The sequence below is a fragment of the Myotis nattereri genome, assembly GCF_964212035.1.
Source record: "Myotis nattereri genome assembly, chromosome: 3".
Taxonomy (NCBI): Eukaryota; Metazoa; Chordata; class Mammalia; order Chiroptera; family Vespertilionidae; genus Myotis; species Myotis nattereri.
Genome location: NC_138077.1, coordinates 202,533,713 through 202,757,649, shown reverse-complemented (window position 1 = coordinate 202,757,649; position 223,937 = coordinate 202,533,713). Strand labels below are relative to the sequence as shown.

At 44.8% G+C, this 223,937-nt stretch overlaps 5 protein-coding genes and 1 pseudogene across 7 annotated transcripts; 2 read left to right on the top strand and 4 right to left on the bottom strand.

Moving 5' to 3' along the window:
• Positions 1-6,896: 6,896 nt before the first annotated feature.
• LACTBL1 (lactamase beta like 1) lies at positions 6,897-20,427 on the bottom strand (the record flags this gene model as incomplete). The annotated part of the gene is given in 14 exon segments (XM_081086109.1): positions 6,897-7,292; positions 7,294-7,457; positions 7,460-7,561; positions 7,564-7,719; positions 7,722-7,870; positions 9,399-9,440; positions 9,442-9,496; positions 10,394-10,543; positions 10,546-10,622; positions 11,836-12,002; positions 14,172-14,281; positions 15,531-15,666; positions 19,972-20,044; positions 20,384-20,427. Coding segments are annotated over 14 exon segments (1,821 nt in total).
• A 12,726-nt stretch (positions 20,428-33,153) lies between these two features.
• TEX46 (testis expressed 46) lies at positions 33,154-35,028 on the bottom strand (the record flags this gene model as incomplete). The annotated part of the gene is made up of 3 exons (XM_081086108.1): positions 33,154-33,351; positions 34,736-34,898; positions 34,997-35,028. 3 exons carry the CDS (start codon positions 35,026-35,028, stop codon positions 33,154-33,156), a joined length of 393 nt encoding a protein of 130 aa, XP_080942234.1.
• A 3,264-nt stretch (positions 35,029-38,292) lies between these two features.
• Positions 38,293-109,404, top strand: KDM1A (lysine demethylase 1A; the record flags this gene model as incomplete). 2 transcript variants are annotated; one of them, XM_081086916.1, is made up of 20 exons in its annotated part: positions 38,293-38,634; positions 59,461-59,626; positions 68,615-68,674; positions 73,804-73,937; positions 78,879-78,957; positions 79,582-79,674; positions 81,527-81,633; positions 83,591-83,672; positions 84,378-84,472; positions 93,566-93,708; positions 94,169-94,259; positions 95,286-95,420; positions 96,079-96,152; positions 98,170-98,281; positions 101,448-101,580; positions 103,306-103,493; positions 104,159-104,273; positions 106,080-106,207; positions 106,814-106,960; positions 107,739-109,404. In XM_081086916.1, 20 exons carry the CDS (start codon positions 38,293-38,295, stop codon positions 107,922-107,924), a joined length of 2,610 nt encoding a protein of 869 aa, XP_080943042.1. In that variant the 3' UTR covers positions 107,925-109,404. The 2 variants fall into 2 exon arrangements, with proteins under 2 accessions (XP_080943042.1, XP_080943043.1); XM_081086917.1 differs by lacking the exon at positions 68,615-68,674.
• A 177-nt stretch (positions 109,405-109,581) lies between these two features.
• On the bottom strand, positions 109,582-194,394 carry LUZP1 (leucine zipper protein 1). Its single transcript, XM_081086915.1, has 4 exons — positions 194,185-194,394; positions 132,586-132,692; positions 115,538-118,725; positions 109,582-113,396 (listed from the first exon to the last, which is right to left on the bottom strand). Exons 3-4 carry the CDS (start codon positions 118,604-118,606, stop codon positions 113,241-113,243), a joined length of 3,225 nt encoding a protein of 1,074 aa, XP_080943041.1. The 5' UTR covers positions 118,607-118,725; positions 132,586-132,692; positions 194,185-194,394; the 3' UTR covers positions 109,582-113,240.
• Positions 150,733-151,371, top strand: LOC308515964 (high mobility group protein B2-like; annotated as a pseudogene). Its single transcript has one exon. The product of its transcript is annotated as a high mobility group protein B2-like (transcript).
• A 14,333-nt stretch (positions 194,395-208,727) lies between the features above and the next one.
• HTR1D (5-hydroxytryptamine receptor 1D) lies at positions 208,728-210,685 on the bottom strand (the record flags this gene model as incomplete). Its single annotated transcript, XM_081087385.1, has 1 exon — positions 208,728-210,685. The coding sequence occupies one exon, from the start codon at positions 210,683-210,685 to the stop codon at positions 209,552-209,554; it is 1,134 nt and encodes a 377-aa protein (XP_080943511.1). The 3' UTR covers positions 208,728-209,551.
• Positions 210,686-223,937: the final 13,252 nt, after the last annotated feature.

Below are 223,937 nucleotides of genomic sequence, written 5' to 3'. Positions count from 1 at the left end.
CCTCCCTCCCACTGCTCTGGAGCCACCACAGGGGGCTGGCACTCAGTGCTTCCTGTCAGATGGCTTCCTGCGTTAAGCCGATAGGCTGGTGTCTGCTCGCCAGCATGTCTGCCCATCCACCCTCCAAGGGCCCTGCGTCCTCAGTCGTCCTGGGCCCCCTCGTGCCTGCTTCTCAAGAGTAAGGGTGCTCCCCTGACCCTCTGTGTCTCCATTGCAGGATGACAGACAGACGTCACTGTGACCATCCAGGGGGCCTGCCTCTTGCTGCCGGAGCAGCTCCCCCACCACCTCTTGCTTCTCAGCAGGAAGTGGCCGGCCGAGCTGCTGGCCCGGGCACACGGCTCTGAGCCGCCTGCCCGCTGCCTGGTTACTAATCCTTTCCTGGCTCCGTCGCCCCAAGTGCCAGCCCCACCTGCCCAGCAGTGTGCGAGGCGTTTCCGGCTGCTCTGCACGCAGTTGGTACTTGAGGAAAGAAAAGCTGCCTTGTGAACAGGGGCCAGGGCACCGTGGAAATGGGACCAGCTGCTGCGAGAGTGACAAGCAGATCTTCACAGGCCAGACTGGGTAATAGCGGGGCCATCGCCTCCGCTCCTACTGCTCCAGAAGCCCCCAAAATGAGTTGTTGTTGATAATCAGCAGGCTTCTTCTTGGGGGAGGATATTGATCAACCGGTAAGACGTGGGCAGACCAATCAGAATAGATGATGGAAGAGCAGCAGACACTTAAGGGACTCCGGGCAGTGGCTGTTCACTAGCCAGTGGTGCCTCCTGCCCATATGGCATCAGCTGGGTTTTCACCATCTTTTCTAGTTGGTCCCCATGCTGCCTGCGCTCAGGGAGCTCTCTGCCACCCCCTTGTGTGCAGTCATTAGCCTTGCACCTCTCTGCAATCGGGCTCATCTCCAGAAGACTGGGAGCTCCAGAGCCCTGCCCCTGCCTAGCTCTTCCTCGCACCTGGCTGAAGCACAGGAAGAACCCAGGCCTCTGGTCCCCGCCTCCCCCCAGTGCTGAGCCCCTGGCCACTCCTGGCTCTCTCCTGGGCCCCTGTAGTTCCAAGACTGGGACCAAAGGATGGAAGACTCTTGCCAGGGAAAGCAGTGTAAATACATTCAAAGGACAGGAGGCCGCAGGTTGCTAGGGAAAATGCATCCTGGCAGCCTTGCTCTTGTCACTAACTTAAGGTGTGGATCTGGGCAAGTCACTTCCCCTCACTGAGCCTCACTCTCCCACATGAAAAATGAGAGGATTGGACTGGGTGAGCCAGGTGAGGAAGCACTATTTTCTCCCCTAGGTAGGGGGGAAACTGAGGCTCAGACAGGGGAAGTGGCTTGCTCAGCATTACCCAACCAGGAATGGGCAGAGCAAGGCTGTGTTCATCTGCTTCCATTGCCCACGCCACACACTCCATCAGAGGACATCAAGTACTTGGTGTCTGATGCTGGCTGGTAAGAGAAGGGAAAGCTCAAATGGGCTGGGGTTGTCAGGGAGGGCTTCATGGAGGAGGCTGTCTTGCAAATGACAGAGGTTGAGAGAATGATCATTCCAGGTGGGCATTCCAGGTGGGCGGTAGAGTGTAACCAAAAATTCAGAGGCTGGAATGCTCCAACAATGAGGAGTTGTGTCTGCCTGGGCCAGAGGGAGTGGTGGGAAGTGGAGGATGATGTACTCGGAGGGTGAGGCAGTTTGCACATGCTACACAGCCCAGCCACAGCAGGTTCTTGAGCAGAAGAATAGCAGAGTGAGCATCGGGTTCCAGGAGGAGTGAGTTCAGCCATCAGGTGGGAGCAGGATGCCCCACAGCTTCCCCCTCCCCCGGGAAGAAGAGCCCCCTGGAGAAGCCCTCGTTTATTCCAGGAGAATCCAGGCCCTGCTGCTTCATTATCCATCCTCACTGACTGACATATTTAATCCACAGATCACTCCAGCTGCTGGGAGCAGCAGGGTTGGATTTCGTGCTACCTGATTCTTAATTCAGCTTCGTTTGATGATACCCACCCCATTCCCTCCAGGCCTCTGTGAGAGCTGCCAGGCCCTGACCAGAGCTGAGCAGATGTGGGTGGCAGTGACGGCCTGGGCAGGCAGGAAGGCGGGCATGGCAGAGCCCTGAGGGGACAGAGCGGAGCCCTGGTGTGCGCTGGAGGTGGCATGGTGGCATACTCACTGCTTAGGGTGCCCATCTCTGCCCTGGTGGCCCTGGCCCTGGGATCACCCAGGAAGGGGCTGGGGTCCTGCCCTTTACAACAGTGTGTTACGCTGGGGAAACTCAGAGGGAAGTTAGGGAGCCACTCTGTGCATGCACACACCAGCTGCCGGCCTTGACCCAGCTTCCCAGGAAATAGGTCCTGCCACAGAACATCTGGGAGAACGCCTCGAAGCTGGCCAGTGTCCCTTCAGGGACACCAAGGTCAGAGTGTTGGTCCCAGAGGGTGACTTGGCCTTCGTTCTGACACAGGGAAGCTCAGGGACACCCCACGGGAGGCGGGTCGCAGGAGGTTGAGGCCACAGGGATTGCATTAGTCACCGAACACTTACCATACATTCGGGACCTTATGGGTGTTACCATCCCCCTCTCCCGGTGAGGAAACCGATGCCCACAGGTGCTGCCAGAGGGTTCCCTCCAGGCCCTCTGCCTTCGGGGCTCCCCCTTTCTCACCTCCCAGGATTTCTCCGAATGTTTGCCATCGCCCACCTGTGTCAGAATCACCTGGGCTCTTGGTCAGCTGGCAGACCCACAGGCTCCTCCCCGACCCCCTGAGTCAGAAGCCCCCAGGTCAGCCCAGGGGGCTCTGTTTTTAACAAGCTCTCCTGGGAGACTCCTCCAGACTAAAATCCTCTCTTCACTTTCCCCTCGACGCCCTGTGCCCTGATGTCTGCGGAGAGAGGGGCTGGTGTAGACAGGGATTAGGACAAAGCAGGACATCGTCAGATAAGATGCCCAAACTCGGACATGGATTAGGACCCATGAAGAGGGGGCAGGGCTGACCCTCAGGCATGTGTTCAGACTGTGCTAAGCTTTCAGGGAAATTAGACCCCCCCAGATCCTGAGTCTGTCTGAGTTTAGCTTCCCAGCGTGGAGGCTGCCTCGGGAAAGCTGATAGAGCAAGATAAAGCAAGAACTTAATACTGCAGAGGGGCCCGGAAGCTCCCCCAGGGCCACCCTGTGGGCACCCCACGAATCCCAAGGCTACAATCTAGAGCTGTTCACTCCACACCTGGCCAAGTGGGCCAGCCAAAGGCAGAACGGGGCTTCCAGCTGGACCTGGAGCTTCATATGCCCCCTCTTCCCACCAGCACCAACCCCCTGCTTCCCAGACTAAGACACAAGGCTTTTCCTGGAGGAGGGCGAGGGAGGGAAGGCCCTTGTCTCTACTCAGGTCTAACAGCCATATTGGAGGAGGGGAAAGGGAGAGGGGAGGAGGAGGTCAGAGCCAGGACCACATACATTCTGGGTTCCTGCAGAGAGTGCAATTCTAACATTCCATGGGTCAAAGATCCCAAGATTCTAAGATGGCAAAAGCCCCCAATTCTAAGATTCCAGGGGGAGGATTCCATGTTTTAAACATTCCATCACCATATGACCCTACGCTGCTCATTCTTGAGCCTTCAAGTCCCATTTGTTCATCACTGGTCCCCAAACCTGAGGACCGTGGCAGGGACAAAGCACAAAGAAAGAGCGAGAATGAGGAGAGAGAGAGAGAGGGATGGTGAGGGCGGATGGGGGCAGGTACAAGCACACACTAACAACAGCTCCCTCCTTTGAGTCTGAATCAGAGGCGCACCTGCACCAGGGCCAAGACCCCTCCTGTGAGGCGGGGTTTCTCTCGCTGGGAGAGCAGAACTGCCCACATCTGGCTGCCCCCGCTGAGCAAACGCCCCATGCAGACCACCGTGCCCACTGGCTGGTGGGCTGGACAGCTCAGCTCAGGAGCCAAGCGGGGGGGCTCCCACTAGCTAGGTTTGGGGAGGGACTCATCTGGGGTGGAACTCCCACCCCTCCCCCAAAGAGGAGCTGCAGGGCCAGGGATTTGCTGGACCATCTTCCCCAGGTACACCACCTTCCTGTGCAGAGCCTGTGTGTGTGTGTGTGTGTGTGTGTGTGTGTGTGTGTGTGTGTGTGTGTGTTGTGTTTTGTTTCAGCGCTGGGAAACCATAGGGTCGTGCTGCAAACCCCAGAGCCACCCGGGTTACAGCCTCGTGGCCGTGCAGTCCCTGCCCCATTCCAAGGGCCCTTTGACCCTTTCTAGGGGAGGCTCTTGCCCGTGGGATCTGGGAGGCCAGCCCGTGGAGGTGCCTCTGGACTGCTCAGAGCTCAGTCTGCCTGCTTTCCCTTCCATGGAGAGGGCCTCCGGTGGGCAGGGGACACGAGGTGGAGCCCCTGAGGGTAGGCCTGGCAGGAACCTCACACATAGGCAGCCTCTTTGGAGCACAGAGAAGAGCAATTACTGGTTGGTCAGGCTCAGCCCCAAATCCGAACCACAGCTGCTATTTCTTGAGTGCCAACAATGTGCCAGAGGCCACGCTTACCTTTTTACACACAGCGTCTCACTCAATCGTCACTCAGCTCTGCGAGCAGGTACAGTTATTATTCCTGCTCCACAGACCAGGGAATTCAGAGACCGGCACGGGGCTTTCCCAGGTCACGAAGTCGGCCAGTGGTCTCTGACCCCAGCATCTGCCCTCCCAATCACTACGCTCTGCTGCTACCGGGATGCCCACTCAGCCCCTCGCCACTGTGAGGCCCTTGCCAGCCAAATCCCACACTTCCAGGGGCACTCTGCTTGGGGGCACTGGGACATCCTAACCTCCTAGAGCCACTGTCTGAGCCACTGTCCTGGACTCCCCGTGCCCTGCCCCACCCCCACCCCCGCCCCTACCGCCCAAGGTGTTAGTTCCAGCCTGGGCCATCAGGGCAGAACTCTCAACTGGGCGGGGTGGGGGGGGGGGAGGGGTTCTGGCAGGGTTTCACAGAACCCTGTTTCTTCTGATCATAAACACAATGTTCCTGATAATGTTGGGGGGTCGGGAAGTGATGCGGTCGGGGGTTCTGATGGCTGTGGGTCAGACCTGGATCCCCACTGCTGTGACCAAGGAAACCTCACCAGCTGTGTCCATGGGCCCCTGACCCTGTTGCTCCAATGCCTTTGTAGGAGTATTTTTAGCAGAACCTTTTTTTTTTTTTCCAAAATAAATGTGAATTGTAAAAACTATCACTTGGACTCACAAGGTTTTCTTGTTCATTTGTTTTGGTTTGGTGTTTTTGCTGAGGTTCCCCAGGCAACAAGTGGGGGCTCCTAGAGGTCCTCAGCAGGGTTGTGAAGCATAGCTAGGCGTTTCCCAGGACTAAGGATGAAGCCAGTGCTAGGGGGCTGAGGTTGGGGTTGGGGTTGGGTTTGGGTTGGGGTTAAGGTTGGGGTTGAGGTTGGGGTTGGGCTGGGGCTGAGGTTGGGTTTGGGGTTGGGGTTGGGTTTGGGTTGGGGTTGAGGTTGGGGTTAGGGCTGGGGTGGGGATTTGGCCGTGGCTGGGGAGGGGCATTGAATTGGAGCAGTAACTCCCAAGTGTTCTAAGAACACGTATTCATGTTTAAGAGTTTGAGCTCAGCTGTCAGGGGTCCTAGGGTTTGAATACCAACCCTGTCATTTAGCTCTGTTAGCTCGGTTTCTGTGGAGATGTCACATAATTGCTGCACGCCTCATTTTCATGTCTGTGAAATGGGGCAATGACATCTAAGTCCTAGAGCACAGGTGAGGATTAAATGACATGAAGCATGACAAGGGCTTAGCGTGCACAAACATGAACTCTCTGGATTTTGCTGGGAAAGGTCAGGGCCCATGTCTGCCATACACTCAGCTGTGTTCTCCATAATCAGGACAATGCCTGACCTACGATAGGATCTCAGTAACTGTTTGTCCAATAAATGTCAGTTCAAGTTCTGCTAAAGAAAAAAAAAAAAGAAGGGGTCATTCAAGGACAGTTTATGGCAAAATACATTAGGCAAATTTTGGACTTGGGCAAGTTGATTAGGTTTCTTTACTTCAGGATAGTACAGAGCCTTAAATATGTTTAAAAATATGTATAGCCCTAACCGGTTTGGCTCAATGGATAGAGCGTCGCCCTGCAGACTGAAGGGTCCCAGGTTCGATTCCGGTCAAGGGCATGTACCTTGGTTACGGGCACATCCCTAGTAGGGGGTGTGCAAGAGGCAGCTGATTGATGTTTCTCCCTCATCGATATTTCTAACTATCCCTCTCCCTGCCTCCCTGTAAAAAATCAATAAAATATATTTTTAAAAAATAAAAGGAACAAACTACTGATGTACACAAAGACATGCACGAACCTCCAAACATCATGCTGAGCAAAAAGAAACAGACACAAAGGACGACACTGTACGATCCCATTCATATAAATTCTGGAACAGGCAAAACTAGCCTGTGGGGACAGAAAGATCAGTGGCTGCCCGGAGCTGGGGACAGAGGAGAGGACTGGCTGCGGTAGGAAGGACTTTGGGGGGCGATGGGAATGTTCTATACCTTGATAGGGGTGGTGGGTATACATACTCACCACCAAAAATCACCAAACTATACCCTGATAATGTGTGCATTTCCCTTTATGTAAATTATAACGCAGGTTGATTTTTTTTTTTAAAGACAAAACACAAGCCCCTATTTTGTCTTAGATTCAACAGACACAAAAGTACTTTGTCAGCGCGCTGTTCAAAGTATGTAAATGCTTTATTCTAAGTTTCTGTACTTAGCTCGTCCTCCCCCGTGGATAAGGAATCGTTTGCCGCCCGGCTGTGGTCCGGGGTCCACACTCCGAGCAGCGGGGGCCCTACCCCGCTCCGTCAACTACCTGGGTTCGCGGGAAGGCGAGGCGGGGAGGCTCCGGCCAGAGCCCGGGTCACTGGGTCTGGAGGACGGGCTTGCGCAGCAGCCGCAGCACCCGGTACGTGTTGAGCCCGGGAACGTCGAAGCCCGGGGACAGCCCGCGGCGGTCCAGGGGGTAGAAGCGGACGAGCTGCCCCGGCTGGGCCTCGAGGGACAGCCAGGCGTCGCCGAGCGGCAGCGCGCACGGGAACGCGCGGGCCACGTGCAGCTGGAAGACGCGGCCGCGCAGGTGGCGCAGCGCCAGCGTCCGGAACGCGGGCGGCACCAGCGCCTCCCCGCGGGGCCCGAACTGGCGCAGGCGCAGCTCGCCCGCCGGCCCGGCGCGCGCCTCGTAGAAGGTGCGGTTGGCGCAGGTGAAGTAGCCGGCGAACGGGCGCGCGCTCGGGGGCGCGCTCGGGGGCGGGGCGGCAGTCGGCCTCCCGCAGCGCCCGCTCCAGGGGCGGCAGCAGCGCGTCGTAGGCCCGCGCCACCAGGTCGGACCCGGGCGGCTGGGGCCGGGCCAGCAGCAGCACGAGGCCCAGCTGCAGAGGCGGCACCAGGGAGAAGGTGGCGGCGTAGCCGTCCACGTCGCCACGCGGTAGCCCCTCTGCGCGTGGAACTCCCAGCGGGTGCCGGTCTCGTCGGCGAAGTAGGCGCCGGGGCAGGCCAGCAGCGGCGCCAGCAGCGTCTTGGCCGCGTAGGCCGCAGGAGCCGCCGGGGCCCGCTGCCCAGGAGCGCCATGGCCAGCTTGGCCAGGTCGGCGGGGGTGGAGTACATCTGGCCGGACGGGCGGTACCAGCCCAGGTCGTAGAGCGGGGCCGGCCGGCCGCTGCCGTAGAAGCCCGCCGCCAAGCGGCGCGCACCGGAGGGGTGAGGTCGAAGCCGGTGTCTGCCAGCCCCAGCGGCTCCAGCACGTTCTCGGAGACCCAGCGCTGGTAGTCACCCTGGGCCGTGTGGGCTGCCAGGACGTGCGCCAGAAGCGAGAAGGCCAGCGTGCTGTAATGGCACCTGGAACGGGAGGTGTGGAAACTGGGGTGCGGCCCGTGATGAACATTTCCAGGCCCGAAGTAAACCCTTCCGACCTGCTCAGATGGTCTGAAGTGCCACCAGAGTTTCCTAGGACTGGATCGGTCCGGGAAGGCACCTGCTTCACTGCATCCCAGATGGTCAGACCCATCAGGGACTTCAGCGATCACTAATTATACATCTGAGAAGAGGAGTGCCCAGAGAGGGTCAGGGACTTGTCCAGGGTCACACAGCAGGAAGGAGGAGAGCTGGGCTGGGCAAGTGGTAAAGCAAATCTTATTGGTCCTTTACCCTTTAGTATGATTTACTTAAGCAAACAGAAAACTAGAGTCTTAGACTGTTGGGGGGGAGGGGGTGGTGGAATTATAGCGATCATGTGGTTCAAGGATGATAAATGGGGGGCAGGATTTCCCCTCCCTTCTCCCCAGCTATGGCAGACACCAGTAGTCAGTGAGAGGTCTCTCTTCTTTCCCAGAGGAGGTGCAGTTTCAAAAAGGCACAGACAGATGAAAACCCACAAATCCCTTTAGACATTCCTGAACTCTAACCCAACCTCCCTTAATTTTTTATGTTTTTTTATTGATTTTAGAGAAAGAAGGGGGAGAGTGAGAAAAAGAGAAACATCAATGTGAGTGAGAAACATCGATCGGTTGCCTTCCAGATGCACCCTGACGGGGACTGAACAACCTGCGTATGTGCCCTGACCGGGGATCGAACTGGCCACCTCTTGGTGTACAGGACAACACTCCAGCTGAGCTACACGGGCTGGGGCCTGACTCTCCTTTTCTACAGATGTGGAAGGTGGGTTCCAAGAGGCTGAGTGCCTCCTCCGAGGCCTCATGGCAAGTTAGTGGCACAGCTGAAAGGAGGACTCCAGCATGCAGATGCCTGAGCATCTCCTGGGACCTTTCTTCCTCGGGGAGGTGGGGCCTGAGTTCAGCCTTCGGAGAAGCAGACAGGGCATCTTTTTCCAAAAAAGGCCAACAGGCCCGGAAGGGTGCCTCCGAGGCCGGGGAGTGCCAGCTGTGCTCTGTCCAGCCCCTCGCCCCCAGAGCTGGGCTTCTCTGTTCAGTGGCCACCCCAGCTATCCACTCCCATCAGCATCCCAAAATCTCTATTTATCTTGTTTATCTGTCCACTGATAAGAATGCTCACGGCTGACTCACAAGAATGCAAACTCCATGAGGAGGGACCTACCTGGTTACTAGTAAACTTGTTTGCTTCTGTATCTCAGTTTAGCACATTCCGGGCACAGAGTAGGTGCTCAATAAATGTTGAGTTGATGAGTGGAAAGAACTCAAGGTTCAAGCAGCACCTGCCTTGCTGTGGCACCCCTCTCTGGGCCTCAGTCTTTCCAGCTGTGGAATAGGGGTTGTATTTAGGGACCCCGAGGTCTCTTCAGGCTCTGATCACCCAGGACGAGAGGATGCAGTCTCTCTCCGGGAGGAGGAGGGGGTGGGTATCCTGAGGAGGTTCCTAACTTTGGCAGAGCATCAAGGTGCGTCCTCACCTGGTTCCCGGGTCCGCCACCAGCACATCACCCTTGAGCAGGCTCCTGGGTGCTGCCCTTCCACAGCAGCGAAGTGGATCGCAGCCTTCGGGGCAGCCCTGGGGAGGAGCAGTGGTCAGACCTGCTGGGCTAGCTGAGGGTAGATGGGGGGTCATTGGGTGCACTGCCCCCCTCCCCACCTTCCAACAAAATCGCCTGAAAAACAAAAATAGTCCAGCATGGACTCTAATCCTGCTTGTGTTTTAGTGGGAAAGCCACTTAACCTCTCAAGCCCCAGTCCGCTCACCTGTAATGTGAGGGAAATAATTCCTCTATCAGGGATGATGTGAGGATTAGGTAAAATAAAATGCTTAGCATGGTGCCTGGTCATAGTAACTGCTCAAAAAATAATTATCGTCAACTATAGCAGTTTGATTCCATACAATTCTTGAGATCAGTGGCCAAACAGCTTTGGACTTTTCTGTTTATTAGCTGTGACAACTGTTGGAAGAACCGCAGGTTTTGGGTTCTCTTCATCCATCCATTCAATAATGGATTTCCAGCTTCTGTTTTGTGCCAACAACTGTTCTGGGTACTGGGGATTCAGTAAATGAACAAAGTCCCTGCCTTGTGGAGTTAGTGAAGGGGCCAGACAACAAGCAAATACATATTCATGCTACAGAGAAAAGTAATTTGGTCAGACGAAGGCCTTGCAGGGGTGATCCTTGAGCAGGTGAGACCTGGAGAAGGTGAGAGAGAGAGCCATTCTTTTCTGTAAGAATGTCTCGGGCAGAGGGAACAGCAAGTGCCAAGGCCCTGTGGCAGGAATGTCTTGAAATGTTTGAGGAATAGCATGGCACAGCCAGTGTGGCTGGAGAGGAGTGAGAATGGGGAGACTTTGGCCAGTTCAGGAAACAGCAGAGAGTGGGCTCGGCCTGACTGGATGAGAATCCGCTCCTCAGTTCCCCCCACCTGAATTATTTGGGGCTAAGCCAGGTAAGTTCAAAACCGTTCACCTGAGAGCTGGCTGGCCATCCTTCGGAGGATGACGGACGAAGGCCTTGGGGCTGGGCCCACCTCCTCCAGCCCATCCATCAGGCTCTGCTGTTTGGGGGCTGGTGCCATGCCCAGCGGGTTGTTAATAGTGAAGGAGCTGGCATACCGTCCAGAGGGTCATCTAGAGAGGCTACAATACCCTCCTCCCACAGGCGGTACAGCATGAGGACTGGAAAGATCTTGGAGATACTGGCGATCCTAGACAATGTTGGGGACACAAAGGTGCAGAGAGCATACTATTGGCCTCACAACCCATCTCTACCCTGCACCCCAGCCTCCAACTTTCTAGTATTCTAGGAAAGAACTGAATCCACTTTATTTAATGTCTCAGATGGAAATCCGCCAGCCTCTGTAGAACTGGCTTTGGGATGCTTGAGAATATACCAGAGGCCGTGGGGCTGGGCTGGATGGATGGACATTCCTGAGTATCTTCCCCCAGGCCCTTCCCACTGTGGACAGACCTGCTTGGGTCATACCTCTGCCTCTCACTGGCTACATGGTCTTGGGGAAGTACTAGACTTTCTGAGATTCGGCTTCCTTGTCCGTTTCACAGGTTGTAGAGAGGATTGAACAAGAACATGCTGGTAAAGTGTTTGGCAAAATACCCGGCAGGTCGTAAGTGCTCAATAAGTGACAAAAAGTGTAATTGTTGTCCCCATACTTGGCCCACAGCAGGTGCAGTGTGAATGGAACTCCTCCAGTCCTCACAGTATCCCTGGGAGCAGATGTGTTCACTTTGCATTGTAAGCTTGAAGGATCCTGCAGGCAGCGCCGTGGAGAGGACGTGTGCAGCAGAATGGCCCCAGGGACTTCCATCTGGGCCACTGCTGCCGATTGACAGGGACCTGGGCCACGAGCCCAGGGCCTGGTTATGGTCCCATTGTGGCACATGGACGTGAGGGAGGGATGGGACACAAGGGAGCCTCTTGGAGTTAGGGAGTTTGGGGCTAAGGCAGTGTTCTCAGCCTTCCTAATGCCACGGCCCTTTCCTACAGTTCCTCATGTGGTGGTGACCCCCAACCATAACATTATTTTCATTACTACTTCATAACTGTTAATTTTGCTACTGTTATGAATCGTAATGTAAATATCTGATATGCAGGATGTATTTAGGCGACCCCTGTGAAAGGGTCGTTCGACTGTCGAAGGGGTCGCGACCCACAGGTTGAGAACCGCTGGGCTAAGGGCTCTCCAGAAGCGGTTCCTTGCTGACCTGTTACCTCTGTGGTGTGAAGTTGGGCACTCACTGGTCCTCTCTGGACCTCAGCCTCCTCATCTATAAAACTGTCAAGACTTAATAAAGGGCTTGGAAACCCCAGGCATGATTCTCTTGAGTTCCCCTACCTCCTAGGTCCCCCCTGTTCTCCCATCCCTCATCCCTCCACAGGACCCTGCAGGTCACCCGGCTGACCGGTACGTGGTGTACTCGTTGGGGGGGCCAGAAGCTGGGTCCGAGCCATTCTTCTTCCCGAAGTTCCCGGTCCAGAGCAGGGTGTCATTGTGGATGACAACGGCCGACATGGCCGCCAGCCCTGGGGCAGACAATGCCTGGCGCAGGATCTTCTCCACCTTGCAGGCGAAGAGCAGGAGGCTCAGAATGTGGGTGCAGAGACACACCCCACTTGTCATCTGCACACCCTGCCCATGCCCACCCCACACCCTGCACACAGGTCGCCTTTCCTGGCTCCCCTTCACTCTCTGCTCCCTCCCACCCCGCGCCCCAGTTGCTGGAGGGGAGCCCAGTGAGCCTCCAGACTTTGGGCTCTCATACCATGGGCCCCCACTCTGGCTGCAATCGGAGCAGCTCCCCTAGAATCTGTTTTATATGTGGGGGTTCCTCATGAGATTTTTGTGATAAGAAACATTTTTTTGGCAAAACGTAAAAGGAGGGAGGGTACAAAACTATTGATCTAGTCAAACCCTTGTCTTATGCCCTCAAACAGTGATTTTTCAGCCAGTGCGCCACAAGAACATTAAAAATATGCAATATCTCCAAAAAATAAAATATGCAATATCTGACTCTTTAGTCAGGGACGCTGGCCTCTTTTAGGTTGTCAAATAAAAAAATGACAATAGCCAATACAAAAATAGTCATGTGGTATGAATGAATCAAAATTATACCTATTTTTTTGCAAAAAAAAAAAAATGTTTTTGGTATGCCACAGAATTTTAGTGATTATGTGTGCCATGAGATAAAAAAAGGTTGAAACTCACTACCCTAGAAAACCTTCAGTAGGCCTAGTCTGACCCCCTAGTGTTAGAGAATTCACTATTTCTAGAAGGCCCCTAAGTTCTCTTTTGAACATTTATTGACAACGCCTCATTCTTTGCAATGATGAAGTGTAATGATGACGACAACAGCTAACATATACTGGACATTTAGAATGTGCCAGGCACAGTATAAAGTCATTTCCATACATTGTCTCATTTAATCGTCATAATAACTCAGTGCTAATTTCTCCCCATTTAACAGATGAGAAAAATGAGGCTATGAGATATGAAAGTGACTTGCTCAAGTGACTGATGGTTAGTGGAATCAGAGTTAGAATCCCATGCTAAATGCAGCCCCTGTTCTTAATTAACCGCCTTGCGGAGTGAGTTTACATATCCTGACTTGAGCTCTGTCTACCTGTAGCTTCCACCCCTGCCCTAGCTTTGCGTCTCTAAATCTGTCTCCTCCTGTATTGATAGTGATTCACAAGGAGTTCTGATAAAGAGGTTAGCACATACTAAGTGCTCGCTACAAGGCAGCCATGGGGTTCATTGTTGCTTTTCCATTAATTACTATGGCCCCCCACCCCGAGAGCCACATGGCACCCTTCTGTTCCCTCTCCTTCACAAAAGCCTTCCATGTATTTGCAGACCGTGAGTGTGCCCCTGCACCAGCCTGCAGCCTGCATCTTCTCTCATGTGGAATCGTCTGCCTCCTTCCCTTCAGCTGTTCCTCAGATGACAGTTTCAAGTCCCCCCACCACACTGCTGCTCTTACCTCTCTGATCATGTTTCATTTGTCTGTATGCCTCCTAAGGTGAGTGACCCAAGTGGGTGGGGTCTGACTGGCACAGATTAGAGCCAGCTGACAACCCCCTCTACTGTGAGGCCATCCTCAGTGGTAAAAGTTATATTGTGGGGGGTGTTTTGTTTTAATTATTTTGCAGTGGCCTCTGTGATACAGGCTCTGTCATCCTCTCCAATCTCATCTTTCTCCCCCCTCCACCTATGGCCCCACCAGACTGAATTGCCTCATAGCTCTTTGTCTGTGCCTTGTACTTACTCTGCTGACCCTGGGTCTTGGCACATGCTGTTCCCTCTACCTGGAGCACACCTTCCACATGCCCCCCTCCCCCCCACCCCCAAAGCTCTTTTATTATTCACATGTCCATCAGCTGGGTGTCTCCTATTGTTCACATCTCAGCTTAGACACCACTTCCTCCAGAAGCCTTCCCTGACCCCAGAGTCAGTCCCTTTGTGCCCCCATCACAGTCCCCTGAACTTCCCCTGTCCTCACTCTCACCCCTGTGTTATCAGTGTTTATCATCGTGACTGTTCATTCCTTCATTCCCAGACCAGTAGCTTCCTAGGAACAGGACCGTATCGTCTTTCTGCCATGCCCCTGGTGTCTAGCACAGAGTCAGTGCTCAAAAATTACATGGTGAATGAGTGCCACTTCCAGTGCAGAGAGCGACCCTCCCCTTTATCACTCAGGCCTGGCACACACCCTCCTGGGTCATCACTGACCTTTTCCAGGGCCTCCTTCAACACGGGGACAGGGTGTGCCAGGGCCACAGGCTTGGGGTGCTGGGGACACATCCTCACAGAGGCAGAGGGCGCTTCTGGTCCCGAGGAGCCTGCGGGAATATCACATGGTGAGAAGGAAATAGCGATCAGGATAGGAGTCTAGAGGTCACCCTAGAAGAGAGGGAAGGTGGCAGCAAAGGCCAGAGCCATACGTTGGGGCCAACCCCCCCAGCTGGCAACAGCCTCACCAGGAGCATCAGGGTGCAGAGACCAGCCATGGTAGCAAGGAGCAAAGGGCAGAGTGTGCCTGGAGGAGCGGGGACAGTTCCACACGCTCCGCCAGCGGCTTGGCCTTCAAGTTACCAATTAGGCCCCAGTTCGCGGTGGCAGCCCTTCTCTCCTCACGCCCACCTTCCTCCCTCCGTGTGGTCCGCAGACTCAGACAAGCTCCAGCTCCTCGGGGCAGGCGCAGCCATGTGCTGTCTGTCTGTCTCTCCCCAGTTCTGGTTATACGTTTGGGTGGGGAAGTGGACTTGGGGCTCCACTTCGGCTTCAGGCCTAAACCACAGGGAGAACTCAGTCTCTCGCCAGAGCCGTGCGTCCAGGCACGGGGGACTCGTGTCTCACTCTGCTTTGGTCTGGCTGTATGGCTTCCTTGGAACCTTGGGGAAGAGGGTGTGGGCCTTGGCAGGGCAGGACTCTGTCTGGGAGAGCACCCCAGCGGCCCCCAGACCTCCCCTCGTCCTCTGAAGACGGTGTGGAGCGGTGAGGGTGCCAGCACCTTGAGGGGCTGCACCCTTTCCAAGTCCTTCCTGAGACTGCCCGGAACCTTGGCTAGACTGAAGGCTCACTGTGGCCATACATTCTTTTAACTCCTCCTGGCTTTGTGACTTGCTTTGGCCAAAAGAATGAGGTGGAATTGATCATTGATCCTGGGCCTTCCCAAAATTAGGCCTTAATGCACCTTTGCTCCCTGGGAATACTGCCCCCTCCTGGACAAGCCTGGGATAGCGGTCTGGAGAGAGAATCCACATGGAGGGAGAGATCCAACTCTCCCACTGCATTGGAGAGAGAGCTCAGATGAGACCAGCAGCAGAATTGCCAGCCAGCCCACAGACTAATAGAAAGAATGAATCACTTTGTGCGAAGCCCGCAAGTTTGGGGTTGGCATTAGGATCCTCATTTTATACACAAAGGCATCAAGGCACGGAGAGGTCATATGACCGGCCCAAAGATGCACAGTTAGAGGCCAGAGCTTCTGAGTCTAAATCTTATGATACCCTCGGGTCGGGAGTGGCAGCTCGGAGCCCACAAGGACCCACGGGGGCGGGAGAAACTCGAGGATGCCTCTGCACTCACCGGTCTTCAGCTTGGGGAGGTAGTACTGCCACAGGAAGCAGCCGGTCATGAGCACCGAGAGCAGAAAGAAGAAGCTGCAGGAAGCTGGGAAAAGCCACTTCTTTTTTACTTTCAGCTGGCCGAGCCGCCAGCCAGCCTGGGATGGGGAGGACACAGGGCACAGCTCCCATGGGAGTCAGCCAGAGGGAAGAAAGAGAGGGACCCCTACCCTGGCCCCTTCTATACCTTAAGTTCATCCAGACATAATGGAAATCAACACGGAAGTCCACAGGAAGTTCCAGTATAAATATACATTTCACACCTGGGAAACCAAGGTCCTTGCCAGTATGAACGGTTCAACAGCTCCGCCATGCATGTATCTCTGCACCTCTGCACCTTTGCATAGCCTGTTCCTTCTGCTGGGCATGCTGTCTCTCTCCTGTATATTTAGTGATATGCCTCCATGAAACCTTCTGCAACTACCTTCACCCAGGTCCCCTCCAAGGCACTTGGAACAAGCCTGTTATGGTGCAAATCCAAGTCTCTCTCTAGTACTGTAGTTCGACCACTACTAGCCGATTTACCTAATGGAGGTGGAATTCTCCCAAGATTTAATCTCCTCCCCTTCCCCCAAAGGAAACACCCGTTCTGATCTTGGTGTTTGTCGTCATGCATGCGTTTATTCTTTGTGCTTATGCGTCCATCAAGAGCATGTAGTATTGTTTTGCACATTTTTAAACTTACATGAATGATATCCTACTGTATGATCCTCTTGCAACTTGATTTTTTTCCACTTTGATACATATAGTTCTGGGTTATTCATTTCAACTTCTGTAGAGTATGCTGCTGTGAATATGCTTCATAGTGGAATAGAGCATGGAGATGGGCCAGGCTTCTTTAAAACGTGACAGTTTTATACGTTCGAGGTGGGAGCACTCTGGTAGGAGTGAAATTTCTGGGTGGTAACATATGGTCATCTTCAGCTTAACCATATTCTCTCCTGCACTCTCCAGAGTTGTTCCAGTTTACACCCCACCGCCAGTGAGTCTCATTGCTACCTTTAATTTGCATTGTCTCTATTACTAATAAGGTTGAACGCCTTTTCATGTAGGATTTGCTTTTATGTGAATGGATTGTTTTTATCCTTTGCCTATTTTTTTTTCTATTCAGTTTTCTTCACTTAAGCTCTTTGTAAGTTCTAGATACTTATGCTTATAGCATATCTTTTCATGTTATGTTTATGGTAACTTTTGTTGAGAGGCAGGAGAGTGTAGTGGTGAATCTGTGGCCAGATGGCCTGATTTTGAATCTCAGTTTAACCACTTCCTGGCTGTGTGACCTTAAGGAAGTCACTCAACCTCTCTGTGCTTCTGGTTCCTTACCTGTAAAATAGAGATGATAATAGCCCTTGCCTCATAAATTTGTAAGGATTAAATGAGTTAATATATATAAAGTACGTCTTGTCTGACACATTGTAAGACCTGTTAACTGTTATTCGTGAAGAGAGGGCTTTTGCTATGGTTTTGGTTGTTGCCAATCAAATTTATCAACACTGTCTTTTTTGTTTGCTCTGTGTGTGTGTGTGTGTGTATGTGTTTGCTTAAGTAATCCTTTTCACAGAACTCTTAAATATAGATTTCTATACTTTCACACAAAAATATGTTTGGATATAGCCCAGGGTGGGAATGGCTGGGGGGGAGGTCAGTTGGGGAAAAAGGAGACATATGTAAAACTTTAGACAATAAAAAAATAAATAAATAAATATGTTTGGTTATAGTGTAAGGAAAGGATTTCATTTTATTTGTTTTTCATGTGAATGATCAGTCACCTCAGCACCAGCCTATCCCCCACTGGCTTGTATATGGTCTCTGAAACATACAAGTGTCTGCACACACTGGCCCCTGTTTCCTAGGCTGTTTCATTTAGAGTCTCACTGAGTTTCTAGTCCATCCCTCCCTGCTAAGCCTCCCCTCGCTTCCATGACAAGGCTTGTTCCCTTACTGTGTGCCAGGGGCTGCCCTACAGGAAACAGCCTGACCAGAGAGGTTTCCTCTCATCTGACCCTGGTCCACTCCGTGGGCCCATTCCCGCCTCTCTCCCCTGTGCACCTGTGTGCTCCCACAGCTTGCACCGCTCCCCTCCGTGCCTTTGCACCTGCCCTTCCCTCTGGCTGCCCTTTTCCACTGGACAAATGGGGAGAGCTCATGGCAGCCGTGCAGCCTTCGCACTCTGCCCCAGGGTCCTCTCCTCTCTGTGCACCCTCGTCACTGCTTTGCAGCAGGAACCTGCACGGGTTACTCCTGCTTCCTGTCTGTCCCCCACCAGGTGGCTAGTGTCTCCAGCACCAAGATCATTCCTTCAGGGCTTTCATGCCTACAACACCCGGCACTCCGCCCGGCACTGGCAGGTTCTCAGGGAATGTCTTTGGAACTTTACATCGTCCTGCAAGTTGAAAGGCTTAGTTCAAGTCTTAGCCCCACTTCCTGAGTCAGTTGTAATTCTGGACACATCCCTTCCCCTCTTGGGGCCTGCATTTCTTCAACTGCGGGAGAGGGCTGGGCTATTTGTGAAGAGGATACTTGCACGTCTAGAAATCTCATTTGATTTCAGAAGTACCTCCCAGCTCTAGAATGTAGTGTGCATACTGAAGCCATTCTTTATTCATAGTCTCCAAAGATTGAAAATAACCTAAATGTCTTTCAACTGGTGAATGAATAGACAAAACTGTGGTACATCCACGCAGTGGGATGCTACTCAGCTAAGGGCAGGAACGCACTGCTGGTGAACGCAGTGATGTGGATGAAGCTCAGATGCAGTGTGCTAAGTGGAATAAGCCAGACTCAAAAGGCTACAGATGAGATCACCCCACTTTCACAACATCCTCAGAAAGGCAAACTATGGGGACAGAAGACAGCTCAGTGGCTGCCTGGGGCAGGGATGGGGACCACAAAGGGCAGAAAGGCATCTGGGAAGTGATGGCGCTCATTCTATATCTTGATAAAGTGGTGGTTATAGGACTGTATGTATTTGTCAAAATTCAGAGAGCTGTACACCAAAAAAAAAAAAAAAAAGTGGATTTTAGTGCATGTAAATTATACCTCAGTGTTTTTTAAAATAAAGCCCTTAAAGATCCCAGGTAGGATGTCTCTAACTGGGTGTCGCAGGTTTCTGTGGGAGGGGAGTTTGAAAGTGCTCCCCTTTGAGCATGAGCCAAGGGCCATAGGAGGGAAGGCGGGGAGCAGGGCCAGTGAGGGCACCCCAGCGGGAGGGCTGCCAATCCCCTTGACAGGCACTGATGGCGCCACATGTTCAGGTGAAGAATGAAGTGCAGAGACTTTACATGACTTGCTGAGGTCATGAGCAGCAAATGATGGAGCTTGGAGTGTCGCTCTGGATTGTGCACCACCCCACCCTCTGCACCCCCAACTTGTAGCCCTCCTCTGGGGCCCAGCCGCATCTCACGTCTGTCTCCTATCTCAGGATTTATTCCCATAGACCCAAAGGTGCAGCCAGTATCTAACCTGTAAGCTGCTCACCTGCTGCACATATTTGGACTTGCAACAGCCACTAGGAATCTCTCCCCTCTCCCTTCGCTGTGTGTGTGTGTGTGTGTGTGTGTGTGTGTGTAAGGGGGGGGGGCGGAGTGGGGAGGGGAGAGCTCAGGAACAGCCAAGGCTCTCCCAGCCCCCACCCATAACACAGCAACCCCAGCTCCTTCCTGGGTGGTCTCCAGCCCACAGACCCTCACCTCCTCCTTCCCACTGCCCGCTCTGGGCAGCCCTTCCTGTCCAGTCAAACATTCAGAAACAATCCCCAAGGGCAAGCTGTGTGCTGGGCGCAGTGCTGCCTCCTGAGGCTCAGTGCCTTTGGCCAGCGCCTGTCCCCTGTGGAGCCAGCAGGACGTGGAGCGGCCAGACACAGGGCTCTGGGCCCAGGCGAAGACGACGTGATTCAGGTTCCGCCCTTACTACCTTTGGGCAAATGACTTCACCTCTTTGAGACAGTTTTCTCGTTGGCGTAATGGGAATGGCCTTGTCCTACACCCCACGGAATCTAGGCGAGTAAAGGAGCCGATGCTGCAAGCCGCTCACCGCGGGTAGCTGGTGTTATGATAATTTCTCCCGGAGACAGATGTGCACAGATCATGGGCACAGAGCTCTGGGGGCTCCAAGGTGCCCGTGGGCTCAGCCTTGGGGCGGGGATGGGGACGGGACAACGGGAAGGAAAGCTCCCCTGAGCAGGGAGTGGGGATGAGTTGAGGGCACTCCGATCAGAGGCCTGGAGATGTGAAAAGGAAGAGGAGCCGTTTCTGGTTTTGAGAACTCGATGAGCTAATCCACGCAAAGCACTCGGAGCTTCCTGGCCAGGGGTGCGCGCCCTAGGAATGTGGGTGATGGCCATGGCGGTGCTGGGGGCGATCTAGGCTCATATTTGAAGCAAACCGCGTGGGGCCATGCCTCACCTGGGTCTTCATTCTCTCCGAGGCGTGGGAGGTCCCAGCTGGCTGAGGATTCAGGTCCACAGCCCAGGAGACACTGAGTGGGAGGTTCAGTCACAGGATGAAGGCAGAGAGAGATGGCAGGGCCGGGGGGCTGGAAAGAGGGGAAGGGGACAGAGAAATGCTAGGAGGAGAGAGGGCAAAGCAAGCCCTCCCCTTCGTGAAGCCCCGCCTCAAAGGCAAGGGGAGGCCAGCTCAGAAACCCCGCGAGGGTGACCAGCTATCTGGTCTGCCCAGGTCTGTCCTGACTTCAGCATTGAACATCCCAAGTTCCTCAGTCCCAACCGGAAGAGTTGGTCACCTCCACCACCACCCACACATCCACCCCCATCCCCTCACCCCCCGTCAGACCCCTGGGTACCTAACCCCAACTCACCCTCTGGAAGGCTCAGGAGGGGCAGGGCAGTTCAGCCCCGCCATGGCTGGCCAATGCCTCTCAGGGTCTCAGTGCTGCAGAGACAGGATGGCTTCCTGGGCTCTGAGCCGCAGGCTTCACCCAGGCTCCCCAGGGGCTGGCACACGTGGTGCCCGATTTCCCCAGCACTAAGCCCTCTGTGCCTTCCTCCATGGGGATTAGTTCCTGCCCCCCCCCCCCCCCCAACAGCCAGTGGGGAGCAGGGAACATCTGTCAGGGAGGCTGGCAGCACCACGTGACCCACGATGCTCCGGGCTGGCCAGCGAAGAAACAGTCTCCCCAGAAAGTCTTTGTCAAACCCAATATAAAAGAGATGATGGCGGGCTGCCAGGACACAGCCCACCTACCGGCCTCCCAGCCGCAGCCACCACCACCCCCCCACCCCGCACCACCCCCACCCCGCACCAGCTCCTCCGCTGCCTCTGAGGAACTGGGTCTCCAAGGAACACAGTTTGAAGACCACTGGGGTCTGCCTAGTAGTTTTGTTTCATTTGTGTTTTTATTAATTGATTTTTAGAGAGAGAGCGAGAGGGGGGGTGGGGAAGGAGAAACACTGCTTGTTGTTCCACTGATTTATGCGTTCATTGTGTGCTCTTTGTATGTGCCCTAACCAGGGATCAAACTCAAAACCTTGGCGTATCAAGACAGCACGCTAACCGACAGAGCTACCGGGCCCGGGCAAGCCTAGTTGTTAAACATTCAAATGACTCGGTTCAAATCCCAGTTCTGTCCCTGCCTGTGTGGCCTTGGGTAAGTCATGCCTTCTTTGTGTCTTCATCTATAAAACGGAGATAAGCCCAGACAGTTTTCCTCAATGCAACCCGAAGGGTCACAGGTTCAATTCTGGTCAAGGGAGCTTGCGGGAATTGATGTCTCTCACACTGATGTTTCTCTGTGTGTCTTTCCCCCTTCCTTTCACTCTCTTAAAAAAAAAAAAATCAATGGTACCCGGCCATGGTGGCTCAGTGGTTGAGCATCGACCTAGGAACCAGGAGGTCACAGTTCGAGTCCCAGTCAGGGCACACACCTGGGTGGCAGGCTTGATCCCCAGTCATGCAGGAGGCCGCCAATCAATGATTCTCTCTCATCATTGATGTTTCTCTCTCTCTCCCTCTCCCTTCCTCTCTGAAATCAATAAACATAATTTTTTTAAAAAGGGCAAAGGCAATGGGTATTTATGAGAAAAGGAAGGGGGAAATCGCACCAGTAGAATGAAGACCTTTCTGTTGGCGCAGATGATAGAACACGGCGATGTTAATTCTAAACAATGGTTTTCATTTCCGGGCCACTGATCATCTAGTCGTCATAACTGCCGTCTTATCATCATTGCACATGTCCTTCTGCAAGGCACAAGGTCGCTTAGGTCCCACCCCAAGGTCATTGTGCCCTGTTTTTAACATTCCAAGGTCCGAGGTGAAGGCAGTTCCTCTGCGATGTAAGGCAGCTCTGGCATTTTAAAGTGGCTCCATTTGTGATACTGTTTACACTGGAGAGCTTTTCAGACCTCCGCGGCCTGGTCCCAACCCCAGAGACCCCCTGGAGTGCCACCTGGGCTTCACAATTTTTGAAGACCCCTCGGTAATTCTACGGTGTGGTCAAGGTTGAGAGCCACTGCCGCAGACCAGTGTGTGTCCAGCTCATTTTCAATGTGTGTAGGAATCGCCTAGGCCAGTGGTCGGCAAACTCATTCGTCAACAGAGCCAGATATCAACAGTACAACGATTGAAATTTCTTTTGAGAGCCACATTTTTTAAACTTAAGCTATATAGGTAGGTACATTGTTATTAACTTAATCAGGGTACTCCTAAGGCTCAGGAAGTGCCACACTCAAGGGGCCAAAGAGCCACATGTGGCTCGCGAGCCGCAGTTTGCCGACCAGAGGCCTAGGGATTGAGTTCAACTGCAGGTTCTGAGTCAGTGGGTCAGATGGTACAGGAGAGGCTACATTTCTCACAACAGCCCAAGTGATGTCGATACTGGTCCGTGGACCACCCTGGGAGGAGCGCGGCTCTGCAGTTCGCAGGTTGCACCAGCTCCCACATCATCACTGTTGTTGCCTCCCAGGCACCTTGTGGTTGGATGGAGCTTGAATTCTTATCTCTGTTTTGCTGATGCTCAGGGTGGGTATGTGAATGGGTAGAGGCAAGCTTTCTGGATCTTCTTCTATAACCCCCTGTGGCTGTCCTGGAAAGAGGATGGATCAATTAGAGTGAGAAGAGAGCTGAGTGGTTTTATCCAAACTTCGCCTTGTATGGCTGCTCTGCGAGGGAAGGTGACAGCGATGGAGCTGGGATCCAGGTTTTTTCCATTGCACCTGGCTGCTTGGCTCCTCTTTCCTGAGGCTCAGAGCAGCCTGGGCAGCCTGCCTGTAGGCCACATACTGAGTGGTGACAATGTCCCAACAATCCCCAGGGGCAGGTCTATTCTGTGCCCATTTTACATCTGAGGAAACTGATGCTCTGGGAAGTGAGGTCCCAGGAAGTGGCAGGACTGGGATTTGGACCCAGGAGTCCTCGCTGATTCCGGGACACAAATGCATCTCCCATGATGTCTCCCCATTAGACGAGGAGGTCTTCTAGGGCAGTGGTTGCCAACCTGTGGTCAGCGGACCACTGGTGGTCCATGAGGTCTGAAAGGTTGGCGACCACTGCTCTACAGCAAGGACTGCTTCTCGTTTTGGTTTGGGTCACCAAACCAAGGCTGAATGTCTGGACCCGCCAATCCCCTTCAGGGTTCTGCACCTCTTCAGATCAAACCTCACCCCCAGGACACCGCTCCTCTGTGGGAGCTTGCCCTTTGCCCCTGGCTCCAGCCCCAATGAAACCATTTCTCACTGCCCAGACCCGATTTTAGCTAAAATCCATAGCATGTCATATAGGAAAGCGGCCACACGGTGGCAGTAGATACCCATGTGTAGCTACTGGAGCCACCTCCTCTGAAGAATTTATTCCTTGAGTGCTCTTCCTCCAGGCATTTGTCCAAGGACTTTTTCCCTCCATGAACAAAGATAATTTCCACAACTGCCCCTCAGGAGAGGAAGGAGTTACTCATCTTCCCTAGAGCTGAGAGGTCATATGAGTCCTTTGCTTAAAGAACCTTCAGTGGCTGCTTACTGCTCTTTGGAAAAATCATAATCCTTATCTGCTACACTGATGGTTACAAAGACTGTTAGAAGGTTTCCAAGTTCAAGTGGACTGGACTTCAGAGACTAAACCTCAACGATGGACCCTTGAGTCAGACTGCCAGAGTTCAGATCCCAGCTCCACCACTTATTACTTACTTGAGGCCCTGTGCATGATTCGATTCGTGCACCGGAGGGTCCCTCAGCCTGGCCTGTGCCCTCTCGCAATCCGGGACCCCTCGGGGGATGTTGGACTGCTGTCTTCGGCCCGATCCCTGCAGGCTGGCTCATCCCGGTTCCGCTGCACCTGCCGCCACCACCGCTCAGTAGCACTGCCTCGGAGGCGGGAGAGGCTCACGCCGCCAAAGTTGCGCTCACCAGCTGCGAGCCAGGCGTCTGGTGCCTGCCAGTCAGCTGAGTGGCACTCCTGCTGTGGGAGCACACTGACCACCAGGGGGCAGCTCCTGTGTTGAGTGTCTGCCCCCTGGTAGTCAGTGTACGTCACAGGGACCGGTTGTTCAGTCGGGTTGTTCGGTTACTTAGGCTTTTAGAGATAGAGATAGAGATAGAGATAGAGATAGAGATAGAGATAGAGATAGAGATAGAGACAGAGAGATATCGAGATATACAGATATAGATGTGACTTGGGTCGGATTTCTTGGCTTCACTTGGACCTCAATGTGCTCATCTGTAAATGAGGGTAATGAAACAGAACTTGCACCCATGGGTGGGAGCAAGGATTATATGAGCTAAGACACGTAAAGCACACGGTGCCAGGCTGGCTCACAGCACGTGCTCCATAAACAATAGCCACTATTGTTACCGGCGGTGTGTTTCCCTCTCCTCTCAGGCTCCCGAGGATCTCTTCGTCTCTCGTGCCCTCTCTCCATCTCTCCTTCTCTCCTGCTTTTTCTCCCTTTCCTCTCCCCACCTTTCCCATTCTCTTCTTGCCTGCTCTTCTCACTCCCACGCTGTTTCCTTCTCTCCACCTCTTCTTCCGGTTTCAGAACTCATGCCAATGGTCCCATCCTTCTTTGTGGTGTTTTCTGATTTCTCTTATCTGGGGAAGATGTCCAGGTTTCAGAACTAGGAGCAGAACTGCTACACTGACTGTAACACAGAAGGTTAGAAGGTTCCCAAGTTCAAGTGGACGCGACTTCCGAGACTCCTGTTTGGTTCCTCTCTTTGCCCCTCACCTGAGCTCTTTCTTCTAAGCTCTACCTCTCGATGTGGCTGCTTCCCAGACTATTTCAAGGTCACTCTTTTGTCCCCAGTTCACTCCAGAACATTCCCAGAGAGAGAAAATGACTGTCCCCGCCCTCAGCATCAGGACTGTTCAGAAAGAAGAATGTGGCTGAAAAGATATCAAGGACAAATTAAACTTTAAAAAGGAAAACGTCTCTCCTAAAGAATCTATGAAGCTACTTAGCATTTTCCCCAGTCAGGCTCTGATTGGGTCACTAATTGATCTGTTTGCTCACAAACCCGTTGACTCAATCACCATGTGGCCACTTTTCTATATGACTTTTTGAGGGCCTTCCATATGCCAGGGGTCACACTTGGGCCTGAGGGAGGACATGATGGCAAAGCAGACATAACAACATATATCCGTTGTCAACTCGTACGTACGGAGCACCTACTGAGTGCTGAGCACTGTTCTAGGTGCTTGAGATATCTGAGTGAACAACGCTGACAGAGATCCCTGACCTCACAGAGCTTACATTCTAGTAGGAGCAGCATAATAAATGTGAGAATAAACAAGTAATCTTTTCTGTCAAAGAAGGGAGTTTAGGCACACGCCATTTTGGCTCACGTGACTTGCAGCTCCCCTGGGGGCTGCCATTTTGAAATGGCAAAGGTCAACCCCTTCCTTTAAATTAGCCAATCGCACAAGAGTGTGAGCCTAAGCTCTGTGACCAATCACAAGTGAGGGACAGATCGTGTGAGTCAGCCCGAGCGGACGCCCTCTCAGTGTGCACATGCTCCCAGACCATGTGGGTGCACACCCTCCTGAAGGAGTAAAGATATTCACTTGCTGTCTGGCTCCTGAGTATGCTTTGTGTTCTACCAGGACCCATGATTTTGGGGGCTCGCCTTAGTGCTAACAATTTGGGGGCTCGTCCAGGATTCCATTTGTCTCTACAGAGGACAATTGGAGCCCTCAGTTGAGGAGGTGCACCCTGCTGCCTAGTTGCAGCGGCCTCATTGAGGAGGGACAGCCATTACCACCCCTCCCCCCAGGCCAACTATGAGCTCTGGATCGAGAGTCAGCCAGCAACATGGGAAGGGCCCAAACAAGCAAGAACCATGGCAATCAGGTAACCTCATGCATGAGCCAAGGCGGGGAATTAGATTGAGTACTACTTTGGTGATTGTACTACTCAGAGGTCGGGCATATGTGACTGGGATGTATCTTGGACATAAAGCGAGTGCAGAGTTCTGATCTACAGTTCTATTCTCCCACAAGGGAAGCAACCAGAGAGGGATGAAGCAGATCTTGGAGAGTATGAGACATCTCCAATATGGAGGATTGAGCACAGTGCGAGAAAACTCCAGTATGGGAGGTGGAGCACATAGTCACAAGGGACTTTCTGAGGATGGGAAACAAATTCATGTACCTTGGTTGCGGGCACATCCCCAGTAAGGGGTGTGCAGGAGGCAACTGATCTATGTTTCTCTCTCATCGATGTTTCTAACTCTCTATCCCTCTCCCTTCCTCTCTGTAAAAAAATCAATAAAAATAAAAATAAACGTTGACTCGCACATGCACAATACATATAAAGCCCTCGCTGGCACCAATCTAGACAGAGTAGGAATATTCCTACCTGAACCCGTTTTTGGACACGGTCAGTTATATGTTTCTTTCTCTTGCGTTCGAAGAGCATGTGATGTTAAAGTTAAAGTTGTAAATGCTTCATCACAAGGGAAATTAGTCAAGCACTCTGAAAGTGTTTTTACTCTTAATGTGGTGTACAGGGAGATATTAGAATAAGTTTAATCAATTTGTCAGTCATTGTTTTTATCAATGTTGTTTTTATGTCATGTCTTTGATGTTGTTATATCATGTTGTTATTTTTTCTAATTAATTTGCTTTCAATGTGCACAAATCCATGCACCGGGCCACTAGTATTTACTATAACCAGCAAAGGATTGCTAACTATACTCAAGACTCAGTGAAAGGTATACCTGAACAACTATATGCCACCTGCAGGATGACGTGGGAAAATAGATTGGCCTTGGATATGATTCTGGCAGAAAAGGAGGAATATGTGTAATGTTGGGTGGGGGGAGTGTTTTACATTCATCCCTGACAACACAGCTCCAGACAGAACCATCCCGAAGGCCCTACAGGGATTAACAACTCTAGCTAACAAGTTAGCTGAGAATCCTGGGATTGAGGATCCTTTCTCTGATTTAGCCATGGTTTGGAGAATGGAAGGGAATGACAGTAGTGGATGTTATATCATCCCATGTTTGAGAGGTCTTATCTAAAGTTAATTGAAACCACATTGACCCAACAGCAAAATAATCTTCTCCTAGACCAGTGATGGCGAACCTATGACACGCGTGCCAGAGGTGACACGCGAACTCAGTTTTTTGGTTGATTTTTCTTTGTTAAATGGCATTTACTTTTTTTTATTTTTTTATTTTTTTTAATAAAGATTTTAAAGTATTCTTTTTTTTAATATATTTTATTGATTTTTTACAGAGAGGAAGGGAGAGAAATAGAGAGCTAGAAACATCGATGAGAGAGAAACATCGATCAGCTGCCTCCTGCACATCCCCCACCAGGGATATGCCTGCAACCAAGGTACATGCCCTTGACCGGAATCAAACCCAGGACCCTTCAGTCTGCAGGCCGACGCTCCATCCACTGAGCCAAACCGGTTTTGGCTGTTAAATGGCATTTAAATATATAAAATAAATATCAAAAATATAAGTCTTTGTTTTACTATGGTTTCAAATATCAAAAAAATTTCTATATGTGACACGGCACCAGAGTTAAGTTAGGGTTTTTCAAAACACTGGCATGCCGAGCTCAAAAGGTTCACCATCACTGTCCTAGACACTGCAGAGCAGGAGCGTCAACGAATGTTAGCCAAGTTTGAAGAAAAGAGTTAAATAAAAAAGGGGGGAATTGTGAGAATAAACAAGTACGTTTTCTGTCAAAGAAGGAAGTTTAAAAAAAAAAAAAGAAGAAGGAAGTTTAGGCAGCCGTCATTTTGGGTCAAGTGACTTGCAGCTCCCCTGAGGGCTGCCATTTTGAAGTGGCAAAGGTCCACCCCTTCTTTTAAATTAGCCAATCGCACAAGAGTGTGAGCCTAAGCTCTGTGACCAATCAAGAGTGAGGGACAGATCACATACATCAGGCATAAAAGCCTGAGCAGACCACCCGCTCAGTGTGTGCATCATACTCCCAGACCCTGTGCCTGCACACCCCCTGCAGGAGTAAAGACATTTGCCTTGCTGGCTGGCTCCCAAGTATGCTTTGTGTTCTACCAGGACCCCTGATATTGGGGGCTCGCTGTATTTCTAACAATAAATAAGCTAAGTGGTATGTTAGAAAGTGACACCTGCTATGGAAAAATAAGTAGAGCCAGATAAGAGGGGCAGGTTACAAATATTAAACTGGGCAGTCAGGGTGGCCTCATCGAGAAAGAAATATTTAACAGATCAGCTCAAGGAAGAAAGGGAGTGAGATATTCAGACAGCAGAGGAAGAGCATCCATGGTGGGGGGAACATCCAATGCAGAGGCCTTAGGATGAGACTGTGCCTAGCTTAGAGATCTGTATCAAAGATACTCCTTAGAACATCACTGGCATGTAACAGTCGATGACATTTAAAGCCATCACCATGCATGGGTGTGAGATGGAGTAAAGGAGGGATCCGAGGACTGAGCCCCGAGGTCCCGAGGTGTGAGTCCTGAGTGAGGGCAAGGGCCACAAAGGCTCAAAGAGAAATCAGAAAACACCAGCAAGGGCTTCCCTGGGGAAACTTAGAAGCAGAGGGAGGCAGTGAATGAGACGTTGGGTTCTCTGTCCAACCTCCCATCATCATATGGAAAGAGGTGTGGGGTCAGGGCGTGGCTGGAAACACCCTGGGGCGTGCTCCAGGAGAGGAACTCCCATCCCACGCCCTCTCATCAGTCTGCTTCTTTATAGCAAGTGGGAAGTCGGTCTTGCAAGTCAAGAAAAACTGGTCTGAGCTGAGGCACCAGGGGAATTGCTTGCAGTGCTTAGGGCACCTGGAGACCCTGGGAAGTGGAGACCATGTGGAATCATTTCTGCTTTGGGGGGAGGGAGCCCCCTCTGGTGCTTACCTGCTGTCTCATTGCTAGAATATGGAGTGAGCCTTCAGGCTCTTCCAAGATCCATTCCCTGACCTAGGGGCTCATCAAACACACCCTGCCCAGTAGAGGTAGAAATCAATAGGGATAGAATAAAATAAAAAAAAAAAAAAAAAGGAATGAATCACCTGGGCTTATATTGGGACTTCCACTGGTTGTGGGCATTGCTGGAGAGACAGTGAAGAGGGAAGCCCATGGTGGAGGCCAGGGCCATCAGGCCATGGAGTCCCTGCCAAGCCTGGGAAAGAGCCCCAAGTTCAGAGAGAGGAGATGCCTGAAGACATTGGACTTGCTCCTGCAGTAGCTGCCTGGGCTTCTTGACTTGGCTGATGCTGTTAATCCAGAAGCACCATGGGATATTGGCCAATGTGGCTGTTTCCCTGCCTGGTCAGCAAATAGTCCAAAGCTGTGTGGTTATCCAGAATAACCTAAGTTGAGTCACAATAACCTTCATGGCAGTGAGAACCCTGGCTGTCCCCATAGCAATTTCCTTCAAGAAAGCTGAGCAGGTAAGGATCATGGTTCTACCTATCTATGGAAGGAAAATATTCATTCATTAAGTGGTGAGATCCATGTACTTAATATGAAAGAATGTCTTGTCAGTGGCACCAGAGGCTGGGTGCCTTTGCCTTGCCTACAGGTTTTGGGTTATCATGAAGGCCCATATATGCAGGTGGCATTGTGTCCAAGGTGAAAGCAAGGAAGACCTTGTATCTAGAGCACAAAACAGCTCTGGGCATGCAAAGGGCACTTCTCAATATTCTGCCAGTGGGCCTCAACACCATCAAGGTGTGACACAATGGCCTGTGGGTCAGATACCTTGAATCAAATTCCATGTTCACCCACAGCTGGGAGGCAGTGCTGTAAAGGTAGTTCCATCATCATATTGTATCATATCAGGAAATTCCAGCACATGAGAATTGTATGCTGGAATTATACAAGCCATTGCTCATCAGAGCCTTAAAAGTCTAGGTGGTACCTGTTTGGTGGAAGAGACTAGAGGCCCAGTGCACCAAAATTTGTGCACTCGGTGGGGTGGGGGGGTCCCTCAGCCCGGCCTGTGCCCTCTCACAGTCTGGGACCCCTCGGGAGATAACGACCTGCTGGCGTAGGCCCACTCCCGGGTGGCAGAGGGCAGGCCCAATCCCTAGGTGCAGCCCCTGGTCGGGCTCAGAGCAGGGCCGATTGGGGAGTTGGGGTGCCGCCCCCTGTCACACTCAAGGCAGGGTCGATGGGGAGGTTGCAGCGCCACCCCCTGTCATGCACAGACCAGGGCCGATAAGGGAGTTAGGGCACCGCCCCCTGTCATACACAGAGCAGGGCGGATCAGGGGGTTGGGGTGCCGCCCCGTCACCCACAGAGCAGGGCCGATCAGGGGGTTGGGGCATTCCCCCCGTCACACTCAGGGCAGGGCCAATGGGGAGGTTGCAGCTCCACCCCGTCACACACAGAGCAGGGCCCATGGGGGGATTGGGGCTCCGTACCCTGTCACACACAGAGCAGGGCCGATCAGGGGGTTGGGGAGCTCCCCTCTATCAGGCACAGAGCAGGGCCAATCAGGGGGTTGGGGTGCCTTCCCCTGTCACGAAAAGAGCAGGGCGGATAGGGAGGTTGTGGCCCCGTCCCCTGTCACACACAGAGCCGCAGGGCGATCAGGGGGTTTGGGCGCTGCCCCCTGTCACACTGCTCCAGGGGCCAGGAGGCCTCGCTGCTCAGCTGATCCTGGTGCTAGGAGGCTCCGCCGATCCTGGTGCCAGGAGGCCTCGCGGCTCCGCTGATCCCGGTGCTGGGAGGCCTCACTGCTCCACTGATCCCGGTGCTGGGAGGCATATTACCCTTTTACTATATAGGATAGAGGCCTGGTGCACGGGTGGGGGCCGGCTGGTTTGCCCTGAAGGGTATCCTGGATCAGGGTGGGGGTCCCACTTGGGTGCCTGGCCAGCCTGGATGAGGGGCTGATGGCTGTTTGCAGCTGGTCACACCCCCTTCAGGGTGGGAGTCCCCACTGGGGTGCCTGGCCAGTCTGGGTGAGGGGCTGAAGGCCATTTTCAGGCTGGCAGGTGACTGAAGCTCCCAACCTCTCCTTTTTTACTTTTTTTTTTTTTTTTTATTCTGGGATTTATTTACCTTCTATGGTTGTCACTGGAACTGAGAGCCGGCTTTAGCTCTGAGGCTCGGCTCCAGCTCTGAGACCTTGGCTGCTGAAAGCAGGTATCTGGTTTGTTTGGGTTCTATAATTGAAACACTGTTGCAATTCCAGCTCAGCCGGCTGGCTGAAAGCATGGGGATTGTTTAGCTTCTATAATTGCAACATAGTTTCTTAGAGTGCAAGCTCAGAGCCCAGCAGTGGCAGGCGGGGAACCTTGGCTTCCTCCTTCACTGGAGCAAGCAAGCCTCCTGTTTGCTTCAGCTGCCTGGCTGCCGGCCGCCATCTTGGTTGGCAGTTAATTTGCATATCGCCCTGATTAGCCAATGGGAAGCGTGTCGGAGGTACGGTTAATTACCATGTTTGTCTATTATTAGATAGGATGGAACTACCTGACAGTCAATGTGCCCCCCTGAGGGGTCCCGGATTGCGAGAGGGTGCAGGCCAGGCTGAGGGACCCCACCAGTGCATGATTAGGGCTGGGAAGGGATGTAGGAGGTGGGCCAGCCGGGGAGGGACCATGGGAGGGCTACAGGGCATGTCCAGCCTGTCTCGCTCAGTCCCGATCGGCCGGACCCCAGCAGCAAGCTAACTTATCAGTTGGAGCGTCTGCCCCCTGGTGGTCAGTGCACGTCATAGCGAGTGGTTGAGCGGCTGTAGCATATCATTAGCATATTACACTTTGATTGGTTAAACAGATGACTGGGCAACAGGACACTTAGCATATTAGGCTTTTATTATATAGAATGAATGTATACAAGCCACTGTATTAGGTGCTATGGGGAGATATACAGATGAGCCAGATGCTGTGCTTGCCCTCAAGCATCTATAAACAAGTCAGAGGGTGAGGAGGGGATATAGAAATCTGTACAAATCAAGTGTCAGCGGGTTGTGGCACGTTCCGCTGTAGAAGTACAGATACAATGCCAGGAGAGTGCTAAGGAAAGAGATTCGGCACAGCTGGGTTGAAGGCAGCCTCCTGGCGGTGTTAGCTTTGGAAGAAGTGAAGAATTGTAACAGCAGAACGGGAAGAAAAGGGCTTCCAGGGGACGAAACCCTGTGCGCAGAGATGTGGATGCAGCTGGGGGACGGCCAGTCATCTGGTTTGGTCAGAGTTCCCGAGACTCGTGGGAGAGAGGTGATTTTAAGTAGGACACCAACAAGGCACGAAGTCACAGTGAGGTAGTGCTGCCCTTTCCAATCTCCTATGGGGAAGAGTCTCAGCTTGGTGCTAGCATCTCTTTTAAGCACTAACACTTGCTAAATCTCCTTTTTTACAACCCGAAATTCACAGGTTCAGATCCATCAGAAGGCAACCCAGCTCTGGTTGACTCTTAATAACATCACTTAGTTTCCATTGTCTCTATTTTGACAGTTAAGGTCTATTTCAGGCAAATGATGCTGTTTTTAATTTACAAATAAATTATTTACCTTGATTACTATGTTCCTTTACAGATACATTTATTTAAGGAAAAATAGCCCTTTTAAAGGGACAATGTTGAGTTAAACATTCAGGTGACTCATGACTATGGCAACAATCACAAAGGTGGTACCCTAATGACTGATGTTTAGGGTACTTTGGCATAGAGTATAAAGCGTGTGAGGGTGAGAAATGCAGGGGGGGGGGAGGGGGGCGCGGGGAAGAGCCTGGAAAGGGGATAAGATCATGGAGCGCCTGAACACCAAGTAGGGAGTGTGGGTTTTATTCTGTCAACCATGGGGAGGCGTTGGCTTGAGAACAGGCAATGAACACACTCAGAGCCTGGCCTGGCAGGGCTTGCTCTGGCCTCTGGGTGCAGAGTGAGGTTGAGATCGGAGGGTGGGACAGCAGTGGGGAGACCCTTGGGAGACTCAAGGTGAGCAGATAAATAGCGCCCTGAACCAGGGTCGGGTGGTCCAACTGACGGGGAGGAAGGGCTGGGTTCTAGAGCCGTCAGGTTGTGTCATGGGATGCTGTCTGGCTGGCCTGGTGAGTAGATTGCTTTTCCGGAGGTGACCTTTCAGCGCCCAATCATCCTCTCCAGTGTGATTTACTAAGAAAATCCAATAGTCTCTGATGGGGTTTTACTGAGTAAAGGTAACACCAGAAGAAGCCCGCCCACCCCAGCCTCCGCCCTCAGGGGGAATTGGTCGTGCACTCCGAGTAGATAGAGAAGGGGGACTCCTGTCTCCTCGGTCTGTGCTTCCTCTCGGCAAACATCTGCTGACCGCTCGACCGCTTGTGGTGACTCATTTTATTCCAAACGATGAACATCTGATTTTCTAAGACCTTCAGCTTCATTTCACTGAACATAAGCCGTTCAAGGATCTTGTCCTGGAGGGCAAAGCAGGCGTGCAGTCTCTCGACTTCTCTCGTGCTCATGGCGTTGCATTTGGGTTCGGCTTCGGGGGTCTTTCGTTTCTCTGTCTTTTCCTAAGCTCCCGCCAGCAGGAAAAGAGGGGAGGTTGGTTAATAACGAGAGGTCCCCCCTTCCCCTGCCGGGTGATATATAACTGTCACCTTAATGGATTCTCACAGCCAGCCCGCCAGGAGAGCATCGTGTGGGTGAGAGAATGGGGGCTCAGCATCATCCAGCTTGCAGGAGAGACCCCACACCCCCAGGACCCACAGTTCCCTCTGGTTCATAGAAGAACATAAAACCTTTAACCCAAATGTATCTGTCTCCAGGGCTGTGCATTCCCTCAGGGCGCTGAGAGTTCCTCAGGCCCTGCGAAGTCTCTGCTGCCCAGTCTCAGCGTCTCAGGACACGCTCTTGTCTCTATCGTCCTCATCTGCCCCCTCACCCAGAGCAATAATACTTTAGCTGTTCTATTTTGGATTCAACTACAAATTCCTGGTCTTTCCAACCCTTTAAAAATTAAATCTTTCAGACACACAAAAAAGTAAATATTACAGCAAATACCCACATCTCCACACTAGTGTAAGAAGTAAAACATCACAAATGCAATTGTTGCTCCCTCTCCTAGAGTGTCTCCCTCCCTCCCTGAACGCATCTCAACTGCAATCCTGAATCCAGAGTTTACTTTTTCCATGTGGAAGTTGAAAAATCCTGCCTTAATGTACTTTCACTAAACATGTGCTTTTGGGGGGTAGGGGGTGGGGGGGAGGGGTAAGAGATCAACCAAGGGACTCATATGCATGTATATAAGCATAATCAATGAACACAGACAGTAGAGGGGTGAGGGCATGTGCTGGGGGGTGGGAGCAGCTGGGGAGAGGTCAATGGGGGGAAAAGGAGACATATGTAATACTTTGAACAATAAAGAATTAAATTTAAAAAATGTGCGTTCAGAAACAAGATAGGGTATTGTTTTTGAACCATATAAAATATGTCATAATTCATGTACATCTCTCCTATCTTCATTATTATATTTTAGCGATGTATCTATGTTATACACGTGTCTTTAGTTCATCCAATTTCATGTTTTCCTTTAAAGTGAGTGTTGTCGTTGCCAAAGCATGTTGACGTCAAACATGAAGTGGCAGAGTCTAGGGTGGTCCCGACTTCCTAGCCTTGTGAAGGGTGAGCTGCAGAGCAAAGACTTAGAGATGTGGGTGCCTCAGCCTTGCCCCGTTATCCTGCCACCCCCCCACTACCTACCCCCCAATCCCCCCCCCCCCCCCCCGTCCCCCAGACCCCAGACTACCTGTGAATATCCCATCACCTTCAACTGAAGCTAAGGCTCCTCTTGCTCACCTGCTGGGTCTCTGCGGGGGTAGGCTTGAATTCATACTTGACCAGCCAGTTGCTAAGCAATAGCAGGAGGAAGAGGAACCCAAACAAGGCTGGCTTATAGCTGATCATCCAAGCCACCAATGCTCCTATGGTGCCCGAGGAATCAAGTATCTGGTGGAGAGTCCTAAAAAAAGACATTAGGTCTCCCAGCATTCTAGCTTGGTGGCACCCAGGCCCCAAGACCGAGCCTCAGTCCCCCCTCTAGGACAGTTGCCCCCATACCAGGAGTCAAGGCTGCCCCTCCTCCGAGTCATGACCATCCCCCTCCCCCAGCCCCCAGTTGTTGCATAACAATAATATTAAGTACTCCTATGTCTTAAGCAGCCACTATGTGCCAGACTTTGACAGGCAGTTTGCAAGCAACATCTCATAATGTCCTCATAACAGCCAAGTGATGTAGGCCTTAGCGATACTTCATTCAATCAACAGTACTTAAGGGCCTAGCTAGCCACTGAGAGTAAAATACCCAGTCACACAGTCCCTATCCTCATAGTGAGGGAGACTGCAAATAAAAATTATCCAGAATTTGGAAATAAGGCTAAAAGTTTACAGCAAGTTTGTTGACAGTAATACTAGAATATTATCTAACTGGCCCACCTGTTTGTCACCTGATGCTTTTGGGGAGGATAACTTTGTTTGACTTACTATTTAATATTGATTAGGGTCCCCACTCTGTAAAGTCAGATGTCAACTTTTATTGATTGGTTTTTAAAATATGTTTTATTAGTTTTAGAGAGAGAGGAAGGGAGAGGGGGAGAGAGAGAATGTGAGAGACACCTAGATCGGCTGCCTCCTAAACAGCCCTCCCCGCCCCCCCCCCCCGCCCCCCCCAGCCCACCTCCAGGATTGTGCCCTGACCCAGAATGGAACCGGAAACCCTTTGGTGCATGGGACAGTGCTCAACCAACCAAGCCACACCGTCCAGGGCCAGATGTGAACTTTTTTTTTTTTTTAAATATATTTTATTGATTCTTTACAGAGAGGAAGGGAGAGGGATAGAGAGTTAGAAACATCAATGAGAGAGAAACATCGATCAGCTGCCTCCCGCACAACCCCCACCGGGGATGTGCCCACAACCAAGGTACATGCCCCTGACCGGAATCGAACCTGGGACCCTTCAGTCCACAGGCCGTCACTCTGTCCACTGAGCCAAACTGGTTACGTCCAGATGTGAACTTTTAAAAAATGGGTAAGTCGCTCTAGCAATTCCACTTGGGCATATATATCCCAAAGAACTGAAAGCAGGGTCTTGAAGAGATATTTGCACACCCACGTCCATAGCGGCATTATTCACAGCAGCCAAAAAGTGGAAGCAACCCAGAAATCCACGAATGGATAAGCAAAATGTTGTATATACAGACATTAGAATATTATTCAGTCTTAAAAATGAAGGAAATTTTGGTACATGCTACAACATGGATGAACTTTGAGGAGATTATGCTAAATGAAATAAGCCAGTCACAAAAAGACAAAAGCTGCTTGAGTCCGGTTATAGGAGATATTTACAGTGGTCAAATTTATAGATACGGAAAGTAGAAAGGTGGTTGGCAGGGGCTGGGGGTGGGGTGGGGGGAGTGTTGGGGAGTTATTGTTCAATGGGTTCAGTTTTTAAAGATGAAAAGAGATCTGGAGATTGTACAATCATGTAAATGTACTTCACACTAGTGAACTGTGCACTTAAAGATGCTTAAGATGTTAAGTTTTATGTTATATATATTTTACCACAATTTAAGAAAATGAAACTAATTCGTTACAGGCCTACCGCACTTAATTGTGTTTTGCTTTATTGTGCTTCACAGGTGTTTTGCTTTTCACAAATTGAAGGTAGGACCCTCCACCAGCAAAAAGATTATGACTGGCTTTATTGTGATATTCGCTTTATTATGGTGGTTTGGAACCCAAACCACAAGATCTCCAAGGTATGCCTGCATTTCTGGGTAAAAAAATAGATAAGCAGCAAATGTATTTTTAAAAAAACACGTATTTCTTTATTGATTTAAGAGAGGAAGGAAGAGAGAAAGAAAGATAGAAACAGCAATGACAAGAGAGAACCACCGATCGGCCGCCTCCTGCATGGCCCCCACTGGGGATTGAGCCCCCAATCCAGGCATGTGCCTCTGGCCAGAATCAAACCTGGGACCCTCCAGTCCACAGGCCAACACCCTATCCACTGAGCCAAACCAGCTAGGGCGCAAATGTATTTTTTTTGTGGGGGGAGATAAATGCAAATAAGTTCTGTCTGAGAGAAAAGATAAGCCCCAAAGTTTAGTTTTATGGTATTGTAAGACATCAACGGCTTCTTCTTATTTAAAAACTAGAGGCCCGGTTGGGGGTGGGGGGAGGCCGGGGAGAGGCCACAGGACGTTGGCTGTGGGAGCACACTGACCACCAGGGGGAAGCTCTTGCGTTGAGCATCTGCCTCCTGGTGGTCAGTGTGTGTCATAGCGACTGGTCGACTCGTCATAACAGTCACTTAGGCTTTTATATATTTAGTTACCTTGCAATCCTTTCCTAGCATTCTGTTTTCCACTGACCAATGACTATACAGTAGGGCCTTGACTTACGAATGTCCCGACTAATGAGTTTTTTGAGATACCAGCTGTCTCTGGCCGATTTTTTGCATTGAGTTGACAGAGTAATTTGGGTTAATGAGCTCCTTAACGAGCTCGGTCTCCGAACGAATTAAACTCATAAGTCAAGGCCCCACTGTATATCAATTTTTTAATGTTCTCCTTTGAACCAGCTTTATCGTCCTGCTGTTTCTAAATAATAAATAAACAAATAAACAAACAAATATTTGACATGTGTTCACTATTTTGTAGAAATCGGTGTATGGGGGAGGGAGCGGACAAAGGGAATGGAGGTGTGAGGGAGCAAGGGCATGAACAAAGCTTTGGATGCAAGAGCAATCCTGTTGGACTCAAAACTGGATTTATTAATTACTGTCCATTTTATTACCACGAAATTTGTTTGCTCTCCAAGATTTCCCCAGTACAATCAAGGACAATTATAAATAAGTGAGATTTCCCATCCCTAGGCCATATGCTCTTTGAAAGCAAGAACTATAATTAAGCCCTTGTCACCTATATTGGTTGAATCGACGAATAGGTGAATGAATAAATGAATGAGTGAATGAATTTATAAATGCATACAAATCCCTGGATGAAATGGTCGCCCTCGGAGGTGTAGTCTGGCCCAGAAGCCCTAAGACAAGGACGGTGTCGGGCCAGCTCCAAAGGCCAAGGAGACGCTCTGGGAAAGCACCGCGCTCTTTGCCATGGTGCCGCTCTAGCCGCGAGGACGCGACTCTATGGCAGCGAGAGAGGGCGGGGCCGTGGGCGTCTCCGGCCTTTTTGTCCGGACGCGACGGGAGCGCGCTCCGCGCCTGCGTACGCGACGGCGGTGGGCAGCGCGCGGCTGGGAGAAGCGGAGCTGGGCGACGCGGCCCCGATCCCACGCACCGGCGGACCCGCAGGCTGAGCGGCCCCCTACGGCTGTCAGCAGCCCGGCGGCCCAAGATGTTGTCCGGGAAGAAGGCGGCGGCTGCGGCGGCGGCGGCCGCGGCTGGCTCGGAGGCGGGCGCTGGGGTAGCGGCAGGCTCGGAGAATGGCTCCGAGGTGGCCGCGCCGCCCGCGGGCCCGTCGGGCCCCGTGGAGGCCGGGCCGGGGGTGGCCGGCGAGCGCACTCCCCGCAAGAAGGAGCCTCCGCGGGCCTCGCCCCCCGGGGGCCTCGCCGAGCCGCCGGGGTCCGCCGGGCCTCAAGCCGGGCCTCCCGTCGTGCCTGGTTCTGCAACCCCCATGGAAACGGGAATCGCCGAGACTCCGGAGGGACGACGGACCAGCCGGCGCAAGCGGGCGAAGGTGAGGCCCGACCCCTCCCTCCAACCACACCTCCCAGTGCCTCGCTTTCCCGAGGTCGTCACGCCCCCACCAGGCCCCCGGCCTTTCTGTCCCCCGCCCACCCAGCTCTCCCGGTCCGTCCATCTCCAGCCGCCCCCCCGGGAGCTGGATGAGGGAGGGAAGGTCCCTACCCGTGGTGATGCGGTCTTTGTGCTGGGACCCGGCCCTCCTGGGAGACGGGGACTGATGGGGGGGCTCGTGCACCTTTTCATTTTCCCGAGTGGGAAGCATGGCTCCCTGACGTGGAGTTGTGGCTGGCGTGTTGGAGACTCGCATCGCTCGTTTGCCCCCAGATGTGCCTTTCAGCTGGGAGCCCTGGGGCTGTGGGTGATGGATGCTACGGACGGACGTGCCGTAGCCAGAGAGACCGAAGAGAAAGGAACCTCTTTTTCGTTCCCTGGATGTGTTGATGTGTGATAGTTTTTCTGTTCTTTTTATTCTCTCAGTGATCTTTTGGCGTAGGTCCTTTTTTTTTTTTTTTTTTTTTTTACAGCTGAAGCTGATTAAGAGGGCTAATATCAATCAGTCTAGGTTCAAAAGTATGGGAAGGAAAAGATTTGCCACGGACTAGTACATGCAGACAATAGCAGCCTCGCCTCTCCGGGTGCCAGAAGCCGTGTTCAGAGCCTCATTAACGTTTTCTTTTTTGCTGAACACCAAGGGGCAGGTATGGCCAGCTTCATTGTAGGAGTGAGTAAACCGAGGCACACAGTTTAAGCGCCTGGCCCAAAGTCACAGCTGCTGAGTAAGTGGTGGAACCGGAATGTAAAGCCTACACTTTGGTATGTGGTGATCAGGTCTCATCAGCCTCCGAAACAAAAGACCACATGGGGTACCTCCAGTGTATGGGGCACGGGGGCCGTTCTAGAGCGCAGACTATATTCATTTATTTGTTTTTGATTTTTATTGAATTTATTGGGATGGCATTGGTTAATAAATTATATAGGTTTCAGGTGGACAATTCCGTAATACATCATCTGTGTATTGTATTGTGTATTCACCACTCCAAGTGCACAGACTTTAGACTTGGGCCTTTATTGGAGATTTCATGGTTCAGTTGAAAAAAAACTAGAAATGTATGTACATATAATTTTTAAGTAAATATTTAAAATCATACAATTCATACAAGTTTGTATGAATTTGTCCATACAAGTTTCCCATCTGCATACGATTTTTAAGTGGGTGTACCAAGTCAGTGTGTATGAGGAACTTCGGTGTGTGTGTGTCTTACAGAACATTATTGTCTCTCAGTTCTGGAGTCTGGAAGTATGAAATCGAGGTATCTGGAGGGTTGGTTTTTTTTCTTAGGGCTGTGCGACTCTCCTACCTTCTGATAGCCTCAATATGAGGAGCCTCCTAAGATGAGCTATCAGATTGCGCTGCCACTTCAGAGCTCTCTCTCCAGAATACCTTGTGCTAAGTAAAAGGAGGTAATATTTTCGGGGGCTTTTACCAAAGCATGGGTTAGAAAAGCGCAGAGAGCCGGCCCGGCTGGTGTGCCTCAGTGGTTGAGTGTCCACCTATGAGCCAGGAGGTCACAGTTCCATTCCCAGGCAGGGGGCGTGTAGGAGGCAACCGATCCAAGATTCTTTCTCATCATTGATGTTTCTCTCTTTCTCCTCCTCCCTTCCTCTCTGAAATCAATAAAATATATATATATATTTTTAAATATATTTTATTGATTTTTTATAGAGAGGAAGGGAGAGAGATCGAGAGTTAGAAACATCGACGAGAGAGAAACATCGACCAGCTGCCTCCTGCACATCTCCCACTGGGGATGTGCCCGCAACCCAGGTACATGCCCTTGACCGGAATCGAACCTGGGACCCTTCAGTCCGCAGGCCGACGCTCTATCCACTGAGCCAAACCGGTTTTGGCCAATAAAATATTTTAACGAAAAATGAAAAGAAAGAGCACAGAGGTTGTGACTCTCAGAAATGAAATAGAGGACAGAAACCTAATAGGGTTTTAATTTTACTATTTCAATGGAAAAGTGTGGCCAGCAACCCATGTGATAAGATGGGGTTTTTTGTTTGTTTTTTCTTTTAGAAGTAGATGTTTTTAAAAGTGTGTTTCTTTTGGTTGGGGGGTTTTGTTTGTTTGGTTTTTTTTGTTTGTTTTGTTTGTTTTTGTTTTAGCCTTTTTTTTTTATTTTATTGATTTTTTACAGAGAGGAAGGGAGAGAGATAGAGAGTTAGAAACATCGATGAGAGAGACTCATCGATCAGCCGCCTCCTGCACATCTCCCACTGGGGATGTGCCCGCAACCCAGGTACATGCCCTTGACCGGAATCGAACCTGGGATCTCTCAGTCCGCAGGCCGACGCGCTATCCACTGAGCCAAACCGGTTTCGGCTTGTTTGTTTTTTTGAGAAAATTCACATACCATAGAATTTACCATTTTTAAGTGTACTACTCATTGGTTTTTAGCATAATCAAAGGTGTGCAGCCAGCACCACAGTTAATTTTAGGACATTTTCATCACCCCTAAAAGACCCTGTACCATTAGCAGTCAATCCCCATTTCCCCCTTCCCCAGCTCCTGATAACCACTAATCTACTTTCTGTCTCTGGACTTGCCTATTCTGGATATGTCATATACACGAAATCATATAATATGTGGCCTTTTGTGTCTGGTTTTAGCATGTTTTCAAGGTTTATCCATGTTGTAGTAGTACTTCCATTCAGTACTTGATAACTCTGGCCAAATAATATCCCACATTTTGTTTATCTATTCATTTGATGGACACTTGGGTTGTTTCCACTTTTTTGGCTATTAAGGATAATTCTAGTGTCCCAGTGCATGGATTTGTGCACATTACAAGGAAAGAATTAGAAGAAATACTTTAATACTGCTATTTGCGTCTTGCTAATGAAAAGAAAATTGGATTCTGCTGAGTCTCCTATCTACCTACTCTAGGACTTCTGTGAGGATCAAATGAGATGAGGCAGGGGAAAATGCTTCACAAACATTTGGTTAAACTGTAAAATGGCTGTGACCTGGCTAAAAAGCAAGTTGGGTTCCTAGGCTGAAGAAACTCCAAGGAGGCTAGTTGCTAGGGAAAGGAAGCCGGGAGTTACTACTTGGCATCATTACCCAGCACCCACAGCAACCATTTTTCCAGGCTGGGCTGGGGGCCACATTTTGCACCATGGGGTTTTGGCAGCATTGGCTGAGATTGGTGGTGTGTTGCTCTGGGGGTGGTGGCGGGGCCTGTGTCCCACTTGTGGAAAGCCGAGTGTTGGTTTGTCAGCGCCAGGTCCGTGGGGCCGTTTATTTTTAAATGGCCAGTGTGCATCATGGCAGCTCCTCCGTTGAGCATCTGCCCCCTGGTGGTCAGTGCACATCATAGTGACCGGTCGGACAGACGGACACTTAGCCTTTTATATATATAGATATGTTTTCAGTTCTCTTGAGTATATACCTAAGAGTGGTATTGCTGGTATCTCTCAGTTTAACTTTTTGAGGAATTGTCAAACAGTTTTCCACAGCAGCCATACCATTTTACATTTCTACCAGTTGTGTATGAGGATTCCAATTTTTCCACATCCTTGTTGACAATACTGTCTGGTTATTATAGACTAGAGGCCCCGGTGCACAACATTCGTGCACAGGAGGGGAGGTCCCTCAGACTGGCCTGTGCCCTTTCGCAGTCCAGGACCCCTCAGGGGATGTCCTTCGCGCTTCCGCAGAGGCTGGAGAGGCTCCTGCCACCGCCGGGTCTTCTGGCTGAGTGGCACTACCCCTGTGGGAGTGCACTGACCACCTGGGGGCAGCTCCTGTTTTGAGCGTCTGCCCCCTAGTGGTCAGTGTGCATCATAGTAACCAGTTGTTCCGCTGTTCGGTCTATTTGCATATTAGCCTTTTATTATATAGGACTAGAGGCCCGATGCACAAAAATTTGAGCAGGGCGGATTGGGAGGTTGCGATGCCACCCTCAGTCACGCTCAGGGTAGGGCCGATTGGGGGGTTGGGGCACCGCCCCCTGTCACACTCAAGGCAGGGTCGATGGGGAGGTTGCAGCGCCACCCCCTGTCACGCACAGAGCAGGGTTGATCAGGGGGTTGAGGAGCTCCCCCCTGTCACTCACAGAGTAGGGCCGATAGGGGAGTTAGGGCACCGCCCCCTGTCACACACAGAACAGGGTGGATCAGGGGGTTGGGGCGCCGCCCTCTATTACCCACAGAGCTGGGCCGATCAGGGGGTTAGGGCGCCGCCACTCTCACTCTCAGGGCAGGGCCGATGGGGAGGTTCTGGCTCTACCCTGTCACACACAGAGCAGGGCCCGTGAGGGGGGGGAGGGGGCGTTGGGGCGCCGCACCCTGTCACACACAGAGCCGCAGGGCGATCCGGGGGTTGGGGAGCTCCCCCGTATCAGGCACAGAGCAGGGCGGATAGGGAGGTTGCGGCCCCGCCCCCTGTCACACACAGAGCCGCAGGGCGATCAGGGGGTTTGGGTGCTGCCCCCTGTCACGCTGATCCCGGTGCCAGGAGGCCTCTCGGCTCCTCTGATCCCAGTGCTGGGAGGCCTTGCAGCTCTGCTGATCCCGGTGCTGGGAGGCATATTACCCTTTTACTATATAGGATAGAGGCCTGGTACTATATAGGATAGAGGGTGGGGCTGGCTGGTTTGCCCTGAAGGGTGTCCTGGATCAGGGTGGGGGTCCCCACTGAGGTGCCTGGCCAGCCTGGGTGAGGGGATGATGGCTGTTTGCAGCTGGTCACACACCCTTCAGGGTGGGGGTCCCCACTGGGGTGCCTGGCCAGCCTGGGTGAGGGGATGATGGCTGTTTGCAGCTGGTCACACACCCTTCAGGGTGGGGGTCTCCACTGGGGTGCCTGGCCAGTCTGGGTGAGGGGCTGAGGGCTGAAGCTCCCAACTGCTCCTTTTTTTCTTTTTTCTTTTTATTCTGGGCCAGCTTTTAGCTCTGGCTCCAGCTCTGAGGCCTCTGCTGCTGAAAGCAGGTATCTGGTTTGTTTGGGTTCTATAATCGAAACAACGTATAACTCCAGCTCTGAGATCCCGGCTCACTGAAAGGAGGTTTCTGGGGTTTTGTTTAGCTTCTATATTTAATACAGTGTTTCAAACTGCAGGCTCAGAGGCCGGCAAGGTAGGCAGGGAACGTTGGTTTCCTCCGTCACTGAAGCAAGCAAGCCTCATGTTAGTTTCAAGCTGCCTGGCTGCCGGCCGCCATCTTGGCTGGCAGTTAATTTGCATATCGCCCTGATTAGCCAATGGGAAGGGTAGCGGTCGTATGCTAATTACCATGTTTCTCTTTTATTAGATAGGATAATAATAATGGATGTGAAGTGGTATCATTGTGGTTTTGATATATAGTATTACCCTAATGATGTTGAGCATCTTTTCTTGTGCTTATTGGCCATATATATATCTTCTTTGGTGAAATGTCTATTCAGATCTTTAGTTCATTTTTAAATTGAGTTGTCTTTTTATTGTTGAGTAGAGTTCTTTATGGTGATTATAAAAGTTTTAAATTTTGATGTTCAATTTATCTCTCTTGACATTTTTGCTTCTGGTATTATATCTAAGCAAATATTTCCTAATCCTGTATAATGATTTACTCCTGTGTTTTCTTCTGAGAGTTTTATAGTTTTAACTCTTGCATTTAGGTCTATGATCATTTTGGAAATAATTTTTTTAATATGGTCTGAGGTATGGGTTCAGTTTCATTCTCTTGCATGTGGATATCCAGCATAATTTGTTGAAGACTAGTCTCTCCCCCTTTGAATAGTTGGCATTGACTGACCATAAATGTAAGGATTTTTTTCTGAACTCTCAGTTCTCTCCTACTGATCTATAAAGTATTGTTTTGTTTGTTTGTTTTGTTTTAATAATTCTTTATTTTTGAAAGTATTACATATGTCCCCTTTTTCCCCACCATTAACCCCCTTCAGCCCCCCTCCTACCCCACCCCCACGCTGCCCCAGGCCTTCAGCACCCTATTGTCTGTGTCCATATTCATACAGGGTCTTTGGTTGATTATCTCCCATCCACACACCCTCCCCCACCTTCCCTCTGAGTTTCTGCATTCTGTTCCCTGCTTTCATGTCTCTGAATCCACTCCGTTCATCTGTTTATTTTGTTCATTAGATTCCACATATGAGTGAGATCATGGGATACTTGCCTTTTTCTGATACTCTCCAGGTCCCTCAATGCTGTCTCAAATGGTAACAGATTCTTCTTTTTTTACTGCTGCATAGTATTCCATGTTATAAATGTACCACAGCTTTTTTATCCACTTATCTACAGACTAGGAGCCCAGGGCGCAAAATCGCGCGGCCTGCCCATCCACCCACCCACCATCCTGCCTTTACACCCAAACTTCTCCACGTAGAGCTCCAGAGCGCCTGGCCCAGCCCCCTGACCCTCTGGCCTTCTCTGGCCACTTCAAGCCCCAACCTCAGTCCCTTGAGTTGCCTCGTGCTGGTCCCGCCTTCTCCAGACGCCTCCCTACTTCCGCCCCGTCTCTGAAGCAATGCAGGGGCTCTACCCCATCATGGCGCCTGAGGAGAGCCTGGAAACCTCCCGCCTGCTGCGCTGTGCTCCTTCCCCAGGCAGGTGAGCGGTGGGGTGCTCTGAGTGTGAGAGGTGGGTGGTGAAGGACTGGTGAGGGGGGCGCTATGGGCCCTCACCCCCGCCCTCCTGGGCACGGGCCTCCTCCAGGCACCTCCCCACTTCCACCCCATCTCCAGGAGCAACACCCTGCCTCACACGTGCAGGCAGCCTCTTCCTTAGCGGTCCTGACTGTGACACCGTTAGGTCCAATTAGCATATTACCTCTTTATATATATAGATGAGCACTTGGGTTGTTTCCAGATCTTAGCTATTGTAAATTGTGCTGCTATGAACAGAGGGGTGCATACATTCTTTCTGATTGGTGCTTTGGGTTTCTTAGGCTATATCCCTAGAAGTGGGATCACTGATTCAAATGGCAGTTCCATATTTAATTTTTTGAGGAAACTCCATACTGTTTTCCATAATGGTTTCACCAGTCTACATTCCTACCAGCAGTGTACTTGGGTTCCCCTTTCTACACATTCTTGCCAGCACTTGTCATTTGTTGATGGCAGCCATTCTGACAGGTGTGAGATGGTACCTCATTGTCATTTTGATTTGCATCTCTCAGATGATCAGTGACTTTGGGCATTTTTTTCATATTTCTCTTGGCCATCTGTATGTCCTCTTTGGAGAAGTGTCTCTTTAGATCCTTTGCCCATTTTTAAATTAGATTATGTACCTTTTGTTAAGTTGTATGAGTCCCTTCTATATTTTGGATATTAACCCTTTATCAGATGTATCATTGCCAGATATGTTCTCCCATACAGTGGGCTCTCTCTTAGTTTTGTTGATGGTTTCTTTTGCTGGGCAGAAACTTTTTATTTTGATGTAGTTCCATTTGTTTATTTTCTCCTTAGTTTCCTTTGCTTTAGGAGATGTATCTATAAACATACTGCTACAAGAGATGTATGAGATTTTGCTGCCTATGGTTCTTACAGGATTTTTATGATTTCACAACTTATATTTAAGTTCTTTATCCATTTTGAGTTTATTCTTGTGTATGGTGTAAGTTGGTGGTCTAGTTTCATTTTTTGGCATGTAGTTGTCCAATTTTCCCAATACTATTTATTGAAGAGAGACTCTTGACTCCATTCTATGCTCTTGCCTCCTTTGTGAAATATTAATTGAGCGTAATAGCTTGGGTCGATTTCTGGGCTCTCTGTTCTGTTCCATTGATCTATATACCTGTTCTGTGCCAGTACCAACATGTTTTCATTACAGTGGCTTTGTAGTATAACTTGCAATCTGGTATTGTGATTCCTCCAACTTGGTTTTTCTTTTGCAAAATTGATGCAGCTATTCGGGGTCTTTTTTGATTCCATATAAATTTTTGGAGTATTTGTTCTAGCTCTGTGAGATATGTCGTTGGTATTTTAATAGGGATTGCATTGAATCTGTAGATTGCCTTGGGTGGACATTTTAATGATGTTGATTCTACAAATCCATGAACACGGTATATTCTTCCACTTGTTTATATCTTCTTCTCTCTTTTTTCAGTGTCCTGTAGTATTCCAAGTACAGGTCTTTTGCCTTCTTGGTTAAGTTTATTCCTAAGTATCTTAATTCTTTTTTGTTGCAGTGGTTAATGGGATTGTTTGTTTTCATGTGTCTCTTTCTGCGAATTCATTATTGGTGTATAAAAAAGCCATCGATTTTTGGGTTTTGATTTTGTATCCTGCTACATTGCCAAATCCATTTATTATATCTAGTAGTTTTTTGATGGAGTCTTTAGAGTTTTCTATGTACAATATCATGTCACCTGCAAATAATGAGAATTTTACTTCCTCCTTTCCAGTTTGGATGCCTTTTATTTCTTCTTGTCTGATCACTGTGGCTAGGACTTCCAGTACTATCATATATAATAAAAAGCCTAATATACTAAGTGCCCGGTCATCTGGTTGGCCATTCAACTAATCCTATCTAATAAAAGACAAAAAGGGTAATTAACCGTACCTCTGCTATGCTTCCCATGGGCTAATCAGCGAGATATGCAAATTAACGCCAACCAAGATGGCAGCCGGTAGCCACGCAGCTGAAGTGAGCAGGAGGCTTGCTTGCTCCAGTGATGGAGGAAGCCAAGGTTCCCCGCCTGCCGTGGCCGGGCTCTGAGCTCTGAAAGCAACAGTTCCAAAAGCAACAGAGTTTCAATTATAGAAGCTTAACAAACCCCAGATACCTGCTTTCAGCTAGCCGTGGCCTCAGAGCTGGCAGCGCCAGTGAAGGCAATAGAGTTTCAATTATAGAAGGTAAATAAATCCCAGAATAAAAAAAAAAAGATAAAAAGGAGAGGCTGGGAGCTTCAGTTGTAGGCCAGCCTGAAAACGGCCGTCAGCCCCTCACCCAGACTGGCCAGGCACCCCAGTGGGGACCCCCACCCTGAAGGGGGTGTGGCCAGCCTGAAAATGGCCATCAGCCCCTCATCCAGGCTGGCCAGGCACCCCAGTGGGGACCCCCACCCTGAAGGGGGTGTGGCCAGCTGCAAACAGCCATCTGCCCCTCATCCAGGCTGGCCAGGCACCCAAGCGGACCCCCACCCTGATCCGGGACACCCTTCAGGGCAAACCAGCTGGCCCCCACCCGTGCACCAGGCCTCTATCCTATATAGTAAAAGGGTAATATGCAAACTGACCCTAACAGCAGAAAGACTGGGAATGACTGTTCACTATGACACACACTGACCACCAGGGGGCAGGTGCTCAATGCAGGAGCTGCCCTCTGGTGGTCAGTGTGCTCCCACATGGGGGAGCTCTGCTCAGCCACAAGCCAGGCTAATGGTTACCAGTACAGCGGTGGTGGTGGGAGCCTCTCCTGCCTCCTCAGCAGCACTAAGGATGTCCGACTGCAGCTTAGGTCTGCTCCCCGCTGGCAAGTGGACATCCCCTGAGGGCTGCCGGGCTGCCAGAGGGATGTCTGATTGCCAGCTTAGGCCCAATCCCCCAGGGAGCAGGCCTAAGCCAGCAGGTGGTCATCTCCTGAGGAGTCCCAGACTGTGAGAGTGCACAGGCTGGGCCGAGGGGACCCCCCTCCCCCCGAGTGCACAAATTTTGTGCACCGGGCCTCTAGTCAAAGTATAATATGCTAATAATATGCTAAGGCCGCTCAACTGTTTGCTATGATGTGCACTGACCACCAGGGGGGGGCAGACGCTCTGACCTGTAGGTTAGCTTGCTGCTGGGGTCCGGCTGATCAGGACTGAGCAAGACGGGCCGGACACACCCTGGAGCCCTCCTGTGGTCCCTCACCAGCTGGCCAACCCCCTGTGTCCCTCCCTGGCCCTGATCGTGCACCAGGGGGTTCCCTCAGCCTGGCCTACACCCTCTTACAATCTGGGACTCCTCGGGGGATGTTGGAGAGTTGGTTTTGGCCCGACGTCAGAACAACCAGTTGCTATGACGCACACTGACCACCAAGGGGCAGACACTCAACATAGGAGCTGCCCCCTGATGGTCAGTCTGCTCCCACAGGGGAAGTGCTGCTCAGCCAGAAGCCGTGCTCATGGCTGGCAAATGCAGCGGCAGTGGCAGGAACCTCTCCCACGTCCACAGCAAAACTAAGGATGTCCAGCTGCCAGCTTAGCCCCACTCCCCGCCTAAGCCATCAGTCAGACATCCCCCAAGGGCTCCTGGACTGCAAGAGGGCGCAAGCCGGGTTGAGGACCCCCCCCCCAAGTGCATGAATTTCGTGCACCAGGCCTCTATTCTGTATATAAAAGCCTAAGTGACCGAACAACTGAAAAACAGAATGACTGGCTGACCAGTCTCTATGTTGGGGTGAAATGTTCTATAAATGTCAATTAAATCCATCTGACCCAGTGTGTCCTTTAGAGTCACTGTTTCCTTGCTAAGTTTTTGTCTGGAAGATCTATCCAGTGAAGTCAGCAGGGTGTAAAAGTCTGCTGTTACGACTGTATTAGTGGCCCGGTACACAAAATTTGTGCATGGGGGGGGGGGGGGCGCGGGTGTCCGTCCCTCAGCCTGGCTTTCACCCTCTCCAATCTGGGAAATCCTCGTGGCAAACTAGGACTGCTGGCTCCTGACCGCTCACCTGCCTGCTGGCCCGATCACCCCTAACCCCTCTGCCGCCGGCCTGCTTGCCTCCAACTGCCCCCCCCCCCCCCGCAAGCCTGCTCGCCCCCAACTACCCCCACCCCGCCGGCCTGCTCGCCCCCAACTGCCCTCCCCTGCCGGCCTCATGGCCCCCAACTGCCCTCCCCGGCCAGTCTCCTGGAAGGTCTCCTGGTCTAATTAGCATATTACCCTTTTATTAGTATAGATTATTGTCAATCTCTCTGTTAAAGTCCTCTAGAAGTTTTTTTCTATCTTTAGGTGCTCCTATATTGGGTGCATATATGTTTGCCAGGGTCATATCCTCTTGTTTGATCAATTCCTTTAGTATTATATAGTGACCTTTGTTGTGTCTTGTGATAACATTCATTTTAAAGTTTGTTTTGTCGGATATGAGAATTGCTACTCCAACTTTTTCTTTTTCATTTGCATGGAAATTTTTTTCCCACCCCTTCACTTTCATCCTGTGTGCGTCTTTTGTTCTGAGGTAGGTCTCTTGTAGACAGCATATAGTTGGGTCATGGTTTTGTATCCATTCAGCTACCCTATGCCTTTTGATTGGAGCATTTAATCCATTTTACATTTAGGGTTATTGTTGATAGGTACTTATTTATTGCCATTTAAATTCTGTATGCTTAGGTTTCTCTGTTTCTTCTTCTCATTACAGCAGTCCCTTTAGCATTTCTTGTAATGCTGCCTTGGTGGTAATAACCTCTTTTAGCCTTTGTTATCTGGAAAGCTCTTTATTCCACCATCTATTTTGAATGATAGCCTTGGTGGATATAGTAATCTTGGTTTCAGATCCTTGCTTTCTATTACCTTGGGTACTTCATGCCATTCCCTTCTGGCCTGTAGAGATTCTGATGAGAAATCAGGTGTCAGCCTTATGGGAGCTCCTTTGTAGGTAGTAGTTTTCTTTTCTCTTGCTGCCTTTAAGGTTCTCTCTTTGTCTTTAACTTTTGGTATTTTAATTATGATGTGTCTGGGCATGGGCCTGTTTGGGTTCTTCTTGCTTGGGGTTCTCTGTGACTTCTGAACTTGTGTGACTTTTTCCTTTACCAGGTTAAGGAAGTTTTCTGCCATTTCTTCAAACACGTTTTCTATTCCTTTCTCCCTTTCTGCCTCTTCTGGCACACCTGCTATTCTAATATTGTTACATTTCACATTGTCCCACAGCTCCCTTAAGCTGTCCTCCTGTTTTTAATTTTTTGTTGTTCTCTGAGTGATTTTTTCAACCTTATCTTCTAATTCACTGATTTGATCCTCAGCTTCCCCTAACCTGCTGTGTATTCCTTCCAATGTCTTCTTTATTTGTGTTATGTCATTCTTTATCTCCAACTGTTCTTTTTTCTTAGTTACTATAACTTTTTTCATGATGTTGAGCATCTTTACCATCATTACTCTGAACTCTGTTTCAGATAAGTCCTCTCCTTCATTTATCTCTTCTGGAGAATTCTCTTGTTCTTTCATTTGGGGGTTGTTTTTTTGTCTCCTCATTTTGGCAGTCTGTTTGGGTTTGTGACTATGTATTAGTGTTAGAAATAAGGTGAGCCCCCCAAATCAGGGGTCCTGGTAGAACACACAGCATACTCGGGAGCCAGACAGCAAGGCAATATCTTGAATCTGCCAAAGGGTACGTACCAACACAGAGTCTGGCAGCACATACACTGAGCAGGTGGTCTGCTTGGGCTTTTATTTCTGACGTACGTAATTTGTCCCTCACTTTTGATTGGAAGAGCTTAGGGTCCCAGTCTTGTGCAATTGGCTAATTTAAAGGAAGGGGTGACCTTTGCCATTTCAAAATGGTGCCCCTCAGGGGAGCTGCAAGTCACTAGAGTAAAAAATGGCAGCAAAGTCACATGGACCAAAATGGCGGTTGCCTCAACTCCCTTTTCTGACCGAAAAGATTGCTTGTTTATTCTCACATTAGGTAGATCCTCTATGACTCCCAATCTCTAGTGTAGGACAGTGTCAAACACTGTTTCTGGCTAATTAGATCAGGCAAAGACTCAAAGCCTCTAGAGCAGGTGTCACCAACCATGAGGTCCGAAAGGTTGGCGACTGCTGGTTTAAGGAAACCTTTGGAGCAGCAGTTACCAACCGGTGGTCTGTGAAGTCTGAAAGGTTGGTGACCACTTCTCTAGAGACCACCTCTGCCTATAGACTGACTGGATTCCAACTTGAATTGCCCTCAGGCAGTCATCATGAGGTGTGGCAAGGGTTTTTTTCAACAGGGTGGGGTAGTTGCTTCTGCCTTGAGGCTAATTGTTATTTTTAATCTCTTTTTAAATTTTTTTATTTATTTATTTATTTTTGTTGTCTAAAGTTTTACATATGTCTCCTTTTCCTCCAATAGGCGCCCCCCATCTATTTTTAGTCTCTTAAGTGGCCTCAGGGCAAGATGTTTTCCAATAGGGTTGGTCTACTGCTTTCACGCCAGGCAAGGCAAATGTCTGTGTGGGAAAGCTGTCTTCCGCAGTCTCTCTGGGATCTCCACTTTTGGTCTTCGGGTATCAGGGTTCTTTCCTGCGAATCTTCTGTTGATTATTCAGGAAGTTCTTCTGTATTTTAGTTGTGATTCTAGTTTGTTCCCGGGAGCATGTCCATGCAGCATCCATTTACTCTGCCGCCATTTTTAATCCTTTAAAGTATTGTTCTTATGCCATTACCACACTGTCCTGATTATAGTAGCTTTGCAATAAGTTTTGAAATCAGAAGGGTGAGTTCTTCAAGTTTGTTCTTTTTAAAGATTTTGTCCTTTGTACTTCATGTAAATTTTAGGATCAGTTTATCAATTTCTACAAATAAGATAGCTGAGATTTTTATTGTGGTTGCATTGAATCTGTAGATCAGTTTGGAGCATGCTATAAGATTTCTTTGTAATTCACCTGTGCTTAATTCTTGTTACCCTCTCTTTCCATTGTGATTAGCTTTGAAACTCTGAAAAGGAAAATGAGTTATGTATTTATTTGGGGGAGCAAGGAGGAAGTAAGGAACTAGGAAACATCTATTCATAGCCAGTCTTGGGAGCCAGAGGACACAGATCTCAAGGGTGGAGCATCCATAGACATAAGAAGCAAGCTGAGTCCAGTGTACACAGGCATTTGCTTCAGAAATTCTGAGGTGTATTCAAGGGATATATCTGTATTTGTTGGGTTGGAAGTTTTTTCAGCTTTGAGAACACTCTTTTTAAAAATTATATATTTATGTCATAATCAAAATTAGGTTCAGGATATTGGAAGCAGTCCTTTCAGTCAGAGGGTCCTGAAGCTAGTTTCATTAGTATAAAATTAAATTCACCTCTGAGTGTATATACATTGACATTATGGCAACATATTTAAGGTTTAAAAATGGTAGATTGGGTTGGGATTTTAGGAACACCAAGCATCTTCAGGAATGGTGGCCTTCAGCCGGGCCTTAAAAGGGCAGAATTTAGAAAAGTATTCTGGAAAAGGATGGGCTTAAATTTTCTTTCTTTTTAATTTGATTTTAGGCAGAAAGAGAAACATCAGTTTTGTTGTTACACTTGTTTATGCATTCATTGATTGCTTCTTGAATGTTCCCTGACCTAAGTTTGAACCTGCAATCTTGGCCTAATTGGGACAATGCTCTAACCAACTGAGACACCCCACCAGAGCGGAGTTGAGTTTTCTTTTATGACTCATTTATGCCAGGAAAATAAACCCTACCTGTAAGATTATTGGGTTTAGATATAATATAAACAAAATGCTTATTACTGTGTCTGGCATACAGTAAGTAGGTGCCCAGTAATATAGTACTACCGATGGGGAAAAGGAAGTGAAAAATGCTTAGGATATAATACAAAGGAATTTGAGAAGCAAAAGGGAGCCCAGAGTGGATAACAATGTTGGGAACAATGGGCAAATGAATTTAATTGGAAATGAGGTTTTCCTAGGAGCAAGATAAATTGGAGGAATCAGTAATGTTCATGTTGCAGAGTTGTGTAGACTGTAGAGAGCCAAACACTAGATCTATGCTGTCTAGGATGGTAGCCACTAGCCACATTTAGCTATTGAACACTTATTATGCGACTAATATGACTAAGGAAGTGGAATTTTTAATTTTAATTTAAACTTAAATAGCCATGTGATAAGTACTCAGTAGCCACATGTGGCTAGTTCTACCATATTGAAAACACAGATGCAGAACATTTTCATTATCATAGAAAATTCCATTGACAGCACTGCACTAGACTAGCAAGTGCAGATCATGGTGCTGTGAGAATTCAGAGCAGGAGACAATGTGTAAATTTGGAATAGTGAGGGAATAACATGTGGAGGTGGTAGGCCTTGATTTTAGGCATTGGATTAATAGAAAAAGGTGGGAGTAGCTTTTAGGGAGTTTAGGGATGAATAAAACAGCATTAAGTACTTGTGGACTAGTGTGTTAGCAAATGATTAGAGGTAAGTTTGACTATATACTAGTAGTTAGAGCTAGAGAGTTTATATGTTGGTTTAAAAGGTTGGCGTTCATCTGTTAAACTATCTGAATATATCATGGATTTGGAAAGTTAATCTGGCAGTTGTATCTTAGTGGAATGAAAAGAAAGAAAGATGAAAATAAGCAAAAAACCCCAAACAACTGGAGGTTTAAGATGATTGGGAAATGAATGAATCGTTGTATCCAGGGTGTGGAAGAGACTAGAGGTGTAAATTTGAAACTTGTTCATGACACATATCCTCATATTGGGACATCTTTTTGTCCTTGGTTTAAGAACATGGTTGTACAATCTCTGAAGTCTTTGAGGATTTTACTTAAGGATGAGAGATTCCCAGGCCTTTGTGTTCAAAGTATCTATTCCTTTTCTCAGAAAATAATTTTTAGTTTTAGAGTGTATATGATTCTTTCAGGTGGTTTTTAAACTTTTTAAGAGGAGAAACACTTTTTTTTTTTAACAAAATGAAATTTTATGCAAAATCCCAAAATAAAGTACTACTTGCCTGTTTTATATTAGAAATTTAAATTTATTTTAGTTGTCTTTGAGAAAATGAGCCTATTTTGATAGAGCCAAATTTAAGAATGGAGGTTAAGCATAATAGTTGCAGTCTTCTTTCAGCCTCAGAACCCAATTTTATCTCTGTATTTTGTTCATGATTATCATAAAGATCCAGTAGTGATTGATAGTAGTGCAAAAGGTTGTTTTTGTTGTTTGTTTAGCTTGTTTTGCCATCTTTTTTTTTCCAAGAAAAAATATTTTAAATATAATGTTATGTGCAATAAACCTTAATATTTCAAGGAAAACAATTTTAAATATAATATTAATGCAATAAAAAATAGTCAAGAAAAAAGATTTTAAATATAATATTACCAAAAGTGTACTAACATAGTATAATATGACAAAAGTTATAGAAAATATTAAAAATCTGCAAATAACAGGATTACTTCCATTCTAAAATATTTTTTTCCTCTGGCTCTATTTTGGTTCATCAGTTTATGTTGTTCATTATATTCCACAAATGAGTGAAATCATGTGATACTTATCTTTCTCCAACTGGCTTATTTCGCTTAGCATAATGCTCTCCAGGTCCATCCATGCTGTTGCAAATGGTAAGAGTTCCTTGTTTTTTACAGCAGCGTAGTATTCCATTGAGTAGATGTACCACAGTTTTTTAATCCACTCGTCGGCTGATGGGCACTTGGGCTCTTTCCAAATCTTAGCTATTGTAAATTGTGCTGCTATGAACATAGGGATGCATATATCCTTTCTGATTGGTGTTTCTGATTTCTTGGGATATATTCCTAGAAGTGGAATTACTGGGTCAAATGGGAGCTCCATGTTTAATTTTTTGAGGAAACTCCATACTGTTTTCCACAGTGGTTGCACCAGTCTGCATTCCCACCAGTAGTGCAAAAGGGTTCCTCTTTCTCTGCATCCTCACCAGCATTTGTCGTTTGTTGATGACAGCTATTCTGACGGGTGTGAGATGGTACCTCATTGTCGTTTTGATTTGCATCTCTCGGATAATTAGTGACTTTGACACGTTTTCATATGTCTCTTGGTCTTCTGTAGGTCCTCTTTCGAAAAGTGTCTATTTAAGTCCTTTGCCCACTCTTTGATTGCATTGTTTATCTTCCTTTTGTTAAGTTGTATGAGTTCCTGGCAAATTTTGGAGATTAAACCCTTATCGGAGATAACTTTGGGCACAGATGTTCTCAGTGGGCTTTCTTGTTGTTTTGTTGATGGTTTCTTTTGCTGTGCAGAAGCTTTTTATTTTGATGTAGTCCCATTTGTTTATTTTCTCCTTAGTTACCATTGCCTTAGGAGCTGTATTAGTAAAGATATTGCTATGACATATGTCTGATATTTTGCTGCCTATTAATTCTTCTAAGATTTTTATGGTTTCCGTCTTATGTTTAAGTCCTTTATCCACTTTGAGTTTATATTTGTGTTTATTGTTAGTAGGTGGTCTAGTTTCATTTTTTTGCATGTATCTGTCCAATTTTTCCAACACCATTTATTGAAGAGACTATCGTGATTCCATTGTATGCTCTTGCATCCTTTGTCAAATATTAATTGAGCATAATGGCTTGGGTCGTCTTCTGGGTCCTCTATTCTGTTCCATTGGTCTATGTCTGTTCTTCTGCGAGTCCCAGGTAGTTTTTTATTTTATTTTTTATTTCTTAAAGTATTACAAAGAGTATTACATATGTCTTCTTTTATACCCCCCTTGACATTCTCCCAGCCTCCCCTACTCCTCAGTGCCTTGTGTCGATTGGTTATTCTTATATGCATGCATACAAGTCCTTCGGTTGATCTCTTACCGCCCCCCCCCCCAACCCTCTCCAGGCTTCCCACTTTAGTTTGACAGTCTGTTCAGTGCTGCTCTGCCTCTGTATCTATTTTTGTTCATCAGTTTATAATGGTCTTTATTATCCATAAATGAGTGAGATCATGTGGTATTTTTTTCGGCTTCCCTGGGGCCGGCGCAACCTCACAGGGGCCGTCCCAGCCTCACAGGGGCCGTCTCAACCTCTCAGGGGCCGTCTCAGCCTCACAGGGGCCGTCTCAGCCTCTCAGGGGCCGTCTCAGTCTCTCAGGGGCCGTCTCAGCCTCACAAAGGCCGTTTCAACCTCACTGGGGCCGTTTCAACCCCCAGGCAGTTTTTGAGAACAGTGGCTTTGTAATATAGCTTAATATCTGGTATTGTGATCCTTGCTTTGCCATCGTAAGACAGTTGAAAAGAATTGGGCTCTAGCTGGTTTGGCTCAATGGAGGCCTGCAGACCAAAGGGTCCTGGGTTTGATTCGTTCAAGGGTGTGTACCTTGGTTGCAGGCTCCTGGTCAGGGCTCATACAGGAGGCAACCTATCAATGTGTTTCTCTCACTTCGATGTTCCTCTCTGTCTTTCCCTCTCTTCCACTCTCCCTAAAAATCAATGGGAAAACATCGACAGGTGAGGATTAACAACAACAAAGGAAGGAATGAAGAGAACGAAAAGCGCGCACACGCGTGCGAGAGAGAGAGAGAGAGAGAGAGAGGAGAAGAGAGAGAGGAGAGAAGAGATGGAAGAAGAAATTTCATACTCAGGGCTCTCCAAAATTGTTACCAAACAGTACAAGTTCTTGTGTTGGTGGTTTCTTAAGGTTTATCATTTGTATAACACATGAGTGTGTATGTGTTTTAAAAATTAATACGTGAGCCCTAGCTGAGTGGCTCAGTTGGTTGGAGTATCGTCTTATGCACCAAAATTCGCAGGTTTAATTCCCTATCAAGGCACATACCTAGGTTGCCGGTTCAATCCCCAGTCGGGGCAGGTATGGGAGACAACCCATCGATGTTTCTCTCTTACATTGATGTTTCTATCTCTCTCCCCCTTCCTCTCTCTAAAATAAATAAAAACATCCTTGGGTGAGGATTAAAAATTTTAAATAAAATCCTGAAGAATCCTAGGGTTCTGTGGAGCACAATGTTGTGTTATTTTTAAGTTCAGTAAACCCTCAATTTTGCAGTCCTTGATTTAATGAACTTCGGATTGAATGGACAAAATTTCCAGTCTGTATGTCATATGTGAAAGTTAATATCCTGTTAATTTAAAAGTGGTTTTGACCAAGATTTGCTTATAATGAACAGATTATTTTTTGTTATTAATTCACTTATTTTTAACAAATAGGCCATATGTTGGGGAAAAAAACCATAGTAATGTCGCTGTATCTACAACTATAGTCTACATGTTTAAATCCAAGAGTCACGCTGATAACAATGTTCTGCAAATAACTAGTATGTGGTAATTGGTCTGTTGTCTCCCCAGTAGGACTTTCTGCAGCAATTTTAACGCCTGCAGGGAGATGTTCCCACATGCACTAAGCATGCTCCAGCTGTGTACATTTGCTTACTCTCTATGACTGGTGCATTTACTAGACCTATTCAATATAAATTTAAAATTACAGTAATACATATAGAACACTTTTCTGTGAAATTAACAGACACCCCTTTGCCCAAATTAGTCTGTTAAATCAAGGTTTTACGTATAGATATCTTTGCTCCTACCTCTAGGTATTTTTCTAATCTCTTTTTTTTTTTTTTAATATATTTTATTGATTTTTTACAGAGAGGAAGGGAGAGGGATAGAGAGTTAGAAACATCGATGAGAGAGAAACATCGATCAGCTGCCTCCTGCACACCTCCTACTGGGGATGTGCCCGCAACCCAGGTACATGCCCTTGACCGGAATCAAACCTGGGACCTTTCAGTCCGCAAGCCGACGCTCTATCCACTGAGCCAAACCGGTTTCGGCCTTCTAATCTCTTTATTTCCTGAAAACCAAGAACTCTCTAAACTAGCCTTTTCCAAATGTATCCCATGTTAATAGTTACTACTTTATCAAAGCAGATTAAACAATGTTAAAAAGATAGTTTTTACTGCAAAATTTCTCAGTACTTTTTTTCTTATTTGATTTCAGAGAGGAAGGGAGAGGGAGAGAGAGATAGAAACATCAATGATGAGAGAGAATCATTGATTGGCTGTGTCCTGCACGCCCCCCACTAGGGACCGAGCCTGAAACTTGGGCATGTTCCCTTGACGGGAATCAAACCCGGGACCCTTCAGGCCGCAGGCCTAAGCTTTATCTACTGAGCCAAACTGGCTAGGGCTCTCGGTACTTTTTAATCTGCTTTATGACTCTGGGGCCTGTAAATATTGTAATGTTTCTCAAACTTATCTTAGCTTCCTTTTTCCTTGAAAGGGTGTAGAGTCTAGCTGAACTGCTGTAGTAGAAAGAATTTGATATTATTTTGTGTTTGTCTCAGAATTTGCACATTGCCCAGTTCCATGGTAGGTATTTATTAAGTAATTATTGATTGAATGGATAGGATTGGTGGGCAGGGGATTAAAGTGCTGAATCTTTGGGGTAGGGAGGGCTAAAAGAATAAAAGAAACTATACAATACTAGCATATATTACATTTTCTGACCTGTCTCCCTCTGAAACGTTTTTCCCTTTTTGTTGCTTTTTTTTTTTTTTACCTATTGTCCTGAGGTGTCTGTTTCTACCGTTCATCTTAGTTAATAGGATAAACTTTACATGCCTGGAGGTTTTATTGTAAAGTCTCTCTATGAGATGGCTACCTGATTAGGATATTTTATTTGCAACTAGAGTTTCTGTTTATTTAGTCTCTGGAGACTCTCATTCATATTCATTTTCTCCCCTGCGCCATGTACTCAGTGGTCAGTATTTGATGGATACTTGTGTTAAATAAGATTCTTAGAGCACCGGTCAGAACTATCCAGTTTATCCTTAATTTTTGTTTCCATTTTCTGATCCAATCCCTGTTCTCAGTACAACTCTTAACCTCCTCTAGCTACTCACTTAATACGCGCACACGCTTTTTTTTTTTCTTTTTTTGATTTGGGAGTTCTAGAGAGCCTCAAGTCATTGATCTGAATGTCAGTGCTCTGATGTAAAAGATATATATTGGGCTAAATGTGAACTGACACAAGATTGTTTCATGAGAGATTTTGTTTTTAATTAGCTACCTATTATGAGTCAACTTGTTCCTTGTATTTGTTTATTTCCCTTAAAATTTAAAGTTAAAAAAGAAATTCACATTCACTGATAATTCCAAATTGAGTCCCTAACTTTAGATGTTCACTGTATTTAGCTTTCTCTGGTATAATCTCCATATAGGTAGAGTACAGAGAGATGGACGAAAGCTTGGCCAACCTCTCAGAAGATGAGTATTATTCAGAAGAAGAGAGAAATGCCAAAGCAGAGAAGGAAAAGAAGCTTCCCCCACCACCCCCTCAAGCCCCACCCGAGGAAGAAAATGAAAGTGAGCCTGAAGAGCCATCTGGTGAGTTGTAGTCACCAACCAGTTTTATTTTATCTTAGAAATAAGAATAAATGGATTTGTTCCTATTGTGCATGTTATTTATGTCTTTAGCTTTGGTTTATATTCTAGACATTGGCCATGTGTGTCTTAATTCTATGTATATACATGTGTATACCTGGTACACACACATATGCATGCATACATTGTGGTACTGATATTCTTTCTGTGTGTGCCTACATACATATATAGTAAAGAAGGGGGTGGAAGAGTAGTGGCAGTCAGTATAAAGCATTTAAAAGTTGGAGAAAATAAACAATTAGAGGAAACACAGAAAGCCAAATCTAAAGAGCCAAACCTCTCAATGATAACTGATTCAGAATTTAGAGATAGAATGGTTCAGAAATTATTCTGGTTAAATTATGCACTTACCAAATGGATGGATAACTTTTCACGGTGTGGATTAGTTTGAGAAGAGTTTTTTCCTGGTGAAAAATGAAAAAATATATTCTGATGTAAAAAGGAGCTAAGTACCTTTTATTTAATTATTGAGCCCTCCAGTGGAAGGAATGGTATAAGAAAAGGCTATGAAAAGATTTTAAGCTCACACAATCTTATGACATGGACAGATTATTAGAGTCAGAGCTTCAACTACCTTTAAAGAATTCTCACTGATACCTCCTTAGTCTTGAGTCCTACTGAGGACACCCAGACCAATCAGCGATATCTGTCTATTTTGGAGAGACCAAACAGAAGTGACAACTTAATTAATTTTTCATATCTCCTGTCCTTAATGGCATTTCAACTCTTCTTGACTTTAAATTTTTACTGTGTTCTCTTCAAGATACTTTTGATATTTCCAGTAGCTCCAGGACCATTCACCTCACCAATTCTTTTAAAAACAAAAACAAGCCTGGAGGTAGTGGTTCAGTGATTGGGCACATGCTCAGGTTGCCCTATGATCCGCAGTAGGGGGTGTGCAGGAGGCAGCCGATTGATTCTCTTTCACTTTGATGTTTCTATCTCTCCCTTTGCCTTCCCTCTCTCTAAAATCAATAAAAAACATTAAAACAAAATGCTTGTTTCAGATCCCATATGTTATATTTTGCATGATTTTCATAGATACCTAGATTAAAGCATATTTCATTTGAGAAGTTTTATCTTTTTTTTTTAGCCTTTAAAACTTTTGTTTTAAGATTTTCGTCTGTGATGTATATAAATCACCACACTTGTACTTTAATAAAATGTAACAAAAGAATATACAGGGTGTCCGTCCTCCCCCCCACCCCCGCCCCCCCCCAAAAAAGTGTATACACACTTTCACAGCTGATAGCTCAATTTTAAAAATGAAATGTACTTTAATAAAACACTGCCTTTATAATTATTCAAAGTGTGTGTATACATTTTTGGGGGGACACCCTATAGTTTGAGAGCATTTAGAAAAAGATTAGATTCTGTGTTCAGTTCATCTCAGGAATCAGATTTTCCTAGAATGGTTTTCCTAAACTTTCTTAGAATGACTTCTTAGACAGCTTCTTATTGGATTGTATATATTATCTTTGGGACTAATGTTCCTGAGGCAAATGTAGCCACCTCTGTACCTCAACACCTCTCTTTTTGTTCCCCTCCTCTCTAAAAGAGTTATGTATAGCTTTCTTCCCTTCTTCTGTCCTTGCCTTCAACTCTTCTCTTGACTGTTTACTTCTTTCTTCTGTATTCTTTGCTTTCTTGCCTTTTTTTTTTTTTCTGCCTTTGCTGTAGACTTGCTAATGTGATACGTGGGGACAATCCTTTTGGTATGTCATAGCTTAAGAGGTTGTTCAGGGACTCTTAAGTATTACTCAGCGGACATCTAATATGCTGCTTCACCCTCTTTTTTCTGGTTGTCAGTGTCTCCAGTAAATAACTGATTTACATTGCTACCATATTGATACTTTGTCTTCTGAAAAATTTAAACCAAGTCTCATTTTGATGTTTTCTTTTTCATAAAAGCAACTATTTATTTATTTGTTGTTGGTTGGTTATCTTTTTTCATAAATATCAGGCACCCCACAAAAAGTAAATATCTGAACACAGGGATTTAGGATTTGGGGAACTGTCTTTTATGCTATTATGTTCTAGTTCACTTTAATTCAGTGGTTTAGTCTAATTATCTTATTATTTTGGGGAAAAGTTAAAGTTTGTTTATTAAGTTTAGGAGATGTGCTCAGAGATGTGTTGATAACAGCCAGAACTTGTCAATATATTATATGTGGTTATGAAAATTTATAAAGTTTTTCTTCTTTAAAACAACTTTAAAAAAAATTCCAGGGTGAATGAGGGAAGTACTTTAGCCAGAAAAGTAGTGATGCAGTTTACTAGTTTATATAATTTTGAAATAGATTGGGCCCTGGTGGTGAATCATAAAATATTACCAGGTGAGTCCAAATATTTAGAAACTGTCCAGAGTTTCCAAATCTTTTGTCTTGTCAGAACCAGTTCTTCTACTTCAGAATTTATTCAGAAATTGAATGGGAGCATTGCCATATGGGTATCTTAAAATCTTGAGAGAAGAGGTGGGTCTGATTCTTTACCAGAACTTTTCTTCATCTCCTTTTAGGTAATAACTAGAAATTAAATTACTCTCTTAAGCTGTGTAAGTAAGGTTTTAATACATTTCATTCTTACCAACTTTTAATTTGTTTAGAAAATTTAGCTTTGCTTTTTCCACAGTATTAATCTTTAGAAGAATAAAATATTTTGTTGATTCTGAATGCTCAAGGTATTCTGAAGTCAGTGGGTCAGACTTTATTAAACTGTTGATTAACTCTTCAAATTGATTTTGTTAGATATGGTTATTAGGGGTGGTTAGCTGATCAGGGACAGCTCTGAACTATATATAATCTGTTTTATTCAATGACTGTGGGAAGAATCACTTTGTCTCCTGTTTATATTCTTACAGAACCCTTGTAAGTTGGTTCTTACAGAACCCTTGTAAGAATATAAACAAAGGAAAGTACCTGTTCTCTCTGTTTTGCATGATAATTTTGGAAAGAGATATTGGCTAGTAAACAAATTATAAAAATAATTTGTGAGAGATTGGTATGACTGAAATTTGTGTGGTTTTAATTTTGGGGCCTAATTCATATAATAGTCATACTTTAGGTTGCAAGTGTTTTTTAAAATCAGATAAAAGAAAACATAACCTGAATTAGTAAAAATAATAAATTGCAGAAAATATGTAAAATGTATGTGAATGGGTAAAAGAATTTATCTTAAAGTTCAATGAAATTTGATCACAAACACTGATATGAAATTATCCACGTGATAAAAGATCCAATGACCAAAATGATTTGTTATAAGGTGTCCTCATCTCCCCTGCGAGGTAGTCATACTGATTCCGTACAGTTAATACAAGTGCTGGGTTTGGCAGCATCGGATAGTTATATGGTCAGAGTTCAGGTGAATAATTATTATTTAGGTAGTAATGTCATGCTATTATTATAGCTTATCCCAGGCTTTTCTCTCACCTTGCCTATAAGTACAATCAGAGAGCAGGAGTAGCTTTCAAGTTCAGTGACAATTAACTCAGATAACCTCCAAAGGAAAGATAGAATTCTGTTATACCCAGTAGGAGACCTTCTTGTAGATTTACCAGAAGTTGCTGGGAAATTTATTCCTGCTAGAATTGTTGATGTTGCCATTTTGGCCTGCCAGTGTCAAGTGCCTGGAATCATTTGAGTTCTCGTTATATGAGATATGATGCACACATTTACATAACAGACCTAGGATTAATTTTCTTGTCCTTTTTTGGGAGGCGGTGCACGTAGCATCTTTTCAGTGTTCTGATTTGCAACTATGCTTACTGGAGGGCTGAGAAAAAAAGTGTCACAGGCTGATAAGGTAACCTAGATCAGTTTAACTAAATTTTTAAATTTGAGATAACTATAAATGAACCGAGATTTATATCAACACATAGTCCCCACTCTCAGATAATTTATAGCCTAGTATGAGACACAAATGTACACATAAATGTAAAATAGAAGGCAAAGTACTCTTAAACATTACATTTCACTGTAAAAATTTGGAGGCATAAAGGGTGGGAGGGGAAGTATGGGAATTGATAGTATGGAGAGGAACATTAAAAAAAAACAAAAAGATAGAGACATTTTCTGCACAAAATAAGACTCCCCCAAACATAGCAGGTCCTCATTTATTTTATTTCACACACATCTATACTAATAAAAGGATAATATGCTAATTAGACCAGACATCTTCCGGACATCCTTCCAGACAAAGCCACAGTGTTGGGGGCCGAGGCAGAGGCGGTTAGGGGAGATCGGGCAGGCAGGTGAGTGGTTGGGAGCCAGCAGTCCCAGATTGTGAGAGGGTGCAGGCTGGGCTGAGGTATCCCCCCCAACCCCCAGTGCCCCTGTGCACAAATTTCATGCATCGGGCCTCTAGTTAATTATAAAACTACAGTGCTTTGTTCTAGGCACAGTGCTGGACTCTGAGGGTTCAAAGCTGAACACTGGGTGCCCCTGCGAATAATTCAGTCTAGTTGAGGTTTACAGTGAGCTGACTACAGTGAAGAAACAGTACAATCAAAGTGTATTCATAGTATGGGGAGAATTCAGGAGTTTTTAAATGTTTTTCCCAAGATTGGATTTTGGAAGTTTTACATTAAACATGAAGAGATGAAGTTGGGCTTTTATGAGGCAGTTTGAGATCCTTTTAACTGATTTTGACTGATTTTGAATCAGATACTGCCAGTTTCTGTTTGGTCTTAGAGACTGAGCTGCTTTTTCTAATGATTTGATTATTTTGTTTTATTTTTTATTAAGGTAAAATAGCATTTTGTTGAGCTGAGAAACTTTGTTTTTATAAATTCCTTGAATTCATCTTGCTACCATTCTTTATTTGGTCTGATCATAGTATAATATAGGAACAGGTTACTTTTTCTATGAGGATTATCTCACCTGCAAAATGAGGACCAAATGAGAAAATATGAACTCCACCTTTGTGTACAAACATCTTTGTAAACACAGAGTTGAACCAGGAACAGGATGGATTGATGTCTTATTCAAGCAATATGTTTTAGTTCAATATGTTAAATGACAGTGTAACCCTAGCCTCTGTGATTGTTATCCATTTTCACTGTCACATTTTTATTCTAGTGGATTTCACTTCACATCTAAGTGATCTCCTTTATTTATTTAGGTTATCTTTTCCCTCTGATTCATCTGGTACAAAGTGACCAAATTAGCTTAACGAAAATATCTTGTTTTGCTGCTTTCCTGATCAAGATCATATAGTTCTGCCCCTTTACTATTTAAGATCAAATTTAGTTGTGGGCACTAAAGGTGGCTCATTTTACCCATCCTGCTTAATCTCCCCCTGCTTTTTGGGACCATCTCCTTCATTAATGGGGAACTGGTTCTCTGCCCATACCATGTCTTGTGCTTTTCTCCTTGATTTTGTCAAAGTTGTGGACCATGCTGGTGATTTCACTGCCTCTCCATCTATCCAGATCTCTTTGGATTTCTTTAGAAAAGTTTCCCTGGCTCTTTCCCAAGTCTGTGTTAGCTTCTTATTTCCTTTAAAAAAGAAAAATTTCTTTCTGGATATTTTTCATCTTTCCCCAATTAGATTAAATTCTTTTAAAATTGGGACTCAGCCTGTTGTACTTTTGTACTTGTGCTTGGCAGTTTTGGGATGGATATTCAGTAAATACTGAATTAGATTATTAAATAAGAAACCAACTGATTATTAATATAGTGTAAACTTTATTTTCTAAGATGGGTTTAATGTTAGAGTTTGTTTGTTTTCTCTTCAGTTTGACAGGTTTGATTGAAACCAGTAGTTTGGCAGTCTCTTTTATTCTGTAAATTTAGTAAAATTTTGATAAATTTATTTTGTTTAAAAATTGTTGCTTCCTAGATCTAGAAGTTTCTCAAATGTTTACAAAAGTTATCAATTTGGATGTGGTTCTAAGAAACTAGTCAAAATGTGAACCTGTTGGTCAGCATGTTCCTGAGAACAACAAACTAATGATTTTTACACCCATGCTTGCTCAATAGAAGTATTTCAAAGCCATTATAGACTTTCTTTTAAGATATTGAAAGAGTGGTCTCTTGAGCATTTGACTCAAGATGAGAAAAGATCCAGTAGTGTCTATAACAAATACTTAACTGTTTAAGAATTACTTAACAGATCTGCAGAAGGTTTATTAGAGGGCAATTGAGAGGCTGGTATGTAAGATAGAACAAAAAGATTTTATTTTCAGTTTGGAGAAGATAGGCATAAATAACCTGTATTAAGGATCTCTACTCCAAACTTGAGGGTCTGTGTGTGTAGTGAAGGGGTGAAAACAAAAGGAAGTCTGTGAAGTAGTGTCAAAATCAGAGTAATATTAAAAAGTTGCTTTGGTATATTTTTGTTTTCTATTTTGAATTTGAACTCATGGAAGATAACTGTACTTGCCTGCTGTTCCCTATCATTGTGCCGCTGTCAGAAGCAGAGCCCTAGGCTGGAAAGACCCAAAGAGCAAATGAGTATTCCATTTTTATATGTTTTAATCGGAGACACTACCTGGATGGAGAGTTACCTTTAAACGTTTCTATGTGTGCTGTTTTTAAGAAAATGATGAAGAATTGGTCTAGAATACCAGTGATAAAGATGATAATGTTTTCAGATGTCTTTGGAGAAATGGACGCTCAAAAACTCATGAGTATATTATGATTAGAGAAAAAAAGCAACCTCATCTTTACTTCTTCCAAGTCAAGAGATAAATCTCTTTGTTTCTTTGCTTAATTTTAAGCACTTTTTGTTTTTTCCCCATCATTTCTTACATGTCTACATCAACTTCTGCTTGGCTTTCTCCTATTTCTCTGCATAAGCCATATTTTGGATTTTTATACTCCTCCCACATCTTTTGACAAAAACAGTATCTTTTTTTAAAGACTACCCTACCTAGTTTGTAAAAGAGCAACCTGTTAACTTTTAAAGCACATAAGTCAGGAATAAGAAATCCTTATTTCTATTCAAAGTACTACTGACCGGGGGAAAAGATCAGTCAATAGCTACCTGAAGGTTAAAATAAGCTAATTAGCAGACAACATGGTATATAGTGGAAAAAGAGGAAAATGATAGTAGGAAGGACAAAATAATTCAGGCTTAATGGCTGGCTTGAAAGGTTTTTGTTTTTACTTTCTTTTTTTTTCCTAAAAGTGGTTCCAGGCCTTCTTGACATTGATGTTATTCTTTGCCAAGCTAGGAAATATACTTTGAGAGAGGAACTGTATTATTCTTGATGCCTAAATGTTATTCTTGGAAACCATATTTATTTTCTTGTTCTGAGCCCTTCTCTTCCCTTTTTTAAAATATAGTTCAATATTTTGGTCTAGCTCGGTTCTATTTGGAACTAAACAAAATAATGACAATTTTTTTTAACTTTGGAAGATTTTTGTTTTTATGAACAAATCCAGAAGTCAGTAAAAATGAACATTATTTAAGCTTTAAAAATTAAATTTTAAATGTAGGGCCTGCATTTTCAAGATACATTTACAGATTGGATTATGTAATTGGAGTCATCCCTTCTTTTTTTAAAAAAATATATTTTATTGATTTTAGAGAGGAAGGGAGAGGGAGAGAGAGAGAGAGAAACATCAGTGATGAAAGAGAATTATTGATTGGCTGCCTCCTGCACGCCCCCCACTGGGGATTGAGCCCACAACCCAGGCATGTGCCCTTGGCCAGAATTGAACCTGGGACCCTTCACCCAGCAGGCCGACACTCTATCCATTGAGCCAAACCAGCCAGGGCATTCCTTCTTAATTAATATGCCTTATGCCTTGTCTGAGAAGCATAACCTTCTAGAACGTAAAGGGCCGTTCAGATAATAGCATAGTGAGATACTGTGGTTTTGGAATGATATTCTATTCTACCTTCAAAGCAGAGCACATACCTTCTAGCAGTACATTTTAATATTGTAAAAAAATCATTTCTATCTAAACACGTTCATATACTTAAAGATGAAGATGTCATTTTAAGGCTTATAGACCTGTAAGCATTCTTACAGCAAGGGTGCTATGTTAGTTTCACTTTGCTACCTATTTCTTTTAACTCAATAGTAGAATAATCTACTTTCTAGTTGAAATTCTTTTAAAATAAACTGTTTAAATGAAGCTTGTCCAGTTTTTAGATAATTGGGGGATGGTCTTTTCATGTCTTCCAAAGATCACAGTATTTTCCCATAGTGTACCAGGTGGCTCAGAGTTAAAGAGGATCATAGCATCCGTTTTGGTGATAGATTTTGGAAGAGTCTGGAAGATAATTTATTCTGACTTTCTCAGATTGAACTTTCAAGCTTGATACTTTTCTTGAAGTTAGGAAAAATTTTCTTAGCAGCCTGATTGTATTTGGCATATGACAGTAGGCCATCTTATTATGCTGTATTTTAAAGAAAGCATTGGCATATTCAGATCTAGGATTGAATTCTGGTAAAACTTTTTTGTAATTGAATTTTTTTGTTACATACTCTGCTTTGAAGTCAAGGGAAGAATTTTTCGTTAAAATAAGTCTTTTATCATATATATATATTTTTTTAGATAGAAAAGTAAAGATAAAGAGATATTGATCAGATGCTGAATTGCTGCAACTTAGGATCCTAGAGCCCATGCCACACCCATTCTCAGTCTACCAATAATTAGTAAAAGACATTGGGAATCCCTTTTCCCCCTACCCAACCTTGACTATTAAATAAGACTGACAGTAAGGATTTAGCAATTAGAAATATTATGTACTTTGTCTTGCTACCTTTCAATAAGAACCAGTGTGTAAAGTTGAAATTTCCTAACCAGAAATTTGAAGACTATGATGTGATTCCCTGGGCCTTGATTCCAAAGGAGCTCTCTGAATATGGGTTTACTAGTTGGTGGTGAATTGATAGTCGCCAACTATTAGGCCTTTATGTCCAGATATTATCTCAATTTATGGAGTAAGGTCCCTGAGTTCTCCTCTTTCCTTCCACAGGGCAAGCAGGAGGACTTCAAGACGACAGTTCTGGAGGGTATGGAGACGGCCAAGCATCAGGTGAGGGTGGCTTAGATGCTTGCCACTTAGTAGCAAGAGCCGCCAAGTCAGGGATTGATGCTTGCAAGTGTTTTTGGCTGTGGTATCCACATTTTAGCCAGAAGCGCAGGGGAAATTTAACCCACAGGACAGAGTAGTATTAGGAGAGAGTGTAGCTAGAGCAAGGCAAGCAAAACCTTTTGAAGTCCTCAGGCCGATCTCAGCCCTCCGCTCTTTGTGTTTTTAAGGAGATGGCGGATACTTTTCTCCCCAGCAGCTTATGTAGTATCAGTAAACATGACATAAAACATAGACTTAGGAATCATGGGACCTTTAAAAAGAAATATAGCTGTATACATAAAGAGGACAATCTGTAGGCTGAAAGTCTTTTAAAAACAGGACAGAAAGGCATTCTAGGACTAGTCAGAAATTATGCAGGCAAGTGACTCATTTTAGAATGGTTGTTGCATAGTGTGTAAATTTTTTTCAACTAACATTGCACATATAATTATTTTGCAGTTTAAACATTTTGTTTCTCGCATGAAAATTATTTTTTAAAGTCTGCTTTGAGATGCTCTTTATTTTCAGATCAAACTATGGGATTTTTACTTCTTGGGGAAAATAAAGGGTTAAAATGACTTTTAGGACCCATTTGGAACAGTTAAAGTTTGGTCCAGGAATCCAAAGTACTATGTCTGCATTTTATCCTTTGCCTCTTAAAGAATGTTTTTGTGTTCTGGTGTCAAGGCTGCTTTTACATATTGATACAATTGGAATAGGTATTACTCCATTTTTGTAGTATGTCATTTTTCAATTGTTACTTCTACTTTAAAATTATTTCTCTATTGTAGTTTGTGTGCAGCAGGTCCAGGGAGTATTTGTATTTTACTCTTGGAGCAAAGATAGTTCAGCATTATACAGAAATTAATATTTAGGGGATTCAGAATATTAGAAACAGATTTCTTTAAATGCTAGCCCAAGGATTGGCAATTGATAACCAGTATATGGCTATCTTAGAGGAGTTAAAAATCCTTATTCAGCCAAACTTTCAAGAATGTTTTTCATCGAAGGATGCACAATTGGATCTTCGTGGAATTGTTGAGGGTCAGGGATAGCCTTTAGAGCTTTAATCTTGAAGAACTATACTGAGTTTTCTTGTTGCTTTTTGTTTTGTTTTTATGTGAATAAATTTACTCTTGCTGAAGTAAACAAAACATTGTATTGCTGAAAGTAAAAGCACACTTTCATGTAAAGCTGTGGTGCTACAGACTTCACATGAGTAGAACATGAGTTGTGTTTCCAGGAATGGTGGTAACTATTCTGAATCCTTCAAGATCTCCCGTCAGGCCTTTGTCATGTTCAGAAACATGCATTTGTGCGATGATCAGTCAGTATTAGAAATGTGCTTGTGAGTGATCAGCAGTCTTCTCTAAATAAAGCTGGTGACCCTCATGGGTGTCTTGGGACGGGGATCATATCTTGACTTTTTAAAAATCCAAATCAAGTTGGGGTATACATCCTAAATCTTAAAAATTAGAAGGGAACTTGAGGTCATCTTGTCTAGCTTCCTAGACAAACAGAAAGTATTGAATCACCCCTATTTTATGGTTTAGGACTGGAAACAAAGTTAAATGACTTGACCAGGGATACACCAGCAGTTGGGGGAATGAGAACCCAGAGGCCTTGTTTCTTAAGCATAGACTACTCATTACACACTCCCTCCTAGAATCACTTAAAATGTGCATTTACCCGTAAAAAGAAGCCATCTAAAGCATAAGCAGTCATATGAGTCTCCTCTTTTATTCTTTTCTCTCCTTTCCTTCATTCTTTATTCTTTTTATTTGTAAACTATTCTAAGACTGAGTATGGTACATCTATAGTTGACTGACTGTAAGTAGTCTTCGATATGTAGATCTTATCAGGCTTTTGTTTTCACTCTTTAGTCAGAAACCTAGTTATGGTTAATTTATCTACTTTATGGGGTGGAGAAAAAAGCAAGTAACTCTCATGAAAAAAACACCTTTATTAATTTTTGGATTTCTGTTTCCTTACTCAAAATGCTGCTGTTATATCAGAATCAGGATGGGGGAATGAGTTCATGGAACAGGAGGCCTACATCTTTATCTGTCTCCCCTCCCCTTTTCTGCCTCTAGAATTGACCTATCCAGAGAGATCTAAATTAGTCCCTTAAGTAATTTAACTATTTTTACTATGTTTTCAGAGAAAGTGTTGAGCCACTCAGACCATTAGTAAAAGTAGTTGTGCTTGTAGCATGACTGTATTTTTAAAGGTGAGCTAGAATTTCCTGTGTAAAATGGTGAGAAAGAGTAACTGAATAAAGGTCAGAATTGGTATGTAGGCAACATTGGGGCTTTTTAAAAATTAAATGGCATCTTTGAAACATTCTCAATTTCTAGAATACCAGATTCTGATAAGTGCACACAAACACCAAGTATAAAACTGTATTCCAGAGCCAAGTGTAAATTATTTTTGAATTATCTATACTACTGATAACTTCCTTTTAATAAGGATATTAACAACTGTACTCTTTAAGGTTTTCCCTCTAAAGGAGACAACTTAAGAATTAGATTATCCAGAGTGGTCCATTAGTTCATTTTGGAACTAGCCTATAAAAAGGATGTTTTAATTTAGCTTCTGAAAATAAGTTCCAAATTAATTTTTGTTTCTTGTGAAAAAAGGTTAGATTTTTTTTTTTCTTGCAGGCTTTTCGCCTTGATTTTAATAGTGGCTTTCTTTCCTTGAAAATAATAGTCTTTATCCCTAAAAACTAAAAGGAAGGACATAATTACCAACATTTTTTTAAGAGATTATTTTTCATTTTTAAAATTGATGAAGTATTTAAGAAAGCCAGCTTTTTTAGATGTTATGGAGAAGACTATTATTCCACAGATAATGGTGTCTTTAAATGGCTTCTTTAAGTTCCTTTTTTAAACTTTTGATATTTGATGTAAAGATACTTTAAAGCTGCCACATGACTTATATAAATAAAATCTCTTAATTGTTACATATTCTCAAGATTCCCAAAGTTAGCCAGCTGCATTAGAATGCTTTTTAAACAGTATTTTTTAATTGATTTTAGAAAGAGGAAGGGAGGGGGTAGAGAGAGAGAGAAACACTGATATGCTGCTTCCTGCACGCCCCCTACTGGAGATCCAGCCTAGAGCCCAGGCATGTTGCCCTGACTGGGAATCAATCTGGTGACCTCTTGGTTCATGGGTGGATGCTCAACCATTGAACCGTATCTGCTGAGTTATTAGAGTGATTTTTTTATGGTAACCCTTGGAATGAGGAGCCAGGTGTGATATTAAGTTGTGTGTTTTTTCTACATGGTTTTCCTGTCATTGACAATAGTATTTTGCAATAGGATTGATGTTCTGTGACCACCAATTAAATATAGAGAAGATCATAGCTAAGAAAGAAAACTACCCCTGTTTTGGGGAGGGAGAAAAGTACAGTTTATAGAGTTTATTGATTTTCATGTTAATAGTAGACACTCGTGAAATAAACCAAGAAATAAACTATTAAGAGATATTTGGTTCAAATACTCAGGATTATTATTGTTATGTAGGTAATGCTCCTTATAATATGACATTTTTTTTAAATCTTGGTTTTGTTTTTTGTTTATTTATTTTGATTTGGTGATAGGGGACTAGAGACATCAAAGCTGTAGTTTTAGAAAATTTCACATTACTGAAATAACCTATATCCCTGGTAGTCAGCATTTCTTCTTTTCTTGCCTTAATTTCATTCTGTATCCTCAGCAATATGGCTCTTACTGATTATTTTTTTCTTTAGGAGTACAAAATTATCCTGGTAGTCTTTAATTTTAGGTTGGGATTCATTAAATGTGAGGATTGTTGATTTAGTAATTTGAAGAGTATTTTCCCCTCATTATCTGTTGTGGGTAGATAGGTTTTTCTCCTTGTCTCCAAGAACAGTGTTTCTTAATGTGCAGCCCATATTAGCATTAGGCATTTTTGTTTGACCTCTTGTTAACCATTTTGTTTTTCTAGGCAGTGTTTGAATGTCTTTGTGGCAACACCTAAATAGCTTAGCTATAATTTTCCAAGTTGTAACTTTACCTGCCTTGTTCATTTTATTCTTCTAATCTTACTAATATCTTTTCCTTTAATTTTGCTTCCATTATCAGTGCTTTAAAGTAGTTAAATATAAATACTTGGTACCTATTTAGTTACTTATATGTGATTATTTCAATGGTATTGATTTTTAACACTCTTTGAATTGTGTCTTGATAATTCTTAAGCTGATGGTTAAGTATATTTTATAAAGTGATCTTAGAAATATAAAGTAAAATGTATATAAATGTATGTCTAAGGACATCTTATAAAGATGTACTTAACTTTCAGCATATAAAAACACCAATTTAATACCCAATTTAAAGAGTTCAAAATAACATTTTACTTATAGAATATGAGATATACTATATGTATATATATTATATATACTACATGTATATGTACTATATACTATATGCAGTACCATATTTTACTTGCGATACGTAATACACCATTTCTAATGTTTCTGCCAGAAAAGGTAAATTCCTTGCCGCCTTCTGTCTCATCATTGTAGCCTGCTTAACTTCTCTCACTGCTTGCCAGCATCGAATTACGGGAACTAATGGGATGCCATTGATGAGATTGCGTATTTCATACTATTCGTTATTAAACCTTAGAGGCCTCTTCATGTTCCTTGCTCTAATCCTCAAAGAGGGCAGGTGATTGTGTTTTTCACTCCATAGCCTCTTTTGCTTTCTGTTTATGTATTTTCCTTAAAATTTATTGTACACTATTAGTGATACTAATTTTAATTAGCATATTCTCCAACATTATCAAGTTATTTTGTCGACGAAAAAATGGTCTGATACCTTGTCATGTTTTATAAGGTGTATTGTTTGACTCAGTAAACTGTAATTTTGGAGTGACTAAATTTTAAGGATGTTTTAGCTTTTGAGCAAATTATTTTTTAAAGGAGGTGAGTGAGATCAGGCTGTGAATGAGGCAAAGCTTTACAGAGGTTCTCGGGTCCAAAAGGAGTTCGAGGCATAATCATTATCCCTAATTCTGAATTCACTTGCAGTTTTCCCAGAAGTCCTTTGCTTGCTTTGCTAGGTGTGGAGGGTGCAGCGTTCCAGAGTAGACTTCCTCATGACCGGATGACTTCTCAAGAAGCAGCTTGTTTTCCAGACATCATCAGTGGACCACAGCAGACCCAGAAGGTCTTTCTATTTATTAGAAACCGCACAGTAAGTTCTTTTTTCCATCTCATTATAAAAAGTGCATATTACTTTTAGAGAGAATATGGGGGAAAGAGAGTACAAAATTAGTGTGTTTTTTTTCCCCTTCAGATATTTTTATATGTGATTGTTTTTGTAAAATTGAGATCCTGCTTGCTCTCATTCTTTGGTTCTTTTTCATTCCTCATAGCCTCATATACACAAGAATGTTTACACGTTTAAAAAAAAATACTTTTAAAGTAATCACTTTTTCTTTCTCAGGATAAGAGAAACCATTATTCTGTTCTATTTATCTGGTTCAACATCCTCCTCTGGCTAAATAGAATTGATTTTTAATGTTTGCATAATATTTTGTCTGACAGTCAAGTCATAGTTTAACTGTTGGACATTTTAGTGTCCATTTTTACATGTTATAGTTGACCTCTGGACAGCTTTTATACATTCTTGACTCTATCTCTTTATTATTTCCTTATGATTGAGTTCTAAAAGAAAAGCTACTTTGTTAAAATGTATGTATGGCCGCTTACAAGGTGTTTTTTGTTTTGTTTTTTAAATATATTTTTATTGATTGCAGGGAGGAAGAGAGAGAAAGAGAGAGAAATATCAATGATGAGAGAGAATCATCGATTGGCTGCTTCCTGCACTCCCCCTGCTAGGGATGGAGCCCATAACCCGGGCATGTGCCCTTGACTGGAATTGAACCCTGGACCCCTTAGTCCGCAGGCCAATGCTCTATCCACTGAGCCAAACCAGCCAGGGCAAGGTTTTTTGTTTGTTTGTTTTTAATATTTTTTATTTTTATTTATTTCAGAGGAAGGGAGAGGGAGGAAGAGATAGAATAATTGATTGGCTGCCTCCCGCACACCCCACACTGGGGATCTAGCCTGCCAGCCGGGCACGTGCCCTGACCAGGAATTGAACCTGGGACTCTTCAGTCCGCAGGCCAACACTCTATCCACTGAGCCAAACTGGCTAGGGCACCCCTTAAGTTTTGATACAGGTTCCCAGATTGCTTCCCAAAAGGCCTGAACCAAGTGACTTATCCATTGCCTTGTATTTCTTTTACGTTTCTTGGATTATTTAAACCCACTGCTTTTTTACATTTATTAGTTATTTGTATTTCTTCTATGAATTTTCTTTCATATCCTTTATTCAGAAATTTCTTAACCATAGAGTAGAGGAGGGCAAGGTACTATTCAGAACATATACATTGTACTCTAGGGTGATAAAAAGCAAACTTGTAATTTCAGTTATTTTAAATTTAGCTCAGAGTGTCATTTTAGCATGTCTGCTTTTTAGCCATCACTGACTTCTTTATTGTGAGTGGTAGGTTGCAAAATTACTGCTAAATTTGGATTGTTTAGGTAGTGGGATTGGTAGGTTACACTGCGTTTTTGTAGTACAGAATAAAGGTTCTCTTTTGTGGAGAAAAAAAAACAGGTTGATTTTTTAAAATGTGAGTGGAGCCCCACCAGCATGGCTCAGTAGTTGAGCATTTACCTATGAACCAGGAGCTCACAGGGCATGGGCTCGATCCCCAGTGTGGGGCTTATGTGCAGGAAGTAGCCAATCAATGATTCTCTCTGATTATTGATGTGTTTCTCTCTCTCTCTCTCTCTCTCTCTCTCTCTCTCTCTCTCTCTCTCTCTCTCTCTCTCCCCCCCTTTCTCTTTCTCTTTGAAATAAATATATATATTAATGTTAGTGGAAAAATTTTAATGTGTATTTCTGAGGTTAATTTGTCTTATAATTGAATCCACGTCTATGTGTAGCTTAACATTTGATCTAAATGGATCTTTTTAGACAAAATTATCTTTGTATACACACACACACACACAGATAGATATATAGATTTTTTTTTTTTTAAATTGATTTCGGAGAGGAAGGGAGAGAGAGAGAGAAATATTAATGACTAGAGGCCTGGTGTGCGAATTTGTGTGCCAGTGGGGTCCCTCAGCCTGGCCTGTGGGATTGGGCCGAAACCAGCTCTCAGACATCCCCCAAGAAGCCCCAGATTGCTAGAGGACGCAGGCCAGGCCGAGGGACCCCACTGGTGCACGATCAGGGCTGGGGAGGTACGCGGGAGGTTGGCCAGCCAGGGAGGGACCACAGGAGGTCTCCAGGGCATGTCCGGCCTATCTCGCTCAGCCCCAATCAGCCAGACCCCAGCAGCAAGCTAACCTACTGGTCTGAGCGTCTGCCCCCTGGTGGTCAGTGCACATCATAGCAAGCGGTTGAGCGGCCTTAGGGTATCATTAGCATATTATGCTTTGATTGGTTGAATGGATGACCAGACACTTAGCATATTAGGCTTTATTATATAGGGTGAGAGAGAATCATCAGTGGGCTGCCTCCTGCACACACACCCCTAGGGATTGAGCAGCCTGGCCATGTGCCCTGATGGGGAATTGAATCATGACCTCCTGGTTCATAGGTCGACACTCAACCACTGAGCCACACTGGCTGGGCAACCTAAGCTTTATTTTATAGGGTTGAAGGAGGAAGAGGCTTATTTTGCGGGGTGAGGAACTTGGGCCCAGAGTATACTTGAGGAATTCCATTTTCCCTTGACAGGCCAGAGGAAAGTGGAGATGCTATGACTTTGGTTATATTTCTTAATTGGATTTATTTACAAATGACCAAACTTCTTGTTCTTTGAAACTTGTCTTTGGAGCAGTCTTTATTAAGTTTTAGCTTAAGACTTAAATATAGTGGTATGCAGTTGGTCTTACATTTTGAAGATGTATATTCAATTTGAAGAGAATTCATGGTACAGCCCTTTGATTGTACCACAGTATTTTTCATTTCTCATCTTACTGCTTTTTCAGCAGCATTTGAAATAATAATTGACCACTCCTTTTTTCTTAAACACGTTACTCCCTTAGCTTAACATAGTGTTACTAGAGGCCCAATGCACGAAATTTGTGCAAGAGTAGGCCTTCCCCTGGCTGCTGGCACTGGCTTCCCTCTGGCACCCGGGACCCAGGCTTCCCTCCGGCTGCCCACAGGCACCCGGTACCCGGGCAGCCATGGCTTTGTCCAGAAGGACGTCTGGTCTAATTAGCATATTACGCTTTTACTAGTATTATCATAGACTAGTAGCCCATCGTGAGATAGCGCGCACAATAGGCCACCCGCCACTTCTGTGGGAGCCAGCAGGAATCGCAGTGTGCCGCCAGGAGCCATGCTGTTTCACAGGAGCCGTGTGGAGCCGCGCCACTTCCGCGAGAGGCAGGAGGGACCCACGCCGCTTCTGCGGGAGGTGGGCCTGTGCTCAGCCGTGGAGGCTGCAGGCCGGCCCCCCGTCCCTGTCCACTCTGGCTATCGGGGGCCAGCCTGAGCCGGGCGCAGTGGCTTGCCAGCCCTGTCTCCATCTCCACTCCAGGCCTCACCTGTGCACGCAACCTCCTCCTGTGGTCGTGACCCTTTAAGGTGTCCTGGCCTAATTTGCATATCCCCTCTTTATATATATACTAGAGGCCTGGTGCACAAAAAATTGTCCACTCGGGGGGGTCCCTCAGCCCGGCCTGTGCCCTCTCTCGCAGTCTGGGACTCCTCGGGGGATGTCCACCTGCTAGCTTAGACCTGCTCCCCAGGGGGGATCTGGCCTAAGCTGGCAGTCAGACATCCCTCTGGCAGCCTGGGAGCCCTTGGGGGACATCCACTTGCCAGCGGGGAGCAGGCCTAAGATGCAGTCGGACATCCTTAGCACTGCTGAAGAGGCGGGAGAGGCTCCTGCCACCACTGCTGTGCTGGCAGCCGTCAGCCTGGCTTGTGGCTGAGCAGAGCTCCCCCTGTGGGAGCGCACTGACCACCAGGGGGCAGCTCCTGCATTGAGCGTCTGCCCCCTGGTGGTCAGTGTGTGTCATAGTGACCAGTCATTCCCAGTGGTTCTGCTGTTAGCGTCATTTTGCATATTACCCTTTTATTATATAGGACTAGAAGCCTGTTGCACAAAGATTTGCGCAATAGGCCTTCCTTCCCCTGGCTGCTGGCACCGGTTTTTCTCCGGCATCTGGGACCCAGGCCTTTGGTCCGGCCGCAGCGGAGAAGCCAAGCCTCTTCAGTCTTCACTCTTCACTCCAGCCAGAGCCTTCAGTCTTCGCTCCTCTGCACCTGTATATGCAAATTAACTGCCATCTTTATTGGGTTAATTTGCATAGTTGCTCTGATTGGCTGGTGGGTGTAGCGGAGTGACACCAATTTGCATGTTTCTCTTTTATTAGTGTAGATATAGATGATTTTCTCCTGCTTCCCTGGCTGCTGTCTTCTCTGACTGCTTTGTAGGCTTATCCTTGAACAACAGGCAATTATGTGAACTGGTTGGAGTTCCTTAAGGATCCCAAGGTCCTCTCCTGTCAGGACTCCTCTTCTACACTTTTGGCTTCAGTTATCACCTATATGCAAATTGCTCTAGATCTTAACTCTCCTATAAGCTCCGGCTATATATGGAGATACCAGTCTTATATCTACTCTTGATTGTCTTGAAACTAAACTCCTTATCTCATCTTTCAGTGATCCTTATTCAGTGAATGGCATACTGACTCATTTAGTTGTACAAGCCACAAATGGAGGAGTTTTCCTTGGCATCTTTCCCCCACCTCTGTATATCTAATTAATCATTTTATTTTGTTGGTTGTACCTACTCAATATCTATGGTGTCATGTAATCCAGGTTTAAATCCTAGTTGCTTCCTACCAGCTGTATGATCTTGGCAAGTTACTAGGTATTTTTTTTCTTTTTTAGGTTAAATATCTCTGAGCCTCTTCAATTATTTGCTCATTTGACATGTTTTTGTGTTTCATTAGTTTCTTTGTCAGGAATATAACCCCCATTGTTTAAGTGAAAGGAAAGCCCGTATTTGGGCCTTAAAGTTAAAATAATATTTTAAAGTAGAAATATGGTATACATCAAATTGTGTGTAATACAGTTTCTATCATTTAAATACAGTTGCAGTTGTGGTTGGACAATCCAAAGATTCAGCTGACTTTTGAGGCTACTCTCCAACAATTAGAAGCACCTTACAACAGTAAGTAATGTGTTCAGTAGAACTAGTTTTGGACTGGATTATGAAAATTGACATTTCCTTCCAGGAACCTCATGGCTCCTTAATCTTTTTAATTTGTATTTTCACCTTATTTCACCTTGTACTGTGCAAAAATGAGCCTTGTAGAAAAGCTGTTTTGTATGCTTATAAGTGTTTCCTGGTTTTTAAATTGTAGCGACAGATGAGTGAGTTTAAGAGATTGCTAATGATTTTCCTAGACCTGTGTTCCAGCTTTACTCCATGGAGTACTTCGTTGGCGTTCAGTTGACTGGCTATCTAGCTTTCTCATTTCCTAGTTGGCACTAACGAAATCTTGTAAAGTTTTTGCCAAAGTAAATGAGCATAATATTACATTAAGAAGGGTTTGTTTTGACTTTTATTTCATTGTAATGGAATCTCGTTCTTAAAAATTCCTAATTATGTGTTACGCATTTTGTACTACCTCATAAACTTAGTTCTAAGAATCACTTTTCTAAAGGAGTCACATGACCTGAAGGTTGTGGAAAAGATGTATAGAATGCTCTCATGATGGAGAAATAGAGTAAAATGTATTTTGTTTAAACTGCTAAAAATATAAACATGTTTTTAACTTCATTTATTCTATAGGTGATACTGTGCTTGTCCACCGAGTTCACAGCTATTTAGAGCGTCACGGTCTTATCAACTTCGGCATCTATAAGAGGATAAAGCCCCTCCCAAGTAAGGACCTGGCCACTGCATTCCTGATTTTGTTATTGTTCTAGGACTTGGTTTTATTTCCAGGAGCCTTTTAGCATTTTATTTTGATTTCTTTTTTTTTTTTTTTTAAATATATTTTATTGATTTTTCACAGAGAGGAAGAGAGAGGGATAGAGAGTCAGAAACATCAATGAGAGAGAAACATCGATCAGCTGCCTCCTGCACATCTCCTACTGGGGATGTGCCTGCAACCCAGGTACATGCCCTTGACCAGAATCGAACCTGGGACCTTTCATTCCGCAGGCCGATGCTCTATCCACTGAGCCAAACCGGTTCCGGCATTATTTTGATTTCTAAGTCTATATTTGGAGTTAAAATATTCCAGAGTTCATCTTAAAGGTCAAAATTAAAATTTTTTCATAAATGCATTTTCTATAATTTCTGGTTTGATAGGTACTTCGTAAAGGTATTAGATTTCCAATTTAAGAAGAATCAATTAAAATATAAAATTTATTAAAGATGAGAGAAGTGAGTTATAAAAACAGGAGGTTGGAGGTTTTCTCTCATTGACTAATTTTTTTATACTGCTAAAGTTTGCATTTCTTCTTTTTACATACTATTTACCCCTTTCACGGTCTCCAGATAATATCTGCCAAGGATCCAGGAGATAGGGATATTTTGAGAATTAGTTAATTAAATAATTAGTTGTTTTAAAAATACATTTATTTTTGATGCTTTAATCATTCTTCCAAAAGGGATACTGAAGACTGTAGAAGTCAAGCTTAAAGGAAATAGCTTTGCTCTAACTGGTTTGGCTCAGTGGATAGAGTGTCAGCCTGCGGATTGAAAGGTCCTGGGTTCTATTTTGGCCAAGGGCATGTACCTTGGTTGTGGGCACATCCCCAGTAGGAGGTGTGCAGGAGGCAGCTGATCGATGTTTCTCTCCCATCGATGTTTCTAACTATCTCTATCCCTCTCCCTTCCTCTCTGTAAAAAAATCAATAAAATATTTTAAAAAAGAAAAGAAAATAGCTTTAAGGATAAAGAGGGTGGCTGATTAAATTGTCATAGTGTAATTGTGAAGTAATGAAGCAGGTTACTTACAGTAAATTAACACAGGTCACACATACTAAAACACATAACTGAAAAAATGAGAAAGTAAATCCCAACATAAAGGATTTCACTTATAAATTTTCAACATTGAATTAAAGTTTATGAGTTCTATATATTTGCTAATTTATATTCAGACTAGTGTCCCGGTGCACAGATTCATACACATTGAAAGGAAATTAATTAGAAGAAATATTTTAATAACGCTGTTCACCCTTTCTCTATAATAGAAGTGTCAGAGATGAAAGAAAATTAGTAAAATGTATATGAAAATAATATATAAATTGATAAATAATAACAACATGATAAAACAACAATGAAGACATGTAAAAACATAAAAAACAACAAAAACATGATATAAAAACAATGATAAATTGATAAACTTATTCTAATATATTCCACATTAAGAGTAAAAACTCTCCGAACTTGAGAGAAAGCAACATATAACTGACCATGTCCAAAAACGGGTTCAAGTAGGAATATTCCTACTCTGTCTAGATTGGCGCCAGCAAGAGCTTTACTGGTGTGTGTATCGTGCGTGCGCAAGTCAACGTTTATTTTTAAATTGCCAGTACATGTCATGACTGACATACAGACAGCCACTTAGCCTTTTATATATACAGATTCTATATTTTGAAAATAGCTGAATTGTTTACTTGGTAAGACATTATGACATGTTAAGAAGTTTTTATGATAAAAAACCATAATTACAAACTCAAACCTACAACAAAATATTCTAACTTTTGTTCATTTTTGCTTTTAGCTAAAAAGACAGGAAAGGTAATTATTATAGGCTCTGGAGTCTCAGGCTTGGCAGCAGCTCGTCAATTACAAAGTTTTGGAATGGATGTCACACTTCTGGAAGCTAGGGTAAGAATTTTATTTGGGGTTTAGAAGCCTGACCTAAAGGAAGTTATATGTTGCAAATTAAGAAATCATAACCAATAAACCAAATTGATTTGTATTAATGCTCTTAAAAGTATCTTAGATAGTGTTATTTATATGGAAGCACTTTGACAGTAAAAGCTTTGAAAAGCTTAGTGAGGATTTAGAGTGTAAATGATCTGCATATCCTTTTGATGGATATTTGCAGGTCATGGGGCTTCACGGACGTATCCTTTGCAGGAGGCAGTGTTCTGAGGAGTGGAACACAGTGAACTGTCTTCTTGTTTGGCAGTCAAGGAAAAGGAATTGGTTCTCAGGTAGCAACCATCTTTTAGGGCCTACTGTAGCCAAGATACTGGTTCCTTTCTCATTAGCCCAAGAGAGAGATGGAAACTACTAGTAAAGGAGGAAAGGGATGATGGCACAGAGTGGAAAAAAGGATGTCATGTTAGAACACTACTATTTAAATTATCTTCATTAGTAAGTTCTGAGGTTTAATTATCTTCCAGTGGCTTCAAGGCCTTCCTGGACTCCCACTGTTTAAAAAATACTGCTCATCCTGGCCCCTGGGTCTTGGTTGGAGCATTGTCCTGTACACCAACAGCTTCTGGGTTTCCATTCTCCTTCAGGGCACATACCTGTGTTGCAGGTTTGATCCCCTCTCAGGGCAAGTGGGGGAGGCAGCCAGTCGATGTTTCTCTCTTTCTCCCTCTCCCTTCCTTTCTCTAAAATTAATTTAAAATAAATTAATTAAAAAATAAATAAACACTTCTCAGGGTAACCTAAACAACCTAAAATTTTATAAAATCTGTAGTACAATCCAAATTGCTATTTATAAATTGCTAATTTATTCACTTATTTTTAAATGTTTTTATTTATTTCAGAGAAAGGAAGAGAGAGGGAGAGAGATAGAAACATCAATGATGAGAGAGAATTGATTGGCTGCCTCCTGCACACCCTCTTCTGGGGAAGGAGCCTGCAACCTGGCCATGTGCCCTGACTGGGAATCAAACAGTGACCTGGTTCATGGGTTGACGCTCAACCACTGAGCCACACTGGGCTGGGCTAAATTGATAATTTTTTAAAAAATAGTCTTTTCAAATATGGGGAAATCAAAAGTAAATAATTTCTGATATAGTCTTACTAAAAATATTTTATTCATTAACTAAGAAAATATTTTTGTGTCCTCTGTGTCCTGTGCACTAAAAATACAGTAAGGAATGATAGAATCATTATGATTCCTACCCAAGTGGAGTTTTAATCCAGTTTACAGGTTTCTGTTTTGTTTGCTTGTTTGCTTGGAGTTTGCATGTCTGTATTTATCCATAATTGAAATATCCCTGCAGCTCAGTAAGGTTGTCCCATACTTGAAAGGCCCTAGTCAGCAGAGATAAGCCTGTGCCTATTTAGGAATGAGAGGTATTGTTAATAGTTCATGCTCATTAGACACTGCCCCAGGCATGGACTTGTTCTGGAGAACCATTTATCAAACAAATCATCTATCACATCATTCTAAGCTGACTTTGGGCACTGGAGGGCAATAGTAGGAAATCAATGGTAGAAAGATGGTGTTTAGTTGGGATTTCTTAATGCATATTTTCTATGCGTGTGACCCTTGCTTAGCCTGTTCATTAGTGGTATTAGAGACAGCTGGATAGAGAGACAGCAGTACCTATTACTAAATATGTCTTCTGACTACCAAATTGTTTTTCCTATTTCACATCGTAATTCCATACCTTTCTGTATGTCATTCGTTACCTACCTCTCCCATTTGAACTCCATTTGCTCTTTGTGCCACTGTACTGTTTATTGCATTCCATGTAAACTCTAAACCACACCTTTCATTTTAAATTACAAGAAGACAGGCCTGGGGCATACCATGCCCGGTTATTATGGTTAAAATAGAATTGGTGATTTTAGCCATTTAATTTCTGAAAAACAGGATCGTGTAGGTGGACGAGTTGCCACATTTCGCAAAGGAAACTATGTCGCTGATCTTGGAGCCATGGTAGTAACAGGTCTTGGTGAGTAGTTTTGTGCTGTAATACACTTCTGAGGCCATAAGGCTGTTTACTGGTAAGCTTATATTTTAAAGCTGTAGATGCAATTTTAAAATATATTGACTTAGGATGCTATTCTTAGTATTAGTGAGAGGTAAACTGACGCATAGGCTTCCTGAAAGAATATATGAGTGTGTGCAAAATTTAAACTGTACAGACATTTGGACCTAGCAGATCCAGCTCTGGGAAATTATCCTAAGACAATAAACAAGTGGACCATCTTATGTTTGGAGCGTTTTTAATGTGGCACAGCAGAACATTAGAAACCTCAGATTAGAAGATGAAATTGTTACACATGAGAACTGTACAGCCACTAAAAATTATGTAACTCCATATTAACATGAAAGGATGTCCACAATGTATGCTAAGTTGTAAAAAGGTTACAAAACAAAACAATACATGTGTTATGTATGATCCTTTTGTGTGTGTATGTCTAATTTTATGCACATAAAATCTAGAAGATTCTAGTGTTAACTAACTGGGACTATAGGTAATTTTTTTGCTTTCTTCTTTATGTTTATCTTACACATTTGTTTTACCTGTGGATATATATATGTAAATAAAATACACAAGTTTAGGTATTTTAAATTTGGTAAAAATATTTTTGCTTTGAGGTTTTTGTTTTCTTTTCATAGGTATGTTGAATTTAATCATTTGAGTTTTTCCTAGGAGGGAATCCCATGGCTGTGGTCAGCAAACAAGTAAATATGGAACTGGCCAAGATCAAGCAAAAATGCCCACTTTATGAAGCCAATGGACAAGCTGTAAGTGGAGGACAAACAGAACTTTTCAAAATTTCTTTGGCTCACTTGAAAACATTTTCAGGGATAATGTCTGGGTGAATATATACACATATACATATCAACTGAGGGCAGAAATTGTATAACGTTTTCTGATTGTTCCTTAATTCTAAGCTTTATTAGGAAGGGATTATTATTGCATATATGCAAACATATATGCCAGTTTAAGCATTTATCTTTAGACATTTAATGAAGGCTAGCTAGTCTTTTTATTTAGTTGTGGCCACCTACTCCAAGAGACCTATGTAATTGACACCTGATTCTTCCTTTCTTTGTATTGTGCATCCCATCATTTGCTTTAGCTCCATGTGCTCTTTATGACTTCAGTTTTGTGTTTGTAGACTTAAGTTTTTAACGGGCTAATAGCCAAATTGTGGTACTTAGCCAGTGCTTATGTAGGTAATTGTTGACCCAGATGCATAGGAACTTCCTATATTTAGTATGGCAGTAGAATGGAACTGGTGTTCAGTATGGGAGAGTGACAGTAACAACTATATGATAGGCTTAGACCAAGCATGTTAAACTCAAAGGCTAACATGGGCCAGCTAAACAAGGTTTAAGTTTATGTGGGCCGCAAAAAACAAAAGCTTCAATTTTCATAGAAACGTAGGTTTATTTCGATAGAGACATGCTGAATACAAAGGGCTGAAATAAATGAGTAATCATTAACATAAAATAATAGAACATTTTAATACAAATTAATATTTTTTTCTTGAACATTAACTTAGCAGACACTGAATAACTGCACAAATTAATAAGCACAACACAAATAAACCTATTTTTCTTGTTCTCCAAAAGTGAAATATTTTCTGTTGCGCACACCAAACCAATCAGTCCAAGATTAATGACGTGGCAATCGGCTGCTAAAATATTCGCTGCTAGTATTAGTGGAGAGAAATGGTGCGCCTGCGCGAAAGGCACGTAAGGGAAATGAATGCAACACAATTATAGTCATCAGTCATTAGCGAACGTTGTAGTTCATTATTAATAATTATGTATAACAGGATATTGTAAAAGTTAAGTTACAAAATTTTTATTATAACGTTTCTTACATACTGTTATCTTGGCTGGGCTGCAAAAATATTCATTGTGGGCCGTGAGTTTGACATTTTGGCTTAGACTATGTAAGTCAATCCTAAATTTTAAGAGTGAGTGAAATTCAAAAGTTTATATTCAGCAGAAGTTTACCAGCTCCCCTATCAGGAGCAATGGTGTCCACAATTCTGAGGAAGGGAAGTTTTGCCATATATATATATATATATATATATATATATATATAGAGAGAGAGAGAGAGAGAGAGAGAGAGAGAGAGAGAGAGAGTTTAGCTTTTGTTATTAAAAGTGGTAAGATCCCAACTTTAGATCCCATGGGGCATTCTAAGCCATTTCTCTAAACCAGGGGTCCTCAAACTTTTTAAACAGGGGGCCAGTTCACTGTCCCTAAGACCGTTGGAGGGCCGGACTATAGTTTAAAAAAAAAACTATGAACAAATTCCTATGCACACTGCACATATCTTATTTTGAAGTAAAAAACCAAAACGGAAACAAATACAATATTTGTATTTGCATGTGGCCCGCAGGCTGTAGTTTGAGGACCCCTGCAAATCTTTAACTTTATGGCGTTCATATCAGAGAAGGACAGACACTCAGGGAATGCCTTAGTTCCCATCCACCATTCTGGCAGAATTAGCAAAACAGAATTAGATTAAAAGGATGAAGGAGAAGTTAATGCAACAATTTAATAAACTTTCACTATTCTGCAAAGATATATAAAGGGATATAGAGTTGAATAAGACATTCCCTGTTATGTAAGATGCCACTGTGGAGTGGGACTTGAACACAAATAATTATTTCCCGACTTTTTATTATGGAAATTTTCAAACATATACAAAAGTAGAAAGAGTGCGATAACAGATTTCTATTTTTCCACTCCAATCTTGTTTATCTGTCCAGCCCCCCCTTTTGTCTGGAGTAAGCATATCACAGTTAGTCAAGTATTTATTGAACATTTGCCAAAATCTAGGCCCTGTCTTAAGCACTGAAGATGTTTTCTTTGCCTTCAATGGGCCTAACTTCTAGTGACTCCAGATGTCTTATATGAACTTGAAAGCATCAGCAGTAATAGCTGTCAGTAAAATCAAAGTGATTTCCCCCCTTAATCATATTACTCATGCCCATTCCAACAACACGAAAAACAGGCAGATTTGCCAAGAGTTAGGTAGAAGAATAAGTTGCTACTGAAGAGCCAAGGAGAGAGTCTGTTGAGGTGGGAGGGGCAAGGGCGGGGAGAGATTAGAGGGAAGGAGAGCATTTGTGAAGGTGGCTTAGGACTTTAACATGGTTGTGGAGGGAAAGACATTGAAGGCAGAACTAAATTTGTCTAAGAGAAGTCTCTGAAAGACGATAGGATTATGCTGGTGAGGGACTGATGTTACCTAAAGCCAACGTTTATGGGGGAGGCTGTGGCTTACTAGGCTGATTTGTTGGTTGGGACTTGACAAGGTTTAGAGTAGGGGAAGTAACATGAACAGAGCAGTGTTCTGGGTAGACAAGCAGTGGTTTAGAGAATTGAATTAAGGAAGCAAGGCCTCTAAAGTGGGTTACATTAGGCCTCAAGAAGTAACGGGATGGAAATCAGAGATGCTCACTGATGATTGAGACTGCCTTTTTCCTTAGGTTTTCCTGAATGTGAGCACTTAGCTTCATGTAGTGTAACAGTAAAAGGAAAGTTTGATTTTGGTAGAGATATCCAGAGAATTATATGAGCTTTAATATATCTTAAAAATTTCTAAATAGTACATCTCTCAGGTGTGGCCTATAACCAGCTGCCCATCCATGAACGAGCTGTTGGTTACTGCTATGGGTTGAGGTAAATAGCTGACTCCAGAATATAAATAAACGACATTATTAACCACGCTGTTAGTTCAGATGATGACTTTTTTTTGGTAGCAAGACTTTCTCATTGAAGGAAGCAATGTGTTAATTTAGGTTCTGGCATAAACGCCTAGTGAGGGGACTCAAAACGATTGTTGCCCTGGCAGCGTGATCACACACCAAAGGGTCTCAGGTTCGTGGCTGGTCAAGGGCACATATCTGGGTTGTAGTCTCACCAGGATCAGCCCTTTGAGTAGCACTGTAGTATACAGCTGTTAGGCAGGTATGTGGTTTTCAGCGTGCTATTTTTTCAAGTAAATTTATAGTTGTCATTCAACTCTGATCTTTGTAGGATTTTACTAAGTTGGTATATTTCTATTTGGTGCAGTAGCCAAGTAGTAAGGGGGATTGATTAAGCGTTCTCAAATTTGGGGAAAAGTTATTTGCAGCGTTGAGTTCCACTAGCCTTAAGGTAGTTAGGTAACCTAAGAAGGGATGTTAATGCTTCTGTATCTTACTGTTCCCGGTAGTCCAGCTCTGAGTATGCATGGACAGCTGTTGACAAGAAACTGATTTTCAGTTTATAGGACAAGTGCTAAGAGCTTATCGCTCCATTAATTTATGCTGGTAATTACAGTTATGCTTCATGGCTTTAGAAATCTAAGGAGTCAGTAGGTGAGTTGCTTCGTTCTCCCATTTTTCAGGGGAAGAATCTAAAGCTCACAATGTGTTTGCCTAAGGTCATTACCTAAGTCTGGGTACTAGGACAGGGGTTCTAACACCAAATACTGTATCCCTGTAAGTAGAAGTGTCTTTTAGCAGCTGCCATCAGACCGACTGATGAGGGAATTATACTCTGAACTGCTATACTGGTATACTTCAATCAGCTTTAAGTGGATGTGGACAAGGTTGGGAAATAGGGTAATAATTCAGGAACGTTTGGAGAGTCACAAGTGAAGGGACTCAAAACATGATTGTTGCCCTGGCCAGTGTGATTACGCACCAAACAGTCTCAGGTTCGATTGCTGACATATATCTGGGTTGCAGGTTTGATCCCCGGCCTTTGTTGGGGTGTGTATGGAAGACAACTAATCAATGTGTCTCTCTCACATAGATGTTTCTCTCTCCCTCCCTTTCACTCTCTCTAAAAATCCATGGGGAAAAATATCCTCGGGTGAGGATTAACAAAAAAACAACCACTACACAAACATGGATTGTTGGGGGAGACAGGGGAAATGACTGAATGTTTTCTGCATCTCCTGTACACCAGCCGGTAACTTGGGGGCTTGAGATTCTAGTTTTGTTTTGGCTTCTTTTGAGTAATGAAAAGGTATCTTAAATTCCTGCAGTGCTGTAACATTCTGTATCACAATGGAACAGAGTTAGAGTTGTTGCCAAGTTGAGATCCAAAGACTCAGAAACTACTTGGAAAAACAGATGCACTGGTTTTCTTGAATGGCTCAGCTGTTACAAGAAGAAAGAGAATACTAGAAAGATAACAAGTGTCGGTCTTTTACAAAACCATTAACTGGATGTCCTCAGTACCTACCTAAGGCAGCCAGTTTCCGCTTGTGTTCGTGTGGAGTGCTGCTTAGATGGTTGTACATTTGTCACAGGCCTGTTGGTCTTTTCAGTTTTCATCTTTCTTTGTGGAAACATTTTTGGTGTCTTTAAGGTATTCTTTTTCTATATCCTTTAAAATCATGACTGCCAATCCCTGCTTTTTATAAATATAAAAATCTCCTGCCTTCCTTTAATGTTCCTGAAGTTGCAGAATAGGTATTTTCCCCTAAAATATAGTTATAACACTGACTTTGCTTTTCCAAACTATGTTAATTTATTCATTTAATAGGGCTTTCCTGAGCGCCTCTACTGCATGCTATAATTGCCAGGGTAGCCCTTAGACACGTCGTAGGTACCTTCTCCACATGGCCTAGTCACTACTTTAGGGAAGTCCAATATTTGCATAACCTAAAAAAAAACCCTGTGAGTTTAAAGATAACAGCCTTCATTTATAGAATTACATTAAACTTTCGGATTAAGGATATACTTGTCCTTATTCTCCCTTTAGGAATAATAGCTAGATTTCGTTTTCCTTAGCTGTTGGGGAACCTGAATTAGAGTCTGTTCAGATGTAAATTTCTTCTAGGTTTTACCAAAAGAACCAATCTAAATCTTTGTCTCATTATAATTCTAGAAGTGCACGGAGGTGGAGATTGACTATGGCCTCTGTTGGCCAGATTTGGTCATTACAACTTTTTTCAATGTGTTACTCTTTTTAAGGATTTCTCTGGCTAAATCTCAGAACTTCTGCACCCAGAACCAAGCTGCAGTCAATGCAATCTGCTCTGCTGCTTCAGAACTTCTGCAGACTGAAATGAGATCACGTTTTTGTAGACCTGAAGAGTTTGTGATGATAGAATGCAACCAGAGGTTGAACTAAGGAGAGTGTCCTTTTTTTGAGATAACTTCTTGCAGGATCAGGGACATTGTCCAGAAAGTTGCTTAGCTCTCCCTAAATTTATTCTGCATGGGCTAGATGCATAGGCTGTCCCTCCCTCGGCCATATTTAGGAATGTTCCATATAATCTGCAGGACCAAAACAATCAGAATTGTACCTATTTTGAGCAATAAGACTCACCCAGTGTTCCTAGTCTTGAAGAAACTGTTTATTTGGAGCTTTTCATAAAGAAATAAATGGCTTTGACAAGTCATATCAGAATCTGTTTCAAGTGATATCTTTTTTGTTTAATTCTTTACTAGAAAACTATATCAAAGGTTCTTTCAGAAAAAACTGCTTGCTTCTCAGTTTGGTTAACATGTTCTTGCTGTGTTGTAACGTAGAAATCCAGCCCTGTCTAACACAGAGCCTAACTTTGCAGTCATTTGCTGAGTTCTTTCTCAAGGTGCAGTTTAAGAACCTAGAGTAGAATGGTCAGTTAAAGCTAAAGTTACTGCATTTTGTGCTCCACAATAATTTGTGAAACTGAGATAGTCCAACAATTCTCACCAAGGGGAGCAGGTATTTAGGCGGTGCTTAAAGGTCATCATTTGCAAAAGTTCTTTTCATTGTCTGGCTGTGTCAAGTAGTGCATATCTAAACTAGCTTAATTTTAGAAATAGATTCAAAATTTAAATATATCAACAACACTTTTTGATTTTCACCCAGTCAGTATTGATTAATGGACAAGTATTTTATTTACTATTTTTCAAATATTCCTTTAATTTCAAAGTGGAATTTTAAAGTTAGTGGAAAAACATTCCAGTTTCAAAACTATCCCCGGTCTCACTGGCAACACTCCCATAACTGTTTAGGCAGAAACGGGCTGGGGCCTGACTGCTGGCTGTTCCTTGAATCTCCTCAGTGGAGCTCGAGTTAGATGGTGTACCGGAGATGCAGACATGTCGTCCTGACGTCAGTCAGACGTGGCCGTGACCTTTGGTTTGGTGTTTGTTTGTCTGTTGTTGTTCTTGTTACTGTTCTGTGTTTCTTTTTCTCTTTTATTACGTTTGCTTTATTCCTCACTGCTTTCTGATGCCATCTCCCTTTACCACCACCGTTCTCTCCACACTGGCTTTCTTTTGTCCATTTCAATGCCTTGACTTTCCCATTTTGGTCTCTGTACAGTCTGTCCCTTATTTCTCTGGTGGTTGCAGCTTCTGAGCTAACAATGCTTTTGTCATGCTGTGTGTTTAAAGCCTTGATTTTACTGCTGTCGTAAAGATGAAACTTGACGTGGCTATTGGGCTGTTATTTACAGTTTATTTCTCTCTCTGCTGCACTGGTTAAAAGGACACTGTCAAGGTATTTTTTTTTCATAATTTTTCAAATCATTTTCCTCACTGTTTACAATAACCCATTAAAAGCTTGAAACTTAAATCTTTCCCTTCCAAAGGTCCTCTCCATCATACATTCACACTGGTTTGTTGTTGTAGATTTGCGCCTGTGTGTCGGGCTGGTGCCATTTGAGTTTTTGTCATTGAAAGCGCATGTAAAAAGTCAGGTTTTTTTTGTGGGGGGTGTGGGTGGACTAAAGGGGAAAGTGTAATGAATCAAGTGGGCTGCTTAGCAAAGAGGGAAGAAACAAAAGGTCAAATTTGGTCCCTTTAACCTTGACAGTGTCCCTTTAAGTATTTCTCTACCACACACCCTGGATCCCAATTACTGAGCCTGAGTGCTGCGCATTTTTCAGTATGAACTTCCCTGTGTGACTGTCAGCCTCGCTGCAAAGATTAAAGCTTGTCTGAAGCAAGCCATCCAGTCGACACTGGAAGAGCTTTAATCTGCACCATTTGCACACTTGTGTATCGGCACATTCTGCCCTGTTGCAGAGGCGTATGTGATCTGATCCCTCTTGCTGCTATAGCATCCCCTTACTAGACAATATAGAAGCCACACAGAAATATCACCCTTTTCTACTCTGGGAAAAGCCCCCTTACACATTGCATCTATTATCTGTTAAGATTTCATAGTTGTAGATATCAGTTGAAAATGTAATTGTTTTCTTTTTTAAAGGTGCACCAAATTTAGAGTTTCTAGAACCATATTTTGTAGCATCATTGCATGAGTTACACTGAGCAAAATTTCAGCATTGCTTTGAGCTGTTCTGTATACTAGTGTGACCATCACATTAGTGAGGAAAAGTAATGAGAAAGTAAATGAAATTCCTGACAAAATGGTCTCCTCTATTAGCTCTGATAACCATGTAATCAGATCAAGTAGGGCTGTCACCAAGAGCTCCTTTCTTTGAGCCTGGAGTTGAATAGGAGGTCAGATGTGTCTGAATCCTAGGTACCACCCTGCTATATAATGGCACCAAGTATCCAAAGCCCGATTCTCTGCCTTATTTCTCAGTATAAACCAGAAGATTCTCGGGGGTTGACATTTCTTAGGCTAATGAGGACTCTCAAATTCATAGAGATTTCTTGATCTCTTCAGTGCGGTCTTTTGGAACTTGATGCTTTAAAACATGCTTTTGATTGAGTCACTTACGGTGTCTGTCATATTTACAGTTTCCAAGGACAGTTACAGTCCTTTTCCCTTTTTTCTCTTTTTGGTGCAGATTGTATTTCTTGCCACATTCTTTTTGCCACCCCCAGGCTCATAGGGAGTTATTTGGGTGACTTATCAGTGCAGGGGCAGAGGCTTGTACTTCAAAATCATCGTTTAATTGGGAAGGGCAAAAACTAAGGAGTTTCAAACAGGAGGTGGAGTCTTCCTGTGATGATCTTGTCCACAATCGGTTATCTCTGGTTGTAAAAGATCGCTTCTCTGCCTTAGTGCTCCTTAGACCTTTAATATTTGTTTTCTTGTTACCAATTTTAGGTTGGCTGTAAAGTGAAATTCATATTTTAAATCCCACTTCCCAATAGATGCCCCGCTTATTATGGCAAGAGATGCTTGCATTAGATGTGCCTTTTCTCTCACTGCTGTCATGAAATCAGCAATAGAATTGCAGATAGTCTACTTTGGGGCTGAATTAAGTAGTAGTCACAGAGGTATGTGTCTCCACTAACTGATGGCAGGGTCTGGGAGCATGGTCTTGCAGCTTGACGATCTGCTCTGCAGTCTGTTCCCTTCCTCCACCATAGCGAGCCAGACCTGGTACCTCGGTCACTCATAATCTGAGCTTTGGACATTCAACTCGGAACTTAATTGGTGCCTTAAAACACTGTTACTCTGCAAATTAATAGCTTATTAATTGCAATGAACTTCACTTCTCTCTTTCCTACTCCCACCTTAAATTCTTCTTTGAGGGGAAGCAGGTGCCTCGGGCTTCTTATTTGTCCATCTTGCCCTTTTGCTGGAAGGTCCTCAGGTGTGTTGACACAGTTTTTGTTCTCTGGGACGTTTCTAGCTGTTGTCTGCATGTCAGCCCAGCTTATCTCAGTGCATGTGAGCTCCACGTGACTTCAGTTATCACCAGCGTGAATCCTGGGGCTGTTAATAGAGATAGAGTCCCAGCTCTGGGGGCCAAATTGGGAGAATAGGAGAGTATCAGTGCCAAAAACATCTCATATCTCATTTAATAGAATTGACCACTTCATAGGAAAGAAAGTTTAAATCATTGTCCTCAAAGGTTTCCCCTTTGAGAAACCTTTTAATTTGTACAGCATTTGTGTTTTCATGGGTGGTTATGTTTAGTATTATAAGGACCAACTCTGCTATACTTCGGATTTTCAGGTTCCTAAAGAGAAAGATGAAATGGTAGAACAAGAGTTTAACCGGTTGCTAGAAGCTACATCTTACCTTAGTCATCAGCTAGACTTCAATGTCCTCAATAATAAGCCCGTGTCCCTTGGCCAGGCATTGGAAGTTGTTATTCAGTAAGTACTTCGATACTGCTTATTGTCTAGTGATTTCCATTTAGAGATTTGCTATTTTTGTTTTAAGTTTTCCATCAAGTCTTATTTGAGCTAATTGTTGCTTCTTTTCTTTTTTTTTATTATTAGTTAAGGTATTACGAATGTGTCCTCATCCCTCCCATTAACCCCCAACCTCCCCCCCCCCCCCCCCCGCCCCGCATTGTTGCTTATTTTCATGTCAAACTCTAAAAGTAAAACCAATAATTACATGATACGTAAAACCCTTCTAAATTCTAAGATTCACTTTTATGGCACTGAACTGCATTTAACATAGCCTAGAAAATAACTTGTCCCCAGCCAACTTTCTTATTTCAGAGTATTAGAAATATCAGTGGGCCTTTATACTCTTAAATGTTTTTGATGGATACCAGTCTTATGTTGCAAAGCTGTGTGACCAGAGCATATGAATTCTCTCTCTTAGGTTACAAGAAAAGCATGTTAAAGATGAGCAGATTGAACATTGGAAGAAGATAGTGAAAACTCAGGAGGAATTGAAAGAGCTTCTTAATAAGGTGAAATTCTGTTTTATTTTTTTTCATATCTGAAGGTGCATTAGTAGGAGAGAAAAAGCCTTCTAGAAATTTTAAAAGCACTGGGACTCACTGATTACCCTTAAGAAAAAATGACTAGCAAAAGGCACTGTTTTATCTGTCACTCTAAAGTGCAGCTTTCCTGGTAAGTTGCTGTCAGGGTCCCTTTGGCTGTTGTAAAGCTGCCCCAGTGCCCTCTGCTGAATTCTAGGATGGGAGGGAAACCAGCTTGTGCCAAATAGTAGATCCATTGAGGGCTCTTTGCCACCACCCTCCAGACTAGGAAACTCTTTGTTTCTCCTCATCCTGCCAGCTGCAAACATACCAGCTTAGAGAGAAAACGTGAAGTGGGACAGCTCCTGTGGGAGTTGTCATGCAAAACCGGGAGCATCTTGTGACTAGACTCCTGCCTCACTCTCACGGTGCCTCACTTCTTCATCCTGTCAAGTGAAGAGGTCTCTGGCACCCCTTATTCAGGACTGTGGTATGATGAAGTGAGCTGTGGGGTTCCTCATCTCAAGCTTTAACCATCCTGCGAGGCCTCTGTAGTACCCTCAGAAACCGGACCAGACCAATCCTGGGAATAGTTCCAGCAGTTGCTTTGTGTGATAACTTGACCTTTTATATATTTAAAAAACAAATCATGGCCATTGGTTTCCAAAAACAACAAGTTTAAGTTACATTATAGTACTTTATTTTTCCTGGAAATTAAATTAATTTGCACATGTGTGTGTATATAATATTTTTTTAAATTAATGGGACACTCCTAGTTCTGCCATGTGTTCTGGAAGACAGAGCAGTCTCACCTCACAGTGGCGTGATATCTCTGTGTTGAGCCCTATAGGGTTTTTTTCCTGTTCTAAAATACCATGGTATAGAAGAGGCATTTAAGAATTCCAAGGACCTGTTTTGGTATAATAGCAGTTTAGGGGGAGGAACCAAAGCATGTGATTTGGAGATGAATGACATCACTATCTGGAATGGTAAATTTTTATTTTTCCCTCTTAGATGGTAAATTTGAAAGAGAAAATTAAAGAGCTCCATCAGCAATACAAAGAAGCATCTGAAGTCAAGCCACCCAGAGATATCACGGCTGAGTTCTTGGTGAAGAGCAAACACAGGGATCTGACTGCCCTGTGCAAGGTGTGGTATACGGACATACACGCCCAGTTGGTTTTATTTGGAACCCTAAGAATAGCGTAGATCTGAGGAACTTGGGAAAGATCCACTAGCCAGTCACAGCTACCTGTAGTGCAAAGCGGATTTGGTACCCAGGGGCATTGGGGACTCAATGGGTTAGTTTGGTTTGAGATCTACTTTTTCTGCAGAATTCCTACTTTGTTTTCACAATCTCATCCTTTAGTTTACTTACATCTCATTTTGGCCCTTTGGTATAGTTATCTCTGACGGTTTAGAATAATGATAATGAACATGGACTCCAGAGTCATTTGGAGTCACATTATCTGGTTGAAATCCGTAACTTAGTATCTTCTGGCCAGGAGACCTTGGGCTTCTTACTCCCCTCGTCTGTTACATGGTATCAATGCTAACTCACTCACTAGGGGATGTGGTGAGTGCACAGGAAGTGGTGGTTGCTGTTCCTTCCCCTCTCCCATCTTAATTTCAGGCTCACATTATAGTTTGTCTCCAAGAATAACGAGCCCTGTCCCAGCCTTAAGCTGAGACACTTGTGGATATGACCTGGGCCAGGGTTGTGGTTCAGACCTTACCTTTTGTGGGATAAATAACTAGGTTGGTCTCTGACACATTTAGATCAACTGGTTCTCTTAAATTCTATCAGGAATATGATGAGTTAGCTGAAACACAAGGAAAACTAGAAGAAAAACTTCAAGAATTGGAAGCCAATCCCCCAAGGTACGGAAAAAAACACTGACGTTCAGAAGGCTAGGGTTTACTGTTCTTTCTGTTAGATTTAGAGGGAAAATTATAAAGCACCATGGTTTTATTTATGTTAAGTGAATGGATTGTAAATTGTTTAATAAATATAAGCTATCTGTGCATGTGGACTACAGTTTACCCTTAAACACAGATTTGAACTGCTCGGATCCCCTTATACGTGGACATTTTTCAGCTTATAATTCATTGGAAAATTTTTTTGGAGATTTACAACAGTTTGGAAAAAATGTGCAGACAACTACGTAGCCTAGAAATCTAGAAAAAGCTAGATATGTCATGATTGCATAAAATTTATGCACGTATTTTCCTTTCTCTGGCTTACTTTATTATAAGGACATAGCATATAATACATATAACATACAAATATGTGTTAATTGATTATCTTATCAGTGAAGCTTCTTGTCAACAGTAGGCTATTGGTAGTTAAGTTTTGGGAAAATCAAAAGCTATCCCCAGATATTTGGGGGTGGGGATCAGTGCCCTTAACCCAGAGTTGTTCAATGGTCAGCTATGCTTCTCTGGTTTCTAAATCCCCTAGTCTTATGGGTTTTTTGTGTGTGTTTGTGTGTGTTTTAAATATATCTTTATTGGTTTCAGAGAGGAAGGAAGAGGGAGAGAGAGAGAGAAACATCAATGATGAGAGAGAATGATTGATCGGCTGCCTCCTGCAAGCCCCGCACCGGGGATTGAGCCCAGAACCCAGGCATGTGCCCTTATTGGAATTGAACCTGGGACCCTTCAGTTCACAGGTGGATGCTCTCTATCCACTGAGCCAAACCGGCCACGGCCCCTAGTCTTATGTTTTAATGTGTAAGAATGGCCTAGATACTTAAATATATTGTTTTTGAAGATAGCCTTCATAAAATCTGATATATGTATTTGAATGAAAGTGCAGTAAATGAAAATTGTCTTCCTGGAGTGGCATAGAAGGTGGTATTGCTTCAAATTCCCATAATTCTGGGGAGTAGGAAAGTATTACACTTTATTTCCATTGGCTTTTTTATATATATATTTTATTGATTTTTTACAGAGAGGAAGGGAGAGAGATAGAGAGTTAGAAACATCGATGAGAGAGAAACATCCATCAGCCGCCTCCTGCACATCTCCCACTGGGGATGTGCCCACAACCCAGGCACACGCCCTTGACCGGAATCGAACCCGGGACCCTTCAGTCCGCAGGCCGACGTTCTATCCACTGAGCCAAACCGGTTTCGGCTCCATTGGCTTTTGACAGTGAATACTTGCATGCTGATACTGTGCTCCATATTGCACCTGGTCTTCACATGAATCTGTTATGTTCTGCAGTCAGGGGTGCTACCCATTCTTGCCAAAAAGTCCATGCTTTAAAATACAAAACAAATTCTTACAATGAATATGCTTTTATAATGCAACCATATAAAGAAGACTTTTTCTTTTCTTTTTTTTTTTTTAAATTTAAGTAATTTTTATTTCTTAAAGTATTACAAAGAGTATTACATATGTCTCCTCCCCCCCCCCCCTTGACATTCCCTTGCCTCCCCTCCCCCCCAGTGTCTTGTATCCCTTGGTTATTCTTATATGCATGCATATAAGTCCTTCGGTTGATCTCTTATTCGACTTCGCTGGGGCCGTCCCAACCTCACCGGGGCCGTCTCGACCTCACCGGGGCCGTTTCGGCCTCACCAGGGCCATCCCAACCTCACCGGGGCCATCCCAACCTCACCAGGGCCGTGCTGACCTCACCTCTTTTTTTTCCAGGCAAATGAGGCCTAATTGTAATTTGCTTTATGTAGTGAGGTTGGCACTGCTCCAGGTCCCAGGAATAAGGGGTTAATAAGACAGCTCAGGTCCTACTTTTTGACTTAGAATTTTTTCACATAAAGTACAGTCCCAGGTTTAGATTGTCACACAGTTACCGAGATCATCCCCATCCACCTACCGAGCATAATAGTAAAGTCCTTTAATAACCTTGTACTCCTTTGTTCTCATTTTGCAGTGATGTATACCTCTCGTCAAGAGACAGACAGATACTTGATTGGCATTTTGCAAATCTTGAATTTGCTAATGCCACACCTCTTTCTACACTCTCCCTTAAACATTGGGATCAGGTAAAATTCCTTTATCGTTTATTTTTTGCACATGTCTTGCAGAGGGTTCTTAAAAGAAACTTTTCATTTGTTTGTTTTTATACAGCTTTATTAAGAAAGATAATTTACATACAAAACTCACTATTTTAAGTGAGCAGTTTGGTTTTGCCAAACGTACATAGTCAAGAATAGAACATTTCACCATCCTTAAAAGTTCTCTCTTGCCCCTTTTGCAGTTAACTCTCCAGCCCCCTGCTCTTGGCCCTATGCAACCATCTATTTGCTTAGTCACTATAATTTTGCTTTTTCTATAATTACCTGTAAATTGAACTATACAGTATAATATGCACTGTATAGCCTTTTGTGTGTGAATTCTTTTACTTAGCTACGTTCCTGTGTATATCAGTGGTTTGTTCCTTGTTGTTTGGTGGTATTCCATTGTGTGGAAATGCCACGGATTGTCCTTTCATTGGCACACTGATGGACATGCGGGTGGTTTCCATGTTGGCTATAAATGATTGAAGCTGGTAGGAACATTCATGTGTTTCTCCTGGATTAATAAGAGTGAAATTGCTGAATCTTAATGGAAAATAGGTTTTTAAAGCTTTATAAGAAACTTCTAAACTGTTTTCCAAATTGCATTCACACCAGCAATGTATGGAAGTTCCAGTTGCTCCGTATCATCACCAACATTTGGTCCTGCCGGTTAAAAAATTTTAGCCGTTCTAATGTTTGTTGTTTTAATTTTTATTTCCCTGATGATTGGTGATCTGAAGCATCTTTTCATGTACTTATTGGCCATTCGTATGTCAATTCTTTTATGAAAAGTTTATTCAGATCTTCTTTTCATTTAAAAAATCTGATTGTCTTCTTGTTAAATTGTGAGAGTTCATCATGTTCTTTAAATTCTGGATACAATTTGTCAGATTTATGTTTTGGAAGTATTTTCTACAAATCTGCAGCAGGCTTGCCTTCTTATTTTATAAATGGTATCTTTAAAAGAGCAAAAGTTTTAAATTTTATGAGTGTCCTATTTTATTAACTTTCAGGCTTTGTGTGTTTTATAAAATCCTGAACATTTTTTGTCTAAACGAAGATCGCAAAAATTTTCTCCATAAAGTTTTATGTTAGGTCTATGATCCATTTTGAGTTCATTTTTGTGCATAGTGAGAGGTGAGGTTACAGCTCATATTTTTCCATATGGCTATCTAATTAATTGCTCTAGCACTGTCCTTTTTCTTCATTTGTCTTGGCACCTTTGTTGAAATCAGTTGACCATGTGCGAGTCTGTGCGTTTCTCTGTCTATCCATACCCCACTGTCACACCATCTTGAGTATGGTTGCTCTGTGTCTTGAAATCAGGGAATGTAAATTCTCCAGCTTTGTTCTTTTTAAAATGGATTTTGGCTGTTTTGGGTCTGTATTTCCATAAACATTTTAGAATCAGTTTACCAATTTCTATTAAAAAATTCTGGGAGTTTGGGATTGCATTGAATCTATAGATCTAATTTAGAGTGATCATCATCTTCCTATTGACTCTAATCCTTGAGCATGATATAATATTTTGTCACGTTATTCTTAAGTATTATAATGGTGATTTACTCTTGAATTGGTGAGAAGTCACAGGGCTTCTTAGATGTTGAATGGACCAATCTCTAAGTCTGAGACTTTGGCCCGACTTAAGACTCTGTAGCAGTAAATATTACACTTTTATTACATATTTTCATTATACATTTTCCTAGTAAGATTATTTTGACTTCTTAATCTTAAGATTTTATCTTGGTATTCTTTAGTATTTGAATTACAGTGAGGACTGAACTTGCTGATGGTAAAAATCTTGCAGAATTCCCAGGTCCTTTGTGGTTTTTCAGGTGAAGACTAAATTAGACCTTCCTAATAACCCACTTGTCACTTGGAGTTCCGTGTGTGCCTGTGTGTAGTCGCGCTGTTTTTAAATGTGGGGGATCTGAACTGATCCACAGAGGAGATGAGTCAGTCATTTAGTAGTTTCGCTGCCAACCCAGTATTTTTATCTAATTCCTAAGAATTGTGGTATGTTTTCCCCAGGAATCTCATGAAATCAGAAATACTGACTAGCCTTCGAAAGTTTCTCTACATAGAAAATTTTTTAGTAAATTCAGAGAAATGAGATAATTTGGGTAATTCTTCCAGGCCAAATCTTGACTTCTTTACTATGTCAATTATCTTGGAGCAATCTTTACAATCCTAGATTGCCTTCATCTGATTTTAGTTTAGGAACTCTTCCTTAACTTTAAAACATGTAAGTTTAAGGAATAAAAATGGATTTTGCTCTTGGGTAAAAGAAAACGTAATTAGGATGGTGAAATCTGATATCCTACCAAGTCTGTAATACATTAAAAAACCAAACAAAAAAGATACCTAATTGTCTGAATTTACTGAATCCGCTTTCTTCCCTCTCCACCCCCATGAATAGTCGAGACTTGATGATGAAACCTCTTCTCGCCCAGCCGTTGTGGCTCAGTGTTTGAGTGTAGACCCATGCACCATTGGTTCAAATCCCAGTCAGGGCACATGCCTGGATTAGGGGGTTGACCCCTAGTAGGGGGTGTGCAGGAGGCAGCCAATCAGTGGTTCTCTCTCATTGACGTTTCTCTCTCTCTCTTCCTCTCTCTCAAATCAATAAAAACATTTAAAAACAAACAAACAAAACACCTCTATCTAGGGAAAAAGAAACTGCCCTACTTTCACTGCCAAAGGTAGTCATTATGGACATTTGGGGATTTTTTCTTTTCCCTTCAGTTTTCTGGGGCAGCTGTAGTTGAATATGGAGTAATTGGTTTTTTAAAAACAAAGAAACAGATTTGTATCGTTTTCAGAGGTGAAGGGAGAGGGAGAGACAGAAACATCAGTGATGAGAGAGAACCATCAATTGGTCACCCCCTGCAAGCCGTCTCACTGGGACTGAGCCCGCAACCCGGGGAGTACATGCCCCGACCGGGAATCAAGCCATGACTTCCTGGTTCATGGGTCAACATTCAGCCATTAAGCCACACTGGCTGGGCTGGAGTGATTGTTTTTAATTTCTGTGTTTTATAGACGGTTTCCACAAGTTGGTGTTTTTAGCCTTATTTTACAGAACTCAGTATAAAATAGCATAAATTAGATTTTAAAAGTGTGAAAATATGTCCTTTTCTCTCCTCTTTAGGATGATGACTTTGAGTTTACTGGCAGCCACCTAACAGTGAGGAATGGCTACTCATGTGTGCCTGTGGCGTTAGCAGAAGGCCTAGATATTAAATTGAATACAGCAGTTCGGCAGGTTCGCTACACAGCTTCAGGTATGTTGTTGCTTTACTGGTGAGAGAGTACACGATGCTGATCTTTTGAGTTTGAACTATAGGAAAAGTATTAAGTCATTTCCTGATAGAATGTCTTATAAACTATGTCTCCTAAATTTTAAAATTTGCATTTTCAAAAGGATTGAGCCCATAGAGCCTTTGGAGATTATAACCCCATCATTGTATAAACCAGAAAATTGAGGCAAGTTTTAGTTTACAAATTGTGCATGAATTAGTTGATAATATAATAACAGCCAGTGAGTTTGGCTTTAATTTTGCTAAGTATATTCTTAAATGCCGGAAGTTGGGCCCCTAGCCTCCAGTGGAACCCACCCTGTATTTCACCATCTTGCAGCAGCGTCTTTGGGTCCATTCTGGCTTTTCCTACTTAGATGGGCTAATGCCTCAAGCTGCTTTCTCGTTCTGGGAGCAGTCCTGCTAATAAGTTGACTTCTGATTGCCCTGATTACTATGACAGTAGGCTCAATGCTCATTATTGCTAGTTTCAGGTACGTTTAATATGGAGTGCAGAGAATCCGTTGTCCACCCACCTTTGGAATTAGTAATCTTGAACTCCTTATGGTAACTAGTCACTCCCCTTCCTGAGGGCCCTCATCACAAATGGAAATGTGGCCACTAATCTTGCCCTCCATGGTCCCTTTTTCTAGAGTTTTTAAGATCACCACAAATATTTTTTTTATAATTGCTGAAACCATTTTCCATTTAAATTTCCCCTTCAGAGGCAGCTTCTGGCTGATGATGTTGAGAAGATCTACCGCTTCATTTGCGCTGCAGATGAAGAATAGTTGAGAATAGCTTTTCTGTCATTTCCTCTAGTAATGTGACCACAGAAAATGGGCATGGCCCTGGCTGGGTGGCTCAGTGGGTTGGAGCATCAAGGTTGTGGGTTCGATTCCCAGTCAGGGCACATACCTAGGTTGTGGTGGGTTCAGTCCCTGGTTAGGGTGCTTACTGGAGGCAACCGGTTGATGTTTCTCTTTCGCTCCCTTCTCCTCTCTCCCTCCCCACTTCCTTCCTCTCTCTTTAAAACGAAAGTCCTCAGGTGAGGATTTTAAAAAAAGAAAGAAAATGGACATGTAATGAGATCTCATACTTATTTGAACTATTTATGTATAGTTTTGAAGCATTCAGTGAAGAAAAACATCAAGCGCACATGAGAATAAATAAGATGAACCTACTTTCAGTGCCTCTTCTGTGGCCAACTTTGAGCTCATTCATGTTCTGGCAAGCTAAGCATCATGGAGCATTCTCGACTAGCGAGCTCCACGGCTCTGAGCTGCATCCCTTGGGTCTGTACCACAGGCTTCTGCTATCATTCTTCTCTTTGTCCCTGTGCACGAGCACCTACCCACGGTGAGGAGTTATTGGTTCTCTCGGGACAGACATTTTACTCTGAATTTTGGTCTAAATTTATTAAGTTATCAGGTCCTTTTATTAGTCCAGAAGATCTCTGTATCAGGCAGGTAAGATAGTACAATGGTGAAGACCAGAGGACTCTGAGCATTAGGATTTGAATGCTGGCACTTACTACCTGTGTTACTTCACTTCTGCCTCAGTTGCCCTCTATGGATAGTGGGTAGCACCGACCCCCTGGGCTTGGTGAAGAAGGAACTGGGAGGCGCGTGGAGCCCGCCGTGCGCTCAGTGCTCACGCCCCACCAGCACCGCCCTCCTCACCCGCAGTCCTTTCCCTCCACCCCGATAGGGTGTGAAGTGATAGCTGTGAACACCCGCTCCACCAGCCAGACCTTCATTTACAAATGTGACGCGGTTCTCTGTACCCTCCCCTTGGGTGTGCTGAAGCAGCAGCCGCCAGCTGTCCAGTTCGTGCCGCCTCTTCCCGAGTGGAAAACATCTGCAGTTCAAAGGATGGGATTTGGCAACCTTAACAAGGTAAGCTGCCCTCCACACCTCGCTCGTGCCCACTACACAAGTACCAGTCCAGCTGCCCTCCACTGGGACAGCAGAGGGGTTTGCATTTTTATACATCTTGCTGTGCTTTCAATTCTGATAGAGGGTGAGTCCTGTCCATTCATTCACTTTATTGCCTAGTTATGCATAAAGTATCCTTGAGAACTTAGTCTTCTGAAGTCACTTCACAAACCCAAGCCTTGTATATAAAAGGAGAGTCCTAAATGTCATCCTAAGTAATAAATTTGTAATAAGGATTTCTAGACTTATAGTAAGAGTATATTAGCCTGACCAGAGTGGCTCAGTGGTTGAGCATCGACCTATGAACCAGGAGGTCACAGCTCGATTCCTGATCAGGGCACATGGTTAGGTTGCAGGTTCGATCCCCAGTGTGGGGCGTGCAGAATGCAGCCCATTGATGAGTGTCTCATCATTGATGGTTTTTTTTCTCTCTTTCTCCCTCTCCCTTCCTCTGTGAAATTAGTAAAAATATTTTTTAAATTATTTAAGAAGAAAAAAAAAAGAATAGATTAGAAGAAATTTAAATAATGTCTTAAGAAGAAGTACTTTCTTTTGAGGCATAGCTGTGCTTAAAGCCATATTCTTGGAGCCCCGCTGCCAGCTCATGTGTTTCTTTTTTGTGATAGGTGGTGTTGTGTTTTGACCGGGTGTTCTGGGATCCAAGTGTCAACTTGTTCGGGCATGTTGGCAGCACGACTGCTAGCAGGGGTGAGCTCTTCCTCTTCTGGAACCTCTACAAAGGTAACTGCTTTCTAGTTTTGATCTTTCTCATATCCTTAAAGGAATACAGAATTAGGAATATTCTGTTTTTTCTCAAATATATATATTACACACATATGTCTTGATTTTTCATTAACCCTATAAGCAATTCCTGAAATTCCTTATAGATGCTAGGGATATGGAAAAAAACAAAACCCTGCCTTCAAGGAGCCCACAACTAACTGTGGGAGATAGAATGAGGAGGTAGACAGCCTCAGAACAGGGCGGTAAGGAGACGGCAGAGTGAAAGCCCAGAGACTGCAAAAGAAAGCAGAAAAGGAAGGGGCCGCCCTGCCAGCAAGGGTGAGCCCAGGGAGGCTTCCTGGAAGGGAAATTTGTATGCCTCATGCTCACACTTTCATGTCTGACTACCCCTGAATCTCTTAATCACTTCCCTTTATGAAACTCCTACCTCCCGCTGTACTTTCTTCTGTACATATTTAGACTGCTCCTGTTCCTATACAGAGCTTTAAAAAGAAAGTGTATCTAGACTCTACCTCATTCCAGGAAAAGAGTGTAAGACATACACTGTGCAGCAGTAGCAGCAGGCATGGCCTCGACAGTGTAGATCCATCAGTGGACAGTTTGAGTCCCACCCCAGCTCTTGCCGTCACTCCTCACTGCCTGCTTCTGAAGCACCTCCAGGTGGCCGGGGCCTCCTCCCGAGGAGGCGCTTTGTTCCCCGAGCACATTGCTTCCTGACAGCAGCCGAGTGCTCTTCCCTTCGCCCGTCCAGACGGCCAGGTCCTCTCAGTGCTCGCTTCACCATCTCTCAGACCCATTTGCTCTTCTTTCTACTGCCCACTCCCCAGTCCAAGCCACTCTCTCCTCTTACCTTTTCCTGGTCTGGAACCTCTTTAAAGGTAATTGCTTTCTAGTTTTGCCAGTAGCCACTAACTGCTATCCCTGCTTCTATCTTTTGAGGGCTTTCCATTATCTTGGCCATTACTGAGAAGGCCCGCATAACCTAGCCCTTCTCTACTTCAGCTTCCTCATGGTTCATTCCTCCCAACCCAGCCTCACCCCTCCCCACACTCTGGGCTCCAGCACCCTTGCTGCTCTTCTGGAATCCTGGATTGCACCTTGCTGTTTTCCACTTCAGGGCCTCTGCCCGGAAATACTGTTCCTGGGTGCTTTCATTTTCCTTCTCTTCTCTCCCAACATGGCTTACTCTGCCCAGCTTTTAGGTCTTCACCTAAATGTCACTGTTTCAAAGAGGACTCCCAGGATACACATACCTCCACTGCTTCAGATCTCAGTTCTCTGTGTCCTGTGTTTTTCTTCAATAGCTTCTATCACAGTTCATAATTATCTATCTGTGATATCTGTCTGTGGAGTAGTCAATTATTGTTTTTATATCCCCAGCATCAACTACTGTGTTTATCCCTTAAGTCTGCTGCATAGTCACCCAATGGATGAGTGAAGGTGGTGATGGGCTCGGAGGGGCCTGGTGTAGCTGAAAGGGTGACCCTTGCGGAGCTGTCCCCAGTGGTCAGGGCTAAGAATTCTTGGTCTCAACATAGGGATACTTGTTTTCTTTTGTTAACAAGGTCTGAAATGATATCTGCAGTTATAAACAGTGAAGTACACGACTCACCACCGTAGTTTGCCAGCTCCCTTCTGGGGGTAGATTTCAAGTTACCTTTTCAGAAACAGCTTGTCTCTAGCTGAGTGGTGCATGTCTATTGGTTGTCAGATTTCAGAGCACCAAGAATAATGGACCCATTAAGGAGGCTCTTGAGAAAAGTCTGTAGGAAAACCCTGGAATTGTCTTTTCTGTTTCCCTAGCTCCAATACTCTTGGCACTAGTGGCAGGAGAAGCTGCTGGCATCATGGAAAACATAAGTGATGATGTGATCGTTGGCCGATGCCTGGCCATTCTCAAAGGGATTTTTGGTAGCAGTGCAGTGCCCCAGGTGAGTGAGTGGGGAAAGCGGGGACCTGGGGTTTGGACAAAAGACACGTTTGACATATTCTCTTAAGTTGCAGCACAGGTGCTTGGTCAGGACAGTTTCAGCCAGAATTGAGAAGTGTGTATGGATTTACATGAATGCTAATGTCTGGAGTTCATGCCTAAGTGTGGGATTCAGAAAGTTATTTGCTGCATTTCTTACCATCACCACCACACCCCACCTTTCAGAGTGGCCAAACTCCCTCAGGGAAGTCTTAAGATAATCTTTTGGTACTTTTTTCTATTCTTTAGGCCCATTGAAACACTTACAGACCCTTATGATTCCTTTGAAAGGAGGTATATCAATACTTCATGTGAATTTGGGAGAGAGTTTTTAATTTAGATCAAGTCCTTGGTAGAGCTCTGGATTCATAGACATAGGCTTGGTTGCAGTCTGAAGGCGTTGTTACATATTTTAAAGCATCAGCATTTACCACTTGGCTCTCATGTCTGTTTCCTCTTCAGCTCTCTCAGAACTTGTATCTCCGCTCACCACCATTTTCCACCTTTCAGATATTACTGTCTGTCCTTAGTGTCCAGCAGTAACTTCTGCCCATGGTATTTTCTTTAGCCCAAGGAAACGGTGGTGTCTCGCTGGCGTGCTGATCCCTGGGCCCGGGGCTCCTATTCCTATGTGGCTGCAGGATCATCTGGGAATGACTATGATTTAATGGCTCAGCCAATCACTCCTGGCCCCTCAATTCCAGGTGCCCCCCAGGTGAGAAACTAACAAACTGTACCTGGGCTTACTTGGGAAGAGGCCAGTATCCCAGGTTCTCAGGGTAAAAATGCCACGGATTGTTACAGATTTAGTCAGTCTTGGACCCTTTCACATGACCCAGAGCAGAGGAAAAGGGAGGAGCAGTTATCTTTTGCATCAGGTTTCTCACATTTTGGCTTTGTTAAATCTAAACAGTCTGTATTCAGATTTTGTCCCTATAAAACAGTGTTTTTAATTGCACCCCGTTTTGTAATGGTTCATAGGATTGTTGCAGGCTCCCAATCACTAGGGATCTCCCGGGGATGCCCCTGAGAAATAACTTTGGGCCCTTACCTAGACGATGCCTGACCCTGCTCCAAAGAGGAGTGTGTTCTCAGGACCTGCGCTGAGACAGACCTGCTCTGAGCCGCGTGAGAACAAAGGCTGTGTGCTCTGTGGTTCAGGGCAGTCACCCCCACCTCCAGTAGGTACTGCATGAGGCAAAGGGAGCTTCAGAACTGGGTGTCCCCAGAGTTAAACTGGAACGTGAGAAGAGGTGCAATTACATGTCACTCTGGAACTAAGGCTGGGCTGAGTTTTGTTGTCCCCTCCTGGTTCTGTCAGTTGTAATAAAACGCCTGCTCCTAAGGGCGACCCTTTTTGGTAGAATGATGGGCTAGTGGTTTGGGGGTGGATAAGTTCAGCCTTAAAGGCCAACAGAAACTTGGAAGTTTAAACACAACAAAGGTATATTTGCAATGTGCTGATTTCCTCTTAATTTTTCTTCCTCAAATAGCCAATTCCACGGCTCTTCTTTGCTGGAGAACACACAATCCGTAACTACCCAGCCACCGTCCATGGTGCTCTGCTGAGTGGCCTTCGAGAAGCAGGAAGGATTGCAGACCAATTCTTGGGAGCCATGTACACCCTGCCCCGCCAGGCCACGCCAGGCGTCCCTGCACAGCAGTCCCCAAGCATCTGAAACCAGTGTCCCCTAAGGGAAGGGGCTGACGTGTGTGTCTTTTGCTGTGTAAACAAAGTTCTTCTAGCAATAGATTCCTGAGAAACCTGCCCTGCTTTTGGGCTTCCGGTCAGTTACCGAAGTTCAGGATGGCCAGGTGGCCCAGGAGGTTGTCTCCTTTGAGTGACTTGGAGCCAGGGATGAAGGCACATGTCCAGTTAGCGTGGAAGTGTGTGTTCTTCACGACGGAGGCAAGCAAGTGCTGAGAGAACATCTTAGTCTCTTGGTGTGTGGTAGTTTTTTTTATATTTTGAGAATAAAACTTCATATAAAATTAGTCCTTTCGTTTTGTTTTCCCTTAGCGTTAGAGCTGTATACAAGACAGGAGTGTTACTCCGTTGGAGATGTTAATTTCATCTGTTTAATAAGGAGGATGTTTATGTAAAGGAGAAAATGACTTGGTCAGAAGACAGGCTCCTATAGAACAGTGGGCTTCCTGGTCTGTGAGGCTAGATTTCCCCACAAGGGTGGGGAAGGTGACCATGTGCCAAAGGCGTGAGCATATGGATATCGGGAAACTGAATTCTCAAAACACGAGACAACACAAAGTTTGGGTAGTCCTCTACAGACTATCCTGGCTTTATTCTCCAGATTCCCTCCGTGGGTATGTCCAACTGTACTTCTGTCCAAGGTACTGGTATAAAGTTTTGGCAACTTCTACATAAGGAACAGATCAAGGGTTTAGGTAACTTCGCTACTATAACAAATTACCAACAAGCGCTGAGGGAAGATTCTATTTCCTTGCTTTTCTCAGCTTCTAGGGGCTGTCTGTATCCTTGGCTTATGGCCCCTTCCTCCATCTTAAAAGCACACCAGCCTCTGCTTCCATCATCACTTGTGATCTTTAGATCCCCCTCCATCTCACTCAGGATACTTGTGATTTACTTTAAGGCCCACCCAGATCATCTCCCCCATTTCAAAATCTTTGAGTCTCTTTTGCCATGTAAGGTAAAAACTTGTAGGAACAGAATGTCTGCCTATTCCTTACCCAAGGGCTCTTAGACTAAATGCGAGTGTATAATCTGCTTCTAGAAATCGGATTTAACTTGCATTAGTGAATTCTTCCCTAAATGAGGTTTTATTCTTAGTAAGATTTAAGGGATATTACATTGGTGGTCTGAGTGGAAGGCTTTTTCCCTAGTCTTGGGATGAGTGACAGTAATTAGGAAATTTTGCACACCAGAATCAGAGCAAGTGGTATAATTGATGTAAAGGTGAGAGTAGCGAACAGTGGGAAGTATGACGACTTTGGAGCCCAGCTCGGCCATTAATATTGTTACCTTGGGGCAGGGAGGGGGTAGTTAAGGTGTTTGAACCAGTGTTAGGTGCTTTTCTTTTTTAAATAGATGGCATAGGACCCTTGAGAGATTGTTTTGTGTGTGACAAGCCTAAAAATAAAATGTAGCAATAAAATAGGTGCTGTATGATTCTAATACCAATTCAGTTCTGGCTTCTAGGTATGTTCTTCACTAAGCCTCAGCTATGTTTCCAGTCCTTACAGCACCAGTAACTGGCTGAGAATTTTAAATAAAATACGGTGAAATATACTAGCTGCACCAACGCATAGAAAAGTTGTATGCAGAGATGACATCAACACAAATGGCATCACTGACTCACACACGTGGAAACTAGGGAGCTTTATTGGTTACATATTGTGCTGCAGAGCCGACAGACAGCATGAGAGCCAGAGGATACATGCAGACAGGCAGCTTCAACTAGACACATGCACCCAAGGAGCCCTGAGTCACTGCTCACGGCTTTGCCCTGGTTTCCAGTGGCAGGGTTCCGGCCCCCTTGGTCCCATGCCCGGAGCAGGAATGTAGAAGCTGCTGCACCCAGACTCCAAGGGCCAGGCGGGGAGGCCCGAGCACCTGCCTGAGCAAGTAAGTGTGGACCAACAGATAATGTAATAGCAGTTTTTGCGGGCTACTTCCCCAGCCCTCCCAACCTTTAAAATACAAAAAATAGACTTTATTCTCTTAAAAATACATTCCATTCAGTACATTGTTCTGAGCTGTGAAGCAGCAGGAAAATAGGGCCCCTTTCCTATGATCTTGGTTATGAGGCTTTGAGAACCCTGTTCCCCACGCAGGGTATTCAACAAGACAATCCCTAAAAGCAGCTCTTCCGAAGCAGTCTTCAACAACCAAAAACAAAACACCACGCCCACAAAGGCAGTTAGGGGCCAGACCAGAGGCTGGGTCCCTGTTCCCTTATTGGAAAGTGGTAGCACTTGGCACTAACCCACTAAATATAATGAACTAAAACTGCTCCAGGATGACAAGTCCAAGATCAATATAGACCCCTTCACACCCCAGGAGAGAGGGATGATGTCTGTGCAAGCTTGCCTGTGGAGAAGGCTGGAATCCTTGGCCCCACTGCAAATCCCTGTAACCCACATAGTAACTGCTTCGTTGCCACTCGGAAGCAGAAACGGCCGCTGCTTTTTGCCCGTATCCCTGCAGCTTTGTCCAGTTTTTAATACCAGAACGGCGAGAGACAGGCGAGAGCAGGTAGAAGAGACCAGCTCCTGGCTTTTGGCCAGCTCTACTTCCTCCAGCAAAGCAGCTCTGGAGAGCCAGGTTCCCCGCCTCGCTAGGACCCTCCCACAACCACATACCTGCCAGGAACATTGAAAGTTCGAGCCAAGCTGCAGAAAAGGCCTGTCGTAAAGTGGGTTTATTGGCTGGGACGGGGAATATTTGGCTTGATTAGAGAACTACTCAACTACCAGGTCTCCCTTTTATTTGGATGTTTCTCCCAGAACCCCTGATGGTGAGGCCTGGGTCCAGATGGTCTCACCTAGGTTGCTTTTCAAAAACCTGTCTTCCAACTTTGGGATCTGAGAGCCAGCCTTGCCAGCCATTTGAAGCCCAAGATAACTGAGCCTATAGCCTTCACAGGCTATTACAAATGGTATTTTCTATAATGCTGAGGACATTTCTTTAAAATCTATTTTCAGCAGTTCTAGAAAATGTGCAGATGAAACAAAATATCCTGAAATAACTGGTACAACCAAACCTTATTGCACTCAGATTTTAAGATAGCCGCCCCAGCGAGAGTATCAGCTGTCCCTCTTCCACACAGCATTTTGGGTAGCGGCAGATGTTGATGTTCCTGAAATGTGAAAAGATCCAGACTTTGGCACCAGGAGCTACAGCACCAGAATCCAGGGCTCCAGTGCCCAAGATGAGAATTATCAGCGAGAACTTGGAAGGCATGGCTTGGCACTCGTGTTTCCACCGGCAGAGAAGAGCCAGACCTTCCTATACTCTTAGTTGACGACCAATGGAAGTCAGTTTCCTTTGGACTGTCAGGGTTGCCAACCAGTGAAGATGGTAGGGAGGCTATAAGTGAGAGGTTGCAGCCTTGAGAAAGCTAGTTTCTGGCTGGTGACCCAGGAGAAGTCAGTAGGAAGAGGTTTTGAAAATTGCATCTGAAGTTGAACATCTGAGGCAGCAATGTGAAGTACAGGCAAGCCTCATGACAGATTGGCAAAACTCCAGAAAATGGAAACGGGAGCAAAACATTCCTGTCCCTGAAAGGACAGTAGGTGCTCCCCAAGCCACCAGGACTGCCAAGTCTGATGCAGACATAGGGGGGATGAACACTGATTCCTACACTGAGTAAAGCCAGAAAAGATGACTCAAGAAGCATAGAAACAGGACACACACCAACTGGTGTTATGGAAAGTGCAAGCAGGAGATACTGTATGGCATTGGTGCCAAAAATCTAACCATGTTACAGACTGGAAAAATGAAGCCAATGGAGTGTCTCTGAGCTCAACCTCATGATTAAAAGGGCCCAGGAAAACCATCAAAGGACACATTCCTCAAACCCATTTGGATGACTGACACCTTACAAAATCGAGAATCACACCACCACCACCCAGTGGGATGATGGAAAAAGAATCTTAGACTGCCAGATTTAGGACCCTTAGAAACCATTTCAAAGAACTCATTTTATAGATAAGGAAACTGAGGCAAAGTACAAAGCCATTAAGAAAATCTAGCTTCCCTGACTCCTACTCTGCTTTCACTATGAAGGAAGTCTCTGCTTCATAAAGGTAGCCTTTGAAGGGGATCCCTTTTTTGAACTGAGAATGCTATAGAAATAGCAGTGTCAAGATTACAATGTTGTTGTTTTTTAACTTCCCCATGTGAATAAGCAAGCTAATCAGTTTTTATTTATGCGGCTTCCTGAAAAGTTTGCTGCATTCTGAATTGTATAAATCTGGGGCCCTTAATGGACATGTGTTACCTTTCCTCCCATGAAGTCGTCATGATAGTTCGTTTGCAGGAATCATGGGCCCACTTCTGTAGGAATGCATCAGCTTGGTAAAGTGCGATACCTCCTCCCTAGGGGATGGAGGAGGAGGAACAAAGTCCAGGCCTTTCGTGGAGCTATTGCTTTGTGGAGTGACTAAAGGGAAAGTGCTTCTTCCTGTCCACTTTCCCTTTGCTGGGCGCTTCCTAGAAGGCAGAGTATGCTGGGTCAGGCCCAGTTTAGTCTGGGAATATTCCGAAGGTGGAAACAAAGTCAGCGTGAAGTCTCCAGCCACAGGAGAGAAGCAGGCAATGCCAGTAGCATTATTGGTGCCCAGGGAAGGAGATGCATGAGGTTTGTGCACTTCCAGGTGCTTTTGGAAGGTGAGCTGGGGTCGGGGGAGGGATGATGTCATTCCAATAGGTGGGCAGGTATCTGTGTCTCTGCCTCCAGAAAACAGTGGTCAGCAAGGGGGCCAGGTCACAGTCCCATAATCCCCTAGAGGCAGCACAGACCTCTCCGGTAAAGTCTGAGGAATTCCGAAGGGGAAAGGAATGGACGCTCCCTAAATGGAGCTGACGGCTGGTAAGTCTTAGTGTCAGTACTTGGGTCCCGAGGGCAGACAGGGTGTGAACTGGATGTGGTGAGGAGACCAAGAAATCAGAACATTAACTGCGTGGAAGGGGGCTATTGTGTGGTGAGGCTATAAGACGGTTCTATATCATTCCCTATTTGGGGGCCAGAGTGGCCGATTCTACCAGGAACAGGGCAGGGACAAGGAGAGGGGACTCATGCATCAACTGGGGAAGGCTGGGCCTGGGTGACTGTCCAGCTTGTAGTTTCTGATCTCCATTGGCCACCTGGCCCTGAGCCACAGCCTGGCTCTCTGCTACAATCTCCCAGCCAAGGCCTCGTGTCTAGCCCAGTGAACTGGCCCGGGATCCTTCATAGGATGAGAAGGTGGAGGAGCTGAGCAGGAGCAGAGGACACAGCAGACCTCACCCGGCTGGCTCAGTTTTCCTCAGCACAGGGCCTGGTTGGTCGTGATCGTTCCTCAGCCTGTACTTGCCCAGGCTCTGACAGCCCCTGCTTCACGGGCAGTTCAGGCCGTTCCATGGAGCTGTGTGGTCGCCTGTAGACACTGAGTGTGCAGTCATCGCCTTCTTCCTGTGCCAACAGATGACAAAAGTGAGATATGGAAGACAATATAGTGAGTAACAAAGATACCCTCACTCCCTATCCCTGTTATCCCAGTGGTCCCTCCAGCCTGGCAGAGGGAGATCTAGCCCAGACAGACCAGCAAAGATAAACAGGCCAATATAAAAATTCCTTGGAAATCAGAGTAGACTGCAAACTCCAATCTGCTAGGAACTCCTAGGGTAGACTGGGGGGTTCACAAGTGAACAGGAGCTCTACAGAGTACAGGGCCAGGAATGGGGGCATGGGAGTGGTACCCTTAGGTAGTAGCCAGTGGTCCTCTAGTTCTGCACATGAAGGCTGCATGCTTCTCAGGGTGAGAGCCATTTCCTTGGTGGGTAGGCAGGAAGTATGCTGAAACAGAAGCTGGACAGCTCTTTTCCTACTTCCCACCAATAAGTCACATTCCTTCCCTTTTACATGCCATATCCTAGCTCTCCTCATCACATACCTTTCATCCTATCTCAGACAGCCTAAGTTTCAGAGGGCTAGACACCCATCTTTCACTTTCTTCTACCAGACTTCTGCCTTGTTAATGTTTTGCTTTGGTGCTCCAAAGCAAATTAAGATCAAAGGGCACAACTATGAGTGAGAAAGGGTGGCAGGTTACAAAGAAGAGTAGACTTAGAGATAGGAATCCTGGATTCAAATCTTAGTTCTTCCAGTATTTATTTCCCTTGGATAAGGCACTTTCTGTCTCTGACCTTCAGTTTCTACATCTAAGAAAATGGAGATAAAACCTGCTCACGGCTGTTGGAGAGACTGAATGAGGTAAGTAGGTGGAGAAGTGCTTTGTCAAGTGTTAACATCTATCTTCTATATATATAAAAGCCTAAGCAACCGTTTGACCAGTAGCTATGACACTGACCAATAGGGGCAGACGCTCAATGCACAGGCATGGAATATGGAACAGACTGATGAATCTCAGAGGGAAGGAGGGAGGGGGAAGGGAGGGAAGAGATTAACCAAAGATTTTATATGCATACTAGAGGCCCCAGTGCACAGATTCATGCACCGGTGGGGTCCCTCAGCCTGGCCTATGGGGATCAGGCCAAAACTGGCAGTCCGACATCCCTGAGGGGTCCCAGATAGCGAGAGGGCGCAGGCCAGGCCAAGGGACCCCACCAGTGCACGAATCTGTGCACCGGGCCTCTAGTATAATCATAATGTCTAGATCCAAAATGTCATCACAGGCTCCACATCTAAAAGATACTCCCAGTGGCTTCCCCTTCAAATGCTGTTCTGACAGTCTGACCCTCAAATAAGGAGGAGCTTCTGGATTTATCTATCCTGTAATAAGCTACAGGAACCAGCCCTGCCCTCAGACTGATCATGTAATGGGCTTGACCAGTATCTGGGGCAAAAAGATGCTCAGGCATAAAGCCCATAAAGTAGGCCCAGTGTAAGCCCTAGCTCTCCTCATCCCGCTACATCAGGGGTGGGGAACGTTTGGCCCACGGGCCACCAATCACTTTGGCCCTGCCAAGACATTACTGGTGAGTTAATTACATGTTTGACCAAATATAACAGGTTAATTTTTAGGTTAATAATTTTCATGACCCTCAAATGATGTTATAAATATCCAAATAGCCCTTGGCAGAAAAAAGGTTCCCCACCCCTGCCCTACATGCCAGCAGCTGGCAAAGATCCTCTGTTTGAACTGAGGCAGCCAAGAATTCGTTTCCCTGCTCCACCTCTGCTCTACAGAAAGGGCCCTGGGCTTCCTCTTACTCAGAGCTTCCCTGCAGCTGTTTCTTGTGTTTCTGGGTGCCGCTCTGTGGAGCCAGGAGAGCTCCTTTGGCTACTCTGGCAACCCAGGAAAGCAGAGGCCCTATCTCCTTTTCTGAGGCCTGCATACATGAAGACAAATACAGGAGACAAATGGGAAAAAGGATTTTTGGAAATCAATGCTCCTTTGTCAAATACCTTTCTCAAGGTACTTTATTGTTTAAGGGCAAACTTGTCTTATTTTCAACAGTTATCTGAGCTACCCACTGTTTCCCAGCCCCATGGTCTCCATAATCCTGAGTCACGCAAGCCAGGACAAAGGGGGCAAAGGAAAAAAGGGAAGGGGAAGGGACAGCTGAAGTGGGGAAAGAAGTGGGACTTACCATGCCTGCCACATGGTTCCAAGCCGCAGACGTGACAGCATCGCCTACCCGATTCCGGCGAGTGAGCATCTCTGACACAGTGAGGCTACTTTGGGTCCTTCTAGAAGAGAGCTCAGGGGCATCCCCTGGGTTTCCTACCCTTCGAGGACCCTGCTCCAAAAGGTAAGACCTGGGCTGTTCAAGGTCAGAATAGTCTGTAGAAGACCTCTGGGTGTAGGCATTGGTAGATACCACATGTTTACCTATCTGAGTTGGGGGGTCTTCTAAAGAGTTCAAATCTCGCCTGCTCTTCCAGGCATTCCGCACAGTAACATGCCTGGCCTCTGAAGGGCTCACCTCCGAAGGGGCACTATGGCCTTTCCACCTGATTGTCTCTGCAGGGGGTGCATGGTTATTCCTCTCCACCAGATCCGATGGCTTGATTATAATGCTGCTCCGAGAGACCACTGTTTCAGGCCTGTTCTTCAGGGACCCATCTCCCATTCTTTCAGCCTCTGTGAACTGCAAGGTGATGTCATGTTTGTGGATGGAGAGCTCAAAGGGAGAGTTGACATGGTTGCTCACTGATGTGAGGTCTGGTGGCCCAACCTGGATATTGCTGGTGGATGTGTGCCTCTCCCGCGGGGCCTCACCTGGGGCGGCTCTTGGGCTGCTGCTGCTACTGCTGTCAGAGGGATAGATAGTAATGCTGCTTGTCACTTTGTTTGGTCCTGGTTTGGAGGTGGATGTCTGTTTCTCCAATGTGGCCTCAGTTCCAGACCCTCCCATGATTTTTTTCACATCTTTATCAATGATGACAGGTTTGATGACAGCTCTGGACCGCAAGGCCTCTCTGGGACTGAAGGGCCTTTGACTTTTCACCCCAGCACCATTGGCCTCTGGGAATTCCACAGCATTGGTGGAGGCTCTGACAGGTTTCACAGATTCATTTTCTGTCCCGACATCTTTATCATCCCCCGACAGGGCGGTTCTAAGGCCCCCTCGGGATCTGGCTGTTTCTCTAGAGTTGGGCTGTTGTTTGTGCTCTGGCTCTGGGGTGATGGTTGTGTTGACCAATTTGGCGGTAACAAGAGACGACATGTCCATGTCGTCATCTGAGTCTGGCTTCTCTCTGCTACTAGATTTGATGACTCGACACCTTAGGGCCTCATGCTGACTGCTGTCTTCCATCACAACTGCTACAGGTTGATCAACTCCTTTATTTGGGGTTGAAAAACCCTGAAGGATGTTCTCTTGGCTTCTGGAGCTATAAGGATACTTCGATGGAAGTGGAGCCTTAGAATTTGAAGAACTGGTATCAGCCTCTGGGCCATTGGCAGCCTTTTTGCCCTTAGAGAGCCCTTCTGAGGAAGATCTTCGAGATGAGACCAGAGTGCCAATGGCCTTAGAACTGCCAGAGTCTGCGGCCTGAGTTAGACTTCCATTGCTAGGCGCCTGCCCCCTCTTGCCAAAGAGGGCCTCAGTGGAGGTGTCAGAAACCTTGTCAGCTCTACACAATATGTCATTGGGAGTAGATCCATGGGTGGTATCACTAAATGTTCGTGTTGTCTTCTCTACTTTTCCCTTCAACCCACTCTCAGTGCCTGGCTTGGGAGTACCCCTCCAAACCTTATTGTGCTCCTGAGCAGCGGGAGGGTAGCGGCTAAGCACTGATGGCTGCTCCCTGGACTTCTTCCCTTCACTCTGAGAGGAGCCAGATGCAAATCTATCTTCAGTTCTCTTTGTCTCCTGAGTCCCACTATCTGTACCTGCCCCTACGTTGGAAGCTTTGGCTGCCCTCCTGTTCGTGAAACCAGGAGAGGAAACCTGCCGGTTGCTCAGAGAATAGTTCTCATTGTTAAGAGCAAACTCCCTGTTTCGGTGCCTTTCCCGCTTATGCTGAGGGGACAGTTCCCGAGATGTGTGCTTGGACGCGGATACCTCACTCCCATGGCCTCTAAACTTAGTCCTCTCGTGCCGGCCTTTGCTAGACAGCAAAGCATCCTCCCCTTCCACCTCCCCATTCTCTAATTCTTTCTGTTTCTTGATTTGTAGCTTTATCTCCTCCAACTGGCTGGCTAAGAGTTTGTTTTTATTTTGTTCACTTAGGTAATTATCCTGAAGGTCATTATTTTTGGCCCTCATTTTCTTAAGCTCTTCTTCCAAAGATTCAAAATGTTTGATTTGTGTCTTAAGTTTCTCAATCTCTTGGTTAAGGTCTTTGACTTTATTGTCTTCCTGATTTCTGTTCTTTTCATTTTCAGATTTATTTCTTGTTTCATTCTCTACCTGCTTTAGATAGTCCAGCGTGCCCTTCCTTCTGGATTCTTTGGACGGCAGTGTGGGAGAGAGGCCGTCCTCAATCCGCAGGTCATTCCTTTCCAGAAGATTAGAAGCATTCCTTGTATAATCTCGGTTCATTTTTTTGTTCTGCTCCAGTTTTTGAGTGAGCTCTTTTATAAGTTTCTCATTTTCTTTCTCCTTTTCATTCAGGTATTTTCTCTCACTTACAAAGCTCAGAGTTAATGATTTCAGCTTTTCTAACTCTGACACTAAACTCTGCTCAGTTTTATCTAGGCGGTCCTCGGAAGATTCCAGTTCTTTCACTTTGACCCTGAGCATTTCCAGCTCAGAGGAGATTTTCTTCGTCAGGTTTCTCTCCTCATTCAGACTCAAACAGAGTTGGGTACAGTCATTCTTACTCCTGCTAAAGGCCTCCTCTAGCTTCTCCAGTTCGGCCATTCGTTTCTGAAGCCGCTCAATCTCAGATTTCAGCTCCCGGGTGAGGTTTTCCTCCTCTTCAAGTTTCTCCTTCATCAGCTGACACAGGTCCTCTGCTTTCTTAATTTCCTCATCTTTGCCTTCGATTCTCAGCACTCGTTGCCGCAGCACTTCAATCTCAGCCAGCATGCTGGAGTTGCTGCCTTCTGCCTGAATCACCTTGTCCTGCAGATCCAGGAGTTCATCCTCTGCTTTTTGGAGGTTTTTTGTGGCTTCTTCCAACTCATCAAGGCGGCGGCTTAGACTCTGTAACTTAAACCGCAGGTGGCGGCTGGAGGCAGTATCCTTGTAGTTTGTAAACTCAGCCATGTCTACCGCCAGCCAGTGTGAACTCCAAGGGGCATCCAATTCCACTCGATGGGATGAGAAATGGTTACCTTTCTTTTGGCATCCACAACCTTCTTTGGCAGCTGGAGACCATTATCACTCTACAGACAGAAAACATAAAGCATGTCAGGCAGTAAATATAAAATCTGCACGTCAGCTCTCAAATGTGCTTCTTGTGCCTAAAACATAGCAGGTACTCTAATTTGAATAAACCTACAAGATAAGGTTCTTTATGGCTGATCATGAAGTGATATATAGTTTCAGCCTAATGAAGAATTCTACCAGTGCCCTGGCCAGGGTGGCTCAGTTGGTGGGAGTGTGGTCCCCTACACCAAAAAGGTCGTGGGTTCGATTCCCAGTCAGCGCACATACCAAGGTTGCAGGTTCAGACCCTGGTTGGGGCACTTTCAAGAGGCAACCAAAAAAGAAAAAAAAACACAAAACAATAAAAACAATACCTCTAGGCAGTATGGCAAAAAGACACAAAAGAATGCCTCATTTCCCGTGAGAAAATCTTCACCATTTGCCATCAGCATAATCTCAGGAGAGTCATTAGTTTTTCTATAAATCATTAAGTAAACAGCCTGGGTTTTACTTAGTTGTAAAATCGGGATAATGAAGCCTACCATCTCTCTCCCCAGTACTGTTCTGAGATAATGCATGGAAAGCTCTTGGTAGGAAAGCAGTAAACAATCCTAAGAATGTTAAGAACTATAGCTTCTGGGAAAGCAGCAGACTAGTGAAAAAAAAAAAATCACCTTATTGACACAGGAAGATAACAGGACCTGGGTTCCTTTAAGGCAGAAAGGGAAGACAGTATACCTAGAGAATGAGTGGTCTAGGATGACTTGCTCTCACTGACTTGCTAACCCAAAATTGGTCTCAGCCTGGTAATATCCCTGGGAAACCTACCAGAGGTAAACAAAAATAGTATGGAAAGAGATTCCCTATCGATCACACAAGAGTCCCACTGATGAAGTCCTGCTAAACCTGAGTTTCCAAGTCCAAACTACAAAACACATAAGGACCACTCTTATTATGACTGAACAAAAGAGGTTTGCACCAATAAGAATCAAAGTAAGATAGGCTACAGATCATAAATTAAGTCATAAAAGAAGGAATCAAAAACAGGACACAATAACAAGATGCTATCAATAAATATCGGATTTTTATATTAACCAAATAAAATTTTCTAGAAATGTAAAGAAAAATAGCAAATAGATGCTAATGAAGAGTATAGTGGTTAAGAAGAGATATAAGGAAATTACAAAAGGCAGCACATAATTAAAGACAGAAAAAGTGAAGGAGAGGTTAATAGATAAGGAGAAATACAAAAGAGGTCCAAAAGTGACAAAGTTTAATAAGTAGTACAAAAGGCAGGGACAGACAGAATGGGGGGAGGCAATCTGTAAAGAGCTACTAGCTAAGAAATTCCAAGAACTGATAAAAGATAGGCAATGGAGCTCGGCCGTCATGGCTTAGTGGTTGAGCACTGACCTATGAACCAAGAGGTCACAGTTTGATTCCTACTCAGAGCACATGCCCAGGTTGGGGGCTCAATTCCCAGTATTGGGTGTGCAGGAGGCAGCCAATCAATGATTCTCATCATTGATATTTCTATCTCTCCCTCTCCCTTCCTCTCTGAAATCAGTAAAAATATTTTTTAAATTAAATAAAAAGATATGCAATGGAGCCTCATATTCAGGAAGCAAAGTCTCAACCAAAATTAAATCTGTGCCTAGATGAGAAGGAAAGGAAAATAAAAACCTAAATGTTTATTAACAGACCCTCACTGAAAAAACTTTCTGAATATACTTCAGAATACAGAAACTGATCACTTAAGGAAGGCATGAGATGGAAGAAGGAATGGTAAGTAAATAAATTTAACCCCAACAAGCCTGAATCAGTTAATAACAAAAATTAATTGGGTGGGAGGGACAGGATAAAATCAAAGTGGAACTAAAACATTGGACAGTAATAACATATAAGTCAGAAAGAAATCACATTTCAAGAAAAACACTATTATTTGCTAATAGACAGTAAGCATACTGAGAAGGCATTAATAAGCAATATATAAAGAACTGCTATAATATTAATTAACAAAAACTCATTTAAAACAATTTTAGTATGTTTTTACTGATTTTTAGATAGGAAAGGAGAGGGAAAGATAGACACATCAATCAGCTGCCTCCTGCATGCTCCCTACTGGGGATCAAGTCCAAAACCCGGGCATGTGCCCTGACCAGGAATCACTGGTGGTAACTTCTTGGTGCATGGGACCATGCTAATCCACTGAGCCATCTGGACAGGCAACCTCATTTTTAGATGGGCAAAGGACTTGAACGGCAGTTTCTCCAAAGATGATATCCAAATGGCAACAAGCATTAAAAAAACACGCTCAGCATCACTAATCATTCAGGAAACGCAAATCAAAACCACAATTAGCCCAGCTAGTGTGGCTCAGAGGTTGAGCGTTGACACATGAAGTCACAGTTGGATTGCTGTTCAGGGCACATCCCAGATCGCGGGCTCGATCCCCACTAAGGCGTGCAGGAGGCAGATCAATGTTTCTATCTATCCCTTTCCCTGCCTCTCTCTAAAATCAATAAAAATATTTAATTTTTTTAAAATTTTTTTATTATTAGTTAAGGTATTACAAATGTGTCCTCATCCAATAAAAATATTTTTTAAAAAACAAAAACACAATAAGCTATCACTTCACACCCACTAGGATGTAGCCAAGCATTGGTAAGGATGTGGAGAAATTGGAATCTTTGTACACTGTTAGTGGGAAAATAAAATGGTACAGCTACTATTTTTTACCACAGTAAAAAAAAATACCTTTAAAAAAATTTAAGGCAGTAAAGAAGTAAAAGCCACAGAGAAGGTAGGTCAGACTTCCAGTTTCAGGTCCAGCATGTGAGCAGCCTAGAAGTCACCACTTTGAACAAACTGAAAATCAGTAACTCTTCTTAGGTCTACCTGAGAACTGAGGTCACAGAGAAAAACTCTTCCCCCAAAAAATTAGACCAGTGGATTCAGAAAAATCACCACTTTCCACAGTAGAAACCTCCATAAGAACTAGTATCAGGGTAAGAAAACCTAAACTGCAATTGACAATTGCTGAAGCACAGTGTGGACAACTCAGAGTTTAAAAAAGCTCTTAGTAGGTGATAAAACCCTAATAGGTTAGGCTCTCCCTTTTAACCATTTCATTTCCCTCTCCTAAAATCAATAAAAACATATTTTAAAAATAAGACAAAACAAAAAAAACACAAAGCTCAGAACACCAAGCAGAATAAATGTAAAAAAAAACCCAACATCTAGGCATAGTATATTCACACTGCAGAAAATCAGAGATGAAAAAAACTTAAAAGAAGCCAGAAGAAAAAATACCTAAAGAGCAAAAGTAAGAATTACATCCAATTTCTCAGAAATCACGCAAGCAAGTGGAGAGTGGAGTGAAATATTTAAAATGTTGAGGGGGGGGGAAACACACCAACCTATAATTCTGTACCCTGCAAAATTATCCTTTAAAAGTAAAGAAAAATGCTTTCTCAGACAAATAAAAATCGGGGGGATTTGTTGCCAGTAGGCCTGCCTTGAAAGAAATATTAAAAGAAATTCTTTAGTGAGAAGGAAAATTATATAGGTCAAAAACTCAGGCCACATAAAGAAAGAGCATTAGACTAGGAATGAGTAAAAGTAAAATGAAATTTTTAATTTTTAAAACTGATTTTAGAGGAAGGGAGAGAGAGAACATAGATTTGTTGTTCCACTTATTTGCATTCATTGGTTGATTCTTCTATGTGCCCTGATTGGGGATCAAACCCAAAACCCTGGCATATTAGGACGATGCTCTAACCAACTTAAGTACCAGGCCAGCGCCTAATTTTCTGTATTCTTACTAGTAAGTGATCTAATAGATAACAGTTCAAAATAATAGCAACAATATACCCAAAGGACATAATTTACGTATAGATGAAGTAAATGCCAGCAATGATACAAGGGACAGAAGAGAGAAATTAGGATTACGTTTTTATTATAAGGTACTTGAACTTGAACTAACTCTAGGGCAACCATTAAAAAAAAGTTTAATTGATATGCTAAGAAAGGAAAGAAAATGGCAGCAGATAAAATGCTCAATCAAAGCCACCAAAGGCAGAAATAAAAGACAAAAAACAAGGGCAACAAACAAAACAGTAACAAATATGGTAAATATTAATCCAACTACAGAATCACTTTAAACATCAATAGTCTATATCACTTAAAAAGGATTGTCAGAGCGGATCAAAAATCAAGACCCAAATTGTATGTTATTTACCAAACACCCATTTTTTAAATTTTAATGAAGACCTATAGATTAAAAGTAAAGGAATGGAGAAAGCTATCCCATGTTAATACTAATCAGAAGAAAGCTGGAGGAGCTCCATTAATTTCAGACAGCACACTTCAGAGCAAGGAAAGTTATCCAGCAAAGAGGAGTATTACATAATGATAAAAGGGTCAATTCTCCAAGAAGATACAATAGTCCTTAAAATACACATGTGTTTGTCTTAGAACATCAAATACATGAGGCAAAAACTGACAGAACTGCAAGGAGAAATGGATGAATCCAATACTACAGTTGGAAAGTTCCATACCCTTCTATCATAGACAGACCTAGCAGACAGAAAGTCAGTAGGGACATAATTAAACTCAATCAACTGGATATGAAGGATATGAACAGATTACTACAGCAGCAAAATATACATTTCACATGGAACATTCACCAACACAGACCACATTCTGGGCCATAAAACACCTTAACAAGCTGAAAAGAATAGAAAGCATACACTGTATGCTCTCAGACCACAATGAACTTAAACTAGAAATCGATACCAGAAAAATAGCTGGCATATCCCCCAAATACTTAAGACCAAACAACACATTGGTCAAAGAAATCTCCAAGTTTGTGGGGTGTAGCAAAAGCAATATTTAGAGACAAAATTATAGCACTGCATGCATATTTTAGAAAAGAACGAAGATTTACAATCAAAGATGACATCTAAAACTAGGAATTTAGGAGGGAGGGAACCATGGTTTAAGCCATAGGAGAACACAGCAATCCCTGGTGAGAGAAAAACTGCATCAACAATGATTCCATAGGAAAAGCCAGGGGGAAAGAGAAGCAACCTTAAGTGGAATCTGAGGAGATGCCAAATGCCACTTATCTCAGACCCCAAGGTCCCTTCCATTGACTGCACTTTGAGCCTAGAGCCACCAGATGGAGCCCATACCCAATTCAAAACACTCCAAAGCCTTACGGGTTGGAATTTTAGAGCCTCCCTACCTCAGCCTCTCAGATTCTGCCTTCTTTCTGATTATTTCCCTCTCCACCACTCTACCTCCCCGGGCACAACTTTCTCTGTCACCTTCACTTCTTCCTGTCTCCCCGTCTCCTTTTCCCAGTTTCCTCATCTGCAAAAATGTAGAGAGAAAATATCCTAAATTTATATATTTTTATAAGACAGAAACCATTTCTCTCATTCCCATCCGTGTTTCCTACTGTGAGTGCCACATACAAAAACACTACTTTGGCCCTGGCTGGTGTTGCTCAGCCTGAGCTTCTAAATTGTACTTACTCGCCCTGGCTGGTTTGGCTCATTGGACAGAGTGTCACCTGCAGACTAAAGGGTCCCGGGTTCGATTCCGGTCAAGGGCACATGCCCAGGTTGCGGCTCGACCCCCAGTAGGGGGCCATCCAGGGGGCAGCCGATCAGTTTCTCTCTCTCTCTCTCTCTCTCTCTCCCTCTCCCTTCCTCTCTAAATCAATAAATATATATTAAAAAGATAAAGATAAGTTGTTCTTAGTCAACCAAAGCAACTGGTTTTAGCCTCTTCTTAAAATTTTTTTCAATTACATTCACTATTACCTTGTATTAGTTCCAGGTATCAAGCATGGTTAGACAATAATTTTAGCTTCTTAACATATTTGGCTCCCTCAAGGCTAAAGAAATAGTTTCACCACTTTTATTTAAAATAAAACCACCTACCTGACCCAATCTTTTCATTTTAAAAATGAAGGAACTGAAACTTAGAAGTAAACACTGTGATTTCTCCAGCAACTCAGTCTCCTGTTCTTCCCGTTGTGTAAAATCATCTCCCTATAAACTTTTTAAGTGTTTTTACAAAGTGTGCAGTTCTGATTCTACAGACCAATAAAAACAATAAGGTATAAAGGAAACAAAGGACTATCACAAATTGAGCACTACTATACTACAGACCAGCAGTCACCAACCTTTCAGACCTCATGGACCACAGCTGGTGACTGCTGCATAGACAATATATTAAGTACTTAATCTACATGCTTTCTCTAGGGATCCCAGATCTATTGTGTACTTTCCCTGAAATTACTTCCCTGAGGTTTTCTCATCCATACAAAGACAATATGCCATGGCCGGGTGGCTCAGTTGTTTGGAGCACTGTCCTGGTCTGGGCTCATGCAGAGGCGGCAATCAATGTTTCTCATGTCGATGCTCCTCTCTCTCTCTAGAATTCTTGCACTGGAGGGGGAGAGGGCCATCCCTCAGCCCAGCCTGCGCCCTCTCACAGTCCAGGACCCCTGGCTCCTCACTGCCCGCCTGCTCGCTGGTAATTGTTGCTCCTTAGCGCAGCGGAGTGAGCCAGGCGGTGCTCTCCCTGTAGGAATGACCAGTCGCTATGATGCACACTGACCACCAGGGGGCAGCTCCTGTGTTGAGCGTCTGCCCCCGGTGGTCAGTGCGCATCATAGCAACTGGTCCTTCTGGTTGTTCCGCTGTAATGGTCGCTTAGGCTTTTATTATATAGAAGATATGTAATATATATATTAATCCCCAAGCATGTAAAGCACTTAGCAGAATGCCTTACACATAAATCACAAAAAACAGTAGTAGCCATTACTGTTAGCTTTCACAACATCCTTATGGGATAGGGCCCTGGAACTTGCCCAAGGTCACACAGCTAGTAAGGATAATCAGATGGAGAACCCAAGTCTAGTTTTTTTTAAGAATGCTACCCTTTTTGGCCAAGTCACTGATCTTCTCTATATATCATTAGCTCATTCCTCTGAAAAAATATTATCATCCCAACCTACCACAAAGCAAAAATAAAGTCAGTCAAAGCACTTTGAAAAGTCCTATGTATACCTAATCTTCTTAAAAATAGTAACTGGCTAAGATCAAGCCTCCACCCAGGGAAAAAAGGAAATGGATCGAAAATGGGTTTGGAGTGTCACTATATCTGACCTTTTGGCCCTAAATATAGCCAGAGGAAAAAAAATGCTTTTGTTTCCTCCAGGACCATCCATAAAGTGCTTGCCACATTCCCCATAAGTATATTTATCCAGGTAAAATTCGTTCATTCAGTAGACATCTCGTGCACCCATCCAAATGCTAGAGCGATCCTTAAAATCTAAATCTGCCTTTAAGAAATCAGAAAGGTAGAACCAATTATAAAACAACTAGAGGCCCAATGCACGAAATTCGTGCAAGGGGCTCAGAACCTCGTACCCAGCTTCATCCGGAAGGTCGTCAGATGGTTGTTCTGCTGTTCAGTCTAATTAGCATATTAGCTCTTTTTTATATAGGAAAATAAAGAAGCCTCCCTGACCATCTTGCCTAATACAGCACCCATCCCTTGGATCCCTCTTCTCTTACCATGCTGTTTTCCCTTAGTGCAGTGCTTCTCAACCTTCTGGTCCTTTAAATACAGTTCCTCATGTTGTGACCCAACCATAAAATTATTTTCGTTGCTACTTCATAACTGTAATGTTGCTACTGTTATGAATCATAATGTAAATATCTGATATGCAGGATGGTCTTAGGCAACCCCTGTGAAAGGGTCGTTCGACCGCCAAAGGGGTCACAACCCACAAGTTGAGAACCGCTGCCTTAGTGCATCTTACTGCTCAGAAGAAGTGATTATGTCTGAGGATGGGGTCTGGGAAGGAAATTTTTTAGGTAAACCTCAGAAATAAGAGGAAAGTGAAGCAAAGGAAGGGTAGTCCCATATTTTAATGCCAACTCCTCCCTTTCCCCTGCCCACTACCACACCCAACACACACACTCTAGTGTCTAGCTCAGTTCCAATTCATACTGGAAAGATACAACACCAAATTATGTCTCATTCAGGGCTCCTTTCTGCCAAAGTTCTCGAATCCAGTTCCAAGTATCCCTATCCAGCATTTTGGAGGCTAGCTCTTCTTGTCGTTGGTGGGCCAAGAAGGTCTAAAATAGAACATAACCAAACTTGCCCTACCCTTTTCCCCAACACAGCTGCTATGATTCACTTCCTGTTCCCAAAAGCATTTAAAGTAGGAGGCTGGTACATTTACTTTAAAGTTTGACAGTATTCATATAAATATACAACTTGATTTTAGTAAATATTTCAGGCTTTATAACACCTAAGGTCTCTGTCCCAACTACTCAACTCTTATCATGTCAGGAACATGGTTTTTTATGTTTTATAAAGCAAAATGACATGGCTATGTTTCAATTAAACTTTATTTACAAAGACAGGCAGTGGCCCTGTGGACCACAGTTTGCCAACCCCTGATCTAAAAGAAAATGGGAGAACTATTTTTAAGCAGCTTCCTCATGACCATTTCTAATGACCTGTAATTCATGTATTTTAGATATGCAAACCTCAGAGTTAGTAACACAACCAGTATGTAGAGATTCTCCAGGTTGGAAGGAGCATCTGAATCTCACTTCCCACTCCACAGAACAGTTGTCACGGAAGCAGTCATTCAACTTCTCCTCAAGCACCCTTAATGACAAGAAGGATATTCGCCCGGGCCGGGTTGCTCAATGGTTGGATCATTGTCCTGTACACTAAAAGGTTGCAGATTCAGCCCTGGCCACTGTGGTTCAGTTGATTGGAGCATCATCCCATGTAACGAAGGGTTGCAGGTCTGATTCCCAGTCAGGGCACATACCCAGATTGTGGGTTTGATCACCAGTCAGGAAGAATATAGGAGGCAACCAATCAATGTTTCTCACGTAGATGTTTCTCTCTCTCCCCCCCGCAACCCTCCCCCTCTCCCTTCTTCTCTCTCTAAAAACTTAATTTAAAAAATATAAAAAATTGAAAAGAAAAAAAAAGGTTGCAGGTTTGATTCTCAGCCAGGGCACATAGCTAGGATGCCTGTTCAATCCCGGGTTGGGGCGTGTACAGGAGGACAACGAATAAAAATTTCTCTCTCACATCTATATTTCTCTCTCTCTCTCCCTCCCTTTCTTTCTCTCTAAAAAGCAATTAAAAAACAAAAAATATCCTCTGGTGGGGATTTTTTTAAAAGACACTCATTCCCCCCAAGGCAACTCATTCCATCTTTGGACAGCTCTAAGGGAAGATATCCTACTTATTATTTTAGCACATTTAACACTTGATTACTTGTGAATTGGTTTACTATCTCTCTTTACAAGAATGTCAGACTCATGTCAGGAACATGATTTTTTTATGTTTACAGCTGTTTTATACTGCTGTCTCTCCAGCATTTTCAACAGGATCTGGCACATAAGGGTATACAATAATTATTTACAGGGAGGGAGGGAGAAAGGGAACAAAACAATGCTGCATCTATGGTACTTTAAGTAATTCAGCAGGACCTATATGAGAGGCACAAAAGGAAAAGCAGAGCAAGTAACGCAGGTTGAAGTGTAGACAGGGTGCAACACAGAAGCCCTTGAAAACTCACAGCAAGTGCAGAGGCTAAGGTGTTAATGTTTGAGGAACGAGTTTACCATTGCCTTCCTCCCTTCTCCTCTTCCTTCCAACCTCCCCTGTCCCATTCTGATGGAGAATATCTTTCACTGCAAAACCTTTACAAACAACCCCTCCCCCAACCAAAATGCACTACCCTAAACTCTGTAGATACTTCTATCAGAGTATCCATGATACTTGCTTTCATGTTTGTATTCCTCTACTGGGCTCTGAGCTACGAGAGCAGGGACAATGCCATCTTTATTTTTCTGTCCTGGGCACTGAATACTGTGATGTGGGGCAAGTTTGAGAACCTTATCAATGTTTGGTAAGTAAAGGAAGGCAACAATCTCACAGTATTCTGTAATGGCCAAGCGACATCTAACAAATTGTTTTCATATCCAGGCAACTACATTCTAGGAAAGAAAATTAACCTTCATGCCAAAGGTTGCAAATGCAAATGCCAAAGAGATATGGCCAATACTGTGAGTGACAGCCTGGTAGGATGAAGGCTAAGAGGGAAATATATTTAATTCAAATATTTTTTAAAGGAAATAAAAAGAACACCACTGTACCAGGGGTGGGCACATTTTCTGACCCGAGGGCCACAATGGCTCTTAACCTGGACCGGAGGCCGGAACAACAGCGTGGATGGAGTGTTTGTGTGAACTAATATAAATTCAAAGTAAACGTCATTACGTAAAAGGGTACGGTCTTTTTTTTCAATAGTTTTATTCATTTCCAACGGGCCGGATCCGGCCCGCGGGCCATAGTTTGCCCACGGCTGGTATAGACCCTTCAAAACACACTGATATGCTTGCAAGTGGATAAAGTAAGCAAATTTGTAACTTGTCTTAGACAAAGGGATTTAGACAAGAGAGTAACAAAATCAGAATTGCATTTTTGGATGAACATTCAGCAGGATAAACTAGGGTTCTATTGAAACAGTCAAGGCAAGAGATGGAGTAAAGGGGTGATAAAGGGATGAGGGTGGATTTGAAAGATGACCTCGTCGATCCAGTTTTAATAATGAGGCCCAAGACTGCACGAGCTAATCTGGCAGCTTTATTACCAGTTTGTTAGGTTCATACTGAATTTTTTCCCAAATAAACTACGATTAAACCTAATTAATTTTAATAGCCTGAATATGGGGCTTAATTCTTATTTCTTTTGCAGGCAGTATGGTACACTCATTAAAGATTACATAGTGTGAAGCCAGAAGCCTAAGTTTAAGACCTGATTTGCCACTTACAAGCTATATAACCTTGGATAAGTTACTTGACTTCTGTTTTAATACCTACCATAAAGGGTAACTGTAAGTGGAAATGAGTTAATACATGAAGTGCTTAGACTAATATCTGGTCCATCTTAAGTGCCATGTAAATTTAAGCTTAAATTATTTACTATATTTTGTATTTCAACTTGAAAGTTAGTTCCAATCAATAGTTTCAACTGTCTATTTTCTACACCTTCCAACTTGCAAGCATTGACTATTTATAAATCTGATAGGCATGTCTTTTCAATATCTTCATCCAAATTGATGTTCAAATTGTTAGACAAAATATAACCAAGAACAGCCCTCCAGAATGGCACTACACAACAGCCTGTCTAGATAAACACTGATCCATTAATTGGTACTTGTACCAGGTGTACTGGTTAATAATGCAGATTTTTTTCAATTGATGGAGTTACACATATGTTGATATATATGCGATTTGATATGCATGCTATTTTGTTAGTATTGACCTCAGGCTTCAAAACTTTATGTCAAATTTTCTGAACGTGTTAACATCAGATATTTTCACACTTAAAAATGTCGAATTTTGTGCCCAAAAAAGAGCATTTGCGGGCAGTTTTAACTCATTATTTTGAAGAAAAGTGCTGCTGAAAGTTATCGTATACTTCGGGAAGCTTGTGAGCGCTGGTTTAAAAGCTTTAAAAGTGACGATTTCGATGTGAAAGACAAAGAACGTCAGGTCAACCGAAAAAGTATGGAGACCAACAGTTACAAGCATTACTGGATGAAGATGCGTGTCAAACTCAGAAACAACGTGCAGAAAGATTAAACGTTGCTCAGCAAACAATTTCTGATCATTTACAAGCAATGGAAAACATTTTAAAGGAAGGGAAATGGGTGCCACATCAACTGAACAGAAGACAAGTGGAAAACCGAAAAGTCATCAGTAAAATGTTGCTTCAGCGGCACAAAAGAAAGTCTTTTTTGCATCGACTGTGACTGGCGATGAAACGTGGATTTATTTTGAGAATCCCAAACGCACAGAATCATGGGTTGATCGAGGTCAACCATCACATCGACTGCAAGGCCAGATCGCTTCGGAAAGAAGACAATGCTCTGCGTTTGGTGGGATCAGGAAGGTGTGGTGTATGAGCTTCTAAAACGAGGTGAAACCGTTAATACTGATCGCTACCGACAACAAATAATCAATTTGAACCACGCTTTGATCGTAAAATGACCAGAATGGGCCAGAAGACACGGCAAAGTAGTTTTGCTTCATGATAACTCACCATCACACACTTCAAAACCAGTTAAAGACACGTTAAAAGATCTTGCCTGGAAAGTATTAACCCATCTGCAGTATTCACCAGACCTTGCTCCTTCAGATTACCACTTGTTCCGATTGATGGCCCATGCGCTTTCTGAGCAGAACTTCAAAACGTACAAAGAAGTGGAAAATTGGGTCTCTGAATGGTTTGCCTCAAAACAAGGAAAGTTCTATTGGGACGGTATCCAAAAATTACCTGAAGATGGGGGAAATGTGTAGCTAGCGATGGACATTACTTTGAATAAAGCACTTTTGATGTTTCTCTTGAAATTATCATGTTCTCTTTGATTACAAAATCCACATTATTAACCGGTACACCTGGTACAATACCTGTATGAAGCCAGCCCAAAATGTCCTTTGTCTTAGGACCACATGAGAAAATGTTAAATAATTAATTTCAGTACTCAGGGACACATTATCTTTATAGTGCATTCCTGATTCTCCAGGCTAGGAATCTTCAAAAATGAATTGCCTTGCCCTGGCCTGTTCTCAGTGGTGAGAGCATTGGCCCACAGACTGAAGGGTTATGGATTCAATATCGGTCAAGGGCATGTACCTCGGTTGCAGGCTCGATCCCTGGCGTCTGGTCAGAAAGATCAATGAACAAATGAATCCTGACTGTCACTCCATCCAACCAGAAATTAATTTCATAACCCAATTCCCTGAGGTAGGAAAAATGCTCCAGGGAGAGAATAGAACAAGAATCCTGAACCAATTAACAGGACAAGAATTTGCCCAAAAGTTTCTCCACTCCCTCAAAAAAAGTTCCATACTATCCGTGACTATGCCTGTTTCGCAGTAGGGGTTATCATGAGAGTGAAAGGTCTTGCTAAGATTCCTTTCCATGTGCAGTCACTCCTATGCCTAGAACCCCGTTCCCAGACACTATCTCTGGCTGCCCTGTTGCTCTATCTTTCCAGAGAACTTTTCTCTATTACCCAGCTACCTGGCGACCAAGACCACTGTTCCCTACTCTCCAGTGGCTCCCATCTTGCTTAGAATAAAATGCACTCCAAAGCTCTTCCCATATCTCTGAGGCCCTCTGGGCACTCACAGCTCAAGTTTATTTTATTTCATTACTACTCTCCACTTTCTTGGTCAACATCAACCAATGAAATACTGGTACACAGAACCCTAGGAAAAGGAACTAGTTATCAATCGAAAAATTTTTTGTTTTTGTTTATTCTGCTTTGCTTTTTAAAGGTAAAGTCAGTCACAGCCTCAACCAAAAAGTAACTTTCTCAAGAGACGTTAGAGTATAATGAAAATAAGCCAGGTTTGGAATCTAGTCCTACCATTTTCTACCTGTGTGAATGTGGAGAAGTTATGTAACCTCTCTCAGCTCGTTTCCTCATGGTGATGATAACAGCACTCACCTCATAGGGACATAATGTATGTCAAATAGACTGGGCGTGGCATTTAATAAGTATTCAATAAATGGTAGCTGGGCCTATTAAAGACTGTCAACTTCATGCAAAGATTTTCCTCCATTAGACCGGCTAGTTGATTAGATGAGAAACCCTGTGAAGTACTTAGCATAGTATATGGTTCATAATGGTTATAAACAAATACTGACTTTCCTCGCTCTCTCATAATGGTGGGAAAATTGCAGACTTCATAAATTACCCAATTCTATCAGTGTGGTCAGGTTTCACTGCACAACCTACTTACCATTTAGGTAATTTAAGCTTTCAGTCAATGCTTCTGGCTGCTCCCCTCAATGGTTGTTGTCCTGGAAACAGTCACTCACTATCTTTCAATGGCAGTTGCCTCTTGACCTAGACAAAATAGAAACAGGAAGAAAGAGATAGGTAAAACATGAATCACACCAAGACTGGGCAAGCTGAACCAAAGCCCTGTCCCAAAGACCATCATATACAGTGCAGTGTCAGAAAAGAGACAAGGCAGAATCTGACTCTGCTGACTCTGAAGAAAGCTGGCTATCTCTTTCCCAGGGGAGAGGCGGAGTTGGCTCCAAGAGACTTCCCCTTTCCTATCAGATGATATGGTCTCAGAACAGACTACATTGTCTTTCCTTAAATTAACAGATCTATACATCCCTCAACAGTCTAAAAATTCCTATGACATCTTACAGCTGGGAAGGATCTCAGATATCAACTAGTTAAATGCCCTCATTTTTAAGAAAGGAACTGAAGCTTGGAAAGGGTGAATCACACAATTGCTTAGAACTAAAGCTGGGATTCTACTTAAAAATAAGAAAAGTGGGTAAGAAAAACAAACATCACTTGGCTATCTACCACACCTAAGGCAACATGTTATACGTTTTATGTAAGACAATAACACAATAAATGTTACCCTTATAGATAAAGAATCTAAATTTCAAGAGTCAAGTAACTTGTCCAAGGTCTTACAGCCTGCTAGTAACCAGGTAGTCAGAATTTAAACCTAAGTCTGTCTGACCTAAAAAGCCACTTCACCATTCTCATTGGGTTGCCTTCTAGACTGGGTTCTCAAAAGGGCCCCAAACAACCCAGAATCGATTAAAACTAAAAACAGCTTCTCTGTCTGCAATCTTAACCTTCAGTTTTGTAATGAGCCTTTTTTTTACATGAGAGCTGAAAAATGTAATAAACCATTGAGTCTCACCCCTAATATAAGTGAGTGAAGATGGAAGATCTTCTGTCTATCCTAGTCTTGAGGAAGAATGGAAAGACAGCTATGCCAGTGACAAAACTAAAGCTTTTATACATGGTCTTACACTCAAACTATCCCCCTCTCCTTTCATCACAACTGCCCATCCCTCCCCTTCCATATCCTGTAGACCACCTTTGACCGCCTACCAAGGATGCTGGTCCCTTGAATCTGATTCCCACACTTCCACCACCAATACCATAACATACACACAGAATGCGTCCCTGCTCTATCCCCCTAGAGAGCTGGAAGACTAGAATTAAGATGGAGAAATAATAAAATGATAGTGTATGGCTTTTTTTAAAAGATGAGGAGGGCCTGAAGCTTCAAGCCAATATGACCTGAAAAGAAAGATTAATAAGCAATGAAAATAGATAGGAAAAAAATAGAAAAAAGGGTCTGTATCAGGGGCAGCACCCAAGGGATGGCCTGAGTGAGTGTGGGAGAAGCTTTAGTTCTCTCTCTCCCACATATATACTTTTTAAAAGAATCAGTCTAAATAGAATAAAGTGTGATTACTATGCAAACAGCTTCAGAAGTGGCCCACAGATCTGTCCTGCCCTCACCCATCACCTCTTTCCCCCTCTCCACCAACCTTAAACGCACACACACATAATTTACTCCGCATTGACTATAACTTCTCCCACATACAAATTCTGAACTCTAAGAAGTGGCCAGATTTGTGTGTATCTTCACTAAGGTCTCTGCAGCCCTAACAGTGAAAGCAGCACCCCTACTGACAGCTACTGCCCCCACCACCTACTGCTAAATTTGCTGGCATATTACTAAGATCCAGGGGTCTATCCCCCTCAAACAGGATAAAATGCACTGCCAAAAACCCAACAGGAACTCCGGGTGATCCTAATTTGTTTTCAACAGTCTACATTCTCTCCTATTTCTCAGGGGCGGAAACAAGCAGCAAATGATTTCTTTCCTTTGCTTCTGAATGACTTTTACTTCTTGCATCCTCAGCGTGCTGGCCTTGTCCCCAGAAACAAGAGGATGACTGTAAACACCCTCAAACACTTTAGTGCTGCCCCTTCAGAGAGCTTTCCACCCAGAGAGATCCACCCACATCACTTCCCTCAGGCAACTTCTCTGTGCTTGTTCCTGTTGGTGGTGAGAGTGGTGTGCATGTTTCTATCTGTGGAGAAGAGATGAAAGGACGCTTACAGATAAGGAGAGCCCAATGCCTCATTTTCCAGAGAAGAAAGTGAGTCCCAGAGAGGAAAAGAGAAAAGACTTACTTGCCCAAGGTTGCAAAGCAAGTTAAAGTGAATGTGATTGAGTCCACCTGAGATAATTAACAAACCACACTGAAGAAATGCATCAGTCCATCATTTGACTGCTGAAGATTAAAGCTTTCTTAAATACGTATCACTTTTGCTCCCAAAACACTTTGATAATAGATAAAAATGCTAGTACAGAATTCTGCTTCCAATATTATCTTCCCACAGATAGCAACTATAAACTCTGGATAAAAAGTTTTAAACAACGATCTGAAGTTCCAATTTAATAAAAACAAACCCTAGGTTGCTGGTTCAATCCCCAGTCGGGGCACATACAGGGGTCAACTGGTGAATGCATGAGTAGGTGCAGCAACAGGTTGATGTTTCTCTCCCCCCTCCTCTTCCTCTCTCTCTAAAATCAATCAACAAATAAAAATTTAAGAAAAGTAAAAACCTAGGCTGTCCAGAGGAACCAAAGATAGAGCCCAGAACAGACAGAGATGATAAGGAGAGCCACAAAAGGAGAATCTAGGTTCTATGTATAAATTCTGCCCGAATTTCTAGCTGACCCCTGAACCATATATGCACAGGGCAGAATCCAAGGACCTCAGCAAAGGATAAAAGAACTAGACTGAGATTTGAACTGCCACCCCCCACAGGTAAGACAGGGTTTGCAATTATAACCCAAGTTAACTGCCTACTAAAATCAACAGAAACCAGAGTCTCCATAATATAACATTCACATTCATTTATGTTCAGATAGAAACCCAAATTACATAAAGAACTAGCAATTAAACCCCTCTGCAGGAGAAAAGACAATCAGCAGAGGGCAAGTCCAAGATGACCCAGATGTTGGAATTATCAGACAAGGATACTAAAGCAGCTATTATAACTCAGCAAAGAAATTAAAAAATTTTTAAAGTGGCAATTATAGAACAGAAATGCAGTACCTGAAATTTAAAAAATTCACTGAATGAGCTTAAGAACAGAATGTAATTGATAGAGAAAAGAGTCACTGAAACTTGAAGATGAATCAATAGATATTATCTGAACTGAAATAACTCTGGGTCATCTGCAGTCTCTAGAACCACCACCCTTAGGCCCTTCAGCTGAGTGTCCTCAATGATAACTTTACTTGCTGGTAACAGAAAATCTGATCTCAGAGAGAACCAGAATGACTAGGGATCACAGAGAAACCATTACCTGCAATTCTGTTGGACTGGCCACCCCTCATCTACTAATTAACCTCTTGAGGCATCCAGATATAAGCACAGAACAAAGTGTAAAGGTGAAAAATGAGAGGGTAGGATAAAAGTTTAAATCCGAACTAATCATACTATCCGAGGTCCTAGAAATCAAATCTAGTGCCCATTGTCTATACTGAGAAGCAGGAAATAGTTGTTTTTTCCTCTATAATTGCTGAGGTAGCATCCTCAGGATTGTTCAGGAAAAAAGCCAGAGGGATTTTGAAGTTTTTTTTCTGCCCTTTACTGTCTCTTCACCCAAAAGCCAACCTGGTAAACAGGCTGATGGCAGGAAGGGGTGGGACCAAGCAATCATTGGGTCTGGGCCTGAAGAGTGCAGCAGCTTGGTGAGAGCCAACCAGGTCACCAGGGTGGAAAAGCAGATCATCTGAATGCCATCACTGACCAGCTTCCACACTCAAGTCACTTCATGTTGGAGTTCAGAACACTGCAGGTAAAGGCGGAGGAAGAAACAAGCTGCAGAAGACGTCCATTTCTAGAAGCCCCATCTTTTTCTTATCTCCCACCTCCCACCCCACCTGCCCACAATGGAAGAGAATCCAGAGCAAGTGATCTTTTCTGACTAAAGTGGAGAAAAGAAGAGGTACCCCCTAAAGTATAAAAAAAACTTGAACCAGGAGTTCCGCCACTAACATACTGTCAGACCTCAGGAAAAAGTCTTTTTTTTTTTTAATGCTCTCTGGGTCTCAGCTCAACTCCAGAGGTTCCCCCAGAGGAGTGAGGGGTCCCAGGCCCACACTGGGCTTCCCAGCCAAGGGTTCCAGTGCTAGAAAGAGAAGTCCCCTTAACTTCTGGCTGTGAAAACCAGCAAAGACTGTGGCTGAGTAAGACGGATAGCTGCTGGAGTCCCAGGTGTTCCTCTTAAAGGGCCTGTGCGTGGACTTACTTGGACTCACTCTGAGCCCCAGCACTGGGGACAGCAGCTCCAAAGGTGCCAGGGACATATGGGGAGAAACTGAACTGTCTGGCTTTGAGACAAGGTCTGGAGGGGCAACTTTCTCCCAGACAGAAGTGTTGGCACAAGCCATTGTTCCTTTGCTGAGCCTTCACCCCAAGGAACTGGCAGGCAGGTGCCATATCTGAGTCTCCATGAACATGGCTAAAAGCTCTTTGCCCTGCCCCACCCCCTACTGATTTCCTGAGACCCCACCCAAACTCTATGAACACAAAGAGACCTACACCAAGACACATCATAATTAAAATGGCAGAGGTTAAAGAGAGAACCATAAAAGCATCAAGAGAAAATCAGTTAGCTATCTACCAGGGAGTTCCATAAGACTGTCAGCTGATTTCTCAACAGAAATTTTGCAGACCAGAAGGGACTAGCACAAAATATTCAATGTGATGCAAAGCAAGAACCCACAACCAAAAATACTCTACTCAGCAAAGCTACCATTGAGAATCAAAGGACACATAAAAAGCTTCCCAGACAAGAAAAAGCTAAAGGAGTTCACCACCACCAAGCCAGTATTACAAGAAATGTTACAGGGACTTAAGAAGAAAAAAGTAATAATAAATATGAATAATAAAATGGCAATAAACACATATCAATCAAAATTACTTTAAATGCAAATGGATTAAATGCTCCAATAGAAAGACAGAGGTGGCTGACCCTGGTCGGTGTGGCTCAGTTGGCTAGGCGTCATCCCATGCATGAAAAGGTTGCAGGCTTGATCCCCTCTCTAAAGATCAATGAAAATGTCCTCTAGTGAAGATTTTTTTAAAAGGTAGATACTCTTATCTGCCCTCCCCCACCACCATATGACAGATGAGCAGGCAGACTAAGAGACTTGTGACCTCTTTAGGAAACTAGAAACAGAGACAGGACTAGAATCCAGTAATCCCATCTCTAAACATCAGGGTTTTTTCACCTTACCTAACAAAGAACCAAGAGTATAAGCAAGACTGGAATTGGAAGGAAAGGGTTTAAGTACTTTCAAGCACTTTGGAATGGAAGCACTATTAATAAACAGTTGAAAAAATAAAAAAATAAACAATTGATAAGACTAACTTTTGATTAGGGTATCAATTAAAAGAAGGCTCTCAAGGACCGCTACCTGGCTCCACTGTTTATTTTCCTAACAAGCAGTCTAAAACTGAGACTAGGCTTCCTTGCACTTGGCCCAAGGTAAATATCACCTAAGGAATTCTCTCTCAGATCTTACCCTAAAGAAAGCCAGTCCTGATCCACAGTCCAGACATCACAAATCGAACGTAAGACTGATGAGTAGTTTATTCATTCATTCAAATATTGACTGCCTGAAATGCATCAAGCTTTGAGGTTAAACATGGAATAAAACAGTAAGTAGAAAGACCTGTCTTTGTGGCATTTGCTGTATAGTACATAACAGAAAAACCAGCCAATATAAAGTACCTCTCAACCTCTAAAATATCACCCTTGTTTATGCTCACTTTAGTACTTAACCCTGTCTGATATTTTTTCTATTTGTTTATCGCTTGTCTCCTCCTCCCCACCCCTATCTCCACCTTCTATCTAGCTTATCACTGTATCTCCAGTACCTGGGTGACAATGATCTGAGATGCAGACACAAATTTATGAGTCATGTGCATAGATGTGTGGTTACTAATCAGTGAGGTAGATGAGATCACTCTGGGAGAGTGTCTACTATGAGAGGAGAGGAGGGCCTGGGATAGTGGAACATTTAATAGCTCCAGAAGGGAGGATGAGCCTGTAAAAAAAAACAGAGTAGGAGGAAGAATAGGACACTGTTATGTCACTGGAGCTAAGAGAAAAGAGAGTTTCTGGAAGGAAGGAGTGGTCAAGAGTGTCAGCTTCACTGAGAAAATTAAAGACTAACAATGTCTTTTGAATTCAGCTTCATGGAGGACATCAGTGAACTTACTATGAGGTGTTACAGAGAAATGAGAGGGGCAGAAGCCAGACTGGAGCAGACTAAGTGGAGTGAAACAATGAATACAGACAGCTTTTTAGGAACGTTTGGCTATTTAAAAGCAAAAGTGATGGATCAAAGAGAATGCAGGGCTGAGGAACTCTTGTTTTTTTTTAGTGGGGTACTAACATAGAGCTGCAACACGTATGAGTTGCAAGTTCCAGTAGTTTCAAGTCACCCAAAGGTCCCAAACCTTTCTTTCTCACATCCAGCTTAGATTGCCACTTCCCTTGGACTGACTTGTAAAATGCCCAGAGTATCAATCTAGAAGTCTTATGTTTATACAGAAATCTCCCTTATGACAGTGGAAGGTAAAAATGCCCTTCCATACACTTTCCCTTGAAGCTATCAGGAACAGAATACAGGGCTATACATACTAGAGGGCCAGAGTCATAAAGGTTTTCTCTTGCTATTTTAATTTCAAAGCATATTTGGGGGGAGTCATTGTTATTTCTACCCCTAGTAAGAAGTTTCTTTCCATTTCACGACCTCCAGAGCATTTCCCTTTGTGTCTATTCCACACCCCTCTCCTCCCTCCCTGCTACCCAGGTCACATACTATAATGAAAAGAACACACATGGTCTCAGAAGCCAGGGAATCTGCGTTAGGTGATTAAATGTTACCACCTCAGTTTTTCCAAGTGTATATCTATCTATATCCTCCTACCTAATAATAGACAAACATGCTAATTAACCGTACCTCCAGCACGCTTCCCATCGGCTAATCAGGGCGATATGCAACTTAACTGCCAACCAAGATGGTGGCCGGCAGCCAGGCAGCTGAAGCAAACAGGAGGCTTGCTTGCTCCAGTGAAGGAGGAAGCCAAGGTTCCCCGCCTGCCGCTGCTGGGCTCTGAGCTGCACTCTAAGAAAAAATGTTGCAATTATAGAAGCTAAACAATTCCCATGCTTTCAGCCAGCCGGCCGAGCTGGAGTTGCAACAGTGTTTCAATTATAGAAGCCAAACAAAGCCAGATCCCTGCTTTCAGCAGCCGAGGTCTCAGAGCTGGAGCCAAGCCTCAGAGCTAAAGCCGGCTCTCAGTTCCAGTGACAGCCATAGGAAGTAAATAAATCCCAGAATAAAAAAAGAAAAAGAAAAAAAGGAGAAGTTGGGAGCTTCAATCACCCGCCAGCCTGAAAACAGCCCTCAATCCCTCACCCAGACTGGCCAGGCACCCCAGTAGGGACCCCCACCCTGAAGGGGGTGTGACCAGCTGCAAACAGCCATCATCCCCTCATCCAGGTTGGCCAGGCACCCAAGTGGGACCCCCACCCTGATCCGGGACACCCTTCAGGGCAAACCAGCCGGCCCCCACCCGTGCACCAGGCCTCTATCCTATATAGTGAAAGGGTAATATGCCTCCCAGCACCGGGATCAGCGGAGCCACGAGGCCTCCTGGCACCGGGATCAGCAGAGCCTCCCAGCACCGGGATCAGGAGAGCCTCCCAGCACCGGGATCAGCAGAGCAGCGAGGCCTCACTGCCCCTGTGTCAAGCGGAGCCACAAGGCCTTCCAGCACTGGGATCAGCAGAGCCGCAAGGCCTCCTGGCCCCTGGAGCAGCATGACAGGGGGCAGCATCCAAACCTCCTGATCGCCCTGCGGCTCTGTGTGTGACAGAGGGCAGGGCCACAACCACCCTATCCACCCTGCTCTGTTCGTGACAGGGGAAGGCGCCCCAACCCTCTGATTGGGCCTGCTCTGTGCCTGATAGGGGGGAGCTCCCCAACCCCCTGATGGGCCCTGCTCTGTGACAAGGTGCGGCGCCCCAACCCCCCCATGGGCCCTGCTCTGTGTGTGACGGGGTGAAGCCGCAACCTCCCCATCGGCCCTGCCCTGAGTGTGACGGGGGAGTGCCCCAACCCCCTAATCGGCCCTGCTCTTTGGGAGACAGGGGGTGCCCCAACTCCCCTATCGGCCCTGCTCTGTGACAGGGGAGAGCTCCCCAACCCCCTGATCGGCCCTGCTCTGTGCATGATGGGGTGGCGCCCCAACTCCCCAATCGGCCCTGCTCTGAGCCCGACCAGGGGCTGCACCTAGGGATTGTGCCTGCCCTCTGCCACCCGGGAGTGGGCCTAAGCCAGTAGGTCGTTATCTCCCGAGGGTCCCAGACTGTGAGAGGGCACAAGTGGGGCTGAGGGACACCCACGCCCCCCACCACCAGTGCACAAATTTTTGTGCATCGGGCCTCTAGTATATATATAAAAGCCTAAGCAACCATTAAGACTGGAACAACCGGTCGCTATGATACGCACTGACCACCAGGGGGCAGACGCTCAACACAGGAGCTGCCCCCTGGTGGTCAGTGCGCTCCCACAGTGGGAGCACCACTCAGCCAGAAGCCGCTCAGCCAGAAGCCGGGCTCACGGCTAGTGAGTGCAGCTGCGGCCACAGCAGCACTACTGGGCAGTGGTGGCTGCAGCAGGCGCAACGGGGCCGAAATGAGCAGCAGCAGAGCTGCGCCCGGCCCTGGCTGGGGCTCCTTCCCAGCTGCCAGCTGCCTGCCGTTTCAGCACTGCTATATCCCCCTGAGGGGTTGCGGACTGTGATAGGGTGCAGGCCAGGCTGAGGGACCCCACCTGTGCACAAATCCATGCACCAGGCCTCCAGTAGAGATTATAATATCTTCATGAGTCTGATATAAGGATTATATGAATATATACATAAAAATTCGTTTCTGAAAATTTTGTGTATTATACTGTAAGATAGATCTCAATAAATGTATAAACAAATATGGAAGAAGGAAATTAGAACCTTAGTTATCAGTATTTTATAAAAGTACTAGAAGCCATTCTAATGTACAGCCAATGCTAAGAACCACTCTTCTACCTCAACAAGCTCAAACTTAAGACTCCCAGGCCTTCCTACAATAGTAACTATGAGATAAGGTAATAAGAACAGAAGCTTGAAAAGATGGTGGAGCAGCCCAGCTTGTATGGCTTAGTCGGTGAGTATTGACCCATGAACCAAAAGGTCACTGGTTCGATTCCCGGTCAGGGCACATGCCTGGGTTGTGGGCTCAATCCTAGTGGGGGACGTGCAGGAGACAGCCAATCTATGATGTTTTTCTCTCATCAATGTTTCTATCCCTCTATTCCTCTCCCTTCTTCTCACTCTAAAAATAAATAAAAAACAAGATGGTGGAGCAGGGAGAGGCACCTCTTTGAAATGAGTAAGGATCCAGGGCGAGAAGGAAAGTCAAGATCAGTGCTGATGGAAATAAGAACATAGCTGAAAGAGACAGTGAGTAGTATGACAACTCAGATTTCAGTTCTAGCTTTACTACTGACTAGCTATGGTCATGACGTCAGGCAAACTGCTTCAGTTTTCCAGGCCTCACAGCTTGTAAACAAGATCTCTCAGTGTGTAAACAAAGTGTGGAGAGGAAGTTGAGAGGAATCAAGTAAGAACAGGCCCTTTTGAAAGAGCACACCACTTATTCTGCAGTATAATTATCTACTTATTTATCTCCCCTCACAAACCTTGAGCTCTTAAGTGGTCAAGATTATGTATTTCATCTATGAATCCAAGCATATGCATAGAATGTGGCATAGTTCAGTAAATGTTCAATGACTAAATAGTTGAAAATTATGAGAAGTGCCTTATTCATGTTCTTATAAGAATACATATACTTATATCTATAATAATAACAGCATAATACGCAAATTGACCAAGCAGCAGAACAGCGGAATGACTGTCTGGACAACCTTCTGGACAAAGCTGGGGCTGTTAAGGCCAAGGCAGCCGGGGCTGTGAGGGCCTACTCTTGCACCAATTTCATGCATCGGGCCTCTAGTAGATTTATAAGAAAGAATAATTCATCTCCCACATGTATACCCCTTTCAAATAACATTGAAAAATACTATATTCCTACTAACACCAACTAAAGGAAGTCCAGAATCATCAAAAAGACTCCTTAGAATGTCCTACTGGAAGCCTCAAAAGTCCATGCCTCCTCCTCCTCCCTAAATAATATACCTCTGATAATAGTATCTAATGTGTATATATTATTTCATAGTACAAAGTGCTTTCACTACCATACTCTCGACTCATCCTCACAACAATTCTATGAGGAGGTATTATCAAATCATTTTATATGTAAAGAAACTGAGGCTCGTATTTTAAATAATTTGCTGACCTAAGGCAATGCTACAAGTAATTAAAGGAGAACTTCCACTTTCATTTGTAGCCTCTTTCTTCAGTGCCCAGGAGGAGAAACAGGAACATTACCACTACCCCTCCCCAAGGCGTCACAAGAGATGAATTAGTCACTGTTTTTGCTTCATTGATCTATTAAATTTTCCTTGTTCCCATGAAAATCAGTTATACAGATTATTTAAGCAAAAAAATAAGGCTAGCCCAAGAAGAAAAATCCCCAAACTATAAACAGCCACATTCAAAAGCTGCTGGCTAACATACTTGTGTATAAAGCTAAAGAAATAAAAGCAAAACTTGCTCTAACAGGGAGCTATAAACCTTACTGACCAAGTAGTACTTAGGTAGCTAGGTATGCACAGCTGACTTAGTTTGTACATGTTTTTATTTTTTCTTCAATAATTTGTACTGTCTATTGCAGTGATGGCGAACCTATGAACTCATTTTTTTGGTTGATTTTTCTTTGTTAAATAGCATTTAAATATATAAAATAAATATCAAAAATATGTCTTTGTTTTACTATGGTTGCAAATATCAAAAAATTTCTATATGTGACACGGCACCAGAGTTAAGTTAGGGTTTTTCAAAATGGTGACACACCGAGCTCAAAAGGTTCGCCATCACTGGTCTATTGTTTTCCCCACACCATTATAAAATCTGCAACGGTCACATCTTAGGAAGGTCTATCTCCTGTAAATGCATATATAGTACCCAAACTAGAATGGACCACTAGACATGTTTTACTGACCCAGTAATTCATATAAACTGCCTTTCCCAAAATTAAAAATTACAGTACTTTAAAAGTAATCAACAAGTTGGCATTCTTCCACAGAATTAACATATATAAAATCTAGAGTCTCTAAGAAACAAACACCAAAGGACACGTAGCACCTACCTTCATGCCAGGCACACATTTGATGGGCACTTAATAAGGGTATGCCGAATGGATGATAACTGAGAGCTTAAAATCCAATAAACATCACTTAAGGCAGAGTAAAATAACCAAGAACCAACAGATGGGTAGAGAATGACAAGTGAATTGGAAAAACAGCCAATCAGAGTATAAGGCAGTTCCACCCAAAGTCATGCTTGGTGTCCCAAAAGGGAACACTGGATTTAAGCACCTCATTACACCTACACCAGAGACGTATAGCCCAAGTGCATGCACTAAGGCAGGGGTCTACCATACAGGTTCTCTCTCATCCATGAGCATCTCAAGCAGCAGCAGCTCACCCTTTTCCCCCAAGTACTCCACACTACCAACCAATGCTCTGAGGCCCAGCCACAGGGCTGCAGGAGTTAAGCCAAGTAGTACTAAAAGTTTTTTCTGGCACAAGCCTAAACCGATTAGTTTAGGTTACAAACACAACTGCAAGATTCCACTACACTGATGAAATTACTCTTTTTCTGCAAACTAAAAATAACTTATTTATCAAGTCAAGAGCATTCCTCAAATATTTTTGTTCTTTCAGCAACTCAAAGTTCCATTTTCTCAAATACTTCATCTGGAGTATTTTATTGGATCCAAGTCTCCCCACATCCCCCCAGCTTCCCCACTTCTCATCCTAATCCTATGAATACAGCAAGAGATCTAAATCCTTTTCCTAACTCCAGCTTGTAAAGTTTCTTTTCCAATAACAAACATGGACAAAGCTTTGTGGTTCTTGCCTTGTGCAAAGCCACAACTGGAAGACTGGCTGTTGCAGCAAAGAATAATGAAAAGCAAAATGAAAAAATGAAGGACAAGACAGGGCATGATCAGGAAGTCAGCTAAATGCTTTTCGTTCAGGCAGGAATGAAAGGAACCCCACCCACTTAGAATAGGGCATTCAGGTGAATGGTTTCCAGTACAGACAAAGCCAGACTGTACTTTATCACCTTATAATACAGCCATCAAGCCTGCTCAGGGAGATTCATAATCAAAGAGCTCTGAGCAGCCTATGAGAATCATTATTCTAAGGTAGAAGTGGCAATTTCAAGGGAAACAAACTCCCATAAATTAAACAAGTCAAACCTCAATTGCAGATTTTCTAGTCATAAAGAGTTGAGAGGGGCTCAAATCATACCACTAGGAAGTGGGAGTTCCAAGGAAGCTTGAATTCCTGTCCTCAGTAGCTCTCCCGGCCTGGGGTAAGCCAGCACTCCTTTTCCAAAGGTGGAAACTAACTATGGACTTTGAACTTCCTTATAGTAGTCCCTTGTTATTTGAAATAGCATCAGGAGAATGCCACAATACTGTGCCACCTTATATCAGCAATTTTCAACCTTTTTCATCTTATGACACACATAACTAGTTAGTAAAATTCTGCGGCACACCAAAAAATATTTTTGCTAATCTGACAAAAAAAAATAGGTATTATTTTGGCCGAAACTGGTTTGGCTCAGTGGATGGAGCGTCGGCCTGCGGACTGAAAGGTCCCAGGTTCGATTCCGGTCAAGGGCATGTGCCTGGGTTGCAGGCACATCCCCGGTGGGGAATGTGCATGAGGTGGCTGATCGATGTTTCTCTCTCATCGATGTTTCTGACTCTCTATCTCTCTCCCTTCCTCTCTGTAAAAAATCAATAAAATATATTTTAAAAAAATAGGTATTATTTTGATTCATTCATACTGGACAGCTATAGTGTTGGCTGTTGTCATTTTTTAATTGACAAACTAAGGGAAATAAACTATTTCCTGACTAAATAGTCAGGTATTGTATGCTTTAAAAATTCCTGTGGCACAATAGTTGAAAAATCACTGTCCTGTATAAACCTAACAAAGCATTTGCTAGTCTAGAACAGTTACTTGAGATACACATTAACATACTTCCCACAACTTCCAAGACTTCAATAACTCTTATTTTTAATCGTTTACCGTCTCTTTAAGACAAAAGAAATAAACAAAAACGTGGCTTATTTATAAAACCCACACTCTCAGAAACATTCCTCCTAGAAAAAAAAAATATTAGCCTGAGACCACCCAAGGCGTATTGTAGTAAAAGTTCCAATGCAGAATCTGTGTGTCAGAGCAAACTGCAAGCTGTGGCCATTCCCGGGTTCATGAAATCAAAGAGAATCAGAGCTAGAGAGATCCCTGGATCAATTATCTTCCAGTCCAGCCTTTCATTTTAAAGATGAGGGAAATAAGGCCCAAAGAGATGAAACGGAGGCTTGAAGCAAAATTGGGCCTAAGACTTAGAATCTAAACTCCCAACTCAAACCTCTTCTGCCACACTATACCTCTTGTAAGACTAAGTTTAAGGAAAAGGAAAGAAAAGGAAGTAAATACGTGTACAAGAAAGTTTATTCTTGTATTGGTATTTATTGTATTATTTACCATATGATCTGTAAACCTACTTTTGCCCCACCCAGTACTTGGTGCCAAGCCAAAAAGATGTGCTGCTTTGCAGTGTGACTCGGGGCCAGTTACTGTTCCTCTCATCTGCCTTAATTTCAAGAGTTCTCTTACATTTTACCTAAGTTTTACTAAAAGTAAGATATAAATTGCCATTCATACCCTAACAGGGCCGCCCAATCACTGGAAAGGCAAAGGCAAAAACAACCAACAGCATGGAATGACTACAAGAAACCCTTGAACTGAAACGATAACATCTTTTGGGAGAAAAGGAAACATTTTATCTTATTTTCTTCTTTTTTTAAAAAAAGCATTTTTCTTTAATTTGTTGATTTTAGAGAGAGGAAGAGAGAGAATATCAATTTGTTGTTCCACTCATTTATGCATTCATTAGTTGATTCTTATATGTGTGCCCTGACCAGGGATCAAATCTGCAACCTTGGCATATTGGACCAACACTAACCAACTGAGCTACCTGGCCAGAGCCAAAAGGGGCACATCTTTTTAAATATGTATATATATGTGTGCATGTGTGTGTATATGTATGTGTGTGTGTATGTGTATATCTAATCTAATGAAAGACAGACATGCAAATTGACCATACCTTCACTATGCCTTAAGCCATGCCCACCAGCCAATCAGAGCAACTATATGCAAATTAACCCAACCAAGATGGCGGCCAGCAGCCACGGAGCTGAAGCAAGCAGGAGGCTTGGTTGCTCCAGTGATGGAGGAAGCCAAGCTTCCCAGCCGGCTCTGAGCTCCACTGAAGGCAACAAAGTTCCATCACCTGGGGGCTTGGCCAACCTGAAAACGGCCCTCAGCCCATCACCCAGACTGGCCAGGCACCCCAGTGGGGACTCCCCATCCTAAAGGGGCTGTAGCCATCCTGAAAACAGCCATCAGCCCCTCACCCAGGCTGGCCAAACCTCCATGGGGTGAGGGTCCCCACGGGGGGGGGGGGGGGGGGCGTTTGACCAGCTTTGCAAACAGCCATCAGCCCCTCACCCAGGCTGGCCAGGCACCTCAGCGGGACCCCCACTCTGATCCGGGATACCCTTCAGGGCAAACAAGCCAGCCCCCACCCGTGCACCAGGCCTCTATCCTATATAATAAAAGGGTAATATGCAAATTGACCCTAACAGCAGAAAGACTGGGAATGACTGGTCACTATGACATACACTGACCACCAGGGGGCAGATGCTCAATGCAGAAGCTGCCCCCTGGTGGTCAGTGCACTCCCACAGGGGGAGCTCTTCTCAGCCTCAAGCCAGGCTGATGGCTGCCAATACAGCGGTGGTGGTAGGAGCCTCTCCTGCCTCCTCAGCAGCGCTAAGGATGTCCGACTCCAGCTTAGGCCTGCTCCCTGCTGGCAAGTGGACATCCCCCAAGGGCTCCCGGGCTGCCAGAGTGATGTCTGACTGCCAGCTTAGGCCCAATTCCCCCGGGAGTGGGCCTAAACCAGCAGGTGGTCATCCCCCAAGGGGTCCCAGACTGCAAGAGGGCACAGGCCAGGCTGAGGGACCCCCCCGCCACCCGAGTGCACAAATTTTTGTGCACCAGGCCTCGTGTGTGTGTGTGTGTGTGTGTGTGTGTGTGTGTGTGTGTGTATTTGAAAGAGAGAGAGGAAGGAAAGGGAGTAAGAGAAATATCCATATAAGAGCAGAATATCAATAGGCTGCCTCCTGCATGCCCCCTACCGGGCATCAGGCCCAACACCAGGACAAGTGCCCTGACCATCAAACCAGCAACCTTTTGGTGCACTGGACAATGCCCACACCAGCCAGGGAGAAAAGTGAACTTAAAAAAAAAAATGACTCAAATGGATGGCCCCATTGAAGGAAACCACATTTCCAGGCTTCATATTCTAGTATGAAGGCCTAGGAGAAAATTTCATTTCTCTGAATTTTGGTTTCTTTAACAGTAAAATAAAAGTATAGACTTTAATTCATTCTAAGGCCCTTTCAGTTTCTAAAATGTTCAACCTCTTTCCAAGAAAGGAAGACAGTAGCCCTAACAGTACCCAAAAGGCAAGGTACTGAAGTCTTAAGCTTAGCTACTGGCCTGGAGATGGGTCCTGGTAGACAGGCTTCCTGGCTACTAGTCTTCCCACAACCTGACAATGAACATCAGTGGTAACACTAAAATTAAACATGGGGGACACAGTGCATACTTTCTTCAATTGTGTGTCCACCAGAATGTTTAAGGTAACACCTTTAAGGGTCTGGTTTGACCATCTGCAGATGGTTTAAATCTGCCATTGCTAGTTGTTTCCATCCCTTTCCTTGCATCAAATTAATATTTATTGATGTCTACTATTAAATATATTAAATACCTCAATATCTTTATTCGGTTTTCTCTTTCATTTAGCTTTTTGCATATTAGATTTAAAGACCTATGAAAAAATTTAAAACCTTAAACACAATAACTAGAATTTTCAACTAACAGAACGCAAAAAAACTATTGAATATAAGCAAGTTTTTTTCTAAAGCACATCAGTCTATATAGCCAATTCAGCATTCTCCTTTCAGAGGTTGCTCCTTCCCAGGGATGTGGCTGATGGTGAAAATGCAAAATAATGAAAGCAAAGAGGACAATAGTTTCGTTTTCTGCTGACTTATCAACACATCTTACTATGGAAGCTACAGTGTAACAGAAATTAAAGCCAAGAATTAAATCAAGCAAAAGGAAATGCAAGCTCCAATGTAAATTATGAAAAGTAATGAATCTTAAATAAGCAGGTACTTGCCTGCCCATCCACTAAGCCTGGGATAAAAATGATTTCTATCAACAAGATTGCAAACAGTAATTTTCAAACTTCAGTATGGATGTGGAATAAGTTTTTAAAATTTGAGGTACCATCCTCAAATATTCTGATTTATTGGACCTGTTGTGGAGCCCATAGATTTACATTTATATTCTGATAGATATAATTCAAGACTATATACTAATTTTCAAAGTACTATATGTGGTGAGGGGAGAATTGTTAAGTCTCCTGGATACCTAAATGTATATTTTCTGGAGTGGTGTAACCTCTAGTATATGTCCCAAAGATGACATGAAGGCTGATTTTCAACTGTACCAGACCCACTCCAACCCTACAATAGACAGTGAAGAATTAATATGGGCTAATATCAATCATTTAACAAGGAAATCCTCTCCTCCACCACCCACTAAAGCAGCGGTTCTCAACCTGTGGGTTGCGACCCCGTTGGGGGTCAAACGACCCTTTCACAGGGGTTGCCTAAATACATCCTGCATATCAGATACTTAAATTACGATTCATAACAGTGGCAAAATTACAGTTATGAAGTAGCAACAAAAATAATTTTATGATTGGGGGTCACCACAACATGAGGAACTGTATTAAACGGTTGTGGCATTAGGAAAGTTGAGAACCACTGCTCTAAAGCAACTTGTGAAGTCCGTGCTACCTCCACTCTTCCTACCCCTTCTAAAGGGGGTGAATGGGAGGAGATCAACCAAAGAACTTGTACGTATATATGCATAACCCACGGACACAGACAATAGGGGGGTGAAGGCCTGGGGCGGGGAGACTGGCTATAAGGGGTCAACGGGAGAAAAAAGGGGACATACGTATACTTTCAACAATAAAGATTTAAAAATAAAGGGTTACTTTAAAACCCATCATTTGATGTGCTGGGGTTGGGAACAGCCTGGGAGAGATCAATTGGGGGGGAAATGAGACATATGTAATACTTTAAACAATAAAGAATTTAAAAATTTTTTTTTAAAAATCATCATTTGGGCGCCTTTTCTTAAAGGGTCACTCACTGGCTTTATTCTGGGCTCTGTTCATTTGTTACTTCTCAGAGAAGTCTTCCCTATCATCCCTAAGTGAGATCCTCTCTAAAAATAAGCATACACACCCAGCCCCAGCCAGGTGGCTCAACTGACTGGGCATCATCCTGTGCACAAAAATATTGCCAGTTCAATTCCTGGTCAGGGCACATGGCCAGGATGCAGCTCAATCCCTGGCAGGGAGTGTGCAGGAGGCAGCCCATCGATCGATGTTTCACTCTCACATCAATGTTTCTCTAATATCTCTCTCTCTCTCTCTCAAAAATTAATTAATTAAAAATATTAAATCAATAAAATAAAAATAAACACCCCGAAAACAAGAGGCTGAGGATTGGCTTAGCAATAAAACCAGTTCACGCTGGAGCCCAGCGAGGGAGCATCTCGGTCGAACCCGGCCGCTCCACGGCACTCTGAGGAAAACCTACTACTAAATGGATGCCGTCTGTCATCATGGGTAAAGGAGACCCCAACAAGCCAGGGGGCAAGATGTCCTCGAATGCCTTCTTCATGCAAACCTGCCGGGAAGAGCACAAGAAGAAACATCCCAACTCTTCCATAAATTTTTCCAAATTCTCCAAGAAATGTTCAGAGAGATGGAAGACCATGTCTGCAAAGGAAAAGCCAAAGTTCGAAGATATGGCAAAGAGTGACAAAGCTCGCTATGACCGGGAGATGAAAAATTATGTTCTCCCCAAAGGTGACAAGAAAGGAAAGAAAAAAGATCCCAATGCTCCTAAAAGGCCTCCATCAGCCTTCTTCCTGTTGTGCTCTGAACATTGCTCAAAAATCAAAAGTGAACACCCTTGGTTTATCCATTGGGGATACTGCAAAAAAACTGGGTGAAATGTGGTCTGAGCAATCAGCCAAAGATAAGCAACCATATGAACAAAAAGCAGCTAAGCTAAAGGAGAAATATGAAAAGGATAGTGCTGCATAATGTGCCAAGGGCAAACATGAAGTGGGAAAGAAGGGCCCGGCAGGCCAACTGGCTCAAAGAAGAAAAATGAACCAGAAGATGAGGAGGAGGAGGAAAAGGAAGATGATGATGATGATGAAGAAGAAGAAGAAGAAGATGAAGATGAAGAATAAAGGCTGTCCTGTAATGATGTGTGCGGAGTATGTGTGTGTGCTCTCAGGCAATTGTTTTGCTAAGAATGTGAATTCAGCCCTAGCTCGTTTGGCTCAGTGGATATAGCATCAGCCTGCAGACTGAAGGGTCTTGGATTCGATTCCAGTCAAGGGCACATGCGGGCTCGATCCCCAGTAGGGGGAGTGCAGGAGGCCGCCGATCAATGATTCTCTCTCATCATTGATGTTTCTCTCTCTCACTCTCTCCCTCCCTCCCCATTCCTCTTTAAATCAACCAATATATTTCTTTTTGTAAAAAGAATGTGGCCGAAACCGGTTTGGCTCAGTGGATAGAGCGTCGGCCTGTGGACTGAGGGGTCCCAGGTCCGATTCCGGTCAAGGGCATGTACCTGGGTTGCGGGCACACCCCCAGTGGGAAATGTGCAGGAGGCGGCTGATCGATGTTTCTAACTCTCTCTCTCCCTTCCTCTCTGTAAAAAAATCAATAAAATATATTTAAATAAAAAAAAAAAAGAATGTGAATTCAAGTGCAGCTCAATATTAGCTTCAGTATAAAAACTGTACAGATTTTTGTATAGCTGATAAGATTCTTTGTAGAGAAAATACTTTTATAAAAAATGCAGGTTGCCGAAACCGGTTTGGCTCAGTGGATAGAGCGTCGGCCTGCGGACTGAAGGGTCCCAGGTTCGATTCCGGTCAAGGGCATGTACCTGGGTTGCGGGCATATCCCCTGTGGGAGATGTGCAGGAGGCAGCTGGTCGATGTTTCTCTCCCATCGATGTTTCTAGCTCTCTATCTCTCTCCCTTCCTCTCTGTGGAAAAGAATCAATAAAATATATTTAAAAAAAAAAAATGCAGGTTGTAGCTTTTTGAGGGGCTACTACATGTAGTTAGATTTTAAGGCTTCTGATGTTAAATGTTTCTAAATATTTAATGGTTTCTTTAATTTCTTGTGTATGGTTGCACAGCAAACTCATAGGAATTAGTATCAATAGTAAATTTTGAGTTTTCTAGACTGTTGCAATTTGTGTGTTTTTTATTTTGTAATAAAATTAAGTATATTAAACAAATAAAAAATAAAACCTTCTGTAACGTGCTACTTGCTTCTCCTGTTTTATTTCTCCCATGGTACTTAGCTGAGAGTCACTGTATTTTATATTTATTTGCACTCTCCCTCACTAGAATGTAAGCTCTACAATATCAGAAAAAAAGGCTTTCCACCACTACCACTATATTCCTAGCACCCAGAACCATACCTAGCATGTAGTAGGTGCTCCATAAATGTTTACAGGTGAATAAAGCACAACTTCAACAAACAAAATAAGTTCATCTTTTCATCCTATCCTATTCAGTTCACCTGCCACACTCACTGTCATCGAGCATTTCACCCTAGGTGGCAAGTCTTCCTTTTCATGGTTACATCATTCAGGAAACTTAATCTAGGTTCCAAACCCAGAGAGGCACCCTGCCACCTGATTTCACTACTTGTGGTAACCTGAGAGTCTCCCCTCTCAACTAAACTGCAATAGAGGTTTAAAAGTACATCCTACAAATGTTTCCAAATGACTTATACACACTGTATAGGAATGACTTGGCTTCTACTATGTGAGGAGTCAAATACAATGTTGGCAAACACCAGTGTGAGAACTGCAAGTTTCAACAAAAGCAGAACATAGTATGTTGGCAGCCACTATCACTTCACTCTATTCTATATCAAGTCAGCCAAACATTTTCTGTCAAGACTCAGCTAACTCTCACCACACACAAATATTTGTCTATTCATTTGCTTATCACAATAATATCTTATAAAGCACATACTATGATATATATATATATATATATATATATATATATATATATATATATATCTCACCCTAATCCTCAAAACAGTTCTTCCTACAAGATCGGTATTATCATCTCCTTTTTCTAGATAAGGAATTTGAAGCTCCAAGAAGTAATTTGTAAGTAATAAATAAATAGCAGGCTGGGATTCAAACTCAGGTCTACTTGAGTTTAAATTCTTGCTATTTTTCATTGTAACTTTCATTCCTAAGGCTCCCCCCACCTCCCATCGCCTGTGCTACAACCTGCCATACAAGGCACCTGATAAATGTTAACTGATTCCAAGAGAGTTAAATAAGATATTTTATTTCAAACACAAGAATCTGCCTAAGATGAAATTCTTTAGTCCAACTTTAGTTTTAAAACAAAAACTCAAGTTCACTCAACTCCCTTTGAATAAATAGTATTGGAAAATATAGCCTTTTCAGTTAAAAAAAAAAAAATACTGGGTTCATTCCAAAATGGAACCTATCAAAACATAATGTATTACTATGGAAATCTGGATATAAAGCAAGTGAAAACACAAAAGCAGTGTTGTTTAATACACTAAGAGTAAAATCTGAACTCAAGTTGCAGCTCTAAAATAGTTCTTGCCTCCCCAACTAACAATGGTATCCTAAAAATCAAATGTAATAATGCCTTTAAAAACACTTCATAAACTGTAAAGTGTTATACAAAGGTAATTATTAGTGTAATTTGAACCTTGATGACGGAATAAAAGCCTAATGCAGGAGTGGGCAACCCCTGGCATGTGTGCCAAACATGGCACGCCAGTAACTTTTGCTGGCATGCGAAACCCTCTCTTATAATCTTCCATTTACACTTCTCTTCTTAATATCGACTTTTTTATTTTTCAGATAAATTCAGTGTAGGTGCATCTTAGATAAATAAATAATCTACACTAATAAAAGACAAAGATGCTAATTGACTGTACCTTCGCTACGCCCAAGCCACGCCCGCCAGCCAATCAAAGCGACTATATGCAAATTAACCCAACCAAGATGGCGGCCAGCAGCCATAGAGCTGGAGCAAGGAGGAGGCTTGGTTGCCCGAGCGATGGAGGAAGCCAAGCTTCCCGCCAGCCCTGAACCAGCTGCGGCCTCCACTCATAGCAACAAAGTTTCAATTATAAAAGACAAATAAATCCCAGATACCTGCTTCCAGCCAGCCTCCACTGGGAGCTTGGGTGGCTGGGGGCCATAACCAGCCTGAAAACAGCCATCAGCCCCTCACCCAAGATGGCCACACCCTCATGGGGTGAGGGTCCCCGCTGGGGGGCTTGGCTAGCCTGCAAACAGCCATCAGCCCCTCACCCAGGCTGGACAGGCACTCCTATATAATAAAAAGGTAATATGCAAATTGACCCTAACAGCAGAAAGACTGGGAATGACTGGTCACTATGACACACACTGACCACCAGGGGGCAGATGCTCAATGCAGGAGCTTCCCTCTGGTGGTCAGTGTACTTCCACAGGGGGAGCTCTGCTCAGCCACAAGCCAGGCTGACGGCTGCCAGTACAGCGGTGGTACTGGGAGCCTCTCCCGCATCCTCAGCAGTGCTAAGGATGTCCGACTACAGCTTAGGCCTGCTCCCCACTGGCAAGTGGACATCCCCCAAGGGATCCCGGGCTGCCAGAGGGATGTCTGACTGCCAGCTTAGGCCCAATCCCCCCGGGGAACGGGCCTACGCCAGCAGGTGGTCTGCCGGGAGCCAGTCCATGCTTGCTGTTTCAAGGGACCTGGCATATATGGCATACTGTTCTTAATATGTTTGCTCACCTTCTAGGCACTATGTGTTTTAACCAAGGTCTCTGAGAAAGGTTGTTTCCCCAGGTAGGGATTTTCCCCTGAAGTTAGGGAGGGAATAAAACCTCTTAACTAAGTGCCAGGTGGGTAATTAATCACTTTAACTACGAACAATCATGCTTAAGCTACATAATCTTTACTCCCTGGAATGGAGATAAGAAACGCCCTAACCTTTGAAATAGAGATTGATAAGATTGGAATCAACTGGTATAAATACAGATGTAAGAAGACAGAGAGAGAGAGATAGAACCTAGGCACAGAACCTACACAGAACGTTCTCTAGGGACAGAAGAACTTCGCTGGAGAGAACATGGCAAAAGATCCTGGACAGAAACTGGCCTCAGAACCTAGAGACAGAACCTAGCGAGAGAACATGGCAAAAGATCCTGGACAGAACCTGACTACAGAAATTGGCAAGAGAACCTGACTAGAACCTGGTGACTGAACCTGGCTGGAGAACCTGGACAGAACCTGACTGGAGAACCTAGCGAGGGAACATGGCTACAGGGCCTGGCTGGAGAACCTAACAAGAGAACATGGACACAGAACCTGGCTAGAGATCCTAACCAGAACTTCGCTGGAGATCCTGACCAGAACTTGGCTAGAGATCCTGGCTAGGCTGCTGATCAACTGAACACTGCCTCCGTGTCATTCCTTCTTCGCCGACTCCGTCTACACCTTTGGAAACCCCTGGACCTGCTGCGGTTGGACCCCGGCAGTGGTCATCCTCCGAGGGGTCCCAGACTGCAAGAGGGCACAGGCCGGGCTGAGGGACCGCCCCCCCAAGTGCACAAATTGTTGTGCACCAGGCCTCTAGTTTTACATAACAAGTTATCTTAAAGACTACAGACATGGATTGACAAGAGAGGGGAAGAGCAATTTCTATGCCTCTGCCTTAACTCTCCCTGCCTTCCTAGATCCAACCAGTGTTTTGGTTTCATCCACACACGCTTGTGAATCTTTGTTCTCAGTGATGAATTTTATTAAGTCTCGTAATAGGAGTAGCCTGACAGATGAAAGTAGTAGCTCGTGCATATCTCTGAAGGTCACGAAATATAAACCTGATGTAAAATCTCTGTCATCAGTGATTCAGCAGCAAAAGTCCCACTGATAATATCAAACAGAGTCATAAAGTTTTCTGTTGGACTATCAGTGTACATGTATACATTAAAAAATAAATGTATTTTTCATCATCATATACTGTGTTTTTGTCGCTCGAATGAATTTTATTATTTCTTCAAGGTTCTTCACATACGTACACCTTAAGAGATATCAAGTAGGCGTAACATGTTCTCAAAAAATTAGGGTTGGCACACAGAAGAATTTTGAGTCAGAGATTTTGCTGGTTTTGGCACGCACTCACAAAAAGGTTGCCCACCCCTGGCCTAATGTAAGATTCAACCTATAAGATCAACATTATTAAAAGTCCCAAATGTATCTGGGTCATTAAGAGGTAAATGTCCTAAACTCCAACCAGTTTATCCTTAAGAAAGAGAGGATATGTTTACCCAATTATGAATCTTTTTATGTCTAAGTCCTATTTCTCCAACTACATTAAGTTTCTTGATGGCAGAGAACTGAGATGTAAACATCAATATATTGTTTTGTTTTGAGAAGGACTAACAATGATCTCACCGCAAGGAATGGGGGTAGTGGCAAGGAGACTGAATTCTTCTATATCCACATAATAATGCCCTCCTTTCATGCTAAGGAACTTATCCATTCAGAACAGTAGTTGCCAGATCTATAAAACGGGTTGATAAAAGAGTCCAGATAATTTCTTCCAGCTATAAAAGCTATGATTCTTAGGGCAGCCAATAAACACTATCAGCATAAGCCTATATATTGGCTTAGTCCTTCACAGCTAACGAGAACTAAGCAGAGTACAGAAAAAACTCTCAATAATCTTAAATAAAAGATTACTGGTATATATAGCATTGGTCCTAATTAATGCCATAAAAGTGAATTTTATCAATGAGATTGGTAAGGAATGATAAAATCTTTTTAAAGTAAGTGAGGTGTGGGTAGGTGAAAGAGGTGAATTAATCAGTGAAGAGTTAGCTAGTTAGTTAAGGAGCTATTGGAATTGTGTATATGTATATGTGGTTGTATTTTAAATAATGATCAAGATAAGAAAATCTCATCATTAGGCTCACCATTATTTTTAGCCCTCAAACATAAATGAGCATTGCCCTATCAAAATTCAGATTATAAAGATAACAATGAGATTTGCAATCTTACAACACATTTTCACATCAGCATAGCCTATTTTCTTATAGTTTCAACATTTCCCCCAATCCATCTCTCAACAACAAAATCCTCCAAGTACTCAGAATCTACTAAATATAGAAACCCCACCCCATCAAACTTCTTAAGGAAATAAAATTACTTAAAAGAATGTTGTTTTCCTGATTCATTCATTTTCTGCATCTGTTTCTATATCTATATACAAACCATGTGCCAGAATCACAATTCAATTTTACATCTGCAAGTGATCAAGGCTGTTATAATTTCAAAGAATAAAAGTGTGCACACAGTAGACAATAAATATTAGCTGAATATATACAAATTTAGAATACAAGTAACCAAAATACAAATAAGATTTATGAGAAGTACCCACTACAACTACAGACTAAAGTATAAGTTCTTTAGTCTGTCACTCAAGACCCTGGCATGCTGGCCATTATCTTTTTTCCTTTTCTGGACAGACTGACCTATTCATTATTTCCTAAGTACAAACTCCTTCATGTTACACCTTTGCCCAGACATTTCACCTGCCTGGAATTACCTCCATCTCATCAAACCTATTCAAAAACAATTCAAATGTCACTTCCTCAGAAATGCCTTCCCTGACAATCCTAGCCAAAGCTGCACTCGCCTTCTCTCTTGTTACTCCCTACTGTATCAAACTGTTTTATTTTCCTCTATCTGAAAGTATTCTGTTGATATTTTTACTGCCTGTCTCTCCCAACTAGCATGTAAGCTCCATGAAGACAAGAATTCTGCCAATCTTGGTCACCACTGTACCCCAGTACCTAGAACACTACCTGGCATGCAGAAGACAGTCAATAATTAACCAAACAAGAGAGACTGAGTTTGGTTCCTCTCAGCTAATGCTACAGTTCTTCTCAAGAGCATGAATAATGTTTTCTACTTCTTCATCTCCCACAGCATATAACCAACTAACTGCACTAGAATCACCCAATAAATGCCCAACTATAGTCTTTTCTGGCATACCCTTCCAGTTATATCTTTAATTGAGTAAAAAAATATGCTTTAGCCCCCACTGGTTTAGTTCACTGGACCGAGTGTCAGCCCACGGACTGAAGGGTTATCAAATAGTTAAGAAAAATTGGATACAGATATTTATAGCTACACAAATATGAGGCAAACAGTTAACAATTATTGAATACAGGTGAAAGGTATGAGCATTTATTAGACTATTGTTTTATCTTTTCTGTAAGTTTGAAATTTTTCATAAGAAGTTGATGGGGGGGGGGACGTTTCTCTTAAAAAATTAGCGTGTGGCCCTAACTGGTTTGGTTCAGTGGACAGAGCGTCAGCCTGCACACTCAAGGGTCCCAGGTTCAATTCCTGTCAAGGGCAGGTACCTTGGTTTCAGGCACATACCCAGTAGGGGGTGTGCAGGAGGCAGCTGATCGATGTTTCTCTCTCATTGATGTTTCTAACACTCTATCCCTCTCCCTTCCTCCCTGTAAAAAATCAATAAAATATATTTTTTTAAAAAAAGATTAATATGTGCATTTTTCTAAGCTGTAACTACTTGGTAGGTTTGCAATACAAGTTTTAACATATAATTAGACAAAAACTGATCCTGAGATTATTCTAGGATCCACAAATTGAACCACTAAAAACACAAGAAATACCAGGAAAAGAGGTAAGCAACAGTAAAAACTATCCAAGGCAAAGACAACTAACTTCCAGTCTCGACTAGGCCACATCCTTTCTTCTTAAGTAGCTCTGGGCTCAGAAACGTCTATGATGGGAAACTAAACCACAGAATTGCAGTGACAATATATATGAATAGAGCTTTCTAAGTTCACAAGTATTTTGAAAATACAATTTGGTTTTTATTGCTGTTATTAAAGCAGATGTTAACAACTATAATCACAACCACCAAAGTATAACTGATTCAGACAAGGTTCATTGGTGGATGCTAAAACCATTTGGTAGAAGAATAGGATATTCACATTGTTTAAAAATCACTCCACAAATTACTTACATAGAACAGTAGGTACCTTTACAATGGAGATCAAATTTACCATCAACATTAATGGGACAGACTAATATTATGTGCCTCCCCATATGACACAGCATCATCTATGTAGTATTTCTTACTAAAAATGTTTACACTGCATCTAAACATGAGAAAACAATCAGACAAATCCAATTTGAAACTATACCATAACTTGACAAGTGGCAGTTTCTTACAGGTTAGTTGCAATGTGGAACCTGAAGCCATATACATTCACTTTTTATATTGTTACATTAAAACCAATTGGTCTACCTTGCCCTTTGAATGGATCTTTTACCCAAGCATGATTTTATAAAATCATGCATTGATCATTTAGAATACCAGTTCACTAAGCTGACAGATATGTGGATCTTCTAATTGTTGACACATTTCATTGTCCAATATTTAAAAAATCACTTCTGGCCCTAGCCAGTTTGCTCAGTGGATAGAGCATTGGCCGTGGGACTGAAAGATCCAGAGTTTGATTTTGGTCAAGTCAAGTGCCTCAGTTGCAGGCTGGATCCCTGGCCCTGGTCCGGGTGCATGTGGGAGGCAACCAATTGATGTTTCTGTCTCTCCTCCTCCCTTCCATTCTCTCTAAAAATCAATGGAGCCCAGTCGATGTGGTTCAGTGGTTGAGCACTGACCTATGATTCTCTCTTATCATTAATGTTTCTATTTCACACAACTTTAGTGGTGATCTTAAAGACTATCTATCCAAATCACTTTTCAGATGAGAAAACCGAGACCCTGAAAAATTACATGCATGCCAAGGTCATACTATCTGGCTATGGCAATGCTAGGTCTAAAACTCAAATTTCCCCAGTTCCTAGTCAAATACTCAACTACCTTTCGTATAACCCAAGGCTTCTAGAACTGCATAACTTCAGTGTAACCTGTAGTATGGCAATCACTTCAATCAACAAATGCTCTTTCAGAACCTCTAGTTCTACTATTTCATATATATGTATGAGTTGGGCAACGAATTCTAGGGATATAGATGCAAAAACTCAGGGAAAATATTTGCAAGTCATGTATCTAATCAGATACTAGTATCCTAAATATACAGAGAACTCTCACAATTCAACAATAAAAAGACAAATAGCCAGCTCTAGCCAATTTGGCTCAGTGGATAGAGCATCAGCCTGTGGACTGAACCGTCCCGGGTTTGATTTCAATCAAGGGCACATGTCCACTGAGCTAAACCAGCTAGGGCTGCACTTATCTACACTAATAAAAGAGAAACATGGTAATTGGCGTACGACCACTACCCTTTTCATTGGCTAATCAGTGAGATATGCAAATTAACTGTCAGCCAAGATGGCGGCAGCCAGGCAGCTTGAAACTAACATGAGGCTTGGTTGCCTCAGTGACGGAGGAAACCAATGTTCCCCGCCTGCAGCTGCAGGCCTCTGAGCAGACAGTTTAAGAAACTCTGCAACAAATACTGCAGGACTTCAGCCAGCAGATTCGCAACATTGTAAGCAAAGGCCAGAAACCTACTTTCAGCCGAGGCCTAAGAGCTGGAGCCAAGCCTCAAGCTAAAGCTGGCCCAGAATAAAAAGAAAAAAAAGAAAAAAAGGAGCAGTTGGGAGCTTCAGTCACCCACAGCCTGAAAACAGCCCTCAGCCCCTCCCAGACTGGCCAGGCACCCCAGTGGGGACTCCCACCCTGAAAGGGGTGTGACCAGCTGCAAACAGCCATCATCCCCTCATCCAGGCTGGCCAGGCACCCAAGTGGGACCCCCACCCTGATCCAGGACACCCTTCAGGGCAAACCAGCCGACACCCACCCATGCACCAGGCCTCTATCCTATACAGTAAAAGGGTAATATGCCTCCCAGCACCGGGATCAGCGGAGCCGAGAGGCCTCCCGGCACCGGGATAAGCGTGACAGGGGGCAGTGCCCAAACCCCCTGATCAGCCCTGCTCTGTGCCTGATAGGGAGGAGCTCCCCAACCCCCCCCCCCCCATGGGCCCTGCTCTGTGTGTGACGGGGTAGAGCCATAACCTCCCCATAGGCGCTGCCCTGAGTGTGAGAGTGGCGGTGCCCCAACCCCCTGATCGGCCCTGCTCTGTGTGTGACAGGGGGCAGCGCCCCAACCCCGATTGGCCCTGCTCTGTGCGTGACCGAGGGTGGCCCCGCAACCTCCCCATCGATCCTGCCTTGAGTGTGACGGGGGACGGTGCTCCAACCCCCCAATCGACCCTACCCTGATCGTGACTGAGGGTGGCATCGCAACCTCCCAATCTCCCTGCTCTGTGCATGACAGGGGGCGGCGCCCCAACTCCGCAATCAGCCCTGCTCTGAGCCCGACCAGGAGCTGCACCTAGGGATTGGGCCTGCCCTCTGCCACCCGGGAACAGGCCTAAGCCAGCAGGGCATTATCTCCCGAGGGGTCCCAGACTGCGAGAGGGCACAGGCCGGGCTGAGGGAACCCCCCTCCCCACTGAGTGCACAAATTTTTGTGCACGGGGCCTCTAGTATTGTTATAATCATCTGATTACCTTTGTCACTTATATATATTATGAATAGCATAAGAGTATTTATCTCTATATTCCTACTTAGAGGACATGCCTTGCTCAATAATATTGAATTGAGACTCTGGTGCATTAACCTTATGTTGGTATTTCTCTTTTTCCTAAGAGGGCATGAATGAGAAGCTCACTTTTGTGTGTCTCTGTGTGTTTTAAAACAAACAAATAAAAATATATATTGCTATAATTCACATACTATAAAATTTTAGAGTGTACATTTTATTGTGGGGTGTTTTTTTTTTTTTTTTTCAGTATATTCACAGGGTTGTGCAACCATTACCACTATATAATTTCAGATCATTTAATCATTCCAAAAAGACACCCATTCCCTTAGCAGTAACTCTCCATTTTCCCCTACCTCCCTTATCTCCAGTCCCTGGCAACAATAATCTATTTTCTGTCTCTATGGATTTTTCCTATTCTGGACAATTCACATAAATAGAATCATACAATATGTAGACTTCTGTGTCTGGCTTCTTTTACTTACCACTGTGTTTTCAAGGTTTATCCATATCATAGCATATATCAGTACCATGTTCGATTCCAGTCAAGGGCACATGCCCAGGTTGTGGGCTCAATCCCCAGTAGGGGGCAGTAGGGGGCATGCAAGAGGCAGCCAATCAATGATTCTTTCTCATCATTAATGTTTCTAGTTCTCTCTCCCTCTCCCTTCCTCTCTGAAATCAATAAAAATATATATATGCAACAGAAGTACAAAGTAGAGAAGGAGTTGACTTATTATGGAATCAGGAAAGGTTTCATAGAAGCAAAGATGTCTAAACTACATTTTAACCCTTCGTACACCATAATTGTCTACAGACGCAAGCGGGATGGTTTCTGTTTTGGATGCGTGGCAGTTAACTAATTAAAGAATGAGTAAAAGTCCTCTCCAGCAGGTTGTGTGTGTGTGTGTGTATATATATTTACACACACTAGATGCCTGGTGCACGACATTCATGCACGGGTAGGGTCCATAGGCCTGGCCAGCAATCAGGACCGATCTATGGGGTGACTGGTGAGGCAATCCAGGGGCCCCGCTGGCACCCGCCTTGGCTGGCCTGTCACTGCCTGCTTGCCGGCCCCGCCCTCCACTGCTGCTGCAGGAGGCGACTGGCGGGGTGATTGGGGGGTGGTGCTGGCCCGTTCACTGGCTAGCCCCACTCCCCAATTGCCCCGTCGCTGCCGGTAGTCACCTCCCTCTGCAGGGTGACCGGTAGGTCGATTGGGGGGTCCCCACTGGCACCCGCCTTGGCTGGCCTGGGACCTGTGGGCTGGGGAAGCTCCTGCGTTGAGCGTCTGCCCCCTGGTGGTCAGTGCATGTCATAGTGACCAGTCGTTCCGCCAGTCGTCCCACCGTTCAGTTGATTTGCATATTAGGCTTTTATTATATAGGATATATATATGTATGTATGTATGTATGTATGGCCTGGTGCACAAAATTTGTGCACTCTGGGGGGGGGCGGGTTGTCCTCAGCCCAGCCTGCGCCCTCTCACAGTCTGGGGATCCCCACGATTGATCGCCCCACAGAGGTAGGTCCCGCCCATCCAGCTGGGGCTCCTCAATCCACTGCTGCACAGAAGGAGGCCCTGCCCACCCACCGCAGCGCCACCGGCCAAATAGCCTGGGCCTCCCTCTGTAAGGCAATCAATTGCGGAGCTCCCCGCCACCCCCGATCAATCACCCTGCAGGGGGTGGCCTGGGCCTCCCTGTGCGGGAGCAATCATGAGGCAATGTTGGGGCCCCCTAACCAATCGCATCACACCCACCTTGGCTGGCCTGGTGCCAGTACATGTCATAGTATGGTCTTCCAGATGGTCGTCCGGACTGTCGTTCTGCTGTTCAGTCGATTTGCATATTACACTTTTATTATTATAGATATACTAGAGGCCTGGTGCACGAATTCGTGCATGGGTGGGGTCCCTCAGCCAGGTCGGCGACCAGGGTGGTCTCGCCCAGTCCCAATCGGGACTGGCTGGGGGGGGACACGGGAGGTTGGCCGGCCACAGGAGGTTGGCTGTGGGAGCGCACTGACCACCAAGGGGCAGCTCCTGCATTGAGCGTCTGCCCCCTAGTGGCCAGTGCACGTCATAGCTACCAGCAGTCTTCCGGTCATAACGGTTGCTTAGGCTTTTATATATATAGATATGTGTGTGTGTACACATATAGATATAAATATATAGATATATATAGGTAGAGATATAGATATAGATATCAACACTAAGTATCATATGGCATTTAGAAGTGAAACAAATAATTTCTCTGGAATTATCTACACGAGCCTCACAGTGAAATTTAAGCTAATCTTTGAGAATGAGGGGAACATGATTATGTATGAAAAAGAATGGACTGGACTATGAGATAAACTGAGGAAATAATAAATCATGGGCTAAATACAATTGGAAATGCACATTTTTAGCCCAGCACAGCAAGAGTCACGCAAATGGACTGCTGAAATAGCACAGACCAGTTGCTGCTGTTGATATGATTTGGGTAGCATTATAATTTGCTTTTTTGAAATAAATGCTGCCCATAATATTTCATTTGCTTCAATTGTTTTTTGCAAATATAAAATCTACATGTCAGGCTATCCATCTATATTTCTATCTATCTAATTACCTACCCCCCTGTCTATTCTCACTTAATCTTTACAACAAACCTGAACTAAGTACCAATATACCAATTTTTAAAAAAATATTTGTATTGATTTCAAAGAGGAAGGGAGAGGGAAAGAGAGATAGAAACATCAATGATGAGAACCATTGATCAGTTGCCTCCTGCACACACCCCCTCCTGGAGATTAAGCCCGCAACCCAGGCAGGTGCCCTTGACCAGAATCGAACCCAGGACCCTTCAGTCCACAGGCTGATACTCTATCCACTGAACCAAACTGGCTAGGCCCTAATATCCCAATTTTAATGAGGAATTCAACTTCAGAAAGGTTAACAGCTCACAGCATTATATCTATGCATTCTGTTCAATGTCAGAAACTCAGATTCAATTAATCTTTAAGACAGCCCTAAGAACTAGGTATTATTAGTACTTCTACTTGTAGATAAGAAAACTGTGACTCAGGGAAGTTAAGCAATTTGGTCATAAACAGCAGAACTGGGAATTAAATCTAGGTCTGCCTGATCCTAAAGTTCTCTTCCAGTAGATATAATTGCTTTATCTACCCTTAATCATTATTCAGTCTAATTCAATATGCTTCCATTCTTATACTCTGTATTTCTACTGACTAGTGGTAGTAGTCTCTTGCTGGACAGGTACAATACACCTTTGCTGAAGACATTGTTTCTGTGTGCTAGACCTAAGGGAAGGCTAACAGCTAGAGAAATCCTAGCCAAGAAAAACCCCAACACAAGGTGACTGCTTTAAAAACTCTTTTCTCTTCAGGTTTTCCAAAGGGTAGAAGAGCCTCCAATGCTACAGCAGACTAGGCAAGGAAGAGATGCAAAGAAATCTTTTCATCAAAGAAATGGAAAGGGCAAGTCTCACCAAGTTCTATTTACAGCAATGCAGAGATCATGCAGTACACATTGCAGCAAAAAGCAGGTGCTAACAGGTGAGCGCCATCAAGCCGCATAAGGCCATTAAAAAAATAAATAAAAAGCTAGAAGTACTTCGATCCTAAAAATGCCTCTAAACAACTGCAAGAAACTGACATAGGACAAAAGAGTGGAATTCAATTGAAGCAGTTCAAGAGTTAAATCCATGAAACAACTCATATGATAGCAACAGCTCATACGGGTAGTTCACATCTCCCACTCATTTTACCCTTTTTCCACATAGAACAGGTAAGCTGTTTTCTCAGTTCCCAGCAAATCCAATACCCTTCAAATGATGTTTCTCTTAGCTTGCTAGATGACCTAGGAATGACGCAGCAAGCAACATCCTCCCCACTTCCCCTCTAACAGCAGGAGAAGAATCAAGGAACAGAAAAACCAAGTAGCTGGAAACAATCTTCCTTCTCATTCCAAAAACCACAGATTTGTCCTACTTACACAAGAAAAGTGACTATTATGACACTCATCCCAAACCATTTTTTTTCTTTCAAACTAAAGTTAAATAACCTTTTAAATTTTATTCCATTAAATTCAGTTCTGGTGTCCTTAGACAAGATCCTTCATGGCTTTCTCATCTTTAAAATAGGACTAAACATGCTACACCAGGGGTGGGCAAACTTTTTGACTCGAGGGCCACAATGGGTTCTTAAACTGGACCGGAGGGCCGGAACAAAAGCATGGATGGAGTGTTTGTGTGAACTAATATAAATTCAAAGTAAACATCATTACATAAAAGGGTACGGTCTTTTTTTTCAATAGTTTTATTCATTTCAAACAGGCCGGATCCAGCCCGCGGGCCGTAGTTTGCCCACGGCTGTGCTACACTCTCTAGACCAAGCATGTCAAACTCGCGGGCCGCAGGCCGCATGCCTCATTTATTTGGCCCATGTTAGCCTTTGAGTTTGACATGCTTGCTCTAGACCAGGGGTGGGCAAACTTTTTGACTCGAGGGCCACAATGGGTTCTTAAACTGGACCGGAGGGCCGGAACAAAAGCATGGATGGAGTGTTTGTGTGAACTAATATAAATTTAAAGTAAACATCATTACATAAAAGGGTACGGTCTTTTTTTTTTTTTTTTTTTTTAGTTTTATTCATTTCAAACGAGCCGGATCCGGCCCGTGGGCCGTAGTTTGCCCACGGCTGCTCTAGACCCTACCTTTCTTAAAAGAATGTTATTTGAAGGAAATGTTATTTAAAGTACTTGAAAAAGTTAAAAGCTAATAACAATAGCTAACATTTATTGTATGTTTACTTTGTGCCGTTTCTAAGCCCTTTGCATGAACTCATTTATTTCACAGAATACTGAGGCAGATACCATCTTACACACAAGCCACAGCAGGATCAGAAGAAAGCAAAAGAACAGGAAGACAGCAAGTCAAATCAATTATTTACTTAATAGTCCACATGGTACAGAGCACTATAAGATGCACAGTGCCAACTTGCTCCACCCCTTCTCTACTAGTCAGTACAGGCTACAGATGAACACCAGAGTCCAACAACCAGCCAAGTTCCAGACAAAATGGCCTTACCAGGCTAGATGGGACTAAACACATTTTTAATTGTTAGTCAAAGAACAGAGTGTTCAATGAGGAAGATGATCAATAGTTTAATGATTGTTGAGAGATTAAGAAAAAGGATATGAAATGTCTGACTACATGGGCATTGGGTCTTTTTTAAAAAAATGTATTTTTATTGATTTCAGAGAGGAAGGGAGAGGGAGAGATAGAAACATCAATGATAAGAATCATTGATTGGCTGCCTCCTGCACACCCCCTACTGGGGATTGAGACTGCAACTGGGGCATGTGCCCTGACCAGGAATCAGACAGTGACCTCCTGGTTCATAGGTAGATGCTCAACCACTGAACCACGACGGCCAGGCCGGCATTGGGTCTTTTGAAAGGGCTTTTACAGCCAAGTACTAAGGAAAAGAAATAAGAAGGGAAAGGTGTTAAAGAATGAATGTAAAAGAAAAAACTGTGTACAAATGCACTTCTTGAAAAAAATGAATAAAATAAAAAGATGGCAATAATTCAGAGATAGAAAGGCAGAGGGATTTTGTTTTAGAATAGACAAGACCTCAGTGTATTTATAATCTGAAAGGAAGGACTCAATGAAGAGTGAAGTAAAGATGAAAGACAGAGAGAGAAAGATAATAATTGATAAAAATGAGGTACTAGACAAAGTGGATAGATACTATGGGATGGACAGAGAAGCAAAGTGATCCATGTGGATCCTGAAAGTCACTGGACAAAAGTAATGAAAATGGAAAGAGCATATAGTAGGGACTTTGAAAAAGTAGGAGACATGCATAAATGGAAAGCCAATGAGCTGAAAGCCACTGGACTAGAAATACACTGATTATTCCCTGCTGTCCAAGGAGTCAGAGTATTCAACCAGAAAAAACAGGAATAATAGTATTCGTTAGAGAAAAGGTCTTGTTTTTTTTCTTTACTTATTTAGGGGGGGAGATGGGGGGAGGGAGAGAAACTTCAATTTGTTGTTCAACTTATTTATGCATTCATTGGTTGTCTCTTATATGTGAAACGTTGGCCTATCAGGACGATGCTCTAACCAACTTAGCTACCAGGCCAGGGCCTTGTTTTCAACTATGAGTTAGGTAGGAGATAGATGAAATGTTGGGAGAAAAGATTAAGAACCTAAGGCTTTGCTCACATTTGTACATGGGTTCTACCCAACCCAGTTGGTAAAGGAACATCAGGAATAAGGCAGAGAGGGGTGGGGTTGAGTTTTATACTATGGAGGTGATAGCAGTAGATAGAACTTACAAGCAATTATCAACAGCAAACATGAAGAGTAAGCTAAAGAATTTAATGACTGCAGATGATGGGAGGAATGAAGAGAGAGGCACATACCAAAAAAGTGCTAGGTATCATGACATTGAGTTTACAGCTCTAACTACATTTTCCAGTGGTATGGTCTTCAAATCCCAGAAGCTGGATCCTGAAACTTCCATTAATTTTATTTGCCAAGACCCAGCAATTTGTTGAACTGTCTCAACAGTTTGTTGCTTGTTTTCTGAATCAGACCTTTGTTTAGGATTTGCAGAGAACTCTACCAAAGGATATGAGGGACATTACCCAAAAGAGAAGTGAATGTCATTGACTAGAACTAGGGCCACAGACCAATATTTGGTCTTTTTTTTTTTTTTAAGTATATTTTATTGATTTTTTACAGAGAGGAAGGGCGAGAGATAGTTAGAAACATCGATGAGAGAGAAACATCGATCAGCTGCCTCCTGCACATCCCCCACTGGGGATGTGCCCGCAACCAAGGTACATGACCTCGACCAGAATCAAACCTGGGACCCTTCAGTCCACAGGCTGACACTCTATCCACTGAGCCAAACCGGTTTCAGCCATACTTGGTCTTTTAAGCCTCCCCCTTTTCCCTTTTCCCATACCCCCTCTACCCCCACAAACACAGGATAAGTTAAACAAAAAACTCCTAACATAACAAATGCATTCCAAAAATTCCTCTGCACTTACATAATTAGATTACCATCTAATGATAATGTTATTTATAAGGGTTACAATCTCCTTAACTAACAACTTACACAATGTTTAGTGGTTTGAAACATACTATTTTTTTTTCCCAAATGAGTATTTCCAAAATAAAAGAAGCCTTTTAACTTCCAGTTCAATCCCAGAGCAATTTTAGAGACTCTCAACATATTTCAAATAGAGCTGTAAAAGCACATGGATACAAAGCAGTTAGCAGAAAATCTGAGGCAAAAGACTGTCTTGCCCCCTTTCCCAACTTCAGATAACTAATCACAAATGTTCCTTATTTTTACAAATCTCCTAATCTTTGAGTTTTCTTTATTTTCTTGCCATTAAGTCCTATCTCTTCCTTTTTCAAAACTTCTCTCCAACATATTCCTTTTTTTTAGCCCCTAAATTCAGGTCCTGATAGTGTTCACACCTGAGTTTCTACAAAAATCTTTAACTGGCCTCTTTTCCAATAATCTAATAAACCCTCTGATTAATCAGTCTATAATTTCAAGTTTATCAAGTCACTGTCCAACTTATAAGCCTTCAATGGTTCCCAAATGTTGACAAGATCAAGTCCAATTGCCTCAGTATAACTTTCAAGACTGTTCATAATCTGACTGATCATTAAACCATAATCTCAACTCTATTATTAGATCACATAAGTATTCTCAGGTCCAATCATAATACAAGTTTACTTCTAATCTTAGTATCTTTGCTTTTGCTTTTGCTTTTGCCCTGGCCTGGAAAACCATCCTCTTCCTTTCTGTCTATTCAAATCCTATCCATCCATCTTATTGTAAAACTCTAGTCCAAACTGCCTCTATGAAGCCCTCACAGACCAAAATTTAGCCGAGACTAAACTATGTAAACAATTCTTTAAGATTCTGATAGTCTCTTTGAAATTAACTGGAATCTAGTTTTTTTAAAAGGTCTAACATAATCATCAGCCCTCAGGTTACCACACAAAAAAATATTTTAGCATATTTGAAAGTATGTAATTTTTTAAAATTATACTAAGAATATTTCACCCTAGCTGGTTTGGCTCAGTGGACTGCCTGTGGACAGAAGGGTCCCAGGTTCAATTCCGGACAAAGGGCAGATGCCCAGGTTGTGGGCTCGATCCCCAGTAGGGGATGTGCAGGAGGCAGCTGTTCAATGATTCTCTCTCATCATTGATGTCTGTCTCTCTCTCTCTCTCTCTCTCTCTCTCTCTCTCCCTCTCTCCCTCTCTCCCTCTCTCCCTCTCTCCCTCTCTCCCTCTCTCCCTCTCTCCCTCTCTCCCTCTCCCCCTCTCCCCCTCTCCCCCTCTCCCCCTCTCCCCCTCTCCCCCTCTCCCCCTCTCCCTTTCTCTATGAAATCAATAAAAATATACATAAATTTTTTTAACTGTTTGAAGAGTATCTCATATTGCACTCCAGTTCAGCTGTGGCAGAAAAATATCTTCTACATTCAACCAGCTTCCATTTACTCTTTAACAGTCTTCCATTTTAAAGACATTTAATATGTCTTTAAATTTATCAAGATCTAAAAATGGTATTCTTCCTATCCTAAGGAACGTAAGCCAATGTTGACCTCATTTACTTAAGAAATAATGATCTTAAAGACACACATTTCATAAAATCATCATGTGTTCTGGTTTGATCAATACAATGTTCATGAGCAAGACACACACAACAGTATGTTGATTATCACAGGGAAATGGGGGTGGATGGAGACTGAAGAGGGTATAGGGGGAATAAATGGTGATGGAGCCTTAGCTGGTTTGGCTCAGTAGATAAAGCGTCAGCCTGCAAACTGAAGGGTACCAGGTTCGATTCTAGTCAAGGGCACATGCCTAGGTTGCAGGCTTGATCCCTAGTAGGGGATGTGCAGGAGGCAGCCAATCAATGATTTCCTCTCATTATTGATGTTTCTATCTCTCTTCCCTCTCCCTTCCTCTCTGAAATCAATAAAGGTATATTTGAAAATAAAATAAATAAAATAAAAGGTGATGAAAAACTTGACCTGGGGTGGTGAACACACAATTCAATATACAGATAATGTATTATAGAACTGTATACCTGAAACCTATATAATTTTATTAATCAATGTCACCCCAATAAATTCAATAAAAAAGTTGGGGGGGAGGAGCAAGTTCAGGAGTCAAATCCTAGCTTGGTATTCACCAGTTGTATTGAATTTGGGCAGCTTATGTCGTAAGGATTTCCATTTATTAAAATGGGGATAATAACTGTATCTACCCCAAAAGGGTGTTGAGAAGAAGACTAAAGACATGAAAAGCAGGAGAGAACCAAGATGGCTGCATAGGTAAACACTGGAGAATGCTGCCTCGCACAACCACTTCAAAAATACAACTAAAAGACGGAACGGACATCACCCAGAACCACAGGAAAGCTGGCTGAGGGGAAATTCTTCAACTAGAAGGAAAGAAAACAGCATACCTAGACTCAGAGGAGGCACAGTGCAAAAAATACAAAGGTGCAGAGGTACGCGCGGAGCGGGCTGGTGGCTGAGGGCGTGATTGTCGTTTTCAATTGGGAGGGAGGCTCAGGCCCTGAGCTCCAGTTCTGGGTGAGTCTCTAGGGACCCAGACTCAAATGGGAGAAGCGGGACTGTCTGGCATCGGTCGGAACGCGAGGGCAGCTTTCTCTCAGAGGTTTGCAGTGGTTGCTGGGACTCTGAGAGGCAGAGCCTCTGGGGATGGGACTGAGAGCAGCCATAACTGCTCCCTCCGCCCGCCCTGTTTGATCCTGTGCGACCCGCCCTGCCCAAGCCCTGCACAGAGCCATTTGCCGGATAGCCTCAGGCAAAGGCTAGATTAGCACCTCCCCAGAGGACAGAAGTTTTCCCACTGCAGACACAGCTGACTCTCACAGCCAGTTAGCCTGGAGGTCAAATCCCCCCAGTATTAACTACAACAATCATGCCCTGACCAGTTTGGCCCCGTGGATAGAGCATTGGCCTGTGGACTCAAGGGTCCCAGGTTCGATTCCGGTCAGGGGCATGTACCTTGGTTGCGGGCACATCCCCAGTAGGAGGTGTGTAGGAGGCAGCTGATCAATGTTTCTCTCTCATTGATGTTTCTAACTCTATCCCTTTCCCTTCCTCTCTGTAAAAAATCAATAAAATATATTTTTAAAAAAATAAAATAAAATAACTACAACAATCAAGGCTTAACTACAACAAGACTGCACACAAAGACCACTAGGGGGTGCACCAAGAAAGCATAAAAAAAATGCGGAGACAAAGAAAACAGGACAAAATTGTCAATGGAAGATATAGAGTTCAGAACCACACTTTTAAGGTCTCTCAAGAACTGTCTAGAAGCCACCGATAAACTTAATGAGATCTACAAGAAATCTAATGAGACCCTCGATGTTATGATAAAGAACCAACTAGAAATTAAGCATACACTGACTGAAATAAAGAATACTATACAGACTCCCAATAGCAGACCAGAGGAGCACAAGAATCAAGTCAAAGATTTGAAATGCGAAGAAGCAAAAAACACCCAACCAGAAAAGCAAAATGAAAAAAGAATCCGAAAATACGAAGAGAGTGTAAGGAGCATCTGGGACAGATTCAAGCGTACCAACATCAGAATTATAGGGGTGCCAGAAGATGAGAGCAAGCAAGATATTGAAAACCTATTTGAAGAAATAATGACAGAAAACTTCCCCTACCTGGTGAAAGAAATAGACTTACAACTCCAGGAAGCGCAGAGGAGCCCAAACAAAAGGAATCCAAAAAGGACCACACCAAGACACATCATAATTAAAATGCCAAGAGCAAAAGACAAAGAAAGAATCTTAAAAGCAGCAAGAGAAGGAAACTTAGTTACCTACAAGGGAATACCCATACGACTGTCAGCTGATTTCACAACAGAAACTTTGCAGACCAGAAGGGAGTGGCAAGAAATATTCAAAGTGATGAATGCCAAGAACCTACAACCAACATTACTTTATCCAGCAAAGCTATCATTCAGAATTGAAGGTCAGATAAAGAGCTTCACAGATAAGGAAAAGCTAAAGGAGTTCATCACCACCAAACCAGGATTATATGAAATGCTGAAAGGTATCCTTTAAGAAGAGGAAGAAGAAGAAAAAGGTAAAGATACAAATTACGAACAACAAACATGCATCTATCGACAAGTGATCTAAGAATCAAGTGAATAAATAATCTGGTGAACAGAATGAACTGGTGATTATAATAGAATCAGGGACATAGAAAGGGAATGGACTGACTATTCTTCGGGGGGAAAAGGGTGTGGGAGATGCGGGAAGAGACTGGACAAAAATCGTGCACCTATGGATGAGGACAGTGGGTGGGGAGTGAGGGCGGAGGGTGGGGTGGGAACTGGAAGGAGGGGAGTTATGGGGGGGAAAAAAGAGGAATATAATAATCTGAACAATAAAGATTTAATAAAAAAAAGACATGAAAAGCACTTAAGTACAGTGGCTGGCATATAGTTAATAAACATTGGATTTTATTATTAGTCTTCAGTAACTAAGAATTCTTAGAAATTTTCAATTATAAGACTTAACTAAGCTGTTTATTCACTGATTTGATTTCTTTATGTTTAGAAACAAAAAAATGCTGTCAGATCAAGATTGGATGATACCATTTTTCAATCAAAACTCTTCAGCCTCTGCAGAGATAATGCCTTGGTAAGTGGGTCAAGGAAATACATTTCACCTTTTAATAACTTAAAACCTATTCCTTATACAGATTTGCCTATCAGCAGACAAAAAAGTTTTGTTTTTTTTTTAAACTTTCTTTTTAGCCCTAGCCAGTTTGGGTCAGTGAATATAGCGTCGGTCTGCGGATGAAAGGGTCCCAGGTTCAATTCTGGTCAAGGACACGTATCTTGGTTGCTGGCTCCTCCTCAGCCCGGGGCCTGGTTGAGGCATGTGCAGGAGGCAACCAATCGATGTGTTTCTCTCACTTGATGTTTCTCTCTGTCTTTCCCTCCTATCTTCCACTTTCTCTAAAAAATCAGTGGAATAATATCCTCAGGTGAGGATTAACAAAAAATAGTAATAAGCCCTAGCCGGTTTGGCTCAGCGGATAGAGCGTCAGCCTGCGGACCGAAGGGTCCCAGGTTCGATTCCAGTCAAGGGCACATGCCTGGGTTGCGGGCTCGGTCCAACATACAGGAGGCAGCCGATCAATGATTCCTTCTCATCATTGATGTTTCTCTCTCTCTCTTCCTCTCCCTTCTTCTCTGAAATCAATAAAAATATATTTTAAAAAATAGTAATAAAAACTTCCTTTTTAGACAAGAAAAAACACATTAATTTTTAAAGGATATAAATAAGATAATGTTGATATTAATACAAGATACTGCTTTCATTAGAAAGATTTCAACTCAATCATAATACAATTAAAACAAGTTATATTTAAGCAATGATTTTTATTTATAGGAGTTCAAAATGAGTACTGTTTTTCAAGTCATCTTGGAAAGCAAGATTCTCTTCCAACAATGGCACCAAGACTCAAGACCTTTTTGAAACTCCATTTGTAGGATTCTCAAAGACAAGTCTCACCCAAAAAAATGCTAGTCTTCACCTTTCAGAATTATATCTCATTTATGACCAAAAACTAATGTTGATTACTTACTTCATTCACCAGAATGCTTACCTCCAAAAGTTAAATTTAATTCCCCCCCAAACAAACACTTATCAGGATTAAGAATGTGCAATGTGCTCTAATAACAAATTCAAGAGAAATATACCTTCAACTATTTCACAGTTTGGAAACCAAATGAAAATAAATATATAACTACTTCCTGTTTTGGAAATCTGTAATATTTGTTTTTAAACTGGCCTGTGTGTTCAGTTGGTTGAGCATCATCCTGTGCACCAAAAGGTAGTCAATTCGATTCCCAGTCAGGGCACATGCCCAGGTTGCGGGTTCAACCCCAGGAAGGTGTGCGTATGGGAGGCAACCTATCAATGTTTCTCTCTCCCTTCCTCTCTCTCTCAAATCAACAAAAACATATAAAACAAATAATAAAAAATAAAAAGCAATCATATCAAAACTGAAAATCTGAAATACCAGATCTATATAAAAATAGCAAAATGACACTTTGGATAACAACTGAAATTATTTAATTTGAACAATTAAACTTCCATAACATTTGCTCCTTGAGTGCCTCTTTAGAAACAGTGTTTTGCCCTGGCTGATATAGCTCAGTTGGTTGAGCATCATGCTGTGCACAGAAAAGATCACTGGTTTCATTTTTGGTCAGGGCACATGCCCAAGTTGTGGGTTAAATCCCTGTGCAGAGGGCAACCCATCAATGCTTCTGTCTCACATCAATGTGTCTCTGTCTCTCTCTCTCTCTCTCCCTCTCTCTCTCTCTCTCTCTCTCTCTCTTCCACACCTTACCTCTCTAAAATCAATGAAAATATATTTTAGAAAATAGAAACAATGTTTTGTTATTGTTGTTAATCCTCACCCGAGGATATTTTTCCATTGATTTTTAGGGAAAGTGGGAGAGAGAGAGAAAAACAGAGAAACATCTATGTGAGATAAACACACAGACTGGTTGCCTCCTGCCCGAGCCCTCAGGACCGAGCCGGGGAGTAGCCTGCAACCAAGGTAGATGCCCTTGACTAGCATCAAACCTGGGACCCAGTAGGGGGCGTGCAGGAGGCAGCAATCAATTTTTCACTCTCAAATAGATGTTTCCCTCCCTTTCTCTCTCTCTCTCTCTCCCCCCCCCTTCCTCTAAAAATCAATAAAAATGTTTTTGAAAATGTTATTGAGTTTCTTCTAGTTTGCCAATATATAAGGAATGTTACCTGACTTTAAATATTAATTTTTAAAATAATAAAGAGGAAATTTTTCTTCAGTTCTTTGAGTAAACAAAAATGCAAAATTGAAATAATGAGCTGTCCACACCTTTCCCTCTCCCCACTTCTTCCCCCAAAGGTATGCATCTCCTAAATTCTACGGGATCCCAGGAGACTGGCAACCAGGGGAGCAATGGGCAGAGACAACTGGCTAACAACTCCTAGAACCTGTGCACAAGGCCCCCTTTTCTCTGACTCCCCAGTGAGCTGACAGCAGTCCCACTGGCTCACTTCTTTCCCATTAGGTTTCTAGATAGACAAAGCAGCTCTGCCTAGTCTCTCTCCTGTAGCTTCGTCTATCCTAAGCCCTTCCTTGTTTCACTGTCATAAAACATACTCTTGCCCTGGCCTTGTGGGTCCGTTGGTTGAAGCATCGTCCCATACACCAAATTGTGGTGAGTTTGGGTGCGATCCCTGGTCAGGGTACATGTGGGAAGCAACTGATCCATGTTTCTCTCTCACATGGGTGTGTTTCTCTTCCCCCCTCTCTCTCTTTCTCTTTCTTTATGTGTCTCTCTCTTCCTCTCCTTAAAATCAATTAAAAAATTAGTCCTAGCCAGTTTTGCTTCAGTGGACAGAGCATCAGCCTGTGGACAGAAGGGTTCCAGGTTGTATTCTGGTCAAGAGCACATGCCAGGGTTGTGGGCTCAGTCCCCAGTTGGGGGCATGCAGGAGGTAGCCGATCAATGATTCTCTCTCATCACTGATGTTTCTATCTCTCTCCTCCCTTCCTCTCTGAAATCAATAAAAATATATATTCTTTTAAATCAATTAAAAAAGTAAGTACTCAAAAACTTTTTAAAATGATGACTAATATTTACTATCTACCAATATTATGATCTAAGTGCTTTTGTACATTAAATTATTTAATCCTCACAGCCACTAAAGATGAAGAAATTGAGGCTAAGGCTATGGAACTGGAACTGTAGAGCTTTAAATAACCTTATAAGGTAAAGTGCTATTTAACCAAAATGGTCAAAGAATGAGAATAAGACACAAATGAGTAACCAATTGTAAAAGAATTAGAATACAATAAAACCACATTTAATAAAGCTTTACTTGAATAAAATGTGTGATTCAGAAATGTACTCCAAGATCCCATGATGCCCAGAAACCAACACTATGAACAATTCTACTGTGAATGTATCAGGTGTTGCAGACTGGGTTAAATAGATACTAACTTTGTAATCCATTCTGAAAAATGTGTTTTTGTAATAAATTCCCCATAGTCTCTTCATATTTCAAAAGAAAACTTCTGATTCTTATACTTTTTATTTTAACCTATCCTAGCTAATAAAAGAGAAACATGGTAATTGGCGTACGACCGCTACCCTTCCCATTGGCTAATCAGGGCGATATGCAAATTAACTGCCAGCCAAGACGGCGGCCGGCAGCCAGGCAGCTTGAAACTAACATGAGGCTTGCTTGCTTCAGTGACGGAAGACTCCAACCTTCCCCGCCTGCCTTGCCGGCCTCTGAGCCTGCAGTTTAAGAAACATTGTAACGAATATAGAAGCTAAACAAAACCCCAGAAACCTGCTTTCAGTGAGCCTGGGATCTCAGAGCTGGAGTTATACATTGTTTCGATTATAGAACCTAAACAAACCAGATACCTGCTTTCAGCAGCAGCAGAGGTCTCAGAGCTGGAGCCAGAGCTAAAGCTGGCCCAGAATAAAAAAAATAAAAAGAAAAAAAGGAGCAGTTGGGAGCTTCAGCCCTCAGCCCCTCACCCAGACTGGCCAGGCACCCCAGTGGGGACCCCCACCCTGAAGGGTGTGTGACCAGCTGCAAACAGCCATCATCCCCTCACCCAGGCTGGCCAGGCACCCCAGTGGAAATCCCCACCCTAATCCAGGACACCCTTCAGGGCAAACCAGCCAGCCCCACCCATGCACCAGGCCTCTATCCTATATAGTAAAAGGGTAATATGCCTCCCAGCACCAGGATCAGCGGAGCTGAGAGGCCTCCTGGCACCGGGATCAGTGTGACAGGGGGCAGTGCCCAAACCCCCTGATCGCCCTGCAACTCTGTGTGTGACAGGGGGCGGGGCCACAACCTCCCTATCCGCCCTGCTCTGTTCGTGACAGGGGAAGGCGCCCCAACCTCCTGATCAGCCCTGCTCTGTGCCTGATACGGGGGGAGCTCCCCAACCCCTTGATCGCCCTGCGGCTCTGTGTGTGACAGGGTGCGGCGCCCCAACCCCCTGATCAGCCCTGCTCTGTGTGTGACAGGGTGCGGTGCCCCAACCCCCCACCCCCCACACGGGCCCTGCTCTGTGTGTGACAGGGTAGAGCCATAACCTCCTGCCCTGAGTGTGAGAGTGGCGGCGCCCCAACCCCCTGATTGGCCCTGCTCTGTGGGTGATAGAGGGTGGCACCCCAACCCCCTGATCCGCCCTGCTCTGTGTGTGACAGGGGGCGGTGCCCCAACTCCCCTATTGGCCCTACTCTGTGAGTGACAGGGGGGAGCTCCTCAACCCCGATGGGCCCTGCTCTGTGCGTGACAGGGGGGAGCTCCCCAACCCCCTGATGGGCCCTGCTCTGTGCGTGACAGGGTGGAGCTCCCCAACCCCCTGATCAACCCTGCTCTGTGCGTGACAGGGTGGAGCTCCCCAACCCCCCTGATGGGCCCTGCTCTGTGCGTGACAGGGGGCAGCGCCCCAACCCCCGGATTGGCCCTGCTCTGTGCGTGACGGGGTGGCGCCGCAACCTCCCCATCGACCCTGCCTTGAGTGTGACAGGGGGCGGTGCCCCAACCCCCCAATCGGCCCTACCCTGAGCATGACTGAGGGTGGCATCGCAACCTCCCAATCCGTCCTGCTCTGTGCATGACAGGGGATAGCGCCCCAACTCCCCAATCGGCCCTGCTCTGAGCCCGACCAGGGGCTGCACCTAGGGATTGGGCCTGCCCTCTGCCACCCGGGAGCAGGCCTAAGCCAGCAGGGCATTATCTCCCGAGGGGTCCCAGACTGCGAGAGGGCACAGGCCAGGCTGAGGGGCCCCCCCCTTCCCCCCGATTGCACAAATTTTTGTGCACCGGGCCTCTAGTCTATATATATAAAAGGCTAAGTGTCTGTCCTTCCAGTAGCTATGATGTGCACTGACCACCAGGGGGGCAGATGCTCAACGCAGAAACTGCCATGACGTGCACCAGCCATTTAAAAATGACCTGACCCTAACCGGTTTGGCTCAGTGGATAGAGCGTCAGCCTGCAGACTGAAAGGCCCCAGGTTCGATTCCGGTCAAGGGCATGTACCTTGGTTGCGGGCACATCCCCAGTAAGAGGTGGGCAGGAGGCAGCTGATCAATGTTTCTCTCTCATCGATATTTCTAACTCTCTATCCCTCTCCCTTCTTCTCTGTAAAAAAACCAATAAAATATATTTTAAAAAATAAAATAAATAAATAAATAAAATAAAATAAAAATAAGGACCCAGCACCAACAAACCAACACTCGGCTTCCCCGAAGTGGGATACAGGCCCCGCCACCACCCCAGAGCAACACCCCACCAAATCACAGCCAACACTGCCAAGACCCCCTGGTGCAAAATGCGGCCCACAGCCCAGCCCAACCCGAAAAAGGCTGCTGTGGGCACCTGGTAATGACGTCACATAGTAACGCCCAGCTTCCTCTCCCTAGCAACTAGCATCCTTGGAGTTTCTTCAGCCCAGAAACCCAACTTGCTTTATAGTCAGGTGCAAACATTTTACAGTTGAACCAAATGTGAAGCATTTTCCCGTGCCTCATCTCATTTGACTGTCACAGAAGTCCTGGAGTAGGTAGATAGGAGACTCAGTAGAATCCTATTTTCTTTTCATTAGCAAGAAGCGAATAGCAATATTAACATATTTTTCTAATTAATTTCCTTTCAATGTGCACAAATCTGTGCACTGGGACACTAGTAATAAATAAGTTAAAAAGCAAATAGGCTGATTTCATAAAATATTTCTAGGTTGTTAAAGAAAAAAAAGAATAGTAAGATTATGAAAGGTAACAAAATTACTCCAATGTCTCTCAGAAACTTCCTAAGTAACTCTGCCCCAATGTTTCCATTTTTAAAACTTTACTAAATTACATGCAAATTAGCATAACCAATGGACATAGACACTAGGGCAGTGAGGGCTTGCCCTCGGGCGTGGGAATGGCTGGGGAGGAGGGGTTAACTGGGGGGAAAAAGAGACATATGTAAAATTTTAGACAATAAAAAATAAAATATATCTTACTGAGCAACAACAAAAAACTACGAAATTATCCAAAAATCTTCTAATATAGTTCCATCAGCAAAGTCAAAATGGCCCTGGCTGGTGTGGCTCAGTTGGCTGAGTGCAGTCCCATGCACACCAGTTCAATTCCTGGTCAGGGACATACCCAGGTTGTAGGCTAAATCCCCAGAAGGCCCCATGAACAAGGCAGCCAATTGATGTTTTTCTCTCATCAATGTTTCTATGTCTCTCTCCCTCTCCCTTCCTCTCTCTCAAATCAATAAAAACATATTTTTTAAAACAGTCAAAATGATCACTACTTAAAAATACATAGTAGGCACCTATTCAAAAATATTTACATTTATCACTCGATTATGAATATGTTAAGTTAAACCATCCCAGTTACTACTAATTTAAATTTGCTTAAAGTTCACATAAAATTAGTACATGCATTTAATAAAAGAGGAAGAATAACAGAGAGCTTACTGACAAGTCAGATAAGGTGACAGGTTTAATTGGCTTAAGTTTTTCATTGTTGACATCAAAATAAAATGCCATTTATCAGAATAATTCAAATGAGATTACTTTCTAGTATCTCATTTCGGTTAGTAACTCCAATCTGAAAGCATGAGAAGCACTGACTAAGCATCTTTCCAAGAAGGAACTGTGCATAATTACTACTATTTTGCCAATGACAGATTCCAAAGGAATATCTGCTTTGTGGCACCAGGACTGGACTCCTGTACCTTCACAACCTAGTAATTGTTCAATCACCTGAAGCAGCTGGGGCACTCCCAGCCTTTAGATTAGAGAAAACACTAAACAGAATTCTAATAAAAAGAATCCATGTTAAGAAGCTGAGAAATTAAAATTGCTACCTATACATAAGCATCATTATGATCAATCATCAAAAACTCTACTGAGCCTGGCCAGCATGGCTCAGTGGTTTAGCATCAACCTATGAACCAGGAGGTCACGGTTCGATTCCCAGTTGGGGCACATGCCCAGTTTGCAAGCTCGATCCCCATTGGGGGGGTGTGCAGGAGGCAACCAATCAATGATTCTCTCTTACCATTGATGTTTCTATCTCTTCCTCTCCCTTTCTCTCTAAAACCAATAAAAACATTTTTTTAAAAATACTCTGCTGAGAATCTACTATGTGCAAAGCTCAGTGAAAGGAACTGAGGGCAATACTGGCTAAGACAAAATTATCTACTGATCTAGAAGATTCTGATCAAATTAGGTAAAGATACAAGTTAGTCAAGTTCACCAAGAGTATGAGGGATACTGGCATTACTAGCTGCAAGATTTTTGAGAAAGATCCAACTAGGTAGATAAGACATGCTAGTGTGACTTACCAAAAACATGAGGGGTATCAGCAATTAATGTCACAATTTCTTAAAGAGAAGTTAACTATTGCAAAGCCAGGATAGACTTCAAAAAGGGGTAATTGAGCTGAGCATTGAAGGATGGAAAGATTAACTGGTTAGACAGCATAAGAGAAGAAAAGGACAAAAGATAATGGCAACAAAGGTGCTGAATTGGGCATGTCGTCATTAAATATTTATAAATATCTACTATATCTCAGTCATTGTTAGGTACTAGGTATATACTGGTGAACAAAACCGATGAGTACCCTGCTCCTGTGACGTCCAGTAAGGAAGACAGATAATAATCACACAAGCAGATATATCATTACAAATTCTAATAGGTGCTAAGAAGGGAGGCAAAAGGAAATAACAGGAAAGGACTAGCAAAATGGGAATGAGGGAAAGCAACTCTGATATATAAACTGAGGCTTAAAGAAGGCAGCCAGGAAAAAAGCAGGGGAAAGAGTGTTCAAGGGAGAGCTGGCCTAGCAGGGTAGCTCAATTAATTAGAGCATCGTCCTGACACATTAAAGTTGTGGTTCGATCTTCAGTCGGGACACATACAAGAATCAACCAATGAATGCACAAATACGTGGAACAACAAACTGATGTTTTCTCCCTTCCTCTCTAAAATCAATCAATAACATTTTTATAAAAGAAAAAGAGAGAGCCATCCATACAAAAGCCCTGAAGTATGAAAGAACTTGCTGAATTTAAAAGTAAATAAATAAGACGCTATTGTGACTGAAGCATAATGGACAATGTGCTTAGAGAGGCAGGGGCCAGGTTATATACAAAGCATAACAGGCCAAGATAAAATGTTTGCAGCCCTGGCCGGTTTGCTCAGTGATTAGAGAGTCAGCTTGCGGAGACAAGGGTCTCAGATTCAATTCGGGTTCAATTCCCAGTCAGGGGAATGGTCAGGGTCAGGGACACATACAACAGTTGCAGGTTCCCCAGCTCAGGTAGGGGCATGTGTGGGAGGCAACCAATCAATGTGTCTCTTTCCCTTCAATGTTTTTTTTCTCTCCCCACCCCCTTCCCTTCCACTCTCTGGAAATCAATGGAAAAAATATCCTCAGGTGAGGATTAAAAAAAGTGTTTGCATAGTCACAAACATATCCTATATAATAAAAGGCTAATATGCAAATTAATCGGGAGTTCGACCAGGTGATGATGGCCTGCGGCCCCTCCCCACAGCCAACCCCACCCACGATCAGCCCAATGGGGGCCAGGTCGGCCGGACCCCACCCACACACAAATTCGTGCACCTGGTCTGTAGTTGTTGAATAAAAGGAGCCAGACCCAAAAGAATATATGGTGTATGATTCCATTTTTACAGAAGTACAAAAACAGATAAAACTGTGTATCTGGTTTGGCCCAGTGGATAAAGCGTCAGCCTGTGGACTGAAGGGTCCATGGTTCAATTCCATTCAAGGGCACATGCCCAGGTTGTGGGCTCAATCCATAGTAGGGGACGTGCAGGAGGCAGCCGATCAATGTTTCTCATCATTGATGTGTCTATCTCTCTCCCTTCTCCCTTTCTCTCTGAAACCAATAAAAATATTTTTAAAAAAAGATAAAACTAATCTTATGTGGTTAGAAGCCAACCTGGAGGGTAGAAGGGCATAAGGAATTGGAAGGAAACTAAATTGGGTCTTCTAGGAACCAGTAATACTGTTTCTTGAGCTAGGTCAGGGGTAGGCAAACTTTTTGACTCGAGGGCCACAATAGGTTCTTAAACTGGACCGGAGGGCTGGAACAAAAGCAATGATGGAGTGTTTGTGTGAACTAATATAAATTCAAAGTAAACATCATTACATAAAAGGGTACAGTCTTTTTTTTTTTTTTTTTTTTTTTTTTTTTAGTTTTATTCATTTCAAACGGGCCGTAGTTTGCCCACGGCTGATCTAGGTGCTGGTTACATGACTATGTTCAGTTTATGAAAAAGTCATCAAATTGTATTTTTATGATATGTGTATCTGTTTCTGTACATACACACACACACACACACACACACACAATATACGTCAATAAAACACTGTAATAAGCCCAGATGGAGTAGCTCAGTTAGTTAGAGCATCATCCCGATATGCCAAGGTTGTTGGTTCAATCCCTGATGAGGGCGAAACAACCAATGAATGCATAAATAAGTGGAACAACAAATCAATCTCTCTCTCTCTCTCTCCTTCTAAAAAACAAAAGAAAAATATCAATAAATTAAAAATATTGCTCTATCCACATAAAATAGAGAGGAACATATACAAATATGTAGGGGTCTTCATTGACAGAATAACCTACTGTTTTCAGATACACATAAAATAGGGATAGGAGTGAATACAAAGTACCATGCTTATAAAGAATAAATGCTCAGCCTATGTGGTTGAGCATATATCCAGGAACCAAGAAGTTACTGGTTCGATTCCCAGTGGGGCATGTGCAGGAGGCAGGCTACTGAGACCTCGATGTTTCTCTCTCATTGATGTTTCTATCAATCTCTCAAACCCTCTCCCTTCCTCTCTTTCTAAAAATAAATAAAAACGTATTTTTTTAGAAAAAGAATAAATGCTGGATCTGGGAAGGGAGTTTTGCAATAAAGCTAGATATAAGGAGGTATCTTCAGAAATTAAGAAAGAAAGAAAAATGAGCCTGGTTGGTGTGCTCACTGGTTGAGCATCGACCTATGAAACAGGAGGTCACATGCCAGAGTTGGGAGCTCAATCCCCAGTAGGAGGTGGGCAGGAAGCAGCCCAATACATAATTTTCTCTTATCACTGATGTTTCTCTCTCTCCCTCTCTGAAATCAATAAAAATATATTTTTTAATAAAAATGAAATAGATAAAAACAGCAATGCTTAAACAGGTTAGCAATGCTTATTATGTTTTGGCTTATATTTTAATATGGTATTTTCAAGCACTTCTTTTGCCTCCCCCTGCCCCCGACCCACCCTTCCCTCTCCTCAATCCTAATACACCGAAGAATGTAATGAAATAAAAATACCCCAAACTTGAGCATCAATTATACAGGAGTTCAAATCAATCGTCTGCCCCTCACTAGCTTTGGCAGTAACTACTCTGAGCTCAGATCCCTCATATATAAAATGAGGATAATGACTACCTCACAGAGTTTTTATTTTCTCCCTGTCATACCCAAAATACTGAGTTGGTGGACTGTTATTTTAATTGTTATTTCCTAATGGTATATGGAAGGCTGATGGTTGAGAAGTTTCCATTCCAGGATTCACTGGTAGGAGAGGATGATTATAAAACAGGCAACATATAGAAATAGAATGAATAAAGAGAAACAGGGAGTAAGAGGTAAAAATGGAGTTTCTTCTAGAAGTGCAGTAACAGGTTTCACGCATTTCCTTCGATAGAAACTTAAATGAAAGCAGATTGGGCAAGTTCAGTAAAGAGAAATTATGAGAAGGAAAAAATAAACTTATGTCTTCCCAGCAAGACACAATTTCTACCTAATGTATTCCCTTTGTGGAATATTAGCTAAAACAAGTTCGGTAAACTAAGGCTATTTCTGTCACAGGTGGAAGGGCAAGGCTTGTAATCATTTTATAGCATCCCCACCCTTAAGAATTATTTGAACAACCATAATCTGTAAGTACTTCTTAAGGATGGCCAAAGATGTTGTTTTATATTTCAGGAGCTAGCATTTCGTAAAAATAAGTAAATAAATAAATAGCAGTTCAACTCTTCAATAAATCTTTGGGTAATTTTTCTCCCACAATTGTATCAAAAATAATGAAACTGGTTTAATATCTTTCCCCTGATTTGACAAATGTCCCCATCTTCCCTCTCTTATTCTCCTCATGCATCTCACCATTAAATATCTTAAGATTTCCCTCTTTCCTACAAATTGGGGAACCTGAATTCTCTAATATGCACTCTGATGGCACCAGTATTGAATGAGAATATAAAAACTTAACAAAATTTCCAGGGACCACTCTGCTAACCAATTTAAACAAATGAAGGCGGTAGTGATTACACAGCTATATACATTTGTCATGTATACATCACAAAGCGTACACTTAAAATAGGTGAATTTTATTGTAGGTAAATTATACCTCGACAAAGCTGACTTGAAAAAAGAAAAAGCCCAGCCAGTGTGGCTCAGTAGTTGAGGTCACTAGTTTGATTCCCGATCAGGGCACATGCCCAGGTTGCAAATTCGATCCCCAATAGGTCCCATGCGGGAGGCAGCTGATCAATGTTTCTCTCTCACCAGTGTTTCTATCTCCCTCTCCCTTCCGTTCTCTTTAATAAAAAGTCAAGAAAAATATTTTTAAAGAAAAGAATGCATGCATTCATTCAGCAAATATTTATTGAGCACCTACTATGTGCATTCAAAGTTTATACCCAATCTTTCAGCTTGACTATGTAGGTCCTACCCGTATGTAATGTGCTTTACTCAGAAGCTGACAATGTCCCACAAAGCCATGTTACATGAAAAATGGTTCCATTTCTGATCATGAGTATCACCTCAATGATGGCCTCTACAGTGGAAGAACCATTAGCTATCCAACATCTTCCATTACATAAATGCAATCTATGGTCACCCAGGTACTCTATGAGAAAAAAATGTATTAAGCACCTACTGCATATAAAATATAGCACTACTACATGGGTTTGTCTTTCTACAAAAAAAAAAAAACAAAAACACACACACACACAAAAAAAACCCCAGAACATCTCAAAAGCATACTGACAACACTGCTGGCGGAAAAGAAGGCAACATTATTAGGAAATAGACTTAACTGACAGGATCCCAGTGACCTAGTGGCTCAGTCAAAGACCTAGAAGCTAAGCCACCTGGTTCCCAATGCAGGATGCCTAGCGGAGATAACCATGGACCTTAGACACAGACTTGAGTTTTAATTCCAGCTCCACTTCTTACTAGTTTTATATAGAAACTTCTGACACTCACCCTTTGCTCATCTGTGAAATAGACGCCAACTACTTGTGAGGACTATGTGAGATATATACCACCGAGCACAATTACTGGGCACAGAATAGGCACTCAACAATGTTAGTTCCCTTTCTTGGTCTTAAATTATTTAAGAGTAAGAAAATACCTATTAATCAAGGCTGATCCACAATCCCTGTTCGTAATCACAGGACGAGGAACCAGTATTTGCTGCCTTGTTTATATTCTAATCAACTCCCTTCCCGCCCCACTATTTCCAGTTTTTCAGACTATGTTTAGAAAAGTGATTTAATTTTAGAAGCCTGAAAAATTCTTCTGAGTAAATTGAGCACAACTTTAATATGCCCCAAGGGGAATTCTGAGCAAAATAATTATTTCTGACAAGAGAATTTTCTATGGGGGTTATTCAATTTAACCACACGAATGCCACCAAACACGCCAAGTGACAGGAAGCCATCTGGAACATACTGGTACCGATTCTCAGAAGGGAAATGTCCCCCGAAAATCCATACCCCCCCCCCCCGCCTCCTTCCCTCATCTGAGGCAGTAAAATCTAACAACTAGGTCTAGAACTGAATTCCCCCGGTTCTGACACTAGTCCAGCTCCTTAAGGCCAGAACTGCGGCAGTGTGTAAAAAAGCCCTGGGCAAACCCCACCTCTCGAAAGACCCCCAAAAGGCAGGGCGGTCCAGAGAGCATTTTCTCCACCAGCGACGGGCGGAGTAGGCAGCTCAGAAGCACAATTTGTCTCCCAAGGTCATTCATGTCAGAGAAGGTGCGACGGGGGATCTGCCTGCCAGCAGTCCGCCTGTGCGGAGATCCCACCGCAGCGTTTTGGGGGTGTCTATTCGCTTCCCCTCTCCCACCCCCAAGCGTGAGCACTAGTCTCGGCATCTCCGAAACAAGCCACCACAAGTTCTGCAGTGAGGAAAGGGGCTGACGATGAAGAAACAGATGCTCCAAAGCAAGATGGTCTTTCTGGGCTCGCAGAGCGTCCTCCAAGGTTATTCACAGAAACCGCAGGCACCTCGCGGAGCGCTAACCCGGGCTCCGACCCCCCCGCCCGGCCGCTCCGGGACGCCGGGTTCCCCGCAGGCAGCCTCCGCAGCCCGAGGCCACTGGCCCCACAAACCGCACTTCATTCCTGCGCCTCGGGAAGCCATGGCTCCTTCCCGGCCGGGCAGGGGTGGGGGTGCGCGGGGAGGCGGGGAGGCGGGCCGCGCGCGCTGCGGAAAGTTCACCGCGGCGGCGGGCGGCCCGGCCCAGCTCGCCTGCGTCCCCCTGCAGATTCCACCATTAATTAGTCCTCAGGACTGTCTACTGGCAACTTAAACAAAGCGAATGCCTCAAATTCCTTCCTAGCCCGGCGGTCTGGCCGTGAGACCAGCATCCGCCGGGACGCGGCCGGCGAGGCAGGCCGACAGCTGCGGCGGCGGCGGCGGCGGGACCCCTCCCCGCCCGGCCCGCACCCCCGCGGCGCAGTCCCGCAGCCGGCCCCCGCACGCCGGCCCGAACGCTCCCACCTCCTCCTCCGCCTCCTCCTCCTCCTCCTCCTCAGCTCCCGGCTCTTCCTGTAAGATCACTTCCTTCCTCCCGGGTGCCCGCGGGCCCCGCGCAGCCCCCTCCCCGGCCGCCCCGGCCCCCCGCCCCGCCGCGCCGCTCCCCGCCCCCACCGGGCCCCGCGCGCTCCCCCTCCGACTCCCAAACTCGACCTTAAAACTCTTCCTCCGCCCCCCACTCCCCCCCGAAACATCCCCGAGCTCCCGGCCCAACGTTTCTCCTCAGAGTCTCGTTCCCACCGAGAAGTCTCTCCGAAGCTTCCCTCCCCCTCCAAAAACTCCAGAAACACTCTCAAGGTCTCGCCCCCCAAGGTCTCCCCGCCCGAGTTCTTGCTCCAAAATTCCAAACTCTGCCCCCACCTCCACTCCACACCCCCAGCCCTCCCCCGGGGCGCCGGCCGGTTCTGCCCCGCCGCCCCCGGTGCCCCCGACCCCTCCGCGGGGCAGGCCATCCACTCGGACGCCCTCCCCAGCCCCGGACGCCCGCCCCGGCCGCCCGCCCCGCGCTCCCGCCGCCCCGCCGCAGACCCCTCACCTCGGCGGCTCCGGCCCACGCTCCCGCCCGCCCAGGGATCGGGCGCTCCGCTCCCGGCCGCCGGCGCCTCCTCGGGCTCCCCTGGACTGACAATGAGGGGCGGGCCAGTGGGTGACGTCAGCGTCCTGGGGGCGGGGCCTGCGGCGAGGGGCGGGGCTAGGCTGTACGCTCCGCCCCCTCCGTCGTATTTTACCCTTCCCCAGACAAGACTCCGCCAAGTTGTAGGCGCGGTGGGAATTCAAAATGGGAGACAGAACGTCCTGCTTTGAAGAGGGGCACTCTCTGGGGTGTTGCGAGGACTAAAGGAGATAATCCATGTAAAGGTGGTTAGCCCGGGGCCTGCTATAGTGCCATCACTCAACAGATACTATTTCTATTACTCAGCAAATTTGGAAAAGGAACTCAGTTTGAGACTCAGGAGGCATGAGTTCCAGTCCCCCCTCTGCTATTAATTAATTGTGTGATCCTAGACAAGTCCTTTCCCATCCCTCACTTTCAACTTCTTTAAAATGGGAAGGGACGATGACCAGATGATCTCAAAACTCCCTCCAATCATTATATATTTTCTGTGGACCTACTATGTGCCAGGTACCTACAGCCCAGAGACACGGAGAGGCGAGCTTTTGAAGGGAGCCCAAGGCCCACACCCAGCATGGTGCAGGGCACAGCCAGAGACACTCCTGACAGATGCCCTCCCACATACTGGCACAGAGCTGCATTCACAAGCTGGGGCACAGAAGCGCTGAGAGCTGCTTCCGCTGACTGCAGCAGCATAGCTGGTCTCTTGAGACATCTCTTGTGTAAGTTCCTTATTGCCTATGGAATAAAGGCTAAAGCCCTGACCTACCTTTATACACACACACACACTGTAAAGTTTATCCAAACTTCCCCTGGCACACCCACTGCTTTCCCACATCTGCCCCATTGCCCATGCTCGTCCCTCGCTGTCTTATCTCAACTTACAACTCCTGGTTTCCCTCAGCCAGAAGTGGACTCTCCCTGCTTGGAATATCCACAGCATTGTGTCTAACTCTCATGTGGTCATGAACACATTTTTAACTTGTGTCGAAATTAACCTCCCTTTTGTTTCTTAGCACTTTCTCCCTTCCTTGAGGTCAGAACCCACACATGTTCCACAAACCATGTAGTTGTCATTCTTATTTTCGTTATTATTATCATCAATATTATTTCTAGCTTGTAACACCACATAGCACCTCTGGTGATAATCCACCCAATCATGACACAGTAGAAGACTCTGAAGTCCTTCGGGAGGGAGAGGCTCCCTGAAAGCGGCCCTGCAGAGGATTGCCATTGGAACAGGAACCAACACTCCAGTTTTGAGCCCCCAGGGGGATTCTGCTGAGGCATATCTGACACACCAGGGTATCTCTGTCCCTTGGCACCTCCTCAAAAGTGGGGACAGCTTCAGGCTCTCTCTGCAAATTCTTCTCTCTCTCTCTCTCTCTCTCTCTCTCTCTCTCTCTGCAAATTCTTTGCAGCAGAGCTGACCCATTTCTCCCTCATGCCTTTCTCCTCTCACTTTCCTTACAAGAGATGGATCTGTGTTAAACTGCCCTTGGCATCTCTGCAGTCCACTAGGAGGGCTGCAGCAAGGCGCTGGGCGTTTCCAGAATGCTGGCCTGTGGGAAGAGGGAAAGGGTTTGGGGATTCTGATTAATTTCCTGCACTGAAGGCAGGCACATGGCTGTCCTGAAATGCCTGGGCTGGTCCTCAGGGCCCCTAACAAATTGAGGCTTATTTTTAGAATAGGAAATTCAAATACGCTACTTCCCATGAAAATCCAGCGTGGCCACAGGATGGCTGCAGGCAAAGAACGGGCCTTTACTGAGTCTTTCCCATGTACTGACTCTGATTCCAAGCTTTGCAAACCCTGGGAGCTTCTGAAGACAGAACTTTCTCCCGGAGACCATGACCCCATCTGCCACTCATTCATTCACTCACACCAAAGCTTTGGCACAAGACAAATCAGGATTCAAATCTCAGCTCCACCACTTACCAATTGTGTGACCTTGGACTTGCAATCTCTGCACCTCAGTTTCTCACCTAAAAAATAGGAATAATCTCTCTGGCCGGGTGGCTCAGTTAGTTGGAGTGTCGTTCCATACACCAAAGTGTTGTGGGTTCGATTCCCAGTTAGGGCACATACCTAGGTGCATATGGGAGACAACCAATGGAAGTTTCTCTCCACACATTGATTTTTTTCTCTCTCCCTTCCTCTTTCTCTCTCTAAAAAAATTAATTAATTAATAAACATATCCTTGGGTGTAGATAAAAAATGGGAATAATAATAGCACCTATCTCATACAGTGACTGTGATGATAAATGAAATAACATGTGAAAGAGCTTAGTTCAGAGCCTGGCACCCAGTTCATGCCAGGATATGGTGGCTGCTATTACTATTTCATGATGTCCTCCCAGAAAGGCCCCACATGTGCTGGCCTCTGGGCTGTAGGGCTAACTGACAGTCTTGACTTCATAAGCTCAGTTGGTAAAAGGAATGAGGTAGATTTGCATGATCAGGCAAGAAAATGCATCTACTGGGTATTGTTAAATGATAAGAGTAAGTTGCAGAATTACTACAGTAGGATCCATAGTTATAACTTTAATATACCAGGTATGCTTAATGTATACATAAAATATGGAAAATAGCCCTAACCGGTTTGGCTCAGTGGATAGAGCATTGGCCTGCGGACTGAAAGGTCCTGGGTTCGATTCTGGTCAAGGGCTACCTTGGTTGTGGGCTCATCCCCGGTAGGAGATGTGCAGGAGGCAGCTAATCGATGTTTCTCTCTCATCGATGTTTCTAACTCTCTATCCCTCTCCCTTCCTCTCTGTAAAAAATCAATTAAAAAATATGGAAAATATAGAGAACTAAATAGGAGGCTCTCACCTTTCTTCTTACTGTTTGACATGTTTGTGTGTATGTGTGTATGTATGTGTGTGTGTGTGTGTGTGTGGCAGGAACTTTAAAAAAAACACTACTAGATGCTAAGAGGGAAAAGAAAGGGGAGAAAACACAGCTACAAGACAGGTCAGCAGTGTGCATCTGAATCATAGGAAGTTCCACAGCTCACATTTCATTCTTCATGGCGCTCCCGAAAAAGCCCCTGCCCAGAAATTCTCATTTCCCTCCCTCCCCAGCCCTTAGCTTCATTTGAACTTTCAATGCTACAGCCAAAGGCAAGACTCCCAACAGAGCTCCCAGAAATCATGGCAAAGCCAGTAGCAAATACTTTTAAGCAGACATTTTTTTTCTCCCTGTTCTATGCCCTCCTGCACCTCCCAAAGAATAACAATATGTCACCATCATGTGCCTACTGTGTCCAAAATTTGCACTTTCATGTTCCTCATGTTATCTGTCTGCAATTTAATTTTAAAATAATTTTCTTTTCTTTCTTTCTTTCTTTATTTTATTTATTTATTTATATATATTTTTTGCTTTAGAAAGAGAAGAAGGGAGAAGGGTAGAGAGAAAAATGTGAAAGATAAACATAGATCTATTGCCTCCTATACACACCCCAACCGAGATCGAACCCAAAACCTAGGCATGTGCCCTGACCGGGAATTGAACCTGAAACCTTTCGGTGCATGGAATGACCATGCACCGAACTGAACCACACAGGCCAGGGCTGCAATTTAAATTTTTTACAAGGAAGTTCTATTACTTAGTCATCAGGAAAAATGGTATATATAAAATATATAAAAGTGCTAACCAAGCTGGGGTTGGTTCACTTTTGTTGGTTTGAAAACAATAAAATATAACATTGTGGTTGAGGCAAGTGCTAAGGTTCACAGGAATCATAGAAAGCGAAAGTGGAAAGAGATAAAATCACCCTAAATTTCTCCTACTAGCCCCCAAAAGGCATGATTTACATTTACATTTCAGGACACCCACCAGGACCTATATTTCATTCATTCATTCATTCATTCATTCATTCAACAGACACTTAAGGATTCTTTACCATAAACCAAGCATCATACTGGGTACTTTATAGTTACTATCCCATATAGGTTTTGAGGGTTATTATTCTGATCTTGCAGATTAAGGAAACAAGGCTCAAGTAGGTAAAGTAACTTGCCCAAAGTCTCACATCTAATGGGATCTAAACCAAGGCCTTCACAACATCAAAGCTCAATTCCTGAATGACGTGGACTGAATTACAAAGCCAGTGAGCCGTGCACTCGGGCAGCCATGGTGGCCTGACTGGCCTTGGGCAAGTCACTGAACTCTTCTCAGCAGTAGTTTCCCCATCTCTGCGGGATGAGGGCCTACATGGATATTTTGAGCAAATTAAGTGTCTTGCAAAGTTGTAACACATAATACAAAGGGAAGTCGTTGGGTCAGCTGTTCCAGGACTGAATCCCACTCATCTCTGGATCTCTCGGTGCTGTCCCCCTTATTGTGTAGCCCCATTAAGGTTTATCCACCATTAAAAAAAAAAAAACAAGATTTATCCACCATTAAGGCATTTAGGACAGTCTTTCTTGCATGAACTCATACTGCCCCCCAGTAGCCTGGGACCTCCTCAAGGATGGGATCGATGCTTATTCATTTCTGAACCTTCTGCCCCCACTACAGTGTCTGCCGTGCACGCCCCCATTCCTTTACTTATTTATTTCATAACAAATGGCTGCGGGCCCAACATGTGCCAGGCACTGCGGATACTATAAGACAACAAAGATCTGGAGAGACAAGACAACATTAAACACAATTAATTATTTCATAACAATTGCATTAAGTGCCACAAAGTATCAGGCCAGGTGCTACGGGGGCTTTGGGGATGCAAAGTGGGGACCTAGCTCAATCCAGGACACAGGAAAGGCTTCCTAAAGGAGGTGGCCTGGAGGCTCAGAGAGGTGAAGAAACTTGCTCAAGGTCACACAGCTGGTAAGGGGGAAAGCTGGGATTTTAACCCAGAATGCCTGACTCCGTAGCCCATCTTCTGTCTGCTATACAACGCTGCCTTTTTATCTCTTCCATCTTATTCTTCCCTGGCTCTTATTCATGCGAAGGGAGCAAGGTCTATCTAACACTGAATGCACTAAAGCAATGTTTTTCCCAGCTTTGGGGATTAGGGACCCTCTTTGAGAATCTGGTGAAATCCATGAAACTCCCCCAGAAACAACATGTATACAGACACCCCCACAAAATCATGCCTACAGTTTCAGGGGGTTCATAGGCATCCTGACGCTCAGCTTTAGAACCCACATCATGGAGGACCATAGGACCTTAGAGTGAGATCCTCAAAACTTCAGAAAGAGACACCAGGGCCCCAGGGGGACCTCAACTGCCCAGACAGACCCCAGGATCCTACAGAAAGATTTTCAAGATCCAAGAGAAAGAAGATCCTGGGATCCCGTAAGAACCCCAAGTCCTCCGAAGCAACAGCAGGGCCCTGCAGAGATATTCCCAAGATGCTTTGGGCTGTGCAGAAATCCCAGGCCCCCTTACAGCACAGATACCCCCAGAAGAACCTGCAGGCCTTGGAAAGCTGTGCTTCTTAACCCTTTGGGCGGTCCCTGACACCTTAGAAACTCTCAAGAAAAATGCAACACACAACATATTCCACACAAAGCCAAGGGGCTTACTGACCTCTGGGAGGCCATCAGTAGCCCCCAGATTCTGACCTCCTGTTCTTGAGCTTCCACAAGAACAGGACACCCCCCCCCCACCCCCCACCCCCCCGCCCCTGAACCACTCAAGAACCTGGACCAGGACGACAGACTCAAGGCACAAACTTTAGAGGCAAAACAGACCAGGAGTCGAATCCTGGCCCTGTCGTTTTCTCGCCATGACCTTGGACGACTCACCGACAAACCCTCAGGCTTCAGCATCTCGCCTCCCAAAAGAGCGGGTTGGGCAAGCCTCCCTCCCCAGCCCAGCCCCGGCGGCGTGGGCTCCGTGCCGGTGGGCGATGGCGCCCGTGGGACTCAGCCGGTCCGCTCCGCCGGCCAGGGTCGGGCTGCAGCACTTGCCCGCAATGCTAACGGGCAGCCTGCACCCGGAGCGCCGGGGGCGGCGGGGAGGCGGGGAGGCGGGGAGGCGGGGGGGGGGGGGGAGGCGGAGTGGGGGGGCGGGGGGGGGCGGGTGCCGCAGTGACAGCTCCCCGCCCGCGGGCCTGGGAAGCCGGGAAGCCGGCGGGGCGGGCGCGCTCGCCGCCTCTCCCCCCACCCGGCAGGGCGTTCCCGCCAGCCCGCTTCCTGCAGCCGAGGACGGGGGAGGAGGACGGCGCGGAGGGGCCGCGGGCCTGGCAGGCCTGGTTCCTGGCTTTCTCTCCGCATTTCCTGAGCAGGACCAGCCGGGGGAAGGGACCCAGCACAAACCTCCTTCCCCGGGAGCGCGGCCAGGAAACCGCGTCCTTGCTCACCCCGGTCCCCGCTCTGTGCCCGAGCCCTGCTGCTGCTGGCGCCCGCGATCTCCCAGTCCTTACCGCCGGGTGCGGGTGCGATGCGACCCACTCACCCCCCCCCCACCCCCCGAGGAAGCCGAGAGACGAAAGGGCAGACCCAGACCCCACAACACAGCAAGTTTCCATCCCCGTGATGTGAGTGTATTAACTCCATCCTAAGCACGAGAGAACGGAGGCTTCAGAAAATGAAGTGACTCACCCAAGGTCACCCTAACAACATCACATACCAGGCACGGTGCTGCAAATGCTCCAAAGCTATCTCATTGTTGAGGCCTCAGAATCTATGAAGGTAACGAATGCACCTGTTTAGCAAATGGGGACAGTGAGAACCCGAGAGGCCAAGCGGCCTCTCCAATGTCACACAGCTACGAAGCGACAGAGCTAGGAATTGAGCTCCCGTCTCCTGTTTCCAGAGCTCAGCCCTGCTTCCTTCCACTCATGACAGTCAGTAACCTGGGGGCCCGCACCTTGTCTCATCTGTTCCTGCGTCACCAGAGCCCCACCTGGAACTTGGCACAAAACAGGTGGGCAGAGTTGACCATGGAGCCTAGCACAGAAGTTCAAAGTTAGAAGGACTAGGTGGGTGCCTTTTGAGCCTCTTCTGAATGACCAGCACCATGCTCCATGATGTGGGAGATCTAACTAACTTGAACTCAAGTCAGTCCCAGTGTTAGTGAGGCTATGCTCACGGCTGTAGTAGAGAAAGCTGGAACTCTCCGTGTCTAAATAACAACAGAATCTAGTTCAATGTCTGTCCCATTCACTCCAGTGACTGAGTGAGACCCAGGCTGGCCAAGGCTCTGCCATGTTCAACACGTGGTTTCCAAGGTCACCCTGACATTGACATCCGGTTGGCAGATGGGAGAAAAAAAAGAGAGGCGGTATTTAGTTGACTTCAGGACGCTTCAGCCAAGTGAAAATTCAGCCTCTGTTGGAATATTTCCTATCATGATGAACTTTCTCTCTCCCATAAGAGCCGATCCCCCTGTCGGACAAATACTTGGGTCTAAATTATAAATAATCCATTTTGCTCGTGCATGGTTCCTTGTAAACCAGCGGTTCTCAACCTGTGGGTCGCGACCGCTTTGGGGGTCGAACGACCCTTTCACAGGGGTCGCCTAAGACCATCAGAAAACACATATATAATTACATATTGTTTTTGTGATTCATCACTATGCTTCAATTATGTTTAATTTGTAACCATGAAATTGGGGGTCACCACAACATGAGGAACTGCATGAAAGGGTCACGGCATTAAGAAGGTTGAGAACCACTGCTGTAAACAAAGGAAGACCACCATACACGTTGCCTGGAGTTCTTGGCCACTTTCTAAGGGTGAGCGGCTCCGTGATGTGAAGCTCCTTGTGAACTGGAACAATGCCAGGTGTTCCCCAGAGGTGCTCCCCTTCCAGGCACAGAGTTATTTCGGAGAAAAGCAGCTCAGACTACATTTTCCAGCACCGCTTGTGAGTCTGTGACTAGTTTTCACCAATGGGAGATGGGCAGGGAAAACATGTGCCGTACGCAGGCCAAATCCAAGTTAAGAAGTGTGTCTGCTTTCTCAAAGCTCTCGCTTTTTTTCTCCCATCTGCCAACTGGATGCCAATGTCAGGGTGACCTTGGAGACCACGTGTTGAACATGGCAGAGCCTTGGCCAGCCTGGGTCTCACTCAGTCACTGGAGTGAATGGGACAGACATTGAACTAGATTCTGTTGTTATTTAGACACGGAGAGTTCCAGCTTTCTCTACTACAGCCGTGAGCATAGCCTCACTAACACTGGGACTGACTTGAGTTCAAGTTAGTTAGATCTCCCACATCATGGAGCATGGTGCTGGTCATTCAGAAGAGGCTCAAAAGACACCCATCCAGCACTGACTGTGTCCAGCTGGCTCTGCTGGTCATAAATAGTCTCTGTTCATCTCATTGATGCATTATTTCCTGCCAATTCCAAAAAGGGTTTTGAGGTGGTTTCCATTGCAGCCTCAAGCCTATTTGATGAATAATTAAAGAGAAAAAAATCAAAGAGTAATGAAAGCCTGGACCAAAAGCCAGCAGGGAAGAAAGATGAAAAATTGACTAATTATAGCAGAAATGCTTGGATAAGTTTTCTAAGGATAGCAACTGTGACCAAGCAAAAACCATGGCTCTGAGTCTCCTGGCAGGCAAAGCAAAGAGGGAAACAGGATGAGCGGCAGCTATAAGCATGTGATTAAACACAGACCCTGGAACCAGACTGTGTTTTTCGAAGCCCAACTCTACCACTTACTAGTCATGTGACCGTAAACTACTTAACTTCTCTGTGCTTCTGTTTCTTCATCTGAAAATGGGGTTGATATAATGATAAACCCCCTCTCTTAGGATCCTTGGGAGGATAAAATGAATTAAAGTTCTTCTTTTTTTGTTAATCCTCACCTGAGGATATTTCTCCATTGATTTTTAGAGGGAGTGGAAGAGAGGGAGAGAGACACAGAGAGAGAAACATTGATGCGAGAGAGACACATCCATTGGTTGCCTCCCACACATGCCAAAGGTACTTGTCCTTGACCAGAAACGAACCAAGGACCCTTTAGTCGGTGGGCCAACACTCTATCCACTGAGCCAAACCAACTAGGGCCATATTCAGTTCTTATAAAATCTGTAGAAGAATTACCTATTGCTACAGTCTGATTGGAAGAATCAGGCCAGTGATTTGGGAGAGACAAATATTTTCCTGCACTAAACCCTCAGAGGAATGTATCACACAAGGGACACCCCCTGTGCCTCAACAAGAGTTTTATGACAACTCCTGGGCCTTTTGTCACATGGTTGTTTCTCTTACTGGTTTATGGTAAGCCTTGGCATCCTACTCGCTGGGGAATTCTGGGGGCAGGTTGCTGGGGTAACCTAGGGCTCTAGGTACCTTTCTGCTGACTGTCCACAGGGCAGGTAAGTGTCATGATGAGGAGCAAAGGTGTTGGCGTACATTTATTAACTTCTAGCTACAGCTCCTCCATTTTTTACAGTGGAGACAGTGACAAATAGTACCTACCTAAGAGAGTTGCCATAAAGATTATAGAAAGGAATATATAAAAACACTTCCCACAATAACTGGTAATATAGGATGAACATAGGACACAAGCACCCACAGAATAAGGGGAAAACCGACACAATAAAACAGAGAATTTCCCTGGAGAGCCCCGGAGTAAGGAGAGTACTTTTTCGTTGTTAATCCTCACCCAAGGATATTTTTTCCATTGATTTTTTTAGAGAGAAGTGGAAAGGTGGGAGGGTATGGGGGGGGGGGGGAGAGAAAGAAAAAAAAAAACATTGATGTGAGAGAGACACATTGACTAGTTGCCACCCACAGACACCCAGACCAGGGCTGGGGATCAAACCTGCAATCCAGATACGAGTCCTTGACTGGGAATCAAACCAGTGACCCTACAGTATGTAGGCCAATGCTCTATCTACTTAGCCAGACCAGCCAAGACTATTTTTATTTTAAAAAAATTATTAATTTATATGAGAGAGAGAGAGAGAGAGAGAGAGAGAGAGAGAGAAACATCGATGTGAGAGAAACACATCAATTGGTTGCCTCCTGCATGAGCCCCAACCAGGGCTGGCCTGAGGAGAAGCCTGCAAACAAGGTATATGCCCTTGACCAGAATCAAACCTGGGACCCTTTGGTCCGCAGGCCGACGCTCTATCCACTGAGCCAAGCCAGCTAGGGCGAGCTTAATTTCTAATGCTTCAAAAAGTAGAAAAGTAATGGTGCCTTTCCCCCAGAATGTGACCCTGGGCTGACCAAATCATCATTTCTTTGCTTCTGGCTGGAACGCTTCTTCGGCCTTACTCATGTGGTATGCAGCTCAGGTTGGCCCGCTTTTTGGAGTCACACTGGCCTGGAGAGGTGCCACAGAGCAAGAATGACCACGGTGCCCCAGCAAAAGACTGTCTCTGAGGGGCGACCGAGGGCCGGAAGCTCCCCCTTGGGTTCCATGTGTTGGGTGGAAAGTACTGGGCTGAGTTTTATACACATTATCTTGTCCAATCCCCACAACAGCTTCCAGTGTAAGCCCTAGTCATGATCACTTCACAGTTGGAGAAACTGAGGCTCATAGAAGCAAAGGGACCTGTCTTTGGTCACACAGCTAAGAAGCTGCAGAGCTGGGACATGAGACGTGTGTGACGCCCTTACGTGTTCCTAGCCACTGGACACGCTGCCTTCCTCCTCCAACCCGACCCAGGATCTTGCCTCTCTCTTTAGCCACCCTCTCTCTTCCTCGGCTGTCTGTTTCCATCAAGGATCTTCTTGGAAACACCTAATGCTGGCCACTCACTCCTCCCTGCGGCCTGGCCCCAGGGCAGCCCCTCACCCTAGAGGAACCATCTCATGAACAAGACAGACAAGTTTCATTGAGAGTAACTCCAGCTAATCAGAGGCCGTGCGTGGATGGAAAATCAGACACCACTGCCATCACCCAAGTCCAACCTGCAGCTTTTATTTACTCAGCCTCCCTCCGGGTTGGTCTCTCTGCCTCGAGGCTCCGCCACCTCCATTCCTCCCTGATTGAGAGCCAGAGTGATTGTTCGCCACACATCTAACCACATGATTCCCCCACAGAATAATCTGCAACAGCTCCTATTGCTCCCAGTTTAAAGTTCAAAGTCAATAGCCTGCTTTAGTCCCCAAGGCCCAACCTACTTTCTCCAACCTTCTCTTTCCTCTCAGACATCCTTGGCCCCACTGCCCCCCACATTCATAGTTCCCAGCCTCAGCGCCTTTGAACAAGCAGTTTTCTGTGTGATGTGAGGGGAGCAAATGTGTGGATGAGCTGTCAGGCCCGAGCAGGGCTGTGAGGCTGCCAGAGTCCATTAACCGCACCTTCCTGACCTCTGAAGGAGACTTCTCTGCCAGGGGGATTTACCTACCGTCCGCCTGGAAAAGGAATCAGTTAGGAAGAGAGCATCAGCAATCTGGCTCTATGTAGAGTCCTGGGACATGAGGATCTTATCTTGAGGTCAGGTGTCAGAGAGGTGACATGATAAAACAGCAAAGGGGAGCTAGATTTCCTATCAAGTCTGTGTGCTGCCTGCGCCCAGCCTTTTAACAACCATCCTATGCTATCTCCCTTGGTGGAGGCAGAATCCACCTCTGTATATGCATGTACTGCATACAGTTGCCAGTGTTGTCCTACAGCAGGCACAGGCTTCCCACCTCATCATGCTCACTGGCTAAGGGAAATTGCTCTTCGCTAGGAAGGTGCCCATCCACCTGGGATTGCTGCATCTTTCACTGGTGCTCCTGCGCCACCTCGTGGTAATGTCTGGAATATGTCGGGATTTCTGACGAGAGCTCGGATCTCAAGGGTGGCATTTCATCTCAGTCTGCATCCCTCTCAGGCCCTCTACATTCCTCACCTGAGCCTGAGCTGCTGAGAAAGGCAGACGTTGATTCTGTCTCACTGTGGAATCTTGGGTCTGTTACTGAGGCCCTCCCGGCTCAGGTTCTTCATCTATAAAAACGGGTCCTTCTACCCTCCCACATTCTAGGATCTTTATCTAAAGTGGCCCGTGACCTTATCTCAATGGGCAGAATGCAAATTCTAGGAAGGCAGGGAAGTTGCTGGCTTGTTCACTTTCTATCCCAAGTATGTGGGGGCAGTGCTTCCTATAATAGACGACGCTTTGTTGGTTTGGGGCTGCATTCATAGAAGCACTATATGTATAATGAAGGAGGTGATGGTCATGCTGCCCATGTCTGTCCAGGTCCTCTGTTATATTTGGGATCAGAACTTTGAAAGGAACATGAATAAAGTGTGACTCACTCATAGGAGGGTGACCAAAATGATGGTGGTGGTGGGGACCACAAAACCACACTTTATGGGCAACAGTTGAAGGAATCAGAATATTGACTCTGGTATTAAAAAAACACTCAAGGGGAAATTGTGTCTGCCTTCTGAAGAGGGCATCCGGGGAAGAGAGATGGGAGGACTAGGAGTGAGGGCGGCTACTTTAGGAGTACAGAAACCAAAACCTAAACAAGCTTTCAGTCTGAGCGAGATAAAGAACAGACCTGCATTTGAATCTCAGTCTGTCCCTAACTAGTTTCGTAACCTTAGGCAAGTTCCTGCATCACATTAAGACTTGGATTTCTCAGGTATAATATGGATATAGTATGAGGCACTCAAGCCTGTTTTTAAATACCCAGTGCAAGGCTTAGTGCCTGGTTAGTGCTGAGTGAGTGTAGCTATGGTTAAAAAAAAAAAATAGAAAGGTAGTCCAGCCGATGTGGTTCAGTGGTTAAGCATCAACCCATGAACCAAGTGGTCAATGGTTCGATTCCTGGTCAGGCACATGCCCGGGTTGCAGGCTCGATCTCTGGTATAGGGTGTGCGGGAGGCAGCTGATCGATGTTTCTCTCTCATTGATGTTTCTATCTCTCTGTCCCTCTCTCTCTAAAGTCAATAAAAACTTTTTTTTTTTTTTAAATAGAAAGGTAGTGAGCACCCTGTCATGACCATGTGAGCAGAGTCTTGATGGTACTAGGTGTTAATGCCCAGGAGTCAAGCAACTGTTGGGGGTGTGGCTCAGGGTGATGGTGTGGGCACTACTGGCTCTTGGGTCACAATGCCTCACTATGTATCTTGGACTTGCTATTTATTTGCGGTGGGTTCTTGGGCAAATTATGTAACTATTTTGAGCCTCAGTCTTGCCATCTGCAAAATGGGGACAATACCAGTTCCCACTTCACTGAGTCATTGGGGGATCAGGAGATAAATAATAAAAATGTGTGAGCCACTGCTCTAATGTTAGTGCTCTGATGGGGTAGTCCTTGATGACCTTGAAGGTTCCCTTCCATCTAATACCCTCCAGGTCGGGAATCCCTTGGGAGCAAAATGCAGGGGGCCCTGGTGAAGCAGGTAGATGCACTGTGGTCCTAAGACTCCCAGATGCAGGGGACTGCTTGCCTCTGGTCCCTGCCCATGCAGTGAAAACAGGGCACTGTGCCTCCCCTCCCCCACCAGCCAGCCCTTCCTGTGACAGGAAGGTGGCTGGAATGGCACCTGGGGGAGCTGAGGGGGCAGGGCCCAGGGGAAGAGAGGCTGTCTGGCTTTCTCATCTGCTCCTGCACTTTGGTCCCCAGATAAACTAAGCTCCATGAGGGATCCAGCTGCCATATAGGGTATATGCATGAGCTGATAGCACAGGGAGGATCAGAGGTTGCCAACTGGTGGACCAGGAGGCAAATCTGACTGGAAGGTTCCTTTGTGGTTGGCATAACTGCACAGGGGTTTTGTTTGCTTTGCTTTTTAATTCGTTGTCAACATTTTATTTTATTTTTTTTAAATATATTTTAATGATTTTTTTACAGCGAGGAAGGGAGAGGGATAGAGAGCTAGAAACATCGATGAGAGAGAAACATGAATCAGCTGCCCCCTGCACACTCCCCACTGGGGATGTGCCCGCAACCAAGGTGCATGCCCCTGACCAGAATCAAACCTGGGACCTCTTGAGTCTGCAGGCCAATGCTCTATCCACTGAGCAAAACCGGCCAGGGCGTTGTCAACATTTTAAAATAAGGAGATTGCATAGAAAATCCAGATTCCTTGCTCTCTTAAAACACCATTCTGCTTGGCACAGGTCAGTTGGAGAGGAGGAGTGGCTGCCACCTCTAGATAGGGTATCTGAGCTGCAGTCACCAGAGCCCCCACATCTCCCTACTGTATCACACCCAGGCTGCTTCGTTCACTTATAAATGGCCCCTGCAGGCCCCTGAGCTTTTTATCCCAGCGAAAGAGCACTGGCTTTGACAATATATAGGAGACAATGGGACACATCCTAGCCCAGTTATGTGACTCATTAGTGCCCCAAGCTCCATTTCCCAGTCTGTAAAAGGGGAAGAGAGACATGGATTCCTCCCGGGGTTAACGTGAAGATTAAATAGGAAAATGTCTGGAACGTAGTAGGTGTTCAACAAAAATTCCTCATGAGTAAACTGGCCTGGTCTCATTCAATAATCTCCTCTGGTTCTGAAGGCTATAAAGCCAGGCCCCAGCCACCCTATGAGGCTGGCACTGTCATCCACGTTGTACAGAAGGGCAGACGGAGGCACAGGGACATTAAGCAAGTAAAGGGAAGCGCTGGGATAGGCAGCCCAGTCTGTGGGATTCCCAAACCTGTGCTTTCCCACTACCTTACCCTGCCCCTCTAGGCTGCAGGCCACCTTAGCCCTGGGCACTCCACTGGGGTTAACAGTGTGGATTTTTGGCCCTAGCCAGTTTGGCTCAGTGGATAGAGCAACTGGCCTGCGGACTGAAGGGTCCCAGGTTCAATTCCAGTCTAGGGCACATTCCCCGGGTTGCTGGCTCAATCCACAAAAGGGGGCATGCAGGAGGCAGCCCACCAATGATTCACTCTCATCGTTGATGTTTCTATCTCTCTCTCCCTCTCCCTTCCTCTCTGAAGTCAATAAAAATATATTTTGGGGGAAAAAGTGTGGATTTTGAGGTATCACTGTATGGCTTGCATTTTGACTCTCCCACATACTAGCAGTGTGATGCTAGGAAAACAATGTCATTTCTTAGGACTTTCAGTTCTTTATCTGGAGGATAATAAAAGGACCAACTTTATGTGGGTTAAATGCTCATAAAACACTCAGGGCAGTGCTGGGCACACAGTAAGAGCTCAGTAAATGCTGGCTATTGCCGTCATTAGCTGCACACTGGCTGTGTGTCAGGTACTAAGAGTCCAAAGATCAATGAGAGCCTCTGCAGGCTCAGAGTCTGAAGAGAGATCAGAGGTCAGAGTGACATATGCTGGAAGGGAGCCTGGCCGTCAAGGCTAGAGGGGGGTGATGGTTGATTTTATGTGCCGACGCGGCTGCGCCCTTGTGCTCAGACATTTGGTCAGACAGTATTCTAGAAGTTTCTGTGAGTGAGATGTACGTTTAAGTCGGGGGGCTTTGAGTAGAGCCCATTGCCCGCCAGAAGTGGGTGGACCTCGTGCATTCAGTCGAAGGCCGGAATAGGACAAAAGAGGAATTTCCCAGAGGACGGCCTTTGGACTTCGTCCTCAATGTTGGCTTTTCCTGGTTCTACAGCGACTGCCTTCTGACGCAAAGGGTCATCTTCTGTCTGAATCTCTGGCCTGTTGGCCACCCCACCAGGTTCTGGATGCGCCAAGCCTCCACCACCGTGAGAGCCAATTCCTTGAAATAAATCTCTTTCTCTAGCTATGCACATCCCAGGGGTTCTGTTTCTCTAGGGAACCCTGACTAATAAGGGTGGGGTTGGGGGGTTGGTACCAGTACCTCTGCCAGAGGTGGCGGCATCCTTATCTTGTTTGGCAGGGATGGAGGAGGTCATCCGAGGGCTCTGGCTCTGTCCCCGGAGGATGGAACAGTTCTTTAATGATTGGGACTCACTTACTATGAGGACCCCACAGAGCTGGAAGAGACAGCACACACAGAGGCTGCCAGACTCTGCGTAAGAAATGTAGCCTGGATCGATGGAAAGCTCTCCCCGTGGGTTCAGTTGTGCAGCCATAGCATCAGGGGCGAGGGGGCGGGAGCCTGTGGCCAGCTTAAAAGCATTAGGAGTATCCATAAGATTCAGTGCTTTGAGTTTGACCTCAAGTGCAACATGGGCCAATTCCTCGCTGAGTCGTGTTAAGAAAGGCTGACAGGGCATGAGGCCGCTCAGCCTGAGGCCAGGTTTCACAAGCGCAGGATCAGGGCGGGCAGCTGGAAGTTACTGGAAATCAGACTTGGGCACAGTGGGAAGAACAGTCAGTACTGACAGGAGAGGGACTGGGTGTCTCATGGGCACTGATCTCTTTGTCACTGAGAATGTTCCTCCTGGAACATTCTTCTTTGTGATGTAACCAAGACGTTGCTGTCAAGAGAAAGGGCATGCACTTCGGATGGGACAGACCTAGATTCAAACTGCAGCCATGGCCGCATCACGGCCTTTTAGTCAACACTGGTCCACAGATAGACAGTGGTCCCATAAGATTATACACACGGCCTGGACTGTAGGGGGCTGTCCCATCTGGGTTTGTGTTTGCACCCCGACAACATCACCGATGACACGTTACTCGAATGTTTCCCCATTAAACGGCACATGAGTCACCCTCTCTGAGCCTCCATTTCTTCTGCCAAGTGAACCTCAGGCCTCAGGGAGCACGCGTGCGGCCTTGGAAATCCCTGGGTGACTGCTCGAAGCAGCCAATGCACAGAAACTGTTCGTCACATTGAAATACCCTTTGGCTATCCCCCCTTCCCCACCCGAGGCCCCAAGTCTGTACCAATCTGAAAGTGCCTCATGCTGCCCAACCTGCCACCATCCAACCTACGGGAGGGCCAGGGAGCAAGAGATGGCCCTTCTGGTGTGTTAGGATGTGTTCAGCAAGTAACAGAAAAAGTCAGTGAATAGTTTAAACCAGCGGTTCTCAACCTGTGGGTCGCGACCCCTTTGGGGGGTCGAATGACCCTTTCACAGGGGTCGCCTAAGACCATCGGAAAACATATATAATTACATATTGTTTTTGTGATCAATCACTATGCTTTAATTATGTTCAGTTTGTAACAATGAAAATACATCCTGCAGATCAGATATTTACATGATGATTCATAACAGTAGCAAAATGACAGTTATGAAGTAGCCACGAACATAATTTTATGGTTGGGGGTCACCACAACACGAGGAAGGAACTGTATGAAAGGGTTGCGGCATGAGGAAGGTTGAGAACCACGGGTTTAAACCATAAGAATGGTTGTTGCTCACTTAACACGCAATCTGGGACAGGTGGTCCCAGGGCTGCTCCGGGGCCTCATCCTGTGGTTTAGGACCTGGGTTGGCTCTTCCCGCTCTGCCATCCTCCCAGCGTCCGCAGTGTTTCCCTGCAGGATCACGGGACAGCTGCCCTCCTTCCCATCCCCATCCTCACAGGGCTGCTTCCAAGCAGGAAGAACTTTTTTCTTTTCTTTGCCTTGTATGTCTCTCTTTTCCTGTAAGAGGTCTCTTTTCCCAAAGCCCAGCTGACTTCCCTTACACCATGCATGACCAATTTGTCCCGGTCTGCCTGGTATTTTTCTGATTAGAACTGAAATTCCCAGGTCCTGGGAACCCACTTAGTCCTTTAACCTGATGGTCTCCCAACTTACACCCTATTGGCCAGAACTGGGTCATATAGCTATCCCTTGACTAATCCCTAGTAAAGAGAATAAGGGTATACCAACTGTTTTAAACCAATCAGGATTCACCTCCTGGGAGACTGGGCATGTTGCCATTTGAACTGATGCGGGGGGGGGGGGGGGGTTGTGAGCAAGGAAACGGGGATGATTGCTAGGTGGGCACCCTGCAGTGTCTGCCACACTAGCAAATACAGAAATTAGCAGAATCCTGTCCTAGACGATCCTGTCCTGCTCCTCCCCATACACGCATCATCATCATCATGCTGTGTATGTGTTTGTGACTAAGTGTGAAAGAATTAGGAGCATGACAAGGATGTTGGGGGAGGGGGGAGGGTAGAGGATAGTCCTGAATACGGCCTTCCTCTGTGGTCCGGGAAAACAAGTTTATTTATTTTTAAGTTTTTAAAAAACAAGTTTATTTTTAACTTGACTTTCATGTGGCCTAGTTAGTGGGCAGTTCTCCAGGCATAGCATCCAAGTGGGCAGGTTTCAGGTTGTAAGACGGAAGACCAGCAACAGCTGCTCATTCTCCGAAGCTGCCGGATCCTTTGTCACTGTGTAGAGACTGCGGAGGAGGGGTATCTGAGCGGAAGGACAGAGCGGCTGGTGCATGCTTAGGGGTCAGTCCCAGCCACGGCTTCTTGGGGACACTGGGGTCACCCAGCCTGCTCGCTTTTCTCTTGCCTCAGCTACGCTCAGGATAGAACGCCCTGAGTCTGACTGAGGACCTACCTGACACCAAATCTCATGATCTGTGAGATTCCAGTCCCAGGGTCAGTCACTTTAGCTTAAAACTTTAAATACAAAGACATGGAGAATAAGCCATTTGTAAACCTAGAAATGGTGTCCATTCATTCATTGGCTCATCCATTCAAACAAATATTTATTGAGCATCTACCATGTGCCAGGCACTGTGGTGTGTTGGGAAGCAAAACAGTAAACTTGACAAGTAAGATCCCCACCTCTAAGAAATTGACACTCCAGAGGTGGCAGACAGACAATAAGCAAGAACTAACACAGATATTTCATCATCAGTAATAAGTATAATAAAAAAATAAAGCCAGAGAAGGGGATAGGGAATGGATAGGTAGGTTGGGGGTGGAAGGTGCTCTTCTAGATCAGAAGTCTGCAAATTACAGCCTGCAAGCTGCCACCTATTTCAGTAAATAAAATGTCATCGGAATCCAGCCAAGCTCATTTATTTACACATTGCCTATGGCTGCTTTTACATTACAATGGCAGAGCTGAGTAGTTACAAGAGAGATGACATGACCTGCAAAGCTGAATATATTTACTATCTGGCCCTCAAACAAAAGTCAGCCGCCACAGTGAGATACTGTTTCACACTCACTAGAATGGCTCTCATCACAAAAGGTAACAGTCAATACTGCTGAGCATGCGCACAAACTGGAACGGAAATGTAACACGGTGCAGTCACCTAGGAAAAACAGTCTGGCAGCTCCTCCAAAGGGCAAACACAGATTACCATATGACACAGCAATTCCACTCCTCAGTATGGACCCAAGAGGAATGAAAACATATTCACACAAAAACTTGTACAAGAAAGTTCATAGCAGCATTGTTCATGAGAGCCAAAGAGTGGAACCAACCCAACTGTCCATCCACAGAAGAATGAGTAAATAAAATGTGGTAGAGCCATACAAGAGAATATTCTCTGTCAATAAAAAGAAATGTAATAGTGATAGACCCTCTCAGAAAGAATACATGTGCCCCTCTGTTCATAGCAGCACAATTTACAACAGCGAAGATCTGAAAACAGCCCAAGTGCCCATCAGTAGATGAATGGATAAAAAAAAAAGCTGTGGTACCCTAACCGGTTTGGTTCAATAGAGAGAGTGTTGGCCTGCGGACTCAAGGGTCCCAGGTTCGATTCCGGTCAAGAGCATGTACGTTGGTTGCGGGCACCAGTGGGGAGTGTGCAGGAGGCAGCTGATCGATGTTTCTAACTCTCTATTCTTCTCCCTTCCTCTCTGTAAAAAAAACAATAAAATATATATATATTTTTAAAAAGCTGTGGTACATTTACACAATGGAATACTATGCAACTGTAAAAAAGAAGGATCTCTTACCCTTTGAGACAACGTGGAGGGATCTGGAGAGTATTATGCTAAGCGAAATAAGCCCGTCAGAGAAAGACAAATATCACATGATCTCATTTATGTGTGGAATCTAATGAACAAAATAAACTGACAAACAAAACAGATCCAGATACATGGAAGCATGCAACAGACTGACGATTCTCAGAGGGGACAGGAAGAGATTAACCAAAGAATTTATATGCATATATGCATAACCCATGGACACAGACAACAGTGCAGTGAAGGTCTGAGGAGGAGGTGAAAGTGGGGAGGAAGGGGTCAAGTATTATTACATTGTTGTAATACTTTCAACAATAAAGATAAATTTTAAAAATAAATAACATATACAATAACATACCTATTATTATTGCCATTTTACAGTTGAGGAAAGTGAGGCAAAGAGGGATTAAGAAACTTGTGCAAGGTTACCCAGCTAGAAATTGGTAGTCCTTGGATTTGAACTGAGGTATCAGATCCTTTGCTCTAATCATCATATTACACTGACTTTCATTGTTAGGCGGTTCCAATGAGATAACAAATGCCAGGATTCTGGCACAGGGCCTGGCATGTGGTAGGTGCTCAATAAATGCTGTAGACAAAATTAAACTGAAAGGTTTCTACATCCAGGGAGAGGGGGAAAATTACTCAAAGACTTTACTGATCATGGTGTCTCATGCTTTTTATTTGATAAGACTCAACATTTTTAAGATCTCTAATGAGAATGGCATGTAAAAATTCAGGGGGAAAAATCAGAATGGTGTTCCACTCAAACCTTGGTGGGTTCAAAGCCTCTCAATCTACTTCAGTGGGGGTGATTGTGGGTTTTAGCTTCAGAACATTCATAGGGTGCAGAGATATTGGAGAAGGAGGAAGGGTGCAAGATAGTTGATTTGGTTCCAATCTTTCCACTCCACTGCCCCCAGGTTCTGAATCTCTCTCTGTCACTCCACATTGTTATCACCTTAAATGAACAACGGGGGGAGATTCCATCTGAGAAGGAATCAGAGGATGAAATCCCTTGGTGTTATTTTCCAATGAAGGTGCCACATGGAAGGGAGATTCCTTCCTCCCTCCAAATTCTTTCAACTCAGGCCATTAATCTCATCCACCCTCCTTTGAGTTCCATAAAAAAACTTTGGTAGACCAGAAAGCCCCGCTTTTGAGCCTGGCTCTTCCCACAGAGTCAGTTCCCCACCTGAATTGCATCAATGGGGAACCCGATGGGTCATGTCTCCTCCAACATGGATGAACCCTGAAAATATTATGCTAGGTGAAATCTTCAGTCTTTGTCCCCTTTCACTCAGCTTCCCAGCTTTTGGTGGCTTAGAAAGTCAAGAAGACAACAGGAATAAAAAAACACACAACAATTCTGTGGATTGAACCCAAACCCCAAATATCAGGATTAACCCAAATCTCAGGTGAAATAAAAACAAGGCCATTCCAATTGGGTTATAGGACACAAACGATAGCCAGAGTCACCACCAAATAAGACTAGGAGGCTTTCCGGAAATGGACCACTTTCTGAAATGCTTGCCGGAACTCTTCGTTAAACACAGTATAGATGATGGGATTGATGAGCGAGTTTAAATAGCCCAGCCAGGTGAAAAAGTCGAAAAGGGCTGGGTGGATCCAGCAGGAGTCCCGGCAGATGGGGAGGACAAGAGATGCCACAAAGAAGGGCAGCCAGCAGATGATAAAGGCCCCCAGGATGATCCCCAGGGTTTTGGTGGCCTTCCTTTCCCGAGCCGCGGAAATCCTCTTGCGCTCCAGCACGCTGTCGGCAAGCTTGATTTTCACCTGGTTGAAAAAGAGAGCAGAGCCGGCCAAATGAGAGTGCGCTTCGTGAAGGCTGGGGTTGAGAGAGCAGAGGGAGGACCCCACAGAGCCCGTGATGAGCTGGGCTGTGGTGAAGCGCTTCCCGTAGAGGGATGGTGGGTTCAGGATGCGGTTCCGGGCAGCCAGGTAGATCCGGCCGTAGAGGATGATGAGCAACACAGACGGGATGTAGAAGGCCCCACACGTGGAGTAGATGGTGTAGGAGATCTGGGAAGTGTTCACCTGGCAGTCCAACATCTCCTCCTGAGCTTTGGCCTGCCGCCAGAAGAGAGGTGGGATGGAGATGCAGATGGAGATGACCCAGACGATGGCGATCATGGCCGCCGCATGGCCTGCGGTCCGGCGTTTACTGTACTCCAGGGCGTCCGTGATGGCCCAGTACCTGTCCAGAGCGATGACACAGAGATGCAGGATGGAGGCCGTGCAGCACGTGATGTCAGAAGACAGCCAGATGTCACACAGGGTTTGGCCGAAGGTCCAGGTGTGGGTGATGGTATAGGCGATGCTGATGGGCATGACCAGGATGGAGACTAAGAGGTCAGTCGTGGCCAGCGAGCCAATGAGATAGTTGGCGGGGGTGTGGAGCTTCCTGGTGAGGAAGATGGTGGTGAGCACGAAGGCGTTGGAAAGGACTGTGGCCAGCGTGATGATGGCAAGAACCACAGCAAGAGAAATCTGGACGGCCTGCAGGGTGGCCGGGTCCCAGGCTGCTGGAGTGTCCGTAGCATTCAGAGACCGGTTGGAGGCCCCCTGCCGAAGGCCTTCCACCGACTGGTTTGCCGGGGACATTCTAGGTGGCTCTCCGTAGGCTCCGACACACACAGCTGCCGCTTTCACAGTTGCCTCGCCCACAGGACAAAGTCATCCTGTTTCGCACTGGTGGGGCCATGCAGCAGAACAGACCACAGTGAAGGGACCTCAAGGCCGGACTATTCAAAGAACATTGAGGTGGCCACCAGCTGGTAGTTAAAGGTCTGTCTTAAACCAGATGAATGCCGGGATGTCTCGCTGTTCTGGAACACTGCCCCACACATGGCCAGGCCCACTGGACACATGCTGGCTTTGTTAGACAGGGGTCAGGATGTCACACCAGTGTGGGCAGCGCCCTGAGATTCTTGCCTTTGGCGTTGTGGCTCCTTCCGAGGTTTGTGAGATAAACATGTTTGATGGGGACTTCAGAATCCCTTCCCCATCCTATTCTGAGACCGTAGGGGATTTCAGGTTGCCCCTGGGGAGCTTTTAAACTAGAGACACCAAGAAATAGCAGCTGATTCAGAGGAAGTCCAGTCGGCAGCTCCCAGTTTTCCCAGGTTCGTCTGGACGCATCATGAGGTACTTGACGTTGGTTCCTGTCCCACTGATGGTTGTGAGCCTGGACAGACAAAACATTCCAGTTACCAAGACTCGAAGAATGCATGAGCTGGGAGAAGGCAAAACAAACGGATCCCTGGGAGTTCATGGAGAAGGGCACATGTTCTGAGTTCTGGGGTTTTAAAAAGAAGAAAAGTAGAGAGTTAGGTTCTGGTGAGACACTTGCGATTAACTAGAGGAGTAAAAGGATACTGCTTAGCATCGCCCCGGTGCAGCAAAACTGGCATTCTCCAAAGTGTCCTGAGCATATGGGCAGGGCCATGTGCCCCGCCCCCACAATTCCCAGAGCGAGAAAGTATCATCGCTGTTGGAAGCATCACAGGCTTGTTATAAGGACACATAAGCAGCTCTGTAAATCGTGAATCAGAAATCCTTCTATTTATTCAGTGGAAACTAAACCAAACAACCCTGTGCACAGAAAAGCAGGGAAAAGAAAAGAGGGGGGGGGGGTGGGGGGAAAGGCCAGGCCAATTAATACCAAATTGTTAAGATGTGTTTCTCTAGAAATTGGGGGGGGGGGGGGGAGGGATGACTTTTCTTCTATTCTACGAAATTTCCAAATTTCCTGGAGTGAGCATGCTTGACTCTTAAGCCCCTTCCCCCCAAAGGCAAAAGCAAAACACCATTTTGTTAGCAAAGAAATGAAAACCCTGAACATTTTACATGGTGAAAAATTTTTTAAATATATTTTATTCATTTTCTACAGAGAGGAAGGGAGAGGGATAGAGGGTTAGAAACATCGATGAGAGAGGAACATCGATCAGCCGCCTCCTGCACATCTCCTACTGGGGATGTGCCCGCAACCAAGGTACATGCCCTCGACCAGAATCGAACCCAGGACCTTTCAGTCCGCAGGCTGATGCTCTATCCACTGAGCCAAACCGGTCAGGGCGGGTGTTTCATCTTTTAAAAATATCTGCTGAGCCCTGGCCATGTAGCTCAGTTAGTTGGAGCTTCGTCTCGATTTGCCAAGTTGCAGGTTCAATCCCCAGTCAAGGCACATACAAGAATCAACCAAAGAATGCAAAGCTAAGTGGAACAATGAATTGATGTGTCTCCCCCTCTCTCCCTTCCTCTCTCTCTCTCTAAAATCAATCAATTAGCCGTGGCCGGTTTGGCTCAGTGGACGGAGCGTCGGCCTGCGGACTGGGGGGTCCCGGGTTCGGTTCCGGTCGGGGGCATGTGCCTTGGTTGCGGGCACATCCCCAGTGGGGGGTGTGCAGGAGGCAGGTGGTCGATGTTTCTCTCTCATCGATGTTTCTGACTCTCTACCCCTCTCTCTTCCTCTCTGTGAGAAGGTCAATAAAATATATTTAAAATAAATAAATAAATAAATAAAAATAAAATCAATCAATTAAAAAAATATATCTGCTTAGAGGAGCGAAAAACAGTCTCAATTTAAGAAAATCAATCTTGAGTTTCAGCTCAAATAAACTCTTACAAAATTCTCTCTAAAAAAACAAAACAAAACAAAAACACAAAAAACAATCTTAAGCTACCTGCTCCAAAATATTCCCACCGTTTGAAGAATATTATTAGAATCTCTTTCATGAGGCTCTTGGTATGTTCCAGGCACGGAGTTGGCCCTGGAGCTGTCTCCTGATCTGTGATGCGGGAACATGGCCCCCTACTGACAAAGAGCCAACCAGTGCTCAGAGAGGTGATGTCACCTGCCCAAGGTCACCCAGGTGGGAGTGGAAATTTCCATTCTTCTCCACACTGCCTCAATTCAGGAAGAAAGGCCTAAGGCACATGTGCTTCCAGGAGTGAAGTTGGTTTGTAGGTGAAAATAGAATCCCTCCTGCCCCACCCCAGAAGTTTCTGTAAAGATTCCTCCCACTTTGGTTCACATGGAAAATGCGAAATTGGGTTGGACTGTTTGGAATTTTCTTCCTTCCAGACAGTCTGGGCGAGAGGCGCCGTCATTTCTCACGGAAGGCTGGTGTGCTTGCCCCACAAGCCCATGCCTCGGTCACTCCTTGGGTTCCAGGCATTCCAATGACCTCATTCCAGGGAAAGGCGTGGACTCCGAAAGTCCGGAGAGGCTGGTGGGTGACATCCTGGGAAGAAGGACGGGATGGATGGGCTCGGTCAGAAATGCTGGCTGCAGCTCTGCAAGAAGCCTCACCATTCTGCGTCCCCCTCCCCGGCCCTCCTGCCCGCTGTCCTTCCCCATCCTGAACACAGTTGGGGGAACTTCCCATAATCCAGCTACCATTGGAGATACAGACTGTAGCGCTACAGCCAACGATCTCTCTCCCATCACACTTCAGGTAATAAAATAGAAAATGCAAATTAAAACAACAACGAGACCATTCTCACCCAACAGATGGGTAAACGTTTCCAATCTGATCATGCCATGTCATTCATGAGGGTGTAGGGCAACAGGAGTTGTCAGCTACCACTAGGAGAGTCTAAACTGGAGGAGCCTCGTTAGCAAACAATTTGGCATTACCTCATAAAGCAAACTGTGTGGTGACTACCTCATGGCCCAGTAATTTCACTCCCAGGTATGCACGACAGACACTCTTGGAGGTGTTCCCCAGCTGACAGCAGCCGGAACGGCCACGGTAGCACTGGCTGTAATAGACAACAAGAAGCCACCCCAACATCCATCAACAGCGTGATGGGATGGGGCATATTCCCACGGTGAGGTGCTGCAGAGGAGCAAAACTGGTAGACCAAAGCGGCACGCATTCTCACCAACATAACGCCGAGGGCCAAAGTCAAAAACGTGCAAGAAACAAACTGTTTAGAGGTATAAATATGTGGCAACACATAAGGAAAAGCAAGCAAACGTTAAATACAAAATTATACCTGGAGAGGAAAGGATGCAGGAATATAACTGTGGAGGGGTTTGAAAGGTATCAATGATGTTCTATTTTTTTGTTGTTGTTTAATATCTTTTTATTGATTTCAGGGAGGAAGGGAAAGGAAGAGATAGGACCATCAATGATGAGAGAGAATCATTGATTGGCTGCCTCCTGCATTCCCCCTTCTGGGGATTGAGCTGGCAACCCAGACATGTGTCCGTGACAGGAATCAGACTTGGTTCCTAGGTCGACGCTCAGCCACTGAGCCACGCCAGCTGGACAATGATGTTCTATTTTTTAAGGTGATGGAGGGTACATGGGTGTTTATTTTTCTTCTTTAATCTGTATGTGTTATATATATATATATATATATATATATATATATATATATACACACTTTTGGAGGGGATGATATATTCACTGTTTTTCTTCAACAATTTTGTATGTTATATATATATACTAGAGGCCCGATGCATGAAATTCATGCAAGAGTAGGCCTTCGCAGTCCTGGCTGCCTCGGCCCTCGCAGCCCCGGCTTCATCCATAAGGATGGTCATTCTGCTGTTCGGCCATTCAGTCGATTTGCATATTATGCTTTTAATATATATATATATATATATATATAGCCACACTACTAGCAATAACATTGCTATATATTTTTTTAAATATATATATTTTTTTATTGATTTTTTACAGAGAGGAAGGGAGAGGGATAGAGAGAAACATCGATGAGAGAGAAACATCGATCAGCTGCCTCCTGCACACTCCCCACTGGGGATGTGCCCACAACCGAGGTACATGCCCTTGACCGGAATTGAACCTGGGACCCTTGAGTCCACAGGCTGACGCTCTATCCACTGAGCCAAACCGGTCAGGGACATTGCTATATTTTGACACATTAATACCTACTGATATATTTGAGTCCCAAAGATGTGGGTTCTGGTCCCAGCTCTGCCACTGACCAGCAGGTAGCCGAGGGCAAGTCACAATTCCTCTTTGACCATCAGTTCTTCCGAGGTAAAATGGGAACATAAGCTATGCTGCCCCAAAGGGGTGCTGAATAGTCCAGAAGATCATGAGTATGATATGCTGTAGAGTCCTGAACAAATGTTACCATGGTAACAACGATGGAGGGCAGTACTGAGAAGCATGTGTTTTACGTCAGGCAGGCTCAGGCCCCAATCTCTGCTCCACTTTCTCTCTGTGGCCATTGGGCAAGTCACTTGAGCTTTCTGGGCCTGCACAGCCTGGGGATGGAGATGCGAATCCAGACCTCACAGGAGTTGGGGAAGAACTGATAAGATCATGGATCCAGATGCCCAACAGAGTAAATGATGACTTCTCCAGTTTCTCTGTGATGTGTCCAACCATATTCAGGTCTCCAACAAGGTCTCTTCCCTTACAGAAACAAGACGACACTGTCCATTTCAGTGACGAAGTCTGCTTTTGTCAGAACTACCTGTCCGCCAGGCCTGGGAGCTTCTCCCCTGCCCACCACACTCCGGAAGCCATCAGCACAGCTGGACTTTCCTCAGCTTCTCCCCAGCCCAGCAGCCTCTCCCCTGGCGTCCAGATCACAGGACCCCAGCACACCATGCATCCCCAGCTCCAGCACCACTGCAGAGGGATGCAGGGGGGAGAAGCAGGCACACAGACCTGAGTTCCCATCCCAAATGGTTCCACAGACCACCCCTGACCACAGCTGACTGGACCAGTTTGGATATGTGACCCGATAGGAACCAGGCAGATTCTCTCGGGGATGTAGAATGGAAATGCTGGGCAGACAGATGATGGAAAGCTAAGGATCCTGAGGCTGGAGTCGGGCCACAGCCATGACCAAATCCAGGGCAAGTTTTGGGAGAGCAGAAAAGCCATAAATAAACAAAGAAGACAGATCAGCAGAAAGAGGCGGGAGAACGGAGCAGAGAAAGGAGCGGGGATGGTGGGGTGGGGAGGGACCACCTGCCCCAGGAGAGGAGGAGGAAGGAGCCTTCCAGCCCCAGAAATGATCCTTCCAACCCTCAGAGGTCCATCTGTGACCCCTGTGACCAGGAAGCCTCAGCGGTACTTTTCCTAGTTCAAGTGGACACAACAGGCCCTGAGAAACAGCAATAAGACAGGATTCTCAGTTCCTTCCCACCAAGCAGGCCCTACTGTGGGCGGAGGCGATGCATTCCACCTCCTGGCTATTCCTGCTGGTCTGTAAGTTGAGGTTAACAGCACCTTTCTCCCAGAACTGCCATGTGGATTCAGTGAAGGAGGGAAACCATGCCTCACCAGGCGGCCTCACAGCAGGCCTTCCTTTGATCACTCTTACCCAAGGCGTCCCACCCAGGGAGACCAGCGCCTTCCCTTTCCAAAGGATCTCGATTTTAACTGAGTCATAAAACTTTGCCAGAAACAAAGAGGATGGATGGGTTTAATGTATGCTCAGAGGCCAGCCTCCTTTTGGAGGAAAAAACCCAAGGTTCTGTGATAAAGATTTGTTGCCGTAGAATAATCCGCACTGAGGAATTGTGCATCTGTCTGTTCTTTGGAAGCTGTGTGGTACGGATGAGCAAGCCCTGCGCGGGGAAACGAATCTGCAGAGTTCTCCCGCTTGTGCAAAGTGCATCCACAGCTGTTATTTCATCTTTCTGTCTCCTGGAACCTCCCACAGCCTCGTTTTCTCCTCAGTAAAACCAGGGCAGCACGCCTATCTGCCGGGGGTGTAAGAGGGTGAAATAAAAAATAATAGATGTGGGAAAAGCTCTGAAAATGTTAAATGGGTGTGTGTTGTGCGTGTGTCTATCCATATCTATCCATCTGTAGATCTATATTTGAGCGCAAGTTTTGATCTCTAATCATTATCCTTTTTTTAATTAAAGATTTTTAAATTGGTTTTAGGGAGGGAGGAACGGAGAGGGAGAGAGAGAGAGAGAAACATTGAAGCAAGAGCAAAGGACCGAAACCCGGGCATGTGCCCTGACTGGTAATCCACCCGGTGACCTTTCAGTGCACAGGACGACGCCCAACCAACTGAGCCACACCCGCCAGGGCTCTAACCAGTATCTTGGGCAAGTCCATCTTTCACCTTTGTTTCTCTAATTATAAAATCTGGAAAATGTAGAAAATTAAAAGGAGCCAAACCTCTGAACCCAAACCTCCACTCTCAGCTCTAAAACAAACAAAAACAGGTATGTCCACCAAAAGACTTGTGCAAGAATGGCTGGCAACAACCCCAACCTGAAAACCGCCCAGGCAGACATCAGCAGGAGAATGGATAAATCCACCGTGGCTTATTCATACAGAACACCTCACTATACGTCACTGTTTATCACTGAGGATGGACCCAGCTCCCCGCTACACACAGCCACAGAAAGGAAATCGCAGACATAAAGTTGAGCAGAAGCAGCTCAACATTATGCACCACATGTGATTCAAACTTCATCAAGTTCAAGGACAGGCAACACCGACCTACGCCGACAGAAGTCATGCCAGCGTCACGCCCTTGCGGGAGGGAGTGCAGTGACTGGGAGGAAGCATGAGGGGGCTTGTGGGCACAAGTCATGTTCTGTTTCTTGAGCTGCGTGTGTTCTCTGTGTGAAAATGCGTCAGGTTGCACACTTGTATTGGGGGTACTTTTGTTTCTGTAAAAAGTTTCCCTAAAAAAGTAATGGTCACGTGCCTAACGACCTTCGGCGTCCGTTTTGCTGGTCAAAAGGAGCTTGTCACTTAACCTTGTTGAGCTTAGTTTCCTCGTGTGGAAAAAGGGGACAGTGACAGCACCAACCTCAAACTGCTGTTACGTTTGCGTGAGCTTAAGAGCAAGCACCGGCCATGGAGTCACTGCTCCATTAATTCTAGTTAGTTACAATGAACAGCCCCTCCCTGGCAAACATGATCTAGAAGGAACTTTTCTTTTTTAAAAAAAATATATTTTATTGATTTTTTACAGAGAGGAAGGGAGAGAGATAGTTAGAAACATCGATGAGAGAGGAACATCGATTAGCCGCCTCCTGCACACCTCCTACTGGGGATGTGCCCGCAACCCAGGTACATGCCCTTGACCGGAATCGAACCTGGGACCTTTCAATCCACAGGCTGACGCTCTATCCACTGAGCCAAACCGGTTTCGGCTCATTAATCATTTTTTATATGTTACATGTTAATGATTGGGATATGTTGAGTAAATAAAATATATAATTGAAATTAATTTCACTTTTTTTAAACTTGGCTATCTCTACATTTTCTAAATCTAAAATTATATCTGTGGCTTGCATTATAGTTCTCTTGGGTAACCCTGCTCTAGAACCTGTGGTTCTCAACAGGGTGACATCGCCCTCTAGGGGTCATTCTGACACTGTTCTCAGAGAAATCAACGCAATCCAGGTAAAAGGCTGAGACAGTACAGGTCCGCGGCTGGAAGAGCAGTAATTGTAAAGTAATGGCCAACATTATTAAGAGCTTACTATGAACCAGAACTGTTCCAAGAGCTCCTCCTGTATCAACTCATTTAAGTCTGACCACGACCCTCGGAAGTCAGTCCCATTATTATTCTTCCCACCTCCCAGGGGGAGGGGACCAAGGCCCAGAGAAAGGACTTGCCTACATCCCCAAGCTAGGCCCAGAACCTGGGCTTACTCGACTCCATGCTCCACCGCTCATAAAGTGCTGAGTAAAGTCAGTTCCACTCCCTTCCTCATTCTACAGCTATTTACCCCACGCATGCCTGGACACATTCAAAAAGCCTTTGCCGGTACCGGTACCTGCTGTATGCCAGGCTTCATCACTTCCTTTGAAAGGGTCTCTCTTTGTTGATGGGAGGGTGCACAGACATCTTCACTCAGCACTCAGCACAGGCCCAGCAAAGGCGGGAATGTGGTTCCTGAGTGCTCCTCACACTGAACAGGCACACGCATTCCCGGGGGACCTTACAGGAAATGCAGGTTCTGATTCTGAGGGTCTGGAGCAGGACCTGAGATTCTGTCTTTCTAAGCAAGCTCCCATGGGCCACAGGGAGTTAGTTGTACAAGGGATAATAGTAGGGTCAACCCTAGGGTTCAAGAAAGATGTCAGAGTGTCAGGACTCCTCACCTAGCCCAACTCCTTCATGGACAGGAGAGAGACACAGAGAGGGTAAGACACTTGCCCAGGGTCACACAGTGAGTTACAGGCAGAGCCCAAGTCTTCAGATTCCCATCAGCCACGCCTACTGCCTCCAGTTTGCAGCAGGAACTGGAGATGAACGACAGAAGTATCCAGAGGCTCCCACATCTGTTTCACATTATGTGCTTTTTGGCATTTTCAACCCCTTGCCCCCTCCACCCCACCCCCCCACCCCCCCACCCCCAACACACACATCTCCCATTTGAGTTTCCACAGTAAGGGAGTAATTCTGAGAGCAGATTCTCAGGGCAGACCACACTCTGCAAGAACCCTTAAGGGCTGTATCCTCTGGCCCTGGAGCGCCTGCCCCTCCCCGACAGATGCTGCTGTCTGAGTTCCCAGAGAGCACTTTAGCTGGGGAGTTAAACCACTTCCAGGACAGAGGAGAGGCTGTTTTCTCCAGACCGAATAAACAAGGTACTAACAATAGGAACTCATTTCCTAGAAATTAAACAACGAATTTGTTAGTGTTTATAGGATCCCATCCCGCTACTCACCATCTGCTTTCCCTGCTGGGAGGCACCACCCAGCCATGAATAGGCGCCCAGGTTTTGGAGTCAGGTAGCCTGAATTTGCTTCCCAGCTCTGCCATTCACTAACTCTGTGACCTTGGGCAAATTCCTCGACCTCTTGGAGCCTCAACCACCTTAACAGCTTTTTCCTCATCCACTCAGTAACTATGTGCTTAAAGCCACATGTTGGCATGAGCCACACAGATGTGGGCCCTGCTTCTAGAAAAACTTGCGGTGGCCCCGGGGAAGCTCGCCTGGAACCTGGGGCCACAGGCGTGATTGATTGACATGAGAGTGAGAAGACGGCCTTGGGAAAGGAGACAGGTACCCTGCGGCAACCCCGAGATTCTCCTCTGAAGGTGGCTTTGCGGCCGGGCACCGGCAGACAAATCGGATCCGCAAGAGAAGAGAAACTGGGGCCAAAGACACCTACTCCACAGGACGGGAGCTTGGAGAACCCTTCGCTCCGTGCACCCCAACCCCTATTTCTTCATTTCCTATTGCTCACCGATCCAGAGACTGCACAGCCCAGCACTTCCCTCTCCTCTGTTCACGTGCACTCAGCAAAACAGCCCGCCTCCAGCCTGGCTGAGACTTCCTTCTGCGAACACACACAGTTTCTCTCACGCCTCTGAGCCTTTGCACAGGCCATTCCATCTATCTAGAATGCCCTTCCTCTGGTCTCCTCTAACGCTATAGAGGTTCCTCTGGATCCTAGGAATGGTAGTGATCACTCCCTCCTCCCCACCCCACTGGTCTCCTTATCACGCATTAACACTGGACTCCCCTCAACTGGGCTCACTGGCTGACTGCCTGTCTTCCTGTTGGACCTGATTCCTGGAGGGGTGGGGGACACGTGTGCTGTGTCATGAAGCCCAGTGTCCTCTGTGTAGGGTATCCATCCTTCCTCCTCACCCACCTGCCCAATTCCAATTTCAACCTCAGGATCGAATTCAAGTGTCTCCTCTTGGCTAAAATGTGTCTACTCTTTCCACCCAAATGGGGTCCCCTCCCCTCTGTCCAACAGGTGCCTTACGTTTATGACTGACATGCGTGTCTCTCAGTATCCTGCAGCCCAATGCCGTGGGGCTCTCTCCCTCAAGATGGTCCATTCTGGGAGCAGAGACTGGTTTGTTCACAGCTGTAGGTTTGGGGCTTAATACTTACCGTGGTTCAGGAAGGATTTGCTCAAAGGATGAATGAAAGAACACTGCCGTCTTACCTTTGACACCCTGTACCTCTGGCCCCAAATGTCCTTTGGTCATTTCTCCTGGATGTACCACAGGGGCCCCCACCGCAATCGAGCCACCATCTTCCTCATCCATCCCAGTCCTTCCTGTCTGCTCCTTGGCAGGCTTACCCACCCACCCCCAACGTCTAGACTCCTACCTCCCTCTCTCTCTCACTCAGCATGTAACCAATTACTTTTCTTTTATGAATGAGGAAGCTGAGGCCCAGAAAGGTAATGCAACCAGCTCAAGGTCACACAGCAAGTAAGTGGCCAAATCCAGGACCTTGCTCTCTGGACAGCCTGGACTCCCTCCTCTATAGCAGTAGTTCTCAACCTAATGCCGCGGCCCTTTAATACAGTTCCTCATGTTGTGGTGACCCCCAACCATAACATTATTTTTGTTGCTACTTCATAACTGTAATTTTGCTACTGTTATGAATTGTAATGTAAATATCTGATATGCGGGATGTATTTAGGCGACCCCTGTGAAAGGGTCGTTCAACCCCCCAAAGGGGTCTCGACCCACAGGTTGAGAACCGCTGCTCTATAGGTTCTGTCTCCTTTCCCCTGCCTTCTCTACACACATTTGGGGCATCTGTGTTTTGGTTCAGGCTGACAGACTGCCCTCTGCCTGGGAGAGCAATCTGTCCCACTCTCTTTCATACATGTCTACTGAAATCTGCTCTCCGTTCTCTGAGGCCCTTCTCAAAAGCCACTTCCCCCAGGAAGCCTTCCCTGTCAACCAGATGCAAAATCTCCCTCCTTTAACCCTCCCGACTCCAGGTTTGTTTGTGCCTGTGATGGAAGCTCCTTGAGGAGCTACCCCCTCCCCCTCCAGTGCCGGGAGCACTGTAGGCTGCAATCGATATAGAGCAACTCCCAAAAAACAAAAACACAAGATTAAAAAAAAAAAGATATAGAGCGACTCCTCTTCCAGGGCTCAAGTGAGCCCTGGAGAAATAACAGCATTCTCTCTCTCCTGTCTGAAACTCTCCAGGGCTCCCTTATCTGAATAAAATTTAAAAAATCGCACCATGGTCCACAAGGTCCTATGTTAACTGAACCCACACCCCCCCAACCAGCCACCTCTCTGACATCATTTCCTACCATCTGCTCCCCTTAAATATCACCTCTTAGGCAAAGCGTTGACCAGCCAACATAAAGTAGTTCTCATCCTCTGTTAGATCTTCCCTGCTTCAGGTTCATTTCAGCACTTCACCCTATCTGCCACCCGCCTGGGAGTTCTGGGCTGGAAACATACATCTATGAGGTCATGTGCAGAGAGGTAGTCACTGGAGCCAATGGGGTGGACGAGACCACCCAGGGAGAGTGTCTGCTAGGAGAGGAGAGGAGCTAAAGGCTATAGAAAGGAGGATGAACCTGCAAAAACAGAGACGCAGTAGGCAAAATAGACAGTATTGAGTTGCAGGAGCCAGGAGAGTGTTCCCAGAGGAAAGGAGTGGTCAGTGGTGTCAGGGCGGCTGCTAGAAAGGTAAAGACTGAACACTGTCTGCTGAGTTCAGCTTCCTGGAGGACAGAGGTGACCTGGGCAGACCCCCGCCCCGCTGGGGGCCTCGGACGGGAGCCATCGGTGCAATGAGAGGAACTTCTTAGATCCTGGGAACTCTCAGCTCTGAGGTTCTGTATTTCAGCACAGATTCACATCCCAGTCACCAAAAAGACCAGTCCTCCACCTGCAGCCTGGGAGACACGGGATGACCTGACTGGCACTCAGAGGAAGCACCCCCGCGTTCCTGGGCCTGCACTGGGCACTGTGGGGAGGAGAGGAGGCCCTAGGCCCTACCAGTCAGGCCCAGCTGGTCAGCTCCCTCCCTCCTATGTGACCCTCTAGGTCAGGGGTCCTCAAACTACGGCCCGCGGGCCACATGCAAATACAAATATTGTATTTGTTCCCGTTTTGTTTTTTTACTTCAAAATAAGATATGTGCAGTGTGCATAGGAATTTGTTCATAGTTTTTTTTTTAAACTATAGTCCGGCCCTCCAACGGTCTGAGGGACAGTGAACTGGCCCCTGTTTAAAAAGTTTGAGGACCCTTGCTCTAGGTCCTGGCTTCCTTGGATGCCTCCAGGACAAAGACCACCCTTCCTCCCCACCAGCTGGACAGGATCAAAGGCTGGAGTAGGCCCAGCTGCCCAAGTGGCCTTGCTTGCTGCTGTCTGTAAAGGGCCCTCGATGTCCTTGGAAGGAAGGCTGAGACCCTGGCCGGTGGCTATGTAGCCCAGGGGAGAGGACTGACCCACATTGGGGGCCAAGTCCCAGGAAGAGGTTGAGAGGCTGCGCTGAACAATGACCTCATTTGATGTGCACAGCAAGCCTGTGAGGCGGACATTCTTATCCCCACTTCACATGGAAGGAAACCACGGCTCAGAGAGGTTAAGGGCTTTCCCAAGGTCACACAGCTAGTAAATAGCCAAGCCTGGTTTGTAATGCGGCCAAGTCTGATAGAGAGCCCATACTCTTTTTTAAAAAATATATTTTTATTGATTTCAGAGAAGAAGAAAGAGATAGAAACATCAATGGTGACAATCATTGATCAACTGCCTCCTGCACACCCCCCCACTGGGGATTGAGCCCGCAAACCAGGCATGTGCCCTTGACCGGAATCGAACCCAGGACCCTTCAGTCCGCAGGCGATGCTCTAGCCATTGAGCCAAACCAGCTAGGCAGAGGGTCCCTACTCTTAATCCTTGCACCTCTCCAGAGCTGGGGGGCTTTAGCCTTATATTCTCTCACAAGTAGTGTGACCTGGGGAAAGATTTATTCCCACTCTCCACACCTGCAATAAAGCAGATTTCTTAGTGCCCTTCCAGTCCTGATGCTATGTGATTAGCTAGCATCTGTTCAGAACTTTACAGTTTATAAAAAGGCATCCATTAGGGCATCTCATATATCCCCGAGTCTCGCAGGGTGGGAGAAGTATACCCTGCACTTGACAGACGTGCAA

Excerpts from the sequence above, each read along its gene's own strand:
- LUZP1 (XM_081086915.1), bottom strand. The coding sequence starts at position 118,606 with ATGGCTGAGTTTACAAACTACAAGGATACTGCCTCCAGCCGCCACCTG. Across the intron at positions 113,397-115,537 it reads GGAACCATGTGGCAGGCATG|GAAGAAGGCGATGACTGCAC; the intron begins GTAAGTCCCACT and ends CTGTTGGCACAG.